Genomic DNA, 288,358 nt, shown 5'->3' with positions numbered 1-288,358 from the left:
TTTTAATGACGTTGGCAGTTAATCGTTTTGTTTTTTAATGATTTTCTCCAGACGAGCGGCTATCTGAACCTTCTGGCCAACTGCATCGACAACTTCACCCACGGCCTGGCAGTAGCAGGGAGCTTCCTAGTCAGCAGGAAGGTAGGAGAGCTGAGAGATTAGTGTCACGCTGACGGTCGTTTGGACTCATTAGCACCTACTGTGAGCTGCTCGAACACATCAGGTCCACTGTAATTAATAAGCCACATTCCAGTTTTTCTCCTGGTTCCACTAATGCTACTTTCTGCAACGCTATTAAACCATTTGAACCTCAGTAAGATTGACATGCATGTTCCAGATCGTGACATGGTCTTTTGGTGCACTTTTGGTGTTCCAAAACTGATCATTTGATGAATTGAGGATAAAAGTGCAGTCATACTGAGTTTATTCTGTTTCCCTTGTTACCCAGTTTAACTTGGCTACTACCGCATGTCTTGTGTCTGTCCTGGCTCATTGTCAGTTTGGAAGTGCAAAGGCCAGATCCCACCTCTTCCAAAGAACATGGTCTCTTACTGTTTCGCCCGAATTCTTGTGAACACTCAACACATCTAATGCCACAACCTGCCAAAAGCTGCATTTTCCTTGCACGCACACACGCATGTCTGAAAGATGTATTTTATATTTTGTTAGTTTTACGCATTGTGGACAAGAAGATTGGCAAAAATGGAGATTACTATAAAAGGATGCTGGGCACTTTGTCGGTTGTGTAGTATTAATAGGATAGCTGCATGTAGGAAAGGTCCAGGTGGAGAACCATAAGGCTCACAGCTTGTCTGCTATGAGTTTGAGGTTGTGGCATTCAGTTTATTTCCTCTCAGAGACTCACACATGCGCTTATTTTGTTTACTGGACAGGCAAGAGGGCTCGCTCTTAATGAAAATGTGTGTCTGTATTTAAGATTGTTGCTAAATGCAATATGGTTTTCAGTTTATGATACAGTTGTCCCCAGAACTATTAACTAAAAAACATTTAAACCCCAGAAGGAATTAAGCCTCCCACCTCCAAAGTGTTTAATTGCTTTGTATTATTTTTATTGTTGTTGTTTTTTATTGTTTTATTTGTATATATGTTTATTTTATATTATATGCTGAAACAGCAATGCTGGACATTTTGAAATCAGGCTTTTGGGGAAAAACACTATATAAAAAAAGCTAAGAAAACAAGTTTCCTGAGAACAGTATAAATAAATTTAATCTATAGATTTACCAGCGGGCCAAGGTTTGTCAATGCATGTCTTTTTAATGTGTATCAGAGCTGATGAGCTTTTTTCCTTCTCTTCTCTGACAGGTTGGCTTGCTAACAACATTTGCAATCCTATTGCATGAGATCCCCCATGAGGTGAGTCTCTCTTTCTGTCACTCTTTCATGTTAAGTGCACTTGAAATACAGGGCCCAGTGCTCAGTTGTAGCAGCACCACACCATCATTCTTTGTAGCAGTGTACTTTATTAAAATGAATGAATATTAATTGAATGATTAAGCACTTGAGGGTCATTGTTTGAAAATATTTCCCTCTGTCTTGTCTCATGGGCATGTGAATGTTCTACTGCCTCTTATAGACATTTCTATGTAAAGATAGTGTATGTTTTAATGAAGCTCTTTGTGTTAAAGGTGGGAGATTTTGCTATTCTGCTGCGTGCTGGGTTTGATCGCTGGAGTGCAGCACGCATGCAGTTATCCACAGCACTGGGTGGAGTTCTTGGGGCATGTTTTGCTCTTTCTGCTCAATCACAGCAAGGCGCTGGTGAGGCACTACTTGAGGCACATCACACACATAAGGCATGATGTTGCAATTATGATTTCCTCATAAGCTAGGATAGAAAATAGAATAGCTAAAAAATAAGATACAGAAGCTGCAATGATAAACATTAAAAAAAAAAATTCAATGTGTTGTCTGTGGGTTTTTTTTAATAATAATAAATAAATGTCATTACCACCCACAGCTGAATTTTTTTAACCATTTTAGTTCTGTTGGTCAACATTTAGACTAGTTATTAATTTAAAGCTTCATGACCCTCAGCAGTATAACAGTTACTGATGACAAAAATCCTGTAAGCACCATATGGGCTAAGCTCTTCTTTTAATTAATGTGGCCTTTCTTTGTCCTGTGAGATTAGTATCTGACTTATTGCTCCCAGATGCAAGAAAGTGGCAAAAAAAATGGCTGCTTCTATGATTTCTTGTGTCCATAGGAGTCCTTTCTTGATGCTGTTTTATCGGCCTATACACTGAAATTATTTTACTTTAGTTGTTTTGTTGCTCAACACAGCGACACTGTAGTGGTCGTCATTCGTATTTTTTCTCGCTCTTCTCTTATGAAGAAAATGCCACAGCCTGGATCCTGCCCTTCAGTTCTGGAGGCTTCCTCTACATTGCATTGGTCAGTGTGGTGCCTGATCTTCTGGAGGAGACCAACATTAGGTATTAAACCATCAAAATAAAGAATTTTTAAGTGACGCATGCTTTAAAAATATACCATCTTCAGCTCTAATTTAAAGTATTTGACTCTAGATACAACAAATAGCTGATAACATGTATAACACAAAGGTTTTGCTCTGATCTCCTCAGAAATTCTTTACTACAGATCCTGTTGATCTTTTGTGGTGTCGGAGTCATGGCGCTGCTTTCTGTTATAGCGGAGTAGCCAGAAGGCTTAAAGACTTTTCTGAATGAAAGACTGACCTCTACCAGTTTGGAGAACTGACGGATAATGCACTCCATTATTTAAGCTTTAGAAGAGGTTTGACTGACCCAAAGGGATGTTCAGACTATCAGGTTTGTGTGTGTTTATGTGTATATATGCTACACCAGCACTTTGAATCAGAAATGTAGCTGACACACACAAGCGCAAAACAATAGAAAAGCAATAGATACATAAAAGACCAAATCGCAGTGTTTGGCATGTTACAGTAAATATGCAATTGGAAAAAAGATACACAGCAAAAATGTCTTTTGGGTCACTATATATAGACTTGAATATGGATGTTTATCAGTATGCCCATAAAACTATGCATTTTGATAATGATAACTAGAGTATACTATTTAGCGCCGAAATTTCCAAATTGTTACTTGGTCTGGTTGCTCTAGTACTTGGCAGACTGTCCTGATTTTCTGCTGTCTTCTCAACCTGTGCTTGAATTTAATGAGCAGCCTTGGGTATTCATGGTAGGATGTATGGTTAAGCAACCCACACACACTCTAAGACACCACAGGCATAATGTAATCATGAACTCCCCATAGACATAGTCATAACGGGTACACTAACTTTTGCTTTCCAAGTGTTATTATACAACTTTAAATGTGCACATTTAAGCATGCTGCTTTACTTTTTGTTACAGTGTTATTTTTCACAAATCTTATATGTTCCACTTCACCACCTGGCTTTGAATCTGGATGAATGCAGACGCAACAGTGCAACGTGCTAATTAGTCGCTTAATGTTTAGAGCCTTAGTGTTAGCCATTACTAGTTTATTCCTTCTCTTATAGCCTTTGGATTTTAAGAGGTCTTTACTGATCATGGAGATTACATGAAATTTCTACTATGAGATTATCACTTATCTCTCACAGGACGTGTGGCCTTTTTAAAGCTTGAAATAGCATTTATATCATTTTCCTAAGTATGACGACAGAAATTACCTGCACACTGTAAAACAGAATGTTACTGAAAGTAATGCCAGCCATCGGATCAAAGTATGGTTATAGAAATGTATATATTTTTAAAAACAAAAAAAGATATTTATTAATACATGAAAGTCATGTGAGAAGGAACAAAGTTTTATTTCTGACACTTTTATCACCCCCAACACTGTTATTGAAATAAAAGATATGAAATGTCTGTGGTTTTATTTGTTTATACCTTTCCCTGAAAAATATATAAAATCTAATCTACTATTTGTGTGGCTATTTTTCACATTTGCCTTTTTTGGAGATTTAAAATGTAATGTACGGTAGTTTTTTGTGTTTACTTAATAGATGTATGGTTTTAGGTAGTGGGGAAACTTCAGTTATTTATTCCTTCATTCATTCATCTTTATTAGCTGCTTTATAGCCAGGTCAGGGTCACTGTGGGTCCAGAGCCTGTCCCAGGCACTGTGGGTTTTTGGCTAGGAAACACACTACATGGGATGCCAGTCTATCACAGAGCACCATGGGCTTGCACACACACACACGTTCACACTTGGGGGGGTAATTCACAATCAAAGTTTTGAGGATGTTGAATGAACCTGAAAAATCATGGGAAAAAAACCATCTGGTTACAATGTAGGAGTAGTGAGGCAGGAATGCTGAATCAGAATCAGCTTTATTGCCAGGCATGTTTTCACATGCGACGAATTTGTTTTAGTGACAGAAGCTCCACAGTGTAACAGAAAGACATATACTGTACAGTATAGACCAAATTGTATGTATGAAAGTTGCACCACTTCACTACTGAACGTTGCACCACCTCACGACTCTGTTTAAGAACAGTACTGATATACAAAATATGATGTATTTTAATGTTTTAGGAAAACATTCCTAAATTTAGAAAATTAGGAAATTAGGTAGGTAAAAAAAAATTGCACAAAGATCTTATTTTGCAAAAGTATTGTTTTCAGGCCAAGAAATTGAAATAAGTTAGAAAGTTTCATCTTCTGGCTTTATTAGGGGTCAAAATATTCATGGCTTATAAATATTGCAATACTACAGAATTGCCATTTGGAACCTTATGCTTCCAATGTATGAAAATATAGAAAACATTTCCAAGGACATGTGTAATGTGTAGTAACCTGGCCAAAGTTTTAGACACCTGACCATGACACCTCAACGTGGTTGCTGCACAGCCCGTTCTTGATTCATTCTTCCTTTGCTATTTTATTAGCCGTCACTCCTCTGGGAAGGATTTACACTCGATTTTGGAGCTTTGTGATCATTCTTATACAAGACTTCTAGTGAGTTCAGGTACTGATGTTAGGTGAGGGGGTCTGGGGTGCAATTGGGTTGAGGTTAGGGCTCTGCAGAACACGCCGATTCATCTACACCAACGTTGGAAAGAACCAGGTTTGGGCCTCTTGGTTCTGGTGATGGGAATATAACACTACAGCATACAAAAACATTCAAACTAATTGTGTGCTCCCAACTTTATGACAACAGTTTGAGGAAGAATCAAAACTGGGTGTGAGTGTCAGACATTTGGGTTTGCAAAGCACAATATTAACAAGCTAAATATTACATTCAATTTCATCCTTCATGATACTGAATGTGGCAGTGAACTGTACATATTTTACATTTACATCTGTATCCAGAACTGCTAAGACATACTTCTTAGTCTCTATCAAAATAAACACACTCATGAAATAAACCAGGCCGTAAGAAACCCCTTAATCTACTTCTTGTGTGTTGGTCTATGTGTTGTATACCTGGCCAGCATATATTCCTTCACATGCAGTAAGTGCTGTATTGGTGTAGTGTTGTGGCATTTCTCTCCCTGCACAGCCTGCCTCTGAACTGTCATATGGGAAGTGAGAGGGTGGTATTGATCGTGCGCTCACACTTGTCCAATTTCGACACAGTCTGTTTGGCAAAGAGATGGTTGCCATAACGACTCCCCGGCTGGTTGCCTTCCTTTGTCAGCTGCCCAGAAGTGGCTTGCTGCGTTTGGGGGAAACTGCCTGTAACTTTCAACGATGGGCTGCAGTCTAACAAAGCAGTCTAATTGCAGCCATTCTCAGACTACAGCAGAGTTAACTGCATTCACTGCTGTCTAAAATAATCTGTTTCTTTCTCCCAAATCGATCTGGAAATCCAACTATTATAGATCTTCTAGTAAAGATATTTTGTTTATATGGAGTTTTTCCTCTGTTCACTTCTTAATATTTTATTTTGTCTTTGCTTTGTTGTTCAGCCTGAATCAGGGTGTAAGAAATTTTATCTTGGATGTAAGATTTTAGATTTATTTGATTTGATTTGATTTGAATGCAAATTTAAATAAACAAATGATGTGATTGCATTTCATTCCATTCCATTATGTGAATAAAAAGTATAACTAAAAGTCATATGACTTTAAATTCTGGTGGAAAACAAAGCACTGACACTAAAGGCTCTTTCTGTAAATGCTAAATAAATGTCCCCATATATATATATATATATATATATATATATATATACATACACATAGCTCATAATGCTACATGAGAATGGCCACAAGTGCAATTTCTTGTTAATAAGCACTTATGAGTGCTAAGCTGTGGTATTAGCTTGCTAGCTGGGTGCAAAGTGAAGACTGTGAGAAAGTGTCTTTAAAACAACTGACGAGATGGCAAAGTAAACAAAAGCATGCATCCTGGATAGTAAGGTGGTTTCCCAAAGGGGTTTTCTGAGATAATTCTCTATTTTTTTAGAAAATATTATAGCCCTCCCAAACATAAGCAAACTAAATAGGCTTGTTTATGGATTTGTGTTGTGACACTCCTTAAGCTGTTAGGATGGCCGTTGACTCATGAAGCAGACTGATGGATGAGTCTTAAAATGAGACAGAAAAAGGAAGGGGGATAATTAGACATTAAATTTGCTCATAGAGAACATGAGCTGGGGAAATAAAGCAGACAGTCACAAATGCAAACATGTAATTTTCTCCATGTTTTGAAGCAATGCTGTCTATATCCAGTCTTTATGTTAGCTGTGTAATATTTAAGCACAAGGGAATTTTTTATCAGTACATTCTGGCACTAAACATATTTCATAGCATCTTCTTTGTTGCAACATTTCAAAAGGTAAAGCACCTCATAGATAGGCCTGTTAGAAGCACTATTAGTTTGATTAATTTTTTGTCAACCATTGTATTATGTTGCTTATGTCAATTCCGGTGTCCTGTGAAAAAAAAAATAATAATAGCTTCTCTTAAGAGCAAGGAGTGTCAGAAGTAAGAAGAGAGAGAGCTTATAGCAGCGTGGTGCGTGGTGGTGTCTCTGGCTGAATATACAGTATGTGTTAGTAAGACATGTGTTAGTAGTACTGAAGTAGAATATGCTGAAAACATCCCTTTGGGGTTGCCCCTACCCTGCCTCCTGTTTTCTCATTTCAACTCAAATGAAAGAAAGTGTCACAACGGGTCACTTTTTTGTGACTTCAACACTGAAAGTAATAATAGAAGATGAAATTAGATTCAGTATACACTTTTCAAAGGAACAGTTAAATCTAGAACTCTTTAATTCTCTTATTTTTGTCCTTCTGGGGGACGTTTTAAAAGTTAGATATACAACAGTGGGTTTTTTTTCAGAGAGGGATTCAGGAAGAAGCCAAAACTATTCAAAGAACCTACAGTATATTTTCTGCACTAATATAAGAGGCTATTTGACCATGTGACCTTGTTAATGTGGTGATTAACAAGATATGACCAGTCCAAAGGCAGACAGGCTTAACAAGGTGAAAGATAGGGTTTTGTTCATTTGCCTGTAATAAAAATAGTTGACAGTGTGATATAGGTATTCTGGGAAATGTGATGTATTGTTAAACAAAATGAATTTCAGATATTGATAAATAAATATTCATATATGAATGTCTCTGTTCAGCTCCCAATCACCAAATGATATGTAAGAGAAAAATAATTTTTCGTTTAAATACTTTTTACATATAATTGAGTGTTCACTGGAAACTACATGAAACCTGTTCTGGTATAAAACAGTATTTCATAGTACCCTTGGATTTCATAGGAGACTAAAGACCCTTAATTATCAATATACCCTTGAAGAATGCTTGAACGACCATTTTTCGTGAGTGTTCTAAGGGTAATCTCTTAAGGGCTTCCAAATAGAATAATTTTCTGATATGGTAACCTAAATTCCTACATAGAACCTTTAAGGGATTCCCCAGAGCAACAATCAACAATCGTCAAATCTGTAAAACGTCTATAGAGAAACCCTTCAACAAGGGTTCTGAGCTTTTGAGGGTTCTTCACTCTGGAAAAAACGGTTAAATCTAAATTTATAAGGTGTGTATGATGCTTCATTTCTGCTTTGGATATGATTAGACATCAGAAACTCGTGTTTCACTGAGATTATTAGACATTTGAGTTGTTATTATTAGGGAGACAAGTGTAATTATTACAAGTGTATTATTGTTAAGTGTAACAATAATCACGAGTAATAATAAGGTTTTAAGCTGCTCTGTTTTTCTTTAGGCGATTATTTCCTTTTCTTCTAAAGCCCCTGAGGAGAGCGTGTGTGTACGTGAGAGAGAGAGAGAGAGAGAGAGAGAGAGAGAGAGAGAGAGAGAGAGAGCACTCCACCCTCCAACCGCTCCTCGGCACTGCTCCCAGCATCCTCTTCTCTCTGCCTCCCTCTCTCTTTCTCTATAAAGATCAAACTCATATTAGGATAAATGCACATCTGGTGGTTCTCTCCTCATCACTAACATCAGCACAGCGTGGCCTCGGGGTCCGGCATGTCGTTGTCAAGGAAGCACGAACGCTTCTTTTGAGCGTCCGCTTCATTACTGCCGCGCGCCCGTCTCACCTTTAGTCCAGACGAGAAAGATGGCCGCCGCCGCCAAGCTGCTGACCAGCGCGGGCCTGCTGCTGGCGTTCGGCTCACTGTGCCTGCTCGCCATGGCTATCTGCACCGACTACTGGTACGAGACGGACGCGCGGCGGCACCGCGAGCGCTGCAAGAGCTACGCGAGCAACCGCAACGACCCGGGCTACATCTCCATCTCGAATCGCAACCTGCCTCTCCGGATGCCGCCGGAAATCAGTGATGGAGCGCTGACCAGAGAGAAGCGGCACCTCGCTGCTCCGCTGGCAGCTATGGAGTCGCACTGTAGCCGCCGGTTCAATTCCACTGTGTCGGGTCTGTGGAGGAAGTGTTACCGCGACGGCTTCGACCTGGAGACGGACGAGCTCATCTACAGAGGTGAGGCTTTCACTTAGCTGCCTGTTTTTCTTTGCCTCCATCGGTGCAAAAATCAAGAGCTTGAGTGTTAATCGGGGCTTATGTTTAGATTACGAGAGATAAACTTCTGAAAAAACAGTGCTTAGTCGACAGTAGAGATTGGAGCTTTTGTATAGTTTGTTTTTATTGGTGTCAGAAATACAAAGGGGTTTTAACTGTTTATTATTAATCAGCTAAAGAAATTTTGTAGCTCACCGCCGTTGTTACATCCAGGCCGTAATTTCCCGTGTTTTGGAAATGTTTACACTTCCCCTAAACATCCTGCTCACGGTTATCTAAATTCCCCAACTATCATATAGCTCAGTCAGACTGATTTCAGACTTTAAAAGGAATTGTAAGATTAGATTTTATTCTTTTTGACCAATGTCTTGTGCCGTCACCGGCGTTTAAATCCTCTGTCCATGGTCCTGAAGCCTATCCGAGCTCGTTACTAATCAAATGTAGTGAAGAGTACAAATTCATGGGGCTTGTGGGGGAAGGGGGGCCTTCATCACTTCCGTTGTGCAGGGTGCATTTGCATTAGCTAGAAATCCGCCATGATATAATGATTTATAATGGGTTTAATGTGCGGAGGGGGTGTAAGAGAAGCAAAGCGTGAATTATTTATAAGCTCACAGGCAGGAAGGATTGGAGGGTAGAGGGAAACATGTGAATGGGGGCTACACAGCATTCAACTAGGCCTTATGCAGAAAGGTGTGTACCAGGCTGGAGTATAGCTTAGTAAATCCAGGAGTTTTTTTTTCCTTTCCAGTTTAGAAATCCTTTGCGGTATAGCGAGAACTGTGAATATTACAGATAACAAAAGCATCCAAAAGTGTTATGTAAGAAAACATTCATTTATTCATCTCTTGCCTTTTTTTTCTTTAAAATACTAACCATGTACATTTTTTAGATTATGTGGCAGTCTGCACTACAATATATATATATATATATATATATATATATATATATATATATATATATATATATATATTTACCATTTCATGCAAACGTTACATGAAATGCCCACATTGCCTTTTTAGAGTGAAATTAAATCTTCAGCTTTTTTTCAATATTTTTGCTGCCACCTTTGCATACTGTAAGTTTTGTTGCATCTTGGCTGCCAGACCACTTGACTTCATATTCATCAATAATTTGTTCATTGGAGTTCCCTTGCGTATTTAAGTGGCTTTATAGATGCCATGAATGAGAAAGCAATGATGAAGCACTCTGCATGTACAATACATTTGAAAGAGAACCAGCAGCCAGGATTACATTTCTGTCTGCTTTATGGCCCAGACTATCTGTCTTTCTCACTTACTCCATGGCTTTTGTCTATGACCTATTTGGCTTTGACTTTAAGTTGTCTGTGTCAGTTTTTCACTAATATTTGTTATTTTTCTGTTGAAGTGATATTCAAATGTTTGTACAGATGGTGAGAAAAATGAGTCTTATGAATCTGTGGCATCAGATTATATCATCACTGTCAGAGTTCATTTGTGTGTGCTGTTCATAATTATACTTCTTTAATCAATAAATATGCCCTTTTAATTAATGAGTTATTTGGGAAGTAAACAACATGACCATCAGGAACATGAGAATAGTTTTACCTTTTCCAAAATGTAAATCACCTCATACAGGTGATTTTGTATTATTTGGTGCATGTCATACTCAGATATGTTCCTTTTAGGATTATGTGTGATTCTTCTGTTGATGAGTGTTTATACATAGATGTCTCAGGTCAGGTCACACTGAAAGCCCTTCATAATTATCACAAGTTATTTCAAAACCTTTAACAAATCATTTAAGACTTTGAACCTGATGTTACTAATGCAAAAGAAGCTGGATGCTAGCAAACTCCTCTAATCAGCATATGTGCTGTGTTTGCCTTTTATACATGTGCTGATGCTGCATTTTCACACACAATAAAACAACTGGTTACAGCCAAGCAAAACAAGTCAGTGGTGCGAACCAGGCTATTATCTTCCACAGCAGGCTCAGGCAATATGCAAGCACTGATAGAGAATTGAACTTCTGCTCTGGAACTGATGGCCTCGGCTTGGCCTGACTGAAAATAAATCTGATGTTTAAAGCTTGTTTTTAGGGATTTTAGTGTAGCAGTGCTGCTGCTGCTGATTCTTTTTTTAATCAAACCCAACATTGCTATATTTTATCAGTCAAGGCATTCTTATGTTTACAATTACCATTTCAGCACCGACCTGCACCAAATGCTTATTAAATTTCAGCTTACCTATAGATACTTTACTTACTGGATTGCAGTACTGTATAATAATGAGCTGGAAATACTTTATTTATTGTACATTATCTTTTGCGAGCAATTATTTAATTATGTTTTAATCTGATTTCTTCCCCAGCCACTTTCATTACTATAGTATTAATTATTTCTTACCAGCCCGATTGTATTTCAAGACTAGAATTTAGATTATTTTCAGCTCAGCTCTCCTTCAAATCAAAAATCTGACTCAAAGAGTCAGTTCATCGAGCTGACTGATTTGTGAATGATGTTTTACTACTTTTTACCTCTTTTGAGAAAACACTAAGCCTGTAGTCTAAAGAGTGCAAAAAATAGTAAAAAATATTTTAGTCTATAAACAATTGTCTGCATTTTAAAAATAAACTCAGTATTTAAACTATTTAGCTATATCTTAATAGCTACAACACAGTTGGTTAACAAATGTATTCATATATTTCAAGACAGGATTTTTGATTATACATACTCCATACACAAAGTAATTTCTGAGTAGTTATTTTATACTTCTTTTAGTTCTATTGATATATGATTGTTATATATTATATATTATATATTATATTACTTTGATTTTTGATGTATTGTACTGGTTTATTTCCCTTCAAGCAGAACAGATTCAGGGTTGAGATCCGCTTCCTGTAATACAGAATATGATAGTGACTAATTGGTATGAATCTCTCACCTGCTTGCTTGAGTTTAATTAGAGGCTGATGAGGGAAAATGACACTTCTAATCCCCTGTATCACAGCTGGCTGTTTGACTGACACATCACTCACCCAACCCCACCCCACCTCACCCTCTCTCTATCTTCCACTCCCACTCTCATACATACATACATACATACATACATACATACATACATACATACATACATACATACATACATACATACATACATACATACATTCATTCATTCATACATACATACATACATACATACATACATACATACACACACACACACATACATACATACATACATACATACATACATACATACATACATACATACATACATACATACATACATACACACATACACACATGCATACATGCATACATACATACATACATACATACATACATACATACATATATGCATACATACATACATACCCACATACACACATGCATACAGACATGTGAAGGTCTTCAGGACAGAGTACTTATTACACAGTTTCTCAGTAAAACCACAAAAGACATATTTTTGTCTAGAGGCTAGTGAAGGAACGTATCATTATTGATGCTATATCATATAACATGGTAACAGGAACTAACGTCCTTCATGATGGCCCAAAATATAAACATAACTAAAAAATAAATAGATAAATAGTATGATATTCTTTAATAAACATAAATTGTTAGCATTCTTTGTGATATAAGCAAAACAAAACACTTTAGGACATACTGGTATTTAGACAATAATCAATTTTGGGGCGGTAATCATGCAGGCATCAAATCTTACTGTTGTTGAATGATTCCCTATAATAATACAGTCCTAAATATTTGATATCTTAAATGATTTAATGCCAATCCAATCTAATCCCCTGCTTTTGTGTTTCCTCTTTAAACAATATAAGATTTTCTCAGAAATATAGTACAATACATTCTACAATGCTGCATGAGTGACAGTAACTGGAATTGTATGTGTTAGCCCTCAGCTATAAAAATGACTAGGTAAAGAAATAGCTAGCAGTGAAGTTTTAAAGACTGAGAGAAAAATCAGCTCATACTGGAATTGTTGGAGGCAGTTACACTGGCATAATTATGGCGATGGTAATAACGTAGGAACATCTGTGAAAACTAACACATTAAATTGTGTTAGAATAAATTAGCTTTCTTTATCTTTTTAAATTTTGTCCTAAGGGTGTGCCAGTTTTTGTGTGCCAGACAACAGTATCCAGCATTCTTCCATCAAGAAACATTTCTGTCTTGCTCAGTTTATTCTTAAAAGCATGCATGATACAAATAAAATTCAATTGAGTGGTACATTGTACATCCAACATTCACCTGAACACGCAGTTATCTAATCAGCCAACCATGTGCCAGCAGCAAAATGCATAAAATCATGCAGGTACATTAAGGGCTTTAAATAACTTTCACATCAATCAGATTTGGAAAAATTGTGATATTTGTTATTTTGTCTGTAGAGCTGCTGATTAACTGAGAACTTCATACAAAACAGTCTTACAAAACAGTTTGCAGTGAAAGGCATGACCAACAACAACAAAAAAAACTGTGTGAGTGACAGTTCTGGGTGGAAATGCCTTGTTGATAAGGGAAGTCTACAATTTTACAAATCAGTACACATCAATTCTGTCAGTCAAGAACAGGAATCTGATGCTATCATTGGCACAGAATTTTCAAACTGGACAGCTGAATGCTGGAAAAACTCTAGATGATTTGTTTTCTGTCCAATTTCAATGAGCCTGTGCCCATGATCGAGCATCGAGTATAGAGTCCTGTTCTTGACTGACAGGAGAGGAACCTGTTGTGGTCTTGAGCTGTTGTAGCTCATCCACCTCAAGGTTCAGTGCTTTATGCTTTTCTGCTCACCAGAGTTGTAACGAGTGATTACTTGAGTTATTACAGTATGTCCTTTCTGGTAGCTCAAACTGATTCTTTGTAATCTCTTATCAACAATGAATTGTGTTTCTGTTTATCGCTTCACTCTGTGTAAACTCTAGAGACGGTTGTGTGTGAAAATCCCAGGAGATCAGCAGTTTATGAGATACTAAAACCAGCCCATCTGCTACTAATGCCACATTCAAAGTCACAGCGATCAAATTTCCTCTTCATTCTGTTGTCTGGTGTGAATATTAACTGAAATATCCTGGCTTGTACAGTATATGTGTAATTTTATACATTGTGATGACATGATACAATAAATGTAATAGTAATTAAATCTCACCTTTGGTTTAAATGTCATGGTATTAAATAAGGATGGATTGTTGTTGTATAAAAATAATTTTCTTTCATTTTAGTATTTAGGAAATCAATTTTAGAAGCATTTGGATCCTTTTGAAAAAAATTTATTTTCTGCAAAATATATGCATTTCACACTGTTCTTATTCTTTTATTCTTATTCGTTTAGTTGAACATGTGTTTGTCCTTTTTCTCACTAATCTGCCCCTGCAGGTGTGATTCAGAGATGCACTCCAGTGACCTATCACTACACCTCCTCCATCCTTCCCCGAAATCTCCCTGTCAACATCACTAAAACTATTCGGCAAGATGAGTGGCATGCTCTACGTAAGTCTTAATTACTTACAACCTTCGCACTGACCATACAGTTTACCCAGAGAATCACTGGTATACTCATATTACTGTACTTATTATACAAAGAGCCAAAATGTATTATTATTCCATTTTGCATTGACTATTTTAAGTGGCTATATGATTAGCACTGATATAGTGATACTTTCCCTGGCTGAGAGGTTAAGTGGTGTGTGTGTGTGTGTGTGTGTGTGTGTGTGTGTGTGTGTGTGTGTGTGTGTGTGTGTGTGTAGATCTGCGCAGGATGACTGCAGGCTTTGTGGGCATGGCTGTCTCCATCATCCTCTTTGGGTGGATCATTGGGGTGTTGGGCTGCTGCCAGCAGCACGACCTCATGCAGTATGTAGCTGGCCTACTCTTCCTCATGGGAGGTAAGTGAAACAGAAAGATTGTGTGTGTGCATGTTTGTGTATGTGTTGTTGTTGTTTTTGTTGTTGTTTTTGAATGTTGGGCTTACTGCATTAATTTTTAGGATGCTGCTTTCAAGACCACTGATCTAGGATTTCAATCTCGCCGCTTTGATTGTGTCGCCATCTAGTGGTAACATTATGCCATTTAATTCATCTTGTCTAGTTTGTACACGAGTTAAGCGTTTGCTTGCGAAATAGCCTATGAACTAGTATGCTAGTAACTAATCTCAAAAGGAGAAAAAGTGAACCTGAGATCGTAGTAACAGTTTTGATATTGGGAAAGGTTTGTTTATTTTATTTAAATCTCAGTTGATGCATTGAAGGCCAGCCTTAATTTACATACTGTAAAATAGGTCAAATTAATGAGAAACAAACAAATGATTAATGATTAAATAAGGTCCAAAATAATAATGACGTCCAGATCCTATTCTTAGCTTGTGGAGATTTTTGTTGTTGTTGTTATTGATGATGAGGATGGTGATGATGATAATAATAATAATACTGATGATGTTGCTGCTGAATATGATTTTGTCTCTGTCATCTGCTGTTGGTTTGGTACTCCTTCTGGTCCTCTGTTGCTCAACATTTAATTTGAAATCATTTTAATGAGATAATATTTGAGTGCTTAATTGTTAGATAGTGGTAGTTCAGTGGTTACAAAAATGTAAGGTGGAGATTTAAAATTATTTTGTACACATTTTTCTTTTCAGCAAACTGCATTCACTTCATTACATCCTAATTCCTTGCAGTATGTACCCTTATTTAATGCTGTATGAAGTATGTATACTTATTTTACACACTAGTTTTTCACTATCTATTCTAATTTTGTATACTTGCCTTTTTTTGCAAGCACTCATATATGACGCATTTTTGTGTGTGCAGGCATATTTTGTAACTTTTAGTCTTTTCAGTTATTGCATACTTATTTTTCATTCTTGTTTTGAAGTGTCTATTTTTATTTTGTACAGTAGTTTTGTTTAGTATGTATACTTATGTTTTAAGATCACAGGAAAACACAAAAATCATTAACAGTGTGCGATTTGAGTTAAATTGCTGAAGGGTCAGCGTTTCAATATATTCGATATAATAAATAAGCAATTTAGCTTAATTTCTTTTGAGCTGAACTGTAGTGGCATGATCTGGTATGCATGTAGCTTAGGCATGGGAGTAATTGTAAGCACAAAATAAAGGCTCATGCTGATAAAGAATTTTGTTCTTGCATCCTGGAATGTCCCATGTGAAGAACTACTGTAATGTTCAAACCCTTGTCAGAATTAATCTGCTTTAAATCCAGTGTTCAGGTTGTTCCACATCTATCTGTTCTAACCACTCTCATTCTTCCTCCTGCCAGGAACCTGCTGTATTATCTCCCTGTGCACTTGTGTGGCAGGAATCAATTTTGAGCTGTCAAGGTATCCTCAATACTTGTACGGCCTTCCTGAGGACATCAGTCACGGCTACGGCTGGTCCATGTTCTGTGCCTGGGGAGGGCTGGGTCTTACGTTACTGGCCGGCTTCCTGTGCACCCTCGCACCATCTTTAAGCAGCCCCTCAACCCATACAACCGTCCACAAACCAAGGCATGAGAATGGCACTGTGTGAGAAACCTTCCCACAAATTTTACACATCAGCACAGGATGCTGGTCATCGTCATTATCACCACATCACCACACACACACACACACACACACACACACATATAGACTGCTGAAATCACCCACCATCCAGTTTAACACCTCTCATCGGCATTAGGACAAGTGCTCGAGGTGGCTGGATAATAATATTCGTCTCCTGCATGGCAGCTAGTGACGTGTAACTGTACACAACAAAGTAGATTGAGCGTTCACTGTCATTCCTCAAGCACACGACATAAGACACTGTCAGGATAGTTTCAGCATAGGAAATGTACATAACCACACACACACTGTACACATATAAACCATTCCAACTAAACATTCCACCTTTTCCAAAACCTACACTGAAAAAGATGTCCAAAAGGCGATTTTTCTATTTCTTTATGAACATACATTCTAAAATGGTGCTCTCTGTTCACAGTACCACATGCACAAGCATTTCAAAAAGTCAGGACTAGCAGGGACAAACTCCATCTGGAAGCCATGTTTTTTTATCTTTAGCTAGACTACTGCTTTTTTTTTTTTTAACCCTGATCAGGAACTGTATAAACATCACCAAGCTCTTTGTGCTTCATTAAAAAACTGACCTTGTAGCATTGGTATTTTCCTAAAGCCTGTATTGCTGCAGTGCAAAAAAAAACTAGCCTGCTACAGCATTTCCTGAATAGAGCTTTAAAAAAAAGCTATATCAGCAAGAAAAACAAGCAGAAAAAAAATGCTACACTAGTTTTCACTGAGCTGAAGGATCTGGATTTATTGATGTAAAGACTGTGACATAAGGCTGAGGACTTTACTGAAGAGGAACACAGCCATGAGAGGGAGGAAAGGATTTGTGGAATTATGAGATAAAAGAAACATTAAAGGTTGGATTGAAACATCGACGCATTAGTGAAGCAAACTTTCTCTAGCTTCCGCGTCTTTAGAAATCCATTTTTTCTATAGAATTCATCCCACTGTTTATAAGAAACAAGGCTTAGCAAAAATTTGGGCTTTTTTTTTTGTTATGCTGACACAGGGCAACTTCACTGTTTTGCCGGATTGGAAACATTTCAATCCTCGAGAGCACACAGTATAAATAATTGAGCTTACTTTATTAACAATGCTTCTCTGAACATCACATCTTCACGTATACTGTTGTGCGGTCACACTAGGAATCCTAATTATTTATAATCAATTATAAAAATGGAGAAAACTCCTTTATAGTTGTTTTCTCTCCCACAGGGCTTTGAGATCTTTCCTAAAAAAACATGAAGAGGCATGAAGCCTGGGATCCACCTTTTACAAATAACAATGAGTGGTGCAAAGAAAGTGTCCCAATGTTGTAGTCAAGGTACACTGGTTTGTAACGTACTGTAATGTAAATTTTACCCAGACTGCACCTTGGCCGTAGATGTCGGGGTAGGCTTTACAGCAAAAATGTTCTAATGATACACAATATGTATAACAATTCTTACTAATGAAGTGCCTCCAAAAAATACACAGCCACATTTAATATAGTGTTATAAAAGTCAGTTTTATAGTAGTACTGACAAATAAATTGTATCTTATACCACAGGGCTGTTGAATCCTCAATTCTGATTGGACAGAAGGTGTTGATTCATTAACAAAGGCAGCAGCTCTGCCGCTAGTACTAGTTGTAAATTTAATTACAGGTTTATATTAAAGATCTCGTTTTAATACCCTGTCATCTAAATTGGTTGATGCTCACATAAACATTACTATAAAAACCCTGTGTAATTGTTGATATAGTGACATTTTCTGTAAGGAGAACTGTATTTATTTGGAATATTTGGAAGGCATTGTCAGTATCAGTGTTAATGACTGTCAGAGGCACAAGAAAGTCTTGAGAACTGTCTAGTTTTTTGGTAACGATGCTTGATTCTTTCACGTGAAATAAAAACAAGGGGCTAGGAAAGAAATGACTGTTTTAGCTGCTATAACGTAAGCGATAACAGGAACTAATATATTTTTTAGACACACCACAACATTATCTGTAACCATATACTATTAAAATGTATGACGGATTCTTAGTTAATGGAAAATTACTGCGGTATAAAGAGAAATAAAACACTTCAGGAATTGCTGTTATAGAACTCAACTTTTGGGAGATAACAGCTTTGCAGCATTGCACCTCCCAGTCAATGATTATTTCTCTATCAATATTTATTCTTTACATTGAAATATCAGTCTCATACTGTATATAGTCCCTGCCCTAGTTATATTCCTCTGTAATGAACAGACTGAGAGACACAGAGCTCTACTGAATTCATGAGAAAACGGGTTTGAGGATGTAAGACATCAACAGTTTATTCCCATCGGATTTAGGCCTGCTTTTTTAAATGGGGTGCACCGATTTGCACATTTTATGATGTAGACATGGAATGTACAAAAGCACATTAATATTACTTGCCATGATTGAATATGAGTATAAAATCACAGGTGCGGTTCTTGCTCTGACATGTTTCAGAAGAAATCTGAAGAATTATTAGAAAATTAGCGAATAAGCAATTGATAAGAAACACAGCTACATCCTTAGCACACAAAACGTTGCAAGCAAGCGGAAAAAGCACAATGTACGTGTTCAGAATCACCAAGCAGCTAAATGACTGAAATTGACACCATTTACTTTGGCACCAGAAGTAGCACCATTTTCATTTTGGGTGATCTGGGGGTCTAAGGGTTTATTTCATGAAGCACAGGACTCATTGTCTAGCATGACACTGTTATGGTGAATTTATTTCAATGTATTGAGAGACTTGTGTTCATTTTTTAATATGATTTTTATTTTCCAGGAAATAAAATGTAAATACTGTGTAACATTTTTGTGTGTACATTTTGTTTGTACCAAAAGGTTATGTAATATATACACATACATAAAATATACATTTAGAAATATACATATGTAAAAAAAAATATTCTTATTCTTTGGGCATTATATTCTTAAACAAAAATAGGTAATTGGCCACTCAACTGCATAGTTTTATATATTCATCCAGATGCTAGACATAAGAAACAAAAGAATGAAGTTTTTTTTATTGTGAACTCAATTCATTGTAGATGATAAATTTTTGAACCACAAATCAAACACTCGATAAACACGAGTTTAAAGTATGCTTTTGTTCAAACAATCTCGAGTAAAATCATATGAGAGAGAGAGTGAGAGAGAGAGAGAGAGAGAGAGAGAGAGAGAGAGAGAGAGAGAAACTGATTTCTGCCCTTGTGCTTTTTAGGTCAAAAGCAAATATATGTTATTTTAACAAGGCACTAAGGGTGTTTTCACATATAGTTCGTTTTAAAAGAACCAAACCCAGTTCACTTAAAGTGAACCAGAAAAGGAACTAGCCGAATGTGACCTCAGTCCGTTTGGTGTTCACAATATAGTGGACTCAAAAGAGAACCCAGTTCTCTTTTTGGTCCTCTTTAGTATTGAAGTGATCTCAGACCCTGAATCTCAGACCCTGATCTCAGAACCCAGAATTCTGTGCAGCAATGGATTTTGGGTATTCAAAATGGCCTCTTTACAAGTTGTCATCACATGGCATAACATACTTTTATGTTTCATCCTCTTTCCAAATATCAATAAGTGCACAGCTTTCTTCATAAGACCACATGACTCCGCGATCTGCCATGGCGAAAAGTTTTGTGTTTTCAGCAGTCACAGTGACGGAACACGGCTGCAGGTATGGCAAGCCTACAGGGACATTTGGCGAAACGAAACGCAAAGCGGACCGGGACCTCATTGCTTTCACATGTCACACACAAATCGAACCACAAAAGAACCCACAAACGAACCGTACTCAGACCACCTCCGGAGGTGGTCTGAGTACGGTTCGCTTCTGGGGTCCTTTTAAGGGGTCTCAGATCACATGGTTTGTTCACATATACACACTGAACCGCTCCGAAAGCGTTTGGAGGGCTCAAACAAACTAGGTGTGAAAACACCCTTACTTATATCTTATACAAATATTTTCCCATTGTATTAAAGCCAAATCCATGTTCAAGCCACCTGGACTATCAGTTTCCCATCCAGATCAACATCTCAGCCTGACCTGTTGATTTCTCCACCCAGAATCCAACAGTACAGAAACAAAGCAGAGGCAGCAGTACAAGACATGACTGTTGATTGATTGTCTGTTACCTTCTGCATAAATCAAGGCTGTGACATTTGTTTTTTGAGGCGTGAGGAGGTGCCTACATCCAGGTAACTGTCCCGTGACTCCCTGGTGCTGTGTGACTTGCTATTAGGTTTGCAGGATTTCAGCAAAGCTGTCCTGCATGGATCATGCTTCAGCAGGTACGTCCCGAGAGTTTCCCAGCCTCCACCAACACGCACCATAACATGCTTATCATTCAGCATCTGAAAAAAGAGACAGAGAGAGAAAGAAATCATATATCAAATTGGATATGTAAAGACTGTGACTTAAGGCTCGGAACTTTACTGAAGACCAGAACAGTTTATCTCATAAACAGAATTATGAGATAAAAGATACTTTAAATGTTGGACTGACGCACTGAACAAATCACAAAAAACAAGTCACAAGCTCAAAAATATTCAATTCAATTTTATTTGTATAGCACAAATTGTTAACAATGGACATTGCTTTAAAGAAATATAAATAATAATAATATTAGTATTAATAATAATAATAATAATAATAATAATAATAATAATAATAATAATAACAATAATAATAATAATAAACTCTGGATAAATAATTTCATATATTCATTTCTGTTCTTGAGTCGCCTATGCATTATATTTGCAGAACCCTGTCGTCAAGCCCCTGTGGTTGTCAAAATCATCCATTCTGTATTTAGTGAAGAATGAGACCCTTCGAACAGGCCACTTTCTTTCAGAACAGATTAAATATTGAAAGCCTGCATCTCATTATGCTTCAGTAAATGAGAGAGAAAGAGAGAGAGAGAGAAAGAGAGAGTGTACTGTCAAAATCTCATTACGTTTAATGAAACACTGCCTCATGGCACCAGCTGAGCACCAGCTTAAGAATAATCCACCACACGCACGCACGCACACACGCACACACACACACACACACACACACACACACACACACACACACACACACACACACACACACAAGCACGTGCGCACACATATATACACCCTCCCACCCCTGCACAAACACACATTCAGACTCCTTTTTTCCTTTTCTTTCTTTTTTTTCTTTTCTTCAAATTTACACCTCTGATACACAAACCTCCAACACCCTCTAGCATAGTGCAAGTACTGCCATGGCAACAGCGGTTGAACAATAAAAAGCAGATACAGAGATGAAAAATGAAAGGTGGAGAAAAAAAGAAAGACAGAAGATACCCCTCTGTCCCCAGGGACATTCAGACCCCCCTCCTCTCTCACACACATACACACACACACACCCAACCCCAAACCCTTCTACTCTCCTCTCTCGCTATCGCACATAACCCCTTCATTAGAAAGCTGTTCCACTGCTGGTATTACAAGCAGATTTATTTCAGGGTTCCCCTCCCACTTCAAGTCCCAATGGTCTGCTATGAATCCTAATCGACAGATACACACACACACACGTGCCAGGTCTGGTGTTTCTAATACGTGTGCTGTGTATCAGCTGCTCTGAAAGTGATTAACATGTCACAGTTGTCAGTCTGCTCAAATCTGGCATGAATTAAATCAAGGGGATTGCTGTGAATTTCAACCAAACACCTAGATGTTAAACGATATATTTTTTGTATTACATTTCAAAACCCAGACATCTCTTTTTTTTATTCTCTGCAAATTGTGGCTTGTTTTACTCTTATACCGACCTTCGCTTTAATAATTCACAGCTTCATTAAATAATTGAATGGCATCTATATATTTTCCTGTCTTCTAGTGCTCTGCCCAGGCGTACAGAAGAACAGACTGTGCTGGCAACACTGGCTGTAAATGCATTCAGATCAGCATTTTGAGTTGTTGTGTACTGAGATATTGAATGATGAGTGCTCTGGTTCAATGCCAACACACGTCCCATCCTCCACTCCTTTTCCACAATCATTCTCCAGTGTGGAAACTGATTCCAGTTTATTTTCCCTCTCCTTCTTTCTTTTCGGATGCAGTTCGAGTAACAACCACTAGATGCCAGACTGCAGTCACAGGTTTTATATACTCCTGCATTGAGTAGAAGTTGAGTAGAATATCTCCCAAAGGATTACATGCAGCCTAGTAAAGATGTTCTAAATCAGGAGACAGACTGCTCAATCTCTGTGCCTATTTTTGTCTAATCACTTGCAGAACTAGGGGTGTGAATGCAGACACAGCCCAGAGCTAGAGAAGAAACTGAGCAGGTAATCAAAGCTAGTGGAAAAGACAATAATTCAAGCATAATATCTGTTAGTAAGAAGCAAGTAATGTTAAAGAAAGTAAAAGAAGAATTTCTTCTTATTATTATTCTTATTGTTTTGGGTTCGTGAATGAAGGTGTAAAAAACAGAGGTGCAGAAAAATAAATAGATGAATTAAAGACAATATCTCCAGTGTAAGAATATCTTATAAATATCTGATAGCTATCTGTGATCTTGCTGAGTTTCCGATTCACATGAATGAGGCAGATTTCTGCTCTCACGGCTCCATTATTGTTACATTTCCTTAATGTCCATTAACTGCTTTACTCATTGCTTTCTGAGCTTCTTTTTGAATCATGCTCAATTCAAATGAGCTAATGGATTTGTGTCTTTTTCATTCATGAAATAAAAGCAAATCAAATATATCTCCCACACAGTCCTATTCAAAGAGGGATAGTATAAGAGATGGTATTAAAAGCTTTCGGATGGAGCCTCGTGCATGAGAGCAAACGAAGACCTCTTTCTGTGTCTCTCTTATCTTATCTCTGGATCTCCTGCTAATTGGCTAGGGGACAAAGAGGCTGCTTTTCCTCCATAGCAGAGTGTGCAGGAGCCCTGGAGGACTCGTCTGATTGAGAAATCACAGAAAAGAAAGAAAGGAAGGGGCGGGACCAACCAGAAGCCAGCATCATTTAACAAGCTTTCCTGAGTAATCACACTGCTAATGACTTCAGCAATAAAATCAATAAATTGGCTCCTTTGTACAGCATGACTTTATACTATAAAGCTGTAAACACACTCGTTGTTCTACAAAACGTTGTTCCTATAGATCAGGAAGGTGGAGCTGTGAAATTCTGTACAAAGATAATCTAAAACTACAGCACATTAATATAGATACAAAACAGCACCAAAGTCAAGGTAGATGGTTAGTTGTATTTTGTTCATCTTTTTTGCTTGAAAAGATGAACAAAGAATACGTCTAAAATTATTTTGCACCCTAAAATACAATAGGCAAGGTTTCATTCAAATAAAAAATTCATTCATTCATTCATTCATCTTCTACCGCTTATCCGAACTACCTCGGGTCACGGGGAGCCTGTGCCTATCTCAGGCGTCATTGGGCATCAAGGCAGGATACACCCTGGACGGAGTGCCAACCCATCGCAGGGCACACACACACACACTCTCATTCACTCACACATTAGGGACAGTTTTCTAGAGATGACAATCAACCTACCATGCATGTCTTTGGACATTAAGGGTGACAATAATTCTGGAGCTGACTGTACATCCATATAGGATTTTCAGTATATGAAAATAAAAAAAAATGCTAATATTTTTTAATATAGCACAGAGACCAGACAGAATGTAGCATAAGAATGAATTCAATACCAAGAAGACAAAATTAGTCTTTGCTTTTTGTAGCTTTAAATGATCTCACAATGGCAGTCACCTCTGGTTGCTGAGCAGGAGCTCATACTGATGTAGGTATGCCACAGATCTGTTCTTTCTTTACCCAGGCAAAGCTAAAAGCACCAGTCTCCCTAATTAGTATATGCTTTGACATGTCAGAGTCTTGTAAAACGTACATGTATCAGGTTTAGATTATCATGGAGCCGTGTGTAGTCAGTTCAGAAGAAGGTTCACGATAGAGCATGCTGCTGAAGTTAAGCTGCCAGTGGAAATAGGCTGTTTAACGTATTGATTACTGGGACAGCACATAGAGATAGCGTGAGTTAAATAAGAGGCATCTGATAAGTGCAATTGAGCATGTAATGGTTTGAGCATGTCCACTGTTAGCTGAAGTGACAACACATTGAAGTGCTTTTTAATGCCTGCTTCATGAGTGATACAATATTAATTGTCCCAAGGTTGCTTTTTGACATCCCTTTTCCCAAATATTATTTCATGGCTACATTTTTTTGCAGTATTTACCTACTATGAGAAAGCTTCTTAAAGGGCACACTATCTGATTTTATCTATTGGTCAGTCAGAAGGTTTTTTCTCTCTACTATTCAAAATGTGTGAACCTTTTCTTCATGTTGCCAGGCAACCCAAGCTCCCGCGAGTGTTTGCCTTTGAATGAATTTCTTACCTGGTCCTAACTAACAAAATCTAAGAAGGATGCAAGAGAGTAATATGTCAACAAGAAAAGCACTATTAGAGATGTTGCTAATGCTTTAAATTTGAATTAACTATCATCATTTACAGCGTTTGTGATCATTAACAATAATCATTAACCTTTGTATTCCATATATTAAGGCATATAATAAACTCTTGGATCTACAAAAATGAACATGGATGTAGTGGTGAAATGGCTGAATAGTAATTGTAATTATTTACAACCAATTACATGTAGTAACATGTAAATTAATTTAGGTTCATTCATATTGGTTTATTTATAGTGAATATTTAAAAAAATGTTTTAAACATTACTAATAAAGGTGCTTATGCAGAGAGGAGGAAAGCTCTGAGTCAAACTTACTCTCACATACAGCACTTTATCACCCATTCGGTAACGGCCTTTGGGCTGTTTCTCAATGCAGAACCTGACCTCACATCTGCATGGTGGATCTTCTGAGATTTGCTGAACCTTGAACAGAACAGAATGTTTTGTACTATGTATTAAAACACCAACAATACTGTGCTTGTTAATCATTTCAACTCACTATATCATCCAGTAGATTGTCTTTGCTCTTTTTTCCATTGGATTTGTTCAGGCGGCGTGAGGTGGGGGTGGATGTGGGTGTTTGAACAGGTGACTGGGGACTGGGTGAAATATGCTTAGGTTCAAGTGCAGGTTCAGGTTCAGGTTCGGGTTCGGGTTTGATTTCAGGTGCAGGCTCAGGCTCGGGTTCAGGTTCAGGCTCGGGTTCGGGTTCTGGTTCAGGTTCAGGTTGCTGGACTGGGGCAGAGGTGAAGTCTGGAGGAGGGGATGGAGGTGGAGAGGCAGGTGGTGTGGATGTAGAGAGAGAGGCAGGAAAAATACAAGGAGGGGAAGAAGGAGGTGGTGATTGAACAGGGTGAAAGAAAAAAGGACTGGAGGGAGAGTGAAACGGTGAAGCAAAGAACATGGAACCAAATTCTTCTTTCTCAATCTCTTTCTCCAGTTTGACCAGACCAGGTGGGTCGATACCATATCTGTAAGGAATGATTCATTCAGTGAATTATATGTCAATGTATCACAATCAAATTTTACACAGTGAATTCAAAGACAATCCAAAAGCCACTGATGCAGGTTGTAGTGTCGGTTGTAGTGTAGTGTCAACAGCCAAAAGGAGCACAAGGTGAAACCAGTGAAACAACAATAAAAAATAAAATCAATAAGAACACAATGAACATAAAAAAGCAGTTGAAACAGGGTCTACATGTTAAAAGCTTGTATGAATAAATGAGTTTTCAACTGCGATTTAAAAACACTCAGCACGGTGATGGATCGTAAGTGTGATGTTCCACAGCTTTGGTCCCTTGATGGCAAATGACCGGCCTCCAAACTTCTCATATTTGTATTTGGGAGTGACCAGAGAGGTATGTCCAGAGGAGCGGAGAGATCCTAAGGTCTTCAACCTTAGCAAGTTTTTAATTTATGCAAACTAGCTCCTGGAATTTAAAGGCAATCAAAGATTTGTTTATTTAGGTTTTATTGCAATTTAAATGTTATGTTGTACCACTTAAATGTTAACAACGGTTTTATTAATAAGGGGATATATCTCAATCTCTGATTAAAACCTCAACCTAGGGAATAATTGTGATTAACTGATTAATGACTGATTCAGCTGTCTAAAAACTGTCCAAAACCCTTTCAGTCAGACTAATGTGCTTATTTTAAAGACAAGGTGCTACTGGATTAAAAATATTTAATCCAGATTAAATATCGAACTTTAATAAAAACAGCTAAAATACACACTTTCGTACACCAAAAATACACCATTTTGCTGGAATGTAATAACACAATGCTTATCATGCTTAAATACTTGAATCCTAAACAGTGCATATCATATATCTCTTGAAAAACCGTATTTATCCTGTTTTTCTTAGCAAAATATAAAAGAAAAAATCAGTAAGTAAGTAAAAGACTTACTTTGAGGCAATTCTCCCAAGCTGCATGAGGCACAGACACACATCACGTGGATGCCTTCGGAGAACTAAAGAAACACACACTGCATATTAATGACTGAAAATTTGACTTAAGACTTATCACTGAATCCACTGAAACTCCACTGAGGAAAGATGTGTGGGGTTTCATTCTGAGGTTTAGACCAATAAATCAATAGTTTGTAAACTAAAGTAAAAAAACATTTTTTTAATGAGAGCAATGCAAACGAATTCAAATCATAAGACAGGACAAGGTCAAATTCAGGCTTAAGTCATGTGATCACAATAACCTCAGGACTAAAGCAAAAACACGAGAATCAGGAAAAAGAAAAACACAACAGACTATCAAAGCCTGTAAAGTCAGATATGCAGTGCAAAATGAGATTTACTTTACAATCAGACCAAGAATGAAAGTCTCTTTTTAAAGAGAATATGTAAGTGTGTGAGATTGGGAACTGGTGTGTGTTAAAATCTGGTGATTGAGAGTGGTTTAATTGCAATGTGTTCTTGGGAGTGTAGCTCAGGGCGGTCATGTTTGGAGGCTGCAATGTGTTCTGCAAAATGGTGTTTGTTGAAAGTGTGAACCTCATAAAAAGTTGCACTCTCTGAAGTTAATATCATGACATAAATATAGCTTTTCATTTTGCCAAAAAAAAACCAATAACCTGTCCTGAAGAATTTTCTATGGTCTTCAGGACAGGGTGTTTTACTGACCACTTCACCTCTGACAATGGACTGATACTAGAGACTTCCATAATTGCTAAAAAAGTCTCCTTATTACATCACCATGTTAACAATTGCACACTATTATTCTGTTTATGTGAAACATCCTTCAAGTCTCTGTGCAACTTTTTCTCCCTCCTCTGTACATTTCTCCCAAACCATCTCAATCTAGCCTCCTTGACCTTGTCCCCAAAACAGCCAACCTGAGCTGTCCCTCTGATGTGCTCGTTCCTAATCCTGTCCAATCTCATCACTCCTAAAGAGAACCTCAATATCCTCATCTCTGCTACCTCCATTTCTGCCTCATGTCTTTTCCTCACTGCTACAGTCTTTAACCCATACAGCAGATTTGCTCTCACTACTGTCTTGTACACCTTTCCTTTGATTCTTGCTGACGCTCTTCTGTCACACAACACTCCTGACACATTTCTCCACCCGCTCCAACCCGCCTGCACTCACCTCTTTACCTCTATTCCACACTCCTCGTCACACTAGATGGCTGACACCCAAATACTTAAACTCCTGCACCTTCTTGACCTCAGCTCCCTGTAACCTCACTCTTCTACTTCCCTCCATCTCATTCCAACAGAATACTTCTTCAAAATGAATGTATAGATAAAGATCTCAGAGAGTGTCTTTAAAATGAACATACGATCTCAGGATAAAAAAATAAAAGAGAATAACACAGGAAGATAAAGAAGGTCACATACTGATAACCAACACGATCAAAAGATGACAATCACAAGCACAAGAAGAAAACCAACCACTCACTTTTAAGCTGTGCCAGTTCTCCAAATACCCGAGAATGTATCGTATCTTTAAAAAAATTGTGCAAGCTCAAAACTAAAGAGCAGTTTCTCAATAGTTTGTATTCTTGTCTGACTCGTTTTTGAGGTCTTGAAGCCCACATGCAAAACAAACAGTATTATCCATTTGAGTAACATGGTATTATCTATTTAAGTGAAGTATGACTCATGTCTAAAGATTAACTCTCTTTTTTGTAAAGAATCTGTGTTGAAACAGGTCTTAAGTGCAATTCATAGTATTAAATCTAAAAAAGTTTCATTGTTTGATTGTTTCATTTGTCTTTATTTAATAGGAGGAATGAGTACAAGGATTTTTTTTATGCATCTTTTCCAAACAAGGTCTTTTTCTATTCAACATTTACTGTATAATGAGTTTCATGTATTGAGGGACTGGAACACTGACTCTTTATATCTTTCTTATTCTCTTCATACATTTAATCCTTTCCTTCCGCTGAACCTGTGCTTTTCATTCCTTTTATTTCTCATTCCAACAATACTGTCCTCCTTTTTTTCTGTTTTCTTTCTTCACTATATTTTTCATCAAACATGTCCAATGACAGCACGGATGAACGGGTCACGAGTAGCCCTACTGATACTGAACTGCCATTCAGCTCTATTCCCAGTGGAACTCATATGAGGAAAGTGAGACAGAGATATAGATAGGGGACGGAGAGAAAGCAAGAGCGAGAGAGAGAGAGAGAGAGAGAGAGAGAGAGAGAGAGAGTGAGTGTGTGTGAGAGAGAGAGAGAGAGAGAGAGAGAGAGAGAGAGAGAGAGAGAGAGAGAGAGAGAGAATGAATGAATGAAAGTGACACCAAGAAGCAGGGAGGTAGAGAGGGAGGATCTGTCTCCAAGCCAGTGCCTCGAGTTTATTACCAGGGCATAAATGTTAAGCAAAATATTTTATTTATGTAACTTCATTAATTAATTCATTTCTTAATTAAGAAAACACATAGAACACTATACATGTTAGAGAAAAATGAAGAAAGACAGTGACAGAGTACTTTGAGTATGAAGAGTGGGTGAAATGGTCAGATGTCTCTTTATTTTTAAGAGGACTGGGGACCTGCACAATACGGTTCTTATACAACTCTTTACATTTAATTTAAATACCACTTTATCCTGTTTAGGATCACAGTGTATCTGGAGCCTATCCAGGGAGCACTGGGTGTAAAGGATTAATGCACCTGGGATGGGCCGTTAGTTTATCACAGGGCACCATGCACACACAATCACACAATCATTCACACCTAAAGATTATAAAAAAAATTTATTGAGTTAAATTTAAGAATTTTTTCATTAAGCCTTAACAGATCTAAGCTAATTTTGAAGGCAAACAGAGTACCATGAATCTCTCTTCATATGAAATTCTCAAAGAGCTCTAAAATACATACCCAGATCTTCTGACTCAAAAAGATGGGATGAGCCTATGCCAATTTTACGGCACCAGTACAGGAAGTTGGCTGCGTTGTCTCGGGCAAAAAATGAACCACGAGCTGCATCAGCTCTCCAGTGAATAACACGCCGGATAAAGGGCTTTAAAACACACAGAAAACAAGCTTAACAATAACGTGCTGTTAGTCATTAACACATTTACAATAGGTATAAATAGGTATAATGGTGAATAAATGTGAAATAGGGTCTCACAGTAAACATCTCAAAAATTTCTCTCTATATATATTACAATAAACACATTTAAGCAGATGTTCTTAACTTTACAGTATCATTATTTATTTTTTCTTAGCACCGAACAGGTAATGAAAAGAGATGCCGACAGAAGCAGCAGTAAAAGGGAACACAGCAAACAGCACACAGATGGCTCACATAAGATGGGGGATAAAACTAGGCAGGAACAATTTATCCTCTCTTTTCTTTAGTATGTTTGTTCTTTTCATATTCTGCATCCATTTCAGAGCTCAATAATTCAAGGAATAACTGTCATCAGCTTGATAAAGGTGTGACTATTACCATTAAAGCTGTTTCGTTCCTAAAATCTGAGATGTGTCATAGATGCAGTTCATTCTTACAGTTTTGTTGGTATAATAACACAAAGAAAGCCATGCTCAATAAACAGAGTTTAATAAATATTGATAGCATTAATCTGAATCCTTTTATAGACAAAGGAGTAGTTACTCTGTAGTTCATGAGCTGCATGTTAGGGTTAGGAGGCATGTTTTGGTGTAAGCACCTTGTCATTGCTAGCTAGAATCATCCTCTCCTGTAACTCTTCAGCCAGCTGGCAGAGCACAACTCCATTCTCCAACATGTCCATGAAGGTCTCTGCTGTTATATTAATTCCTGAATAATTAAACAGAACGTGTTTAAGGTTCAGAAACTGTTAATCGGCAGTGCTTTGGAATCAGCAGTACCGTACACTGTAAAAGCTTGAGTTATTTAGCTTTAGGTTTATAATGAAACTATATAAAGAGTCAGTGTCAGAAATTAACTTTTTTTTTTTTTTAACAAAAACATATTTATTAACAAATTTATTTGTCACCCTATGAAAAAAAGAAATGGTATTTTTCATTTTCAAAGATGAAAAAGATTTTAGCCATAATTTGATGCCAGGAGGTTAAGACATCAGTGGATCTTTATAACCTCAAACCTGAAAAATCAAACCATAAACGTTATGTTTGGGCCACATTGGTCTTCTGATTTTATACATAGTCAGCTATGATATATAGAAGGTTTCCACATGAAAAATCCTAAGAATATAAAAGAGCTTGATATGTTCCCATGGTCATAGGCATTACCAGAAACAACTACTGTCTTGTGGGGTGTGTGTTAAAAGGAGTGGTCAACAAATTGAACGGTAACTGTTTACAGTCTAAAGAAACTGTAATCAAAACCAATGCAATAAGCTGCTGTTCTTGTTATGCTGTTCTTTTTTGCTCATTATCAACTGTGTATGTTAATAGATTAGGTTAGATAGGAAAGGTGCCTGCACAGTGTGTGTGGTGCTATTAAATCCTTTCTCCTCCATAAATCCTGTTCCCACCTCTTTCTCTCTAGGTAGTGTTGCATTCTTCCTCTGCCTCGGGCACACTCACAGGTGCTCAGAAAACATCCTCTAAGTACGTTGACTGCAAGCATCACCCCCCTGCCCCACGACTTCTCACAGCCATGCAGAAGGAATCTAAGGCCTGAGTGTTAAGTGTACACACACAGGAACTGGGTGTCAAACACCGGAGCTGTACATAGAGGATGAAGAGGCGGCGCCTAGGAGGCATCAAAGAAGGCAAACCACAACAAAACCAACCGCGTAAACAGTCACCGGTGTACAGAATGACGCGGATGGCGATTAACTGCTTCCTCTCAGAGAGAGAGGGAGATGCTGGTAATGAAACTAAGTGCCCTCCTGCAGTGTACTGTACCCCCATGGACATACCAGAAATATGAGATCATCCTGGAATAGAAAGAGTGTCCCAGAAAAGGGAGGAAGTGTAGAAGTGTATGTGGTTCAGGAGAATTGGGCTGGTTGTTTGTTTGCATCTACAGTGAGGCCTGTGGAGTTTGAATAAGTTAATATGGAAATAAGCCTCATGGTCTGTATGCAAAATGACCAACAGGCTTTTCTGCATCTGTCTGGGGTTTTTCTGTTTATAATAATATACTTACTTCTAACTCCCTCAACCTAACAACTGTTTCTTGGTGCCAAAGCAATAAGATAAGTCCTGGTTTATTTGAAAATCTGGGTGTTAAAATGCCTGCAGATGTTTTGCATTAATGCTACATGCAGGAGAATTTAGGCAATTTGGGTTATCTTGTCCTGTCCTGTAAATCATCAGATACAGTACTGGACATGATTTCAGATAATCCGTATTCAGCGGCTTGTTTTTACGTAGAATTTAAATAAGGTGAATGCAATTTTTGTCTGATCACACTGTTTAACACTATTTTTAATAAAAAATATTATTATCAGCTGTCAGTAACATTTGCACCGAGGAACAGACCACAAACATCTTTACTTTCCTGTCGGTTATACTGTCTGTCAATTCATATCCCACCCTACCTTAAATGTCTTTAGACATTTCTTGCTGAAATGTTTTTTTGGCTCATTGCTTTAGAGGAAACTGTAAAGGGAGGAGCTTTATTTGTTTGAGTTTTGAGTTTCAAAGCAACCTCAGCTGAACCTTTAATTACATCTTCTTGATGCAACTAACTACGTCTACTGGTATGCACACAAAATGTTTATAAAGGTTATTAATAAACTATTCCTATCATACTGCCTGCTACTCTGAATTTCACTTCCTTACCCAGAATAGTGTTGAGCCACAGAGCAAGGTCTTCCTTCATGGGAAGTAGGCTGGCTTCATGCCTGCTGGCCAGCCACTCACTGTACTGATGCAGACAGGAGAGGTCAGGAACGCGCTCCCGACGCACACTGAAGGGCCCATACATCCTGAAACACAACCCACACAGGGCAAGACCTGCTGTAATGCATATATATACACACAGTAATGTTATAGAAGGATTCAAATGTCTGATATCATGCTAGGCCTGTGCATATATAGGCCTGTGTCATTTTAGTAGGAGTATTTGAAATAATATATAAATACATACAATTTATATCAATACATAGTGTGTATTTAGTCAAAACGGTATTATTGAATAATATAAACGCTTTTGCTTTTTAGGGCAAAAAATAAAAATATAAAATACAGTTCAGCTTCACAGAAAAATTAATATGATAAAAATCATTTGTTTCTGTTTTCCACGCTGATATTTAGACCGTTTCAAGGCTGCTTCTGTACATACAATGATCGCATTTAAAGCCACCCTGTCACTATTTTCTGTAACTATGTTATTGGTTTCATCGTAAAACTGTAAAGTGATTATTGAGAGAGCTACACACTGTTTATTGTGAACATATGGAGCCGAAAGAACCAACAGAATTTGTCTGATTTCACATAAAAAAATAACTCATGGCATTTTACATACAACAATGTAAGGATTGAATTGAAGTCCTTTTTGGCTTGGGTATGGACGCATGCTGGTAACATGTCTGTGCCTTTCTCAGTGGGCTACTGTCTGATCAGACCATGCTCAGGTTTATTCCATGTCTAATGAGCCAGACATGCTGTAGAGTCTGAACATGCTGCACTACAAGCTGCTTCAGAAAGCAGGATATAAAAATTTGCGAGTATTAAAAGGGTCCATCTGTGTGATTCTAAACACTCATTAACTGTGAAAATGAGGGATATGTAAAGCATGGACCTGACCTTTATGCATCTTTTTTAAGAGTTTAAGAACAAGTGTGGAAATCTGATAGCTCTAAAGCTGTAACACAACATGTGTAGCAATAAAACATCTGCAGTTTCCCATATTACAAAAATATACACAAGCCTCGCTTCAGCAAAACACACAAATACCTGCTTCAGTGTTCCTATTCATTAGGAAAAGATTTACTGGATAAGATCTATGCCAATTCCTAACAAATGACGCCTACTTCTTCGAGTAATTTCTCCCATACTCAGACAACCATTCATCATGGGAGTCTTAATGTATATAGCAAATCATTTTCCTACTTCATGTAACTGAGCTTTCAACAGGCTGGGAAAAGAAGGTAGACACCTGTGGGGCAGATGTGTGAGATCCAAACAGGAGCAGACATTTCATGCTTTCATTTATTTTCTTAAAGCCTATAGATTACTTGCTGCAGTGAAGAGAGGACAAAGATGTAGACATGTATGAGCGCAGTCAAGCAGGAAGTTAACAAACACCCTCATGATGTGTACAACTTCAAGGAGAGATGATGAGCCTACTCAACTTGCAATAAGACTCTAATGACCAAATGTTAAACAAAGTCAACACAGATTCCTATCTACAGATAGTGAGCAGGAGGATAGGGGTAATGCTGCAACAATACGGCTGTGTAAATACAGGCAAACTAAAAGCTATGAGTCCCAGAGATACAGTCAGAGATTTTGAAGCTTTGGGCTTTTATTTTTAGGCACTGGATAGGGGAGAAAAACCTTTAACTCTCAGCAGAGGAATGTTTGAAAATGTTTTTTCACTTTTATCACCACAGATCAGCTTCTTGAGAATCTTGAATCGATTCTCAGATCAAACAAAATATAAAAGACGAACGTTTCATAATCTTAGAAAAAGTTTATGATTTTATCATCATAAGTGTTATATTTCTCTTATACTTTTTAAGAAAGTAATGATTTACTTCTTACCCAGTAAACGGTACATTTAGTGTTCTAGACAAGGTTCCTGTGATCACTTAGTTAGCAATCTCTTGCTTTTCTCTCTTGTGAAGTTAATTGGATAAAAAGAATCCAGCTTTCCTATTTCTTCCATCCTTCCATCTTCTATCCAAGAACAGTGTAAAAAAAAAAGCATTGCACTAAACACTCATCCCAAAAACGTTAAATTAAAAGATCGTCTTTTTAAAAAAAACAAAAAAAAAACATAAGTTTAAATGTCAACTGTTAGCAATGTTTCTTTACAAAATAAAATTTTATATTATTATATTATATTATATTATATTATATTATATTATATTATATTACATAGAATGCCCACCATAACGATGTATTCGTTACATACATTCAGCAGGACTGAACAGTACTGACAGAAAGCAAAGAGAACAAAATCAGATTTAAACAAGATGAATAAGAAACGTAAGACCAATTTGACACGTGTCCAAGCCAAACTCGGACCAGCCGACAGGGCATGGGAAGCGCACACAGTAGAGATACAGCATACAGGTGCTATATTCGCACCTAGACTGATGCCTGGCTCAGCATGGACAAGAGTACAGGCAGAGGACTTTAACCCAACCAACACACATAAAGAGCCTCTGTGTCCACACACACAATCTTACACACGTGTGTAAAAATGTATAAAGTACATGTAGGGGCAAGAGCACTCTACAGCAGCAAACAAACTACAACAACCTGAAGAAAACAAAGAAAAGAACTGGGGCTGTTTTACTGCAACCATTAGAAGAAAAAACTGCTATAGAATACCCATTCTGAACAGTATAATGGAGGAATATATTTATCTGATAAACACACAGACCTTCTTCACGCCTGGTGTTAATGGTGTAAATGGGATATACTGTACATAATGAATGTGTTGTGATCCGAAACCTCTTTTAGAGGCTGTCATGCTCATATTTGAAGTGTGAAGAGTAATGCATCTAAAGGAACATCAAGTTATGAATCATGGGCACATTATTTGGAAGATCTGATCATAAGTCATCACTAAACATGGCTTATAAAATTCACGTATCATCACATCCTAATGTGTTTTATTCCACTTATATTAAAACAATCTATCAGTGATTCCATATGTATTAATAAAAAACAAAAGACTCATCACACTTTTTGTTGCTGAAATAATTTAATCTCTGTTATTACTTACTGTATGATACAGCAGCTATAAATACTCATTCCTTTGCCAGTCTCTGTTTCTCCCTCTCTTCATGTTAATAAGATATGAAATGATGCTTGTCATGAAACGAAGAAACCACAACCTTACCAAAAAGTAAATCCCTTTCCACCTTTAAGACTTTTGCATGGCAGAAAACTTAAGGGAATGCCTTTACCATTGTTTTTTAACAAAGTGCTAACACTAAAGACCAAGACACAGTTTATAAATCCATTACTACTGTATATATTATTAGCTTCAGGTTATGTAGCAGATATAAATGTCTATTCTGCTAACATCCAATTCTATGCATGTTGCAAAAGACAAGGTGATCCATTGGCTTGAACAATTTTAATTTATAACACCACCTTACTCTTAAAATCTATTATTATTAAGTTATGATTATTATTTGCGATTTGGGTTGGATGTTAGGAATTTGAAAACCGTTTAATGCATCCCAATGTGTCCTTATGACTGACGCTAAGAAACCCGGTGGCAAACTTCTAACAAGGAATCAAAAAGCAGACTCTCTCTCTTTTCTCTTGCATGTCATGACTTCCTAGCTTCAGGCAGCTGATCGCGTCTACGGTTTAGAGCACTTCTGAGAAAAACTTCTGTTTTATAGTCAGTTGAGGGAAACTTCTGCTAACTTCCACTAATTAATGTGACTAAGGAGGAGTCTTATTTTTCTGGATTTAACAAATTGAACATATAAGATATAGTTATAATGATAAAGAGAAGATTACTGTTGTAGTTACTGTTGTAGTTCACTGGTGTAGTAATAAATGAGCCTTATTTCAGTATAAAATAATCAGGATTATCAGTAGCCATTATTGTGAAGCTCTAGATATGTAGAACTTTGACTTTACGTAAAAAAAAAGTAAAATGTACATCTAAAAGACATATCAAATACTGTCATCTACTGCACCTCTCCAATCAGTTACAGTAATATATACATAAGAGGTACAAACTGTTCATAAATCATTACTCTTTTTGTGAGGCCATTTGAGAGACTATGTAAATAGTGATTTCTTTTATATTTTTCAATGGTCTGTGAGAATTAAAGCTTCACAACACAAAATCCCTCGGGTCAAAACCTGTGAAAGAGCCCTGAGCTTTCTGGCACATTGTTCTCTATGTAAACTACAGAGAAATAGAGGTTGTATCCAGGTGACATAACACAACCTGTTCCAATAACAAATTTACTAAAACATATTTTGCAGGAACTTGAACTGGTATGAAAGAAATCAGTAATGACTGTACTGACTCTGACAACAAAAGCAGTGTATGTGAAACTACACCTTGCAGCTCCTACAGATCAGATTTATAATACTTATTATCAGCTTCATACCCTTTTTATGATCCCTGAATGATACCACTGTGCATAAATTACAAATTAAGTAAAAACATATTTAAAAATCAAAAAGATAATACTGTACAAAATATAAACCGCTTTAACCCTAAAAGTGTAAATGGACTGCAAACATTGACCTGAATGTCTAGTGTAGTATCATATATGGTTCAGATTTTAACCTAAATTAGCAGAAACCAATGCATTCATAGACATAGATCTGCATTTCTTTAGTATATGATCAGCGTATCATGTGGCAGCATTACAATGCAAAATATCATGCAGATACAGACTAAGAGCTTCATGAAAAGTTCACATAAAAAATCAGAAATAAGAAAAGGTTTGGTGAAAAAAATCAATATTTTAGTGACTGTGTTATCACACAGTCACTAAAATATTGATTTTTTTCACCAAGAGATCCCAAGAAACAGAGAACAGACTGACTGTTTTCTCAAGCAAGTTTTGTACCATGACTGAGGAATTCAAGCAAACCATTACAACAAGAAATGTTCAGACATACATATATGTTTAAAGTTTTTTTTCATCATTAATATCTAAAACATTCTTTCCATATCTATATCTGACAATTAAAAAATATATCTTGTACATAATACAATAAACATCTTCTTCTCTGCACCCTATAAATAATATAAATAATATTGTCTTCCTCGTTTTTTCATAAGGGTAAGCAAACTACTGTACTTAACTTTTAGAGTACAGAATACTGCTATATGTCTAAACTGCATTTCTTATAGAGTTAACATTTTTTGCACTACATATCTTCATAGCTATGCAAACCTTTTGTTACTCCTTGTAGTCTTGTATTGTACTGTATATATGCTGCTTCCAACAAGGGATTTATAAAGTGCATGTTTTCACTATGCCAATAAATCATAATATGAATCTAGCTAAATGACTGTGGTTTATTTACAGATATCTATGCAAGACTTACTTTGATCAAGTCCTCAGCTATGCGTAAGTCCAGCCAGTTTGCCTTTCCAACACACTGCCTATGTCCAGGTTTCTGCTCACACAGCTGTAAGAGTCAGTGGTGCTTTTCTCAAACAAATCTACTGTAACTGGCTTTGTCTCAAACCGCGTGCATAATACAGCAAAATAAGCAGGCTACCTATGGTAACTATGGTTTTAACAGAACACTTTGTAGTAGAGAAGTGTGCAGTTTGGGACGCAACCACAATCACGCGCTTTGAGGAAGTGATCTTAAACGGAGTGCACTTGAGAGGGCTGTAAAGTTATGTGATATCACTTTTTCACTTTTGTTTCACTTTTCACTGAAATATCAAGCCCAATACTTGGATATCATTACTTATTTTTGTACATAAAGCAATGAAAATTTAATAAACGTGGACCCCAGAATTGTTTTAATTCTATATATTAATTATTTAAATAGAATTCAAATAAAATAAAATAAAAATTAGAGCACATTTGTTCCTGTGTCCTGCTTTCTGGTCAAATATTAAAACTAGCCTGGCTCTGCATTACTCATTGGGTCCCATCCTTGGGTCTGATCTAAGTCGTTTTTGACAGGTTTGACGGTTTGACTAACTAAGGATGTATTTATGATTGTTTACTGGAGTAGCAGAGCCTGATGCTACATTCAATGGCGTCAAGAATTGCTGAATATCTAGTTTTTCAAAGACAATCTTTTTCCTACACGTGGAAGCTCCAGAAATTCCAGATTTTATGTTAATTCCAGGTGGTTTAGTGGTTAGCACGTTCGCCTCACACTTCCAGCGGCGGGGTTCGATTCCCGGTGTGTGGAGTTTACATGTTCTCCCCGTGCCTCGGGGGTTTCCTCTGGGTACTCCAGTTTCCTTCCCCGGTCCAAAGACATGCATGGTAGGTTGATTGGCATCTCTGGAAAATTGTCCCTAGTGTGTGATTGCGTGAGTGAATGAGTGTCTGTGTGTGTGCCCTGCGATGGGTTGGCACTCCGTCCAGGGTGTATCCTGCCTTGATGCCCAATGACGCCTGAGATAGGCACAGGCTCCCCGTGACCTGAGGTAGTTTGGATAAGCGGTAGAAGATGAATGAATGTTAATTCCAGAAAATCTGTGTGTAATCGTTTGTTTCATTGTATACATTTTCACATCAGGGAGGACACATTAGGTAGATACCAAAATAGATCAATAATCAATATGCAATCAAACATCAATATGCTGTTTAAATATGCAATTAATCAATTAATTAATTATTTAATTAAGGGTCCGACTTTGCAAAACAGTACCGACCTTCCAGCAAGTGAAGGAAGCATCAGTTTGTATGAGGAAGGAAAATAGTTCCAATTCATCGCAGTCTGTTTGATAAAGGGTTTTAATTTTACTGCAACATATACAAGGACTGATGTATGACCTCGATATTCTATTTTTAACTGAATTATTTAACTGAATATTCTATTTTATGTTTAACTGAATGTACATGATGCATTGATCATGTATCAATGTAAAGCATCGATTCACTCATTTCAATAGCACATAGCTTTATGACACAATTTTGCAGCCATTTGAGTCTCTGTACGTGTGTGATCACTTTGTACAGTATGTATTCAAGTGTATCTTGTGTATCCATTCAAGTGCTTTTTTTCTTTTTTTGCAATGCACATTTTGTTAACCCCATCCAAGAGAAGGGGAAAACAGCTGAGCAACTATTATTCATGAGCCATTCTTTTCCCATATTTATAAGTTTAGTTGTCCTCTATGTTAGTAACACAGTAGTTGGCTTGATAGTTTTAACCGATGAGCTGTTCTTATCACAGGAGTGAATTTATGGTCTTTGACAATCACCTCACACCAGTACTAACGTGCAACATCATTGTCACCTTTGTGTTAAGGATGGTGTTGAGTGGTGTCCCATGGTGGACGCTTTTTGTTGATGGATCAGGTAGAAATGTGATGACAAAATGTGCATGTATTTAATGTAAAATATGTAGTCAGTATTTGTATACAAATACCAACAGAGGTGTCTATTGAGTGTATAACACATAAGCATATAAACTGGTCTTTAATTTCTGACATCAGTTGTGTGCTCAGAGTCCTTTAAGTGCTGATCCAAGTCCTTAATAGAGCTGAGCAGGGTCTTTAATTTGAGATCTCCTGGAGCTATGTCCTGTAGAATTTCCTGAAGACGTTCTTAAAAATCATTTAAAATTTAGCTGTTTATATGATTTTAGCACATCAGCTCTATTGATCATATCTTAATCTACATGTTACACTTACAGTCTGATACATTTAACCTCTAGCATGTTTGGTCTTTGTTTGCATGTTGTCCTGTGTTTATTTAAATATTTTATTTTACTCTGTGTTTGTGTGTGGTGGGGGGTCCACTGAGCTGTTTAAATGAATGAATGAATGAATGAATGAATGAATGAATGAATGAATGGATTCAAATGTTCCTTCCACAAAATAGTAACTATTCATAGGAACACACACTAAATGGCAGACAATTAATGCCTGCTAAATTCCACAAACATAAATGTATATATCCAAAGCTTTGTGGATATCTGGCTATCACACACCCATATCACCATCACCATATCACATGTTCTACACTAACCTTGGCAAATCATGCCTTTATGGATCTTGCTTTGTGCACAAGGACATTGTTTTGCTGGAATATTTTTGGGCCTTTTATTTCACTCAGTATCTTCAGTTGTTTGCATCCACCAGCAGCAATAGTTTAGGGAAGGCTCACATATGGGTGAGATGCTCTGGTATCAGCAAACATTTTGGCCATATGGTTTATCAATCAGTTCGTATCTGTGTGGAGAAAATGTGTTTTACAGAAGACCTGTGTGTAGATAGCGCAATGAAGACATATTAAATTTGCCAGTAGAGAGCAGTGTTCATCACTGTTTATTTCACTTGAGCCACAATAATATATTTACTGCAACATGCAGTTCCAGTAAAACTATATTTTTAGATGTAAATGTTGATTTTAGTTTTTATTTATTCGTTTTTTTATTTTTTTTGCACGAATTTGACACATTTTTTGTGTGCACCAACCCTGTGGAATAAAGTCCAGTTTTATTGCTGGCCTCTTCATCTTCATTTGGCCGCTAAATATTGTTTTTGTGCTACACGACAGTCCGATGGAGATCAGCGGCACGCGTGTACGTGACAGATGGCGGCGTCGCGCGTTTCCTGGACAACCAAACAATGTAAAATACGCGGATCACCCGGCGCGTGCTGTCGGTGCGGAGCCCAAATTGGTCCCGGGGGTCACGAGGAGTCGTGCTTGATCAGATGAATCCACCCCTAAATGCAACTAAATCCACATCCACCTGCAGCATTTATAACCTGGAAAAATGTAAACATTTTATATTGCATCAGAAATTCAGATTCAACATATTAACCATCCTGTATTTAATAAAACAGGGTTTAGCTTTTAAAATGCAAACATATTTAATTCAATTCAAATTTTATTCAAATTTAAATTTTCAATTCAATTCAAATTTATTTCTATAGCGCTTTTAACAATTGACGTTGCCTCAAAGCAGCTTTACAGAACATAAACATAAAACAAAAGGTTATTATAAAGATTAATATAATACAAAAAAAATCAAGATTAATATTAGATATATTTAAATGTGTTTCTTTTTATCCCCAATGAGCAAGTCTGAGGCGACTCAGGTGACTGTGGGGAGGAAAAACTCCCTCGATTGGTAAAGGAAGGAACCTTGAGAGGAACCAGACTCAAAGGGGAACCTCATCCTCATATGGGTGACACTGGAGGGTGTGATTATAAATATAGTCTGATAAATGTTGTGTTGATGAGGAGGTTGTTGTTCTCAAAGAACAAACGGAGTTTTCATCTTCTCTTTAGTATAGCAGAGTCCAACTGGAGCTGCAACATCTCTAGATGTCTCAGGATCCTCACAGAGTCGACTTCTCTGTGGAGGTCCAAAATCTTCAATGCCCCAGAACACTATTTGTGTGTATAATATACATATGTTATATAAGATTGTTTCCCAAATATATTGATAAATCCATAAAACTGTAATTCGGTTAATCAGACTGTCTTTTAAGAACGAAGTTAATTTATGTTCAATATGCATCCTCTGGTTTTTGTTAATTTACCCGAGACGGTGCCAAATTGAATTATACCCTATTTTGTTTTTCAACCAGAGGCGACAGCAGAGAGAGAGAGAGAGAGAGAGAGAGTGGGGAGGATGAGGAGGTGTTGGGGGTGATATGGGAAAAGGTGGGGAAATCGTTCATAACTGTCAGCTCTGCGCCCGGGTCATTTGCCTTCCGGGTCTGACTGTAAAATAATTACCGAGACTGTCAGCCTTTCAGCAGAGCTTTGGTGAGGGCTGTACAGTTCACTAAAGGGTGGCTTGCCAATGTACTTTATTTGTTATTATATTTTACGCGTTGCTGTCTAAAAAAAAGGTAGTTTGCCAAGCCCACATGCAATCTTTCCAAATGTCTGTAAGTAAAGTTAGTTTCTGGGTGAGGGGAACAGAATTTTATAAAAAATATTGAATATTCTGAAATTTTTCTATTATATATTCTTGAATATAAATGGTTAAAAGTAGATAAGATTTTAAACATTTTTATTTACCTGGAAATTATTTAATAGGAAAATGTTATAATATTCAATAAAATGCATTTCCATGGTGCCAGTGATCAGATGCCTGCTGGACCTGGGCTAGTGGATGGGTCCTGGGTGGGCGTCTTGTCATTGGCTGGAGCTGGAAAAGCCTTCTCTGGCACCAACACTGTAATGAGATTCAACTCCATTTTTTTTGCAATGGCATCATTGTATAAAAATGAGCGCATCTGTATGTCTCCATCACTACCCCATAAACTCCACCCTTTCTGGTAATCAATTTAAAGTGGTGAGCGAATGGGGAGCCACTGTAATATCATTAGTATATGATGGAGCACTGCTATCTGCACATTATCAGCTCAAAGTCACTTAACCCCTTTCAGCACATCTTCTCAACATCCAAACAAAGAACGGAACAGAGAGAGACAGACAAAGAGAGAGAGATAGACAGCAGACAGACAGACAGAAAACAGAGAAAGAGAGGGAAAGAGAGAGAGCTCCATTTCTGTTTATATCATCTTTTCTGCTAAAAAATACAAAATGTATACAGAAAATAAAGCGAGACACATATTATTGGTGCGATCAATAAGGGCTGTCTGACTAAAGTGGAACAGTTCTCAGGCTGTTTTTATTTTGGGATATAAGTGTTACATAGGAAAGGTTCTCTGTTGTTTTTTTGTACTGTCTTTTTGTGCCTTGTGTACATGCACAGCTTGGATTCAGGAATGGATTCATTAAAAAAAGGCATTACTATTTGCATATTAAGTAGATTATTGTTGTTATATCCCTTGCCAATAACATTTAGATAAAAACCATGTCTGATGGTTTGGAGTTTATAAAGTCAGGCTATAAAGTCATAATGTCTCACAGCTGTTACATCAGTAGATTGGCTAGCTAACAAACCATGTGTTTATGAAAGGTTTTCATTTTTATATGTTATGACAACTTTATGTCTCCCATGCTAAGTATCTATGCATGCTTCGTATCACAACTGAATGCATTTGTAGAATGTTTTACTGACATTTTGTATTGCCATTTTTAGCAGCAATGTTAATTGCAAGGTAAATATAGAACCCTTATACATATAACCATATAATGGGCCATAGAGTCAATGGTAGTTTCCTAGTAAAACTCAGGAAACTAAAAAAACCATAAGCAAAGAATACAAATATTTTTTTTTAAAGTTTAGGCTTTGCCCAAGATTTCAATAATAATATATAAGATATAAATGTACAACATTGTAGCTATATCTCCAGCTCCCTGCTCTTTTTTACCTGCCACACCGCTGTGAATATTTTGATTACAGTTTGATTATTGCTTGTATTCTTACCCAATGAACAGAACCTCACTGATCAATTCATTTCAAAATGCTGTATAAAAAAACAGACTTTTAATGTTTTTCCATAAGCATCTCTGTCTCCATGGCAACCCCGGCTCCAGAAGACAGAAGAGAGTGAGTGTGTGTGTGTGTGTGTGTGTGTGTGTGTGTGTGTGTGTGTGTGTGAGAGAGAGAGAGAGAGAGAGAGAGAGAGAGAGAGAGAGAGAGAGAGAGCAGAACAGGGAAGCATTCAGGTTTGGATGGGCACAAAGCCACTCAAGATGTACATGAAATATAAGTGGGTACACCTTTGTGCGCACACACACACACACACACACACACACACACACACACAGATGTAGACCTCACATACAACAAATCCTTTCTTGTACTCTAGCACATACTCTCCTATACTCTAGCACTCTTAAAATAATTGTATTAGTTTGTACTTATTGTATCTTTCATTTTTATGCTATTTATAGTTTTTCATTATAGAGTATATTAAACATATCAGTTTCCAGAACGTACTGTACCAGACTGTGTTTTACTCCACAGCATTGCTGCCTGCTGCTGAGACATGAGAAGGTGTAGCCTCCAATGAGCCTGGATTTGACTCTGATTGGCTCAGGTAGGGATTGTGGAGGGGTCTATAGGCTTGCGTCAGCACGTGCGTCAGTATCTCACGTTTCGGAATAGTAACATGGGGAGAAGAGTGAAGGGGGAGGGGAGGTGCGGAAAGCTAGATGAATGAGGAGAGGTGTATCTGCCACTAAAAGTCAGAGTAAAGTAAAGTTACAGGTCCAAAATAAGCTGCACGAACAAACACTGAGAGCGGCTGTATAGTCTGAGACAGCACTTTGTCTATAAATTGTGTGTGCACTTCAGCAAGGGATAGAAAAAGAGAGATGGAGACAGCAAGAGCTCTGACCTTGACTAGACACAAGCTCATAGACACTGGGCTGTGTGTCTGGGGAAACAGGTGTGAGTGTCTCCAGGTGCAGAATGAGTCATCGTGTACACAGAGACACACACACAGAGCTGTATTACTGTGTTCTGAACCTATAACATTGTGCCATCAACATACAGGCATTTATGTCTACTTCAGAAATTGAAACCTGACATTTTGTGAAACTTATTTGGTTTCCTATTCCATGATTTAAAATAAATATTAGAATGTCATGGTATCAGTGTCATTGCCATCACAGAATTAATTACCTGATTTCTATTTGACAAAGATTGTCATTAGTTGCATCATCATACTGCACCTACACAGCTTTATTCTCTCTCCTTCAGATGACCTTTCTCTCTATGAGTTCTCATTCTGTGTGTGTGTGGCTGGCCGTGATCCAAAAGTGCTCTCACACCCCTGTTTTACTCATTTTGATTATAGTAATAAAATTTAAGCCGCTCAAATGCTCGTTGTTGAGATCAGGAAGAAGACTTACTGTATGAACAAAAACATCACCTGATTGAGATTTTCCAAAACAGACCAATGCAGCTATAAACAATCATGGATGAACATCCTAGTTAACTATCAGGGTGATTATAGGGCAGATAGCCAGACACACACACACAGCACATTCTTTATGCAGTGACAGACAGGGACAGCACAGTTCAGTGAGCAAATGGGCATCTGGGTGGGGCAGCAATTGATTGAACACGCGTGGAAAGCAATCAATTTATTAATGTCACTTAGGAGAGCTGCAGTGCATGGCCCCTTGAAACAAACTCACATCCCTGCACATGACCGGATTTACCTTTGATTAAACTAAAGGTTATTAATTAAATCTTGAATTACGTGGTATGCTTTTCCTATTGACATTTTAATTCCTCTTGAATTGTTTTCTTTTAAAGCTTAAAGGGCTCCTTAACTCACACTGATAGAAAACACTTTTGGCATTGGATCATATTTTACATTGTACTGTACACATCATATATATTTTGCCACGGGTTGTGTTGTATCTGTGGATGAAAGTGCATTACTCTGTGTGTGTTCAGGTCAGTGTTAAGGTTCAGCTGACCTGAATAAGCAAATGTGGATGTTTCTTGCATAAGCAAATGGTCAGGTCAGAAACAGTCCAACAAGAAAAAACATAAAAGAAGCTTTGATATTCTCTCTCTCTTTCCCACTCTCTCATACACACATTGCCTGTTGTTGTTCTGGACAGCAGTCACTGAGTGGCAGGTTTCTGATGGATAAACAGAGGCCTGTCTGATCCAGATGGATCATGGAATAATTGGCCAGAAACTACAGCTTAGATTCAAACTGCTGTTCTGTCAGCAGTGAGTGGAAAGGAATGTGTGTTTAGGGGGATTTTTAAGGGGGTTAGAACAAAGTGCAGTCAAGTGAAAGCTCAGAAGAGAGAATGTGTAAAGTCATGAACTGTGTGTGTGTGTGTGTATCTGTGCATGTGCTTGTGTGTGACTCACCAGCTGCATAATTTCAATCAGACCAGTCTGCAGTGAGTGAGTCACTCAGTATGTTAAGGGATGAGGAGAGAACTGTGAAGAGAGAAAAGAAAACTGAGAGAATAGAGGAAAGAAGGTCAAATTTAATGATTCATTCATTGGCAAACTTTCATTATTCCGTATGGAGCAAATCAGAAGATAAATAATAAAGTACTCTGTTGGCCAAAAGTTTGTGAACTCCTGATTATCACATTTTTTTCAAGCTGCCACAAAGTTGGATGCACACAAAATACACAGAATGTCTTTTTATTTTTGTAAATGTAGCATTACAGCTTCCCCTGACTGGACCAAATCTGTTCAAGAATGACAATGTGCACAAATCCAACTCCACGAAGGCATAGTTTGCCATGGTTTTTGAGCAACCCCAGCACCTTACTAACATTCTTAATGTAGATTTGTTCTAATGTAAATTTGTCAGGATTATAACATCACCTAAAAGGTAAACACAAATACTTTTTTATTCAATTTTGCTTGCTTTTTTATTCAATCTTTATTTATTTTTTATTGTTTGAATTTATCCATGAGATCTTTACACTGAGTTATATTGTATGTATCAAGAATACTTTGTATTAATGTGACAATTAATTAATGATAAATTGTTGTATCATTAAATCTGTGAAATTTTAAAATGTAAAAAAAATATTTAATAAGAACACTGGCTTTGTAAAAGGTAAATGTATAATATTACATATTTGGCTTATACCATAAACATGATTTCAATTGGACTATATGCTCCACTGTTAGCAGGCTTTGGCTAGTTGAGTTTTATGGGCAATTGGATTTGTAGGTAATAAGAAAGTCAATTAGTTATGCGTTAAACTTAAAGGTGCAGAGCTAGTGCCGGAGGAGGACACTCACTCACTGTCTTTTCTAATACCATCACTCCAAGAAAAAAAGAGTAAGCAGTAACATGGTTTTCTTAGCAAGAAGCTCATACTGACAGAATGACAGAAAACTGGAGATTCAGAAAGTATGGGCTATTGGAATTCTATTCTATTCGATATTTAAGAATAAAATTTATGAGTTGTAATTCAATAATACCAGTTATTTTATACATAAAATAAGACTTGCCTCAGAGGAAAACTAGTGATAAGTGAATTTTGACTGGTCTGTTACTCATCAATTTGTTGTTTCTTTTTTAAAGTGAGATATGTCAATAAGTGAGGGTCATGGCATTGGATTCACTGAATCAAACCAGAGTAGCTTTTTATACATCCTTAAATTGGAATATATATATATATATATATATATATATATATATATATATATATATATATATATATATATATATATATATATATATTTTATTTCAATTTATACAACAGAGTTATGGTCCTTGCTCAGTAGTGGCAGCTTGGTGGACCTGGGATTCAACTCATGACCTTCCGATCAGAAGACCAACACCTTAACCACTAGGCTACCACGTAAATATTTCAGATTTTTCAGAAAAATGAACTTGTGTGTTTGTGTGTGTGTGTGTGTGTGTGTGTGTGTGTGTGTGTGTGTGTGTGTGTGATTATCACAGCTTCTTTTACTACTTCATTGTAAGTGTATCATTTTCTCATTTTCCAATCCATGAAATTACAGGTTGCTAAAATCACAAAGGAACACCACTGTGGGATGAAGTGTTTCAGATCATCAGATTATCTCCTTTAGTATGGTCATGTGGACCAGATTTGTATACAATACAATAAACCAGTCAGTGAAAAGAGATGTACTTGATTGACAACAAAAAATCTTTTTTAATCAAACCTCTAAAGCATGGGTAATATATAATATATAAAGGACATCATTCAATCCTTTGGAAAATATAAGCAACCAAAATTGCTTTTTACATGGAAATAAAATTATAATTAAATTACATAGAAACAGTTTATTTAAGACTTTCTCACATTGGATGATCTTTAGTTTAATAGCTATAAAAATGTCCCTTAGAGTTCCTTTAGAAGTTTTGATTCTTTGAAACATATTGATACTAGGGCTACAGATTTGTTTTAAAATGCTAATGCATTTCTATTAATCATATTATTTTTATGCATTTTCCTACTCAATAACAAGAACACTACATAAAACATGGTCTACAACAATCATCATTAAGATAAAAGATAAAAAGCCCAGATATCAGAAGAGTCAATCTCTCTCTCTCTCTCTCTCTCTCTCTCTCTCTCTCTCTCTCTCTCTCTCTGTCTCTCTCACCTCAGTTTCACTAATCAAATCTGCAGAGGAGGTGTGGACAACATGAAAAAAAAAATCAATAAGCAACTGTGAGGAGAGGAAGAGAGGAAGAGAAGAGCATGCATGACTGTGTGTATCTCTCACGTTTCTCACACACATAAATCACAGCCTTGTTTCAAGCATCAATTCATTCATTTCTTAAATTGACGGAACATGCTCCTTATATAACTTATATAACGTTTAGCTTATTTTCCACATTTACTAGTTTTGTGAGTATTTTTGTTCTCACACGTTGTATCCATCATGACCTCGAGAGTTGTTTGAAGTGCATATAGACATCTTAATGGGATCTCAAGCCTTTTTACTGCACTCTCACTTTTAATGAGATTTTGCAGCTATCCCATATGCACACACAAACACACACACACACTCACACACACTCACACACACACAAACACACACACACATACACAAACACACACACACATACACACACACCCCACACAGTGCTGTTATTGAAGGCTGCCAGTGAACAAAGAAGACCACAAGCCCCCATATCTGGTTATATGGGGACACCCCTCCTCTCTCTTGCTTTCTCTCTCTCTTTCTCTCTCTGTCTGTCTCTCCTGGCTCCCATCTGGTGGAGGAATATTGAGGGGCCAGGATGAATAAAGCCTATACTGGCAGGCAGCACATAAAAGGTTCTGCTGTTTTCTCTTCACACACACGAGTAGTACAAAGTGATTTGTAGTGTCTTTTTATATTCCACCACCTTTTATTTATTTATTTTTGCTGGATACATTTTCTGCCTTCTGTGATTTTTCAAATTCAATAATAACTAAAACCTCTACCATTAGAAGTGGAAGAAAGGAAATGCATATTTATTATGCAAAATAATTTGTACACCATTCTTGACATAGATACCTGATAATGTTAAAACATGACAAATGACATGAAATTGCACTGTATTTATTTTCTTTTCAGTAAATATATACTGAATTAGCAGAACAGGATGTGGTTTGGGTCTCATGACAGAGGATTGGCAGACAGGATGGTGTAAGTCGGTTCCTTTTGAAAGGTCAGGCCACCTCCCGGGAGTCCCTCAGTCTCCCTCTTTTAATATGCGCCTTCAGCCACTCTAATTATCTGGGGTCCAAGACTGATGTATAATCCATGGCAAATTGTTGGCAGGTAGTTGTTGTTTTAACATGTAGTTTAGTTAAAATTTGGTATTTTGTCACTAAGATAATTTGAATTTAATAGAGAAAGTGAGAGAGAGAGAGAGAGAGAGAGAGAGAGAGAGAGTGAGAGAGCACTCTCACTCACTCACTCACTTTCTACCTCTTATCCGAACTACCTCGGGTCACGGGGAGCCTGTGCCTATCTCAGGCGTCATCGGGCATCAAGGCAGGATACACCCTGGATGGAGTGCCAACCCATCGCAGGGCAGAGAGAGAGCAATTAAATTTTATAAAGAATGTGTAAACTTCCCTTCTCTAAGCATGTGTGCTGTCCAATATCCCCATTCAAGGCCAACAACCATGCACAGAACACTCCAATTCTTCTTGTGAAGATAGTTTGTCATTGTTAATGCCTTTTACCATTCAAGGCCACTAGAGACACGTGAGGTTATATTTTATATGAGACCTTTGTGAAGCAAAACACCTGTAACAGATTCCTCCAGAAATTGAAAATATTTGGAAAAGGTTTTCAAACTGGATATCACATAAAATCCCCCAAAAAATAGATACAAAGAAACCCACAGAATATCCATGCACACAGACCTATAAAGAAATTTTCCGCTAATCAAATTATAGTTGCTGGTTGTTTTTAGTGCTAAGGCTAATGAAAGTGTGTAATAATTGATGAGTGTGGAGAAGTATGCAGTCAAGGGGAAGCAGTGGGGGAAGGGTGCAGGGCATTATTGGGTTTTAATACCCACAGTAAATTCATTTTGGAGCATTTCCATATAACAGAAGAGAACTGGTGGAGATGGATTACATGGATTCCTCTCAGACCCCTGCCCCTGGTCCCAGTGGAACTTGGATGCTAGCTAGCCACTCCTCTCATCTTCTCTAGTTTCCCCCCTCTCAACAATTCTCTTTTTCCTCTCCTCAGATCAAGGAGATATTTATGAGTCGACTAGGCTTTCCCCTATTCCCTATGCTGCCCTGTCATCAAAGAGTGATTTTCGGTCACTACACCTCCTATGCTTGTCCCTCAGGGATGACTGGAACACCTGCCCCCCACCAGCAGTGATATAGTCATGCGTGAGATGCTGAGCATATGCGTGAGCACGTGCACACATGCACATTCATTAAATTCTCATTACAGCCAAAAATATAAACCCCCAATTAACCAAACATTCAATTCAGGCATAATATAAAATATCCACATCAATTTGGATTCTGCTCTCGTTGTATTGCATTTTGCACACAGTCTCCTTTGCTGTTTTTTGGACAGCTTTCATGAGCAAAATCAAGCGACCCGTGACGTTCCGGCCGGCCGAGTGTGAGCTAACATGCTTTAGAGGGGGAGTGACACTCGTTGTGCTTGTCAAATTAACAAAATATAATGGAGCTGAGATGTGACGGCACAAGCTGCGATCTCACTACAGCTGCCATTCTTCCTGTTCAGATGGAAGATTATAGCAGATAGAGGACATGAGATGCTGTTGGTTGCTTGCAATTCAAATGGGAAGTTCTCTTAGAAATTAGAATATCATTCATCATCATATCAACCAATTTAATTTATTTGGTATTAAGCAGTTAATCTCAGCTGAATAATGATAATAGTTTGTCAGTGTAGTATTCTCTGAAGAAGCAAACTCAGTTTGTAGCTAAATCTTGTAGCCATGTTTGCAGCTAAATCTCCAGGTTCATTATGTCATCACATAGAATGGATCGGTTTTCAGTTAAGCTCAATCAAGCGCAAATGTCTTTCTGCAGATCGTGTAAATCAATCAACTTGGGGAAGGTTATCCAATTAGTGACTCACTCACACAACGTAATAAAGTGAAAGGGTATAATTGGACATTGGCTCGCGCATCACCTTTGGCGTCAGACATTGGTCTGACATTGGTGAGATTGCTGAAGGTCCTTGGATGAGACAAGAATCCCACATCTTCTCATATGCCCTGCACTTTCTTAACTGTGTGATATATAAAATCTCTTTAAAAGTGTCTCAGCAAGGGCCTCCAACTCACCTGTATCTCACATAGAGATAACCTTGAATAGAATTTAGGGAAGACATTTGGGTATCACCTGGAGAGCCAAAGAACAGGGTTCTAATGAAAGGGAGGTCTTATCCCGCAAATAGCTTTCTGAATGCTGTTACCATTAATAGGTTAGAGGGGTCAGTAGGGATGTAGTGCTCTAGGGACTAGGCTATTGATTTCACTACAGAAGAGCCCAGAGGCTTCCTATTTGTACACAATGGACCATCAACAACATACACACAGTATATGAATATGGAGCTATTGGGTCTCCGGGATTCCATGGGCTTCCTCTGGGTTGTCCAGTTTCCTCCCACCTCCCAAAAACATTCTAGTTCTTTTGATTGGCTACTCCAAACTCTGAATGTGTGTCTATGTTAACCTGCAATGACTGCCGTTCCATTCAGGAGGTGTCTCTGCTAATATCCAGTGTTCCCCGAGAATCACCGTGACCATGATCAGGATCAAGTGGTTACTGAAGTTTGATGAATGAGTGAAAGATTGGATGACTGTGTTATTATGAGTTTTTTGCCTTTACAATGGAGAATGATTGGAAATTAGAAACAGACACTGGTATACATTTTTTATCATGGTTTTATATAAAAAGGATATATAGAGCATTTCATTTTGACATCAACAAAACTCTCAATTTACGGGTAACACAGAAAAAGAAGCCACACTTTACTCCGAGGCACAAAACAGGAATATGGTACAATAATTTCTTTGCTAATAACTGTAACATTTGTGCAGTTATGAATACCTTTACAAACAACCCCTTTTGTTGTTGAATATTGCAGCAGTAGTGGGTTTTAAGAGGAAGTAAGATAGGAGGAGAAGGTCTCAAGCCACTGACAAAACACAGACCAAAACAAGAGGGAAGTCAAATAAAGGCAGGGAGGAACTGGGAAAGGAAGGAAGGGGAACATCTGGCAACAACATACTTGCAAAAATGCAACCACTGGCAACCACACAGGACAACTACAGAGTTGTGTCCACCCACAGGACTGAGAACCGTAGCGAAAGTTTCACTCAGTAACTCGTGCAGGTGACACGTAAGAATCATTCTCTTCTGGTGAGTGGGTCCAGCACAAACACTCCTTATCAAAGATTAAAAGAGTTTTGCACTGGACTCCTGCTAAATCTATTTATATCTTTTTATACATGTTTTAACAATAAGTTTATATTTGATCTTCTTTTTAAATTGTCATCACAAAACCACAATTTGAACCAAAAGTCACTACAGTTAAATGTGCTAATGTGTTACATACATATTTTTTTGTTGTTTATACTGAATAAACATTAACTGTTACCATGGATTTATTGCTTTGTACATTAAATATGTTTGGAACCTGCTCCAGCTGTAGGAGTCTGTTTATAAAGCAGATTAAGCCATTTTTAGTCTTTATTTTGCAGGGATTTCCCCTGAACCCTTAGACCCAACCCCATAAAACCCAACTCTACACATTACCTTTGGTTAACTGTGCAAAGAAATCAACCCATTAGTAACTGAAAGGAGAAAAGGGAAAGTGGTTCTAAAAGAAGTACAGCTAAAAACAGTGTCACCCATGCATAACTACATACCACAGACATCAAGATGGTCATGGTGTTAACTCTAGGATTCTGACAAACAGAGGACTCAAGGATTGGGTCTTTTGGACACTCTGTGCTTTTCTTTTTTTTTTCCAATCTGTGCTTTAATTTATCTTCTTTCTTTTCCTTGTGTCTTTCCTTGTGGTTGTGTCATTAGTCATCACTAATCTCCATCTGAGTCTCAATGTTACATGGAAGCTGACAACCTGAGAGCAAGACACAAGACTAAAGCATGTGCAAGATTATAGCTAGGCTATATGTGCTTGGAGGAGAGCATTCACTTCAATTAATGGTAGTGTACAATGCTAACTTGACCATATAACAATGATCATTGTGCTACGATGCTTTTTAGGAAATGCATATGTGACCAAATTGACATATATGGACATAAACAGCCAATATTGCTTTAAATTTAGTTAAAGCATAATTTATATGAATAAAATCATCATTAATTGTGCAATTGTGCTCTCCTGGCAGTGGATGGCTGCGCTACTACAGGATATCAAACAAGTCAATGGACAATGCCTTCGGAACCAACTATGTCACTCTGGGTGCCTTGCTCTTTTTGTTTTTGTTTTTTTGCTCTTACTTGAAACTCTGCAATAAAAGCATCAAAGATGTCTAAAAAATTTTCCAGACAAAGACATCATGATTGTTTTTACATCTGTGTTTCTTTTTTAATGCTGTGCTCTTAAATACAGTGTCAAAGACCCACATCCTACATTAAGTCTCACAGAAAAACCTCCATCTACAATGAAAGAGTAACACATCATGGAAAAAACAGGCTCATGGTTTTGTGCAGTGACACAGTATGAGTTTTGAAGTGCAATCAGCAAAAGAAACAGAGAAAACCAGTATATTTGTTCAGGTTACAGGGTTTTCTGTCGCTGGTTTGGCTCTATGTGCATTTCATATTGGAGCCATTATGAGGTGTGGTGGTTTTCAACACCTGCAACTAAACTAATCCTATAGAATGTTGAGGTGCAAATATTATTTTCACAACATTACACTAGATTGCACTTGAAATATATTCACTTATTATTCTTTTTTTTTACATAGACAATTTACAATTACAATCTGCCAATTTGATATGTATTACATCTTTCTATAATTTTAGTCATATATATATATGTATATATTTTATCTATTTTAACATCTTGAATTATTTAATATTTGATTATTTTCCTTTGTGCAAACAACAAGGTGTATTATTTTACATCTTTATCATTTATTTTGCACTTTTTTTTAGAATTCACAATCACTACAAAATACGTCTACTATGTGAATGTGTGCATGTGATTGTTTTTATGTGCTTTGTCTGAGTGTCTGTGTGTGTTGTCTAAGAGTACTCCCTGCCCTGCCTGTATCCATACCCTCCCTCTTCTGCTCCTTCTTGTACATATTCTTCCCTTTTCTCCCATCCATCAGGCCATCCTCCATTCATCTGCGAAGTGGCTCCGTACGACTTCGCCGGGGCACCCAGAGCTCCGTAGTTTTGTGTGATGTCTCCAGTCTCTTCAGCCAACTCATCCTCATCGATGAAGCCACATTTCTCTTCACTGGTCTGCTCTGGATCAGCCCATGGCTGTTTCTCACCCGATGCAAAGAGGCCGTAGAAGATTACACCACCATAATGTACCAGCGATGCAATGAGGAACACATACTGCCACTCTTCTCTGGTCTGCAGAGGAGAGAGGATGCTGATTTTACTCCTTATCTTAAAAGGATATCAATTATCCTATCAATAAGCATATCAATTATATTCAATAACAATAAAGAACTTAGAAATTATGTACTGTAAGTGACAGAAAAGAAATTTAAGTGGTGTGACAGGTCTGACAGACTTGGGTCTTTGTACATACAGAAACATTTAATTGCAAATTTAAGCATTTGCTTATTTATAGAATTAACTACATCAATGATGTCCAAGTTATTTGTAATGGAATTCTGTGCTGACTTTTTTACCAACACATTCATCTATGTTTATTTCACAATATTCACAATGCTACCTGTAAGTACTGAAAATGTTCTTTATTTATTTATTTATTTTGACCATGGGTGGTGTAGGTGGATATATATATTTGATTGTGTTTGCTGTTTAATTACTGAGTAGATAGGTGGTGACTATTGACCGTGCTGATAGAGGAACCAATAGGATTTATTTTTATCTTTGCTTTAGACCTTTAGTCTATCTGTTTCACCTGCTCATCTGTACACTCTGCTCAAACAGATTACAGTTATTCTTCAACATTTATTTTAATATTGTCATCAACTCCATTGTCTTTGTCATCTCATAGACCACTAACTAGATGGGCTGTGCCTCTGCTGTAGCTTTGTATACTGGAGCTGAATTGCATTCTGGAATTATGTCCAATATTTGCTTCCATGGTTGGTTTTTGTTGTAAAATAACTTTAAACACTAATATGCTCTTTTATTTTTTTTAGCAGAAAAATATGTTATCGAATATGTTTGTTGATATTTTTTATCCTGTTAATTTTTTTTATCTTTATTATTTGTTGATATTTTTAAACCATTTAGTGTGAAATTTTTCTTTAATCAGTAAAGTTTACACAAATGAAGGATATTATACATTTGCATAAAAAAAAAAAAAAAAAACAATACTGATCACTGAGGAAGTATCATATTTTGCCATATTTTTGTGATGTTCCTACCTTATGTTTGGTCATAGCACCAACAATCAGAGGGCACACCATGCCTGACAGGGTCCCTACTCCATTTGAAATGCCCATCAGAATACTGGCATAACGCGGAGCTATATCTAAGTGATTGACATTGAAGCCTAAAGAGAAGGTAAAGCAGACATTTGAAATGATGAATGATCAGGAATTGATTTATGAGAAGTACTGTTTTTAAATGATTGACATAACCCCTGCTAAAATTCCATGGTAACATTCCTCTTCCTAACATTAACATCAAGTGACATTGAATGAATCAGATTTGAATCTTGTGAAAAGGCGCAGCAGTATGCCAATATGAAACAAATCAATGAAAGATGCTGTGAATAAAAAGATGTCTAGAGTTAGTACAGCAGCACATTTGAGTTCAGAATGCAAGGAGATATTAGATTTATCTACTAAGCTGACTAATTGACTAACTGATTTATATGTGTTTTTTTCCCTGCATACTAGATTTATGGCATTCGCCAAGGGACATGGGTCACTCTCCCTCGTTCATTCAATTTTCCACCGCAGGGAATTAATTATTTCAAGGCATCACAAGTAACTAATTGGAGAAAGAATAAAAGGTTACAGCAAGTTATTAATGTCATTTATAAATCAGTGAAATTCTGTCCACAGTTGACAGTACTGAAGTTACAGAAACAGCATACTGCATTAATATACTGCATTTATCACCTCATCCACTGTAGGGTGTGGATTTTTCAGTATCTCTGACATTCTGCTAGAAAATCTGACTAAAAATAGATCGTGCAGCCATCTTGTGGAGCAGCGACTCTCCCCCACCTCCCGCTCAGTGGGTTGTGTCTGCCTGTGCAGGCAGTAAGGCAGCTCTCAGGGGAAAGAGAGGATGAATTATTTAACGGGCACAGTAGAAATACACTCTTGTCTCCAGCTGCAGAGAACACCAAATGAACACTGGGCTCTGTAGTTGTGCTAACCTAGTTATAGCATTTCCTTTTTTCTTTTCTTTTCTTTTGTTCATTTTGCTGTTTAAAACAAAATTACTTTAAAGATCATCTTGAGTAAACAAATAATATCTGCAGTTTTGATATACAGTGAATGACAGTTTCTGAAAGAGAACAATATGGCAGGCTCTGTTTATTGAACACCAAAACTGCACGGTGCAGTGCAGTTTTATTCAAATGTAACATCTTTCTACAAAGATTTAAGGCTGAAAGTCATGTTTAATAATCATTTTGTGTTAATTATGAGCAACATTCCTATTTATAGAATGTTCTGTATTCCAGTATGTTGCTCTATATAACCTCATTTGACTCACCTGATATAGCAAATCCACTGAAGCCCACAGCTAGCACCAGGAATGAGATGGCCATGCCTTTACTGTGAGAGTATCCTACTATTAGCAGCAAAGTAGCTTCCATACCAAAGCCTAGGAACAAGTGAAAGAGTTTGGTCAACAGCTTTAGTCCATAAACATAATCATGACAATAAAATATTATGATATTTATATCAGTATTTTTGTAGCTTAAAATCTAGCCTTTTCCATTTCACTTGTATATAGAAGTTGCCAACCACTGGAACATATGAATGAAAGACTGGACCACTGTGTGCATGCACTGATGGCAATTTCCTCTGAATTTAGCTTCAATAATAGCGCTAAATGCCGCTCAAATCACATGCATGGCCATTTGCATACAAATGTTGTGTACAGTGTAGTGATAATACACACCTCCACAATTCATGATCTTTCTGACATTGGTCGTAGACATGAGGTTCTTACTACGTAGATAATCTGCTATCTGCCCTCCAATGGGCACAATGATGGTCATTACCAGATGCGGAAGGGCTGAGAGCATGCCAACCTGAAAAACGAAGCAATTGTGTCTAATTATACTTAGTCTAAGTCCCATTTTTTTATTGAAATAACCTAGTGATCTAGATATTATTGAAATATAATTATAATAAGTATTTTCTCATCCCCATCTCAATTAATAGCAGTATAAACAATTTTACTGGAAATAGACAGCCAAAATATACATATTGAGAAGGAATATAACTAAAATCCAATTTGCAATGACCATCATTTTTACCACTTTTATTTCACATGAATCAGATTCAAATTTAATGAACATACTTGTTGTAATAAAAATATAATCGTAAGAGTTTCGTTAATATTTGTTATATAACCCATAAAAGTCATCAAGTATGTCCGCTATTGGTAAATGTTTTGTCTATTTGACATAAACGAAACATATGGGTTGAGTCAATTACCATAAATTAAAAATGGATAAACTATTTTAAATCATTATGTTCTTTGAAGAACCAATACAGGTTAAATAAAAATGCAAATTCAATTAAACACAATACAAATCCAATGACGTAATATGTAATTCATCACCAGCATATCAACAAGAAATCAGTGTAATGACATTAAGTACTGCTCACACTGTAGGTGTTTTTTTTTTGGAGATGAGGAGACAGTAAAAAATGAGATGCAAATGCAGGCTTTGGTGACAAAGCACTGATGAATAATTCATTAAATCAGCTTACACCTTTGGGAATGTTGAAGGTCACGGATTTGTTAACTAATTTTGACCACAAACATACAGTCATCAAAGGATCTATTTGGAGGTTCCTCATAATATAAATACACACAAAGATGTGAGAAATTTCAGCAGCTGGGTGTTCTTACCTTGCTTATCTCAAAGCCAAACACTTCCTCAAAGTACGCTGGCTGGCTGATGAGCAGCAGGTAGAAGGTCCAGCTTCTGCAGAAGTTGGCCACAATGATTGCATAGACAGGCATTGAGGTGAAGAACTTCCTCCAGGGTGTCTTGAATTTCTGTGGGTAGAAATTTCACTGATTAAACTTTCACTGAAATTTAATTTATTAAATGCAGGTCTATTTATGCTTCTCAAATAATATTGATATTTATGTGAGAAATAATTTTATACCATATATCCTGCACTCACTGCTAAGACCACTTTAGAAGAGACCTTTTCTAAAGCCTGGTCAATATTTATTTACTTCTCAACCTTTTGCTCTTTGGGAGAAGGTGACATTAAGAAAGACCTAAATTGTAAATGGCAGCAATATTTGCTTTTTGATGCAAAAACACAGATGAAAATCAACAAATTTTTAAAGCTTATTAGATACATACTTTAGTACAGATAAAAGACTGCATCCTCGGTTTATACTGCATTATTGTTTACCAACAAACCAATGAGTCTTAACCTACAATTATATATGGAATAGATAAGCCCTTGAGGTTTACTGTAAGCTTAAGAAACACTTTCTCATTACAGTATTGAGTAAACAGGATTGCATGTGAGATATGTAATGGACAGAGAAGATGCTGGGGAGAACACATCAAAATGAGTAACAGCTAAAGGATTTGCTCCCTGCCATTCTTCAAAGAGACTGATTCAAGGCAAGCTCTGAACTTTTTAAGGCTAAAATCTCTTTGGGTCTGCGCCAATCAGAAACCTTTTTACCATGCCATCAATACCTTTTAAAGGAACACCAGACCTTATTTCTTTCTATTTGAAATCCTGCTTTCTTAAACAGGATTTAACACCCATCAATCAATTGTGCATTTGAGAAAAAAAATGACAGTGTGGTATTATTTTGTGTAGTGTTTTGAAGCGAGTGCTGTACTGTATTAATAATACATTATAATGTCCCTCACATCAGATGGGCCCAGAAGCTTGGCACTCTCTCCAATGCTTTCCTCGATGTAGCAGCGCTCCTCGTCCGTGATTGTAGGATGCTCAGCGGGACTCTCATAAGACACCAAGATCCAGAACATGTACCACATAAGGCCAAAACACCCTGACACAAAAGACAGGAGGAAAGTTTTTTTTTAATCACTATTGTGATGCTTTCTGAAAGGTTGAGTGAATCTCTATGACTGGCACATAGACTGTAAGCATGAGGACAGAACCATGGAAACATGAGAGGAAAAATCAATACAGTGTCAAATAATAATCCATACTATGCTTACAGCTCAGCAGCACTCTGACTGTACACAGAGAGACACTATTATCCATTTAGGTCAAATCTTTATTTATATGAGTATATAGTGCACCCACATATTATATGACTTTTGTGAAATCACTAAACTTACCATAAACATAGAAGACAGAGGACCAGCCAGAGTACTGCACCAGGATCCCAGCCAGAGGCATGGCTACAACTGCACCAGCATAGGATCCTACATGAGGAGAAAGGATGATTAAAGAAAAATTTTAAAAGAGAGTTGAACAAAATTGTCCCTTATTAAAAAGTATTAAAAGTAAATGTGCTTGATTTCAGTCAAATTAGTTTCACATTTGGTAACATGATCAGAAAGAGGTCAACTTTCAGTGGCATTGGATCATTCCATCAACTCATGTATGAATCAGTTATACAGGATGCTGCACAAACGCAATCAAAGGGGCAATTTTATCGTAGCGGGTCCATTTATCAGGGAGCAACTCACAACATACTGCACTTCTGTGGCACCCATTAATAACTTAATGTATGTTAACACTTAATATGAAAATATGTCAATAGATTTTCATTATGGTACATGGTTCTAATTCTGTTATAGGCATTTACTAAAAGACAAAAATGGTTCCTCTATAGAGACAAACTAAAAAAAGAGTGCTAGATGGAAGAATTATGCATAAGGCTACACAAGTCAATGGAGAATCATCATAGCAATTGATGGCAAAGAGATGGAAACCTATGAACACTGACCATTGGAATGTCCAACCTCTTTAATCAAACTAATCAGAATCAAGCAAAAAATTGCTTACATGAATTTTTCTGTGCTTACCACAAAAGGAGGTGGTGGCCAAGCGACTTCTCTCCAGAGGCGGGGCCCATTTACTCCAAATCCCATGGCATGCTGGGTATGTCACTCCCTGTTACACAATGATATTACACTAATCATAAGTATAAAGAATTATATATATGCATTGCTTTAAAATGTAAAGTAAATATTTTCAACAATTTCTAAGTAATTACTCACATCACACCATTTGAATTAATTGAATAAAACAGACAACCTGAACATACTTGTACTTGGTTTTCTTAATCAAATTTTACACTTGAACCAGTAATAATGGAATATTTACTTTTTATTATTGTTACCTTACTACTAGTGTTACCATTTTAATGTGCTTTACAACCCTGGCTAATTTTTCTCTTCCATTTAAATATCAGACATAATGCAGCCCAGTAAATCACATGAAGTCAGCATGGTATGAACATAACAAACAGACAAGCTTTGAGATCAATGTTTGCTACCGAGAGTGACTAATTGTCATGTATTCTTATTCATCACTACCTCGTTCAGTTTATTATGAAAGGTTTATTATGTTTATTATTGTTCCAAAATTATAAGCATCAATATTCTGTTATACTATATGGAATCCGCACCAGAATTATTGCTATCTCATGAAAGCTATCAAAGATTATGTAAGTAAATAACACATGCACATATTCTTTTTAACAACAGAAGACCATACTTCCGTAATATACTAGTTTCACAATGACCAGCACCTGCACAATTAATATTTCTTTCCTGGAGAGAATTAAAACACTGGATACTTTCTGTAACCTCTAAAAAGTAGGATATTAGATCGCTCTTCAGTTCAAAGTTCAAATAATAGTAAGATCCTAATCGTGATAGCAGCACGATGCTAAACATTGATTTTGTGTTTACAGCAAACATGTTTCTCCGGGTTCAGATGTAGTTTTGTAGTAGTTTTATTTAAGGCCTGGGAGATTCAACCAGGTTTTGTGTTGAAATATGCTGTTACTTATTTGAATTCATAATGCCATCAATCTTCACTAGAGCCCTGGTAAAACACCTATCACATTATTTTACATTAAGTATGTAGCTACAATATAGACAGTGATAAAAAAAAATTCTAAAATCTTGATTCTGGCCTCATTTAATAACAGCACACAATTTCAATTGTGGTAGCAGTGTTAAATGGTGAAGGTTGTATGTTTCTCTCAAAAAAGGCAATCAGTGTTGAACTTCAAACATGTCATAATCAAGTACAATTCGAAAACTGTGATATTTGGTAATGACCTTACTCTATCAACGTTTTGCTTACTCGTTTTGCAGTAATTCAACCTTACTCGTAACGTTTTGCAGCGGAAAAATATGTTTTTGCATCCAATTCCTGACAAATTTCCAATAATTTCAGACTTTTTTCTAAAGGTTGAATTATTGTAATTAACATATTTATTTTTATGTAATTATCTACGTTTTCCAGGTCATTCACTTGATATGTTTTACACTGAAAGCTCTCTGGTTTTCACAGTGGTAATGGGGGAAAAAGGGACAATGTGATTCTCCATGTGGGTACTGTCAGGGAGACAGGAGTCAGAGTTTCTAGGGACTGAAAGCTCGATTACTGTTGGTTACTGTATGTTACTGTCCCTTAGCATAGTGATTTGCATAATTTTTAAACATTCTTTTGGGTGTCAGTGAGTTGACCATTGAAAAAAAAAATCTTTCTGGATTTCTTTCCTTTATAAGTCAATGCAGTAGCGCACGTGACCTGCTCACCTCCACCAGCCCCTGCAATATCCTGACGAATATGACGCAACCGTAGTGCACGCGCGCAGCAGAAGGGATGAACATGTTGAGAGTTGCGGTGAGAACGATAGCTGCCCCGAACACCCTGACAAACACAAACATACCATCACCTTCATACAATTGCAGGGAATTGAGAATAGAATTTGTTGCCTCTCTGCCTATAATAAAATGCAATTCACAGTGTGCCTATATTATATTTCTATTGATATTTATATTTATATTAGGAAATATGAAATCTCTATGTAAAATAAAGGTGTATCTGATTGAAGCACAAGTCAAAACGAACACCGTTAAAATGAGTAGGTATGTGGTATCTTCGGTATAATGGCTTTAATGTAATCCGATAAAAATCATTATTGTCTCTTTTATAAAACTTCTTGCTTGACTGACTTAATCCTAAATTCTAAATTCACTTTCAGTTCAAACCTAATTTTAAATGTGTTGAACATTATTTTACCTAATCTAGTAATCTAATAGTATTTAACCTTTTAATCGGATATATATATATATATATATATATATATATATATATATATATATATATATATATATATATATATATATATATATATATGTGTGTGTGTGTGTGTGTGTGTGTGTGTGTGTGTGTGTGTGTGTGTGTGTGTGTGTGTGCGTGCGTGCGTGCGTCTGTGTGAGAGAGAGGTTTTTTCAGCAAACCCAAACGCCTAAACGCTCCAGCTTTCATGCTGCTCAATATCAATACCAGGCTCAGAGAGAAAAGACTATAGCGTAATTTCCATCTCAGTGTTGCATATGAGGCATGGGTAAACCCTGTGGCATCGTCTTCAAACCTCCCCCTTTCTCACTGAACGGATTAGACACGGTGTTCCCCCGGGATCTCATTAACAGGTGGAGGAAGCCAAAGCCCACTTCCCCTTGTGTGTTCTGTCACCGAGCCAAGGGCTCTGTCCCCGCTACAATTAACGGACTGATAAAAAAATCACTGTGGGATATGTCTGTGATTTTTTCGTTCTATTTTTTCTTCAATAACTGAACAAAACGAAAAAATTGTGCATGTTTTGTAACTATTTTAATTTCAAAATGAGTTTAAAATGTTAAATACTCACATTTTATAGAAATCGAAATACTTGAGGCTGATAAACCCATCAAATCATTAAAATATTCTATTATAAAAGGGTAAAAACACAAAACAATTTAGGGAAAAAATACTACATATACTGACGCAGGACCGATAGCATAAATAAGTACAGTGTAGAAAACTAGATTTACCTGTTGGCTGCTAATCGCGATGATATGTATCCTCCTGGGATTTGGGTCACTATATAACCCCAGAAAAATGAGCCATGGATCATTCCCACTGTCTCCGGGTCCCAGTTAAACTTGGCTTTCTGAGAACCAGAGGAAATGAAACCGTGTTCAAAACACAAAACACTGAGCTATATTTGATCAGATGTATTATACATTATTGTGCAGATTTATATTGTAGAATTTCTTTTTTTTTTCGTTCATTCACATAACATATTATTATATCGCTATAAATTAGTATTATATTGATGTTAATAATAATAATAATAATAATAATAATAATAATAATAATAATAATAATAATAATAATAATAATAATAATAATACAATAGCTTCTCATTTAAATAATAAATTGAATTTATTCAATTTCCATTTTCACACCCCAGGAAATACATTAAATTGGTGACTGAATGGACAAGGATAGCAATAGGAATAACTTACAGGGGAATTTTGGGAAACCTTCCTTTTCTTTTAAGTATAAAAATAATAAAATATTTAGGCTAGTAATTAAGTCTGTGGAAGTATTATGGCCCTCATAATGGTAGTAAAACAAACGTGTGTGTGTGTGTGTGTGTGTGTGTGTGTGTGTGTGTGTGTGTGTGTGTGTGTGTGTGTGTGTGTGTGTGTGTGTGTGAGAGCGCGTGTGTGTGTGTGTGTGTGTGAGAGAGAGAGAAGGAGGGAACCACGTACATGACGTAACATCTCTGAAGAAATTACGTAGACGTAACAACTATGAAGAAATACCTTGCACGCGCACGCACCTCTTTGATGATTATTTTGCCGTTCTGGTGAATGGTGCTGTTGTTCACCATGCCCACGATGGCCACGCCCAAATTGCACCGAATTCCGAAAGAGATGCAAAAGCCGAGGCCGCTCATGATGGCGATGATGTAGCGGCGCGGGAGGCCGAAGCACGTGCAGTCACATAAGGGCGCCTTCCGTTCGCTGCTCTGCGTCGGTCGGCCATCTTCCGTTAATTCAATATTATCCCCAGGTTTCTGTCTCTTCTCCAACACCCTATACACCAGCGAAAGGTCATTACCGAGTGAACTTGGTATAAACCAAATAGACCCTATCCATGTGCATGGATGGTAACGAAAAAGTTAAATAAAAATTACCCAGTACACCAATAGGCCATGAGATATTATAGGGCTAAATGATATAGACAAAAATATAATTCTAATTGAACTCTTTTCAGCACATTAGTTCACATTAATCAAATCTCATTTTTATTCATGTTTTAAATTCAAGGTTACAAGTCTTGTTGGTACCATTTTTTCATCTAAATACATTTATCCCACAGGCATTCTTAATCATGATTTGTAAAATATTTTTTAACAATAAATATAATGTATAAATAATTGTTATTAACTCTAAAAATCAAAGTCATGAAATGCAGAGGATTCTGCAAGGCCTCATTTGTCTCTCCTGTACCGCAATGCAGCATTTCGTTCACCTTCGCCCTTATTTGCATTCATACAAGCTTCACGTTTACAAGTTTCAGCAACACCAACAAAAACAGGGGAAATATTTAAGTATTTAATGAGAAGTGTAATTATTAAGAAATGTATTGCAATACACATCTGTATATATTTTTTTGGATATTTTTTACACAACAGTTGCAGACAGATATCATGAAACCACGAAGGCACATCAGTCACCCAAATAAAGAAAATCGAAATTCCAAAAACACAAGCTATTTTATTTGATTTTCTTTTCATTCTACATTGAATGCATTATTTATAATAAATCAATGTCATATGTTCTCTGAGTATGTTCGACGTTTAGTTCAATCTCCCTGTTTAATGTGAAGTGTTAAATAATCAAATTTGATGTCTCTATCATATAGACAACTATTCAGTATGAAATCTTAAAATAATACTAATAAAATAAAATTAGCACAACAACGCACGTTTCATTATTCTATCGAAAAAATATGTATATAAGAAAATTACCTACTAAAAATATCTTACAGGTTAAGAATAGCTATAACTATACGCGAACGAATATATGTCTAAAACATATATAAATATATATATACTTATATAAATATAAATCCAGAAAACTTTCCTTGTGCACTCGTACATACAGTGAAGGAGATTCTCTTCGAGGTCTTATAAAGACCTTTGAATGGTCTTTATAAAGGTGAAACCCAGGAGAATTCTCTTGTCAACGAGAACAGTTCAATCAAATTTTCTCTCACACAAATTACTTCTCACAATCTCACAATCACATGCTTAACATTTCACTCTGAATTTAGACACACACACACACACACACACACACACACACACACACACACACACACACACCTTTAAACATCCCCGTGACTGTGTTACAAATGTGCGTTCTAACATCTGGCAACATCCTCTTGAATTAATTATAGAATTGTTCACCATTATTTCGGGCATACCGTTCACGAAATGCAATGCAATACAGAACGCTTTCGAGTTAAAATCAAAAGAACATGATTATTTTAGCTTACTTGTACACATGACCCAGCGTCTTCCCTGCTAGATGCTTGAAACCCTCTTTGCTGGGCACAAAACCGGGCTCCTTCGGAGTATCCATTTCCAAATATGATAATCCCTCGTTTTATTTTCGTTAGTGTTAAAGTATCATGTCACGGTGCAGCAGGTCGGGCATACCGGACAGACACCCAGAAGATCTGTGATTAAGTCAGACAGATAGCTAAAGAAACACGAGGTCGTTCCTCAGACACGAAAAGTGACAAAAAAGAGACAAAAACCTATATATGGCAAGAGAAATCAGAAGTAGAGTGGCTCTGTCTGTTCGGAATGATAAACTCGCTCTTCTTACGCACCGTGAGCGTTTTCATTGCCATCTCGGTGTGAGCCAATGCATTTGATGTTCACGTCAAACCCACGACTGCCTTTTAGAACACTGGAAAAAAAAAGTTTGGTGGAAAAAAAAATCTAACCAACGGAAATCAAACGGACAACAGACGACAAATACAATCAGCGATCAAATAAAGGACTGGAATGGAAGTTTCCGGTTTATCTTATCTGATGCACGAACCGCTTTCAGCACCAAGGTCAGCGAAACGGCGCGTGCTGCCCGTCGCTATGCACCGGCGCTCTCCTTACACTCTAGACAGCACCCCCCACCCCTCAACACCCCCACACACCATTCCCTCCTTTCTCTATACACGCCAATCTACCCACTTTAAATGGGAGGGGTTAGATATCACGGGAAACATTCGCAATCACTTCATTTTCAAAAATTTCCGTCCGATTTTGTGCGCGCAGATGCGTTAATGCGACAAAAAGGGCTTTTTTAAAACATCGGGTACACATTTGTGCTTTCAGTCTCACTGGTTGTTTATTATATGAAAGGCGAGGCGAGCCTCCTGGGGGCGGTGCTATGGAAACCGTATGAGGAGTGTTTCCCCCTCCGAGATCTCGCTTCTGTGGTCGCAAAAATGTATTAATAATTCAAGCACAGCTCAGCAAAGCGTCTCCTTATCTGCAGAAGATGCGTGCAAGGAGGCCGAGTGTGAATATATATCTGCAATGCAATAAGTATAAGATGCTAAATGAAGCAATGCCCTGCGTGTTTAGAAACGTATTAGCAAGATCTATCCTTCAAAATAAGCCTTATACAATATGCGCCTCTTTGATTTAAAGTTCACGGCATAGTTCTAAATGAAATAAGCACACAGACATCAAACAACACAAGGTTATAACAAGGAAAGCCACACAGACAGCAAACAGGTAGTTGGACCAGCTGTAAGTGAGCATGTGGCGCCGTCTGGTGGACATGATATGAACAGGCGCACAAAACTACATCTCACCGGCTTCCCTGAATCTTCCCTGAATTCCCTGAACTTTTTAACAACATACGCCTTATTTTCATTTATTTATTTATTTTTTTTGTGGTTTTTGGAAAATTTTCCTCTAAGACGCAAACTGAGATTTCTAATATGAAAAATCGTAATGGTTTATTTTAAGTGTCATGCAATACATGTCACAGACATAAACAATTAAATGGTTAAATAGCACCGATATTTAAAAAAAATCAAATAAGCAAACAAAAATAAAACAAAATGAAATATTTAAAGGTAAAAATTAGCATGAAACAGTCAATTTCTTTACAAGAAATTTTGAGATGTTACCCATCAGCAACAAGACAAAAGGAAAGCATAACAAACTCATTTGGAATAAATCTTCAAAATGAATAAAAACAATATAATAACAGCTTCGGGTATATGACAAGACGGTTTAATATCACACGCAAACTTTCACAAAATGATGTTAACAATATATTGCTCAACAAACATGAACAGCCCACAGCCTCATTTAATCCTGCAGAAGATCTTAGCATTTTACAAGTCTTCTTCAAGGCTTATGAACACAGCATTTTCTGAAACCTGAACTGGGAGAACACATAAACAAAATGTATACATGATTAAACACAAGACAAAAAGACATGAAATGGAAATGCCTCTAATGTTCAAAATGCCTCTGAATTTGTCCCTTCATTCCTTCTGTTTACACTAGAGTACACTAGAAAACATACTGAGCCTTTTGTCTGGAATTGTACATAGCTATTTATCCCAATGTTTTTAAAAGCATTACATGTGATAGATATAGTGTGGCAATTAAGAAATAAGTTTGTATTTTCTCCGTTTGTATATATTCAAACGGAAATAAATCCTGTACCCCCAAATAAGCCTTTTGATGCTCTTTGGATTTAGTGTATACATAAACATTAGTATTTCATTTTAAGGGTAGATATCTCACTATCTATCTATATGAACGCATCATAGTGCAATATATTCACTCCAGTTTACTAAAGAACTCTTTAGTAAAACTCAGGCTTTCATCAGAAAATTGTTTTTCCTGAAATATTTAGTGTAGCGCTGTAGTTTTTTCTTCTGTGTTAACAGAGTTGGCAGTTAAATTAACCGATTAATGAATCACCAAATGATGCACCATTTCATTCACAACTCTAACACAGTACACATATATGTAGGTCTTTGTGTCAAGGAAGAAGACAAATGATCCATAAGAGAGCAAAAACATTGCACAGAGAACATGATAAACTTCACTTATGATTATTACAGCATAAGTGTTTGGCTAGATATCATACTCAAAAGGTTTGAGTACAAGAGAGTAAGACACGCAGTGTAGTTTTACAAATGATGAGCCAGCAGAACTCTGGTTATTACTTATTTAAAGATAAATAAAAACCACAGTGCAGCAACCTTGGGCAGTTACATGTGATCAAGGTTAACAGGAGAATAATATCTAATTACAGAATAAAAGCTTTATGTGTCCCTAAAGAAATTCTTCAATGATCATATAAACATTCTTGAGTTCACATTTTACTTTTACTTGCCATTGGTTTACAAGGCAAAAACAAACAGAGCATCAGTCCAGAGAGCTATCCAAATCATGAAGTCTGCCAAGCATCATGCCCACAACTGCAGTCACATATACTGACAGAGCACTGCATGCTAAAGGAGACAAGAGTCAGAGTGCACTGCAAATGAAAATAAAATACAGACATCAGAAGTGCCTCAAGATCACGTCATGGCTTGATTTTCCTATTTATAACAGAAAGTGAGTTTATCTGGGTTCCAAGAGAGACAAAGCTACAGGCAGGCTAGTTCTTCGGTTACACATGCAGTACAGCATGGTCTGGTGTTGATCATACTCCAGATACTCATAACTGGTTGGCTCCTGTAGGCTCAAGGCTCCTTAGATACATTCAGACATGACATCAATCTTGTCTGGAGGGAGTAGGGAGCTGCTCTCTGTCGAGTGACAGAGGTCTGTAGTCTGACTCTGACTGAGCTGCATTTTGATCTTCTTCACGTCGTAGTCGTGTAGGTACTCCTGCACCATGTATCTCTCGTGCTTCACGCGGTCTTTAACGTCTGATGGTACATCTGGGATCAGCCACGCCACAAAGAATTTCACCACGAACACCACATGCTGGGGGAAGGCACAAAAATTGTCTCACATACAAACATCTTGTATGCAAATAACTATGAAAAAATCTCAAATTAACACCTCCACTGTCCTCACCTCCATGATGATGATGAAGGCCATCTTGGCTGCTAGAATATGCCAAAACTGCATGTTTTGTGAGTACTCCTTCGGGTGCCCTGGCGGATAGCGAAAGTCTCGATATCTATAATATTTCCAATACAATGAAAAAGGTTAACTTAATATGTTATCTTAAGTAAAATCAATCAATTCCAAGCAGAGCCTACAAACAGTTGCCAGTAATGCTAACTTGTCCTAAATGAAATACTGATATTATATATAGATATTCATTCATTCATTTTCTACCGCTTATCCGAACTACCTCGGGTCACGGGGAGCCTGTGCCTATCTCAGGCGTCATCGGGCATCAAGGCAGGATACACCCTGGACAGAGTGCCAACCCATCGCAGGGCACACACACACTCTCATTCACTCACGCAATCACACACTAGGGACAATTTTCCAGAGATGCCAATCAACCTACCATGCATGTCTTTGGACCGGGGGAGGAAACCGGAGTACCCGGAGGAAACCCCCGAGGCACGGGGAGAACATGCAAACTCCACAGACACAAGGTGGAGGCGGGAATCGAACCCCGACCCTGGAGGTGTGAGGCGAACGTGCTAACCACTAAGCCACCGTGCCCCCCATATATAGATATATATATCCATAAAAATGTATACCGGTACTGACATGAACAGTGGTGTACACTACTTTTTGTATGGTAGTTTCCAATTTAAGACACCTCTTGTGCCAGCACCATAAAGAGTTATTTAAATTTACACAGGCACATAACATGAATACCGTAGTTGTATTTGGTTTGAGTGGAACCATGTACAGAATCTAATACAAGATTACAGACCCAGCCACATACCTGCATGTTGTGATGATGGACTCATTGAACCAATGGGGGTTCTCCTCACTATCTGGCTTGTTTTTTGGGTCGAGCTTGGAGATTTCATACACTGAAAGGCTGTTGTTAATGTAGCCTGCCATAGTGGGATGAGTACCATTATGGTAGGCATAGTGATAGACTAGACGAGGGATCATGTCTGAGGTAAATGCCATGATGAAGGCCTGGAATGACAAATAGTGAACAACAAATTTAAAAATAAATAATGAAAAACAGAGTTGTTTCCATCTGTATAACCATCTCTGTGTCTATTAGTATATTGTGACAAACACAGTAACCACAGTAACTGTAACCACAATAGTTCACACAATTATCCAGTCAGACAAATGTGGCAGCAGAGCAATACATAAAATAATGCAGATGCAATTAAAGAGCATCTGTTAATGTTCACACTAAACATCAGAATTGTGAAAAATGTGATCTCAATGACTCAATGACTCGTGCCATGTCTGACTGTAAAAGGCAGACTGGTTTATGGAAACAATATGTGTCTCTGTAGGTAGAACATACAGTTTAATCAACAAACTTTTAATCAGTACAAACTTTGCTAATATAATTGACCACATTTACAAGAGCATAACATACCGACGTGATAAAGTAGCTGGATATCATATATTTTCACTGAGATGTGTGTGCTATGTGGTTGATGTGATATTGCATGATAAGTAGTTTGGTGAGAGATGGTGGCAGGTTTCAAACTGACAGAGATGATGCAAGATTATGTTTTAGGCTTTTATACACACACATCACATCATAAAAGACCCTTGGCCTTTGCTACTCACATTTGTGACAACAGATAAAATAGCCACCACGTTAAGGATCTCCTGCCAGGCTCCAATGTTGCGTGCCTTGGCCGCTACAGGCCTTCGGAACTGTGTTGTGAACTTCCATGCATCCACCCGCACCTCCAGAATGTTGTTAAAGAGAGCAAGAAGTGGAGCAAGTGGAAATGAAGCCACAAATAACGTGATGAAACCAAACTGGATTACTGTTTAAAAATAACACAAACAGTAACATTAGATTAGACACGTTTCAAACATGCTCAGATAGCAATCACAGGTTTCTTGAGAGGGTATTAAAATGATATAACAGTGTAGATTTATATTACTAGTATTGCTAGTTACAATAATATCAGAGAGGTATGAATAGGATGAAATTTAAAGTGTGAGGAAAATCATACCCATCTCTAGGTATTCGTAAAAGAGACCAAACTGGCCAAAGCTCTGTAAATCATGGTCCTGCTCCCATCGACTGTAGCAGCTCTCTGGATGGTTTCGGCCTTTCCTGCTAATCCACCAGTTCTTTAGTAACCTGATTTCACAAACACATATATTGTATCCTTTCCTTTATGAAATACAATGTGAAAGATTACTGTATTAATTTCTATTGACCTATTGTACATGCAGTGCATTACATGGGTTTGAAAATGTGGTCAATTGGTTTATGAAAAAATTTATATATTGCCTGGTCATGATTTATTGTGCGTAAGACAACAATCTCATCCTTCACAAGTGTCATAATGCATGATGGTATACTACTAACACTCCATGTGTCTGTGCCTGTATAAGGGTATAGACTAATTAATATTTAAACATATCAGAATACTAAATTAACGTAATATATTACAACTGTAATAGCCCTACAATAAATAATTACAAAAAAACCCTTTAACCCCTTTAACACCTGGGATCTATGCAAATCCTGATTTTTATTAGTTTCATTGTAAGTACTAAATTATTTTAAAGTATTATTTTATTATTATAAGTACTAATTTTTTATTAGTTAATAAATAGCATGCTTGAAATGAATAATAAACTGGACTTGAATGTTGTTAGGCCAGCTCATGGGGTCACTCACGGTAACAAGGCCTCCTGGATATTTCCCACCAGTTGTTTTCCTGTCATGACAATCACTAGTTGAGTGGTGAGCTCTATCAGACAGCCGCCTGGAGCACACTGCGAAAGATCAAATCCTCAAATTACACAAGCAGCTGTGTAAACTCTGAAGCAGTATATGCGGAATTAGATTTGACAAATGAAGTAAATGTTACATACAACATACAGCGAACATTATGACTACAGTATATTATGCATCAGGATAAAAAATATTCATGCTATATAATACACAGTAAATATAAAATATATAGTGAATTCTTAAGGCTCAAAGTTTATACTTTGATGAACACATTCAGCATTAATATATTCACTATTTTATACAGTATTTCATACATTATGATTTTGTGATGCATATACAGGAATACAACAAAACGATATAATTTATATTGTATTTTTAAGATAACGGTGAAAACAACCAGAAGACAAACCAACGTACCTCCTCATTTCTCAGTTTACTCCACTTCCCAAACATGTAGGTGTAGTTGCCTGGGTAACCCACAAACTTGCCTTTAAAGAAGGCAACATAGAAGCAGGAGGAGTAGTAGTTGACAAACTGGAACATGAACATCTTCATGGTCAGCTTGTTCTCATATTCCAAATGTGTTTTGGGGATTTCTGTACGCAAGGTCAAATATTCAAAGTTAAAAAAAAATCATAAATAAATGACAGATAAAGGACATCTGTTGCATCAAACAAGCTAAGAAGTTTACAGGTTTCATGTGTTACATAAAACTGTATAACATACAGTTGCATATATATGTTAAAAGAACTAATGCTCACACTATGAAATTGTATAAGTACTATAAAAAGGCGACATTAATTAGCAATTACATTACAGCAGTAACATTTAAAACTGACAATAAAGCTCTGACTCACCCATATCAGTAATCCGTATAGCCACATGCTCATAGAGAAAGTTGAGGATGAGGATGATAACAAAATTAATACATGATGCTGTAACAGAGGTAGCCAGCTGTGGAGTAATCAGAGATCCCACAAGCTGGATATTGCTGGTTGAGCTATCCTTCATGATACTAGCAAAAGCAGCATAAACTGCTAACCTGTATGCAATCACTCCCATTATACAGGCCACGATCAGTAATGTCTAAAGAAGAAACAGAGGACAGATTTCAGATACGAGTTTGATGGTCCAGTTAGTTTTACATATACGAATATTGTTTCGTTATCATCGAGTTTTAAAGATATGGTGTTTTGTGAGCAAGCATAGTGACTCACCCAGAACAGAACTGTAGCTCCAGAGAAGCAGAAACGAGCACACTTGCTGGTTAAAGGTAAATATGGCTCCATTTCCTGAGATAAATCAGAGGCTGTGTTATTATAACTACTTAGCCACTCTCAGTGAGTACTCTCTAAGATCTTAATATTGTAAAACCTGAACTAATAATTGCAATTTTAAAGGTCAGGCAAAAAAGAATTGTACAACTAAGGTTAGGTTAAGTGTTTAATTTTTAACACCATGTTCGGCATCAAGTGTGATATTCATGACAGAAACAAAGTTAAGCTGTATAAATGAAAACGTGTATTTATACATAAGAAAAGGCTGACAAACATAAACAAGCCAACAATTTAAAGATATTTTAGAAAGTAAAATAATTTAAATGTGTAAAATGTTTCACACTAAGCAAGGTTAATATTTATATGGGTCTTTTAAATTAAATTCAAAAATTCTAAAACCCCTTTCTGGTGTTATCTTGTCAGAAAATCTCCTAAAAAGACCTCACAGAGAGTACAGTGAATGACAGAAAGTAAAAAAGGTTCACGTTAAGGACAGAGTGAATTGCTACTGTACCAAATGAGGATCACACTATTTTGAAGACACGATTCACCTTTGTGACACGATTGGGACGGCGCCTGGTGCACTTCAACTCAAACTCGGGTCTGATCTGAAGTTGCTGCTGCTCCTCTTCAAAATCCACTAAATCCCACTCGTACTCCAGTCTCGCCTGCCTCCGCTTCCATAATTCCAGAAATAGAGTTACTGTAGGAAAGAAAAGGAGTAAAAAAAATACAGACAACAAAAAAGAATAAACATTAGTAAAGGACTGGTAAAAGCAAATCTATAGTTTATTGTCATCTGGCTACACAGCAAAAGTGGATGCAGACGTGTGATATTATCCTTTTTACTGGGAGGGAAATCGCTCTGGGACCTCCGATTAACATTTCTATCATGTATCATTTACAAAGATCCACTGTGCATGCTCTGCCTTAAAATGAGGTAATTACTGAAATTCTTTTAGCCGACCAAAGTCGGCAAATTAATCAGATAAATAGTTCTGCTTCATCTAACCCATTATGTATTTCTGGCCCAGGAGACCAGTTTGGTGTTCTCAGTTAGTTTGCAGTGCGTTTTCACCAGTAGGTGGCAGTGTTTGAATGTGGTGAGAACAAACTTACCCCAAATTCCCATGAAAATGGCAAAGAACACTGTTCCTTCATTGTCAAATAGATGGGATTGCTAAAGAAAGAAAAGACATTCAAATGAATTTTAAAAATTATATGTAGATGGAACTGTATTGATTTGTAAAATGTGTATTAGCATTTTACTTAGTGGAAAATTATATAACAAAACATTTTGATAAAAGATTCTATCTTAGACATTATCACTTATTTAGTTACAAGCAAAATATCTGTTTTATTTTTAAAAATATGATATTTGCATTACCTTGACAAATTTGACCTAATATATAGAATCTAAATTAGCCAATCAATTCAAGTTCAAGGGTAATTTATTGTCTAATAATAAAGACAAAAACCTAATAATTTAGTGTCACATATAAATATAAATGAACAGCAACTGGGCAATAATGACAGTGAGCTAACTTACCCATGATGACAAACACGTTGAGTTGAGTTTCCAATAGGTGCACTTCTTATCACACAGAGGACACATGACAATGGTTCCGCCAATATTGGGGTCACAGATCTCTTTACTGAAGAATTAGTATGAATGGGAAAAAGTACAGGTCAATTAATAAGTGGGCAAATTCTAAGAATAGCTAAGCTAAGAATACCTAAATCACATACTCAGATTTCCTACATTGAAGACAAACAGCATTTGCTTACACAAAACCCAAATGGTATATTCATGTTTATTAATGATTAAAGTTCAAATGTACAAAATCTGTGTAATGTAGTACAGTACTAATAGCATTCTAACCTTGTTATGTTATCATCATAGCTGAGTAAACCATAGACAAAGCAGATGACACCCATGACAGCAGCAAAGAACAGCATCTCTGTGTAGAAGCCCAGCCAAGCAAAGTAGATGCCAATCTTCTCGCCATAGTACTTCCTGTTAAGAGGTAAACAGGAAGCAAGACTTTAATATTCAAAGTACACCACCCAGGAATTAATACTAGGGCTTTCTCAGTTTACGTGAGTTACGATACAAGCATTTTTCCAACATTTACAAGGTTTATTTACAAGGTTGGCTTAAAAAATATCACATGGTTTCAGTAAAAATAAATTCAAGTTAAATACACTGCATGTGAATGCTTACTGTATGTGATAATGATAGTGTGTAGATGGGTCATCCAGTCATTTAGTCACTGCTGTAACCACTTATGTTTGTCAGTGTGCATTTTTGAAGTGTGGTAAGTTACTGTAAGTAATAACACTTTAGATCATTCTGTGGTCTGTGACCAATACACATGCAATTGTGGCACCAACTGTTGTGCTTTATTTTGTGAATTGCACCATGTTAATATTCTGTTTGTAAAGATGATATACAGATAATTGCTATGCATTAATACTCTGTTGACGCATCTGTAATTGTTAAGTACGTAAACAGACTTGTTTAAATACAATATTATATTGAACATTTTCTCACCTGATGAGGTTAAGCGGTTGCTCTTTATAAAAGCAGAGAAAGCGAGCCCAGTACTTATACAGGTGAAATCTCTCACTCTCACATTGTGGTTCCTTCGATCTCTTCCAATAACGGCACTAAAAAGCAAACAGAAATAATGGATGCTCAACAATACAGAGCTGAAATCTGTAAAAAGAAATAAATTATATATAAAGAGGTCCCATATGAAATGCTGATCTTACATCATGGAGTGGGTAGGCAGAGGTGTAGGTGCCATTGCTCAGGAGTCTCTTAATTCCAGTCTTTTCTCTATCTACTCTATCCTGATTGTAGTATGGACATCGTGTAAGTATAAAATAGACCTGAAAGAATAATAGAGGGAAAAAAATTACACTTATTGTTAACAAAATGAGCACTTAATTTAAAATCTTAACAACGTACAATCCTGTTGCGTGTGGAGGGTGGGAAGAATGTCGCCCTGTCCTCAATCAGGAAGAAGTCCACTTTGTTTTTGTTGAAGGGTGCGGTGAAGTAATCAGACTCGGGCTTCATGATGTTCCTGGGAAGGCGGATAGGCTGCGTCAGCCAAGCTAGTGAGATTTCCCGTCCTTTTGGGATGTCCGTCTTCTTAAATGGCACTTTTATCTTTAGTACCTCTGCGTAGGTTGCCAAGACTTCCCATGGAGCGTGAATTTTCAGATAGTATGTTTTATGGTCATCGGAGTCCTTCAGAAATTCAATAAAAATAAAATAATTTTCCTTTATTCGTTGTTTAACTCATTGACCTCTAGGTGGTATCTGTGCATTACAGTTCAGAAACTCACCAATTTATTCTCAGTCTCCAGTTCTAGACCAGCCTTCTCAAGGTTGGCTTCAAACTCTCTTCTCCTCTCCTAAAAAACAAAAGACAGAGGCAGGCACATGAACATACACATAAAAATATTTATTACTAAAACTCTAAGGCAGCGGTGTCCAATCTTATAAACAAAGGGCCGGTGTGGGTGCAGGTTTTCATTCCAACCAAGCAGAAGCCACACCTGATTCCACCCGTTTAATCACTTGTTCTTAGCTTTTAGTAGACTCTGTTGTGACTTCTGCATGGTTGGAATGAAAACCTGCACCCACACCGGCCCTTTCCGAATAAGATTGGACACCGCTGCTCTAAGGGGTCTATGCAGCGGTACAACAGGAAGTATTGCTGACTTAATACTCCAAAGGCCCTGAATTTAATCCTGACCTTACTGTTACTGTCTGTGTAGGGTTTTGCATGTGCACATCTGGGATTCTTTTGTTTTCTCAGGTCCTCCGAATTACATAAACATGCTGGTAAGTAGACCAGCTACAATAAATTGTTCCTAGATGTGGATGAGTGTGTGTGTTTGTGTGTGTGTGTGTGTGTGTGTGTGTGCCTGGCATTCCATGCAGGGTAAACTCCCTCTTTGCACTCAATGTTCGATGATAGTCTCTGGCTTCACCACAGCTCTGACCAAGATAAAGTGCTTACTGAAGAAGAATGAATATACAGGTCAGGCTTTGCATTATTCCTAAAAGCTCACCTGTGATACTCACCTGTTGTTTAGCTTTTCGGCTGCTCTTGGTGTACAATATTTTATATTTCTCTCCATTCTAAAAATGCATATTGACATGCATTTTCCATGTAATGATTTAATAGCCTTCTCTAAAAGCAGAGGAAACAAACTGCATCTATTTTATTTCCTCAATTTGTCATGCTATAAAACTGAAATTCACTCTCACATTAGGGATGAGGAAAGTGGGTTAAAAAAAAATTGTAAATTGTAAAATAACTGTAAAAGACTAACAGAGTGACAAGACAAGATTTAATGCTGAGCAACAAGCCCAGATCAGGTGGTGCATGTGACTATATATTTGCACTATATTAAAATATATTAAAACCTCTTTTATTAAAATGTAATAAAACCTCTCGAGAACACAGACAAGTACAAGGCTGGAATAGAAACTGGCTAATCAGGTGAATTTTGTAAATAATCTTTTCTTAGATCATTTTTCACACTGTGTAATCACTGCAACACGACAACACTGTTAATTATGTGACGGCTGCTTTTAACAATTAGTATCACACCATATCCATCAAAAGTTCTGAAATCACACACCGTTTTAGGAGCTGTGATACCTTTAGTGGGAACAGCAAAGATGTTAAAGTGACTTATCCTGACAATGTATCAACAATGAATAGTTTCTCAGAGTATCAGCAAATCTATGCTAATGAAAGCTTACTTACCGATTTCTTGTCTCCGTCTTTGTCGTCAGTGTAGGACAGGACAAAATCAATGCGTCGTATGCCATCTCTGAAATACACAGAGTCACTGTTCTGCATCAGCTTATTAATCTAAAACGAAAGAACAAGAAAGATAAAAAAGAGTGGTCAAAGAGAAGCATAAGCAATTGTACAAATATTATAACATAACATAGATTCTTTTAACCATGAACTATTAACTGGGAAGATATTCATATCAATTGCAACTATTCAAGAAGCTGTTCTGACAATCACTAGTGAGATATAATGCTGTCTGAGGATAACACCAACGCATTATATAAAGCAAAACACACACACACACACACACACACACACACACACACACACACACACACACACACACGTGCACACACACACGTCTCCTACAACCAAAAACATTTCAATGACCAAACATAAAAAGGGAAATTGTTCAACAATGAATACGCCCCCAGATGGTCCAGTGGCAGTATCACATGCTCTCATTGCCACTGAAGAGTTGACACTCAGTGCCGGTCCTGAGCCCGGGTAAAAATGGGAGGGTTGCGTCACAAAGGGTATCTGATGTAAAACCGGTTCCAAATCTAATATGCGGATCACGTGATCCGCACTGGTGACCCCAAACTGGGAGCAGCCAAAGGGAAATCCGTTCAACAATGAATACACAAACACACTCTGCAGACACATAATCATGATGACAGATTGCCATTTTCTTATCCGTTGTGCTAAACATAGCATAAAATTAGTTAAATAATATGCGAAGAGTAGCTCTTGAGTACTAATGCAATGTCCTTCTGTTCTGTCATCAGAAATCATGTGTGAAGTAGCTGGCCTTGTATTACTTAGCTTCCAAAATAAGCCACTATCAGCAGACCTTTACCCTACTGTGTCAAGTAAAGCATGTAGAAACAACACATTCTCAAGTTTGCACTTTAGCTATTGCACAACACTACAAAACCAAATAACTTTTGGTGATTCTTTTGCTGTCCAACTACTATGCAACAGTGCAGGCTGATCATTCACAAACGTCCATGCATGGCCCTGTGTTTTACAATACTGGCAAATGAAGCAAGAGGAGTAAAGATGAAATGGGTACTGGATGGGTAACCAAGCAGCGTACTGTACAGAAACTCATTAACACTAATTAAAACTAATTTTTCTTAGAAAATCCACCTTCTGGTATGTTTCATAAGATGATAGGATACCACCAAAAAACCCTGAGGAAACCCATGCAGAGACTCAAAGAACATGCACAGCACTGAGAGAAACAATGCTACCCACCATTACACATCTCTGCTGTTCCCAGTGTTATTATTATTAAATGTTTTTACTTTAATTGTTTTTTTTCTGCCTGTGTTATTGTTAGTGTTTTTGCTGTAAGTGTTATAACTGTCGTTGTTATTGTTGCGGTTGTTAGGTTTGTCAAATGTTTTAGTATTGCTCGTAATGTTTGTTTACTATGTTTACTATGGGCCATTCATCAGTGTCCTTATTTTAGACAAAATTACCTCCAGAGTGTAAATGACTAAACAAGTAGCTTTACTTAATCCTATAAACTAGAAGAATAGAAAGTAATATAGTAACTAGGTTTGAAAAGTTCGTCTCGACAAACGTTGATGTTGGCTTTGACGAGGCAAGTATTCGCAAAGGCCGGTGCTTTTTGAAGGCGAGTAGACAGAAAGATAGGGTGCCAAAACATTTGGAAGCAAGTTGAGACGAGCATGTGACGTCATTCGAATACTCCTGAGGAAGTTCCTCTCATTGGGCTGAGTGTTTTGATATGTCACATGTCCATGTTGTAAAAAGTTTTTTGATTTTGCATATTTTGGGGGCAGGGCTGCGGCACAACCAAAAGGCCAGTCGGTACACCAATTTAAAAGTTTGTTCAGAGTATCACCATAAAGGAGCTGTAGGGTTTGTAGAGTTTGGTGTAGGTAGTTTGAAAGCTTGCCGAGTTATAAACCTCCAAATTTTATAATGGGAGTCTATGGGAAAAAAGGCCACTTTGAGACCTGGTACCGGAAGTACCGGTAATCGGATCCCTTAGAAAAGTAGGAGCAACAAACTTTAGACCAGGGTCTACAACATATCCGAATTTGGAGCATGTGGCTCCAAAGCCCTAGGCCGCATTAAATTTTATAAATTTTTGTCTAAGCTTAAATAGGAAAACAGAATGTTGGCTTCTACAAAGCAACATAATTAGGAAAGCAATATCCAAATGCTAACAGTCTCCATGACTTCATCACGGTAAAAGCCTTAGCCTAACATTTAATTAAATGGGAGAAAGTAAATCCATATGAATTATTTCAGAGGGACACTTTGTGTCTGGCACTTATGCAGGAGTAGCTCATTTCACGTTAGCAGACAATTGGCTTTCAAATAGCCATCAGTATGAGTTATGGCAGGGTAGTGATTACTCCTGACAACAGCAATGCTCTAGGCTAACAGCATCAATTAGTCAGAAATATAGAAGAAGGCTGACACTACTAGAAGTATCTGAAAATCGATATGCCCCATAAATAATTTAACTGCTAATAAACAAGAATATTTAACATGATTTCAAATTATAGGTCTAAATATTCTGGCTAATTATGCATACTTTAATATGGACTCAGATTACTGTACTTGTGTTTGAGATACATGTCATTCCTCATCCACACAAAAACACCCACACACAGTGGATGAAAGTGTTGTGACTAGAATGTTCCATCTTTTTTTGAAGCTACCACATGAGGCAGTACACAAAACACTAAAATAATTGTTATTAACAATACAGTAAATGTTAAATATTTGACTTAGCACAATAAATAAACCCCTGCTTTTTTAAAGATAAACAGTTAAAAAAATTTGTATTCTATTTTAAATGTACATGTGCCCTGAGCATACCTCAATCTGCGTCTGCATATCACTTAGAAAACAGTCCTAGAGGTCCTGACAAATGGTTTCTGACACTCATACATCAGCCAAGCACACAAACAAAAAGCAACACAAAGCACCTTGCTGTGTCACTTATCTGCTCACAGCAAGGACAAGCTGCATTTTTGAAACAAAATGTTCGGCTGTATACAAAAACAATTACATGGCATTGGTCATGTATGACTTGATGCTTATGATATGATGCATATCGAATGATTTTGTGTCTAGTTCTTTCATGCATAATCAGAATCAGAATCAGATTTATTGGCCAAGTGTGTTGACACACACAAGGAATTTGGTTCCAGCAGTTTGTGACTCATAAAAGTACAGACATAAATAACACTATACTATACAAACTATACAAGAAAACAATGCAGATGATGAGATACAATATAGACAGACATTCATATGCAATCATCGTCTGATTTTCCTGTGCTCCACCTGTAATTAGCATATAACTGTAAATGGCTAATTGGCTGATTACATTGTGCCTGTGCCCCACCTGTAGTTAATATAATATCACAGATGATCAACTGATGGCCACAGGATAGCTCTTCTGTCCTGTCCATTGTAAGTTCTCCATTAGACGGTCCTAACTGTATCTGTCTATTGTTTGAAGGCCATTTGTTACCAGGTATAACATCTGGTCACACAGACATTACCTTTGGGTTACGTTCCAGAAGACAGCTATGCTACACAAACATCCTCAATAAACACATTTCCCCTGAACTTGTTCCAGCTTTGTTTTATGTTTTTTTTTTACGTATTAGAAGCATTCTAGTACATAGGCAAGCCACCCAAAGAAGCCAAATTCCAGGAAAATCTAACAATATGAAGTTAATTTCATTAGATGATTCAACATCATAAACATTGCGGTAATTTCCATCTGTAATACACTATCAAACAATACATAGTTTTATATAAAAGATGCTATTTTTAGAGATCAATAGTTTTAAGCATGTTTTAATGTATGCTGTTTTCAGGCATGCAGAAATGTTAGAAATCATCAGAATGCTTGATTGAAGTGTATTTTATCATAGTATAGTCAAAACTAGGAAAATATGAAACCATTACTTTTTTGGTTTCCTTTTTAAAATGTAAAAGGAAGGCTAAACGCTAGCCGGAAATGAAGTGAAGCGGTTGTAGAGGCTTGTGGGGGAAACAGATAAGCCAGGTTGTATGGAAATGACTGAATTGAGCCAGTTTTTGGACAATTACATAGCATTAAGAAAATGTCAATTCAAATGTTTGTTTTTTTCCCTCTGTCACCACATCTCTTGTCACCTTAGTTTATTGATTTCTAGTTTGAAAGTATGGAGGGAGACCATACCAACTGTATAGTTAGGTCAATGGACAGTAAGGCAAAATAAGCTTCGGATAATGTTGTCATGTTATAACCTCAGTAAACCTGAAATAATAATCAAGCATCTTTGTATAGCCCATTTGCCTAACACTCCATCTCCTGATAAAGAAACTGCAGTGTCTTGTAATAAATGTGCCTATTTCTAAAATGTCCATGCCTGTGTATCTGATTTACATTCCAAATCACACATTAATTCCAAACCCCATTACATTCATTATAGTGCAAAGTTTCCATGTTTAAATTTGTGATCATATTATTATCATTATAATTATTATTATTGTTGTTGTTGTTGTTAATTAGCTATGAATAACGATTCACTATTCACTACGTAATTTACCTGCTGTAAATACTGACTATATTCATTTTGATTATTTACCTGTGAATCAGATATTTGTCAGGTTGTTAAAGTTCATGTCTAAACTTGAGGAGATTATGCAATTATATAAAAGATTTCATTTATAAATAAGGAAGCTCCTGCTGCAAACTGAGCACACTCAGGAAGTACACATTCCTCTTTTTGGTATATGAAACCAACTAAAGCCATTAGTTCCAAGAAAATACAGAAAAATTTAAGAGTACGCAAGTTGGTGATGAAAAGCAAGTGTTTGCTCTCAGTTTGTTGAGGGAGAACCTCTTAAAAAGTTACATCTTCAAACTAATTGTGCTTCCTAGACTCAAATGGTATTCTGTTACATGCCAGTAATGTAAGTCACCAAGGTCTTATTTATAATACTTTTTAATCTTTTTAGGCTGTCGAGTTATCGCAGCAACTGGATAATTTATCTTTGATCAAAGATTGCAAAGAAACATTGCCCCTCCACCAAACACTGATGCCCTGCCGAAAGACAGGCTGAATCCTATTTGACTTCCTGTTCACTACATATGCACTCTAACTAGAGTAGAATAATAGCTTAATATATAAAATATAATAATATAATATAATAACTAGAGCATAATAAAAGAGCCTTGAGAAGATGATAACAGAATTGAAATGGGGTTTCCTTTTAGTCCACCTAGCAAAAGTGTAATTACAAATGGAAGGACTTCTGTGACAGTTTTCCTAATAGCACAAAGCAGAATCAGGCCTGTTTACATTTGTTATTAAATGGCATAGGGACATTAATTTCCATTGGAATGAAAAATGCAAATGTAAGAAATAAGTCCCAATTATATCAAATAATTATCTTTGGGGTAATGCAACAGCAAAAACATAATATTCTAATTAGCGTTTGAATTGAAGTACAGAAAATAGTTTAAATTGCCACTTTAATTCATTTTTAACCTTGGTTTAATACTGAGTCCTATTTTGGATGTTGTACACAAAAGTGTGACTTTCTGATCCATATCAGATCCATAAAGCAAAAAAATCCATAATATCTTCATAACTGATATTTAACAGTAATATACATGTAGAATTAGCAAGTATTTTTAAAGCTATACCTTTAGTGGTTCCTTTTATTTTAATACGTTCATATGTAAATATGTATATTGTTAGAATTTGTTTAAAATGCATTATCTCCCAAAACTCTACCACAACAATAACAACGATCACTATACTGTACTGTACATAATATACTGTACATAGTACCTACAGTGTCTTGCAAAAGTATTCATACCCACTGAACTTTTCCACATTTTGACATGTTATACAACCACAAAGAAAAATTTATTTTATTGCGATTTTATGAAATAGACCGAAAGAAAGTGGCAGATAACTGTGAAGTGGAATAAAAGTTATAAATGGTGTCAAAATTTTTTTTACAAATAAATATCTGAAAAGTGTGGTGTGCATATCTGAAAAGTGTGGTGTAACTAAAATCCAGTGAAACCAACTGTCTTCAGAAGTCAACTAATTAGTAAATAGAGTGCACTTGTGTGTAATTTAATCTCAGTATAAATACAGCTGTTCTGTGAAACCCTCAGAAGTGTGTTAGAGAACATTAGTGAACAAACAGCATCATGAAGACCAAAGAACACACCAGACAGATCAGGGATAAAGTTGTGGAGAAGTTTAAAGCAGAGTTAGGTTATAAATTAATATCCCAAGCCTTGAACATTTCACGGAGCACTAGACAATCCATCATCCAGAAATGGAAAGAGTATGGCACAACTGCGAGCCAACCAAGACATGGCCGTACACCTAAACTGACAGGCCGCGCAAGGAGAGCATTAATCAGAGAAGCAGCCAAGAGGCCCAAGGTAACTCTGGAGAAGCTGCAGAAATACACAGCTCAGGTGGGAGAATCTGTCCACAGGACAACTATTAGTCGTGCACTCCACAAATCTGGTCTTTATGGAAGAGTGGCAAGAAGAAAGCCATTGTTGAAAGAAAGCCATAGGAAATCCCGTTTGCACTTTGCGACAAGCCATGTAGGGGACACAGCAAGCACGTGGAAGAAGGTGCTCTGTTCAGATGAGACCAAAATGTAACTTTTTGACCAAAATTCAAAACGTTTATGTGTGGCAGAAACCTAACACTGCACATCACTCTGAACACACCATCCCCACTGTGAAACATGGTGGTGGCAGCATCATGTTGTGGGAATGCTTTTCTTCAGCAGGGAAAAGGGAAGCTGGCCAGAGTTGATGGGAAGATGGATGGAGCCAAATACAGGGCAATCTTAGATGAAAACCTGTTAAAGTCTGCAAAAAACTTGAGACTGGGGCGGAGGTTCACCTTCCAGCAAGAAAATGACCCTAAAGATACAGCCAGAGCTACAATGGAGTGGTTTAGATCAAAGCGTATTCATGTGTTAGAATGGCCCAGTCAAATTCCAGACCTAAATCCAATTGAGAATCTGTGGCGAGACTTGAAAATCGCTGTTCACAGATGCTCGCCATGCAATCTGACTGAGCTTGAGCTAAGACTTGTAGCTGTAATTGCAGCGAAATGTGGTTCTACAAAGTATTGACTCAGTGGTGCTGAATACAAATGCACACCACACTTTTCAGATATTTATTTGTAAAAAAAATTTATCGTTTTCATTCCACTCACTTCACAATTATGTGCCACTTTGTGTTGGTCTATCACATAAAATCCTAATAAAATACATTTTTGTTTGTGGTGGTAACATGTCAAATTGTGAAAAGGTTCAGTGGGTCTGAATACTTTTGCAAGGCACTGTACTTATTTTCCTTTTCAATATAGTCTTGCGTTCTTTATTAGGTCACATGACCACATATGCAAACTTTAAATTTGTGCATGCGATGAGACACTTTGAAAGTCAACCTAAGTTCAAACGACTGATTCACAATGCTGGTAACGAACATAGTACCGAGCTCAGAAATAAATAAATCTGTATAGAAGAATTTGAACAGGCAAACAATAAAAAATATAAGAAAACTCCGTACATGTACATGTGAACTTCAGATATATTTAACAGCATGTTTGTGGTATACGTGTTGAATAGGGAAGCTTATCCGACCCCACCACAAATTTGCACATAGGACAAATATTATTTCAACAAGTGATTTACAGTCAGTAAGTGTATACAGTAATAAGTGCATGACCTACGCCTACAACTATATTTGATAAAATGGCCAATGAGTAGATGCAGCTCACTCTATGAGAGAACAGGGGAAAAAACTGATTTATGAACAGGTCAGTGTTCAAATGCTTGAGAGAGAGAGAGAGAGAGAGAGAGAGAGAGAGAGAGAGAGAGAGAGAGAGAGAGACATACAGACAGACAGAGAGATGGACATCAGTGCCATCACTGAAGTCAAAAATTCAACAAACCCATATCCAAACCATAGTATTTAAAACTAATATTTCATTCTCCCAAAGCATACACTGTGCTCGGTTAGAAACAGATGTGCACTTACCTCCTTATGGCCTGGCAGTTGTGTCCCTTTGTCTGTTGAGGAGAGGAGACTGCCATTATTGTCTGTGGAAACACAACCAGTCCAATTATGGAAAGCAGTAGAATACAGACATAATCTTCAAATAAATGAGAAAATGCTGAAACACCTAATGATGAACTTAACAATACAAAGCTTTTGGTGAAATTGTCTAAAATTGCTCATTATTCATCAATGTAATGTGAAAATGGTTTCTTTACACGAGATTTGTGGATCATTTTTGATTTTGCCGGATGTCCTTCCTGACGGTCTAGTACAGGGAGTTATTATAAATATCCTGACAGTCCAATATGGAAATTTACACATATTTTATAAACAAAATACTGTCTGTAGTCTGTCTTTGTGTCTCTATTTATGAACAGAGTGACAATCCACTGAAATAAAAAAGAAAGGTTCTCATGCATTGTTTATTCCTGTTGATCTAATTTAATGTGTAATATAAGGGAAAGAGCAAATGGATATCCTATGTCTGATTCAGAGGTCAAAGGTCAAATCTGAATTCCCTGAAGTCTGTGTTACAGCAATACACACAGTGGAAAATAAGAAAATGTAACAGTTTATAGAATACATGAAACACAACTTACTTTAGAAAAATAAATTACAATATTCTTAAAATCAAGCAGTGCTGATTGAGCAGAGATTTTTAAACCTGTCAGCTTTGGATATTTTCTAACAAAGAAAAAGTAAAACTCTGCCTCCTTCTGATATCTCTCCATCACAAGCACGTGAACTATTCGTAGCAAGCTGTACCACTAATGCTGAAAGTACAGAACTGAGAGAACTCTGATGGAATGACAGGACTTCCTGTAGGTTGTGCAGGGTGCTACATACACATATTTGCACAATGCAAACCCCACAATCATAATGAGCAAAGTTCCACACCACACACTCACACAGCAGAGTGGTCTGGGAGAGCAAAGGGAGTCAAACAGTATTGCACAACTGTAACATTTCGAAAAAAATCTATAATTGCTGTGTAGCCATGTATAGATGGCATGACTATATACAGTCAGTTAGAAAACCAACAACAAAAAACAGCATAAGAAGAAAAAAATGCTGAAATAGGACAAAAACATACTGCCTTTTAGTGTCTCAAGCCAAAATATACACCTCATGGTAGAGCTGGGCGATTAAATCACGATTAATTCTGTAAATCTGAATTGTATACACTTTATTGGTAGCACTATACTGATACTGCGTAGGACCTCCCTTTGCTCTCACCATAGCCAGTGTTCTCCTGACCTGACCATCTGCGTGCCTCAAAATAAACTGACATTCATCAGAACACACTATGTGTTTAAAGTCTTCAACAGTCCGGTTTGGGTGAGCTTGTTCCCACTGCAGCCTCAGATTTCTGTTCTTGGCTGAGAGAAGAGGAATCTGACATGATCTTCTGCTGCTGTAGCCCAACTGCCTCAGGGTTTTGTGTTGTGCATTGAGATGCTTGTCTGCTCACCATAATTGTATAGAAATTTTATCTGGATTACTGAGATCACATTTTACCTTCGTCCTGATGGTTGATGTGAAAATAACCTGAAGCTCCTGGCCCATACCTGCCTGATATCAGTGTTTTTGTAAATGTCATTTCTTTAAATATTCTTTATTTAAAAGAACCATTGCTTGCATTATTTGTTTATAGATAATGCTTTTATTATTTTCACATATCAAAATTTTCATCTGAATAAATACATTTTTGTGGAAAGTTATGTAATTTTTTTTAATTCCATAACGTAAGAACAAAAATACAATTACTGATGATGTTGAAATAAAAAATATGTGGACACCTGACATTTACATCCTTATGTGGGCTTCCTCTAAACAGTTGCCATAAATCTGTAAAAAAAAATAAAATAAAATAAAAATAATTGTACTGAATGTCTTTGTACACTGTAGCATTACAAATTCCCTTCATTGGAACTAGGGAGCCTAGTCCAAACTTGTCCCAGCATGACAAGCCCTTGTGCACAGAGCAAGCACCATGAATACAGGTTTGCCATGGTTGGTGTAGAAGAACTCGGGTGTCTTGCACTGATCGCTTACCTCAACCTCACCCAACACCTTTGATACGAATTGGGACCAGGATCTCCCTAAAGCTCTTGTGACTTTATAGCTCTTGTGACCAAAATCTAGTGCAAAGCCTTTGCAGAAGAGTGGAGGCTGGCTATTCAGAAAGCACATATGTGTGTGATACTCAGGTGTCCATATACTTTTGGCCATATAGTGTATGTACTGTGTTTTAGATGTTTAAAAATGTTTTAGATTTCAAATTGCTGGGAGTGTTAATATTGGAGAAGACATAGAGCCATTAATACGTGAAATAATTACACACACCAACACACTGCAAGGGAAACATACAATGTCAAAGTCAAGGCAATTGATGTCCTCATTGCCAGTCGCTTGAGTGGCGTGGGAGTAAATGAGAGAAAGGACTTCACACACAGCCCATTATGTACTGAATGTGATGGTAAAATGTGTCTCACAGTGTGTTGGCACTCATCTCACACTCTTACAGACAGAAAGCAGACACAAATATAGAACAGTGTGGCACACAAGCACACACTTACAATTAACACCAAAGAAGTTAAGAAGAAATTAAGTTCATATGGAAATAAGGACAAGATCAGAAGAACAAAAGACATGCGTAAGATGAGGGACTAAGCAAAGAAGCCATGATTATGAATACTGAGCCCAAAGACCAGGCCTTTGACTTGAAGCAGATATCAGTACACTGTAGGAACAACGCGGTGGGTGGACAGACTGATATCACATAGAGACACACTCCGTCCATACCTGCGAGAAAGGTCTTCCTGTAACCTGTCAACACTGCAAAGCCATCTTAACCAGGATGACACCAAGAAGTCAGTGCACAGAAAAGAAAAGAAAGAAAAGCAAAGACATATTCTGGTTGGTGCTAAAAAGAGAAAACAGCAATATAAACACTGTAAAAGAAGAACATAATACACAAACTGTTAGATAATCTACATCTCTGTAGCTCAATTTAGGGTCCTATTGAAATCCGAATTTGCAATACGAGAGCTCTGGATGATAGCTAGCAGGTTACACCTCTTGTCATGAGTGTTGCTTTCTCTTAGGCCTGGTGATAATATTGGAGGTGATGAGTGCTGTGAAAAGGACACCTGCTATACCTAGTTACAAAATATTATCTTCACCTCACTGTGTGTTAAATGAAAAGCTAATGTAATGAATACAATCAAAAGGGTTTCCAAATGAATTATTAAATTCATTTGGAATGTGCATAGATTTAAATATAAACCAGATCATCCTATACTTTGAGTATTTCATTGAGCAGTTCATGGATTGATGGCATTATGGTATATCATTTTAAAACTCTAAAGCAGTAATGGGAAATGTAGAATAAATTTCATTACTTTCTGTTGACAGTTTAAAGGAGTTCAGTGTCAAGACCCATAAAAGGGAGTACACAAACAATATTCAAATACGCCATGTTCCACAGCTGGGCCTTTCACTGGCTTCCTTTATCTGTACAAATATTTAAATTGTCAACACCTGTTTACAATACAGATGAACATTACTTACCAATCCACCTTCATGTCCAGACCCACCCTGATAACAAAAAACTTCCAAATGCTGTTGTTTTTGATGTTTTCTTCAGAACTAGCAAATATGAGCTAATGACAATGAGTTTTGTTGCTTTTTGATTGGTTCCCAGAGACGCTACAGTAAGCTGAAAAGCAAAATAAAAACTGGCTTTTCTCTAGGGTTTTGGGTGACTATTGAATTTTAGATCCCCATTCATTCCAGCAAAGCAACTAGAAATGATTTTACCCGAGGGGATCAAATGGATCTCCATTTCAAATATAGCCCTTCTAGATTGGTTTGGGTTTGAACTCCACAGTTGAAACCATAGTTCTCCATATTCAGGCCTATATTATAATAGTACACCCATATTCTTGTGAAGCTAAAATCAAGTTCCCATTAGGCCACGTATAAAGAACTGGCTACTTAGCAATCTTCTATAAGCACATTTAGATACAATATGATCATGTGTTACAGAAAAAAATAACTTCTGTGTAAATATGCTTGGAAGATTTAACATGAGATGACCTGGTTTAGACCTGTACTGACTTTGTTCATGTTCCTGTCTTTGTGAAACAATCCCAGCAGGGAGTTGTTCGTAAGTATTTGAAGTGCACTGGTGTGTGTGGTTTTTGGTGCTGTCAGTAAATGAACATTCCGCTAAGTCATAGTGCTATTTTTGGTTTCTGGTCCCGTTTGATTGACACATCGGATCTGCTGCGTTGGGTGCTATTCTACAGGATGTGGCATTTTATTTACAGTGCTGTAATAAGCAGGGGAAACTAAAGCAGACAATATATGCCATCTCCTACAGTAGCTACAGTAAGTATAAAGTGAATATGATTAAAATCATATTTTTCACTAGGTTTATAAACAAATTCTAGCATGCAATCGAAGACATGTCCGAACACATGACAGCATTCTAGAGTCCCCGTCCCTCAGTTATTAACTGTGTGGAGCTTTGCACGTACTTCCTGTATCCGTGAGGGTTAGCTGTGGGTTCCCCTGTTTTTCATCTCACCTTCAAAAAGTATTTCAATAGGTGGAATGTGTAAGACAAAATGTTTACTGAAGATGAATTATATACAACAGGTTTTATTTGCTGTTGTTATTCACAGTACCTTAATAAATCTGGTCTGTTGGCATTCATGCTATAAAAACACATTCAGTTTTGTGTAACCCTTGTGTGTAACCTTTCTACTTTCCAGCTGGCTACTAGAAGGATCACCAAAACTATAAAACAGGAAACTAGATTACAGAGTCTTGTTGCCATAGCAACTCTGGCTCTTTTCCTCTCCTAGTCCCTTATGTGTTTGCAAAGGTTCATGCCCAAGTAAACAAGCCTAGGCCTCATGCTGTTTGCCCTGAATAGTGTATTCTTTTTGTGCTACTTTACTAGGATGATAATATCCGATTTTCAAAATGATTTCATTCAAACTTGAGTAAAACTTGCAAATGTTCATTGATACAAGACCTCATATTAAAAATACTTCTGAGAACTGAAGGATAGTAAAAATGCCATCAGTCCGTTATTACCACTATATTAACAATAGTGGGAAGTGGTAGCTAAGTGGTTAATGTGTTGGACTACTGATCGGAGGGTCGTGAGTTCAAATCCCAGGGCCACCAAGCTGTCATTCCTGGGCCCCTGAGCAAGGCCCTTAACTCTCAATTGCTCAGCTGTATAATTGAAATAAATGTAAGTCGCTCTGGATAACAGTGTCTGCCAAATGCCTAAACTGTCTGACGTCTGCCAAAACTACAAATAAATGTAAATGTAAACAATATTTCATCCATCCAAACAGAGACTTGCAGGGACCATCATGCTGCTTTAATTACCAAAACCGAATTACAATTCATATTACCTTCCTCTTGTCAAATAACTCTATTCTGAAGACTAAACAGATATACACTCTCTCTCACTAATACATAGAAACCAAACACATACACACACTCTAACACGGTCTCTCTCTCTCTCTCTCTCTCTCTCTCTCTCTCTCTCTCACACACACACACGCACACTCACACACAGAGACACACAATAATAGGTTTATGAATGTGAGCACTTCATGGTCTCCACATGGTCTGTCCTGATTAGTGATTTGAGAGATAAACAGAGGCAACGGAAGACACTCTGTCACTCCATTAAACACAAGCACTTCAGGAAGATACTGTACGTGTGCCATTTAAAATGTGCGCATTATCTTCACTGCCTGAATTCTGTTTAAACAAGCCTGGGCTAGTCGTTCTTGTCTGGTCCTGTTTGATTGCTGTCAACGGCACAGCATTTCTTATGTACCTCAGAAATGTAGCTGTCTTCTCTATCATAGTGCTGAGAAATATACCTCTGTTCCTGCTCACTTGCAAGGTATTCATAACTGAAATATGAGTCATAATTGAATATGAACTTGGTTTAATTAAAAAGCATACAGTAAATGTAATATATACATCTTTTTTTTCGATCTTGGATTTTGGCCAAAGTATGACTTGCATTTTACAATTAATATTTAAGATTCCAGATTAAATCACTCCAGCACTGCTGAACAGGATAGAAAAATAATTGAGATTTGGCTGGGGTTTTCCTTCAACTAGCACTTTTCCCAGATGCTGCTTATTTAAAAAACACTAATCAACCTGCCACAGAGCTTCCTGCTGCTGACTCATCTCAGTTCCATGAAGTTCACTAGTGGGTTTAGACACTTATATAATGGATTATACTAGAGCAGGGGTCACCAACGCGGTGCCCGCGTGCACCTGGTCGCCCGCAAGGAGCACTTAAGGCGCCCGCGAGGCAAGTTCTAAAATAGCACTGGTCAAAATATAGCTACGCCTAAAAAAATGTTCTTGCTGTAGTTTTTGAATAAAAAACACTTGCATTAACATAGATTTTAAAATGACGATATTTAATTTAATTTTATTTAATTAAAAAAATTAAAACAAAAATGTGGGGGCACGGTGGCTTAGTGGTTAGCACGTTCGCCTCACACCTCCAGGGTCGGGGTTAGATTCCCGCCTCCACCTTGTGTGTGTGGAGTTTGCATGTTCTCCCCGTGCCTCGGGGGTTTCCTCCGGGTACTCCGGTTTCCTCCCCCGGTCCAAAGACATGCATGGTAGGGTAGGTTGATTGGCATCTCTGGAAAATTGTCCCTAGTGTGTGATTGCGTGAGTGAATGAGTGTGTGTGTGCCCTGTGATGGGTTGGCACTCCGTCCAGGGTGTATCCTGCCTTGATGCCCGATGACGCCTGAGATAGGCACAGGCTCCCCGTGACCCGAGGTAGTTCGGATAAGCGGTAGAAGATGAATGAATGAAAGAAAACAAAAATGTTTTATGTATATAACGAACTCTGGCCTTTTCTGAAGTCAAATGTCAATATTGCGCGCACGTCACGTCCGACTCCTGACACAAGGAAGTGGTGCAGCAACGATGAGGAGTTAGTTGTGATTTACCCCCCAAAAAATGGCAGAAAAGTGACAGAAAACATACCATTTTCACAGTGTTAGGGAGGAAGAGTTCTTTTTACGTCAGTCAAAGAAAATGAAATTTGCATGCCTTTTTGGTTCAACCTATCTCTGTGAATCAGCCTTTTCTAAAATTAACTTTATCAAGAACAAACACGCCTTACTGATGCACATTTACAAGACTCACTCAGACTTGCAGTGTCAAATTATTTACCAGATTACAGTACACTGGTGTGCAGAATGCAGTGCCAGGCTTCCCACTAACAGACATTTACAGACAAAGAAGAGATAACGTGTTCATTGAAAACACCATAACATTAAACTAAAAATGGTGCACAGAAATGTGAACATTTTTTGAAAAAGACTAAATTACTTGTGAATATTCCTTCCATCATTGTTGTATAAATCATTGTTAATAATTGTGGAGAATAATTAACATTGACATGTGAGCAGTCTCTTCACCATATTATTATTATTATTATTATTATTATTATTATTATTATTATTATTATTAAAAAGTGATCTGTGCAATTTTGCTATTGAGGAAGTTTGTATCAAACCGGTAGCCCTTCATACTACTCAGATCCCTTGAAGTAGCCCTCAGTCTTAAAAAGGTTGGTGACCCCTGTACTAGAGAATATAACAATACATTGCTAATAAAAGAATTTTAGTATCACTGTAAGGCAATAAACTATCACAGGATAGCTTTAAGCATAGACAGCAGTCACCTGACACATTGACATAAGAAAAGGTTCAGATTCTGTTTGAAGCCATGGCCTATACTCTGCCAAGGTTGTTAGTTATTTGATTATGTTGAAGGATCTGAAGGGCTAAAAAAATGTATCACTGCATACTGTACAGTGGAAAAGGTATTAGCCATGACTCATGCTGGATGATTTGATAAGGAGATGTTAGACTGCTGTGTTTTGTCAGAAGTCACACCATGGTGAAGTTGTGGACTGAATTACAGTACAGTAGAGAGTCAAAGTAGAAGATCTGAGTCTAAGCTGATACCTGGCACCACCATCCTCAAACAATTCTCTTTAAACTTACACACTCACTGAATCTGGCCAAAAAATATGAAGAAAAAATACACAGTGTGGTGGGATTTTGGGAGAGTTGTATTATAAAAAATTAATCCATGATGACGTGGTGTGATGCGGCCTGAGGTGAAGCAGAGTTACCCAAAGTGGTTTATTTTCCTACAACAACAGATTTATTCCTCTTTTACTCTAAGTATTTGCAATTTTTATATTAATTTTAATGCTATAAGACAAGTCAGTTATCACTTAGATTATCACTAGACATCTTTTCTCTCTCTTGAAGTTACAAACACCTGTTAACTGATTTTAACTGTTTAAAAATAGAACTGAAACTGGAGACTCCTTCCATACATTATGCATAAAAGAGTCCTTACAGAAAGCTTTACCATATCAGCAAGTATGATTTTTTTTAATTTAGACGTTTATTATACATATATTACACAAGGACCATTCAAGCCTCTGTTAATGAGCTGTCTTATGAAATGAGATCTTATTAGCACAAATGCATTAATCTAAATCTTGTTTAACTTAGATTAATCAGATTTAATAACTGAATTCACTATAATATAAATAAAATATATCATATACTGTATAATCTATTCCAGAGTTTTAAGCTTCATACTCCGTGTACTTTCAGTACAAACTAAGATCCTAGGTTTCAAGTCGCTTTTAATTTCAATGTCAAAACATTTTCGAGTTTATTTCGGGTCACATTCCCAAGGAAATCAAAATATTCCTTTACAATATATAAGTTAACAATATCATCACAGTCAGATTGCTCAGAATGGAGCATGACCTCAGCTTCATGATCTGTCTCTGGTGATTCAGTCTTGGTTCCCTTTAGGGTTCAAATCATTTGATCAAGTTGATTCTGAATCTCTTGTTGTACAGCAGTATAAATACAGCAGTGATATGACACCAAGTCAAGTCAAGTCAAGAATGATAACATTTACAAATTGTCTTAACAAAAGTGACGTTTCTGTGAAACTCCTCTAACCATGTCCAGCACAATCAGGATATAAATACACTAGGATACAATATTTATTTAGAACTAATAAAGAAACCTCTTTATGTTATTTGGTTACTTTATTTAGTGAATCCAAATGACTCAACCTTCCCTATATAAAATCCACTATATATGTATGTACTGTATGGACTATGCTACATAAATGATAGTGCACCATCCATAGTGCACCACGTCTTCTTTAAACACGCCTTCCATGTTATTTAACATCTACAACAAATATACTGCTGAGTAAATAAACACGTAAAATGATTGAATAATCTGATCCAGAACTAAACTAGTAAATCCAGCTAGTCAAAGGCTTCATCACAAATCACTACCACATCCCTGTATATAATCACTTTATTGGATAGGAAATAATTGCTTCCACGCCCTATGTAGTGCACTAGGTTTCGATTAGAGAGTCGTTTTTGGGAGTAGGAACAAAAAAAACCGTGGGAAACCGCTCCTATGGTTTAACCTAACAAACCACCAAGGCTGTTTTAGTGGAGAAACTATATAAAGCACTATATAAACTGTATATTGGAGATTGGTGTATATAATACGTTGTTAGATTGTACATATATAGATATATACATACATACATGTTAACCACCAATGCTGGCCTTTCTTTCTATAACCTAAAACACCGAATCACCTTTCCTGAAGTTACATCAGCTGTGTAAACATGGAAATGTACTGAATTAAACTGATTTCAGTATCTAGTTCACATTCAGTAGCTACATTTGTTACCTTCCACATGAGCGTCCGCTTTGTTTGTCATCTCTACAAGAGTGGCATCTTTCGTCTTTCCCGTTATCCGTTTCATCTTCACCAAAAGAAAGCACTTTCGTCTCTTTTCCAGCTGTTAAATCTCCGACAAATTCATTTCAAGTTCACAAAAGCCCACTTTTCATGAAGGAAATCCTCACTACAGCTCCAACGGTTCATACATCCGATTCCTAAAATCAGCGACAGGAGGCGAAGGTTCGATCTAAAATTGCTTCATAGTCTCTTCCCAAGTGAACTACAGTCTACATATGTATACACTGCCCTACTGAATATACTACGTAGGGCACTAGAAAGGAGCCATTGGGTATTCAGTACACGGAGTGCCGAAATGGGCGTGGTTTTAAAGCGTCAATTTGTTTTGGCGAAAATGTCTGGAATTTTTATTTATTTATATCATTTATTTTACTCTCATCATTTCCAGGAAATGTTTAGAGATGATGTGTCTTACCTATTGACTCACGTTAACCCAGCTATTATCATACATAGACAGTAAATTATGGATTAGACATTTTGAAAAGAGTAATAAAGAGTAATAAAGAAAAAAGAGAGTCAATATACATTAGGTTTTGGTATTCACAAAAGTTCTATGTTTAATTAATATATATGTATAATTTTTGAAGCTATGAAGAAAAAGAGTGTTTTTCCTTGCTCATTAGGGATAGGGATATATATATATATATATATATATATATATATATATATATATATATATATATATATATATATATATATATATATAGTATTTAACATTTTAAGTTAATATTTTTAAAATTAATTTTAAACTTTAATTGCATATATTAATGTATTTATTTTTATCCTTATTTTTCTTCTTCTTCTTCTTCTTCTTCTTCTTCTTCTTCTTATTATTATTATTATTATTATTATTATTATTATTATTATTATTATATATTTCTTTTTTCTCTCTCTCTCTTCTGTTTCCATACTTCTGTAATGCTGCTTTAAGACAATGGGAATCGTTAAAAGTGCTATACAAATAAATTGAATTGAACTGAATTGAACTGAATATATCCTAGTAATTGTTGTGCTGGGTCCATGCACTCTCACACTTGTAGATTATGTATGTACATTACTGATGTATTCCTATTTAATACTCGTATTGTCTATATTGTCTCACATCATCTGTATTGTCTTGTATAGTCTGTTTTGTATTGTATAGTCCAAGCTAAATGTATAGTATAGTGTTATGGGACTTCTAAATAATCTCTGTGGAAAATGAATATTTCTGTGTTATAAGATAAATTATTTTTTTTCCTTTTTAGGAATTTATTTGCATGACATTTTGCTTATATGTGCAATTCTTTATCAGTGTGATTGTGCCTTTCATAATAATGGAGTTGATGTTAAAAAAATATCTTTGTGTTTCATTGTTTTTCTTGTATAAGCAAGCAAGCCAGCTGAAATAATATACAGCGTGAATTCATTTAAATTGCAAAATGTTATTACAATACACTTTTATCTTTGCTAAAGTTCAACCATGTTGAGGTCTGGACTGCATTATGTCTTCAACATAAACTTAAAGATTGTTTTAACTGTTTATAATTCAAGATCATAAGTACAAATAAGTCTAACCTAGTTGTTACCTAGTTGTAACTCATAATAAAAAAGCTGAGATATACTGTATTATTGTGTTTGTTTGTCTCCCCCTGCTGGTTAGACAAAGAAAAACGCCTATTAAAAAGTGCACTTTTGAAGTGATGTGGAATTTAGAAGGTGGAGTAGCACTTCTGTTTGCCAACAATTACACTACCAGTTAATTGTAATATTAATTGGAAACTGTGTGAAAACCATCCTGGGTGAAACTCCTTTGTAAAGCTGATGGAGAAGATACCAAAGTGTCCACAGCTTCATGTTAACAATAGTTGATCCTCAATAAATTGTGAGATTGGCCTAACACTTCTCCTGATTTTTTGCTATTTTAAAATTGGTTAAGATTGTTCCGTGAAGCTAAGATAGAGTGTGTTCCTGAGCATTTTAATGTAAATGATTAGCAACTATTTTCTTATATCATGAAAACCAAAAACTTGTCAGGGTCAGGCCAATCCAGGGCCTATTACTGGTGTGACCGAGAATGCACCATAAAAGGGCACTATATACACACACATTTACATTTACATTTAAGGCCTTAGGTAGACAACCTTATACTGTCTCTTTTGAAAGTCTCGTTTCAAGTAATAAATTTTTACTGGTTTATCAGGTTTGAAGTCTTTTATCAATTTATACATCCTTACTGGTTTATCAGGTTTACTCTTTTGGGAGAAAATACAGAAATTCTATTTTTTCATCTAATTTACACTTAAACAGCCAACATATGCAGTCTGATCAAACTGTAAAGCCAACAAAGCTGCCAAAAATAAAACAGTGACAGCTTACAGAAAACTGTTGACTGAAGACAGGCCTGCGACCAAAGGTGAGAACAAAGGTCCATCATTTTGAAAACACTTTTTCAAAGAAAGACCACACAAATTCCATTTGTAGCTGCTTTCAATCATATATATATACAGTGGTGTGAATAATATTTTTTCACACCACTGTATGTATATACATACAGTGGTGTGAAAAAATATTATTCACACCACTGTATATATATACATACAGTGGTGTGAAAAAAATGTTTGCTCCCTTCCTGATTTTTTATTTTTTTGCACGTTTGCCACACTTTAATGTTTCAGATCATTAAACAAATTTAAGATAACACAAGTAAACACAACATGCAGTCCAAAAAAAATCCAAAACCACATGGCTGTGTATGAAAAAGTGTTTGCCCCTAAACATAATAACTGCAATCAAGCTTTTGCGAGAACCTGTAATGAGTCTGTTACAGCGCTGTAGAGGAATTTTGGTCCATTCATCTTTGCAGAATTGTTGTAATTCAGCCCATTGGAGGGTTTTCAAGTTTTTTTAAGGTCATGCCACAAGATCTCAATAGGATTCAGGTCAGGACTTTGACTAGGCCCCTCCAAAGTCTTCATTCTGTTTTACTTCAACCATTCAGAGGTGGACTTGCTGGTGTGTTTTGGAAACACTTTTTCACACACAGCCATGTAGGCTTGGATTTTGTTTTCCCTTAATAATAAAAACCCTCATTTAAAAACTGCATGTTGTGTTTACTTGTGTTATCTTTGACTAATATTTAAATTTGTTTGATGATCTGAAACAAAGACAAAAGTGAAGTGTAACAAACATGCAAAAAAAAATAAAAAATCTGGAAGGGGGCCAACACTTGTTCACACCACTGTATGTACATATATATATATAATTAACCGTCAAATATGATTCTGAGTATATTTATCTCTAAAGACTCAGAAATCAAATATTTATTGTGGTTGTGTCTCCCCCTGCTGGAGTAACTGATACTCACTTATAACAATAAGCAGACGTATTAATGATCTGAACACTAGGGGGCGATATACACCTTGTTCTCTGCTTACAAAACCAACACGAAGAAGAAGGAAACTACGGTGTGTATAGCTTTTATTTACATTTGAGCTAAAATGTGTTTTGTACACTAATTCTGGTGAAATTTCATCATCTAGCTAAAAGAAGTGGATTTTTTTGGTTGCACCGTTTGTTTTCCGTGTAGCAAAACATTGCTAACAGGGCAGTTAGCTTTGTTGTTAGCCTGCTAGCTAACACAGCACATGCAGAATAACGAATCCGGTCATTTATTCATGTTTTATTTCAAATCTGCTTTGGTGTTCTGCTTCTACGGTGTGTTTCAGAGGCACCAGTTGTTCTGCGTAATGGAGATGATCCGTGTGATTTCTCAAAAGTTTAATATTTGTGCTGAAATGGGAATCTCCCAGATCCTGTGAGTCTTCAATCACAGTAAGACACACCAGTGTGAACACCAACATAAGTGACAGCTTTAGGACAGGAAGCTTTTATACTGTGCTTTTATGCGTAGATTTTAGTAAAGAACCGGTTCTGGAATTCTCCTAGTCCTGGACATTGTAGTGCTTTTTTCCTCTCTTACACAAGAGGTCCATCTAATTAGCTAATTATCAGACCTTTCCTAATAATAAAAAAACTAAAATGTACAGGACATGAGACATTCCAAGACCAGAATTGGTGACCTGTGACAAATCCAAACTGTACTCACACACTTACTCTGAATTCTTACAGAAGTAATTGTTGGAGACCGTTAGTAAAGGTAAGCAAGACGCCTCTGATTTATCATATAATGTATGGTCTTGGTGTGATTACATAAACCGGGCAATTACAGACACTTTCTTCAAGTGACCAGTGTGGACAAATCTTCATGTCCTGTAATTTGTGTTGTAAAATGAATAAAGTCTGTGATCATGACTTTTAAAATAGTTACTAATCATAGAATGCAAAAAACTGTTTTTCTATATACCAGTAACTATCATCTACTATTTGATATCCTTTTTCACAGGAGCTTTATTTGTTAGTTCTGAGAGTTCCAGCTTTTGACGCTTCCCCAGTTGATCTGAATATATCAGCACTATGAGTGAACCAAAGAACAGAGATGGCATGCCCAACAGTCTCTCCAATCGTGATGTCATCGACATACCCGATGATGCTTCTTTGAGTGACTCGGATCCTGATGAGACTTCACAGCCCCTCAGCAGAAAGGTTGAGGAGGTGTCTTCTTCCTCTGATGAGGATAATGTTCAGGATGGCATTGATGTTCCTCAAGGAACTCCCAAGTTCAGGTTGACTGGAGGGAGTTTGAGTTTCTCAGATCGCAGCAGAAGCATCTTTGATCAGCTGGATAGTGCTGTGAAGCTTACTTCGAGTCACCTGGCTGAAGACAATGTCATTGATGGCGCGTTTGCTCGACCTGCTCCTCCATCGCCCCCTATGAAACGTAAAGAGCCAGAGAGAACCAAGAAAGCTTCATCAACCAAGACAGTGCCAGACTACCTGCTTCACCCTGATCGTTGGACCCGCTATGACCTGGATGATGTTCCTGAGACAAGTGACAGAAAAAACAGCCAAGTGGCTCATGAGTTCATACAGGGACTCCATAACCGTAGGAGATCCCAAGAGGCTGCTGCAAGTTCTTTTAATCCAGCTTTCAACCAGGACCATAGCAGCAGCTCAGGGCACAAGATTATCTTCTCCAAGCCCAATATGGCCTCCAAAGATGAAGGCAAGGACCTGCACAAGTTGAACCGAGCAAAGACAAACGAGGTTGGTTTAGTTCACTTGGATGATGAACAAGAAGAAGAAGGGGGAAAGATGGCATCTGTTCCCCACAACCTTTCACCAGATGGCAAGAAAAAGAAAAGAAAGTGGGTGGACGAAAGCCACAGTGAAGAAGCAAAAGAGACTAATCTTATTTTCAGTAGCGGGAGGAAAGTGAACCGCAAGAACTTCCGCAAGACAGTTGATGAAGAGGACTAAAAGCTTTTGAGTGCATGCATATGCCCAGTGCTGATCCCCTCTGAGAATATTATTAGCTTAAACTTAGTCTCTGTGATTTAAGCACTTATAATTTAGTTTATTTGTAATGGTGGTAAAAGCAACAGTCAAGACCAGAGATATTTCTGCATTTTTCCAAAGTATGTACTCTGTTCCATCATTTGTAATTTTGTGTGTATACAACAGTATGGTAAAGAATGGCTCACAAAAAGTGATCATCTATAACAGTTTTAATGAATAAACATTGTCCAAATTAAATTCATATTAAATTGTTTTTCCTTGACCTTTATGTAGTGAAGAAGCTAAATCTAGGATTTTTTAAAAATCATCTTTTAAAAATTGCATTACTCTGTTATGGTAAAGTTTTGCAAACAGATTAGATTAGACCCAAATGTGGTGCATTTGGATAATATCCCAGCAGAGATTCTGTGCTCCAACTCCTCTGATAAAATATACACTATGCTGCACTCTGTCTCCTCTGGGGTAGATAGATAAGCTGATTACTACTCACATTTGCCTTTTTATCAGTTATACCTATTGTTACGCCCCGTCTAGGGGTGAAGGCGAAACATGAAAGGAAATGAGAAACCGGGGTAACTGAAAGAACAATAGTTTATTAAGAACCCAGTGTACAGGTGGGGGTGTGTCTTCAGGAGCCGACAAGGCCAAAATAACAAACAAAACAGCTAGTTATTTAACCCTTTAACTTCCCTACTAAACAAAAAGAAAAAGAAAATACAAATCACTTCCCTAACTGCCTGAACAAAACACAGTCAGAAAAAGGTACAAACAAAATGGCATCGGTCTCCCTACCTCCCCAAGAATATTATGTACAACTATATACAGTTAAGCAGACAAGTCCAAACAAGGGCAATCCAGAATCAAAGTCATAAGAACAGGCAGGAGTCAATAACATGAAAGGCTAAGCATACAAATATAACAACCAATTCACAAAACTAGTTAACAGCAAACAAATAACCACAGCAAATGAGCCAAAAAGCTAAACAGGAAGTGGTGGTGGAGATTTTATAGGCCCCAGGGAGTCAGCTGACCAGCAGGGCATGGCACCAGGTGAACCTCAGGAACCAATCAGGGTTTATCCTGCACAGAAACATAAACACCTCCCCAAAACAGAAAACAAATAGAAAAGGACGTAACACTATCATCTAGCTGGAATTTATAAATATAGACAATGAATAGCTTGTCTGTAGCTATGCATGATTTGGCAACCCAAATGTACCTTCAGTCAATAAGCAGGTGCTTAGAGATCACTATGGAGTAGGATATAAAGAGGACCAAACAGGTAGATGATTCTCAACACAGCAGTCACCATTGAATGTCACACCACTGATGCTGTCCTTAACACAGATTAAGTGTCACAGATCGAGGATGGTGCCATGTCCTTAACACAATCAGTGTCACAGATTGAGGATGGTGGCATGAAGATTTTGGACCTCCACTGAGATGACAACAACCTCCTCATCAATGCAACATTTATCAGACTGTATATTTATAATCATACCCTCCAGTGTCATCCATATGAGGATGAGGTTCCCCTTTGAGTCTGGTTCCTCACAAGGTTCCTTCCTTTACCAATCAAGGGAGTTTTTCCTCCCCACAGTCACCTGAGTCACCTCAGACTTGCTCATTGGGGATAAACACAAACACATTTAAAAAAAAAAAAAAAAATATATATATATATATATATATATATATATATATATATATATATATATATATATATATATCCTAATAGAAATAGAAATATTAATCTAGAATTTTGTATTATATTAATCTTTATAATAACCTTTTGTTTTATGTTTATGTTCTATAAAGCCGCTTTGAGACAATGTCAATTGTAAAAAGTGCTATACAAATAAATTTTAATTGATGGTGCTGAAAATATTTATACACCCAAATAGCTGTCTTACTTTATAACTGGCCTAGTAATGATTTATTATTAGTTTAGTACTTGTGAACAATTTCATCTTCTTCAATACTGCTGCAATAATTGTTTTTCTAATGTAGGTCACAGTGGATCCAGGGTGTATCCCAGAAACCTACTGTACTGAGAGGTTAAAGGAAACCGGACGGAGAACTCTAAAGTATTGTAAACAGTAACACAAGCAGAGCATTTGAGGACAAAAAAAAAAAAAATCACTTTTAGTCTCCCATTGTTGTTCTGTAATAGTCACACACTCCTCCTTCACTAGATGTACTGTGACGTCACTGACGCCCACCTGAGCAGCCGGTAGAACCAACTTTTACGCGCAGGAGTTGTTCGTGGTTCAAGTAACGCGGAAGTGTTGGATTGCCCCAAACTTGTTTTTGATCCTAAACCACCTGATGGACTTTCTGAGTTTCTTTTAGCCGTGGACAGGTCGACAAGGCGACTGAATCGAAACGCAACATTTAATGAATGATCCTTAAATCTCTGTAAATATCTACAACACCATGCACTTCAAAGAAGTCCAGGTAAGTCAGGGCGAGAAAATAAACACTCGTTTGTTTGATTTATTTTGGGCAGATGGGTTAAAGTTATGACGTTTTTCTAAATTCCGTGTGAAAGGTCCATGTCTAGCTCTCTAGTTATTGCAGAACTAGTGTACAATCATAGAGTACAAAAAATTTCAATGTTCTGTGCTGGAAACACTGCACATGTTTCCTCATTTAAAAACAGTACCAATGTTTATGTTACACTTTGGAAACTGCACATGTGAACCTAGTTGTGTGACATCATGTGTTTTACATGAATACATTCCAGATGTGAATGATAAAGTGTGTTTGACAATTTCTATAAGGTTAACAATTCCTGGGAAATGTCTTATTACCAGATGACATTTGTAGGTCAGGCTAGTAAGTGTTGTCATGCTTTTTACTGAAAAGCAAAAATGAAAGCATCTAACACTGAAACATTTGGTGAAGTGGTGCTAAATTCTTTTGAACTTTAAATGGTGTTAGTTGAATATGTACAAGAGCCTTGTCTTTTGACGTTGGACATTTAAGCGTCAAAATGTAGAAGCTGATAGCTGTATGATGTATTGTGGTGGAACAAGAGAAGACCAGATGAATAGTAATTCGGGTGGAAGACCGGATGAACAGTAATTTGGCGCTGGTTATACTGGCTGTGTTGAGTGCTTTTGTTGCACGATTTCTCTCTTTTTCTCAAGCACATACACATGAATCAGAATCATGTCTGGACCTGTAATTACGTTAAATCTGTAGGAGTAGAAATTAAGACGCGACTTGTGTTTGCTGCTCAATGATCAAACAGAATGTAGCATCATCACGTAGGCACACTCTAGTCCACTTGTTTACAAAAACTGGCAGTGTTGACTTTTATACTCACCTATAAAAACTTACAAAGAGCTACACCTATTTAAAGATCATACAACAAAGGAACAGTTGATAATATCAGCATTTGATGGATATGGATACACAAGGCATTTAGTTTTTTGCTGGTTTATGCTATATTTTTTGTGTCTTGTATCCATTAGAAAGACAAAAATTTGGTGTTGTACAGATCTTAGTATTAAAACGTTCAATTCAATTATTTGTATGGTGATTTTAACAATAGACATTGTGACGAGGCAGCTTTACAAAAATCTGAAATCTTTGACGACAGACTTTCAAACTGGAGATTTTTCACACCCTCCAGTGTCCCATTCACACCCATATGAGGATGAGGTTCCCCTTTGAGTCTGTTTCCTCTCAAGGTTTCTTCCTTTACCATCCAAGGGAGTTTTTCCTCCCCACAGTCACCCGAGTCACCTCAGACTTGCTCATTGGGGATAAATACAAATACATTTAAATATATCTAATATTAATCTTGAATTTTTGTTTTATATTAATCTCTATATTAACCTTTTGTTTTATGTTTATGTTCTGTAAAGCTGCTTTGAGACAATGTCAAATGTCAGGGTTAAGCTCTATACAAATAAATTTGAATTTGAATTCATATTTAGATACAAAATGAACATGCCAGAGGTAACAGTGGGAAAAAAATAAAACCTAGCTAAGAGGAACAGGAATTGAAAGAGAAAACATCCTCTTCTGGTTGACCCTAGATAGTAGACTTAAAAAAAGCATTACAGAATTACATAATAGAAGAGGAAATTTAAAGATAGTAAATACTACCAAATGTGTTGTAAAGAGGTTCTTGTATGAGCTTGTTGGAAATGAGTCCTGCTTATTCTTAGCCCTGATAGAACCTTGTATTCTAAGGTCATAATTTCCGTAACAATTTCAGGCTGGAGTCATATAACTGTTGCTTAGAGAAAGATAATCAGGAAGTTAATCATTTGCATTAAATTTTACATATAGAATTATATCTTTGTGTTACACACAGAGCAGGATACAGTAACAAGCAAAGCAGTTCTTGAGCATGTATATTTAAGGCACATTGTTTTGACTGGTATACATAAAGTAGTGAAACCAAAAACAACTTGTCATGCATTGCTGTTTCATTATTTGTTGTCTAAGTATAGATCTATATGCAATTTTTTTTGTTTGTTATGCTTTAGGATGAAATAGAGCTGGAGAGGATGAACAAAGAAAGTACTGAAAATGGCAGAGATACCTTAATACCATTGGTAAGACGAGACTCTGTGAAATTACATACTCGTGTTTCTCGTCATTGGATTCTCACAAGACTCATGGTTAGCCGTTGTATCGACATCATATGAGTATTACATGAAATGTATTACACCGTCACACTTCCTCTCAGCACACCAAAAAACAACAGATGAACAAACAAACAAAAAATGACCACCAGAAATCTATAAATGTCAATGAGTCATGTGAATACGTTTTTGTTGTCTCATCTGTATAATTTTCCTTGTTGATGTTTTTTAGCTAAGCTCTCATACTGCTGTGCGATCATTTGACTGCATACTTGTAGCACCTCTTGTTAAAGATCAAGATGATCAGAAATACAAGAAGCAGGAAGCCTACATCAGGGATCTCAAGTCGAAAAATCTGAAAGTGACAGTGAGTTATTGTTAGCAGTCTAATAGATACCAAGAAATGTTTTAATCACATCGTAAAACACTTGTCTCACTCGGCATTAACAGAAAGTCCACCATGATAACAAAATATTCTATGGTGTTCGTGCTCCTGAGGAACTCTTTGACAAGTATAAGTACCTGCTGAAGGTGTCTGATTCTTGTAACTGGAGTGCTGAATATGGAGGCTATGTCCAAAACACCACAAGGTGTGTTACTTCTGTCATTTGATGTACCAGTAGTTTACTTCAAAGTTTGTGTTGATTTATTTTTTTTTATACACAAGCTCATACTGATCCCACTTTTTTCAGGATTAGGATTGTCTATTTTATCCTGCACCATACATTTATTGGGACAGGAGGTGAGTGAACTGTCATTTCCATTCTTTTTTTAATTCTGTATAACCGCACAGGTTGTTTAAATACATTGCCATTTATTCCTTGCTACAATTCAAATAGGTGTATTAGTAGAAGAACAGGGTTCTATAATGGTTCTTTACTGGTCTACTAGATAATTAAGGGCCATGCTAGGTTTTCTTTATCACACCAATTTGAGTATATTTAATATATTTCTGGATATTTAAAGTTTTTTTTAAAACTTGTATACATACATTGTTTTAAGAAGTGCTCACAAATGTTTCAGAAATATTTTACGTTTACTTTAGAGCTATTACTTAAGACATCAGATTTCTGTTTCTATCATAATGGATACATTTCACTACAATTGACACTTAAATTCAATATTTCTCATTTTATACTTTTGGCCTCAAAATATTAAAAAAATGCAAAAAAAAAAAAAAAAAAATTAGCACAAATCTAACTTAAGAGAAATAAATGCTACACACTAATGCATTACAATAGTAACCTGTTCATGCAGTATACATAGAATTGAATACTCCCATAAGCCTCCATGTTAATCAGTTGTATACTAATCCTTCTGAACACACCTAGAGGGCCTGAGGGATCTTATGAAGCAAGAAGTGTTCGAGACCTTGTTCTGTCTCCATGAGGTAAAACCTTATGTTTACTTTTATTGATTTTATTTGATTGAATAAGCTCTAAAATATAAAACATATTATTGATGCCTTTGGATTTGTAGAGTACACAGCAGGAGTATCTGAAGAGGAAGTGGGCAAGTTGGAGGGCCTTAAGACATCTAGTCAACCAACCTGTTGATGATATCAGGTAAAGCCTGCACTGTTGTTGTTTTTAGAGACCCATCTCTAAATCTACTTTCCATTCAGTGTTTGTACTTTTTGTGACATTAGTCATGCTTCTTCCCATGTGAATTAGTATTGGCTTACTGTCAAAATTGTTCTTGTAGGGATTACTTCGGTGAGAAGATAGCATTATATTTTTTGTGGCTTGGTTGGTACACACGCATGCTGATCCCTGCTGCTGTCATTGGAGTGGTTGTGTTCCTTTATGCCCTGGCTTTTTTTGAGTCCAACCCCATCATGTGAGTGAGTCAAAATGCTCAGCGTAAATGAGTACACCCCCTTTAAAAAGTAACATTTTAAACAATATCTCAGTGAACACAAAACAATTGTCCAAAATGTTGACAAGACAAAGTCTAATATAACATCTGTTTAACTTATAACATGAAAGTAAAGTTAATAATCTAATTTAAAATACACATTTTTCAGTTTAACTCAAATTAGGGTGATGCAAAAATGAGTACACCCCACAACAAGTAGACTACATCTAGTACTTTGTATGGCCTCCATGATTGTTAATGACAGCACTTCTAGGCATGGAATGGACAAGCTGGCGACATTTTGCAACATCATTTTTACCTTCTTCATGAATGACCTCTTTTAGAGATGATGCTGGAGAGGATGCTGGATGGAGAGTGATGCTCAACTTTTCTCTTCAGAATTCCCCATAGGTGTTCAATTGGGTTCAGATCAGGAGACATACTTGGCCACTGAATCACTTTTACCCTGTTCTTCTTCAGAAATCCAACAGTGGCCTTAGATGTGTGTTTAGGGTCATTGTCATGTTGGAAAAGTGCACGACGACCAAGGGAGCATCTTCTCTTTCAGTATAGAGCAGTACATCTGTGAATTCATAATGCCATCAATGAAATGCAGCTCCCCGACACCAGCAGCACTCATGCAGCCCCTAGATGGGCCTTGGCAAACTCTAGGCGGGCTATTTTGTGCCTGGCCTTTAGGAGACTTTTCTTGCGTGGACGGCACCCATGCATTCCTGTGCAGTGTACGCCGCATTGTGTCACGGGAAATAGTCTTCCCAGTTTGGCTTTCTACTTCTTTAGATAACTGCAGTGAACTTGTATGCCGATTTTCTTCAACCCTTCTCATCAGAAGACGCTTCTCTCGAGGTGTTAACTTCCATGGACGACCTGGACGTCTCTGTGAGATGGTTGCAGTTCCATCTTTTTTAAATTTTTGTACCACTTTGCTACAGTATTCTGACTGATAGCCTTCACCTTTCTGGTGTAGAGAAATTATTTTCTTTCTCAGGTCTTGTGACATTTCTCTTCCATGTGGTGCAATTGCTGACAGCATGAAATGGGATGTAGCCTAGCACCCTTTTATAGTCAGCAGTCTGCTGTAAAATTTTGCTTTGCTCCGGACACTTTCAGTTGGGTGTACTCATTTTTGTATCACTCTAATTTGAGTTACAGTAAACTGAAAAATGTGTATTTTAAATTAAATTATTAAATTTACTTTCATGTTATAAGTTAAACAGATGTTATATTAAACTTAGTCTTGTCAACATTTTGGACAATTGTTTTGTGTTCATTGAGATATTGTTTAAAATGGTACTTTTTAATGGGGGTGTACTCTGATTTATGCTGAGCACCGTATGCCAAAATGAATTCTAAATTCACTAAAGGGTTAATTATGTCATTTATCCGATTCGGTGTTGGTATGTTTTGGCATGATATTTGTATGTGTTCTAGAAAGGAAGTCTGTGAATCAAACATCACCATGTGCCCAATATGTGACAAAAGGTGCCATATGTGGAAGTTGTCAGACACCTGTTTTTATGCTAAGGTAATAAAATAAGACTTTTTTTTTTTTTTTTCCATTTATTTTGTTAAAAGAAAACACTAAAAGTCTCTTTGTCATTTGTCCATATTTTTAGTTGAGTCATCTATTTGACAATGAAGGAACTGTGGCCTTTGCAATGTTTATGGCTGTTTGGGGTATGTGTCATTCTATAACATATCTCTAAAACAAATATATCCAGACCGCATCTACGCCTGATGATTTATTGTAATATGTTTGAACTAGCCACTTTGTTTCTGGAGCTGTGGAAGCGGCATCGATCACTAAATGTCTCCAGGTGGAGGGTCTTTGACTGGTGTGAAGATGAGGTGACGTATCACCTTCTTTTATTATTTTTTTAATTATGCACAATTAATTAATTACCAACAGCTGTTTAGCTGGATTTGATTACAACTTTATTGTGTCCACAGGAGGAACTTATCCTGGAAATTGTAAACAACCCACATTGTAAACCCAAGGAGTTTATTCACTCATACATACAGAGCATTCTGGTTCTTCTGCTGTTCACAATGGTGGTAAGACATGCAATTAATTAACCACACTGCTCATTGCCCGTTTGTTTGAAAGTGATTTGATATGTGTTACCTATTAATAAGCCTCACATGAAATGTTGCCCTAAACCCTGTGGTTCTTTTTACTATCTATAAACCAGTAAAACACTGTAAACACATAGTCTTCAAGGTGCATGGGACTAAAAACTGAACATTTTTGTCACAGCAGATTTACAAACTTAATGTGTCACTACCCAATTAAATATGTGTGTGATTTTGGGTTGCAACTCTATGTAAATTAAGCCATGTGTATATAATTTGCTTTCAAAACCTTCTGAACTGAATGTTCCAAGCATAAATATCCATTAGGAGCCTATAAGTGGGATTAGTATTGTTAATTGAAATGACAAATTAAGAAATGGGACAAGCCTGTAGTCTTAAGGAACTTGGAAGGTCCTCCTGTGACAGCATTATTCAGCATTATTCTTGTGTTCACTGTGTGTAGCTGGTGGTGATCATAGGCCTGGCACATGCTCTGGTAATCGTCCGTGTGGTATCTGCCATGCTTCTATCAGACACCAAGTGGAAGGTTGTAAGCAATAATGCCAACATGATAGCAGTGACTCTGGGAGCAGTGCTGCACTACTTGACTATACAGGTTATGACTCGGGTAAGAACCGCCACCTAGCACCACATTTACAAAATTACAGACTAATTCTCATGTGAATGAAGTCAAATAGGTGGCTAGACATATACATTTCCACATTTCTAGTGTAAACAATAAAGAGTCCATTTATGTAGCCACCTGAGTAAAGATTGTCTTCAAGTGAAAATATGTTTACTTAAAAAAAAGTAATATTTTAAGCGAAACTAAAAGGTTTTATTCAAATAAAATGTTTAAGAGTAGGAAAGTTCCTAAACAGCATGTTACTCACTACAAACATTTACATTTACAGCATTTGGCAGACGCCCTTATCCAGAGCAACGTATAAGTCTCTATCATTGAATACATTAACTCTGGTTCACTAGGTTACAGACTTAAGATACCATGAGCCTAAATCACCGTTCAAAGTTTTTTTTTTTTGTTTTTTTTAAATACAACAAACAGGGAATAAAGTGCTAGTTGAAGTGTTTCTTGTCTTCAGCTCATTTAAAAATAGCCAGTGACTCCTAGGGGAAGTTCATTTGGTCAAGCTCAAGTGAACGCTTGCCTGTCTTCTGTGATCTACTTATGATCAAATATTAATACTCAGTTGTATTTAAGATCAACTAAGTCTTAGATCACTTAATGTTTCCAACTCTGGGGTATAAACCAGGTAATATATTTATCTGATTTCAGTGAAGGCTGCTGTAGTAGTTTCACAAACAGTTAATACCTGTGGATTATAATGATTGTCACGTGGCTCTAGTTTCATGACATCACCAGTGTGATTAACACACAGAGATGTAATTGCTGAACAATTTCACATCCTTCAGTAGAACAATTTTTTTACAAATGGGATTAAACAAGTTTTTATTACCATCTTAAACATATTTGAACATGCTCATGAATATCCAAATCATGCCATGTTTTTGAACTCTAGAGAAACCGCTCTCACCAGTTTTTTCAGTTCATGTATTTTTACCACATTTACAGCTTATTTTTAAAAATTAAGTATGGTTATTGAATGTTGTCAATCCCTTTTTTTTGCAGGTGAACCGATTTGTGGCATTCAAGCTGTGTGAGTTAGGTCAGTATAGACATTCAACAAATAAGTCATGTCTAATCATTTTGATTCCTCTACCTATAGTGTGTTTAGAAGTGAATTGCTATAAATAGAGCCAAATGACTCACAGACACTAGTTGAACAGGTTTTTTTCAAAAGATGTCTATGTCTAAACAGTGTATTTCCTTACCTATCCTCTGTGTAGTATCATATTTTACACTAGTTTGACACATTATTAAGCAAAATATTTTCTTTACAGTGCATATTTTTCTTCATTAAAATGATAATAAAATGATTGGTTATTAAAGTTATTACGTTTTTAAGCCACCATGGAAAGAACAATAGAATCGAGTCTGTTCACAATCAGTAACTTAGATTTATCTCTGATCAATTTTTAATCTTGTGAGACAGAATGTGATCATTTAAAAACTAAAACTAAAAGTTCCTGTAGGAATAATGTCTGTTAAAGAAAGTGAAAGGTACCAATTATTTTTGTGTTGACTGTATACATTAGTAATAAATCTGGTATTGTGTATGTGACTGTGTATCCCTGCAGAAAAGACTCGCTCATTTGCAGCCACAGAGAGGAGCTTTACTGTGAAAATGTTCACCTTCCAGTTCTTCACACTCTTCTCTTCGTTAATATATGTGGCCTTTTTTCTGGGCAGGTAAACCCTATCTGTACAGATTTCCCTTATATCTGATATATGGATAGATTGTTTTTACAGAACTTACATAAAATGTTCAGCCTACAATATAAATGCAACTGTTCTTTGTCTTATTGACAGTCAGCAGCATGTGTAGTACTATATGATCACTTACTTTACTGTACTTTACTCAGGATTAATGGCTACCCAGGCAACTATGTGCGAATAGCAGGAAAATGGAGACTGGAGGAGGTAAGATTTATATTTTAAAAAACCTATAATCTAACTACTTAGATTATAACGGTCCCCAACAGACATGCATGAATATTATAAGTAGCTGATGTCATGTGTCCATTGTGTTTTAGTGCCACCCTAGCGGTTGTCTTACAGACCTCTTCATTCAAATGGCAATCATTCTTATCCTCAAGCAAACCATCAGCAACATATTTGAGTTTGCTGGGCCGTAAGTGATATTTATTAACTGAACTACTAAATGCCTTTCTTTTTAACTTGATTTTCTTATTAAAGAGAGTTGTTTCCATGTAGGTGGCTTAAGCTTTGTTTTAAAAGGGCAATATTTAAGAAAGACCTGGAGAAGTGTGGTGACTGCAAAACGCCAACATGTAAAGAAGACGGTCCTGGTATTGAGCTCTGTGATGTCTGCAATCTCAAGGACTGGCTGAGGAACTACCATCTGAATACTGTCCATGCCTTCAGTTTGTTTAATGAGTTCCTAGAAATGGGTAGGTTTGTTTGAACAGAAAACACAACAAAACAAATAAAGTATTCAACCTGAGATAAGGTTGGAAGACAAGGAAGCAATATTGGCCATGTTTTCTGAATCCTTACCATACAATCATAGAGACACTAGACAATCATGACCATCTGTGAGCTCAGGAGAGAGAAATAGGGAAGATATGCACATGCACACTTTACATATGCACTTTACACAGTATGAGCAGCATTTCCCCATCTTTGGTTAATACTGTATCTGTCATATGATAAAGTCACCAGGTTGTGAAAATGGTGGAAAGAAATTTTTATTATCAGTTCAATTCTGTCATATGTTTTAATATATATTGTAATGCCCTAGTTACTGCAGTCTCTGGTAGATCATGTGCATTATCTCATATCTCATTTCAGTATGATTTGCCATTCTCCCCTCTCTGTAGTTATCCAGTTTAGCTTCACAACCATCTTTGTAGCGGCATTTCCCTTGGCTCCGCTTCTTGCCCTCATCAACAACATATTTGAGATCAGACTGGATGCCATTAAAATGCTGCACATGGAGCGCCGCTTAGTGCCAAAGAAAACCAATGACATTGGTAAGATGTACTTACTTGCAACTGCACATGTAATCATTCTGAAAGAATATTCAGAATATCAACAGTGTTTGTTAATTTAATTACCTGCCTTGTAACCTTTCCTCTTTCCTTGTTTGTGTTCAAACAGGTGTGTGGACTAGAGTTTTAGAAGTTATTGGGGTGGCAGCAGTCATTGCTAATGGACTGGTAATTGGAATTTCTTCTGAATTTGTTCCTCGCCTGGTTTATTACTATCGTTTCGGACCATGTGCCAATGGAACAGCCACAGACTTACAGTCAGTATCAGAAACTGCATCCATCAAAACTATATTTATGACAGGATATGTTTAAAACTTCACTACATTTATAGCCTTGGTGTGTTACAGGCTTGATATCTGAGTGCTTGAAAAATCTCTACAAAAATGGTTGAGATCTCTTAAGTAAATTATTTGTGTTCATCAGGTGTTTGGCAGGCTACACTGACTACATACTCACCACTGCAAACATGTCTGATGCAAATGTGCGTAAAGACTTCAGCCCTGAGCAGATGATGCACAATGGAATGAATGTTACTCAGTGCAGGTGAGGTTCTGCAACACATTTACTTACATTTGGCACAGACTAAAACCTTCTTGAACACAGCCAATGACTGTATATGTGGGTGGATGCTGTAACAGGGGTGATGAATGCAGTACAATTTTTTAAACCACTCCTATTTCCCTGCTAATAGCTGGAACACTGATTGGAATGTGATACAATATAATTTATACATATAATGTAATATAATCTTTTTTACACACAGCCTAAAATTTTTAGACCCTTTCAGATAAACCTAAGATGGGATGATAACTAATGCCTATAAAACTAGTGCCAGAGTGTAGTTACATGTTTTTAATTAGTAGTAAAAGAGTCAACTAAAGAAGAATGTATTGGTAAAAGCTTGACTAACATGTATTTTTCATTCTCCAGCTACAAAGCCTACCGTACTGAAAATGACCAGAGCTTTACCTCACACTACTGGTTCATAATAGCAGCCCGCTTTGCTTTTGTCATCTTGTTTGAGGTATGATTGTTAGCCTTGTCTATCACATTGTACATATTGGTGTTGCATTTTTGTTTGCCTTTTGCCAGTTTTTAAAGAAATAAATACATATATTTGCTAATAATTATAATGAGTTGGAATCATGCTAACTGAGATGGACTATGCTAGTTGAACCATGCTAGCTTTTATAAATAGACACCTTAGATTTTACTTCAGAATAAAAGAGCTCATTTCTTAAATGTTATAATAATATGGCTTAATTTATTTCTCTTGATTAGAGAAAATTATTTAATATAGTTGCTGACATTTCTAATATAGAATGAATATTAGGCTCATGCTAGTTGAAATGGCATCATTCACTGATCTCTGCTAGCTAATCAAATACAGACTTTCCTGTAATTATTGTAATATAGTGACGACTACTTCTACTCAACAGCATGTTTTAGTGGTGTGTAAGTTTATCGTTGCCTGGTTTGTGCCCGATAACCCCTTGCGGGTGAAGAACAACAGGCTACACGACAAACTAGACAGGCTGAAACAGGAGTTACAGTGAGTTGCATAGACAGAACTTTGGATTATTCCTCCTCCTTCAAGAATTTGTCATAGCACTGATTTGCTTTTTTTCTCTGTTATTGTCTTTAGGGCACTGAGTGTGCAATACGACAACAGGACCACTGACGTTTAATTAAGTTTTTTACTGATGGCTCTCATTTTAAAAACTTTTTTTGTTTATTTTTAAATGCTTGTAAAGTTAAATACTAGTTTTAGACACAGACACACAAGATAGTAATTTTGACCAGCCAAATACAGCTGGATAACATTTGAAATAGTAACCTGCAATAATAAATTTGTGTGGTTTTAGATGGAGGTAGAGAAAGCTACTCTCTGAATTGCACATTCTCAAAAATACTACTAAACCGTATTTAACCTTGCCCTTGATGTTTGTATCTTTTACAGCTTAATGTAATAAAATAGTGTACCATTTTAAAATATTCAAGGAAGGAAGTATAAAGGAAGTCATCTTTTAGACGAATGATATGTGCATTGGTGCAAAAGGTGTACACATGAGAGTGCCATCCAGCAATAAGGCATGATAGCCCTTTTTCTGAGCATGTAACCTATAGCTTGCACAGTGATTATATATGATTATATAGTTGATGGTAATCGTCTATTCATCGAGATACATGCTATCCTAATTTTATACTTTTTGCTATTGTATTGTTAACCTTCTCACAGGAGGTAAAATGAAATCTAAAAACTTTTTGATTGGTTAATATTGTAAGGTTTTCATTGTCATATTGTCCCCACTTGATGGCAGTGGTGGCAAGAATGAACAGAGACGAGGACTATAGATTCTATTTTTTACATACAGTAAGCTACAACAGTGCCTTACTGAATCTCATAACTTGTGCATTTTACAAGGTGTGTGTTTATTTTGTTTTGCATTGTTTTATTTTTAAAAATCTATGTACCGGTGTTGTTTTCTGTACAAACAGTATGAAGGGAGAAAATCTTGGGATGCATGAGTGAAATTAAATTGTGGATGTGTAGTTTAAAGTACGTTTTAACCGTGTTGCAAGAACTGTGAATGTATGTAAACTTCCTGTCATATTGAATTACATTCAGGTCTGAAATCTTATAATGCATTATGAGGAGACCAAATGGAAATGTATAAATTTCCACATTTCATGTTTTATAAATGTTTAAGAATTTAGTGTATTTCTTTCATGTAATTCATGTCAGTAATATTTGTTATTGTATCTAGAAAATAATCATAGATAAAATGGCAATAAGCTGGTAATCAAATATTTCAAATATTTCCTTTTACATGAAAAGAGACAAATGTGGAAAATAATTTGACATAGAATATTATTACTAGCACATAGTGTGCATTAAATTGAATTTGCACTTCAATTTGAGAAAGGAATGAACACAATGCCAACAATTATAATTATATTATAATATAACAACACTAACCATTCTTTTGTGTTATGTATATAAGTATGTATAATAAGTTGTACTTTAAGCTAAGAAATATCTCTTGGCCTTTTGTAAGTTAAAAACTACTTAATGACACTTACAATCAATTATATAATTATGACTGTTGTCTAGATTCTCTGTTATTTTGCACATTTTGCTCTCAACCGCATCCTTCAGTAGAAAGTAACTGCCGTTTTTATAAACTAACCCCAACCCCTCAGCATCCCCTACCCTCAAGATATTTGTATTTCAACACTGTATATTTGTAAAGTATTTTATTTTTATTATTATTTTTTAAAGTGTCGTTTTCTTTTTTAAAATTGGTTTAATATCATTGTCCAACAGGTGTCACTGTTATTGAAATTTTTTATCATCCAGGCTGTATTTCTTCTAAGGGGACATTAAGTTGTGGTTCCATGGAGATTTTCTTAATAACTGCTGTATAATTTGTCGAACTTAATTTACACTGAAAATCCCAGAATAAACAATGTAACAGAGGACCCTCTTTTCATATTTATACATAATGCACATGCTTATAAAGTTTGAGCATCTTCTATTTTAATTTACTAGAAGTTAACGCAAATGTAAGTTATCTTAAATAATCACTGTGTAGGGAAAAATGCTTCCTCAACTGCTTGCCTGCGTCCTCCTGTGCATCTTGTATTTGTGTGAGGGATGGTATATGAAATATATTTCATTATATTTATGTATATTTTCAAAAGTCAAATTAGTCATACTATGGTTTGATTGTAATAGGACTTAAAAACAGTGATAAACTAATTACATTTTTCCGTATTTTTAGATTTAGATTTAAACATATTCAGCTAACTACACACCAAATACCCATAAAAATGCTTTGTTGGTGACTGCAGAAGCATGTTTTCAATTCATCTTATTTTTAAGAAGCTTATCACAATTATGTTCTGTTTTCACTAAACTAAACAGGCTCTTTGTAGCTGCTACAGACTGTTGACAGAAGAAAAAAACAATGGATAGACCACCAACCGGGAGTCATCCGGTCACTTTTCATAAAGCTCCACCTCTTAAACTAGCATTTAGGTGCTGTTTGGGCATAGATTTTTAGAGCACACTTAGAAGGATATTTTGTGTTTTTGTTTTGGAGTTTTTTGTTTGTTTCTTAGACTATCAAAATTATTTCCTGCGCATTTAATTCCATAACTAATATGGGTATAATTGTTCTTTTATTCAGCAATAGAAAGGTATTCTATCCCACCTTGCTTCCTAAACCTTTTTTGTTTCAAAATCCAGTATACCAATGTCACAAAGAGCCACCTCAAACCATATTTAAGGGTCTATGCTTTAAACTGCATAACCCTTGTCTATAATCAGTGGTGACCCATAGCATTTTAATGTGAATTCAGAGTAAAGAAAATAGAAAAGATATATTTACCAATGCATCTTGTTAACTAAATGTCCCATGTGTAAACCTGTTATTTAAGCACAGAGCAGCTATTTTAAGGAGCTCAATACTCAGAGGTAATTTTCACTTTCACTGAACCCTACTTCTTTCAGATTTACAATGTACAAGACTTTTATTTCTAGTAAATGCTTTAAAAATGAAGAAAATGGTCAGTTCTGAAAAAATTTGCGTGTTTATTACAATTAAGATTCATTGTATTACACTCTTTGACATTCATTTATCTCACTATGTAACTCCCTTTTTCTTTTCTCTTTCTATCCCTAATTCTCTCTCAATGGCCTGCACAGTGAGAAGATAATAATAAGCATTTGAGATAAGGTCAAGCCAAACCCCAAGGTCAGCATTTTTGGCTAAAGTCCATCAGCTTCCTGACATCTGTTTTTGATCTGTTCTTTTTACATCTCTCAGTCCTCTGTTATTTCCCAGTTTTTCCAAAACACCCCCTTTCATACAGCTATTACCATTTGCACCCATACAGAAGACAGACTGTGTAGAGGGCAATCTGTCTAGTCACTGCCTAGTGAGAGAAATGTGTATCCTATCAACCTTTTAAATCCTCGCACGTGTTTGGAAAATATCAACCGGAACAATGTGCTCCTGATACACAGATGGACGCCAGAGAGAGAGTGAGAGAAACCATTGTAAAGTTTTAAAAAAAAGATGGAAATATGCTAAAAGAATTTTCGTAAACACTAACAAAAGTAGACTTTATTAGGAGGACTAATGTAGTATGGATTCATTTGTTCAGTTATCTATATATGAGATGATCATTATGTTAATTATAGACGTCTAAAAACAACAGTGTAATTTTTAAATTGGCAATTTTTTTGGTTAATGTGTTAAGATAAACATCAAGGTCGAGGTACTGTTAGATTCTCTCATGTAACACTTCATTTCATTATTTAAATCAATCTGTTCTGCTAGAGATGCTACACTAACAGTAATTTCTCACGGTAATCTGTAACCCTTCAATAACAAAAGTACATAAACACTCAAATCTCTTAGATTAATAAACATAAAACAGCAAAGCTTGTAGCTTGAGTGATACAGAAAAAAGTAACAGCAGTAAATCAAGCATTAGAAGCAAATAAACTTGATTTAAGATACCATTTCTTTTGTTTCAAATCCGAGTCCAAATCTTTGAAAGTGCATGACTGTACTAGGCACCACATCCTTCTTTCTTTCTTTTTTTTAACTCTATACACAATACTGCTAAGCACCTCAACATACGTGGAAGAAAATGTTAATCATGTGGTCAAAGATGTGTCACTTAACAAGGGAAAGCTAGAGTGGAAGTTGCATAAAATCCCATCCCCAATGAGACACATTTTTCTCTTGTATTTCGCAACGGCACAAGTGAGATTCAGTCCTAGTTCAACATGCTAGAATCTTTCTTATTGTCCAAAAAACAAATATGAATTTACTGGGTTTCTTTTTATTATAATACGCTAAAAATTGTAAAAATAATGTGAACCAAAACAATTGAAATTGCTCATGATAGATAGCAGAGGAAAACTTCTAGCATATTTCAACACTGTGAGTCCGACACATATAAAGCATTAACACATCCAATCACACTTAAACACACTAAAAACTACTGGACATAGAATGACAATTCTTTTCCTGGTCAGTTTCGTCATCATGATCGTGTGTGTGTGTGTGTGTGTGTGTGTGTGTGTGTGTGTGTGTGTGTGTGTTTGTGTTGCTGAATTAAGTGTGCAGAAAAAAGTCCAAAGTGTTCATTATTCCTTACATTGAGGAATATGGTGCATTATTCCTTATATGGAATGGAGCTAATCCAAAATATCCATCCAGTTTTATCTCACTTCATTGGAAAAAGAGGCACATTCTCAAAAATCCACAGCAAGCAAACTTGGGAGGAAAAAGGAACCAAAACAAAAAGCACTCAAGCTCAGTCCAGAGATTAGAAGCACGTCCTCAAAAAGCCTTCCTTCATGGTGAACGCCGTTTCTCGTGTGAAGTTTCACGACAGGTCCAGACACTCAGTATTTCTCAGCATGACCAAATTAGAATGTTTCAGTGAAGTCTCTTTTCGTGAACCCCTTCTGTAAAATGGAAAGGAAACAAAAAAAGGAACAACAGTAAAGTATTGCTCACAGAATACATTATTTTACTGTTTATTGTTCATTCATACTGTTTGTGTGCATGTTTGCATATTCTTGCTTTAAAATGATTCAACCAACAAGACATTTAACGAGGGTTTGCTGATTTTCATCCATTATCATGTTAAAATATTCAGCATGAAATGATCAAATAAATATTTGAGAATGAGACATATACTGTATAATGTATAAATATGGAGCTTATTAATCTTCTCTAAGATTCTGTCAAAAATCTTAGAGATGTTTAATTCTCTGTCAATTAACTGTTCACAGCCAACTGAGTTTTCATCCATTTCAACTTCTCATGCCCTAAATACAACTTGAAACACTATTTTTCAAGCACTAAATGTGGTATGTGGTAGCCTAGTGATTAAGGTGTTGGGCTACCAATCGGAAGGTTGTGAGTTTGATTCCTATGTCCACCAAGCTGCCACTGCTGTGCCCCTGAGCAAGGTCCTTAACCCTCAATTGCTCAGTTGTATAAAAATGTAAGTTGCTCTGGATAAGGGTGTCTGCTAAATGCTGTAAATGTAAATGAACTAAAGCATGTCAGGAGTAATGCAAACCTTCGGACACTTTTTGGGACTTCATATACTGATGAAAGTATATCAGTCAATCTTAAATGAAGAAACAAACTAAGCAAACAATGAGAACAATCAAACAAAAACTTTGTATTTTTCTAACAGGAAAAAAACATGGGATAAAATCATTGGCAAGTTTATTCGCCACACCCAGTAAAACCCCTGTAGCACTGGAGGCAGATATTACAAAGCTTGTGATGAGAAATGTTGTCTATTGTTGAACCAGGACGACTAACAGATAGTGCTGCAACTGGGTGGAACAATGCTTTGTGCATTCCTGCCACATTCCACACATCGTACTTATCTGACCAAAGCCATAATGAGTCCGAGTGCATCAAGTGGGAGATTGTGCTCATTATAGTGTTACTCAAAAACAATGCTATTACAACTTCAGATATGTCTTTGGGAAGCACAGATTTGATCTTATTATACTGGTCAATCACAGCGTGCTCGTATGAACCATGAAACTAGAGTTCCTTTGAATCAGGATTTTCAAAAATAAAAAATAAAAACAAGAAAACTATAAGAAGGGCAGATTTGTTCATCCAGTAAGCAAAAAAAACACAAGTGGGATATGCTGTTATGTAAAAATAATCAATGATTGGGTAGTGATGAAATGTAAAGCTGAGTTTCCACCCTGAAATGTATTATTTTCCTATAACAGCACATCCCATCATGTTTGTTTGTTTGTTTATTTATTTATTTATTTATTTAATGACATACTTTTATCTGTTTATAGTTCCATTTCAAGTTGTGGAATATTTGCAACGTAATTTAGTCTGTTATCATGATATCTGCTATTAAACTTATTCTCTCACCAAACTCTCCTTTTTCCGTCTAAGAAATTAATAAAATAAAAATGCAGCTTGTCATATTACAGATCGTGTAGACTTTCATGATTCCAAATGTTTTTTCATCCAATATGTGGAGCACCTGCCAAATAAATCCCTGTGTTTCTATTATTGTTACCATAGAAACAATAACATACTGGGATTTTTTTTTCAGCCAAACTACTATCAGAGCTGCTGTTATAGCTTTTGATGAACCAGAATCATAAATCCACCAATGCTGTAGTATAATATGCATTCAATAATACAAAATACATGACAGTAAAGTCAAATACAAATGTATCAGTGAGTTAAATATTGTATAATATACTTCAATTAAATAAGCTGAAACATTGCAATGTGTCAAAGTTCTTATGTCCACAAAACTGCCTCTTAGTTTGTTTTATGTTTTTTTAGAGGATATTGTAAAACGTTAATCAGTAATCCTGTTAATGAACTTCATGTAACTCTGGAAAAGGTCAACAAGACTTGCAGGATGAGCAATGAAGCAAAATAAACAAAGTTTCCACAGACATTTTCTGTGTTAAAATATGTTTTATACTGCATGGTGTAGTTTTTATACGTTTCAGGCATCCTGAAACTGTAATATCAGAGAGTTAACGAGGAGGAACTTCTTCGCACAGGGTGTTTGGATCCTTGACCAGGACAACATACGGAACTTTTCTGGACTTGTCTGCACAACACCATCTTCCTCAAGCAGATTTGCACAGCATATGTTCTATACATTGAAATAAAATTGCACACATCTGCACCTTAATAATCATACTGTTCTGCACTAATGTGTATTCATATATCTTCTATTTATTTTTCTCTTCCAACCTGTATGGATAATTTTTTTTATTTATTACACAGACAGTCTGAAAAACCATTTCACTGCATGCCGAACTGTGTGTGGTTGTGTGTGACCAATAAAATTAAAATTTATATTTGAATGCCAGTCTCACCTGCTTGTAGTTTTTATGCAGCTTGCTGTACTGAAACATGTTACACAGAACTGTGGAGGCGGCCTTAGCTGCTTTCACCTTCCCTGGACTGAGACGCAGAAGGAAATCAGAAACATGAGAACCACCCACTGGACCATACACAGGACAATTTTGCTAAATAATGAATAAGCCATATGACACGACAGCACAGGAGTAGGAGTGGAGAAGATTAGCTTGAACAGAGGACATTTTTGTGTCCTGAAGACATTTGCATCACGGTCGATTGCTTAAAGACTGCAAAGGAAACAAGAGGGCCATGAAAAGCTTGGCTTCCTTTACTCTCAATTTACTCTCCGTACTCTTTGATTAAACATCATAACCTAGAACATCAGTGACTACTTGTCTCAGTATATACGCATATACAATCACACAGCAAAGCTCAATGTTTTAAGAATTCAAACTTCTATTTTGAATCCAGGTCCCAAGTGAATGCAGTGCTTATGTGAGTGTCACTGAAATAATCAAGAGCGCTTTTTAATGATTAATCTTGAGGTAATGGTAACTTGTTAGCATTTTTTGGCTCTCAGAGTTAGCCGGTAATGGTTTTGACCTGGTTTTACTGAAACCCTACAATTCTACAACTCACGACTCAAATTAAAACAGAAGAGTAGACTGATATCCAACACTGACATTAACATAAAAAGAAGAGAGGGCAAATAATCCTTTCCAACTTCTTTTTTTCCACTGAAAATAAATTGTTTATGAATGGAATTTTTTACTGGTCAAATCTGTTTTTAAAGCTTGTTTTGCTGGTTTCTTGCTTGCAACCAGTAAACATAGCTGGTCATGCCGGTAACGAATTATGCTATTTTAAGCTGTTTTTTTTTCTCAGCAGGATTGGTAAGCATTGTAAATTGGTAAATTGTTTACATCTATCTGTCTTATGTCAATGCAATTTTTAACCAAATTGTAACTTTACAGTAGACTAATCAGTATTTTTTAAAAGAGGTTTAGTTCTACAGAGATTAGCATGGGTTATGCTCTTACCAAATGAAAAACAGGGTAAATGAAACACGGCATAAAAAAAACAAACACACATATGTGAAATTTTGTTTGTCATAAACTGGGCTTAAAATTTATAGCTGTGACTATAAATTATTAGACTGTTAGCATGTTTACTAGCCACAAACATTTCATGTTTAATATTAGTTAGTTAGTTATTCATTTCAACATGCATGTATATTTGTGTACAACTTTTTTAAAATAAAGTTATATATTTAAATTAAAACACTTTTCCTATGTTATGATGTTTTGCCCATAACAGAGAAAACTGACAAAACATCATCTCATTATCTGGGTCATACAACCTGTCCAGGACTTTTACCTGATTCTACTGTTTTGTTTTTCCTTTTTCAGTACTTGCCTATTTTCAACTCAGTCACTTTTAGACTGGTCATTTCATACCAGCTGTAGGTTACATCATCACATTTGGCCCAACTTAACTGTAGTTTCCACATGGTGAGTGTAACGTATATTGAAACTGCAGCACATCAAGCTACAAAAAGTGACTAATTTCACCTACAAGTGGGCAAATTTTAATTTCTGTAGTCTTGTACATAATTAAATTATCCTTACGTTTATTAATCTTATTTCAATCAAGGTGTGTTCTAAAAACCCAGCCTATCTTATCTTCACTACCTGTTGTCATGAGACGTTTTGATTCCAACCAGTTTGGGCACTCCATCAAAGTAAGTCACATCTCTTGCAGCCAGTGAACTTGCCATGACCAGGTTATTGAGAATGCCACAGATGTTGACCACTACATCGCTAGATGGCTCTTTCTGATGGCCATCACTAGGCAGCTTGGGCACCAGGATATTCACCACTTTTGTAGCTACAGTAAGAGAAAGAGAAAAAATGTCATGTTAGGTCAGTGGTGGTGACAGATGAGTAAGAATTTCCACTGGTAAACTAGAAGAGTGTAACAGAATGAATGGGGAAGCAATGAACTGTAGCCAGAGAAAAAGCATGGGTGGAGACACTCAACGAGTATGAGACAAGTGGGACCTTGAGAAAAATAACATAGAATTAAGGCATGATAAGGCAGAGAGACGTGGTGTAGAGTTGATATATACATGGAGATCTGTGGAAGAAGTTCTCATTATGTTTGATTAAGAACGAGAAAGGGCAGGATTTAATTGTTGATTTAATTTGCTGAAGTGGTTCTAGGCTTAAGCAATTCAGACTTTCCAGCATATGGTTTTGAGTAAATAAAAAAAAAGAAAAGAAAAAAGAAGCCAGTTTGGCTGTTTAAGCACAGAATTGTGCAACAAGCACATTACAGAACAGTAAAAAAACCCATTTTTTTCTCACCAAAAAGGAAAAAAAACAGTAAAAAGTGAGAGAGAGAGAGAGAGAGAGAGAGAGAGAGAGAGAGAGAGATGGAGAGAGAGGGAGGGAGAGAGAGGGAGGACGTTGACAAAACAAGCCTTGTCAAAAAAGTCATGGAGAATACATTGTTTTGTAAAACAAAAGGTGTTTAAGGTGTAGGAACTAGCTTTACAATGACATTTTATGATTTTTGTGAATATCTTTGTTGAAAGCAAGTGAAAGTATGCCAAGCAAAATCACAGATCTTAATCTCCTCAGGAATTTCGCACATTCACTGGTGCCTGGCACTGACCCATATCTGCCTTGTCCTTGGAGTGCCGGGACAGATTCCTCAACAGGCCGGTGAGAGAACGCAGCTCGGCTTCGGTCGGAGTTCTCAACTGATCCAGAATCACAGGTAGCATTCGCTCCTGTTCCAGAGCTACACGACTCAACACTGATGCCCACTGAGAGACAGAGACATAGATCAAGAGATGAGAGACAAAATCAGGAAGCGAGAAATCCTAAGTTCGGAGTAATTAGGGTGATCTACTCAGACCGGGAAAAAAAACAAAAAGATTAAAGCAGAACTAGAGATAAAAAATGAAAAAAATTATAAGCTTAGATATGCCATGGATATAACGGAAATAATTGCAAGGAAGAAAGAATGTCAAAAATGTGTTTTGGGTTGTGGGGGGAAAAGTAGATAATACTTGCTCTTTGACCAGTTTCAGGCCAAAGTGTACCTCAGTAAAAATCAGGTCATCAAGACACTTTTGAACCTTCCACAGAAGTTATAAATATTTTTTTTATAAAATTATCCAGATCTGATAATGTTTTGGATATGATGCATATTAACAGAGAACATACTGACATGGAAAATTTGCAGTATTATATATTATTAAAATCTGTAATGTACATCATAATGCTAAAAGTTTTCACAAATCTTCCACTACATAAATATTAACGACAATTATATGACAAACATTTCTTTACATTTTACACAAAATGCTACTGCTGCAAAAAAAACAACTCGATGCTGAAGAAAGAGGTCAGAAGAGACTAGACAGAATGATCTGAGCTAACAGAAAGACTGATAACTCTTATAACCACTCTGTACAACTGAAATAAGCAGAAAAGCATCTCAGGGGCTGTATTTTTTGTATGCCATGATGATGATGTGACAATGAACCATTAATAGCAATGTAACAATGTTGTTCCATAAATATTAAGGAGAAATACAAAAATCCAGAATGCATTGTAGCCACACAATGTAGCTGTGCTGAGCTGCATAGACTTGGTACAGCTTGTTAGCTATCTCTGAAATGACAAGCTCAGTCGCATTCTTGGTGGTATTATTATTAAGCTTTGTAAGCTGATCTGTTTAAGCAGTACTGAGAACGCTGAGAGATGAGGAAGCTGAGCAAACTAAAGGAATCTAGTGCTGCTGCATCACTCTCTTTATTTTGAGTTAAAGCAAGAGCTAAGTCCCACTGGTGCCTCTATCGACTGGCAAATGAGCACCACAGTGTGTAATTTGAAAGTTAAATTGTTAACCAAAGTTAAACCTTTTTTCTTTTATGTTCATTCTTCTCTCATTACAAGTCACCACAGGAGTTCATTCATCTGCATTTTCAATTTGGCACAGGTTTGATGCCAGGTGCCCTTTTTATTTGTATCCAGGTTTGGACCGACATTGAGAGTGCGCTGACTTGTCCAGGCCCCAGAGGCTAGCTTGGTTTCCTGCCCGGAAATTGAACCTGATCCATGGCTGAAAGAGCAGGGGATCCTAGTCACTAGACTACCAGGGATTCTAAACTAAATAACTCAAATATCAAATTAATATTTCATAACATAAGTCTTGGATGCCACTAAAGGTTGCATGTTAATTATAAAAGTGTATATGTAAATGTTTAGGGTTGATGTTTTACATAAATATGAAAGATTAGAATGCAGTTACAAGGAAGTGCAGAAATGAATTAACCACAACTATAAATTATTTCAGATGTTGTGAGTATGCTGAGGAGTGATGTCTGACCCGGCCGTCCCCTGCAGTGATGTTCTGTAAGGCCCCAGCTGCAGCCTCACGTGTAGCGTTGTTCATCTCACAATTTTGCAGCACTTGATTATACAACCCAACTATCTGAGGATGCCAAAGCCACTCAGCCCCCTTTGGTACTCGAGCTACCTCAGACAATGTCGACAGCTCATGGTTTCTTTTCTGCAAGACAGAAACAACCTTGACTTGTAAAAATTTAAAAATAAAGCAATAAAGAACTTATTTGTACATTGATGTCACTCACATCCTTTGTCTTTTTGCTCTGTGGCGTGAAGCAGCCGATGGCATCTCTGCGATGTGTGTCCTGAGCTCGTGTCGGACCCTCCAAACGGTGTTGCACTGATGTGGGGATCTCAGAGTACAGCTGGAAAGACAAGTTTCTCAGGACACACACACAGTTCTCTACACCCTGCATCATGGGAGAGAACCACAGAGAATCACCTTATGTTTATTTTTTAAACATATTAATATCTGATAATTGATATTCTATCATTCTTCTCATTAAGTTACGTTTAAAATTTTGATATAGATATTGTCATGAGATACTTTCATTCTTTTGGAGATTATAACTCAAGCACATACAAAACTTTAGTTATACACTCAGAGCTCTCAGAGTTTCTCGGAGCTGACCTTGTCCTCAGCCTTGCCCTCCTGCAGAGAGCTCTGTATGTATCCTATGAGAGAGTCCACAAGGCAACGAGTGTCTCTCATCTGCTGCCTGGTCCTTCCATTCACTGAGCTCAGGTTTCTACAAGAGGGGGTGGAAAGAATAAAGGATACTGAATATACAATACATACAGTAAATGCTTTGACTTTGAACAGAAGTGGTTGTGTTTTTCAAGTAAGGCATTGCTGATAACTTGCTGTATTTGAATTGAACTCGGTTTGATTAGGTATGCATGAGTGTGCTGATGCATGTGGATCTTATAAATATTGCCTACTGCCTATTCATGTTGGTCTTGTAAACATTTACACACAAACACACCCAACACCCCCCCCCCCAACCCCCCCACACACACACTGCTTTATCAGCTGTGCAAGCAAAGTGCTTTAAGTGTTTGAGGGGTGGATGTGTGGTTTTTCTATAAACTTGATGCACCCCATCTAAAACTGGTAAGTGCAGTTTCTTCTTCAATTCTTCTTCGGATTTATATTGCCTGGAACCCAGAAAGTTTAGTCAAAATGTCTAGTGAAAGTGCTGCATTTTTTTTTCTAATTTAACATATTTAGCATAAGTTATGTCAGAAGTAAAATTTGTTAGAAATATTTACACGACTTTCAGAAGTCCCACTTTTGCTTTAATGACATTATGCACTTAGCCTGACTCCACAGATTTATGTAAAACCTAATTATCCATCTTAGATGAAATCCACATGAAGGCAGTTTTCACACCATTTCAATAGAACAGATACAAATCAATGGGTTGCACAAAAATGGCAGATTTGATTTGTCCTTCAAAGTAATTAACACTGTCAGTGTCATGCATTTGTACAGTAAGCTAGAAAACAGATTTTCAACCTCAGATTTTCTAACTGCACTGTACATATATAAAACTAAGCTAATAATATTTTTAAAGAAAAGAAATAAATTAAGTATTTTTATGACTTTTCTATTAGAAACATATATTTGAAAAGTTGTGATAAATGTATGAGAAATTATGAAACATTTTGCACCATTTTCAACCTATAGACTGAACTACTTCCTTACTCTGCATTCACCTTCAAAACAATTGGGATGTTAACAAGTGGAGCCAAAACTATATTTTTTTTTAGTTCATGCACTATAAAATTAACTTGTAGTTTTGTAAGAGAACTGTAAAATTGATGTACAGCAGATATTAGGAATATGCAAACCTTTGAGCTGTAAAGCTATAAATTGTCTGTGTGTATACCTAAGACAGCCTGTAGTGTTGTAGAATATGTCCATTTCAGACTGGCTCTGCTGAATAACAGCAGACTCTCCACCTCCTGAGAGAGGAATCAGCACTCGCTCTGTCAGCTCGGCTAGACTCTCCCTCGCTAACTTCTCCTTTAAACTGTCCTTAGACGACAGGTTCCACAAAATACCTATAGATAAAAACAACATCAACAGTGTACTGTAACATATATGCTATATTCTTGCAATGTTCACTTCTAATCATAGCAACCTTTATAGCATTAAATACATTTTCACATATATAACACATAACCAACTGAGACATAAAATATTGCTAAATCACCTGGCAACCGAAAACAGAGAAGCAAAGAATTTCAAGCCCTGTTTGTGTGTGTGGGTGGAAAAGGGGGGTTTACGCAGGCACAAAGGCGACCTATGGGAGGGAATTGTCCACAGTCCCATAGGACTTCAGAGCTGGAATGAGTCCAGAGAACGATCTGACCATTTTCAATCTCGTGCCTTTTTACTCACTGTGTCTCGCTAACCTCTTCCTTTCTCAGGATACACTCAGTGCTGTATTTATAGCAAGTTCACATGTGGTTATTGCCAAAACTAAAACAAAAAAAATCACTCTACCTAAATCTACCTAGTTATTAAAACCTTTTCAGTGCACTGTTTAAGTATTCCAGTTTGTTCTCAATTTAAGTGACAATAATTTATGCTTTACATTTACATTTACAGCATTTGGCAGACGCCCTTATCCAGGGCGACGCACATAAATGCTTAAATCTCTCTCATTGAATACATTAATGCTAGTTCACTAGGTTACATAGTTAAGATACCATGAGTTTAAAACATTGTTCAAAGTTAAAAGTTTTTTTTGTTTTTTTTTTTAAAGTGCTAGTTGAATAGTAGCCAGTAGCTGCACTATTCTGATTTGTCAGAAGTCATCAGGGAGGAATGTATAAGGGAGGAAGTTTGAATTGCTTGAGCTCATCCTCCCTGTAACACTGACCACATAAGTGATAATTCTGCATGACAGAAATACTATGAAACAAACAAAAAAAAAAACAGCTTAGCAAGTGAAAATATCTTTAATATAGTTACATTATCTAGTATTTCCTACTATAATTTTACATTAAAACAAATATGATTGCTAAAGCTAATTCTAGATTTTAGTTGCTAGTTTCCATATTTTTTCTCTAGAAAAAAGCTACAAATCGGCTAATAGAATAAGAGCACATAAAGACTGAAATAAGTATTAGCATCTAAAAAAAACAAAAAAAAAAACCAAATTTGATTAATAATAAGAATATAAAGTTACTCATAAAGTTCCTCATATTCAAGATATTTTTATTATTTAAAAAAGTCTTTTTTTGATGTACAGTGTGTTATACCTGTAACATTCTTGCGAAGTTCATCATCTGGCTCTCTCAATGCAGAAACCAGTTTGCTGATACCGCCAGCCTCGATCAGCGCTGCTTTGTTGTCCATGTTCTCGTAGATGAGGTTGCGTGTGGCTCCCGTAGCGTACCGTTGCACTTCTTGGTTTTCACTGCAGTATAGCTGCACCAGTGCAGGGATCCCCTTCAGATTTCGTACCTATGTATGTGTACAAGCATAGGAAGATGCTTTAAATTGACACTCTTGGAACGTTGCACTTCAAAATTCCTTCTTTGCCTTTGTAGGACACATGCAGTGAAGCATTGCCTAACCAAAGTGCCAAACATCTGCAGCTTAAAGAGATGAAAAGACAAGTTTTGGCCAGTTTTTGCTCTCATGTGTTCTCAGGCACAAAATGTTTTCCACCCTTAGGGCCTCTGGATTACAGACAGACGGAAAGTGTTCCATGCATTTAGTTTGAATGTGAAGCTAAACAATAGAACCTATGCTTAAAAAATAATTCTCGGAAGGAAGGACTTTTAAGGTCAAGGTAATGAAAATCTGCATATTTAATACTATTTAAAGGAAAGTTCCCTTTTAAGCATTACAAAGAGTAAAAAAAAATTTCATTAAAATTAGAGCTCTATTTAGATAGATTTCATACCTGAGAGGTTTTTAAAGGTGCAATCGTTATTTTTCATTTCCAACTAGTACAAACAAAGTAAAAACTTATGTAGAAATGATTAAAAACATAACAGTTTAAGCAATTGTCAAAACAATTACAAAAAAAAAAAAAAAACATTTTGGAAAACTGCCTTTCGGAATGTGGAGTATCTGGAATGTTTGTTTGTATTTGGATTGGGCTCTTGTCAATCATTTTATACATGCCCCAACCTCCTTTTCACAAATTTCATTATAAATCATAAAAAGGAGAGGTTGCATGTTTTCAAGCAGTTACGTATACAAATGTGCTTGAAAGTGATGTCATGACAGTCCTTGCTAATGATAACTCTAGTTTGCACGCTATCTCTTGATGAATTGGAAATAATCATGGGCTCAGTGTGTAAAAAAAGCATTAAAATTTTATTCGACATCACCCATATTTAATATTAAGAAAACCAAACCTACCTACTGTACCTTTTTGAAGCGTATCCTGTTTTTCAATTTGTTTAGTGAGAGAGATGAAGTTTCATGCACACACAACTGGGGAAAGAGCTAGTTCATGTTGCTGCCTGTTGCTTTCTGTACAGGATTCTCAGAGATGTCTTTAGTGATAATTTACATTTTAACCATTTTAACACACCCTTTAAAAAACTATTATTAAACGACTACTATTAAAAGAATTCTAATTGAAAAAATTTGTGTTAGAAGATAAATACTATCTTTGGTTGTTTGTATTATGTTTAATATGCATTTCATACAATAGTCTTCGATCACTCTTATGAAAAGTGCTGTTCAGTGTATATCATTAGCTGACGATTTAATTATTAACACAAAGCCTGTAATGAAGCTCTAAAAAGGAAAATCTAAATCAGTATAGATACTGTACTGTACATTATCTAAGAAAAGCGTCTATTGGTTTACTGATGATACCTGATTTTGCACAATAATAATTTGTTTACCAGGTCCTTGGCATCATTGCTATGGTAACACTGATGCTGAATGTAGGCGGCTCCAAGCATGTGCATTGCAACATCTGCTGAGCTGAGATAACTGACTGCAGACGTCATGTCAAGGCTGTGAATTCTGACCATGAGACAAACACAGGAAGAGCAGGAAAGACATCATGGAAAAGGTCACGGGTAAATCATCACAGATCAGTCCAGTTTCCAGTATTCCATTATTTTAAAAGTCAAGGGCCAAGTAGTTACCACATGACAACAACATGATGGGGAAAACTATTTGGCTTTTACTTTAACAGTTTGTCCAATAAATTGATAAAGCTAGTGGCCACCTTCTAGCATAAAAAATATCCATTTGAACACTGAATGCTTTCATTGTTGGCAATATAGCATATAATTGTTACATTCTGATTCAATTAAGCTAAAAGCTGTACGACTAACTTACCCTCCAGAAATGTCCCTGCCACTGGCCAATGCATCACAAACATCCATCCCTCGGCCAACGCTCTTCAGGCTGTGCACTGATCCTGTTCGCCGTATCATACCAGGATACTGCCCTCCGGCCATCATGGTGCTGCCTCCAGCGGATGCTTGCTGCCACTGAATAGTGTTGCTGCCCATCCTCTGCTGCTGCGTCTGCCGATTATTCATGCGCATCAGGGTGCGGTGGGCTGGGCCTTTGGAAGAATACTGATGAGCAAGCTCTGCCTCCTTCCATCCTCTACCTGGAGCATCATGCACCAGCGTACCACTGAGACTCCGTCTCATAGGTGACACACTGGGCAATGGACTATGACCATAGTAGGAGCGATGCTCTGAGGAGGTCATACCCTCCTGAGTTACCCAGTTGCCACTGGGAGAAGGCTGCCCTTGCATCACTTCCTGCTCCACTGGATTTACCTGGCCAATATGATGCCCTCCATTGTAGGAGCCATCATAATATCTGTACGGATTGCCCACAACAGCGGGCATGGGTGTGCCAAGGCTGACCTTGCGCTGTGTGCCCATTTCCACAGCTGAGCGTGAGCTGAACGCTCCAGTACCCTGATGCAATCGTGGATTCTAGAGCAAGACAAATGATGAGACAATAACTAAAACTTATCTCTCTTTACAACATCTGTAACACATGTGTGATTACAACATGCAAGAAATTAATTTTTTCCTGCAATGAGAAAAGTCCAGACTGCATGGTTATTTAAAACTTATTCATATAATAATTCATTCATTCATAAAGAATTTATGGGAAATGCATAGTCCTGAGGTACAATATAATAAAATTCTCAGTAAATGAAGATCTAAATCTGTATGATTGGGCCTGTTTTTTTTTTCTGAGGGAATAACTTGTCTGTTTCTGCCCTACCGTGGGTGGACACCAAAAAACATCTTCAGGTGATGATACATTTCTTTTTATTGTATTGCTTCATTGTTTAAAATGTTAAAAAAACAACAACATCAGATCAGTTCTGGTGAATTCACATTAAATAGTGTTGACTTTAAAAGATCTTTGACAATGACTTTTTCATTATTACAAAACATGTAAAAATTGTTATACATAGCAAGCAGGCACATATAAATGGACATTAGTTGAAAAATCCTTTAATACTCAAAAGAAAAAAGTAGGGGATTTGACATTTATTCTTATGCATTCCTAGTGTTTAAAAGACAAACATTCAGTATGTACATATCATACATTCCTATACCTTCTTCCTCTGCCTAAATATAGTACACTAGTATACATGTCTACATTATAGCTAAAAATTTACAAAAATAAAACTCATGAGTGGAGAAAACCTTTGTAGTCTTAGTTTTCTTTCTGATTTGGAATAGCACACTTGCTTTTTCTTGCTTGGAATAGCACACACCTGGCAATTGTCCCTTATTTTTTGCTATCACAGCTTTTTCTTGGCCATTCAACTCATGAGATCATGGATTGGGAATATTCCAAATGCTCCCAGAGCACTACATGTGTAGAAGCTGTACTTCACCTTCTAAACATGGCTTTGGCAGAAGAATGTCAAATACTACACCAGCATGTGATAGAGGTGTAGTCACCAAGTGTGTCACTGTGGGGATTGTCATGAGACTAACAAATGCTTGTTTGTAAATTAAACTTTTAACCTTATGATACTGTATATGACTGAAAAGGGTTGATTTTCAGACAGGTTTTGTCTTTTTAGAATAAAATTAAAGTCTCTGCTTAACATTCCTTCTTATTCTTTCATTGTAAATCTTTTCAAAAGGTCAATGGTGACACATAACCTCAATTTACCCCTCTACCGTAATGCTTTTTCTCTCTTTCTGTCTCTCCGACAATTGTCAACCCTTTTACGCTCTTTTTAACGTTTAAACAAACAAATAAATAAATAAACAGAAAAGATCCATTTCTTTTAGATGGATGACTGTTTACACTACAGTTACATTTTTTGAGGGTGTAAATACAAAAATAAAAGAGCACTTAGTACTGATGTGATGCAGTACTTACTGTTGTTCTGCTGCCATTGAACACAACTGTCTTAGAGTTGATTCCAGTCCCCTGGCTGCTGTACCTCTTCATGGATATGCCACTATACTCTAAAACAGGAAAATAGAACAAAAAGAATAAAACAGTGCATGAACCATGACATCAAATACGCCTTCACTGATTCAATGTGATCGTTCAAAAAGATCAGATTTTCAAATGAGTTCAAGCGTCTCTACTAATCCAACCCTCTCTGCTGTGAGACGTTAATACCACATATTCACATTCTTTAACTATGCACATGACATCAGAGATATCACAAATTAGTGAAGTGTTTGGATAACAGGTCTTCTGACATCCTAACAAAATTTCAGCAAAAGAACTTACAGTATATTAGAGACAGAAGAATGTAAAAGTATCCGAATTTTACTGAATAATTTGAATGTTTGATTTAACTTGGTTTCTATAGTTCACTCTTAATTTGAGACTTTTTATCTTATCTCTTTGTTCCACCACCACCGCCCCATACAAGCACTTTCTTTCTTACTACTATTCAACCATTAAAAATTTCACAGGTTGACTGGGTTTCAGAAACGATGAAGTCAGCTATGAAGAAATAAAACCCAGTTAGTTTAAGGGAGTGGGAGGAGGATTACTTATCAGACTTGTTCGCTTCAGAAACTACAGCAAGAGTCCACTTAAAATGTAACATCCAACAAAGAGTGCACATCTACAATAATACAATAACATTAAACTGTTTATATAACAACAATATTAAACATTTTCTCTCATTAGATCTGCATTTATATCTGAATTAAGCCTTTAAAACTTTATAAAAAGTTAAAAGTATTCATAGTATTTTGTTTTTCACTTTTCGTTCCGAAACGTTTCGTTTCGATTTTTTTTTTATTATTTCTTTGAAATAATTAAATAACAAATAGGTTTATGCCAATCTTTATCCAAATCATATTAAAAATGACAGAAGAATAACATTCTATGATACAATTTGCCAACACAAGAGATCTTATACATGAATGCAAGAAATGTTCCCTGTAAAAACTGATGCTATATAAAACACTAGATTAAGCAATGAATCAGGCAATAAGATAATTTTGTCTTTTATCCTGACATTTTAAACTGTAAATAAATTTTTACACTCAGAAACTAAATATTCTACCAGTTAAGAAACTTCTAAAAAGCAGAATTTCATAGAAAGAATATTGTGTGATAGCTATGTTTGTTTTTGTTTTTTGTTTTTTTAGAAAAGGGCTGTTTTGCAGGCTGTTATAAAATGGCTATATTTAAAAAGAGCCTGATTTGCTTGAACTCATTGGGGAACAATAAATCCAAAAGATTTTGTAGTCTAAAGCGTAAATGATGTATATATTTAAGCGTATCCTGTAATTATATTATATTAAAGCAAAACAATGCATCAATAGAAAAACATTTATTCAAATATTCAAAGATTTATTGTCTTAATTTAGTGGCTTGATACTGGTTACCTAATGACTGGATTGATGGTGCCTCAGATTAAATTTTTGGAAACTAAAGTTGTTTTTTCTGCTATTTAATCCCACTTGCCTCAAGCTTTGGCATGTTGTGTGTTCATGCTGTTCCATGGTGCTAAAGAGTTAGTTACTTTATAATTCCTGTCAGTTCGGTCTTGTCTTTATATTTTTTTCTGATCTCTCTAAACAATCTTTTCCTATTAAAGTGACTGGTGAGTGTATACTGTATGAGTTACAAAGTTAGATAATAAATAAAATATTATATATTATTTCTATTAATGTTGTTCGGGACAAATCGCCAGCTATAGAAATATACTAATTAATGTTTCTTTTTAAATATTGAAAACATTATACTCTACATGATCAATAATGATTTGCCACTATTACATATTTTGCAAAAGTAGGTTAAACAAGACTGGCTATGTTTCATAATCGTGAGATGAAAAACATTACATTTACAAGCTATTTGAGAATTGAACGTACAGAAAGACTTCACAAACATTTCATCACAAATGTGTGGTGTGTGGTCTTTTTTCAACATACATAATAATGCTGAATTGGCTAGAAATACATAAACAGCTCCCTTTCAGTCCAGCACTGTAGATAATTCAACACTGGTGGTCTTTGCTGTGTAGTAGATTTAGAGTTGTACAGTTTTTAGTACACTTTAAAGTAAACACTGTTATGACTTTTTTACAGATATATTTTAAGCCTTTTTTCCAGCAACTTACACTATGAGTCATACAAAAATACCCAAAGCTCCAAATAATTGTTTGAGGGGAATAACAAATACATATTTTTCATTTTTGTGGATATGTTCTCCAAGAGGTTTTTAGTTGGCTTGTATATTTTGTGTAAGTTTTTATTTTGAGGCTGTAACATAATTGTAAGCAGTGTTTCTTCTGTGGTTTCCTCAAACCATTTTCTCTTTTGTTTTATTTAGGTGTAGAACAACGGGATCGGTATGAGCGATCTCTTACCTTGACACAAATAAAATAAAGGGGTTACTGATAAATCTTTACTTTTTTATTAGATTATAAATCTTCATGGGCAAGGAGCTTCTTGCAAGTCTAATCAGAGTTAGCTTTCTACTGAAATCGGGTCTGAAAACATCTGGTCTTCTTCAAAATGTTGTTGCGTGACCAGGGCACAAAGATCAGAAGCTTTTGAGCTGCTTGTCTCCTCTGTTTCCCAGTTTTTTCTCCAAAGTGAAAGCCTTTCATTCTAGAAATCTACGAGCAGTATGTGGGAGTGTGTTGGTCACTCCCTTTCTCAAACAGATCTGGAACATTTCCGATGAAAAGCATCTGCTTGAGCTGAAGTCATATAGCCATGATGCAACATTGTGAATGGTATTTAAAACAGTTGTGCTTCATTGTAATTGCTTACTAGTAATTTTTTACATTTTAACAATGTTTCACACTCAGTCTTTTAGACTTAGTAGCTCTTTCTGGGCATCCACAGACTTAATTTCAATCAAACTCCCTCTTCATCTCAGTAGCATCACATCCTTAGTCCTTTTGTTCATTATCCGGAAATTCCTTACTGTAATTTCAAAAGAAGCAATCAAAATGAGCCTAGCCGTACTCACGAGCAACGCTATAAGGGAGGCTATTGTCTGGCAGCTGTGCTGCTAAAGCTGGGAATGCAATCATAAATCCTACTGACAGCTAAATAATGAAGCGGATGCAATTTTTCCGAGCATCGTCTTAAAGTAACAGTAGCCTGATAAATGTTAAGGAGTATTACACCATGCCCTGCTATATCTGTCAGCTATATCACACAGTGTTTATTCAGAAGAGAGTTGAAGAAGTTCAACACTGCACAGCTAACCACTTAACCAACAGTCTAAAAACAGCAGTGGGTTACTGATAACACATACCGAATGACAAGACAGGAATGTCTCCTGCACAGGAGTCACTGATTCCAGAGAAATGACCACTGAATAGGTCATTCTGAGACTGTCTGATACAGAGCCTGACTAAAGGTTCAGTCAAAATACGAGTGCTACTTAAAGGAACTACTGTTTTCAATCTTACATCTTTCCTCTGTGACTGTACTGTATGTGCAATTATTACTAAGATGAATTTCCCTGAATTAAGAAAAGAACCAGAGGAGTATTTGCTGAATTACAAATTACCAAAGATTTATATGGTTTTTTTTTAGCATTAGTCAGTACCTTGAGCTAAAATATAATCATAAAATTTTAAATATAAAAGAGTAGTTCTTCTTCCTTATGTACCGGACTGCTACTGTACATATGTCGCTCTAAAGGATTCTACCTTTGGCATTGCCTTTCCCATGGATACAAATGTTCATGTGTCCATGTGTTGTTTTCTGGTCTAGTCCCATCTCAAACCCTATTGTGTCCTTGCTTTGTTACCTGATTCTGTTCACCTGTTCTGCTTGTATACCATCTATATACTTTTGCTTGATGCTATTTCTTTGTAGCATCAAGCATCTTTATCATGCATTATTAATAAGCATACAGTATAATACGCGTCATTGTATCATCACTTTTAAGTCAAAGTCTTGTTTTCTGGTTTATAAAATTCCTATTTTGTCCATATTTGACCACATAGTTTCCAATTAGGTTTTCTAGTTTCTTGATTTTCTGTTTTTAATCAAAGTTTCTATGTTATTTCTGATCTATTGATTATATATAATTAACTCTACCTGCCTCTCCCTACTCTATGATGTTTGTATACGCCCCAACAAAGTTTGTATCAAGTTTACACACTCAAGTTTACACGCATCCTGACTCATACCGCCTATACCAAACCCCTGCTTATCCTCTTTCCTGTTCTTGTCTTGCCAAGGAGTTGAGGAAATGTATTCATGACCCTAAGTATAACTCTCTAGTCCTTTTTTTTTGTTCCTTGGTACCTTTGTTAATCTTAAATCTGCAAAATAAAAGGGGTTCTGCCTGTACAGCAGACACATATAGACACTTCGTAATTTTACACCTTCATAACATTTTGTGAATTGCCAACCTTTTGTATTACAGAGCAGGATTAAAAGCAGCTTTTTCTGTAGTTGTTTGATCACTGGTCAATGCCCAAACTGAATGAAGCATCAAAACTCTAGCTGATGTAACTACTGCTGACTATTCATTATCCTTCCTTTGATGCTGTGTGGTCACTAAGGAAACATAGGCACAGCTGCAGAGCCTTCTCTAAAAAAACTGGCAATAGGCTCAGGGCCCAGAACCAGAAGAGTGCCTTGAGAACACTGGAAAATCAGATGAGGTGGCAGCAAGCACCAAATAATACAATATGGTTCATGCATACTTGTAAACAAATGGAAAACAATGGAAAATTTCTTTTTTACAGTTTAACATTCTATATACAGTAGCATAACAGTCATCCTAAACGAACCTGACCTGAATCTTTTTTTATATGTCCATTTTGCTGGGGACAAACCTAAATCTTTAACCATCATATTTTAAGAAAATTTGACAATTTAATGGATCCGCTGGACTTCTACCTGGAACAAGACCAGGACTGAACATAATCAACTTACAGACATTAATAAGCCAATGAACTTTCCCTAATGACCTTGAGGTTTGTACGCAAAACCTTTTAAATATGTAGATTGTCTGACTGTATAGTACACAGTTGTGGAAGTGTAATGACTCACAATTGCACCCACTGCATCTTTTGTCACCAAGAAAAGAAATGGGTTCTCTTTCTCTGGTCTGGTTCCACTCAAGGTTTCTTCAGTATGTTGTCTTAGCAATTGCTTCCATTTCCTCTGCTGCCGTTGGCTTGCTCATTTAATGCTGTGTCAATATTTCAGCAAAGCTACTTTTTGATGAAATTAACAATCAATTGAAATAAAAATGGACTTGAACTGAATTCATGAAATACATATTTTGGATATCGACTCTGTTCCAAAATAATATTCTTCCATAAATCAAACTATCATATTGTTATATTCCAATGTATAGACCATTCTATTTCATGTCTTACTTCATAAAGTATTACCCTGGGATCTAAGGTTAAGATCCCAGCCTCACTAGTCATACAGGCTGAAGAAGTTCTGAAAAAAATCCACATGACATGCAGCCAAATTCAAAAGAGCTGCTACATTGGTTCAGTAAGTATACAATGGTGTGTTGGTTTTATAACACAGGGCACAGCTGCTCCTGGTGTTTGAGATAATTCCCAAGAATGCAGGGCTAATGGGAACGTAAATTCTATAGGCACCAATGAGAGATTGTAATGGATTTTGGTAGCTCACTGGGGCTGTTAAAACAGATGAGGAGATAAGGTAGCATGCCATTACCAGAGCTTGTTTGAAAGAGAAAAAAACACTAGTTAAGTGCTAGCTCTTGGATAGGTTTTTGGTGATCTGGCCTATAAGGAACAAATTCATGACCTCATGACTCAAAGGGCAGTGAATTTTGCAATAAAACACATCTATTCCATTAACAGAACTTTCAAAATTGGGTACTGGAAAATACAGCTGAGGATGGACAATTACAAAAGACAAAGTATAGGCCCGAAACAGTAAAAGAGGTTTGTGCCATGTTGGGACATGGTAGCTCTTCTCATAGTAAATGTCCTGAGGCATCTCACTCATTGTTTCTGAAAACTCTTCATCACTGACCACCGTTAAGCACACTGGCCTGTAGGGTCAGAGTGCCTTGGTTCATTTCAACATATTTTCTTATCCAGAAAATATTTCTTATTTTACAGATTTAGTTCTGGCCCAATTTCCCATAAACTTTCATTATAAGGGAATTTCCAGTCAGCAGTTTTCTGTTCCTTCCTCGGGACAGGGGGAAATGAGTCAAAATTCATGTCTGGGGAAATTATACATATATTGTAGATGCATTAAGTAGAAATTTAGTTTAAAAATAAAACTAGAGTACAATTTTAAAACAAAGTATTCTCTATTCTCTAGGGGAAATACTAAACTAAACATGACACATAAAGCCTTTGTCTAATGCATCTGCTCACATAAATGTAAATCTTTAGCAAATACTTATCAGGAGGTTTTGTCTTTCACAGTAGTAGGTGAAGGCATAAACATGATAATGTTAACACTAGATATTCATTAAAGGCTCAAAATGACACATGACCTAATTCCAACAGAAATATGAGCCAAGAAGAGGTAAGTGATACCTGCACAAACACACACACACACACACACACACACACACACACACACACACACACAAACACACACACAAACACACACATAGAACTCTCTAGCCAAATACTACCAAAACACAATAGCTTGGTGTGACCCATTTTAGAAATTTACATTTAATCACATCTGCTTCTTTCACACACACACACACACACACACACACACACACACACACACACACCAGCATGACTATTTTTTTCTTTAGTTTCTAATCATAGGAACAAAACAATATGAACAGCAGTAATATATTACTGAAATTACTGTAATCTTGCTAATGCTGGGCTCCTGAGGTAAAAAAAAAAAAAAATTCAGAATGTTGCCCTTTATTTAAGCTCTTTGACTTTTATATTAAGACCACAGAAACATACAAAGATCTACATAAAACAAGATGACAATTTTCCCACAGGATTTTCCATAATCACAGTCTGCTGCCTGGAAGTCCAAAATTAACCAAAACACTGCAATTCCACAACACATAAGCATGGGAAAACCCTGCAATTATCTTTCAGACGTTTTACCGTGACTATCAGTGTTTCCATTCTAACATCCTTAATATTTCAACCCCAGTTAGAAGACAAGCCCCATGAAAAGCCTTAAGTTTTAGTAAAAATAAATTCCTGAATGTGTTTTTAATATCTGTTACCCAGTATGACTAATTCATTAATTGCTGAATATGCAAAAAAGAACAACAATATACAGGAAAATTTAGTAAAATCTTTTGAATTTTGCATTTTCTTTCCACACCGTTCACTTTTTTTTTTTGAAGCTCCATTGTTAAAATCAAACAGATGTCGATTGTCTGTAGCTTTTCAACATTCCCTTTTGTGTCTATAGGCTTTTTCCAAATATTTGAACAGCAAACCATGAACCCCATGATACCATATAATGCTGAAGGCTACAGTGAGCAGAGGCTTATTGTGTGTATTCAGAGATGAGTAGAGACACTACCTGTGTTTAATAATAATAGGGCTATAATTCCCATCAGCTATGTTACTTAACATTCAACCTACATGGTTAATCTTACTGCTGGTTTTTTTGTGTCTAATAGTAACCAAAATGTAAAAACTGTAGCACTGTATTTATTATTCTAAGAAAAATAAGATACAGTGAACTGATTAAGAGAACAGAAACTAAGCAGCATGACTTCACCTCTAAGTGAATGCCATGTAATTAACCCTTACAGAAAGGTCATATGAACTTCACAAGAGTTTATTTACCCAGTGAAACTGAAATGTGTTGTTTTTCGGACGCTTCATGTGATGGGGTTTTGTTTTCATATGTGATTGTTCAGTTGATTATTTTATTTTAAAGTACATATCTGATGCATTTCTTTTCATTCTGTTTATTTTACGCACGTGCCATTTTATGACATAACATAGTTCGTGCAAAGCAACTTTACAGACCAGATCCCTAAACTCATCACTTACGATCACATAAAAAAATGCATGTTATTTTTCCATAATGTAAAGTATCTGACTATAAAGTCGACATAGTTGATTCGCGCGCTCACCTGATGACGCTTTTTCCGCAAGCCTTTGTTGGACCTGCTGCTGCACGCGCTTCTCCCTGGGCTGCCGGTCCGCGGTGAGCTCGCGATCATTCGGTACAGCGTACGTGCTCACGGCTGTGTGTGGCTGCAAAGCCGACAAAAACAAACCCTCACTGGTGCTCATCCTGAATATGACGCGCGGCGCACTATAGCAATGACAATTGATCCGAAAACAAACAAAAAAAAAACAAAGAAAAAATTTAAACTTTCCAAGGAAATCGTATCCGTGCAAGAAAAAAGTGGATCAGGGTTGAATGGAACACGTAAATAAACCCTCTAGCGACTGATTCCCGACTACATGGGAAACTCAGAGTAGACAAGTCTCCTCTTTCTCCTCTTCCAAGGTTGCCAGGTTGATTTATCTACACCCGTATTTATTTCTACCCATTAAACCCCACCCAGTTTTACGGAGACCTTTCTATACGAAATGCAAGGAGTCTAAACTCACAGCACAAACTAAAGACCCTTACAAATAATAAAATAATAATAATAATATTTTGATATCTGGCAACCCTGTGTTTTCATTCCCCCCTAACCAGTAGCAGTCTACTGGGACAGAACTATGTAAAGGTGGGCGGTGTTAAATGGATGGTTGGATGGATGGACAGGGAATTAAAGAGATGGAGGGATGGATTTCAGTTTAATTTTTTTCAACAACAGAAAGAGTGCATTAGAATAGACCACCTTAAAAACAGAAAATTGGAGAAAAAAGTAGAAAAAAAACTAGAAATGCTTTTGGAAAAGTCTGATAGATAGTTAAAAGGTTCTATATAAAAGTTTACAGAAAGTTATTTGGTTACTTCTTCTCAGGTTTCTCTGTTTAGTTTCTCTTTTCTTTGTTTCTAAGGTGGCTCCCTTATCAACAGGGAGAAACTCAGCTATACCCCCTCAAAAATAGATGACATCATCTCTCCCTTCTAACTCATTATAAATCTCAGAAGATGATGGGTGTGTGGGAGAGCATTTGTTCTCCAGGATGAGGAATGAAACCAGTGTGCAGCTGAGAAAATCAGACAGTCAGGGGTTGACGTTGCTCCCATTAAGATTCGGATGAAGGCATTTCTTTAAAATGTTATGGAGTGGTTTGACTTAATGTAAAGTTTTCCTGGTGTAATTACATAGTTGTAAACTTGTACATCTAGCCTTACAGTGCATTAGATCAGATTTGTTTGATCTGTTTTCCACTTTGCATTTCTCCCAGTTTGAAAGGAGAACTAAGAAGTCTTTGTTCCTTAAATAAAAAAGGCAGCCCAGTAAAGCCATGTATTGATTGCTTAGTCTGATACGCCCAGCCCATAAATGTGACAAGTTACCATGTTGGTCAGCATCCACTGTTTCGTACAAAAGCCTCCCTGTGATTCACAATCCTGTGAATCTTTTTAAAGGTTTCTTCCTCTTTTGAGTTCACTCCAGGGTAATGCGTATAGCTGAAGATAAATCTTCATGATGTAGCGTAAATCTCTTCATGAATTTAGAACATGTACTGTAGTTGTTATGCATGAACGTTTACTGATACAATTTCAACATATTTCTCATTAATGACAAAAGTATACAGTTAAGTAAACAATTTGCAACTGTTAACACCTAAAATCTAATAATTAAATTAAATCATAGCCTGATTTATCCTAATTTATCCACATTTTAATTATCGTACCATATTGTATTACTGCATTAAAACCAGCATAGATTGACTTTATGACCAAAAGTATGTGACCCTTGTCGGCCCCAATTCGTAAAATTAAGATTTCCCTATGCTTTATCCAAAAGGCCCAACCACTTTCAGCATGAAAATTACCATGTGCACAAAGTGAGCTCTATAAAGACATATATCTTTTGTTTACTGAGGCTGGTGTGTAAGAAATTGAGAGCTCTGCACAGAGCCCTGACCTGAACCCCACTGAAAAAGTTTGGACCAGTCCTCCTTACCAAACCAACAGTGGCCAACCTTACCAATTATTCAAAATCTAGTGGCAAGCCTTCTCAAAGTCTAGTAAAAGCTGATATTACCACATAGGGCGGCCAACTTTGGAATATAATACTAAAAAAAAAGAGTTTTGTCATTCAAGACATTTGAGTATGATGGTTGAGTGTCCACATGTTGGGCCATAAATTGTTCTTGTAGACTGTGATTATCACTTGAAATAAAGAAGACATGACAGACATTTTATTTGTAAAATACATTTAATCAGTATTTGGGCAACAAGTATTTGGGCAACAAAAAAGAACCAGGAACTATATGAATCAGGTGAACCAGGACAGAGATTGGAGTGAGCATGGGTCCCACTGAAAGTCCATGTTCCAATGGACACTGATTACGAACCCCATCCTTTTTCTTCATGTAAATCCTGACTGCTATTATCCATATGTCTGCCTCCTTCTATGGGACTGCAAGTATCCCAAAGGCCTGACTGGCTTTCACTGTAATCTCTGTCCTTTATTTGACAAGTACCAGAAAAAAAGATATCACAATGCCTTAACATAGTCATTAGTACAATAATATATAGCTGTACATATTACAAGACATTTGATCAGCATATCAGCATAGGCATTAAGTGACAGTTACGGATTGTATGTAGAAAACAACGTAAATGGTGTGTGTGCGTGTATGTGTGTGTTGGGTTAAAAGAAATGTAGATGACTGGAGTGAATTACATGTCCTCGAATGATATTAGAGGAAGTTACTAAAACAATTGGAAGTGTCAAGAATCAATGAAGTGTTTCTGCTTGCAGAAAATAAATGCTATTTGGGCGACACCTTGTGGAGCTAAGAGGTACAGTAACTGCAATCAGTGGCAGTGAGTTCAGATCTTTTCAAAAGGCTTTACCATCAACACATCAAACACACACTCACACACCAGAGCCTTACAGTACACTCAGTAGATTGATTTTGCTATGCTATGACATTGTTAAGCAACTCCCAGCATGTCAGAAGTTATGGCAAAAAGGAGTTATTTAGAAGAAAAACAAAACGTTATCATCTTTTATCCTTTTTTTTTTTTTTTAAAGCACAGCATTCCATCATATGGATTCAGAATATAGAGCACAATATACGAGTAAGAAATTCCACTAGGAATCAACAGGACATACTAGATAATGCAGTCTCAATTACTGAAGGATAGGACATTCGATCAATAAGGCTGGGAGGTGCATATAAGAGCTTTGGCTTGGGTTAGTCAGAGCGTGAAGGTGGCTTGGGGTCAGAGGTCAGAGGAATTCCAGCGATCAAAGCAAAGCTACGCGAATGATTCTGCTGGTTTCCACCTCCCTCAGAACAACATGCGGGCAAACATTAGTCACATCATTAGCATTAGAGGATTTTTATTTCTAAGACTTGCTAGGGTTTCAGAGCATGGTCATGCTTGCAACAGCTATGTTTCTGGCAGTTTGCTGGCCCACAATGTATGGCACAAAGAAAGCCAAGGCTACATGGCATTACATATTTTGGCTACACCAAGGTATAAGAATGAAACTTCAATATTCATGTTTTAAGGTCTGACCTCCTTTCTTTTCACTAATACTGTTTCTTAGTGGTTGACCTTTTAAACAAAACGTATAAGCACATTCAGAAAAGAAGGTCCATAGGGCTGTCCAATTACGATATCCATGCTGCAAAGCCAAATGGCTGCAAATATATACAGTTTTTTTTTACATACATAAGAAATGAATAACGTCTTACGTACAAAATAAAAGAAAACAGAAACCAATAGCAATAGTAATTATCCTCACTGTTAACACTACTACAGAAAACAGAATGTAAGTGGCCAATTTGTTTTATGTATCCAATTTGTTTTTTTTATTGTGTACGCATGTGTAAGCATCTAACATTTCTGTCCTAGTCTTGCCATTGTCTACTGGTCAATGTTGCCACAAGAATGATGCGCATGCAGCATACACAACAGCAGACAGTGACAATCAGAGAATCATAATAACAAAACACAGCAGAGAATAAAATCATTTGTTCCTTAAGACAAACACTATATTAGGAAATTAGGGTAGATACAAAAATTAATCAGGAGAATAAAGTTTTCCTTCAATTTTTTTGGCTGGTTTCTCCAAATACCACAAACCCACAGCCTTCTTCGCCAAATCATCTTTTAGTATACAGGGCTGTTTCGAATTCCACAGCAGAGCACCATGCTGAAGATCATCTCGAAGATCTTTATTAAAAAAAAAAAAAGGAACAAATTAAAAATCATTTATACATATTGAACAAGAGGCAGTTTTCCACTATCAACTAAAAGCTACAACCCCAGGAGGGAAAAGGCTAACTGGTGGTTTCTGAGACATCAAACCCCTTCTTCTTTTCAATCTGTTCACAGGGCATCATATTACACTCTGAGTTAAGTGCGATCTACCCACTTCCACATGCATGAACTTACAGATGCCCACAATTGGCTAGTGCTGGGTATAAAAACACCACTAAGACACAGACAGTACTGCAAATCCTGCTCTTGGCCAAGGACGCCTGTGGCATCATGGCGTGATTTCTCAAATATAGAGTGAAAGCTTTTCTGCTGCCTACTTGGGAGCTCACAATTCTCGTTTAATCTGGTGTTTGACCGTGGGTGAGTCTTTTAACATAGTTACTTCTACTATTGTTTGACATGATTGCCTTAAAGTCAAATTCTAGCTCATATTGTGTGATCCATGCCTGATTAGATCACGTCAGTGAAGATACTTTAACGACTGCTATGTTCTGTTTACATCATCAATCAGCATGATCTGTGCTAACAGAAAACAGAGTTGCATGAATGTAATTTTTTTAATTAAATTATTGCTTTAAGAACATTTTTTTTGCATTTCAAAAGCTGCTGATCTCGGTTCACTTATAATAAATTCTTTAATAACGTGTGCATTTTTTTCTCAGCGACAACAAAATCCGGCTGAATATAACTCACCATGATGACAGCAACGACCAAGGCAGCAATGCCAATCAGGTAGATCTTGTCATTGAAGAGATCTTTGATTTTTGTGTGACAGTCCTAAGAAAGAATATATTAGATTGGTGAAACACATCAAAGTGTATGTGGTCAGAAAACAAAATTGCTCAGGAAAACAAAATACATGCAATTTGAACTAGTAGAGGGATTCAGGGTGGGTTAGGATAGGGCTTACCTCATTGACCGTAATGCCGCTTGTTTTAGGGCATAAATTAGTTGTCCAGCCTGTTGCAGCTGAGGACAAAATACCCTTGCCACAGCATTGCAGCTGAAAGCCAGAGAGATAGCAAGTTTGGTACAGAATAAGGTCAAAATATCACACTGTTTTTAAAGTAAAGCAAAGCAATTAGACCAACTAAAGATGGATATTTAAAAAAAAAAGTCTTTCACACAATATTTGTCGTGAAATAAAGATATACTAGTAGATATATTCATCTTTATTAAATATATTTGTATGTGGGTGTGTGTGTGCATGTCTGGGAGATGTACGTGTTGAATACTGCAGAAAGTACAAGTACAGCATCAAGACATTTTGTGTGCTGCACTTAGTTTTTTAAAGCTACCAAATGAACAGAATGCAAAAAGGTATGTATGGTATATAGAAAACCACTGCTTCTTGATTATGAAGACTCCTTTAATATATGGTTCAATATAATAATATAATATTAATATCATGATAAATGATGCCACACTAAGATTTTCTTATGATATCATGTTATCATGTTTTTTTTATTTTTTTCAGATTTACAAACTGACTGTAAGCAGTTGATTTAATGGGTTAATTTTCATTTTTATTTTTTGTACATTATAGCACAGGTAAGTGCAGTACCTTTTATATGTTTCGATGGCGGTTTGTTAGCCAAAAAAACAAAAAAAACAAAAACAAACCCCAAACAAAAAAACACAAAACACGAGTAAAACATGATTCATAATGCGGTGAACAAAATATGTGACAGGTTAGGTGAACTCACAGACTCGTGGAAGACCTTCAGTACAGCAGCTGCCGCTTCTTGCTTTTCAGTGATGGTTGCATGCAAGCCCCGGTCATATACGGTGTCATAGAAGCCGATCACGTCTTTAGAAATCTGAATGCAGAGTAGACGATCATGATAATTCATTACATTTGCTGGTAAAGGTGGCACAGATATACATTATAACTAAATGAAAAATGTGTCTTGTGAATATGTGAGTATATTTTCCCCTCACCTGGTCTTTGTGAATAAAACCCCAGATACCAGCAGCAACCTCACAGGCAAATAGGATGACCAGGCAGGCGAAGAACTGGAAAGGAGAGAAATCATAGTGATAATGTATACCACTCTACCTGAACTTCTCACAACCATGATGTTACTCCTGAACACAAATTACATGTAGTGATTTATTGCGTTTATACAGCTTAGACTATTTCACAGTTCCATTTTTAATAGGGGCCTTAAAAGTTTTGCACCTGTATAAAAATACAGCCAGGAGACACACTGGTGCAGCAGGTAGTACCGTTGCATCACAGCACCAGGGCCACTGGTGTGACGTTAAACCCATGTTCATGTTTGTATTATCCAGGTTTTCCTGTATCTAAAAAATTAAGGTAGGTGGATTCCCTAGATTTGGATGATTTGGGTGTGTGCCATCATGAATTCGCCTGCCTTGGCCCCCAGTGTTCCCACAGTAGGTTTCATAGCACAATGGTTAATGAAGATGAATAAATGCTTAAATTAACTGTAAGATTTGTTGTCAAAGCTGCATATAAGAAAGTGAGAAAACTGAGCACTAAAATGGGAAAGCATTCTGGTCTCTCTGAGGGAGAGGACTGAGGGATATGACAAATGAACCGACTGGATAATGTGTGACTCACTGTTCCCAGCAGGCACTGAGACTCCTGGATGGCACCATAGCAACCAAGAAACCCAACAAACATCATCACAGCACCAACAGCAATCAGGATGTAGACACCTAAAGGAGGGAATAGAAGCAGGTCAATACTATGGATTTTTTTCACCCAGTACATTTACACTCATTTATTCGTCAGAGAAAATGAACTAGTATTGAATATTTGAGTTGGAGTATTTAAAATTTCCTGCAAATTCTCAAAGGCATGCTTCCGCATGACCAGTCAGTGATAGGTTTTGTCTCTAGGGACTGGACTTCAATCAAATTGAAATCTATTTGACAAAATAACAAGAAAAAATATACACAGGTCATTAAACATTGATATATCTTCTACATATACACATAAAATGATGTGCTGATTCTCATAAGCATTCGAGGTCAGTGTCATAGTATAATCGTGTTGGGTGTAGTGCTCCAGTGTGACCACAAGGTGTCAGAGTAGGAGAAATATTATTTACACACTAGTCTGTTCTTGTCAAGCGACTGCGACTTTCTGAAAGTGTTAACACTTCCTTATTTGACAATTATTCTCCATTGCAACAACAATCAGGATAAAGCACAATAAAAACAGTTATATTTAGTTGAATTTAGTGGATACATGACATATTGCCAGACAGTGAGAGACACTGGGGGAAAACAGAGAGCCTGAAAGAAAGAGAGAAAAAAACAGGAAAGAACCCATTTTCCGTCTGTTTAGAGAGGTTTCTGCTTGCACTAGTTCTGTAACCATGACAACCTTGCACTACATAGATACAGTTATTACGTAACTCTACAAACCATTTTCCCTAGTAAATGAAAGCATAACAAAATGTAAAAACAAAAGATCCTACAGATGATTCATCACCAACATCCTACATCTTGTACTGGGTTTCTTCAACAAATACAGCCCAAAGTGCAAATGTGACTTAAATAAAAATACACTAGGACTTCAGTAAGAAGAGAAAGGATCCTGTAATGGGAATAAGAACACGGCCCCCGTCAGCTTTTTTTCTCTTCCAACTTCAAATCCACACCCTAAAAAGCATCAAACTGCATTAGAGGACGATGTGGAAAATAAATTACAAAACAAACATCTTCAGACAAATGAGTGTCACTTAACGGTTTCTCTTACCCTGGAGCTCTTTGTGGCCTTTGTTTTACATCTATTCTTCGGTCTCCTACCATCTCTCATATCATACATTACTATTTACCAACTCTAATTTTTACAGTAAAAATAAATAATAATAATAATAATAATAATAATAAAAATAATAATAAGAGGAACATGGTGCAGGCAGAGGGTGAGAGACAAGTTTATACTACCTCTAACTTACAGTTGTCTCCAGAAGATAATTTGATTCTGAATCCCTAGGTTTTAAAAGGTCTGCATAACGTCTTGGTGGTTGGTGCACAGACAAATTGATGGAGGGATGGAGGATGGGAGCTTAATTGTGTTGTGTATCTGGCATAGAGCACAGACAGCCATCAGCCCACAGCCCGCTGAGACACACTCAAGACGAGCAGTGCGTGACTCCAATGCTGAACAGCTGGACAATGCAGACCAATCTCTCTCTCTCTCCCTCCCTCTATCTCTTCATACATCCACTCTGATTTGCCCTGCCCTTTTCCTCTTTTTCTTACATTTATTGCGGACACAGATTTCCATTTATGTCAGCATCAAGCTGCTTGCAAAGCAAAAATCTCAGCCATTGACTTTCCTACTTGTGTTTGCTCAGTTAGCAGTCAACATGTCTTTATAATGTTTCAGTAAATCGATTCAAAAGTTTACTTTCAAATGAGAGTGCATAATAAAGTGAAACCATATTGTGCTTGTAAATTGCAAATTTAATTTTTAATTAAAGGAGGTATTGGTAAATTTAATTTAGGTTTAACAGCCTATGTGCAGAATGGACAGCACCAATTCATCACCCCCAGTGTTATTAATAGCCAGAGGGCACAGAAAACTGCCAAAAACCAGGCAGCCAATCAAAGAGGCGATATAAGCTCTTCACCCTCAGTGAGAAGAGCAGAGAGCGACATGGGCACAGTGCCACCGCAAAGGTAAGGACGAGTACGACAAAAGGACTAATGTGTTTTTCCTCCTCTTGTCCGCAGAATGCTCAGAGAATTCGGAAGGAGATGATGCTTTCTGAACTCTCTGCGTCCTGCCAACTTCCTGGGTCCCGGATTGTTTCCACACCTCTAAAGTACTGCATCCCCTCTGGAAAAAAAAACTGCACTACCACATTATTTGGTCTCTGGTGTCTGTGTTTAGCCCCTCGTAGCCTGAGTCGCTACAAATGGCGGAGACATCATCCTCAGCCCCACCTACCATGGAGCAAATTCTTCAGCAACTCTTGGAAGCCAGTCTTCAACAGCAGATGACCCAGTAGCCTACACACGGTCAACAACAAGCTTGTGGCTCTGAAGAAACAACCTCTCACAATCGCCTCCCCTCTCCCCAACCTCTCCCTTGAAACACCTAATGGGTCATCACTAAAATGAGCAGGACAACGACATCAAGGTCCATTTATAGACGTTTGAAAAGGAGGAATTGCACGAGGAGGACTGGGCCTGCATCCTTGCCCCCACTTCTGAGGAGAAATTCAAATGGTGTACTGGTGCCCTGAGCACTGAGGGAGCTGAAGATTATCAGAAGCTTAAGCAAGAGATCCTGGTCTGCTGTGGGAGCTCCCTACTAACGCCATTGCAGATTATCATAAATGGACTGTATCACTCAGATTTGAACTCCAAGACTGTGGGTTACCTATTGCACACTCCAGATTGACCAGCTGTCCAAAGTTTTTGAACGGATTGTGATGGACCACTTCCATGGAGCCCTGCATGCCACAGAGCACAAAGCTGTATGTAGGGCTTAAATGCTTCATCACTCTGTGGAAAATGCTGGAGGCCTTAGAGTTTGCAATAGCAAGCCTCCAATGGGCCCATTATCAACATGCCCATGCCAACCGAGCCCTTGGATCTCGAGGGCTGCTACCAGTCATCCCAGGGTCACATGTACATCCTCATCAACGCGGACTACGCCACCTATTACTCCGAGGTGGTCCCACTTTGGAAAGCCAACATTGTTTGAGAGCTGATTCTACAAACTTCAGCCTGGGTACTGAATGGACAGCACTATTTCAGCACCCACCGTGTTATGGATAGGTTGACACCAAATCACACCAAAAACCAGGCAGACAATCAAAGTGGCACTCTAAGCTCTTCACCCGCAGCAAGAAGTGAGAATAGTTTTATTTTGTCATATATTTTTTGTGTATATTTTAAATATATATATAAAGAATACCACTGAACCTTTTTACATTAGATTCATCAAAAAAGTTTAACACACTGTCCATCCCTGTTTTGGCCTTAAAAAGTCTGACTGTGTGAGTGGGCAGGTTTAAGTCCTTTTAAGAACCAAATGTTCCAATAATGATTTAAAAACACACGAGAATTTTGAGGTAGTTAAGGCATTTGTCTGAATGTCAACAAACAGTCAACAGGAAATAAAAGATTTGTGTGTGTTTGGGGTCAGGGGTGTGTGTGGGTGGTACACCAGGGTAGTTTGTTTTTAGTGTAAAGTCGACAACAGAAAAAAAGAGAAAATGAATCTGTAATGCTAAATGCAGCTGCTATTCTCCTTTAATTCTAAAATCTGATGCCTGGCCCCTTGCCACAGAGAAACAGGAAAAGAAAATGATGGAATCTCTAACAGATTAAAAAGTCATACACTACAACACTGCTTTTCAGTCGGTCAGGAATAGCAAACCAGCAGTGAAAAAAGGGAGAGGAAGAAGGAGAAATAATGAGCAGGGTGTGGCATGTAGCGGGAATAGCCAAACAAAGTATGGAAAAATGGAGACTAATGAAATAAAACCCCTAGGCACCAGTAGCTCTGAAAAAGGAGGACATTGGAGAAGTGGTGGAGATTAAACAAAAAAAAGGAAGCAAGAAAAAAGTGTAAAAAGACCAAAAAAGTGACACAAGGTCACTGAAAAGTTAAAAGGAAAAGAAAGCAAGCAGGCAGTGTACACTACCTACTTTAAACACAAACAGATGGGTTGTAGCACAACCTCGGTGGAAAGCAATGATGTGAAGCAGAGCGAGAGCGAGAGAGAGAGAGAGAGAGAGAGAGCGCGCGAGAGAGAGAGAGAGCGCAAGCTTGTAGACTTTTTTAGACAGAGAACAGGGGCCATTACCAGGGGGCTGGAAGGAATTTTCCTCTTGCCGTTTTAACACTCAAGCTTCTCCAACCACAAACTTGTACTTATATTTAAAGATTTATCCATTATACACTACACCACTGTGCTGATCAGAAGCTGTTAATCTTTTATAACAGCAGCTCTCAAAAGTGTAGGCTCTAATTAAAAAAATAATTCAAAGGTTTATACTAACATGCTTGTCATAATATAATTATATAATAATTATTGGTTCTATAGTAACAATGAAATTACTGTAACTTGTACGATGGACATACTTCATGATCATTGATTGATGATGAAATGGGACTGCTGTGTTTTTATTTTTATCTAATTAACTTCAATAATAATAAAAAAAAGGCTTTGAAGTTTTGTGGTATAAAGGAAGGAAACACTTGTGCTGTTTTTAAAAAATCCTCAGGGCAGGTATTGTTTAAGACCACCCATTCTACATCAACAAGCTTCCTGCCTTCAACTACGGAGACGATCTTTTTAGAAATGCTGCCTTTTTCTTTTTTCCAGAGAGTTAGGCAGGCTGCATCCTCTCCCTCATGAGTCCAGCCCTACAGACCTTGGCCTTGTTGGGTATAATTTAGGCATAATGACATATATCCCCTTCCTGTTTGCATTTTTTCTGTCCTCTTGGACAAAATACTTACTCTCCACAGCTTCCACTGATTATAGTCATCTTAGTGGTAATGTAATATATCAGTACATGTAGGTGTTCCCTTTCTGACTGGGCCAAGATCTGACCATTTGGTTCATTTATATTATTCCTCAAAATGGCTTATGTATATCCCGATGAACAGAAGAACAACACAAATCTTAGAGACGTAGAGTTCCTGTACGTAGTCACACATGAATACGTAGATAATAGAGTTTGTGTATACACTTTAGACAAGCTCACTTCCTTTGTTTAGTGAGGATGTGTGTGCTTACATTTGTGCTCTACTGTATGAAAAAACTGACCCTTGACTATATTATTTCATGAAGCAGTATCACATTCCCATTACAACAACCAACCAGTACAGCAGATAACATTTGAGAAAAGCACTTCTTTTTTTACTAGAAGGTCCTGGTTGTAATATAAATGCAGGTCTGGTCTCTTTTAGTAAGTTTGCTATCTTAAACCCAGCAAGTGCCAAGCTACAATCATGAACAAATCAAAATAAATCAAATCAACCTAACGTTTTATAGAAAGCCACTTATTAAGCAGATTGATATTGTTTGGGAGATTTCATACAGGCGTTGTCTTTCTGCCCTCTTGGCGTGCTTCCACAAATGTAATTTTCCTTTCACTACCTTTAAAAGCTATTAAAAGTGACCCTGCATGGCTTGCAAAGATGCACTTTTAAATGCTCAAGATTAAATATGTTACACAAGATGTTACTTTGTAGGAGAGGTTTTCCATTCAGCGTGTTGAATAAACATTGTCTAATGTCAAGTACAAATAAATTGATCAGCCAGCACCACAAATTTTAAGTTTAAAATGTGCTCACTCTAAAACATAACTTTGTCTTGCAATTTATGTAAATGTAATTTGTTACTATAATAATAAGTGAGAAAGTCATCCACATAAATGGTTTATTTTGTGTGTTTTATGCATGAAGTCAGAACCTCTAGATTTCTGTGTATTTTTCATTACCCGTTGTGTGTTCATCTCGATTCCTGTTTACATTTTTTGAAAATGCTAATAAACATCTAAGCGAGGAACGATACTTTTCTATTCTAAACTACTTCATTTATTCCCATGTCTCACGCTTCTTCTTCTTCTGTGAATAATCTCATCTGGATACTACAGATTTTTACTGCTGCAGTAATCATTAAGACTGTCTCCCAATATTGTTATTCACAGTATACTGTACGTTAGTCATCATCATACCAGACACACAGGATGTTGCTGTTTACAGTTTTTGGGTTTCCAGTGGCTGTAATGTTACCATATTGACCAACGTGGTGTGAACATGTTGGTACTTGTTTTCTGCCAGTGTTTTATTTGTCAAGTGATATCAGGTTATTGGAATCAGCACAAGCAGGTACAGGCTTAGGTTAAACAAAGTCTTGCTGAACCTTAATAGATGTCTTATTAAATGTTGTCACTTTTTAAACCGTAGAGGTAAAGTTTATATAAGTATTTTAAACACATATTATGTAAAATATACAATAATTCTCTAATAATTGAATCATTTTAATATTCTATCTAACTATATTAGAATGTAAATTATTTACTTTTAATTTCTTTTTTAGGTTGCATTATTTCACAAAACCTAAATAAATAAAATAAAAAAGGCAACCACAATAAAAATCCAACATGCTGATAAGATTTCTTGTGCTATACCTTCAAAACTGAGCAAAGATAACCATCTCTCATTTTGTGATTAGTATGAATATTGCAGAGGCTTTGGAATCAGAACAGGTCTAGACCCGTGCTTTAATTGTGGGTCATTGTGGTTTCTACTAACTCTTTACTAGAATAACTTCAGTTTAAGTTAATTCTCTTCCTTAATCCAGTTACTTTGGAATACTGTTATTATAGGATCTCTTTTGGTATGGCTTCGAGACTGTAATTAATGAGCATTTGCAGCAGACATTTAGGAGTAGTTAAAGTTCTCAAAGCAAAATCATGCTCTATATTCGTCTTTTTTTTAATGGAAAAATAACATGCCACCATACAGGCAATGTGGAAAAAATCTTAAATCATGCAGTTAGCAGTCCTGGTTTGGTGGTCAACATTCTGTCTGGAAGGTATTGAGTTCCCAAATACTAGGACAGATATACTGTAGAGCTACTGCTGGATTATTGAGCAAATTTATCAACCTTCAGCTGCCTGGCTTTATCCTATCTCAAATATACACTACACTGGATTAAAGTGGTGAAGTAAATCTATTCATAACAGTCATAACACACCAACTAGTATTTGAAACCACTATTTTGAAAAATGCCTGTGAATGTTTCATTTATTTATTTGGAAAAATAAAAAATGACCAAACGAACTCGGCTCAAAAGTAATTTTAGTCAGATAATGCTATTATTGGCTAACATCCAATCAGCAACTTGTTGCTATGCAGATTTTAGTTTTATGGTGTAACTTTTTTCAGTTAAAATGTTTTTTTTTTTTTGGTAAGATATATTATGGCTGGATAATAAGACACATTAATCTAGCATATATATTGTAATATATTACAACACAATTTTTTTTGTTTAATGTTAAATCATTAAGACATTTAGCACAATTCAACTAGTAGTTGTTCACAGATTTGTAAACATGGCTCATGAAATGTTAAAAAATATCCATTTTGCTATATTGCTCATTATATACAGTATGCTTACACTGTGATGACTTGCACATTTCATATTTACCTCACCCAAGAGCACCGTTTTCAAAGCAAATTTCAATATGTATTCTCCAAGTCACACTACAAATATTGAATCAAATTTCACATTTAAGTGGACCCTGTACATTCCACTGCCCATTTTCCAATTTATTTGACTGATGAAAAGCTTTTACTTACAAGATGCTTCTGCAAAAATATTTTGGACTACACTACATAAAAATGCACTGAAGGTTTAGAAAATTATGTCAAATTAGAATTTAGATATTGTGTATGCAATATTAAATAAGATTTGCTCTTAAGATCTTAAAATCAATATTTCACATAGATTTATGAACGGACATAAAGTGCGGGAAATTTCACGCCTAATACTTAAGAAGCCCATTAGCTTGATGCATGAATTCTGCCTCCAAAAGGCTCTTGCCTCATGCTGGACTGAAGCATTAACAAAGCAGAAGCACTCAAGTAATTTGGTTTCTATGGATATATCACTCTCCTCCCATTAGGGATAATTGAGTCACCCAAACCAAGCTGGGTTCCTCTAGCACTCTGTTCTGTGCATTCTCCATGCAAGGCTAACCACATACTGAGCTGATGTGTTTTTCCTCAGCAAAGCAGTGTTTTGAGGAGTTCCACAGAGAAAAAGACATAGTAGACATAGTAGAAAAAAATATAGTCATTGTCTATACTGTAAGTACTATGATTTATTCATAAGTCCTGGGTGGAAATTTATTAGTTAGCCCCAAAAGCTAGAAAATAATTTGTTTGCCTCTTTCAGCAACATGCAATTCCTTTCCCGCAAGCATTTCCCATTAAGCCCGCAATTATCATGCATCCTGTAAAGCTGCAAAATACCCTTATCTAAACCCAACTGAAAATCTCTAGAAGATCCTTGGTAACAAAGATATTGCTAACAAACAGAATACAGTTACTGAACTGTAGAAGAGACCACAGCAGTGTGAGAAACTAGCAATGCCCTTTGGCCGCAAATGTGCTGAAGTCATTCAGAGCAAGGCCTTCACAGTTCCTACTTCTGCAATTCCTTAAACTCATTGCTCACCTTAGCCCTTGCTACCTACAGCTAATAATATCAGTCTGCTTTCCTTCATCCCGCATTAAGACTCAGAGGATTAGAAATAAAAGGAGTGAGCCATGCCAGTTCAACAGAGAAAGCCGGATTGCCCAATATCACCATAGGCCTGATGTCTGCCATTGTACCACAAAGCTGAAGGCTTTTCTTCAGAGGTATTCTGATTAACAAATTTTACAGGAAGGTTATTGTGGGGGTAGAAAAGGTTTAACCATAACAAATGGAAACCAAAGTACCTGGTGGGTTTTACTTTACTTTGTTTACAAAAGTTGGTCAACACAGAGAGAAACTGTCCTTGCCATTGTGGTGCATGCTCTGCAACATGAGTATATATGTAAACTGTGTTTGACTGTAACCAGAAACTCAGAGTTAGTAAGTAATACCATGCAACACTGTAACTAATGAGCTAACATAATTCAAACCGTATGGCTTCTGTGTGCTGGTTATAGATGATAATGCTATCACCAGTGGTGAACACTAACACAAGTATGGTAAATAAGTAAAATAACTAAGTACATTTCTCAAGTACTGGCTAGATAGATCTGCAGTTGCACATCTGAGCCTGAGTCTACCTGTTCACCACAACCATATGAGAATATAAGAACTCAAACTTAAGAAAACACTTTACCTTTACAGGAATAGTGTACTTTCTCCACAACTGGGTAGTTGGTTTTGGTTAGGCTAAATGATGGCTTTCAAAATACAGATGACTTATGCCGACAGACTATTAGGTCTCACTCTGTTTACTCGATGCAGACTTGTGATTTTCTTCTATTATACTCTTTAGGGTTACCATAATGTAAAATGCTAGAATGTTACTTGTGGTTGAGATATGGGCAAAGAGAAACATTTTAGTTACAAGGAAAGCTTGTAATTTTCAGAACATCAGAAAGGGTTTTCCCAGGCCGCCACATATATTTGGGTGAACTACATTTAGCCGTGCATTCCCGCCCATTCCTTTAGTGTGTGACCTGCAGCTGTTCCCAGACATCAGCGCAGTCACCCACAGAGTTCTACAATAGGCGCTGTGTCTCCATGAGTCCACTGGAGCCTAAAGGTTGAGAGGTCAAGGCCTGGTTAAACTAATTTGCCGATATTGAGGTTATGAATGTGTTGCTGCTTCAACAGCTGATTCACTGTTAGTAATGTGAACACTGTCATCAGCACATCTAAACTTCCCTTTCAAAGCACATGAACCACACCCATGACTGAGTCACATCCAGCAGTGGTAAGACTACTTTCTCTTTTATTTTCTCAAAAACCCATGTGCAGGAGTGAGTAAAAATACAAAAACACCCAGTGAGACACTTTTCGAACAGCTTAAATGTTCAGGAAATACCTAGACTGACTCACTGGGGAATTTCACATTTTCCAAAAACCCCTCTTTCTCAGCATCCCCTTTCAGCAAAAGAGAGCTCTTCTAAATGTGCACAATAGAGATAATTCAGGACGCTGAAAATAGAAGGGTTCGGCTTACAACTGATCCTCTTTATTCCCAACACAGAAAGGAAGTTAAAAAGGGAGAAAACACACAAATTCTCTTTGCTTAAGGCTCATGGTCATTTCTTTCCTTGTTGACACTAGCAGAATGCTTGTTCAGATACAAGGCTGAAATTAGCAAGACTTGGGTTTGAGTTTGGATTTGCGAGAGGAATGGAGTTTTCCATAAGGCAGGAAATGCAATCATGCTGGAAAACTCTGATAACTGTGCCAAGATTCTTCCAAAACTCTGTGCGAATGAAAGAAAAGAGTGTGTCTAAGTGTGGGAGGGAAATAAGAAGTTAATGAAAGTGTGTTAAGAGTTCTTTAGAGGTATGGTGCAACTATAAAAAGGCTGATGTTTGTGGAAATATTTCATCAGTCTGGGGAGAGGTGTGGTTTCTTGAAAAGGTCAAGTGACTTTTTGTTAAAAAAACAAAACAAACAAACAAACAAAAAAACTATTTAGTTTTATGATTAATTAATTAGTGAGATTATCATTAATCACTATTTTTCCAACCTCAAAGACACAGTGATCTTGCTGCACACTCGGTAGATGATCATAAAATACACACAACAACACTTTAGTTTCCCTCACTGCAACAGTACAGTGGAAAACTGAAATGGAATTTCAGATAGAAATCTAGGTCTATTTTAGGAGTATGTCAATAAACTTTAGGGGAACTGACAAACACAACACTATTTCTTAATAGTTTTTTTTATAGGATGCGTAAAGCTGCTATTACTAATTTAAGCTAGCTTATATAAACTAATATATAAACATTGAATGTAACTTTCTACCTAGCATCACATAACCACCTATGTAGCTAAGTATACTGAGAAAGAATGCATAATATAAACTGATGTATTAAGGTGTGTATCTAAAGTGTCAATATTTTTAACTACCTGTTTAGCAAACAATATTTTAAAGGGTTTTTTAAGCATCTTATATGTAGTGCTGTAAAAAGGGTGGAATGTAATTTATTTACTGTTTTTACTATTTAACTGTTACAATATTTAAAAAAATATTTAAAATTGCTAAAATAAAATAATGTATTAATATTAATATTAATAATGTGTAATATGTTAGCCAGCATTAAAGTCTGCTAATTTGTAGCTAGCTTGTGTAAAGTAATTTATATATAATTTACATATAACTTGCTAGCTAGCTATACATACTTATATTAAGCCATTTTTAAAATTGAACCTTCACATGGGCTAATTCTGTTTAAAAGTTTAAGGTTTGTTTGTCCAAGCTGAGTAGCAGTACACAGGCAAGATCTGTTCAGAAAAAAATTTAAGTGAGAAAAACCCAAATAGCTTTATACATACACACATACATTTAGTTTATTAAAAATCTGCAGACAAAAAAGTATCCTGTCGCAAACAATGGTGAAATGCAGCTGATAATGATTATGCAATGACTAACTTCCCCCACTAAACAGTCTGATGTACTATTACTGAGGTGGAACTCGAAGGTTAAACTGGATATCCTGATGAAGGAAACACATCAGCTACAGCAACCAAAATTTTGCAGCCTTGCATTCTACGTACAAATACATTGTTAGACACAGCCTTATCAGATTCTTGCAATTAACTCTTTTCATAAACAAAAAAAAAAACAAAAACAAAAAACTTGATAAGCTGATAATAACAATGATAATATTGTTTTTTTCAATAAAGTGTTTTTATCTGGCTAAGCAGGGCTGAGATTAGTCCATGCTGTTCACAAATTACTCTTAGGTAGGATTGTTTTTAACTTTAAAGTGCTAATATTGTATAATACAATATCTTTAAAACATAGCACATAAGAATGTTTTTTCTTTTAATTAATTTATTAGTAATTATATTCTAAATTGCCAGTATTGCAGGTGGGTCTGACCCATTTATAATTAGACTCCACCTGACATAATAATGTTTATTCTCCATTCAGTCAAAGATCAATTTCTGTACTATTTATATTTATTTAATTTTTTGTTATACCAAATATTATTAATTTGTGATACCAACTAATAGCAAAAAGACCCAGAAATTCATTCTTCCAGGCCGTCTTTTTATCTCTTGTTGTATGCTGTGCTGAATATCTACTTGCAAGGTTATAAAACTTGATTTGCTGCTTCTAAAGTCACAAACATCACACCCACAGAGTAGTTGGACTCTAGATTAAAAAATTCTAAATTAAAAATCTTATGAGTCAGCTACACAGTCTGACTACCGACAGCAGTAACAATCATCTATTTGAATGAGGCATCAGTCCAACTCATCAATAATCATAAAGCGTTATGTAACCATTGTGATATGAATAGTTCATATGAACAAATATTACAGTCAAAACAAGACTTTTGTTTTTTACTCAACAGAACTGGTACGGTTACCTCGTTCATTTGTTACTCCCTGCAGTTAAGCAGATGTAGGGCTGTCCTGGATAAACAAATATATTCCCACAGAGAATGAAACCGTTTGTGCTGAGACAGTGCACCTGTGGACCAATCATAAACCGAACCTACCGTCTAATGTCTGGTCTTCTTGGCTTAAAATTCAAAGAATATGGACATAAATCCGGTATTGAATAAAGAGAAGCAATCACATGAAATGTTTAATGCTTATGATTATGCCTGTCTGCACAGGTTTGTGGTGTAATTTCTTTTTAAACTAGAAAAGCATTATCAAGTTCTCAAACAAATGCATGGTTTAAACAAATCAGGAAGCTTCCAGGATCATTGACTTTCAAAAGTAACATGAATTTGTTGGACATTTAATGTGTGAATCCAGTAAGAGCTGTGTAACACAATGGAGATCCTTAATGCCACTGCCAGATGAACCTCTGCACTGTGCCTGGACAAGTACTCTCTTGGTTTCATGCCAAAAGGTGTGTGTGGTTTAAATCTGAATGTTCTCCGACTCTCAGACCCAATTTGAACTGTGCTCAACTTCGTTGAAATAAACTCTAAGTACTAAACTGTATTTACTTGTCAGTGGGGTATAATAGTATATCTATAAGTTTAATAAGCATATTTTAGATTGAAACATGAGTAGACTCTCTTTAATTGAGCTCACACTTTAATAGAAACATGCCTGCAAATATATGCAATTATCCAATTAGCTAATCAAATGGCAGTGCAATTAATGCTCAGAGCAATATGGGAGAAATATTTCACCAGGGCATGGTTGTGGTTGCCAGCCAAATGGTCTGAGTATTTAAAAAACATGCCATATCCTAGAGTTTGCATTTTTTTTGTTAAGTTTACATAGAAATATTTGCATGAATGGGTCGGGGTAATGGTGTTCCCTTTAAAGTTAACTGTTGGGCTATAAACTACAAATTGTTGATGTTATGCACATCACTAGGACCAGTAACTATAACAAATCTGCCCAGTGGGAAATAGGTGGAAAACCAGAGAGGAGGGGGTGGAGGAGGAGGAATCAAGGGTATTAAGTATTTTGATTAAGATGATAGTGATACTGTGACAATGGGAGAGTGCTTACTGATGTAGAAGGTGTTGGGTGCTGTTGTGTCTTCATACTTGAGGACCAACAAGCTGCTAGTTTTTTCGTCATGACGAAGCCACAAAGAGACGCCCAGGATCACACATCCAGCCAGCTAAATATAGAGAAGGAGAAAGAAAGAAAGGAGATTAGATTATTCTATTTTTCTTAGGCTATTCTAGTCAAACTGATCCCTTGACAGTGGGCATGGGTCAAGGTTCAAAGTTCAGCTTGCCTACAAGAGTGGAACCAGAAACGTTGACAAATTCTAAACATGAACTTTACCAGACCTTTCCCAGATTTTGTCCTTTGGAAAAAAAAACTTGCTATGTTCGTAACTTTCTGTCAGCAGGTTTAAGTGACCTTATGATCCCCTGTACCCTGTTATCTTCCTTTCCTTTTGGAGTCTTGCAGAACTTCATATAAACAAGAAAAAACATCTGTGCACAAACTTCTGAATCGGAATGCTACTCTGCTTCTTCGTTGTAGCAAAAATGGAAATTTCTGCTCAGAGCCAAAGAAGCAACAAATTGGCCAACAATTTAGAGCTGGAAAATAGTCAGATTCTGTCCGTAAGACACTTTTAAAGTCGCACTACAATGAGTCGTATTGTATGGGTGGGGGCTATTGGGGTGGGTTAGAGGCCTCTGTTTCCAAATAAATCAGTCAAATCGAGTCGAGGCTGAGCACTGCTGGGGCAGCTGGACCTCGTCTTGAGCGTACAGACACTGTGGAGGAATGTAGGATACAAATAAAGGGGATCAGAGACAGTGCAGACCCCAGCGGGTGCTCACTAGCTGAGTGAGTAAAGAGGAGATCCAAGCACACCACTCTTAGCAAAGAACTGGGAATGGGAGGAGTGGCGGTTTACAGTAGGAATTCCGGGAGAGTTTAGACTCTTAGACAACAGCTCAGATAACAAAGAACTGCTTCCTTCTCATTACGTTCATGTGCTGCCCACCTCATTATTGGTTCCAACAAAACCCCCAACCCCCATCACTCAACCCTGATCTCCTCTCTCTCTCATACACACACACATCACATCTGTGAACAGCTGCACAATGAACATTATCCACCCACAGGTCAAATCTAATGGGATTTTCCCACTCATATGCCATATGAACTGAGAAACATGGACAATATTTTTACACTCCCAGGGTTTTAACATTAATCCCAGTGATAGCATGTTGTAACACAGTTTTGCTGTAAAACAAGTTTACATGTTTAGACAGTGCGTACCATTTTCTCCCATGTTTAAACCTTGCTCTGAGCTACCAGGAAAAGTATGGCTATTTTTTAAACTAAGAAATGCTTTCCCTTGAGGTGAAGGCTAAAACTTTGAAAAACCAAAGAATCATATGAAATGAAAGTGATTCATTCCTGTAACCTGAACTGTTGCCATGTCAGATTGCTGTCCCAGGAGAGGGATACAGTTCAACCACTTCTCTAAGGGTTTGAAGCTGTCTGAGTATCTGTGGGACTGATACAGAGACTCTCTTATCCCACTCCTCCCCCCTTGCTAGCTCTTCATTTTGGTTCATTCCAGAGCTCAGGCAACTCGTTGCTCAGTGACCGGGTAAACACAAGGCCTACTGGGAACAACACTCATCTTCAGCAGCGCAATCATTTAAACTGTGTTCAATCATGCTCTGATTTTACAGTGATACCTAACTGAGGGGGTTTCCAGGGCTTGTTTAATTATTACTTACATGAGTCACTTCATTCCTAGCCAAAATGTTCATTGGAAATGAGTAACTAGCCAACATGTTTATTGGAAACTGAAACCAAAATTTGAAGCACAATTAAGATCTTGCTAGATCTTAATAAAGCCTATGCTATATTATGAGTCAACAGATACGTTTCTGGAATATACTGCTATTACACCACAGTGGTCTGTGGTGCTTTTAGAGGCTCTACAGGCTCTATGTATGCTTTACATATTGGTTTCCTGTAATTCACACATACACACTCACACAAACACACACCACCTAACAGCCTCTTACTACCAACTGTAACCCTGGCCCAAGGCGTGTACATACCCAGCTTTAATAACACTGTGGAGGAAATTGCAAATGACCATGTTATGCTTTTACAGTGACCAAGTCATGTGACAAAACTTAAACATTTAGGTTCAATCTCCATCTCTATTCATCTTAGTTCATCTAATCTAATGACATCATCATTTGTCTTTCTTCATTCACTCCAATCACCATGTTCAAAATATTTAAATTTTAGTATTTGTGTTTAATATTTTTCAATATATTTTTTAATTTGTTACCTGCATTTTAAGAAAGATTTAATAGGATTATATCCTCAGTTACACCAAAAGACATAAAGACATGTTGAAATTAATAAGAATAAGAATAATAAGAAAAGGAAATGTGCGAACCAACCCATCTGCTAATCTGTCACCTTGAGATTAAAACAGAAGTATAAATGTAAGTAACACATCTCTATTATCATGTTAGTGCTCTCTTAACTATAGCACTGATGCAGTAAAACAAAATCCACCACCATGATCAGGTTATGTTACCGCTGACTGCACTTTATATACAAGTGTGCAAAATGAGGGCAAAGTGAGTTCTGAGTTCAGTTTAAAGCGACTACAGTCTGGAAGCCATTGCACACCCTGGGAAGCTGTGGATGGATGTGTGGTTTTTTCAATGCCATTGTCAATACAGATGGGTCATTAATGGTAAACAGCGAGATAATGACTTTACTTATGCATTATTTATTTTTGAAAGTCTACTGAGATTAAAACCTCTTCAGCAAGGTGGAAACTGGATGATAGATGGTCGTATAAAGTGAGATGATAAGATCATTGGATGATTGACCTCTAAGTGGAGGAAACAAAATGTACAGACACTGGTTTTTTTTTTCAGTAAAGTAGGTTGCTTGGAGAGAGTGATGCCCTGGAATGATGAAGAAAGCTGTACGTATGCACAATGATCTCAATATCTAATCAAGATGAAATGGAGAAAACATTTTAAGGCATTTCCCTTACATGTGAAAAATGGCAGCTGCCTTAGATCTTAAAATATCTTCAAGACCACAATATTCCCCTCCCATTTAGTTTGGGCTCATAGAATAGATTTAAAACTAAGAGTGTCCTTTTCTTAACCACTAAATAATACACTAGTAATTACACCCCATTACCACATCCTCGCAGCAACACCCAGGTGATGCAAAGTGGTTGAAACTCATTCAATTGCAATAAGAGCCAACAATCTATAGTGAAATGTTGTGATGTAAACATGTTGCATAGTAGGTGGGAAGAGCAATGCAAAACTTTCTAAATTACAAGCAATCAACAACAGAGATTACAAGTAATAAAAAGAGTTGGTGGCAAGCTCCTTCTTTCACCCATTTCAAAGGATTTGGTTCCTAGACTTTCCAAGCTGCTACAGGATTTACTAAGATTTAACCAAATTACATACACTATGGTTTTATGCTGTTTGTATTTTCTTTTACTGTTCGTACACAAACAATTTCGCTTGCGAAATTCTAGTTTAGCAGGAACACATGCAAGGTGGAGTCAAAACAGGCAAGATAGCTCCTCTTTTTCAGACAGCCATCTAATTTGTGGTCAAATGGGTGGGCTTTCTGCCAGATAGGCCATTTATGTGGCCATACACACCATGTGACTAGGAAAAAAAAAAACACGGTAACTGACATCAAGTAACTGGCCTCAGCAAGAAAAGTAACACCCATATAGAGAAGAGTGAACAGCGCAAAATGACGTGAGCATCAGGTAGCACATTTGATGCAAAGTAAGTTAGTCACAGCTGAGTCATGCTCTCCGTTAAACTGAAGAAGCCGAACCAATTATGTTATTCATGTTATGTATGCAAAGCCACCATTTTTATGTGGACTGGAGATTTCCAAACAGCCTGGGGTTAAAAAAGAGGGGGATTGTGAAAGACATGATTGTGTCAGCTTTAGACCGGCAGTGTCATTTCCTTGTCCTAATATGCAGGACGCCTGATATCATATCTCTGTTCAGAGAAGAGTGCACCGACATTAGGCAATCACAAGAGCAAATGTGATAGGATGAGAAACCGGAATCTCTAGCTTAAACAAACTAAATTCTCTATTACAATCAACAGGGCCTAAAAGGCAAAATCATCTCTTTTCACAGATACGCCCATGCCAAAATATAATTTTTTCAGATGTGAAGGTCATAACGTTCTGTCCTACTGTCATATTTACCGTAGAGTAAACATTATTAAAACATCCTTGAGCTGGCATGAACCATTTCTATCAACTATAGTGTTAGCTAATACCTGCATAAAATACAGGACGTCCTCTTGCTATGCTTTCCTGGATACCGTCTCAGTTCTAGAAAGTGCTATGTATAATGTGTTTGATGGGTCTTATTAGGCACTCCTCTCTTAGACTCCTCCTGGTCCCTGCCAGAGTCACATTGGCGGCTATTTCTATCCTGTGACCGCTGATAGGGGTTTGTAGAATCTCTGGCATGTCACTGATAGACTCCAAAGCCCAAGACCACACCTTAAAATTACTCTTTCAATTCCATGTTTACGAATCTGAACTTGGATTTAGAATGATGTTTCTATAATGTTTTTTTGTTGAGCATCTTTATTGTTTAAAAGACATCTACGTGGGTCCATTTTAAATGGAGCCTCTCATGAATACCGTTTGTAGTGTACACATCTACGAGAAAATCGAATCCACCTGTTGTGCATTAGAGATGAGAGATCACACATATCTCCTCAGCCACTATCAGTATCAAGTTTCCCTCAGGGAGAAAGTGAAGATAAAAGATAAATGAATGAAATCCATCACCGGTGTAGACTGATAGACACACTTATATACCGTAATGCACTGTAATGATCAATGCACGATGAATGTATAATGTTATAGAGAGCTGCCAATACCACAAAGCTTCATGTCTCTTCATATCTCTCTTCCAACATTGAACAGTGTTGCGTAAAGACTTGTGTGTGTGTGTGTGTGTGGTTGACACTCCTGAAACTCCTCTCCATTGTTTGGGAAGACTATGTTTTTTGATGGTGTTCGTGCCAACGATTAAGTCTAGTCATAGATAAAGAATCTCCAAAAACTGTGCCATTAAGCTTGAAGCTCCATACAGGGCTAAATCTGTGTGTGTGTGTGTGTGTGTGTGTGTGTGTGTGTGTGTGTGTGTGTGTGTGTGTGTGTGTGTGTGTGTGTGTTTGTGTGTGTGGAAAAATCGTCTCACATTCTTGAGGTCTTTTTCATGTGTTTGGTTATTTTCCACAATCCCACTGATGACTCATAACTTCTTAGACAGAACATCTGGCCACAATCAGTCATTTTATTATGAATTAAAAGTAAATGTTGAGACTTTTTAATGGCTGTTAATTCTTAAGATTTGTTCGGGCCACACGTACAACAGCAATTTAATTTCTAGACACATTTCTAGGATCATAAATTGTACAAAACATGTCTAGTGAAAACAAATATTCGAAAATATCTTCTCCATTGAAGGTTTATTAACAAATAGTGATGTGAAAAGTTTTATGTTTATACCATTTATATGAAATCCAACCACACTGCTCTTCTTAGCCTTTTTTTTTTTTTTATGTAGCTTCATATGATACCCAATCATAGGAAGCTTTTTTATGTGTCTGGTTTATAACATGACAATTTTACTTCCCCTAAATTTCACCCTACAATGACATTTAAAAACCTTTTTTTTTTTGGTATGATGCTTAAAGTCCACACCACCTTTAGTACATATCCATGTCTGTGCGTTTGACAAGTCCTGAGGTAAATGTCGGATTGGCCTCTTAGCAAAAATAAACAAACAATTTACTACATTTAAAGAAATATATTTTATGATATGGTGTGGTAATGATGTTTGTTTTATACATCCATACCAATCTAAAACAAAACCGTTATTCATTTAAACAAAACCGTTATGTTTTAAACGTTTTAACGGTTTTAACCGTTATCGCTATTACGCTAGCTAGCAATTACAGTCTCGTCCTCTGGCTGCTTTATGAGCTAGTATTCATCCACCCTTTGGAAATTACGCATATCACGTATACGTTTAAAGAACGAACAAAATCCGTGGTTATTTCCACTGTTTACTCTTAAATCTGTGGTAATAACGAGACAGACGGCGACGTTGTTCCTCTAACGGCTAACGCGAGACAAAAATCGGTTATAAATTGATCTAACAAGCACTCACCCAGAAAATAAAGTTGAAGAAGAACAGCATGTATTTAATACATTTCGTGCAGCCTTCCACGCCCATTGTAGCGGTGTGTCGTTTTCACTTTCACGTCGAGTAATGTGTGAATTTAGAGAAGTCTAGAGTGTTGATCAGACAGATGAGAGCAAAGAAAAGTCGGTTATGTGTGTGTGTGTGTTCTCCTCCTGAGAAAAGAGTGGGCAACACCCAGCTCCCCCCCTCCTCCTAGGGAAAGTGGGACAGTCCAAAAAATCATGGCGTCTGTATGCACAAGCCTTACAGTATATTTACCTCAGTAAATATAGCTTCTGCATTTTGTCTCTCATACTATTTTGACAATGCTGTTTTTGGGCCCTTCATATCATAGAAAACCTAATTAACTAGACTGTTGGTATTTGGGAACTACCATCCTTTGTGTACTTTGTCTATTTGAGCTTTACTGTTATATAGTTTCTACAAGGTATGCACATACCTAATACTTATATATAATTCTAATAAATCTAAATGCTTCAGGAAAGGCTTAATTGTTATAACATAATTATGCATACTTTATTCCAGAATCAGAACCAGAATCAGGTTTATTGGCCAAGTGTGTTGACACACAAGGAATTTGGTTCCAGCTGTTTGTGACTCTCAAAGGTGCAGACATAAATAACACTATACAAGACAATGCAGACGATGAGATACAATATAGATAGAATGAGTATTAAATATGAATTATTATTAATTACCAACTATTTTTTCCACACAACTATTTACAATTTGTAGAAAAACACTGTATACAAATATTGCATGGTAGATACACACACACACACACACACACACACACACACACACACACACACACACACATATATATATATATATATATATATATATATATATATACGTATATATATACACACATACAGTACACAGATCTGAATGAATGAAATATGAAAGTCTTATTAAGTACTTTGTTCTTTACATAGTTGAATGTGCTGACAACAAAATCACACAAAAATTATCATTCATTCATTCATCTTCTACCGCTTATCTGAACTACTTCGGGTCACGGGGAGCCTGTGCCTATCTCAGGCGTCATTGGGCATCAAGGCAGGATACACCCTGGACGGAGTGCCAACCCATCGCAGGGCACACACACACTCATTCACTCACGCAATCACACACTAGGGACAATTTTCCAGAGATGCCAATCAACCTACCATGCATGTCTTTGGACTGGGGGAGGAAACCGGAGTACCCGGAGGAAACCCCTGAGGCACGGGGAGAACATGCAAACTCCACACACACAAGGTGGAGGCGGGAATCGAACCCCGACCCTGGAGGTGTGAGGCGAACGTGCTAACCACTAAGCCACCGTGCCCCCCCACAAAAATTACTAATGAAAATCAAATTTATTAACTCATGGAGGTCTGGATTTGGAGTCACACTCAAAATTGAAGTGGAAAAACACACTACAGGCTGATCCAACTTTGATGTAATGTCCTTAAAACAAGTCAAAATGAGGCTCAGTAGTGTGTGTGGCCTCCACGTGCCTGTATGACCTCCCTACTATGCCTGGGCATGCTCCTTATGAGGTGGCGGATGGTCTCCTGAGGGATCTCCTCCCAGACCTGGACTAAAGTATCCGCCAACTCCTGGACAGTCTGTGGTGCAACATGGCGTTGGTGGATGGAGCGGGACATGATGTCCCAGCTGTGCTCAGTTGGATTCAGGTCTGGGGAACGGGCAGGCCAGTCCATAGCATCAAAGCTTTCGTCTTGCAGCAACTGCTGACTCACTCCAGCCACATGAGGTCTAGCATTGTCTTGCATTAGGAGTAACCCAGGGCCAACCGCACCGGCATATGGTCTCACAAGGGGTCTGAGGATCTCATCTTGGTACCGAATAGCAGTCAGGCTACTGCTGGCGAGCACATGGAGAGCTGTGCGGCCCTCCAAAAAAATGCCACCCCACACCATTACTGACCCACTGCCAAACCGGTCATGCTGGAGGATGTTGCAGGCAGCAGAACGTTCTCCATTGAGTCTCCAGTCTCTGTCACCTCTGTCACATGTGCTCAGTGTGAACCTGCTTTCATCTGTGAAGAGCACATGGTGCCAGTGGCGAATCTACCAGTCTTGGTGTTCTCTGGCAAATGCCAAATGTCCTGCCCGGTGTTGGGCTGTAAGCACAACCCCCACCTGTGGACGTCGGGCCCTCATACCACCCTCATGGAGTCTGTCTCTGAGCAGACACATGCACATTTGTGGCCTGCTGGAGGTAATTTTGCAAGGCTCTGGCAGTGCTCCTCCTATTCCTCCTTGCACAAAGGCAGAGGTAGCGGTCCTGCTGCTGGGTTGTTGCCCTCCTATGGCCTCCTCCACATCTCCTGATGAACTGGCCTGTCTCCTGGTAGCGCCTCCATGCTCTGGACACTACGCTGACAGACACAGCAAACCTTCTTGCCACAGCTCGCATTGATGTGCCATCCTGGATGAGCTACACTACCTGAGCCACTTGTGTGGGTTGTAGACTCCGTCTCATGCTACCACTAGAGTGAAAGCACCGTCAGCATTCAAAAGTGACCAAAACTTCAGCCAGAAAGCATAGGAACTGAGAAGTGGTCTGTTGGGGGAGTCTTGATAATTGGCTATAATTTCCACCTGTTTTCTATTACATTTGCACAATGGCATGTGAAATTGATTGTCAATTAGGGTTGCTTCCTAAGTAGGCAGTTTGATTTCACAGAAGTGTCTTGGAGTTACATTGTGTTGTTTAAGTGTTCCCTTTATTTTTTTGAGCAGTGTGTGTGTGTATATATATGTATGTATGTGTATATATATATATATATATATATATATATATATATATATATATATATATATATATATGTATATATATATATATACATATATATATATATATATATATATATATATATATATATATATATATGTGTGTGTGTGTGTGTGTGTGTGTGTGTGTGTGTGTGTGTGTGTAAACATATGTACAGTGAATAAATATAGCAGTGAAGAGATGTGTGGATATTGTTGAAAAGTACAAGTAAATGGTTCTAATTCTAGGGCATTGAAAAAATGTGCAGACACTGTTGTAAAGGAACTAGAAGTTAGAAGATAAGAGGTTATGGCATTAAATAAGTGTGCAAGCTGAATAAACAAGTCCACTATATCTATATATATATATATATATATATATATATATATATATATATATATATATATATGTGTGTGTGTGTGTATATATATATATATATATATATATATATATATATATATATATATATATATATACTATACAAGACAAGACAAGACAAAACAGACTATACAAAGCAGATGTGATACAATAGACAGTATGAGTATTAAATATGAATACAGAATATATGACTGATTGGTTATGTACATAAAGTGTGAGTGTCCATGGTAGTGCAAATAACAATATTGTGCAGTATTGTGCTTTTGTACAATATGCAGCAACAGTAGTGTGTGTAACATGTACTGGTGATGTGATGACTGACAGTTCTGACTGACTACTTCTAGATATGAAGCAGGGAATATAATTATGGTGAGTTGTTAATCAGGGCGATTGCCTGGGTTTATTGAATGTAGGTTTAATAAAAATATGGAAACCTCAATGTTGGTTTATTGAAAATATGTTTGTCTATTAAATGTCTGAATATTTGCTTTAAATATGTAAATATTTTTAAGTTAAATAAGTTTAAACAGTTTTTAGATCACTACAACTATTACAACAACGTGTAGTTTCTGTACTGCTGCAAGGCGACAAATACAGTGGCAGTGCCATCTAGTGGTCACGGCTATATTATTGTCCGGCCTCAAAACAAATACTGTATAGCACATTCAGCAACACAAAAGAGTGGAGAAATAAGCTGCAGTTTGTTCTTTCTACCACTAGATGTTGTACAGTGCCTTAAAAATGATTCTATGGATGAAATCTGAAATTATGGTCCATTTTACAGTCACTAGCACAATATATATATTTATATTAGAACCTATAAGTATATAAATGGCTAATAATATACATAGTTGTATCAATTGTTAACTAATTTCGTTAACTAATTTAGATTATTGCAAGTACAAAGATAAACAAAAGGAGAAATTGCATGTTTTTTGTTAGGTCGGTTGTCATTGACCAACAGATGTCACTAATTCCTGCAATTCTGACACTGAAAAATGAATATGCTTTATTTATGTTTTTTTGTGTGTGCTATATTCTTCTTCTTCTTCTTCTTCTTCTTCTTCTTCTTCTTCTTCTTCACCATCAACATCATCGTCACTACTTTTATTTTTTATTATTACTTTTACTGTTATTATACAATTGTCTTTCTTACGTCAAGCATATGATCTCAGTGTGTGTGTCATTAGCCTGTGATGATATCAGCCACTGTTTGTCTGTTTTTGTAATTGCCTTGGGAAAGTGCAGAAGCTGGATCAGTTCTTGCTCCTGGACTTAATGACCTTTTGACTGTGGAACCTTAGTGAGCACAATGTAAGCTCAGGAGCTGACAAACCTTGCAAAGAGCCCTGACTAGTAACATCAATATGCATTTACATTTCCACTCTTATCCAGAGCAACTTACATTATCTAATTTATTTTATACAACTGAGCGTTAATAGCCTTGCTCAGGGGCCCAACAGTGAGCCATGGGAAGGAGGCATATGGTAGCCCAACACCTTACCCACTAGGCTACCATATGCCTCCTTCCCATGGCTCATCTTGATGTTTATGTGTCTATTGCTGTTTTGGCAGTGAAGGGGGTCAGAATGGGCTGTCTGATCAGCTACAATGCTTTGTGTTCTGACACCTTTTCTTCAGAGGCAGCATTACGGTTTCAGCAATTTGTGCTACAGTAACTGTTTTGTGGGATTGGACCAGACAGGCTTGCTTCAATCCAGTTTGCATCATGGAGACTAGGGCGGCCATGACCCTGCCACCAGTTAACTGAATGTCCTTCCTTGTACCACTTCTTCTAGGTACTAAACACTGCTTACTGGGAACACCACACAAGACCCAATGTTTTGGAGATGACCCACTTGTATCTACTGTAAGAATCACAATTTGGCCTTTGTAGGTTACTCGGATCCTTACGAATGTCTGTTCATTTGCTGCCTAATATATACCACCTCTTGACAGGTGCCAGTATAGAGAGATAATCAATATCATTCAGGTCACGTTTATGTACACACACCGTTCCCGATTTTCTAAAGCAATTGCGCATGCGCCTTGGCCAACCAAAGTGAACTGATGCTTCTGCCTGTCATTCCTTTTTTCTTTGAGGCGCGCACTGCAGTGACAGAGAAACAGAGAAAAGACACATAGACGGAGCGTAGGTGAAAGACTGATGTGTTCTCATTCTGTTTCGATTCTAACGTAATAAAGAGGATAAATCGCACCCTTGACATATCCAAGACCATTTGATGTCGGATGACATTGCATAGGAACGCGCAAATATGACAGATATGATCCGCATGGATTTGTGCTGAACACAAAACTATAGACATCCCACCAAACCCGAGAAGGAAACCTTTCTACATACTGGGCTAAGAGAGGAGAGAGGAGAGGAGAGAGAGTAGAGGAGAGGAGATATCACCAGAGACTATACACTAGGTGTGAGGAGAGGAAGCGCTTTCTCAGCTTGGAGCTGTCCGTTCAGAATCAAGACATATACAGCGTCGCCTTTTAGTAAATGCCGCCAGTACCACTGTCCTGTGGTTCCACACCTGTATAGGATCTTTCAGTGAAGTGCATTATGATGTTGGAGTGCATGTTTTTTGGAAAATTGGTTCACGTGTTCGTGGGAGCATCTTCTTTTGCACTGAATTTTTTATTTTCGTAATCGCTGTCATATTATATTCGACAAAGCGATTTACCTGAGCTATGCGTAATTGGAGACACATTTTAGAACTGCACGACCAAGACTGACAGCGTGCTTAATATTTTCGGTTCTGTGCAACCTCTCATTATCCGGTTTACCCATAGCGCGCATGTTTCCCCCGGGTCGGTGCGCGTTGCCTCGCCCGAGCTTTAGGATGTAACACCCGACCCTCGCTCGCGACATGCCCGAGCGACGCGATGGTCCAAGGCGACGAGAAAGACCGAGTTGTGATTAACGTCGGGGGGATCCGGCACCAGACCTATCGCAGCACCTTGCGCACTCTGCCGGGGACACGCTTGGCCTGGCTCGCCGAACCCGACGCCCACAGTCACTTCGACTACGACGCTCATGGCGACGAGTTTTTCTTCGACCGACACCCGGGGGTCTTCGCGCACATCCTTAACTACTACCGCACCGGAAAGCTGCACTGCCCGGCGGACGTATGCGGCCCGCTTTATGAGGAGGAGCTCGCCTTCTGGGGCATCGACGAGACGGACGTGGAGCCGTGCTGCTGGATGACCTACCGACAACACCGCGAAGCCGAGGAAGCCCTAGACAGTTTCGGCGGCGGGCCCGTCGACCTGGGCAGCGACGAGGTGGATGGAGACGGTCTGGGTGAACCCGGGGACGGTGACGACGAGTTGGAAATGACCAAGAGGCTCGCGCTCGGGGACACGACCGATGCCAAAACGGCTGGACTGTGGCAACGATGGCAACGTCGCGTCTGGGCGCTCTTCGAGGATCCCTACTCTTCTAAATATGCAAGGGTAAGTTATATGAAGTGTCACAACATGAGCAAAAATTATTACAACTGCAATCATGCACTTCTTTTGAATTGACTTGAAACCTTCCTGTCTTCCTTAAAACTGTAGCGCAGTGTATGAAATCCCTATATTTGACAGGCTATCCACTGGACTTCCTTGATTGAGCCCATTAATGAATATCCAGATTTAGAGTGTAGAGGGTCGCACTTAATATAACATAGGAAAATTACTGTGTAGTGTGATTCATTGCTGAGAAGTTTTCAGTAAACAAGTGTTAATGCCAACTCATTCTTTTTTGCAGATATAAAAATCCCATCAAATAAAATGATGTAAAGCTATTTTTTATAATATTCTTATTTTTTAATTCTCAGTATTGTGCACATATAAATGTTTCGCTCTGCATATGTGCAAAATATTGCTTTTTTAAGAAAGAAGGTGAAAAAACTCTGACCTGGTGGACTAAAAATATCTGGACGCAAGCAGTCCTCCATCTCAGTTTTTTGGTGACAAAGTGCTAGCTTTATGAAGCAGAATCTTAGAATTCAGGTGAGCCATTGATCGAAAGGAAGAAATGGCAAAGAGGAATGTTGTTTCTAAAAGTTCAGGTTCCAGAAAAAAATAGGGTGGTGAAAAATTTGATTTGAAAATAAAAGAAATGAAATATTTATTCTGCTTAGAAAATCTTTAATTTGTTCAGATGTTATTTGCTGTCCTACTAAAAAAACATAATAGTTTAAAGTATGGCATAATTAGCTGGAGAAAACACAATGCTTAGATATTTTTAGAGGCTTACAAAATGCTTACAAAATCTCATGGTTTTGTTTCAACCAGTCAGCTGCACACATATATAATTCTACAAATCAGTGTATACGGTGCAGAGTTCCTAGATTTCGAATCGGGTCTGTTATTGCTTGTGTGGAATAATAGTCTGCACTCACAGCCAGCATTTTCTAGGCCTGGATGCTTTATTTTGGTGCAACTGACTTTGCATAGGTGACTAAGTCTTGTGGAATTAAGCACAAACACCAATATTGCTTACGATGGCCAGGACTTGAGCACTTAAGGACACTAATTATGCTAATTATTAAGAAGGATGAGCAGGGAAATCAGAGTAGTTTGTGCTTGATGTAGAGAATACCTCTGAGCTGCAGTGAGATTAAGGAACAGCTCTTTATTTTGTGATTCTTATTATAATATGTAGATAAAAGTACATGTTCATGTTCAACTGGTTGTTTTCTTTAAAGTTTTATCAAATTATAATGTGTAATCTATACATCAGCTGTGTAATGATTACAGGCATTCAACAAGGGGAAAATGAGCAGTCTGCCTGGGCGTCATGTTGCATTGATCGACAGCTTCCCTCGCCTACAATAAAACTGCTGTGAGACGTGCCGTGAGCTCGCTCTCTGACAAATAATTCTCTATGGGAGTTAGATTAAAGGGAATGCATCACAAGCCAGAGGGTTTTTGATATTCATTTTTCCATGCTGCTTTGAGCTTCGAATCAGGGGGAGCTGATGCATCATTAATGGCACAAACATGCCTCTCATTCCATACAGCAGGACTGAGGGCTGCAATTGAGATTTTTGTTGATACTTGTTTATGTATTTATAGGTGTCTTAGAAGACAGAAAGCAATAAAGCAAGCTATGTTGTTTGATGCTGGTTCTATGTAATGTAAGCAACAGAACAGCGTAAAGTAATACCTCCTCAATATCTCAGTGCACAATAAATAGCAACATACTTTCATGGTCTTACACATAGCGAAGAATGAGCAGAGCCATCATTTGATATTTGCACTGGAAATATAACCTCATCTCATGGGAAATTTGCACGAGTTCAAATGAAAGAGGGCTACATGGTTGGATGTTATGTGATTTAATATTAGGCAAATTCTCTATCAACTAAATTCGCAGGTGTGATATATTGTTAAACATTCATTATGTCATTAATTTTACATGCAAAACATTTCTTTTGTTTGTTAGTACTGGGGTATATTACATTGTTATAAAAACCTGCAATAATGAGCTTTCCTTGCAAGACCATTTGAGCATATATTATGAAGTTTAGATACCGTATATTATATGACTTTATTATTGTTGTGTAATGACTAGTGATTTGAATAACATATGATAAACTGATTAGAAATCATGAAAATCAAAAAAGTCCAAAGAACTATGGATACACCTGGCAAAGTGAGTATGTTTTTAATACAGATTAAAAAAAAAACCTGCACCTATTTAAACTTAACCATTAAAATTACAGAATAAAATTATGATAATTACAGAACCCCTAAAAACTTGTTGGGGGAAGCCAACAAACCTTTCAAGATTGTAAAGCTTGCATTTTATTCTCTGAATCACTACAATTTAACACATACTGTAACAATGAATTCAACAAAGATTTTTGACAGTGTGAGTTTGGTGTGGTATAGTTTAGTGTGTTTGCTGGGTAAAGGACAACATCAATTTTTAATTTCTTTCTAATAATTGGGCTACCACATTGCAATGAAAGCAGAATACTGTACCATTAGTAGATTTTAGCTGACAAAGGTCTAGCACAAGCCACAAAATGTTCCTGCAGACAGCTAATGGAGAATTACAATGCTTTGTTTACCAGCAATTAGGAAACAGATAAGAGGTCAGAAATGCAGTAATGCAGGGTGTTAATAGATGGTAATGGCATGTTGGCTGATGAGTTAGGCGTAGAAAGCATGGTGGGGGGTAATGTGGTGGAGAAAATGAGTCGAAATTTGATAAAGATGATCGATGGAGCTGGAAAAAACCTTTTCATCACAGTTACATTTCAAATATGGATGGGATTAAACTGTGGGAATTTGAGTGGTAAACCAAAACCTGGGAATCTGTCTAGTAAACCACATCAGTAGAACCTTCATATACTGAGAAAATGTTCTTTAAAGTGTTGAAGTTCAGCCTTTCTTTGTAAATTCCATATATGGAAACTGTATTTTCACTGTTTTTTAGTTAAAATGTGAGTCATATGACGCAATGAATTACTATCTTAAAAGTAAACCCTGTAGTCCTGTCTATCTTGTTCTACACACAGAGAAAAAAACTAGAGAGATATGCCATAATGTGCTCATCTAGCTGCTGTTTATGTCGCTGTCCCACAGGCACCTGATATATTCATGTCCTTGGCAGATGAGATGTTGCTTTTTTCCCCTCATGAAAGTCTTGGGAATATGTTGTCATGGCAACAGGTTCAGAGCGCAAATGAAACTGATTAATGCTGCTCTTTCTCACGAGGTGCCAGAGAACGTGACAAACTTCGTCGGCGCTTTCTGTGGCATGTGACAATGTGGTCGCAGCAAGTGAGTCATTTTTACTTCCAGCACATCTCACATCTCACCGAAAGCCGTCAATAAAACGGAAATCCAATCATCAAGATAAAATGCCATCCAGTTGTCATCAAATCTTTGTTAACAGCCTATCTGCATTTCACTGAAATTAACACCTATTAATGATACCTTTTTGCTCTTGATGGCCTAAAATGGGTTAAATCATTGACAGATTTGTATGTATAATGTATAAATGGTACAGAAGTATCAGGCTTCAATTCTAGCCTGTCATAGATTCAGAGAGTGTTCTCTGTTCTGAACTGGATTAGTTGTCATGCACAGTGTGTTTATTTAGTTTTCACAGAAAATGCATTATCATTTTTGAATTGTGAATCACAGTAGAGTTTAGATGACTCATTGTTGATGCTTCAGTATTAATGCTTCCATACTGATTTGGCCTCTTTTTTACTAAAAGCTTTGTTTGATTTATATCATTACGAGCCATTTTAAACAATCTATTGTCCAGATCAACAATCCAATAATTCTTACTATTGATTTAGTCAAACCTCATTCACAGTTCAATTTTGCACACCAGTAAATTACAAATACTCCCCTCATCAATGTTCCATCAATGCTATTCCAGTTTTTGTCTAATCTAATTCTCACATATTGTGCCCTGACCCATTTTGTTTTTGAACTATTACACACAAGTAAGCTTTTCTGTAGAAAAAAAGAGTTTTTTGTTATTTACGTGCTGGTCAATATACAGCACCTGCCTTCTTGTCCATGCGAGAGTAGATTGGCATGTTTCCAAGACACAGCACCTCCCATCTACCATAAGTCGCTCCCTTTGCTTTGAGTTTTTTATGACTGGGTAGATTCATAAAAAAGTGAGATACATCTGCCTGTTTTTCAGAATTTTTTTGTTATGTTCTGATGCATCCTTGTTTTGAAATGCAGTAAGTCTTTTAGAATGGAAGTCTTGTAGAGAGGTTTATTCTTCTCTCACACTTTTTTCAACAACTGACTTCATTAACTCCATTCATATTTCAGTAACAAATATGGAACAGATCACATACACTGTGTTTAAAAGTAACTGTGTAACAGTTTGGGTCACTGTGAATAAATACAGCGTCCTTCTGAGTGATCGTCCTTATTCTCTGATTAAATGTACCAATCATGATGGTAGTGGTCTCTTCCAGGATGACCATCCACAGGGTACAAGGGCAAACTGAATGTTTTAATGAGGATAAAAATATTCTAATTTATTTGGCCTCACAGTCACCAGATATCAACCTAACTGAACACCTAGGGGAAATTTTGGACTGACGGTGCTTTCCATCATCATAATTAAAAGTGAATGGTGCTTAACGCTCCGATACAGTTTCAAAGACTTGCATCTTGCCAAGCCTTTTGGTGGCTTAAACCCTATCAAGACACTTTATGCTATTTTTACCATTAGTTTGTCATCTGTATAAATTATTAGTGATACTGAACTACAATTTATAAAGGTCCAGTTACAAATAAACTAAAAAAGATGGCAGAAATTATCTAAGATAGGAAGCTAGCATGAATGAACAGCTTGTCATTCAATGAAAACCTTTTAATAGTTAGCCATTAACAATTAGCTTATGGCTAAAAATGTAACAATTCGTAGTGTTAATGCTTTATTTCACATAAACATGCTGAAATATTCAAGCATTTACTGGTTTAATTTCCTACATCTTTAGAAGCACTGTGCCTCTATAGATCATGAAGAATGTTTGTCCAACATATTGAATGTTACATTTTTACTATGTTGTGTAATTTTTATAAAAATATAGCTGTTTTTAATACGGTTTTAGACTGTAAAGGTATGACAAAACAGGAATGGCATCCCAACATGGACACAACATACAAAGTTAACAGTCAATCTGTTTTCATATTTCTTATCTTTTTAATTAATAAATTAATTTCTTAGTCTTTCAGTGTTTATTTTTACCCAATATGTTGTTGTAGAGAGAACTGACAACTGCTCCCCCACAGGTAGAGTCTGTTTTTATACCTGTGGAGAGTGACAATTCACGCATTATCACCTATGTCCTCAGTGTATCCTCACTTTCTTGAGCTCTGACCATTTTACTTGTTTCCCTGTGGGGATTAGAGAGTGTGCTCTCAATCACTCACTGAACAGCAGAGTCACTCTCAAAGCAGCCACTGAGCAGATCCAGTAAACAGACCAATTAACAAGCTGAGCTATCTTAAGACATGAAATAGCCAAACTATTAAAAAAACTAACCATCACTCCAGTCGCAGTAACATACATGACATATAAAAACTCCTGCTGAGTTTAAGGATGGACATAGATGATGATATAAAGAGAGAATGTTTAAACCTAAGGCTTATGACATAAATACACTGTTCAGAGAGTTAGGACATGGAACTAAAATGTGAATGGAAGCCAAAACTGAAGGATGCACGGGCAGCCCAGGCTCATCAGATTGCTCTTTGTTGCCATAGCGACTACGGTGGAGGTTGAGAAGATCTGGAGAGGAGGAGACTCATCACTACAGAAATTACAAATAAACCGAATTGAGCAAAGAGCTGATCATAAATGCATAAATGCTGATCAAAAAGAGCTTGCATAGTTTATAGTAAAGTCCAATACAGATTTTGATAGTGATAGAAGAATACAGTATCGCAAATATGTAGATTTTAAACCCCTTAAATCTATTAATTTCACTGTAGTTAAAAAACAAATTGTAGTAATAATAAGCTACAACTTGAAGTGTTCTGATTAAGTCAGAAAGCTAACCTATACTCATATATTTAATATTTTATTATAAAGTACAAGATAAATGACAGTTCTGAATAGAGATTTAAATGTCAATAATTAAAATGTTCTTAATATTGGGGTTTAGCAAAAAAAGAGAATTAGCTTTTTTCCAAAAAGCAAAGAATGAGGAAAAAACTGATTAACACATTTTGTGCCAGAATTCATATTTAATTTAACAAACATTTTTTTCTCCGTTTATCTTGTGACCATCTGCTTGGTTTCCTCGTTTCCATTTTCTTTCTCTTTCTTGCCCTCGTCCTTTTTTTTTCTTCTATGCCTGTTTCACTCTGTGCATGATTATTAAGCTGTCTGCAGTGCCTGGCTTTCTGCTGCTAGTAGGCTCAATTTAGTTCAGTGCAAGCGATCACATGTAGACATTGTTCCTGATTGAAAAAGAAGGTGCAGCTAGAAATAATGGATGACTTAATGCCTTATAACTAAACTGGTCATGTTTTGTAGTTAATGAGATGTATGTGACGGCACAAGACGAAGTTTGAATGGAATATCAGGGATTTTTTTTTACTCCATGAATACTGAACAGAGATCCTCCCTGGAGGGAGCTTGGAGTGATTAGCATTAATTAGAGTGCAGCAGCCTAGGTCCTGTTAATTACTGGAGGAAGATAGCGAGGAGTTGCATTACTCCAGCATGTGATTTCACTCACATTAACTGTTTGCAAGATGCACATACATCACAAGGTTTTACCACATTATCTCTGGTATATGATATATTATATTGGCATACAGACAGAGGAAAATCTAATAGACATAGATGTACATAGATCCATTCTTTTATGAAATTCATGTGTGGATGACTAAAGTTTTGACTGCACATGTACTGTACACATAATAAAACACAAGCACATTCGTTTATTGCAAACAATCCGGCTCTATTCTACAGCCCACTCATAAACTATATTATGCATGCCTGCATGCCTACATAAACCTACACACAATATTTCACTACGTTTTCCCTTTCGCTTTGCCCTTTACTCAAAGCACAGCTAATAATATGCAAAGCCGATCAGACAGACTCCTGTCCGCTTTCCAGAGCGACCCATGTTTCTCCCTAATCATGTCACCTCGCTCCCTCGTTTTCCCCAGTTCTGTCTCAGAGCAGTAAGTGGAGCAGGACATCCCTTTAAAAAGCACCAGAACAGTGCCTCTGGAGAAAAAGCAGCTGTTAATAGCTTTGGCAAAACTCAACTAAGAGGCATGATGTCAGACACCAAAACTGGGGCGTCATAGGGGCCACAATGACTGATTCTGGGCTTTGTTAAAAGGTTATCACCTGGGGACAAGCTTGACTGGATTTAAAGTAGGATAAAAATCTCCATGGAGCAAAGACTTCACAAGATTAAGCTGCTTTCTAGTGTTATGTTTGCATTGCACATGCAAAACACCACCACATACCACATACATGTCACGTACTGATTAAAGGCCATGGGAAAAGTCTTTAGAATTAAAACAATCAGAAGAATAATACTGTACAGTTAAATTCGCCTTACACATTTTGAATTGAAATTTTGATGGAAGTGATGTGCTAAGAAGAGTTTGCAGAATAGAAAAATACATGTTTCTAAGTACAGTACATGCAGAGAGGAATGGAAAAGAGGCTTTCAAATATCGTTCAAATAAACTTTAGTGTGCGATAAATATGCAACATGCACCATTCAGACACTTGACTGGATTTGTTGCTATGTGTGTGTAGTCATGGTAACTCATTTCTGGCCTTATGGTCAAGAGAAAACAAATAAAGTAACATGAAACCAGACTAAATTAGTCACACAGGTGTTAGCAAGTAATTAAATGCAAATATGCTATGTCATGCACAAGTGTTTGTCTTGATCAATGCATGAAGTAAAACCAAAAGGGCGTGGATCAATGCATCTTAATACATGGGTTTAATGTATAATCACAAATAGCTGTTATTTTACATGGCCTGTTAAAAACTCAGTGTTGCTGCATGATTTTTTTTTACCAGCAATTATCTTTACCTCTGAAGGTAAACATGATTTTTCTTGTATTGTTGGTGTGCAAATATTGGATTTGTTCCACAATACATTAGCAGGACTATAGGTACAGTACCAGGTAAAAGTGTTAACAACTGATGACCTTAATTCGAAGGAGATATCAAGGATTCTAGTTATCACCAGCAAATTCTACATGGGGTCCAGTAGTTCCTTTTTGCAATATGAAAGACTATTGAAATAAGTCTTTCATTCATGAACATAACCAGCTATGAGAACATTAAGGTCTGATCTCTGTAGGTTGGGAAAGTTTTTTTTTCCGTGTGTCAAATTCAATGGGAACAGTGCTGTCCCAATTATGTGGTGGCAAAATGTAGTCTGTGGTGTGGAAAAACGTGTGTTCAAAGACTAGCCAATTAGCAGAACTGACTCTCAACTGACTTTAGAGCATCTGAGGAGTACACGTTTTCTAAAGATTTACTCTCCCATTATATTTGATTGTCATGGGATGCTAGACTACCAGATTTTAACTTCTAGGTGAGAGGCATGCAAGGCACATTTTATTTGTTAACATTTGACATAGTGTTTCTTTGGGGGTTTGTCAAATGTGAACCTCATTTCTATGGTAGAATAATTGGTTTAGGTGTCAAGCTCTTACGGCTGTAACGATTAAAGCTTAATTTAACATTGTATCCAATATAAATGCTAGTATTGATGGTATAGTATTATAATTCAGTATAATACTAATGGCTTATACTTATACTAATGAACAGAAATAAAAATGAACTATGACACATTTATGCAACATCAATAAACGTTTTATACTGGTTTTGGCCCTACTTTCATTATATCCAAATTCAGCTTAATTGGATCCAATACACATGTTTTTCTAAGTAAAATAGGCTCACAAAGGGACTTGGTTTGTGCCTTAATTACATTTTGTATTGAAGGGATCTTTGGAAGAGCATCTCCTGTGGTGTTTCCATTTGGGACAGCACGTTGTGGTTTGTCATGTGGCTGTTTGGATCCCTTGATGCTGGTTTGTAGGAGTTGAATATGCAGTGAATAGTAGGGAAACATTCATCTAGGAACATTGCATATAAGAACATGCTGATGTTTGTGTACGTTTGTACAGCTTCCATGATGAAGTGTTGTAATTAAGGATTAGGGTTAGAATTAAGCATAGACATACAATTATTAACTTCCAAATATAGTAATAGAACTGTGTAAGATGATGCACATGCCCCAATATCGGCGGTGGTGGAGGAGGTGAGGGTGGCAGAAAGGTCCCTGCTGATCAACAGTGGGTGTGGAGGTGTTGCACATGGACAAAGCAACTGGTCCACGCAGGTCTATGCCAGACCTCTGGGGCTTTGGGCATGAATGCCAGGATCATGTGATAGTGGTGTCCCTCATTGCCATGGACCTGCCACAGGTCTCATTTAAAATGTTTAGAGAAGTCCCTGTATCTGATCAGATTTTAAACTAATTTATATTTATAGTGGCTGTAGTCTATCAAATGTCGCTTTCAGTTTTGAATATGTATCTATGTATATGCATATTCATTATATACTGTATGCATTATCTACTCAAACTTAAATAATAAATACTGTATTAGAAATTGTGATTTTAAAATAATTTATAATTAAAATGGCACATGGTACATAGCAATTTCTGACACGTACTGTAGAAATCTCCTTTTCTACATAACTTTCACTCAGGAAATTTTACATTTTCAATTCTATTCCTGATTATAAGGATGTTTCAGACACATTTCCCATAATAGTGTCAATTGTTGGATTTACGTTAGCTTTTATACCGATAATGGCATTAAATAATGCTTTTTGCAGGTTCCTGGTATTGTGTTGATTAAACAATAAAGAAATGTTAACGAATAAACACCAAAGGTCTAGATTTATTTAGCAAAGCTACAATTGCATGCATAACTAATTAAATGAATTTGCAAGTTTTTTATTGTGAACTTTATTATTATTGTTTTTTATTTATTAAATTAGGTTTTTCTTCTTGTTTACTAGAAATGATTTACCTTTCTTGTGTTGTCATGTCACATATCCATCACATATTCTCATTTCTGAATATGGAACTTGAATTGTCTAATATAGTAGGTGTGCTAATATTGGATTTGTGTAGGTTCTGTGTACATTCCAAAAATACAAGAGGAATAAGTAATCCCATCGGCAGTACAGTATGACGTAGAAGAGATGATAACCCTGAAGTTCACATAGACAGTACTATTGTTTATCCTAAATATGAAGCAGACATTAATAAGGTCACAGGGTTTCACCAAATCAAAAATTGACAGCTACAGTATGTGTAGAAAACAATGACTCATCGGAAACGAGGCGTATTGAAGCATTCTGAAGAAATATTTTCTCTCTGGACTGTCAAACTGGCTATGTAATGCACTGCCTAGTTTGTGTCCTGAAAGCATTTCAGCATACAAGAATGTTGTTGTGTCAATGCTAATTTCTGGCATTAGCCAAGTCATGTACCTACTGTAACATGCTATGTATAGTGAAAAACTTAAGGTTAGTGAGGTAAGATAAGACTCACTAAGGTCAATAAGGTCTAATTTTACAAGTGACATTATCTCTGTTGCTAGTGTTGCCATCTCGTAGGTATGATTTTTCCCCCTCAACATACTTGTGGATTGGCTTTAAAGTTGCCTACAGGTGTGAATGTGTGTGAAAATTATGCCCTGAGATGGACTGGCATCACATCAGTGGTATAGTTCCATTTCATGCACAATGATCTTTTATTCACCATGGCCAGACCAGAATAAATCTCTTGCTGTATGTGAACGAATGAATGAATGAATGAATGAATCAATCAATCAATCAAAATCAGAAAGAGCTTTATTGCCAAGTATTCATGCTCATACAAGGGATTTGTTTTAGTGTCATACAGTTCCAGTACACAGAGGCAACAATACACAGACAAAAAAAAATACAAATAGACAAATAAAAAAATAAATAAAAAATGAATGAATAACCTGTGTTATGTACCCAAAAATGATCTCTCAGTGCTTCCATTGTTCTAACTTTTCTAACTGGTTTTAGTTCCAAAAAACCCTTATTGGTATAAGATAAACTTCATTCATCAAATAAACTTCAATTATTTGAGGAGGATTTCTCAGATCAGTCCACAGTCCAACCCCTGTTATCAAGGGCAATATTAAAGCAACTAGCTTGGAAATGTCTACTTAATCAGTTCATGAACAACTAGTAATTCTGCAAAAATTGAGTGGTAGAAAAATGACAGTGTTGAGTTTGTAGCTGGCTTTTCACATCTCCATTGGCAGCCATAAAGATCCTTCATGGATGCCAGGATGTCATGCTTGCCCACAAGTGCATTTTAACTTGCATTCAGTACTGTCCACACACACACCCACACACACACACAAATGCACACAAATCAAATCAGTAGTATAAAGCAATATAGCATAGTAGTATAATAGTATATAGCAGTATGAAGCAGTAGTATAAACAGATGAGACTGGACTGTATGTCAAAAAAATTATGACAGAACCAGAACCAGAACCAGACAAGACAAATGTTGCTTGTTTCTCCTAAGCAAAGGAGTCAAAGTAATCAAAGTAAATATACCTGAATATAATATGCTGATAGGGTTCATTTAGACTGCCTGTGGTAACATTTTCAGGCCACAGTAACCACGGGTATTGACGCTGCTGTTTTCTTTTGTACCTCATTGTATATACAGCATTCATCACTGCTATAAGCCTACTACATGTTTTCAAACTGCTCTCTATGTCAAGTTTCTCAGAGTCCTGTTGCAAATTAATGCAGTTTGGATGTGTGGATTCAGTGTAAGGCATTCAAATAATCATATGTAAAGTGCTATTGGAAGCATCCAGTTGAACAACGGCTTTTAGTGGGTTCACCTGTTAAAGAACATAGAATAATTTAGATGCATGCACACACTTTGAGCATATCGTAAAAATATAGGCCATTTTGGAAGCTGGCTCTATTTGAGTTGTTTAAAATCAGTAGTTTAAACTCTTCCCACCCATATACTGTATAAGAGGATACAAAGAGAAGAAGAATGATGTGGCTGTGGAACAGGAAACTGTGGTCACTGGATACAGATATATGGTATATGTTATTCTGAGCAAATATAAGCCATTATGAGAGTATTGTGTTTTTCTGCATTAAGCAGTATTATATTTAACATGTAGGTACCAATGAATTCACACACAATCACCCCATTCTCGCTCTTCTCCAATGAAAATCATGCACTTTGACATTTATAAAAGGGCACCAGTGGTCTCCAGTGGCTGAATATCTGACCCCTTAGCCCACGGACATTGGCTTATGTTTGGTGGATCTCCATTGAGTCCGGCTGATGGAGTATTAATGCTGAAGGTCATTTCTAAAAGGTCAGGCGTAAAAGTCCAGCTTTTTGGGGCGTGGTCAATAGTGTTTACAGCCTTGGTGCTTTGATGCTGTCAGGCTCGTTTCAGTCACTCTAAAACACAGAAAAGCAGACAGAATCTGGAATGTGGGTGCAAGGCAGCACTGGGTTACATAAGAGAACGTGACAGGCTTTTATCTTCAGGATGCTTCCTAGGTAGAACAAGAGAAAGAGGTAGAGACAGAGAGAGGTGATGTAAGGGGAAGGGGGAGGCTGGCATGCTATTTTTGAGATACTTGATCAAGGCTCTTCCCTTTCTCTCTTTCTCTCTCTCCATTCTCTCCATTCTCTCTCTCTCTCTGCAGTTTTTGCAACAGAGACCAGTTAACTCTGTGACCACTCAGCTATTTTTGCTCTGTTGGGGCCATTTTAAAAAGAACCAATTCTCTTGTATTGCAATTTTGCACCCACCCTTTATTTTGCACCATGCAATTATGGTTTTAGTACTAACACACAGTACTAGGACCTGTCACGTTTATTATATCAGTAAATTCTCCTGTATTGATGCAGGTATGTGTGTCACTACCATTGATCACAGTGCTTTAATGCAGTTGAACATCTGCTTACAGCTCGTATCTTAAGTGGATAGAATTATAGAAGGTACACAAGAGTGCAGCGATAATCATCTACAATGTCTGCTTGTAGAAAACAAACAATCCATAAATCAAGTATGTCTTGTTTTTGCTCAACTACAATGAACTCTGTTCATCAGAGTCAACTTGAAACAGCTTAAAATCTCAGAAAGCAATAACAAAATTCTTCCGAGTGGTTATTTCATCTTTGAAAACCCTGGTTGGCAGTTAAACCTAAGGGGTTAAAGCCCAGTAAATGTAAGAATTGGGGTGTTAAACATTGAAAAGGTTTGATACGATGCACCATGCGCTATGAAAATGATCATATTGTAGTGTACAGTACTGTACTGCATTTCATTTCTAAAGGAGCAATAGTGAAAATTGTTTTCTTGATGTTTGTTAGTGTTGTTGAAATGCATTTGGGATTGAAAATGGATTTGACAATTAATGAAACACATTTAATATTTCATCATCTTTTACACTATAATCAGATCATATTTAGGCTGTTAGTTCTGACAGTATTTTCTGTGTTCATTGGGAACTCTGTAATTATTTGATGCACAGTTAGGTACTTTGACTTACAGTATGAGTCAGACTTGAATTTAACTGAATCACAGCATGACTAGAAGTCTAGCACTAATAAATTTCTTTGAAGAAAACATAAATAAAACAAGTAATTTACAACTGCCCACTTTAATGCAATAAGTAAATTGAACTGTTTTGAGTTTGATTGATGGTCCAAAGGTGGTCCATTTCATTAACGTGTGGAATGGAGAGATCTGGGTTTATTTTCTGTCCTGAATGGTGAAATTGATTCAGGTGCTAAAACTTTGGATGTAACTTTTAATTCTAGAATCAACTCTATTTCAAATAATATGCATTTTATGTTTATAATTTATTTTATACAAAAGACACCAAAGACGAGTAATATTGTTTATTTCTGTGTCATCCATCTACAGCTTAAAGGAGGGTAGTTAAAATGTTTATTTTCAAGCTGAGTGTAACTGTATATATATATATTTTTTTAGTGCTATTAATGTTGCATTACCACACATCATATAGTCTTGAAATAAATTATTCACTAACCTCTGACTCTTCCAGGCCACTTAAAAGCTATTTGAGAGCTTTTTTAGATCCGTACAGAAGCCAAATAATCTCTAGATTATTGTAAGCTTTACAAAGGTATACAAACACTTTGTGATGGGAAGCAGGAGGTAGAAAAATACCTAAAAAAGTCCTAAATGCAGTATTATTATCTCAGTCATGTAAAGATAATGATGTCTGAGAGACTTCGATGATTCATGAAGTATCATTTAAAGTATGCAAATTATCATTAAAAATTAAGAGTCAGTAATATTACAGCAGCAAATTGCTCTTGCACTTCCGATTCACTGTGGAAAGTCTAAATTATTTCAAGTCAGATCTGTTGGATCGGTTACTTAAAGTTCTTCAAAATATTGCCTGCAATAACATTTGATCATATATAGAACATTTGGTCATACATACAAATTGAGTAAGTTTTGCGAATACATTTGTGATTGGAAAAACCAAGTCAGACTTTTTTTTAAACAAATAATTAAAACTAATTAAATTTAATCAACCATCAATAGTCAATTTTCACTAACACAAACTATGGCAAAACAAAGAAAAAGAATAATTGCACCTTCTATAATATGTGAGAATGATTTAGGTTGGAAGTCTTTTTGTGTTGGATGGCTAACGATATTGTCACATCATGAACAGAGTAGCGGGTTTAGGGATTGTTCATTTTATTTCATTTTAATAATAATAATAATAATAATAATAATAATAATAATGGGGGCACGGTGGCTTAGTGGTTAGCACGTTTGCCTCACACCTCCAGGGTTGGGGGTTTGATTCCTGCCTCCGCCTTGTGTGTGTGGAGTTTGCATGTTCTCCCCGTGCTCCGGGGGTTTCCTCCGGGTACTCCGGTTTTCTCCCCCGGTCCAAAGACATGCATGGTAGGTTGATTGGCATCTCTGGAAAATTGTCTGTAGTGTGTGATTGCATGAGTGAATGAGAGTGTGTGTGTGTGCCCTGCGATGGGTTGGCACTCCATCCAGGGTGTATCCTGTCTTGATGCCCGATGACGCCTGAGATAGGCACAGGCTCCCCGTGACCCGAGGTAGTTCGGATAAGCGGTAGAAGATGAATGAATGAATAATAATAATAATAATAATAATAATAATAATAATAATAATATATAATTTATAAATAAACCTTATTTATAAAGCACTTTAAAAACAGCCACAGCTGATACAAAGTGCTGTACACCATAAAATAAAGATAATAAGTATGTAGACAGAAGAAGGTAAATAAATAACCAATACAATAAATAAATATATAAAAACTATAGGACATAAGCAGGAATAAGAGATGACACAGCAGAAACAATACGGAATAGAACAATTTTGGGAAATAATTCATGCCTGTACAAAAGCCAAGGAATAAAAATGAGTTTCAAGTTGGGTTTTAAACATGGAGAATTTTTTCTTGACATACTATTAGTATATAGCAAAAACTTGGTTTATAGGGATTGTGGTGCACATAATGGTCATAACAGGTAGTGGTAAAAAAAGTGTACTGCAGTTTGTGTATGTCAGAAATGTGTGTACACAATTGTGTCCTACTTTCTTACACAAAGATGAAGAACCAAGAAAATATAGCTCTGTTTCCGTTGTGCAAAATCTTTAGGACAGTTTTAGGTGTGATTTTTGAGATGTAGTTGGGCTGGACATTTTTCTGAGAACTGGCACTTGTGCATAACAATGGGAGAAAACATAATAAGAGGAGAAAACAATTGTTGGATCACACAGGAATTGTGCAGAAAATATCTGGTAATCTTTTAGAGCTTTCTGTAGTTACATACAAATCAGTTACATGTCATTAAAATAGAATTCATGTTATCGTGTTGCCTTTGGTCCAATTTAGACTATTAACATAACTAAAATGCTGGTACTGTTGGAGCATGTATAGTGTAATCAGGAAGGTAGTGATGGATGATCTGTGGACTTGCTGCACTTAGTTTAGCCTGAGAGGTTGGAGCAGTATGTAGTGGTTTGTCTTGCTGTAAGTTTCTATGCGTGGGACTCAGTGTAGGAGGTTTGCACTCTCTTCACCTGTAAAGCAAGCAAGGGCACAAAAAGAGAAAAAAAAGAAAAGAGAAAAGAAAAGAAAAAAAAATGTTATGTAGAATAAAAAAAAAATGTGAAAATGGACTGTAAATAATGGCATAAGTTGTAAGTTGTATGGGAAGATACACAATGGACACACAATTGTACTGATGGAGCAGGTGAAAAGTGTCATCCAGAGCAATGAGCTAGATTCTGCTACAGAAATTCATGATTCCACAGACTGATTTATGTGATTAATATGCATATCTGATCAAACTCTGGCCACTAGTTTTACTTGTTGTCTGATGCTTTAGTTCTCTGTAAATATCTCTCACTCACTCACTCATTTTCTACCGCTTATTCGAACTACCTCGGGTCACGGGGAGCCCGTGCCCATCTCAGACGTCATCGGGCATCAAGGCAGGATACACCCTGGACGGAGTGCCAACCCATCGCAGGGCACACACACACTCTTATTCACTCACGCACTCACACACTACGGACAATTTTCCAGAGATGCCAATCAACCTACCATGCATGTCTTTGGACCGGGGGAGGAAACCCTAGTACCCAGAGGAAACCCCCGAGTTTAATGCCTCCAGATTTCTGATACTAAAAGCTGCTTTAAAAACAAAACAAAACAAAACAAAACAAAACAAAACATGGGGATACTTTAATTGCATCCTATTTCATATGTTGTAACAGATGTCATATCTTGTTCCGGCAGATTGTGTCCTGTGTTTTGTTGCAATGTGGGATACCATGGCTGGTAATTATTATCATAGATGTCATAATGTTTCATTTCATGACAGTTTAGACTATGCGCTAATTTTTGAAAGTATTTTTTAAAAATTCAGGTTAAAACTGTTTACATCAAGTAATGTTTTATGATGCGTCGTGACGAATATAAGAAAAGAGAGAGAGACAATAAGCAGCATGGCAGCAATCGTTTTGTCTGATATCATGACAACTGGTGATGGCAATAAACCATTTTTTATTAATGGCTGTGAAACATCAGGGTGACATATCTATGATGCTTGTATGCGTTTGTCAGTCTTGTTTTCATGCAGCAGAGAGATGAATACGACTGCATGTTTTCAAGTTAGCAGGCAAACAGCTAAGCAAAACCCAGAAGCTTGGTTTCATTAGCTAGCAGCTACAAAACACCCCAAACTGGTAGTCCAGTTATTTTCCATCATTCTTAATGCGTCACTGAACTGATCAATAAATGCTTGAGATTTTCTTATTTTCATGATGTTATATTTACTTGTCTATGATGTAACATTAGTAGGAGTAATTCTGAAAATTTCTTTATATAAAAAACACTTTGTCAAAATGGTGTAGTTGATAAGCAAGGCTTGCATTTGTTAACATGCATTTTTTGCACAGATTTTTTTAAAAAAGGGAAGCAATCAAACAGGTGTAAAGCTGACAAAACCAAATCTAGGCTGCTGAGCAAGACAGGCAAATAAAAGTACTTATTACAAACTCAATGCTGGCACAAAACTTCATAAATGAACGTTGATCGGCTGGGTTTTTTAAAGGCAGCAGTGTGATTGAAAACAGGTGAGCATTATTAGTAATCAGGTGCCTTGGACTTGATGAAGGTCATGTAATGATGTTGTGGGTTGAAGCTCATGGGACTTGTAGTCTGAAAGTTTGGGAGTTGATTCAAAATATGAATCAACAATAATAAGACATTTCTTCAGGTCCTCAAAATAAACTGTGTTTCTCAATCTGCTACAAAGTCTTTGGCTTGTAGAAAGGAAATATTTTCTGAATTAAGGCTGCAGACAAGTATATTAAATAATAAAACAACTAGCAACTAGAAAATCTCAAATATTTATTGATGGTCTACCAGTTCAGACTCAGACTGTGCTGTGGTAGCTGGTAGCTCATCAGACCAAGCTGAAATTGTCAGCAGGAATAATACATTTCATTGATTTGAATTGAATTGAGTAGACATTCCAGACTCCAATTAAGACCAATGAGAAAGAGATAGAACAACAAAGAGAAAGCGCTAGTGATGTCTCAAGGATCCTGAGTGCTGAAAGCTGCTACAGATGGCATGATTATAGAGCTTTTTCATGTCATCAAAAAGCATTCAGCCCCAATCATGGCTGTAGATGCCAGTCTCTGGTTCTGGGATTTATATTTAGAAACATATTTAGAACCATTTTCAGTTATTGTGTTCAGATATTAATGCATTTGGATATCTAAACCTTTGTTTGATATATTTAATTTTAAATTATTGTCTACTGTTTAAGAGATTATGCTAGGATGCAGATCCTAAGTAAAGATCCAATTAAAGAACATATGCATTCATTCTTGAACACAACTAGAAATATCAGCAGCATCAGTATATGATGTATGTTTCCTTGGGAATCAGATTAAGAGTTGTAAATCAATAACTAACGTGTCCAATGCTGTTAGTTCCTGTGTGTATTCACAGCAGAGCTGCAGACTGTTGACTGATCATGTAATAATCTAAATCTGTGGCTTCTTGTACCTTCTTCTTTATCTTAAAAAACCCACATGCTGCATTTTGCAGTTAATTGATAACAGTGTTGGACAAATATGCAACATGGTTAAATAATTAAATGAGATGCATCCATTTTTATTAACAATTCACTTCCAATCTATAATTAGGGGACATTTGTATGTTAAAGTGACTTTGTCAATATCACAATTTCATTGAAAAATAAAGAGTAAAAAAAGAATGCAATTTCTTCTTTCATGGAACAATATTCCAGTAACAGGGTTGAGTGAGCCTTAGGGGCACAACTAAAATATATCATTTTGAAATTTAATATACCTAGGATAAAATGACACCACATTTATGGAATCACTGATTCATCCTGATGCACCTCCTGCTTTACTGTTTCATTCATATTTAGTTGCAGTTTAGTTTAGTTTCTTGATTTATTTTTACCCATGTTACAGTAACAAATATTTTCTCTTACACAGAACCCAAGTGGATTTAAAGTTACAAAGAATAGGGTTACATTTTGTCTGTGGCGTCTTGCATTTTAATTCATATAAATTCAGCAAAATCTCCCTTAACCTGTTTGTGCACAACACAGGAGTTTGACTTATCAGACTTTTTTACTCAGTATGAACAAGTTATTTTATCATTGCAAGTCTGTTACATGGTTAGTCAGGCAAATAAATAAATTTATAAAATTTAAACCTATTTGGCAAGGTACAAACAATTATTCTAAAAACCTTATGCAAATTCTTAAATCCCTGCATGTCTACTTTCATGTGAGTGATTAACCACTACTATGGAGTGTGACCAAAGAAATAAATTCAGTTCTATGCAATGCCAAGACAGGTACTCAAATCCAGTCTATCAGAGCTGTTTCAACTGTACAAGTCTTATGATACAATTTAAATTGGTGCTCTATTATAAGCACTGACCTACTGTGCATTTTCACCTGTTGTTTAATTCCCATTATTAATGAACACTGGATGCTCTGGGTCATTTTTAGCAGACATCACAAAATGCAGAATAAACAATATAGCAAATAAATTAACAGGTTCCATCTACTGGTCATGCAATTGCTTATCAAATCAGCCCATAAACCTGTCTTTCATTAATGAATGTCCAAAAGCATGTGGATACCTGAGCAAAGCACCCATAAGTGGATCTTCCCTAACCTGTTGCCACAATGTTGAATTATTAAAAACATGTATAGTATACTGTAGTATGTTCATTCATTCATTCATTCATCTTCTACCGCTTATCCGAACTATCTCAGGCGTCATCGGGCATCAAGGCAGGATACACCCTGGACGGAGTGCCAACCCATCGCAGAGCGCACACACACTCTCATTCACTCACACACTAGGGACAATTTTCCAGAGATGCCAATCAACCTACCATGCATGTCTTTGGACCGGGGGAGGAAACCAGAGTACCCGGAGGAAACCCCTGAGGCACGGGGAGAACATGCAAACTCCACACACACAAGGTGGAGGCGGGGATCGAACCCCGACCCTGGAGGTGTGAGGCTAACCACTGTGTGAACGTGCTAACCACTAAGCCACCGTGCCCCCCCTGTAGTATGTTTAACATTACATTTTCCCTTCATAAGAACTAAGAAGAAAGAAAGAATTTCCCTTTGTAAGAACTAAGAACTTAATAAAGATAAGGTTTGCCAGTGTTGGTATTAAGAACTTGATTGGCCTGCACAAAGCCCTGAGCTCACCCTAGAATTAATTAACATGCCAACTGTGTACCAGGCGTTCTTCTTACCTGACATCAGTGTGTGTCTGCACTAATGTTCTTTTTGGCTGAAAGAGCAGAAATTCCCATAGTAAAATTCCAAAATCAAGTGTAATTCCTTCACAAAGGATGGCTGTTACACATGGAATGGGGGACTTTGCAGTTATGGTCAGGTGTTCACATACCTTTGGTCATATAATGGACCTTATACCTATGCATCTATATATCAAGTCTTGAATAAAATAAAAATATAATAAAATGTGGCACTGATTGGCGAATTATAAGGTAAATCAATGAGACGTCAGTAGAGTCTAACTACCACTGTAAAATATAATTTAATTGCTAAAAAAAATAAAATAAATCTTGATCTCATATTCCCACTTTGAAACCAGTGACACTGAACCACATCACTGCAGTTTCTGCAGTAGAAAATATTTTGTTTTTGTATATAATTTGTTATCTTTAAAATTATATTTTGTTTCTCCCTTTTCCCCCTTTCCTCTTTTTTGTTCACTTGCTCTCTCTCTCACTCTCTCTCTGTCCTCCAGTGGGTGGCGTTTGCCTCTCTGTTCTTCATCCTGGTTTCTATAACCACATTCTGCCTGGAGACACATGAGGCCTTCAACCCCATCATCAACCGCACAGACGTTGACCCACAGGACAACAACATCACGCGGGTCTACCAGGAGACTGAGACTGAGGTCTATCTTACTTACATAGAGGGCGTGTGCGTGGTATGGTTTACCTTCGAATTCCTCATGCGCATCACCTTCTGTCCTGACAAAAAAAAGTTCATCAAGAACGCTCTCAACATTATAGATTTTGTGGCCATCCTGCCTTTCTACTTAGAGGTGGGTCTGAGCGGCCTGTCCTCCAAAGAGGCTAAAGATGTGCTCGGGTTTTTACGTGTAGTCCGATTTGTGCGCATCCTCCGAATCTTTAAACTGACACGCCACTTTGTTGGCCTACGTGTGCTTGGGCATACACTCCGTGCTAGCACAAATGAGTTCCTCCTTCTCATCATCTTCCTTGCCCTTGGAGTGCTCATCTTTGCCACTATGATATACTACGCTGAGCGCATTGGGGCCCAGCCTAATGACCCCCGCGCCAGCGAGCATACGCACTTCAAGAACATCCCCATTGGGTTTTGGTGGGCCGTGGTCACTATGACTACTCTGGGTTATGGAGACATGTACCCACAGACGTGGTCGGGCATGCTGGTGGGTGCGTTGTGTGCCCTGGCTGGCGTGCTCACCATTGCCATGCCTGTCCCGGTCATCGTCAATAACTTTGGGATGTACTACTCGCTGGCTATGGCAAAACAAAAACTACCAAAGAAAAAGAACAAGCACATCCCACGTGCCCCACATCTGGGCTCTCCAAATTTCTGTAAGTCAGGCACGAACTCTCCCCACCACAGCACACAGAGTGACACATGCCCGCTGGCTGCCCAGGACGAGGTTTTAGAAATGAACCGAGCAGGTAGGAAACCCTTCAGTGGCATGACCATCTGAATGCACGAAAAGAGACTAAATACTCCTAGCCTGAGAATGAGACTGAACCCTCTGTTTCCTTCTGCCCCACTGACTTCTTTACTGTTCCCTCAGCTTGTCTCCTCAATGCAACATTTCTCACTTTCCAGACAAGCAAGCAACTTCTGCATATCAACCTCCAGAGGCATTAAAAAACCCATTCAGCATTTTTCCTATTCTGTTGCACATACATACACACAGTGCCATCAAAAGTCTCACTCTACACCACACTTTTCTAACACTGGATGCTTTCCTACTATGGAACATATCAAGGTGAACTGCATTTTTATAGAAAAAAAAAATCCATAGCATGCTCATTCAGCTATAATGAAATATACCAATCTAACTCTTAGGTCCTTAATGTGTTTGTATTGACATAGGCCTATAATATTTATGTAGATCATATAATGCAGTCAATAAGAATATTAAGTGATATTGATGTGTAGTTTGTAGTTGCACATAGACTGATAAAGCTTTATATAACTAGATATAGAACTTTATATATACAGATATATGTTATGTAGCAAACTCTTAAGGCACATATGTTACATTTTATAATGAACTAATAGAGGATTATGTGTGGTATTTTATATCAGGAACAAGACTTCAGTGTTATTTTAATCCTAATTTTGATGTATTTGTAGTCAAGAGGAATTTTGATGACTTTCCAAATACCAAAAATAACAACAAACTTGTTAAATTTGTTGAATCCAAACTTACTTATTTTTGGAAAGCCAAGGCAGATATATAAAATCTGCCATCATATAATGCAGATTCAACAATCCCATAGACAATATTTTTTTGGATGAGACAAACATGAAACAAAAATACAGTTCCATAACTAAAAAAAGGTATAGGTTAATGTAAACATAAATGTACTCTTCTCTGTACAGGGAACATGTTGAAACAAACTCAACATAGTACACATTTAATACCAAACGTATCAACCGACTACCTGTATAATTCACAGACTGTTTATTTATATAGTTTTATTTCATTGTTCTGCTTTATTACACAAAGTGTTAATACCAGGCCGTCACACTAACACTACTACTCCTCTAGTGAAAAAGATACTTATGAGCATAAAAATTGTGCCCCCTGACATTAGTAAGTAGCCTGAAATGAGTGTAAGAGCAGATAAGTGCTTTCACTGGAAGTACTTAGAGACTGTCCACTTTCATAAGAGAGCGGAAGATAGTAAGAGAAAGAAAGAGTTGTTTCATTAGTGTGTAATTGAGAGTAGCTCTTTTTGTGTGTATTCAGGAAGAGATTATATATAATGCTCCATACGTACACATATAGATCGATGTAATTTTCATACATGCACACACAATGGTACATCTGTGATCAACCTTGGTATCTCTCTTAGATAGACAACGATCTGTGAGTACACAAAATAACACACAATAGCATACGCTCTTGTTCTTTTATACTGCAGTGTACACAGCTGCATGTACACGCTCAAGTAACTTACTTTACACTTAAATTTACATAAAGAAAAATGCTAATTAATGCTAGTTATGTATGAAAATAGTGTAAGTTATTACAAAATACATATACTACTATGATATGTTTGCTAAGGAGATTAGTTTAACTGGATGGGTTTTACATACCTTTTTAAGTACATTTGTTTTAGGTATGTTAGCATTATACCTGTGTTAAGATTTGTAAGTGAACAGAGTGGAGCATTTTAAATAAAACCCTACATGCTACCACAGTGATATTTCACTTATTAGTACTATAAATGGTGAAGGTTATTTTCACATTCGTAGTCTCACCCACGTAGGTGTAAAAAAAGTGCACTTGAAACTATTTCGAACCACTGCACGGACTTACATTTTGTCTGTCAGTCAGTGAACATCTTTGTAGGTAATTAAAGTTTGCTGGTGATTATTTATATATGAACACATATAGAGTACAATTGCTGGCAAGGAACATGTAGCAGTGTTGATTTCTAATATTTTGAAATGATAGGGTTTTAGGTTTTTTCTAAAATAAGGCATTTTGGAAGACTGTTGTATTCTTATAGCTGTGATGAAGGGGACCTGTGACAGGTGCTGCACTCAATGAATAAGGATGCCACTATTAGAAAGGGTGCAGGGATAGCAATGAGTCATAACTGTGTGTGTCTGTGTGTGTGTGTGTGAAAGAGAGAGAGAGAGAGAGAGAGAGAGAGAGAGAGAGAGAGAGAGAGAGAATCACGGTACAGCAACATAAAAATTATACAGTATTGTTTATCTGTTTATTATAACCACCCTTTCCAACAAATCATACAAAATAAATGCTTTGAACTTCAGTTATTTTTCCAAAATGAGTATAATTAATGTATTTCTAAAACTGCTGACTCAGATGTTCTATTCAGAAATAGTATAGTTTTCACTGTTTTCCGCTCACACTCCTTTTTCATTTGATGTCTTGTTTATTGCCTTCCACCACCACTGTTTTTTTTAATATGGCACTGGAGCATGTTACCATGGTGACAGTGTCTGAGCAACCACAAAATAGGAATCGGGCTCTGCATCACGCCGCAGTCATTCAGCTCAACTTGAACAACTCCTGCAAAACACACACACACACACACACACACACACACACACACACACACACACACATATATCAAAACAAATGTATGCTTTTATAGGAATTTAATCTTTCTTAGGCTTCTTTAGGTTCAGATATGAAAAATCTTACAATAACTTTTTTGTAGGCTTCAGTGAGGATGAACTGTTAATGAAATACAATAGATATTTGCTTTTGCTGTTTCACTGGTTGCTTTTTCTAGCATTGGCTTTGCAATCAGTGTGTAGACACATAAGGCATACACGCCTGGTTAATCAGTTCGAGCTGCTTGACTCTGGGCATAATACCATGAGAAATAGCAAAGATGGACAGATGGCATTTGTAAGACTGGCACCAAACAGGAAAACACACAGCAGATGCAAAGCCAGCATGGACTTGCATTGCATGAACATACATTCATTTTTTCCCCCAAGGTTGATATACAAGTACTGGCTTAAACACATGCACAAACAGGAACCCTGCTGGTAAATAGCTCACCTTTCTGCTACAAGCACTCTGAAGCAGTGCACAAACACACACACACACACACACACACACACACTCAGATTGATGGAGACAGTGCTCTCTTTCCCATAGTTAGTCTCCTACATCTGTAACACACCCCGTACTGTTCAAATACATTGACATACTAGATAGAACACTAATTATTCACATCCATCAGAATGCTTTCTTTTTGTTTTAATCCAAGGCTTTTTTCAAAGCGTGAGCATTCCAATTGATAAAATTGATTTCCAATTGATATTCCTCTATTTCATTCACAGAGGGTTTTATTTACAAATGTGAAAACTGTAGATGCATTTGAAACTGAATTTGTAACTTTTACTTAACTGAAAATCTGTGAAATGTCTTTTTAGACCGACAGATGTTTTTTCTTGACATAAAAAAAAACTATGGTGAACGTGTGGCATCCACAAGTTGCATTCATGTCATATTGGACTAACTGCATGTAGCACATTCCCACTGGTTATTCAGATCAACCTCTGATTGGGAAAGTTGGTACCCCAGAAGGCAGGCAACTGAATATTTGCAATGCATACAGAGGAATAAAGAGGATAATAAATTACAATCAAAACATTGCACCACATTGCACATTAACATTGCATCAGTTATGTTAAAATACACGAGTCTTATATATTATCTGTGATCATACAAGTGGATGCAGTGTTTAATTCCGGTTAAATAAGAGCCACAGCCCTAAGCTGATTAGATACTGTAATCAACTAATTAAACACATGAAATCAAGCAAACAAGTATTGGATTAGAAAGAGATCTGCTGTTGTTTAATAAGAGTGACACTTTTATGTTGGTTAATATAGCATAAAAACTGCTAATCGTTGCATTTAACTCTAGTTAACAGCTAAAACTAGCTGATTAATCAGAGCTCTGATCCAACAACTAACAAATAGTAAATGCTCTAGATATTTATGTGTCTAAGGCTTAATTAAAGATGATTTAGAGATTTTTGTTGTAAGTGTACTGCTGTGTGCCATCTCAGAGTAGAAATAGTGGCGTAGAAGTAGGACAGTCCCATCAGAGCCCCAGTACGGCTGCTCTCTGCCTTGGCCTTGCTTTAGTTACCCTGCTTTTATATGTAAATAACACAGTCTTGGTGTGCAGTGGGATTACAAGCTCTGGATCTTCATATGTTTATTCATAAAATCCAGGGATGGCTAGTATAAATGGGCTAACAGGAATGCACCCTTTTTAATAGAAAAAAAAATTAGACCCAATTTTGTCATTCAGATCATCTTATTTGCTACTAGTTTAAAGTTGATTCATTTTACTTTTGAGGAATCAAATACAACAAAGCAAAGCACCACCAGCGATTAAGTAAATATGGTTAGAGGCTTGGTCGGATTTCTTTATAACCCATAGTGTTGACCCACAGTGCTGTCAAATTATGACACTGTCCTTCCCAGTATTTGCATTGAGGATAACTATTTTAAAGTCACGTTTACTTACAGAGCCAAAATCAGTAATGAGTGAGAAGACAAAGTACATTTTAAACTCCAAAAGTGTAAACTTGACAGAACCATAAGTTATGCACAGTATTTTAACTGAAAGAGCAGGCCATTGGGAAATGTTTCTGACATGACATGATTACAAAACTGACTCACAAAATGTCATGAATCACAAACGGACTTGCCGTCTTTCTATGCCAATTCAAATCGAGAAGTTTTATTTGTCATTTCGGCCATACTGTATATGCGAAATGGCTGAAATGAAGCAATGATCCTCAATTGTTTATATTTAATGTTGCAATAGATGTTATCTTTAAACAGTAGCTTTCATCTAAAGAGATGATGTGGCCTCTATAACACACACACACACACACACACACACACAAAAACAAATGTATTCATTTATAGGTATTAATTCTTTCTTAAGTTTCTTTAGGTTCAGATGTGAAAAATCTTACACTAACTTTTTTGCTGCAGATAAAATGTTTCACAAGAAAATCAAACAACATCACACATATACATATTTGTGTGTGTTACGTCATGCAGCTCAGTATCAGCACATTTTTTAAATGTGTATTTTAAGACTGAGGAAGGCACAGGAAGTGCAGATAAGTGACAGAAACAATAAAAGAGCGAGAGGAATGCCTTAATTGTGTGTGTGGAGCTATTCTAAAGATGACTCACAACCCACTCCCCCCTTTACACTTCATGCTTTCATCCCGGGAGCTTTGCGTCACATGCCAGCATTTCCTTGGGGTGGTGTGTGTGTGTGCCCAGCTATTTATACACATATGTGCAGAGCTCTGTGTGTGTGTGTTAATCTGTGTGTGAGTCAACACTGTTAAGGGATCCTGAGAAAGTCAAACATGAAAAATATTGTACACTGGGGACAGATACTAGAGAGTTCCTGCTGAATGGATGCCATACTTAATAAAGCATAATCTAGACTATATTTTATAGCTGTTTGTTCACCAACAAGGGTAACATTGCCAGACGTTGAAGATAATTCCATCACTTGACCATAATGAAACAGGACTACTGTAATATTGCCAAACAGGCTTCAAAAGGTCCCTTATCGATAGCTTTTAGATTGCTGCATCTTGACTACAATTGTTTTATGGGTGACCTTAACAAATGTAGAAAGGAACCTTTGCCATTAATGTGCAATATAAAATTCAGTTCCTTTTCAACAGCTTTTTGGCAGTGCTCTGCCTCCTTGGCTTCTTGTGATCGACGAGGCATACATTTGTCAGAGTTCTTGGAGCCAAAGTGTGCACAGGTGAACAGGCTGGTTGCCATGCAGCATTTCTATAAATTCCTCTTCAGTATGAAACTGTCTTCTGATTCTCTATATTTAGCTCTTACCCAGCATCACTTACTGCAAGCTAATGAGACACAAGCATGCAAATGTTTACTTATCTTTCAAATGAATGTGCTTCATTTTTATATGGCTTAATCTATAAGGCATTATAAGGCAGTGAGGCTAACTGACTTCAGTGTCCTGATTAGGTAGACAGTCATATTTAAGTTTTTTTTCCCTAAAAATCATTTAGTATATTTCAAATAGCCTGCAGCTGTGTCTGTTAATGCTGAGAATAACTATGCAATATGTATTCATTTTTTAGCATTTTCACGCGCATATAAAGAAGAAAAACAAATCACATAAGATCTCTATAACTTTTTAGTCCCCTTAGTCTCTGTTTGTATGTGTGCATGTCAAGCTGAGGACATTTGGTGATCTATCCAATAGAATGAGCATGGTATCCCAATGCAGTTCACCAGTTCTTATAAAAAGACCATAGTATGCATGTTATATTCACCACCTCCTTCAAACATAACCTCCAACCTTACAGAGGGCACTTCATTAACTTCCTCCTCCTAACTAACCCCCGCTATGAGGCATGCAACCCGTCAAGCGTAGCCCTGCACCTGTATTCTCTCACATGTGCTTGTGTGTTCGAAGATCCCAAACTGAATGGTGAGGCGGCTAAGGCAGCGCTGGCCAATGAAGACTGTCCACACATAGACCAGGCCATTTCTCCTGAGGACGGCCAGATTTTTAGCCCCTGCGAACCACGCGGGGAAACTCCATGTTTCCTTCTAAACATGACCGGCCGAGCCACACACCCTGGAGCCAGAGTGAGAAAAGGTACGTAGTAGCTGTTCACATTCACACAAATGCATATTTACACACAGCGAAAACAAGTCAAACAACGTTCATCTCTACCTCCAAAAATTATACCGAACCAGAGCGCACTCATAACAGAGAGACAGTGAAAAGGCCTATTTTTTCACACTACATAGCCTTAGTTGCAGTCAGACACCATTCAAACATGCTGTCTGGACTACAAAAACTTTTTCAGTTAAAAACCGTTTCAGTTTTTATATTTGATCTACATTACTTCCATTAGATACTTACCTTATGTTTACACTAGCAAGCGAACGTTCTATACCTAGTAACATTCCTTTTCTGATCAATATGGACTGCAATTTCATCAACAGCAACAAGGGATATTTAACATTTTAAAATTAATTTAGATGCATTAAAGCAACTGAAATGATTCCTTGGACCAGTGCTATGGACCATGTGGCCTGACATTTATTCAGTTCCCTGTTTGCAACTTTAGTTCCTACCTGCAAATAGTTTCCATTGAAGCGGTTGCTAAATGCAAGAGACTACAAATGATGCGAACAAATTGTCACTTGCTAGTGTGAAAATAAGGTAATGGATATGACATCTTGAACCTCTAGATCTACATAACTACATTATTCCAACTCACTCCACTTTTCTAAACATGTAATAAGTTTTTTTTTCTCACAACACCGTCTTGCATTATGTTCAATCTCACTTTGACTCGCATACAGCTGCCTCCTGGGGCCAACCTTAATCTTTCCTTTTTTCTGTTTTTTTCTTTGTCGTTTGTTTTTTACTTGTTATCTCCTCCACTTGGCTGTCCGTACGTCTGTCCGTTTGTGTCTGTTACTCTTGTCATTTTTTGCCCTCTGGTCCTATGATTGGCCAATAGCTGGAACATTCTCAGGGAGGGCAGGGGGGGAGCCGGCCGGTCCCACGCTAGGCTACCCACTGTTGCAGTTAGGGTGGACACACAGCCAGGAGGATGGCCATGCAAGAGTCACCACCTGACTGCCAGCCCCACTTTAATCACTAATAGCAGAATGCAGATGCCTTTTAGGACATAATTAGCAACTAAGAGTCCATCCATCCCCTGCAGCTTGTGAGATCCCTGTCATTTTTACACACTATTAAATCAATATGGGGAAACACTGTTTGTACTCACTTATCCACCTGCAGCCATCGTAGTTACAACCAAGACTGTTTAGATGGAAATTCGTCAGCTTCTTAGTGTTTAACTACAAGGCCAGAAGCAAGGAGTAGGTCATAGATATACATTATGGACAAGAAAGCTTTCATCAAGAGCTTTTCATCTGTTGTAGCCAGACTGGTGATGGTCATAAATCTATGTATAATATTCTAAACAGAGTCTAGGTAAGATCAATAAAAGTTGAACCAGTGTCATCACTAGCCAAGCAATAGCACTGTCTCTCTGTGTCTTGTGTCAAGCTCTGTGTGAGCATGCTCTGTTTAAATCCACGTTTCCACTTTTAGAAGCACCATAAGAACAATCAACAGCTACATACCACACGCACTTCTCCTACACACACAGAATATTTCTGTCTCAGTTTGCTGTTTAAAATGTGTTGATTGTGTTTGTAAGAGCTTTTGTCAGTGTGAAAGTATTTTTATGTACATATGTAGGCTATGTCAGCAAATGTGTGTGTGAGAAAGAAAGAGAGCGTGAGAGAGAGGGGTGTGTGTCCAACTGTGTTTGGTTGTGTAAGTGTTTGCTGTTTTAATGTAGCTGTTTTAAGGCAAGTTTTGTACTTTGGTGTGCTGCATGTTTCGGGCCAGTTTATAGACCTTCCTGCATGCTTTGTCCTGCTGCAGGGGCTGGTATTGGTTGGGAGAAATGGACTCTGTAGGGAGTACATGAACAGGAATGTCATAAAACGTGTAGTAATGAATAGGTAAATGATTTTAGTGTTGATCTTGATAAGAACCATTATAGTTCAGGCAAATGTAAAGCCTTTCTGTGCAGCTACAGTATAAGATGATTTCAATATCACATTTACTGAGGGATTTTTGGGCCCTATCTACTAATGATATGCATCAGATCTACCTGATACAGCAGACAGAGAAGCATGCAAAACTGTGGATCTACTGAACTAGCCATATGTTACTTACGTAAACCTTATTACATATTTCACCTACAAAACTGATCATATCCACCATCTTAAATTGGTGTTAAATTAGTACTTATTAGGCCTAAATCCACAATAACACTAATAATGAAATATATATATATATATATATATATATATATATATATATATATATATATATATATATATATATATATTTTGGCTGCACTGCTTGTGTACAAAGTTAACTTCAATTTTTTGTGGTGTGGAAGAAATGACCTTTTCAATGTGGGCTGAAAGACCAAATGGATAAGAAAAGACAGGAAAATCCATAGAAGATGTCAAAATATAGGCAGGCAGAATTATATGGAGATAATCCGTAATATATGTCAAAACAGGTGAAAACCAGGAAATAGACTCAAACAAGGCCTAACACATAACAGGTGAACACAAATAGTGAACAAACCAGTGATGTGACAGGGCAGAGACAGGTCCTAGAATAGGAAAACAAATCACATAATGCAGTGGGGAAAACTGTGAGCGAAGCAAAATAGATCAACAAATTAAAAAAGATTGCAAATTTTATCAGTCTTAATGAAAATTACCACAATAGGCCTTAGTACATATGGCCCCTTTTCCCACTTGAAGAACAACATTTTGCAAATACCTCAAACATATTTGTAGCATTTCTCCTAAACCTTGTTCTCCAGTAACCCTCTATCTTACCTGATATCAGCCCAAACTTTTCCTCTGTGCATGTGTGCTCTTTTTTTAACTGCATGATGCCTGACAGCTGGTAAAATGCTGACAGCTGACAACTAAAACCAGATACGAATCCATCCCTAAAACTGAAAACAGAGCACACAGTCTCTGTATTTGACAGTCATTTGCACATTCCACTTTATCAAACCAAGGATAGAAAAAAGTCCTGGCACATGGGCACGATAGTCAACAGAGCTGGCCAAATGGGTATTGTTATCCACTAGGTCCTATGCTCAGCTTGTTCTTGTGCAGAGCTCCCATTCTCGCTTTATCCTGTGGGGAATGAATGGTGAAGTAGGGAGCAATGTCCTAATCTGTCTGCTAGAACTTCAGTTCTCCCTCCTTCTCTTCTAACCCCTTTAGCCTATTGCTGTGTTGTTGTGCTCTGTCCTTGTCGAAAATTAGAGCTTTGCTTCTTTCTCTGGCTTTCTGTCATCTTTCCCTGTCTCGGTGGCTTTCTGTCACTATTGTTTGTTGCTTTTCAGCTATTAGAAAGAATAAACAAATCTGTCAAATGTCTAAAGAAGTTCTCAGGGAAAGTGTATAAACCAGGCTCCAACTGCACATCCTACATATCTAACTGCATATATACTTGAGGTTTCATTTAATCCTCCCTTTTGATTTTTTTGCACTGTAGCCGTGTTTAATTCACCAGCAGACACCTGTACATCAAAACAGAACAATAAATTGTTAAATGCAGTCAGTGAGTGGCAATGTGTAGCTGAAACGTGAGCCCAAGACGCTGAGCGGTTTCCTACCCATGCTGCACCTTACTTTTTGTCTTTGCCTTGTCTGTTTTTTAATCCACAAAATATCTGCTCAGCTTCAAGTCCCCTTCGTTTTACTCCAATTCACCTGCAAAACAGGTTTCCACCTCTGTCCAGTCTGACAGCATAGCCCCCCCCACCCCACCCAAAGAAAAAAAAAACGTCTCCCGCATGCCACAGTCTCTTCCTGCTGTCCTCAACAGCTGTCTCTCTACTGTTTCCTTCTTTCACTATGTCTCTGTCCATCCCTTCTCTTTTTTGGCAAATCTGGATTGTCCAAGAATCCAATGCTTTTTTTTTCCTCCGTGAGAAGTCTCTTCACCTTATTTTTCCCTCCCAATCGTCCTCATTGTGTAAGCTGAGTTGAATGGCCGAGGCGCAGTGGCAGGATGACCCTGAGCAACCCCACCCTCCCCTGTATTCTCTACTACAGATTCCTGTAAAGACGAGACTGTCCTAGTTAAGTATATGCAGGCAGAAGCACTCCGTGTGACCTGACCACAGGACCACATCGGCTCAGAGAGGAAAACTTACTCTCCAACGTTTCTTGGCTCCACAGTGGCTTGAGGTCACTTTCCAATGGAGAGAGGCATGTAGAGAAAAGGAAAGAGAAAAGACAGTAGGATACTGGTACTACGTTTGAATTTTCTTCACATACCATGGTTGCGGAAGCTTCTTTTTTCTGTCTGATTACCCTCTCAAAGCAGCAAGGGGTCTTTTTTTGGACAAGGACACGTTTTAAAGGACTGAAAGTGTGGACAAAAATTCATCAGCACTGAAGACATGGTACAATCTGCTGTTGATTAGATGAAGTGGAATAACATTAATAATCAATGGCGCATTCTATCCACTAACACTTGTAATGGTATAATCTACATTGTCCTATGTGACAGTTGTAGAAGGCTTACATTTTAGCATGAGTTGCATGGTGGTATGTTTAAAAAAAAAATGCTTACTGCTGTTATGATTATATGTATGAAAAAAAAATATATTTTCTTTCTTCACTTTTTGAATACGCTTCATGTAGCCATGATTACAAGATGTTCAAAGATGTACAATTCCTTAGCAGCAAATTATATACGTTACCATTTTCATCTGTGCTTCTAAACACCCGTAAGCCGGCTCTGGTCATATTGACCTCAAATCTTGAATACGAAACAAGTTGTTGCTAAGGAGGACAAATGAAATGATATCAGCAAGCTTTCTGTGTGCGCAGTTCGATCTTTTCATCTCGTTTCTGTTTGGCATGCTTGTGCTATTGAATCTAACTAAGAGAAAAAAAGCAAATTTAGTTGATATTTTTCTGTTTTATGCTATAATATTGGTTCGTAGATCATGTGGCGAGCTATTGTGAGCAGCTGTTTATTTCACATATTAAGTACAGACTTTTGACAGTGTTATTTTTGAAAAATAAATGACATAAAAAATGACAAAAATTGTCATAGTGTTAAAAGAAGGGAGTCAAGATGTGCATTGCACATCTTTACTCATATCTTTTCTTTTAGGTACAAAATGATTACAAATTTAAAAAAAGAAAGATGTATATTTACAACATAAGAGCACTGTATGCAATTTAGAGCTACGGGGAGTGAATCAGATGCATGCACAATGTTATGCAAAAAAAAGGATAAATAAATAAAATAAAAAAGTTGATAGATAAAAGAGCACATGGTTCCAATTCTAGCATGAAATAAATTTTGTATGAAACCTGTTTGCAGACTTTGTTTTTTCATTGAATGGAAATGAATGTCATTTTATTTATTTATTTATTCTCTCCTGGTATGAATAGATACTCTCTTTGGCCTGGTGATCTAAGGGCAAAAAGAGGTCGTCTGAAATGATTGAAGGGAGGAAAAGAAGAGATCGTCTAAAGGAGATAGCATGTTAAACTGCACTTAAAAGCATGGAGACAAATAAAACAAGTAACATTTCAAGGGAACTGCAGATAAACTTGAGCTGCATGATCTAAACTTTCAGAAGAAGTGTATGTACCATCTTGTATAATGCATTAACCCAGGGCATGTTCGAGATGCATGATTAACTTTTTTGCTTTACCATTTCGTGCTCCTTTTATCTCTCCTCGCCTTCTTTTCATTTCCCTTTAAACATCATCTTCCACTCACCTGTCTGAGTAATAACTAGTGTGTTGTCTCTCTTCTTTCCCTGTGTGTAGCGGCGGAGAGGCCTGGCCGGAGCAGGCGGCCTGCAGACTCTGTGTGTGTCATGAACCGTGGTGTTCCGACCACTCTGTGCATGGCTCACAACACCTCTGATCCCACCTGATTATCTTGTCTAAATGTCATACATAATCGAGTGGCTAAACCAGCTTAGAAGAGGGAAGCGTCTTCTCATGTACCTCCCTCTCCTTTCTGCACTTTTCTAGGAAAAAACGTTTCCACCCTCGTTTTGTTTGTAGCACATCTTACTGTCAACGTTTCTATTTGTGGTGTAACTGTGATGTGAGTAAGACTGTGTTTGACTGCATGAGTGTTATCATTCGTGTGACTATCCATGTTGGTAATGTGTCTACTTGTGGTTTCCATTGATAGTCCCGAGTAATGTTTTTACTGTTACAGCTTCTCTGTAAGAACTGCTCACTAACCACTTGTACTTGTTATTCGCTTCAGCCATTCATGAAATTGCTTTTTCTGATAGGTATTTCAGGTGTGCTTCTCTTTTTAATGTTACTGCTATACATGAATTGCCTTTCTTTGCGCTTTGCACATGCTAGCCTGTTAATTCCTTCAAGCTATGATAAGGTTGAATCTATGCTGTTCCTTAATAACAAAAACTGAATGTTGAGTATATAGAATTATCTCTTCAAGTTCAAAACAAATGTCTCACCTGTTCCGAGTCTGTGGCTCTAGTTTAATTGGTAAAACATAACCACAGTTATAAAATAAAAGCTAAATGACTCCCTATTCAGTCATTTATCAAGAACTTTGGAAAAAAATATATAGTTAAGAACCCTGGTTTAATGCCATGTTAGATCAATTTTTAAACCAGCTTCACCACAAACTCAGCTGGGTTTAATGTCAAACAAAGACAAATGATACAAATGAACATAAAAAGAATATCTTTGGCCTTCCTCAGTTATATTTAGTGTTAATGGCAAAACTGGGTGTTTTTAATGCATGTTTTCTTTTTTTTTTTTTTTTTTGCCATTTTTGGATAGCAAAAGGAGCACTACAGTAATGGGTGGGGTTATAGGACCTGCATTATCAGAAAATAATGCACTTTATATAATAACCAGTGGTAGTATATGTAGATTTCTTAAAGATGATTTAAAATGACTTGAAATGAAACGAGTAATAACGTATGGCATGAGTAATTAGAAATCACTATAACAATTTTTTACCTTTTACTTATAACGCAGCAATAGAGTCATCGATTATAGTATATTGCAATTCAATATCTTAATATTACAAGGCTTGCCTGCTAATTTCTTGAGCATGTCCAAGATCCTGATCATATTGAGGACACAATTATATTCTGTTAATATTTTATGCTTTTAGGTGCCTATGTGTTGCTGTATTTTTCCCCTCTGTCATTTGGACATCAGTGTGTAGACTGAGATAAAAATAATATTAGATATTAAACTGTAACCAAAAAGCAAACAGCATGAATTGCAAATATTAAGCTTTATTGCATATCTCAGTTCAACATTTTATATAAAATGTTGACAATGAAAAGTGACCTTGGACATATGACGAGCATGACACATCACTTTTCTCTTACAGAGACTTTTGAGTAAAGGGAAATTTAAAGCCTTTTCTGTAATATGGCTTCAACTCTCTAGTGTGAAATTGCCAGAACTGGCAGTACTGCAAAAGCAGAGTTGAACCTCAGATCTTGAGCTGTTATTGTGCTGTTTCAGCAGTTCCTGATGGAGATAATGAAGAGGATCTTATAAAGCTCATATCCACAAGGAACAACGAGAAACCTGCACAAGAGCTGAGCAAACTCTAAAGGCTATTTTTCAAACAGGCCCTTTGCAGTTGTTTTTGTGACATTTAATTATTTCAATAAAAAGACAAGGATTTAAATTAATAAAACATTCTTTCTATTCATATACTTTTGTGTGTTGCTGTTTATTTATATTTTATTGTTTGCTCTTTATAGTGTGCATATATTATTAAAAAATTGTGCCTTCAAACGAAGTACTGCCCCCTGTGTCCTAGACGTGAAGTTCACAGTGTTGTTCTATATATACTTATTTTTTTCATCTTGGTGTTTGATGTGTGTGTGTGTGTGTGTGTGTGTGTGTGCTCTCTTTATTCCTTGTTCTCTTACTGAGCTTTGATCTGTTCAGACACTATGGCAACCCTGTTACCTAATAGCGTAACCATAGCAACACAAGTGTGTGATTTTTCTCAAGGGCGGTCCGAATTTCCCATGACTCTATGCTGCATGTGTGTAGCATTCCGAATTTTCTTGCTTTACTAATTTACTTATAATTTGTAAAATCAAGATGTATTTTTCTTTCTTCATTATGGGGGGTGCAAACATTTGCGTTCACCAACATATTTTTTAAATCATGTTTATATTAAGTCATCGAGCTCATTTCTGCCTGCTCAGTAATACCATGTGTAGTACTATAAGTCATGCAGTATCTTTCTTTTTGCTTGAGTGTATGTACAGGTGATTATTTTATTTATGTGTTGTGTTGAGGAAATGTGTTGATTCTAATTATTTGATTTATGTGTTACGTGTTGAGGAAATGTGTTCAATCCTCACTTCCTTTCCAAATTCCCCAGCTCAGGGAAAATCTTTCTTAAAGATCAATTTGTTCTGATGTTTGAATAGCAGCACATCATATTCCAGTAGTGTTCCTCAACACTTCTTTAGGAATTAGACCATGAAGCAGCAGAGATCATGGGACTAAACTTGTCAGGTACTATTTCAGGTACATATTTTATTCAGCTAATTCGGTGACACAGACTGCAAGCCAAGAGACTAACCTTAATGTATTTTGTACTAGTGGCTATTAGTGATTCCCAACATACACCTAAAGGACTTTTCTACACCTTACCATATTCACACCTGGCAACCTGTTCACATTTTCCATATGAACTCACATTTTATCACCACCATATGTTTGTGTTATCACTCCACAATTTGACATAAGTGTTCCCCCAATATTGAATAGAATGACTGACAAATAAATAAGTGTTTTGAACTCTCCAATATTAACAGGCAGCACCAAAATCCCCACCTCTTTTTTTATTTTTTATTTTATTTTTATTAGCTCATACTCTTGTTTATTGTCTTGTTTATAGTTCTAGCTTTCTTATGAATGTGACATAAACTCTATCAGTACATGTTTGACCTATGACATATGACATTTCGCTATACTTATTAGGAATGCAACAGAAGTAGACTTTCTTGGCCAAAAGCAAAGAAGCAACAACAAAAGATAAAATATAGCCTACAACAAAGTGCCAAATCGTACACTTTACAAGACATTTCAGTAGTAATGTTTAGTAGAATGGTATTAAAATCATAACATAAAGTATCAAGTCCTCAATGACATTATCAATTTTATTTTTTGGTGTTTTAGTCTCTTAAACTTCCAGACCCATCAGTAGACATGAAATTCTTGTAATTAGTGACAGTTTATGACAGAATCGTTAACAACATATCAGTCCGCATAGAATGTCTGTGCAAGCAAAACATCATTTCTATCCAAAAATGGGAATACAAACCATAACCTAAAATTTTACCTCACCTCCTACATAAAAAAAATCCTTTATAAAGCTTTAAAAATTGCAAAAAAAATAATAAATAAAAAACCTTTCCAACAGTCTGAAATCATTTTTACCTTTATGTAAGGGAATGGAATCATTTTGTTTTATTATTTATTTATTTATTTATTTATTTATTTATTTATTTATTTATTATTGTGTCTGTGTTTGTGTGCATGTGTGTTTTTACAAAAGCTTCATCTGTAATAGTAATTCACATATCAAAGTCCAGAGACCTTTTTTACTTTGTGTTTCATGGTTATGTAAGCCTTGCGGTGCTTTCTGAATTTACCTGATTCATTCTGTTGCTATGGTAACAAAGAAAATATCACCCTCCACACTGAAACCAACACACACATGATATGTTTACAAATCTCTCTAGAATGGCTTCAATCTAGGTAAGGAAACAAACACCTACACCCCTAGATCTAAAACTCCATCCTTTCATTGCTTTAGCAGTGCAGCACCACATTTTACATCTGCAGCACTAACAACGCCATGGCAACATGTTCTATATACACACTTCTCATATTAACCCTTCACAAGGGGAATATTCATATGTGGTGTACGGCACAGCATGTTCTATTAGGGACAAACTGAGAAAGAGAAAAATGATGCAAAGATAAAAGAAATAAAGATATAAAGCAAATCAGGATTCCTGAAAAAAGAGAAGTGAGAAGGAACTCACATACAGTGGGTGAGGGAAAAGCCCGGAGCTATCAGAGAGAGAGAGAGACACACACAGGTGAGCTCAGGTACACAGCTACTACATTATTGCACAGCCCGCTCCTCAAACACCTTGAGACAATCTAAATGTTTGCTTCCATCCAACTATTAGTAAAACCTGATAGCTGTCACTCTTCCTGATTTCTTGGTACAGTGCTATTTAAAGCTAGTACTCTTCTGGAGTTCTTAAAAAACTTTGAAAACAATGACTTACAGCAATAAAAAGTGCAAACAGACAACTTAGAAAAGACTCTACAGCAGATATACAGCCATACACACAGAAGAAGAAGAAGAAGAAGAAGAAGAAGAAGAAGAAGAAGAAGAAGAAGAAAGTGTGTAAATAAGGTATGAAAAACACTAACTATGTATAATGAGAGATCTTATACTTTCAAATTTGTATAGCTCATTTCATCATAATTGTCTAGTTGGCTAAAGAACATAAAGAGGTTATGAGTAGTGTAAATGGTGACAAGGACAATCTAAAACTGAGACAAAGGTGAGTGGTTCCTTTTCATTTTCTTTGTTTTATATATATATATATATATATATATATATATATATATACATATATATATATATATATATATATATATATATATATATATATATATATATATATATATATATATATATATACAGTAAAAGCAGCATAGTTCTAATTACCCTGTTTGGTGTCAGTGCATATACACTTAATATAAAATATTATATATACTGTACGGTAATCTTTCACTTTGTACTTTACTAATGTAAATGTAGCATAAGGGCTTTACCATGATGTGGCTACCAGTCACCAATGAGGCAACACAGTCTAAGGGAAATTTCTAGAAATAACTATCTACCATCAAATACACAGTAATAGTATCAAAATAAGACACACATGGAATATACATGAGACCCAACAGCATTACCATGTACTGCAACACATTTTCGCAGTAGCAAGTTTTTAGAAATATGTATCATAAGCAAAGGCTACCAATATTCTTTCACTACATCAAGTTTACTAACACTCAGACCTTTGGAAATGGTGACTCGCAAAGCCTTATGAGTGTATGCACTTCTCTCAGTGCCTTGTGATTTTCATGCAGTCACTTCATCTTCCCTAGCTGTCATGCTAGCGGCCCAGGATGGAACAGCTGGCCCTGAAATTTTAATGCACAGCAATTAAGCCTTCACAATCGCTTAAGTGGGTTGGCATAGTGGCAATGGAGATGGAGGAGCTCTTAAATGAGGATGCGTGGGATGGAGGGATGACACCATATTGGATGAATCTCAGAGACAGTGTATTAATTATCAATAGATAAGGAATTTAAGTAGAGCAACTGTTTGTTTGTTTGTTTGTTTGTTTATTAAGTTAGTTATTATGTAGATTAATGTGTTTGAGAATGTATGTATTACTGCAGTAATTCAATAGGCTGCATATGATTTCCATTAACTTTACAATCAATATGACTTTAAAAATTCCCACTTTTGAAGAGTAATTTATTAAATTAAAAAACTTATGACAGACAAACAAACATACAAACAAAACAACTTAAAATAGCAATGACCATTTTATATGCAAAAAACAACATGTACACATGTATCCATTGGTAAATGGTTAATTTTTTCAGTTAGAAAACAAAGGGTTTTTGTAATTCATAATTCTTACCATCTTTATGGTATATAGAGCCATTTATACAAATGGAAGTTTTACATAGTCCATTTTTTCCTGGCGTTTGTAAACATTTCATGAAAGCATAGATCGAAAGTACTTAGTACTTACTTAATCAACAATTATTACTGTATTTACAGTAAATGACTTGAAATGTACCTGTGTATAGTTAAAAATGAATGCTTATGCTCTTATGCATTTGCTTTTCCATAAAAACATCAATATGTTTTATTTTTTAAATTTTCAATCAAACATTCTAAATACAAATCTAGTGACTCTGGTAGTTATTTGGTTTCTTTTGACTGACTACAGTTTCAATTTGTACTTACAGTTTATTTTCAATTCTTCACCAGATAGCTTCATTTAAATACTATAGATTTCAAGTTAAACTCTACTGAAATCATAAAATACCCTAATAGTTTTATTGAAGATAATTCCAAGACACTTAGTGCAGTGTGACTTTATAGCATACAGTCATGGAAGAGTAATAACTCATAATCGCTGTATTTGGTGTCACCCAGGAGAGGATGGGTTCATCTCAAGGTTTCTTCTTTACATCATCTGCAGTAGCTTCTCCCTCATCCCTGTCACCTCTGGCTTGCTCATTAGTTATCTAAATCTATATCCTGCTTTCTGTAAAACTGCTTTGTGACCATTGTTAAATTTTCTATATAAATAAAATATAACTGAATCAATTGAATTAAAACTTTTGTATCCTTTAATCCATAATATTAAGCTGACTGTGATAAAAAACAAAAAAAAACAAAAACCTGCACTTATTTCAAAATTTTTTAAATGATTGAGTTTTTAAACACTTTTAATTTTACTTGGGTGTAATTGACTATAGACAATGGTTTTGATATATTACCCAAACTTTCATGTAAATATCATTTTCGGTACATTATTATTTACTGTTTACAAATGGAGATTCTAGGTTCTTACAGTTAAGCATGTTTTGTGATACATGGAATGTCTAAAGCTGTATCATATTTGTAAACCTGGATGAATGAGAGGAAGCATTCAAACAACCGAACATTATCTGGCCAGGGGTGCACTTGGTCAATATTCAACTGACCCACATTAATATATAATGTATGACCAGGAAACTTGAGTATAGAGGCTTTGCAGAACATCCATAACTGACACTCAGTAGAAAATGGGAGTAAGGGGGGATGGGAGAAGCTCATTAGGGAGGCAGTGATGGAGCAGTAAATTGAACTGGTTCTTCTGTCTCTTCAGACCTGCAGTCTCTCTGGGGTTTTGGAGTGTTTCCATGACTGAGAGAGGCCGAGCATTTTCAGGAAGCACGAACAGCTCACACATGAAGCTTAATGTCGATCTGCTTTGCATGCTGTGGTTGGCCAAATACTTGTACTTGGTGGTGTGAAGCAAACATAAATTTGTATTTGCATATAAATATTTGGTGCTTGAAAAAGTGTCGTAGAAGGATAATCGATCTGACTCAACTGAAATAGCAGGTGGAAAATTGAAAACCTCTCCGGAGGTTGAATAAATGTATGAGCACTGAACAGGAAATGTATCATATATAAAGCCATACAGCTTTCTAGTGAGAATGGCCTCCAGGTCACATTGATTTTAGCCAGCTTTTTAGTCTGTGGGTTCTCCCCTGGGGCATGTAAGTGCTATTCACTTAACATTAGGTTCATTGAACTGCACTCCCTTCAACTGTTGAGATATTATGAACACCTTAACTCATATATATCCTAAAACACATCTAACCTTGATTTTAACATCATCATTGCTGCTAGTGTACTGGCTAGACACTAATTATTACAGGCCATGTTCATTTTCCACTAAGTTTGCCATTGCATTTTGGTGGAGTCTGATGTGCCTCTCCTTCCAGTCCACATTTGATAACGCCTTTTGCTTCAGTGCTCTCCAGTTCACTGGCTAAGCTAAGCTTTCAGTTTGCTTTCTGCTTCAGAACTCTAGATTGATCTTTAACCACCCGTTACCTGTTAGTATATCAATTCAATTCAACTCAAAGAGACATTGTGACAAAACAGCTTTATAGAAAGTAGACTTAGAGCCCCAGTGAGCAAGCTAGAGACTACTCAAAGAAAATCTACCTGAGGAGAAAAAGGAACCAGACTCAAAATGGAACCGAACCTCTAATACATAGTGAATCTAGCGTTAGGGTTAGGGGTAAGCATACATGTCTATAATACAAAGTCAAAGCAGTGCTACATGTGTTGAAAATATATGATTTTAGGATATGATTATTTTTATGATTTTAGCCGAAGGTACGTATCAGTAGTGTTTCAGTAAGATTTTCCACTCAAGCAAGAATGAGCCTTGGGCATAAGCTGTTTTTGAGAAGTTTACGTGAGACCATCCTGGTAACAGAATGTGTAACATCCAGATCAGAACAATGACACCACTTCATCATCATCTATACATCACCTAGGAGGTAATAATTTTGATGTACATTATTTAAAGTCTTTAATTTTATTCTCTATGTGATGAACACAAAGAGTTACAGAAATATTTGACCAATAGCTACACAATTCCCTGCATCATAGCTTCTTCTTAAATATGAGTGACCTTTGTATTTAAAATGGCAGGTAAAAGGGTTTGTTGTCCAGCTCCATAATGGTGCAGCAGAAAATTGTTCACCCTATTATTGTGGGGATCACATGTTTGGATCCTTTCAATTCCAAATTTATCTATGGCTGGAAGCACAAGGGAGAAAACTTGGCTATGCCCTCAGGGTGGGAGGAAGGGTGTCTCATGGGTGTCTGTAAGTTGAAGGCAGCTGAGGGCTCTTTGCTGCCCTGTGACCCATGTTAAGTAGTTAAAAATGATGCATTCCCCTAGCTTCGTGTACCTCAAAGGAAGCATGTGCTAGCCTTCACTTCTCTTGGTTAGTAATTATCATATGTTCAAGAAGAGCTGGCTGGTAGGTAGGCAGTGTCAGGTGATCAATTTGAGAGAAAATGAGTGGTTGTTTATTCCAGAAAGTGTGCATTTCTCCAATCAGCAGTTTTCAGTTTAGCATCTTGCATCCAAAAAACCTCTGTTCCACAAAAAAAAAACCTTTTAGTTTCTATCAATGAGTGTGCCTCCTGACAGCTGCTAGTCAATACAGGAATATTCAAGCATTTGTAGTATGATTAGCAATATGCAATTATCTACTGTCATCCTCATAGTCTCCTTAGTCGGAGACAGTAGTGTTGTGAATAGAAATACTTTATCGACCATTAGCTTGTCTGTTACAGTTGAGTACAGTTGTTAGAGTATCGAGCAAAAGATCTTAGCGCACACTACTACATTTCACTATAATCATGTATTTGTATTGTAACATACAGTGACTTTTAAGCATCACACCGCTCCAAACAAATCTAATCTTTGAGACATGACAGCAGGCATGAAATGAACATTTAAGTATTTAGAAATTAAACTGTTGTTTGTTTAAATTCGATAATATTTTCCCTCTGTAAGATGTAGAGCACTGCAAGTTATAACTAACACCTAATCCTAACCCTTACCCCTAACCCTAGGACTTTCCATTGATAGATGTTGAACACACACACACACACACACACACACACACTCACACACACACAGACACACACACACACACACACACATTCCAGTTCACCCAAGTTCTGTTTTAGTCATACTTGTATCTTTTTTTCTGTTATTGGTTCAATGCTTTTAGTTGAAACAACAAATCAAAATTTTACTCTGGTTTATAGTGAAGTGGCGTGTAGTAGGCTACTTTCCCGTTACCATGAACTGTCAGACTTAACACACTAGTGCCATCTGGCGGTCAGTAGGAAGTGCATCTTGTGCTTTGTAAATGTATGTTTTTTTTGTTTGTTTGTTATTAAAGTCAGCCGCTAGCATGAAGTAATGCCCAATAAACAAAACACAACTCGTTGCGTTCCTTTCTCATTAGATATTCGTTTTAGTTAGTAGTCATTTTAATCCACACTTTTTTTAGGTTACTTAAACCACCTACAATGTCTTCACAAATTATTTACAAGATTCTTATCTTATTTGATTATTCACCTCACTACTAAAGGAGAAAATATACCTGATTGAATCATATGATTGATTGACTTATTGCTTGACTTGGATAAAAGCATGTATTTCATGATTTAATGTGTTTTTTACTTTTTTTGTTTTAACTTTAACATCAGCTGTTTACACTGTTCTTGCTAATGGTCCAACTCCTCTATCTGCTGGCTGAACAAGTTCACTGCAATCTGAAAGACTTTTACTTTTCTTTAACTTTAAAAGGCAAATAAATGTTATATCCAGGTCAAAAGTAATTTTTATTTCTAAACATTTTACTCCATATGATACTTTACATTGAATTACGACCTTCTATATTGTGTCTCTTCTTATTCTGCACTGTTTATATGGAACTTCAGGAGACCACAAGATTAACCAACAACATGTATGTAAAGGCTCTCTCTCTCTCTCTCTCTCTCTCTCTCTCTCTCTCTCTCTCTCTCTCACACACACACACACACACACACACACACACACACACGCACACACTCATTTAAATCAATATTTTTTTAATACTTTGTACATTTTCTAACCCATACACTACAGCAATAAGAACAAGCAACATAGCATCCGTATATAATTACAATAATATATCATTTACAAAGAGTTTTGACTTTTAAATAAACTGTCATTTAAATAATCAAATCAGATTATGTATTTGTGAGGCTTAAACCATGGCTTCCCTATATACAGTAAGGGCGTTTTCTCCAGGCTTTGACGAGAATTGTGATTGATTAATTAGGACAAACTGGGGTGAAAATGGAACAGATTCTATCATTAATCGATCAGGAGAAGTGTACACCATTTACTGAAGTGCCTTTATAATCAGTGAAGTGTGTAGTTCTGCCATTCAATCAGCATTGATTTTTCAGTGGAGAAAACAGGATGTGACTGATACATCTTAAACATGGTAGTGATTAAATGGTTTGCAGTTGCAGTGTGAAAGATAATTGACAAGATTTAAGCCAGTGATCTCAGATTCCACTCATTAGCTGTTTGTCAAACATTCTGAACTTACTAAACTCCGCCATACTGTGGCTCTCCAGAACAGGATTTTAACCTCTTATATAGGCAGTGCATTGTGGTCTTAGACTCCCATGCGTTTGTTGAGCCTTTGAAGTGCGTCTCCCACTATGTCCAGTTCATGTCGGAGCTCCTCGACCACGCTGTTAATACTGGGCATGTCCCTCAGCACACACACACTTTGTGTGTACGGGTTGTAGCGCACAGTGAATGGACGCCTGATGGTCTTAGCAAATTCCCTGTTGAAGGAAAATTATTAATTAAAATGTAAAATAAATAGACGAATTATTAAGATAATATGAATAATTTCCCTGCAATATTTGTCTAATCTCGTCTGTGAGCAAAAATTTTTGAGTTTAAATCACAGATTAATTAATTAATTTGTTAATTTGCTCCATATGGAATATCTGGAGTTATTAATTCTTAAAACAAAGTCAATAAATTGATGACATTATTTGTTTGCCTCAGATTCTGTTGAAAATGACAGTTATATTATATTTGTTATTCATTTTCTTAAAATATACTGTTTACTCATGAGTCATTTTTCTCCTTTACATACACAAGTACAGATATTCGTAAAAGAATGCAAATATGCACAAATGCTATTCTTTAATAATTTTATGTGAGTCTGACTGCTGTGTGTTAACACAATTAAACAACAAAAATGAAATCATTCTAAGTGAAATGTGTTTATTGCAAATGGATTATGGTAATATTGAAATGAGTACTTATGTGTGCAATTATATTCTCTTTTTGTAAATGTTTTAAAGTCATCTAATATAAAAACAAGAAATTTATTCTAAAATCGCAAAATTTGTTCTTATAATAAGTGAAAAAAAAAAGCTTTCTATAGTGAATTAGAAAATCATGTGGTATAACTGGTACCATACAGTAAAATGATTAGTTTTATTAGATTTGAAATTTATTGATTGCACTTAAAATACCCCAAAATATTCTGTTCAGGGCTCATTTGTGCAATAGCTTTCAAAACCACAGCGTCTATTTCTTGTATTTATTCTCACTGCTTCACTACTTTAAATGTTTACTGATCTACTGCAAAAATGGTTTTAATGGTAAATCTATCATTTTGATGCATTTAAATTTTTATCAATAAAGATTCAGGATTATAGAATTAACAGGAAAAAGGTTAGTAACATACCTCATCCTAACCTTAGCCTCCTCAAAGCTCTCAGACATAAAGTAGACCTCCTGAAAGGTGGTGATGAGACACTCCTGTCTGCATGTCACTTTGGGATCGAAAGGCATGATTTTGGCACTACCTGAGAGTGCGTGCTGTTAAAGAGTCTAAGTTTAATATACTGTAAATCATAATACTATATTTACATAATTCTATATATATATATATATATATACACACACACATTGTCACTCTTAAAACTTAACAAACACAATGAATTAGTTAGCTACCTGAAGTTCACTGATGGATGAGAGAAGACCAGCCCCGTAGGCTCGAAGCTGGCCGTCCTGCTTACATAATCCAAACTCCACTGTGAAGAAGTAGCACTGTAATCAAATATACAAGAAAACCTTGTGTTCTATGGTCATGGCCCAGATTTGTATATTGACAATATTCACTTTTATTTAAAAGATTATTTTTACTTTTGAGCTCCAGGGTCCTAGCTTCAGTACTGAGCTCAGTGTACTTTCACATGTTTGACCTGTGTTTATGTAGCCTTCCTCTGGGTTTCTTTACACCTGCTTAAAACATGGCAATAGGTGGACTGGATATACCAAATTGCCCATAGATGTGAATGAGAGTGTCTGTGTGTGAATGGTGGCCTACAATGCTAGTGGGATATGCTTCAAATCCATCATGAACCTGAACAGAATAAAGAGCTTACTGAAGATAAATGAAATTAGGTTTATATATTAGAACCAACTGCATTTAACAATCTAATAAATAAACCATTGTCAGTACTTCAAAAATCATCTAATACTCAACCCTACTAGAACTTTTTTTTAAAGTGGCAGGAAATGTTCTTTAACTTCTTTTCTCTAACTTCTAGTTCCTGTACACTTCCACCAGAGCACATACAGAATAATCAGATCCTCAAGCACACTAATGAATTTTCTGTCTGCATTGGTTCATCTGCAGTAATCACTTTATTATGATCAGGGTTGCAACGGATAAAGAACAGAAAGTTGACATTCAGCACTGAGAGAAACCCAGAGTGTCCTGATATTACCTGCTGCACCACCACAAAATGCTAGGACTACTTATTAATCTGACATGTTGATATGACTATAGCTCTGAGTAACAGAAGACTTACGGTTGCCAGTTTTTGTACAGCATCATCAGAAGCCCCAAGAGAAGCCAGACCTAACTCCTGAGAGAACTGGGCAAAACTTGGTTCAGCCAGCAAGGGCACATGACCAAGTAATTCATGACATGTGTCCCTGTAAATCAAAAAACAGCACCAAAAAATAAAGTAGTGCCCTTGATGATGGTCAAGGCTGCTCTATTAGTACAAACTAGTAGAGATGAGATTACAGAAAAATATTTTAAAATGTATTCGAACTCTTAAGTCTTATTAACCTTTACAAATTATGCTACGTATAATAATTAGAAAAGGCATATCAAGTGAAGAGACAATAGATGACAGTAAATTAGGCAACACTAAGAAGACAAACAATAGGAACATTGACAGCTGTTCATTGTGCTGGTGAGATGACGCGATGAGAAACTTGTAGAGACAAGCAGCAGGTGGTGGTGTGTTTGTTGTATTAGATCAAGGACAAACTGTCAGGCCAGAGAGCTAATGCATGATGTATGATGTCATACTCACGGCTCAGGTGTGTAGAGTGGATGAGAACTGTGGCGAATGTACTGAGTACAGTGGAACACGCGAAATGCCAGACCTGCCAGGAAATCACGGGGTGACAAATATCCAGCTACTGGGCGAATTGTGAAGCCTGTTTGCTCTAAAAAAACATATGCAAACATACATGACATAGTCTTTATACACATACACAGACACACACAGTTTTATATCAGGAGTCATGTGCATTTTCTTTGAGAAAATTAAGGGTCCTAAAGTTGTTCTGTATGAAATCCTCATAAAACCCCTACTGTAACATTCGTTCGTTCGTTCGTTCGTTCGTTCTTTCTTTCTTTCTTTCTTTCTTTCTTTCTTTCTTTCTTTCTTTCTTTCTTTCTTTCTTTCTTTCTGCAGGAAGGAGAAGGTACACATACATTCACACCAAGGAGCAGTTCAGTGACACAAATTTATAAAGATTTTTGGAGGTAGGAGAACTGGGAAATGCAGAAGAAATTTGTGAACACAGATGAAACCTATGTACTGTAGATATAAAAAGAACATGGACAACTCCAGAGAAACTGAGTTTAGGAATGAAACCTGGACTTAAAAAGAGAGTGAAGTAGCTCACAATTCAATCTGTGTCATGTCATCTTCTTGAACTTCAAAGAAAACACTGCAGCCTACAAACATGGACACTAAAGACTACAATCCCTAGATTTACACACAGTGGTCACATTCACAGTTCCTGGAGTTCCACATACACCTGCTGCCAATCACATACACACCTAAAATTGGACATTTGTTTACACAGTTAAAAAAGTATAAACAAAAAAATGAAAATATTAAAAACCAAAGCTTGTCAAATTACAGAGAACCTGGTAATTGAAAGTTAAATTGAAAGTATTGTAACTTTTTATTATTGTATTGTAATCTCTAAACCTTCATTTTATACAGCACTGATAATGACGGAATTACTGTCTCACCTTTAAGAAAACGTGATACATCCTCCAGCTGAGGGATGTTGTCTTCTCTGTAGCCACACTGCTGTGTGAGCAGAGGAAGGTTACGCAGGTACTCTCTACAGGCGTGTGTAGGGTAGAGCTTATTTAGCTCTCTGAACACCACGCTCCATGTCCTCACCTCCTCCTCTGTGAATTCCACATGTGGGATTGGGTCTCCACTTCACGTAGGGTTAGATGGAGCAGGAAATTCATGTAAAGCGGAAGAAACAACTGAGTGATATGTACTTTGGTTACTTTTCAGATTATGAAAAGCAATAAAGAAATATGTAAAACTATGTGACCTACTGTTTGTAGTTCATTGCAAGGTCAGCAAAGTACTTCCTTCGCTTTCGGTAGACACTGTCTTTAAATCCCTGAGATGAGATCAGACAAATATTGCTGTCAAATTAGGCTTTCTGGTATAATGGAATTGAAGCAATTGTTACGTAGACATGTAGTAAGTGAAATTGTAGGGAAAAAAACACTCACAGGATGATCGGCATCCAGGTCAGAACCGTACATCAGAACACGGTTGGCAGATTTGTCAAGATCTGATATCTTCTTGGGAAACCATGGCTCATCTGAGATAGCTAGAAAAAAACAGCAACAGGTAAAACTCCATCATATAGGAGCTCTGTTAAATCATGATGTCAAAATGTCTAAAAAAAAGACTTATACCATCTTCAGGTGTGCTCTGTCGGTCCGGTAAGTCCATGGTGATGATGCTAGTTTGTTTTCTCAGAAGCTGAATGATTTTGTTCAGTGTCTCTCTCTCACTGTCACAGTTGACCAACACCTCCAGCTCAGAGTTACGCCGCCTGGATTTCCGGGACTCAATGTGTAAAAGGCTGATATGGTGCTCCTGGATGTAAATGTTAGATGAATTGGAAAAGAAAAAAAACCAAAAGTCTAAAACCTAGTCTTAAAGTCTAAAAGTAAAGATTTAAAATAAATTTACTGCACAAAAAAGGATACTAAACTGTACCATTCTTGTACCTGGGGTTTCATACTGTTAATTATTTTCAGAGAAATTAGCTAGTATACTTAGCTAGTACCACATTTTATCTAAGACAAAAATGTTATGTATACCTGAAAAAGTTTTAATGCCTTTACAAGGTTACCGACTTCGTTCTTCAGAGAAAAGACAATTGCTGCATGCTCTCTTTTGGAGGACAGGGAATCATCTTGGCTCTCATTAGTATGATTAAATGTGGATTTATTCATCTTTCAACAAAATGACAAAACAAATTAAAAAAGTTTATCACAATAATACACATACAGAATTAACTAAGAAATCATTGACAGTTAGATAATATTGCAATAATGTAGAGTCTAACTTCCTAATGTTACAGCTGCTCATTATGACGCTCCAAACACAAACATATCAGCACCTTTACATAAATAATGCATCATGTCACTGGCTGATGTTTATGTTGGCACCGATCAGCACTGTAACATTTGTTTCTATTATTAGTGATAATAATAAATTTGCATTGGTGGAAATAATAAACTACAAGTACTCCATCCCTTTTGTGACATTTCTGAATATTTGTGCTTTTTGTTATTTTTTAAATCACATTATTTATTTATTATGCATTTTTGAAACTGCCTGCTCTTAAATAACATTCTAGTGTTTAAAAAAATATCCAGGTTTGTGAAGTTATATCAAGTTTGTTCTTGGCATAGATTCAGGGCCTTAAATTTCATTGAACTTAATTCTTCTACCACTAAATGACTCAATATTAATGCACAATAACTTATTAGCTTTGCTGAACTCAATTACTGTGAACACAATTGTGTGGCAAACAAAAAAAACAAGAATCTTAAATCTTGAATTAAAAGAGTTAACACTTAGGATTTTACTGTATCAGGATATGTTGGAAATTATCCAAGTATAAATTATAGCAGGATTAGATTAAGATTTCAGTGAGGTCGACCGTGCAGGAATGTTACAGTTAATATATCACAAAGCATAATACATAAGTTCCTAATTTCTGATCTCCGACCATCTGATTCCCTTCATTCTTACATAGACTATTGTATTTTACTAAAGTGAAAAAGGTGGTTGACATTCATTTGATGAATTTTCCCAATATCCTAGAGCATATTTCTGAATTCTGCTTTCATATTTTAAACTAAATTGGTGAGATGACTTTATATCAAAGGAAAAAAAAGCAATTAAAACTATTTCTTATTATCTTACATGTTTTTAAAAATTTAATTGAACCTATTTTTTCAAGTAAAAGACAATAATGCTTACTATCAATTTATTACACAAAGTAATAAAAAGAAGGCATTAAACCCTGTAATTTCACACAATATGGAAAGAGTTCAGCACTGTGTTGTGGACAGCGATTTCAATCAGATCAGAGGTCTAAGTTTGTCCCACTGCATTACATTACATCACATTACATTACATTACGTTACATTACATTACATTACGTTACATCACATTACATCTGATCCATTCACTTTCATTTGTAAGTCTCCCATTCTATCATTTATAAATGCCAAGATGTGCACTTGAAGAGTAGCAATTATGACAAAATCACTAACCTCACAGTTTTGTTGATTTTCTATGTGATATTTGTGAATGGAGTCAAAAGAGCGTCCTCGGCGTGGTCCGTTCGTCTTAGTCGAAAACATGCCATCTAACTATGTATATGCCTGAACGCGTGACCGAGAAGGCGCGTGTCTTCTGGACTTCAGCGCGACGCGGTATTTATCGAGCGCGAGGCACCGGACTGGGGTAATTGCGCGCATGCGCGTGCACACCGGTTTTGCGCCACCAAGTGATGATTAAAGAACTGGGAAAGGACACGGAAAATAATTATCATCGAGTAGTCATCGAGTAGTGTGGGCTAATTAATCCGACACGGTACTAATTATAATAATAAGGTAATAAAGTGTTTATTTGGAAAAATGATTTTACTTAAACCTTTATAGTTTAACACCTGAAGATGGTGATGAAAAATATATTAATTTTTGTATTCTTCTACAACGCCTATTTAAATAATGACCCTTAGAAGAAAAAACAAACATTTTCCTTTTTACTGAGCTACACAAGAACTGCCATTAGGTACAGCACATTTCCATTAGTTTGTAAAATACCTACTGAAAATAACACGAGCAGAACATGCAGACAATATAGTTGGAAATTTGTCAGTGGCTGATATGAGCCTAATAAAGTCGTGCATGGTGACCGAATGGAATCTTCCATTAAGAAAAGTACTTTATGTTTATGAAATTGAGATTTTTTTTATTTGCATGCTGAATTATTTAAGGTAAATTTAGATATGTTTAAAACTTGTTTGTTATTAATAACACAAAAACATAGATTATACAATTCTCAAAGACTATCTTAATATCTACATTTGAAGGAAACATATTTATTGCATATAATATATAAAAGTTAAACTATTTCAACGAAATTTCATATTTAGTTGTTTAGTTCTATATCTTAATCCATACAGAATTAAAATTGTCTGTAGCACAATTTATTTATACGTGGCATTATTAAATCACATTTCGATAGCAATATTTAAAGAAAAAGTTAATTCATCAACCTATTCTAATACTGTATGAAATAAATAAAACATTTACATTATACATTTAAAATATTCATTCCAAAGTGCAGACATGGAGGAGGACATGAAGGCACTTGATCGACCATTGCACATACTGACTGACGTTTGCATTTGTTTAGTTTATTTTTTTCATGTCTCCTGGTTGTTTTTCCATGTCGTGATGTGGATAAGTGAACTTCACTAGTGACCTCGCTGAACAAAATGCCTGCTGAAGGACTGATGGCAAAAAGCACATTATCAAACAGGACCACAAGCTGTAATGAGGTTGTGGTGAAGGACAGGTATTTGCTTATCACTCTTTACAGGAAACCCCCGATCAAACCTTCCGAGGAGTAAATTCAGATTGAGTCCTGCTCAGCTAACTTGTTCCAGTCGGTGAAGGTGGAAAGTAATTAAAGCACAAGTTAATGTATTAATAATAATAACAATCTGGTAGTTGTGAGCAATGGAGTTTTACGATCTCGCCCCTGCAGTAATCAAGCCAAAAGTGTGCTTTAATGAGTCGTGGTTGTAAACCCCATGCCAACCCATGGCTTATATTTTATTCCAACATTCCCACACTTCCACTCCTTCCTAATGCTATAATGTCTCTGCTTCATTGATGTGAAACACCTACAGGGCTGGAAATAGAGCATGTTTGTACATGATTATTTGGGGGAATTACAGCCAATTTATAAGGGTTTTCTCAGAATATGACAAACAAAATCCCCAGATTTTTATAATGTTAATAATGTAAAGTAATCTAATATTATAGGCCTATATAGGCTACCAAGAATATAATACACACTCACTAAGCATATGAGTCAACTTCATCAGATGAAGTCATCCAGATACATCAGCTTATTTGTTTACATTTGTGTCAAAAACAAAAACATGTTTTAAAGATCATACATCATTAAATAAGGTGCCAATATTTCACACACAAATATATATTTTTTATCATCCAGTAATTACATAGTACAAAGTTTCCATGACCCTCTTGGACTCCAGATATGATTTACATAAGTCAGTATGAAATTTCTGTTTTAATGGATGTTAAGTACAGAACAATATGAAATTACAAAAGCAGAACATTATACTTAAATCATATTAGCTTTAGCTAGAGAGTAAGACAGATGATGATGACAGAATTATCACATCATACATCGATTTGCAATCAAATATGCTGGTATATGAAAATATAATATTCTGCCTTTTAATCAAACTTAGTTCTGAAATTTGAATAATTACAATTCACTTTAATGTAGTGTTCCACAAAAATCAGACACAGCGGTTTAGTAAGTCGCATTGACATATATATGGGATATCTCAAAAGGGTCTGTGTTCATCCCTCAGTGTAACCCCTGGTCTTTCCAACACGCATCATTGACATCTGTCTTCTCAGGTAAGTCAAAGGAACCCTGCATTGGAAAACAATGTCAGCTTGAATTAAACCTTGCTGTGTTCAGTGGGCTTTGCTTGATTTGTTCCAAGACTGAAGTATTCAGCCATTTACCAGAACCCCCTTCATGATACCTACAATAAACTATTCTCTTAGCAGGTCTTGGAATTATAGAGGAAACACTAATTCTCAGAGTAGGTCTGAATCACTTCTGAGTCAATGCTTGGCACAATAAGGACTAATAAAAAGTTCAGATTATTTTCTTTTTCTATTGACCTTTGGAAACCATATTATTGCTGTATTTGTTGGTTAAACATAAAATGACATAAATGACATAAAAGTCATATCTCATACTGAGGCATTCATAAATGCTGAAAAGACTCAGCGGCAGCTCTGGGGTGTTTATACAGCCTCCTGGGGTGTGAACTTGTGTGTATTCTTTTGTGTATTCTGTATGCTTATGTTTACATCTGTCTGAGCTGTCATCTCAATAACTTCTGCATGAATGACATGAAGAACTGGACTAACTGAAACACCAAGCTTTTTTATGGAAGCAGAACACATTTTCCCCACCATTTTTAGTTTATCTTTCCATATGTACGTGTCTGGTTTCTATACATAGACGATGGAAGGCGCTGACATGATGCAGAAACATCAGTACAGACGTAGAAATTATTTGCAAAGGAACCCGACATCTTAGAATTGAATTCAGACAGGATCTGTGAAGCTAGGTATGATTGGCAGTTGACAAGATGCTCAAGGCTCAAAGGCTGTGCACAAACCATCACATCTGATTAGATTCTGTGATGATCATGAACCCAGTTCTACTCAGTGTCAGTCAAGCAGTATAGCTATGTTCATTTTTGCAAGAAGGTTACCAGCTGTTCCTCTGGGTATAGCTAACTCATACGTTTTGACCGCTATAAAACCAAATTATGTTCTCTAAGAAGTCAACTATTTTAATGTAATAAATTCCCAAAACAGTTTGATCAAAAAATATGAAAAGTTCCAGCTGCAAGACAAATCACAGGTTTACATCAAAATGCATTTGGTAATATTAATAACAGTTCATTCACAAGGACTAAGGGCAAAAGGAGTAAGGGAACTGACAATGCTCTAAAGAAACGTATTACTAATGACAATATTTATCTGCTTAATGAGTTCTAATGAGTCAATTAAGGTCTAACAATTTAATAAAGTTCTTAGACTTTACAACAAGGAGGATGTTCAGACTCAATGACTTTCATGTTTTTAGTTAATGAAATATAAAGTAACTATGCATTAATATTTGCAGGGAATCTTTTTAAAATAGTTTGCCACACCTGTTGTTTACTTCTTTGCACTTCTGAAATCACTTTATTCATGTATATTTATTTTATGTATTTAAAAAAAAAAAACTTTTGACTAAACTGCAAGTGGGACATTCAATATAAACTCCAACAATAAACAGATTAAAAAAAAACAATAGGTTGTTTTTTTTAACAAAGAAAATTGTATAATACCACATGGTGACATTTTTAATAAGGTGATATTTATTTCAAATTTATGGAAGAGTTCTCCAGTGTCTGAGCTTGGTTTAACAGTCAGGAAGGTTTCTGAGTCTTCAGAGGACTTGTGGATGTTCCACGACATTATATTCGACAGCCATAATTAAGAGTATAGCTGTTCATGCAAAATTGTAAACTGCAAATTGTGTCATTTCTTAATTATTTACTTCCTGTATTAGTTATAAGCAGAATCTCTAAATGGTCTGATTGCTTACTGGATTAATTTTCTGTTAAATGTATTAGTAAGCTTATGAATTTCTGAAGAGGAAAAAGATTAAAAATGCATATATATTAAATGCTAAGCTCCTTGGACAAAATAAAGGCACATACACTCGAACGGCACCTTAATAGAAACAAGAAGATCCATACAGTATAAGTGTATTACAATCTCTAATCCCTTTTACTTTTTATTCATCTTTTATTTCCCATGTAGTGAAATTTAGTCTATATAATTTCAAAATATTGCACTAGATTATTAAAAAGGTAGTCACAAAAAAGTCAAATGGTTAAAAACAATAGCTTAGAAAAAAGAATTTCCTCAAAGAATAAGAGCAAACCTGAGATGGTTTCAATGCTGATTTTAAATATGTAAATTATTTCTAATACAAGCATCCTAATTCAGGGTGTTTTTTGTATATTTATTGTTTATTCAACTATGTGATTTTAAAATGTAAAAAGCTCTTCGCTTAGAACTAGTAATAAACTACTTGTAAAATCATTTATGTCTGCCATCTAGTGGTCACAAGTAGATCAGCGTTATTGCTCATCCTCTCCACAGCTCTTGTCGAACGCCCGGAAACTGCTCTTGAAGTCTTCACCAAAATGCTCCAAATCATCCTCCCTAAAAATTCCCTAAAAAAAAAATAAAAAAATAAAAAAAATTAACTACACTCAGTCACACAAACATATAACATTTTATTTAATAATGAAGTGATTGCCTGGTTTCTTTACCTTTGGTAGGTACCCTAACAGCTTTGTAGCGTGAAGCCTGAGGAGCTTCAGTCTCTCCTCCTCAATAATCTCTCGACGCTGAGTTTCTCTCTCCTGTTCAATTGCTCGCTCCTCTGCCTCTCTCTCCTATACACACACAAACATCACAGATGAATATCTCCATCTTAAAAAAAAAACAAAAAAAAAACACACGGACGATACATCTCTACTGCCTAACCCATGATTTAAGCGTCACCTTATCAGCCAGGTATTTCTGTTTCCTCTCCTCCATTAGCTTCTCCACAGCACGTTTGTGCTCCTGCTGTTTCATGCGCCGCTTCTGAGCGTTCATCTGCTCAATACGGTCATCTTCAGCAAACTTGGCCAGCATCGTGAGCCTGAAAGCTTCCTCCTCCTCCTTTTCAGCCTGAAGGCGCAGTTGTTTGAAGGCCAACTGTTCCTGGCAGGACTGCTGCAGCTCCAGCCTCTGCCGGATTCTCCGCTCCATCTCTTCCTAAGCGGAAAAAGAAAATTAAGAGAGATGGCTATTTTGGTGAAAGATGCTGCTTTAGCACAATCATTTTTTAAATAAACAAACATGAGTAAATTAATATTTGGCTTTAAGTTTTTAGAAGAATTGGAAGCCAGATTCTCACAATTTCTTTCTGTCTGTCAGCCTCTGCCTGCTCCTCAAGACAAAGCAGATCACGGGCATGCTCTATCTCTTCACGGTGCTTCTGCTCATTTTCAATCTTCTCAGTCAGCTAAAAGGACAGCAAAGGATTTTTTTTCATCATTATTCATCAATATTGTTTACTGACAAGCGTGAGGGTTTTAATTTTGTAGTCACAGGTCACCCACAAACTTTTGAAGTTTCTCTTTAATTGTGTCTCTCTGTCTAACACTAGACATCCTGTCCTCTTCTTTCCTCTCCTGGTATTTAGCATACTCCAAAATTCGCCGGTTCTCCTCCTCCATTTTCTCTCTTTCCAGGCGCCTCCACTCAGCCTGCTGATTTTTGAACTCTTCAATGTATCGCTGTGTGGCCGCGACCATTTCAAGCCGGAGCTCATGCTTTCTAGAAAACAAAACAAAACAATCCACAACAAAAATCATCATATCTGATAATCTGCTAAATTTACTGCTAATCCCAATAAACCAGGCAGTAAGAAAAGTATATTAAAAAAAAATCAGATTGCAGTCAAGAAAAATATTTCAATAAACATCATCTCACTTGCGATCTTCCTCATATATCTTTCGCACAATTTCATCCACCATGAGTTTCTCCTTGAGGAACTCATCATATGACTCCTGTCTCATCCTCTCCTTCTCCTCCAGCTGCTTCACCAGTTCCTGCTGATAGCGAACCACTTCCTCATAGCGCCTCTGCTCCTGCTTCTCCTGCTCTATTGCGGCTTGCTCTTCTTCACTCTTCATCCTGCGCACAATGTCAGCTTGCTCCTTCTGTAATGCAACACATTCACAAAAGTAAAAAAAAAACAGTCAAACTTTTCCTTCATATTTAAGAACTTTTTGATGTAGTTCAGAAAGCTTGCACTCACCATGGCCTCAAACCTGATGGCCTCTTTCTCAGCTATTTGTGCTGCTCTTGCTCTGTTTAGATAAGCTGATTTCAGCTTTGCCTCTAGCTCCTTAATCTCCACACTACAGTGAACAGAATGTAGGTGAATAATAAATTAACTGCACAGAATGACAACAAAATTAACAATGTAGTTTTACATCACTATCCACCTGTTTGCTTTGATGCACTGCCTCATTTTCTCATCTCGAATTTTCTCATAGTTTATACGGGCCAGTTCTTTTGCCATCCTCTCCTCCTGCTCCAATAGCTTCTCCTTGTGCATCCTGTCCTGCTCTGCCTGTAAAAACAAAATGGACTAAAGCCTACATTCACAATAAAGACAGAGTATACGATGATCGCTCATATGTTGAAAGATGCAAAAAACTTTCAATGAATGACAACACCAAACCTTTATGTAAGATTCCTCCATTTGTCTCTCGTACTCCTCATCTTGCAATGTGCGCAGATACCTTTTCATCTCCACTCTCTCTTCATTTTTGAGATTGGCATGAATTTGCTTATCTTTGGTCACACGTCTCTTGTGATCCTCACGTTTCTCCTCCTGTTGCCTGAAATTTGCGATTGCTCGCTCGTGCAAGCTGTGAGACATGATGCGCCGCTGGCTCATTGCAGCCTGGAGATGAACAGCAATTAAAAATTGTAAGCCAACAAAGTTTCAAGAACATTCAACATTGCTCAAGCCCATCCTTTTTTATTTATTTATTTATTTATTTATTTATAAAAAACAACAAATGCACATTCTGCTTTAAACAGGAATGTCATCCAGGTCGTTTATCCAAGGATCTCCATGATTGACCACGTGTATATATTTAGTTGTTATTAGTTTTACACGTTTCCACCAACAAAACAGTTCCTTAAATACAATTAAACTTCCCTGATAATGTTAATTAACGCCTCTGACTGCGCATGCGCACATTCTTCACATGGTTTCATCATTTTATTAATAGTTAAATTTCTGCTTTCATCAGCCACATAGAGCATATCATTATTAAGGTCCCTTTAGCCATTTTCACGTTTTGTTAAGTAAATGTTATGTTCATTTCTATCCTCAAGGCTAAACATCACCAAATATCTCGATGCTGCATTTGTTATCTAGTATTTTAACTATTATTTTATATTTATCATCTATTATTAATATTATTATTTAAATTCCGATGTGTTTTATGCTAAAAAAAAAAAAAAGTATACGTTAAGGTAAACTACCTATCATGTCATTTAACATGTGGACATTTGAATTCAACTTTAAACTCACGAAGCAGCTAAAAAAGTGAATTATTCGTCCTGCTCTTTAACATCAGGGATTATTTACCACCCTAGTCGTGAATAATTCGCACCTCAGGTCAGTACAGTTGTCTGTGGAACAGAAACGCATTGATAAAGTTACCAACAAACTGCTAGGTACCTACCATGTTTTTGTCCTCCATTTGTTTGTAAGTCGTTACCGTGGAAACCAACAGGCAACCCTTTGTACCAACAAACTCGACTGTAATTGGTCAGTACAAAATCTACGTGCGCTTCTCATTGGTCACCGTGCTATGCATTTCCCCTATTTCAGAAAACTCAAGAAAACCTTTTAATTTACTGTTTATGAGCCGAATTATGACCAGGAATCAGTGTGGATGTGTTTCTACAATTTTATAAAACCCAATAAAACGATATTTATCCTTTATCTTCAGTAAACTACAGGCTTAACCTATGAAAAAAAGATACTGGTGTTTACTATACACATGTGCTAACATGCTAACTATTTTAGCATTTAACATTGAATGTTAATCAAATTCAACATGACATGTCTGTAGTAAATAGAGCTTATAATACACTGTTAAAACTTATTCACCATCGATTAGTAATGTAGAAAACCAGGTAAAAAAAAACTGAAAAATCAGCCAAGACTGTTTGCCAACCCAAAACAAATGAGATATTTAGTTAACAGGTAGAAAAGACACCAGGGATTTTTTTAAACCAACTGAACACTGCCTATATGAAAGCATCTATAGTAACAATCTCAGTAAAATTTATTTGCTGTTTTTTATTAATCTATAGTGACTATGATGTTAATCAAGAACATCTGTGATTCATAATGTCCATAACCCCAAATCCTTCTCATCCAAGTCATCCACTTTCTTTGGATCTGGCCGGTGATACAGAGCCCCAAAAACCAGCACAACCAGTCACAAGAACAGTTTCTTCCCCCAGTCAATCTACCTAATGAACAGTTAAATGTTCCCACCATTACGCAATAACATTGCGCATTAACCTTACATTTAATTGTCACCCTTTCCATTCTAGTACATCTCTGCATCTCCTTCTATTCTTTTCTATTCCATTCTATCATCTACAACACAACTGTGTATACAATTTATTTATTTATTTTTGAAATTTTTTTTGGTAATCTCATCTTGTTGTCTCTGTGAACTGGAAGCGTATGACACTAAAACAAATTCCTTGTATGCGCTTGCCAATAAAGCTCTTTTTGATTCTGATTCTGATTCTGATTCAAATAATACAAAATGCCTGAACTGATGAATCACACTGCTGATCTATTCTATGCATAAGCAGATAAATAAATTCAAGCAGTAAAATAATTCTATCTTAATTTCCTCTTTACAACAAATTTGTAATTATTTGTCCAAACAATTTGTGTATTGGAGGATTTTACTTGTGTCAAAAATATTCTAGTATCAGAAATGATACAGACTGATAAAATGGTATTAATTTTTATTACTTTTTGTACAAATACTCCATTGTTTCCTATTTTTGACATACAGATAAAAATGATAGTACACTTAAATTTCTCTGACTATAATACATGCTTCAGTTTTGACACTATACAAAATAACAATCGTAAGTATACCTGAACATTTTGGAATGTTCTGGACATTTTTCATTACAGTTACGCAACTGGGCTTGGTTGGAAAAAACTACAGATCAATAAGCATATCCTTTCTTAAAGGCTATTTGTTGAGATGCTGAGTTTGTAAGCAGAAGAGGAACACTACAGCTCGTCTTAAAAGCCAAACTAGAGCTACAAGGTAATGCCACAGTCCTTTTGGAAGCAATATTACACTATTTCTGGCTTAGGTTATAAAAATGATATTCATAACAAAATTCAAGTTTGCATTTTTCTATCAATATTAAAAGTGCATCAAAGATTGATTTAAAAAAGGAAATCAGGAAATCATCCTCTCAAAGAGTCGAGAATCATTCTTGAAGGACAAACATATTTGCTAAGGCAAAAATGTATGTATTATTGTCTCAGAATACAAGAAGAAGACATGAAAATAAAAATCCAAAACACTTCATTTTCATACCAATAAATTATAACCACTGAAAATAAAACAAGAAGCTAGTTTACACCAGTGCCTAATGTTACATCTTAAATCTGCTGATATAAAAGAAAGCAAGCCAGCTATTGTGCGAACTTCTGCTCTCAAATTCACCACTTTCTCTTTTTCTTTCCAAGATTTCTTTTTGAGAAAAGCACCAGGAAACATGGCCGTTGTGGAGAGTTACAGCCCTTTGAGGTTTCTCTTGTATATCTTTGCAAAGAAGAAGTTTAATTTGGCATGAGATCAGATGTTTGCATGTAAAAGTTCATGTTCCCAGAAGCTGTTCTCTTGAAGTCTTTAAATGCAGTCCCATTGTCGATTGCGACTGATGATCAGATAAAGAGGCTTGTCTGTGATACAAGGGCTCAGTAAGCAGTGCAGGCCAGGTGAAAGGTGGTGCAGTGTTTTTTTAATGAATGAGCAACAGATTGTCCAGTGCACTGAGCAAATCCCTCATTTCCTTTCTGTCTATCTTTTCCCGTCTCATGTTTCTTGCTTTGACTCTTTCCTCACTTTTTTCCTCTTATTATTGACATGCGTACCAGTCTTGTTTATATATCCTCTCTCTATCTAATTTCTTTCTCTTCTTTCACTTCTTGTTTCAGAGACGTGTAGTTTCGTAGTGGGACGCTCCCTGAGAGTTGGGCCAGGTTAAGCCCTGTGGGCAGCTTGCGTTATCGCTCCTCTGCTACTTTCCCGTTGGCCTCATTTTCTGCCTCCTCCCTGGGTTTCTGTCTCTGGAAAAAACCCAGCTGGGGAAACAGAAATAGCTTGGATTTACCATGAGACATCCCAAGGCCAAACATCCATAGAAAAGTTGTGCAAAAACATTTAATTTAAATATAATTTATAATATAATTATATATTAATTATATTATATATAAGTATCCATGCTAACAACATATTTTAAAAAAATGTGGAAATTATGAAATTCTACACATCCCTCTTAAAATGGGGACATGATCTGACATGAATTATATTGGTTTTATATATACATACAGAAGTTATTACCTTCCATAGAGCTAAAATGAGGAGAGAGAGTAGCAACAATCCTCCTAGCGTACTCCCAATAATAATCCAGATGGGAACACGATAATCTTCCTCCTTCCTCACTTCCAGAATTATCTAAGGAAAAATGCAACTTTACATTATTGAGTTGTATATATTTATAAACTTTACATTAAAAATAAGGTTTAATAAATCAGCATTCCTCACTTCAGGCACAGGAGGACTGCATATTTTGGGCATTTATCTTCTTGGATACACCTAATTCAACTCACCAATATGAGGGAAATCACATTGTGCCACAACAAATTTTTAAACTCATATATAAACTCATATATTTCGATCAACCTTACTTCATAGCCTTTATACTACTTGCCATATAAACTTGAAATTTTATTTAAGCCATAAAATTGGGATATAATTTCCTATAAGATTTATGGTAGTAACAATAATATTATTCAGGATTAAATAATCAAAGAGATTTACAAGGGTAAGAGATGTCAATAATTTAGTCTTTAATAATAATAATAATAATAATAATAATAATAATAATAATAATAATAATAATAATAATAATAATAATAAAAACCTAACTTGCTGATTTTTATATGTGCTGCATTCACCAAACTGTCTATAGATGGCAGAAGAGTCCATTGTGAGGGATAAGAACTGCAAAAAGGTCTGCTGGTCCTTTCGGTCCTTTGGCTCCAGGTTACTGGAGTTCACTACAAACTTCCACTATCTGAGATGTTAAAAGGATTCTTGCTCCCCAAACTGATTAGTGTCACTACACCAAGTTAAAGGATCTGCGCACAGTCACTCAGGTCTTTACTTTCATATTTAACATGAGGTTCTACTTAGTTTTAAAAATATTTTCGAATACTTGTGGGTGATGAGTGTAGAGAACAACTGCAAAGGTTTTGCTGACTGAGATAACATTTAGTTTTATTCAGTCATCCAGTGTTTAGTGCGTAGATCAGCAGTCATCAGCCGATGGACTGCAGATCCAGCAAGCACTTGTATAATGCTGCTGGAGCAGATCAATCAATTTAATTTTCTAAAAACATGAATCAAATTTTCTTCTGTAGCAGGTCCTCTATTTTGTAGATATGTAAATAGTCATAGCTTCAGAGAGCAGCTACAGTGCAAGAAACTTTAGATCAGGAAGTGGATGAAAATGGAATATTTAAAGATGAATGGACAGATCAGTATGCATTTATTATCACACGTCTCATTTAAAATGGTGTGCATTGTCAGGTCCACGCAATACACAAACTCCATTTTCCAGACCACACCATAGCCTACAAACATGGCCACCAATCCTGCACTCCCCAGAATCCTCTACCACTAACCTGTTCTCCATAACTGGACTACTGATCACAATCACATGTTGACAATAACATACACACACAGTGTTCTGTATATCCCACACATCTGACTTTTCCAAGCCTTTTCTATTGTGTTGATTATTCTGTTTTTGTGATCATCTGCCTTCCTTATTTACTTATTTGTTTTGCCTTTGCCTAGTACACTCTGATTGATGATCGCCTGGCCTATGCCTGTTTTTGACATTGATGCTGCCTGATGTTTTGGATTTGTCGCCATTGCTCTCATTTAAAACACTGAACTGCATGTCAGTCTAACATGATTGTCTACTAGGGATGTAGTAGCTCAGTGTTTAAGGTGTTCGACTATTGATCAGAAGGTCATTGGTTTGAATCCCAGGTCTACCAAGTTGCCACTGCAGGGTCCCTGAGCAAGGCCCTTAACCCTCAATTGCTCAGGTGTATAAACTGAAATAAAAAAAATGTAGAAAAAAAAAAGTGTCTGCTAAATGCTGTAAATGTACAATGTACTGTCATCTATTCGGAAACTGCGGCACTAGTCAAAAATGGAAAAGTTAATCAACACTGCATCTGACTTTGTCTAATACATATCTTTAAGCTAATCGTTAATGATTACATGATTAACCAAGTGATTTACTGCATATTTGGACTTTTGTAAGCAAGGAATTTTATGTCACTGAACCTTTAGAAAGGCTTAGATTTTAGATTTTAGACTGAACAACATGATAATGAAACAGCAGTGTTTTGCAAAAACCAGCTAATCTTACATCGCAATCTTTAATAAATTCCTTAATAAGTCCTTTTCCTGATTTTCTCAGTGTGGCAGTCAATGGTGTGTTTATGCATTCTCATGGCCCGGGTGTGTGTGGGGTAATGTGCAGTTTCCTGTCCACATGGACGTGAGGATCTGACTCACATGTCTGACGGGCCTCTCTTCTTGAAGAAACATGGGACTGGCCTGGCTCAGCTCCACCGAGGCTGTCGTCACCAGCTCCAGCGTTTTAAACTTCAGCTGGACATGACAGGATAAACACACAGTCATTTCTATGGCCCACACACAGATACACAGAATGCAAGAGAGGGCAGTGACTGATGTAATATACATGGAAGAGTATCAGGAAGAAAGAAATGATAACAAAATGAAAGCAAAGATATGGAGTCTTCCTAATAGAAAGTTCTACATGAGTGGCGTGTCTTTAATTTCAGAGAAAAAAAACTGTGCTACTATAAAGTGCTATTTCTTCATACAAAGTGCTTACAGATCTGACCGAGTGGCTGAATGATAGGTTCCACTTACTTCATGGAGAGAGTCAACACGCAGAGATCCACTGATTCTCATGCTGACCTCTTTATAGGAGCTTAAATTCACATTGCACTGAATCGGCACAGCCAGGGAGTTGGTATAATTCTACACACACACACACACACACACACAAACTTCACTAACAGTTTTACTTGCAAATCAACTTCAGCTGCTTGTGGCAAGATCATGTCTCTGTCATGAAGAGCCACACTTCATTACAAAACCCTTTCCAGTGATATTAAGACATTGTTAACTTAATGAATCCAGTTAATAATAATGGTTAAAGATTATTTGCAGTTGCACTGATGAAAATAGGGTGACCACATTTTAAAGGATAAACCGCCGCAGTAGAGACTTTCTGTCTTACATAAAGCAAGCAATTTGGCATGCTAGATGACCAACGTTCAATCTGCTCGCCACAAATGGTGATTAAATAGCCCTTACATCACAGGATAGGATTTTAGAATTAAGCAAAAGCACCAAAGGCAACAGTATGAAAAAGTACAGTGTGGTTTTAGAAGCACTGTGTGATATTAGTCACAAAAATACAGCCAAAGATGACATAAAAAAAAGCATTACCAGGTGATAGACACGACTCAGGTCCTCTGGTGATGCTCGACTATGTGCTATGTGTTGAGGCGGAATGCAGTGAGTCCCATCTACCTAAAGACAGAACACAACTCATCACTTTATCACAAAAGCAAATGTTATTTTAGTTTTAATCATTTTAGTAAAAAAGTAGTAAATGAAATCAGTAGTAGCATAAGGTTAGATAGTGGCAGTCTATAGTATGATGTAGTACTAGACAAATCGCAGACATTTATTAGCTAGCCAACAGGGCAAGTAAATGCTCTTGGCCAGTCGCATGTTTTTTGCTGCTCAAAAACTCTCTCTCACTCACTCACTCACTCACTCACTCACTCACTCACTCACTCACTCACTCATTTTCTACCGCTTATCCGAACTACCTCGGGTCACGGGGAGCCTGTGCCTATCTCAGGCGTTATTGGGCATCAAGGCAGGATACACCCTGGATGGAGTGCCAACCCATCGCAGTTCACACACACACTCTCATTCACTCACGCAATCACACACTATGGACAATTTTCCAGAGACGCCAATCAACCTACCATGCATGTCTTTGGACCGGGGGAGGAAACCGGAGTACCCGGAGGAAACCCTCGAGGCACGGGGAGAACAATCGAACCCCCAACCCTGGAGGTGTGAGGCGAACGTGCTAACCACTAAGCCACCGTGCCCCCCTGCTCAAAAAACTGACTAGACTAAATAATTTGTAGCTAATGTAATAATACTAGTAAGCTAGTTAAATGCATTAATATACTATACTAAGTGAAATTAACAAGTATAGGATAATGATCAAGAAGAGTTAGTCATTTACTGTATGAGATTTTCTGCATGTTCTGACTTTGCATCACACATAAAATATATTGTTAAAGTCTGGCTAGTGTCTTTATGTTGACGTGTTTAACCTTAGAGTAGAGTTTTATGACAGGTTTGTGTTGCAATTTATGTTGTTTGGTGTCTTTGACTTCTTAATTTGGTCACCTGTTAATTCCCACCTATTAGCTCTAATCTATCATGTACAACTTGAGAGTGCTGAGACATGTGGAACCAACATTTTATCTTTATTAACTGCAGGTCATTCTATGTCTCATGCCATGTCTCTTACACTAGGAGGAAAATGTTTTCTAGCCTGTTCTTGATACATGATTGACTATTCCATCACTCCCCTTCACAGAGAACAGCAAACGTTGCTCTCTTGTGTTTTGGCTTCAGATGGCTGTAGCACCATCAGGGTTTTAAATCATGATCTAGCAACAACAGTGCAAAACAAATTGACCATCTAGCAGTGAATCATAAAAGTTAAAAGGCTGGATTCTTGTCCTAATCCCCTGCACTTCTGTTTTATCCACCCCTGTTACCCATTACTTTGATCTCGGATGCATTTGATAGAAAAAAAACATACATTCAGAAAACACCAGTGGTGAGTTTTCACTTTTCCTGTTCACATTTAAATTCCTTTTTGGTTCTTTCTGCATTTCCTAAGAGTAATGATCTGATAATTCTTCAGCTTGGTATATATTTCTCACCTGGTCAGTGTGAAAGTCTTGGATCTGTAGGAAGCGATTCCCATTTTTTGTCATTTCTGGGATCATAATATTAAGTTGCAGATTTCTCACTGGGAAGTAGCCCAGGTTCTGGATCTGAACAACACAGAACACATGCCATAACCTTTTAAGTTAATATATTTTTTCTTCTTCTATTTTTTACATAATGTCTCTTTGTCAACTGAGAAAGAAAGGGGAAGTTGGTCTCACTTGGAAAGTAAAGTTGAATGGTGGACGGAGGTTTTCTGCCTTCTCCATGGCGAGGTTGGCTTTGAGCTCCCAGTGCGATGGACTGGAATCTCTACAAAGACAAATAGAGACAATTTCATTGCTTGTACAGAACATCTGGTAGACCGTTGAGCTCTGATTTAGATTTGCAGACAATCACATACACTTACACATACTCTGACTGACCTTGTGAAGAGCAGGTCGGCCTCATATCTCAGCGTGTAGAAGATGTCATTTATGTTGTCTTGTAAAGCCACTTCTTCTCCATCACTGTACAGAGACAAGGATGAGGAATATGTGGTTACTCTTCTCTTCTCCATTAATATTCATTAGTTTCACATTTCTCCAATGTTCTCTCATCAGTTTTGGATATGATAGTTCACATCTACAGCCATTACTACAGACTCGGAATGATGCCAGACTGAAATGTTTTAGTAAAACAGTCACTGGGAACAGTCAAGTGACACTTAGTCACATGTGGAAATTCTTGAAGTTTTTAAGGTCTTTACAATGATGGGGAAGAAGCCATTCCTCTCTCTCTCTCTTTTTCTCTCTCTCTCTTTCTCTCTCTCTCTCTCACACACAGTCAGCATTAGTAAAATTCTAAAGAGCATGATGCTTTGCAATGATTTTATATCAAATATAATATCTAGATATACTCTTAGAAAGAAAGGCTTATTTAGTGATTCTTTGGTTAGCTTATGATTCAAGCTTTTTATACAGAATCCTGTTCTGTTGATTATCATATGGGTTTTCTTTCATATTAAATATTGAATCATGGATATTGTTAAGAGATCACATGTTCATAAAAGTGTAAAAAAACATGCATAAGACACAACCAACCAAACAATCGTTATACCAAACAATCGTAATGTTTCTCTGAGGAGTCCCGCGTAGATCCCTTTCAAAAAACTAAAAATCTGTAACTATCTGAATGTCCTTATTTTATTCTAAGGAGGTACAATGGAAAGTCATGTGTTCAGTAACTATACACCTGTAATCCATGAGCGTTTGCAGGCTATGCTTTGTTTTTTGCTGTAATCTGTGATTGCATCAGACCACGCAAATATAATTTGGAAAAGGCTATAAATAGCTTTTATAAAAGGTCTCATCTTAGAGGAAGTGATTGCAAAGATCTTGGACATGTTTTGGGGTTCTTGGGAAAGTACGATTCATAATGATGTCAGATTTAATAAAATGGAAGGAGGTTTTGGTTTTCTGGGCAGTAAGACGATATTCTGAAGCTGTAGCATTTAAACTAATTCAGCTTCCGTGGGGTCAGTAAGTCAGAATAACCCTAGCCCCTTCTAGCTAGCATTCTGAAAGAGCCAATAACATAATTCAAAATTTGGCAGTGCCAAACCACCTATTTCCTTAAGACTCTGTAATTTTCAAAAATGGATATCCTTGTCCTTTCCAAATAATATTTTACCAAAAAGCAGGCATGGAGGAGATAATAGAGAAAGCCATAATAAACAAAGGAGGAATATGAAATGTCTGGAAACAATAGAATTTTCTACAGGCAACACTTTGTCACATAAACTATGTAATAGATAGTATATTTATTCAATGGTGGTCATGATTAAATATTTACTTTTAACAATAACTGCATATCATTTTATCAATTTTTTTTTTTAAAGTAGTACCACACTAGACAGGACAAAAGGGCACTGCTGAGTTTTAAACATTTTTAAGAAGTTTTTTACCTTCCAGCTGCCAGAAGGACCCGAACATGGTCCAGCAACACTGAGCTAATAAATTCAAACTCCAAACGGAAAGTGACCTGGAGAAGAAAAGAGAAAGAGAAAGAAAGAACAGATTGCCATTTAAATCACATAAGCAGGTAGGTTAAATCTGATCTGTCTAGATCTGGTCATAAATATGATTTTATCACTGCTGCAAAAAGTCTGCCCAGTCACCCTCAGCGAGCTCACAGTGATTACACATGAGTGAGTTTTTATGTCTCCTAAGGTCGGGGGGAAATATTCCCCATTGTATAGAAAAGCTTCCAACAGCAACAGTGCAAGCTTTCACACAGGGTTTAGTAGAAGTCTTCAATAATCTGCTGTAAGTCTGTGGCCTCAAAGTAAAGCGTCTACGGGCGCCAAAGCACAGCCTCACAGACGCTTCACTGACAACCAACACAGACACACACACGCCCACACACACACACACACACACACACACACACACACACACACACACACACACACAAAAGAATGGAGTAATCAGAAACTGTACACTGGGAAAGGTTCTTGTGTAGAGTAGGAAAGGATGGAGTGAAAATACTACAACATTAGCCTAGCTTGTTATTTGCTACACAATATAAGATTTCATTTTCAAAGCAAGCACCACTGAATCTTTGTCTCTGATCGTCTCTGCTTGCTAGCCAGATGATATATATATATATATATATATATATATATATATATATATATATATATATATATATATATATATATAGTGTGTGTGTGCAGATAGAATGAACATTTGCATGAATTCTACTGCACTTGTTTTACATAAACTGTGAAAATTGTCTATTAAACAAAAGCTAGGATGCACAGAAGGGTTTCACAAGTTTCAAGTTCTGTTGTAATTCTACATTCTACAATTCTACATTCAGCTATTGTCATTTACACAGCAAAAATAAAGCACTGCTTAAAATATAAAATGGTCAACATGTAACGCTCAATTTGATGGCTGCATTAAATAAGTATCCCTTCAGAAAAAGAAGCCAAACAACTTGTTGACTAATCTCTCAAAATAAATAAATAAATAAATAAAAACACTTGAGTTAAGCTTGATTTGGAAAAGAGATGATAAAAGGTATTAGAAGGACCTGATACTATGTAATCTACTTAAACATGACCTTAGAAGTCCACAATATTCCCAATAGGCTGTCAGTTGTAATTCAGTCATAAGACCATACTGAAATCCTTCATAGCCTAGTCCTGAGGCTAACTAGCTAGCTAATTTAGAATTTGCAAATGTGTGACATTAAGAAAACAGCAAGGCAAAAGAGCTAATGAATTGTTTTCTATTGGGTAATAATTAAGAGCATATATGTAGGTAAAAGTCCACTTAGCTGAACTTGGCACTAAGTGTGTCACATCCTGTTTCACTTATTATCATCATCAAAACCAATTGCATTTTTTTTAATCAGATGCATTCAGTCTGTTAACAAAGAACCCGTAAGCAATTTAATGAGTAAAAAATGTACTGCCCATTTCTTTCTTTTCCTATACACCAACACAAGACACTGAGGAAAAATTAATACTAATGCTAAATTGTTGTCTTTTAAGGCTAATACACCCAGAGGAGAATTTGTAATATGGTCTGGAATACCACAACAACCAATGCACCATGATGTCCATAACCTTGTCAATGTGAGACTCCTGCAGTAAAACTGCTAGTGTTTATTGCATCCTATCCCAGTCTGAACACCGCTTATGGGCACAGCAAACCACCTAAAGAGGCCCTAAATCCCATATCCGCTAATCACATCCCTCAGCACTTATAGTCTTGACACAGACTACACACAGACCCACCTGATAATAGCAGCACTCAGCTCTAACCACTAGACATCTCTGAAAAACCCACAGGCATCTGTGTCTGCAGAGAATATAGGAGACTCTTTTCCTTATACTGTAGTTTTTCCTCTTAGAGCGTCGTAGGGATAGCGAGAAGGACATTCTGAAAGATTTCTTTAGCATGCCTCAATGAAAGAAGAGGATTCTGGGTAACTATTCTGTCACCACTATGTGGAAAAAGGATCGTGCCTGGAAAAAGTGGCAGAAGTGGTGCGGCTACGAGGCTTCTTTCTACCTCCTGGTGCTGTCCAGGAAAGGCATGGAAACTCTTTGTCTCGATCGAGGTTGCCAGGTTTTTTTTGAGTATAGTTCTTAGGGGATGAGTTTTTTCAGCCGACTCTAGACCACCCGCTTTAGAACAAAAAACTTGTCTTTATGCCTGAAAAAAGTCAGGTGGTGGAAAATATGCTTTCACACTTGCAATGTGATGTAGAACAAAAAGCAAGGCATCATTTCTTAATCATTTATTAAGGTATAAATCCAATGAATAATGGTAGTAGAGTTAATCAATTAGCTGTTTTGAAATCTGGGATTAATTGACTACTTACATATAACAGCAATTTGTATTAAGCTTTCTACTAGGATAATAGTTGCTAATTGATTGCTTTAAATTGGCCCTAGTTGTAAATGAGTGTGTGAGCATGTGTGTGAATACATTATGTCCTGTGATGGAGTTGGGGAACTGTCTTGGATGTCTTCCGACTTTATTTTAAGGTGAAAATCTGTGGTTAAATTAAGTAGTCAGAAATGTCTGTATAACGGATTTTTTAACTATTCAACATCTCTGTTTAGAAATAATTTTAAGGTCTGAATAGTGATCTGTGCAAATTTTGCATTAACTCATCAGTACAGTATGCTCTAGCTGCCTTGTTGCCAAGGAGTTGTGGTGAGTTTTCAGGTCAGACCTCTGTTCTGTGCAGTATTTCTGCTGTAAAGAGAGGGAAAGAAGGTGGACAGGGTGAGAGAGACTCACTCCATCAACAGACCATCCTCATTCGTCTAAGTGTGATGTCAGGAACAGAGCAAAGGTTTTGGCAGAGATGTTTGATGTCCTGGTGTAAAGTGAGTGTATACAGGCCTGTCTTGTGTGAGGTCACTAAACCAGAGTGAATCTCCTCAGTTTCACCTTTTGGCTTTAGCTCACACAGCAATAAAATATATCTCCATTAGTGGTGTATAGACGTCACATTAACTGGCTGCAGATTTACGTCTCAGCACCTCCACGCCGAACTGAACCATTACTAGCTTTACATAAAAGAGCCAGTAGTAAGATAAGAGAAAGTACAAAATGAGAACCAAGTTCATTTATTTATGATTACAAAAGACTTTCAATATATTATGTGTGGTTAGCAAGTTTGTCATTATACAATAGCAATAAAGCAAAAAGTTTATTCACATTGTCCCGACTTACTGACTTACTGACAAATGCAGTCACGTTGTGGGAATCTTTGGTCTTAGGGAACACTTAATTTTTTTATTTGGCCCACACTTCAGCCCAAACTTACACACACACACACACACACACACACACACACACACACACACACACACACACACACACAGACACACACACACACACACACACACACAGAGTTAGCATGCTAATCCTAAGTTGCTTAATAGCACTTCTGTACCCTTGCACCAGTGGGCTTGTTTTTATGTTAACAAATCTTGATTTAGAGCAAAGCCAAAGTAAGTCTTTTTCTGAAGTATTAGCAGGCTAAGAAAATAACCACAGGAACGTTAGAAGAGACATTTGTTGCCACACAGCAACCAAGAGACAGTTCACATATGCAGTACATATGCAAAAAAAATCAGAACTCATAAATCTCACAAGTCAAACATCAACCACTAACTAATGCATGTCCTGTGAATTTCCTGATCAAATGTTCAGCTTTGTTCAAAATATTGCAGAATCAAATCTGCTGGGAAATTATAAAGAATAAAACACAATGAGTTGATATTGATTATAAGCCTCTTTTTCCTGCCATAGTGGAAATATTACAGACTGAAACAAATCACTGATACTAAAGACTCCTTCTGTTGGGAGTTCAACACTACTGTCTTAATGAATTTATTCCAGCACCAAAAAAAAAAAGACTCCAAAGCTCTAGCTCAGATCTCAGGATCTGGAACATTGAGTTCGTTTTAGAGTAAATAAAGATTTGGTAGATATTTCAGGAGGTTAAATCTATAGGCCATAACATTTTTAAAGTAAACACTTACCTGTGTTTTAGCTCTCATGAAAGGAGCACCGACATCACAGTACTTCTCATTTCTAAACTTGTCTCCACTGCGACAGTCAATCTGTGTGTCTGAATTATCCTGTAAGAAGAATTGTAACACCACTTTAAAAAGTTCTTGTATCTACAGTTAAGTGCATTTCATCTTTCTTATTTCTGGGTAAATAACTAAAAATAAAATAATATATATTTTTTTAATTAATATACATTTATATTAATTATTAATTAATTTATAATAATTATATATATATAAATATTACTTTGTAAAATTGATTAAGCCTGTAATGCTTTTCTACTAAAACTCTCCTATGACCTAAATATTGCACAGTTGAGCAAAAGAAACTGTTCTGTCTGCTTCTGTCTCATTAAGTTGTCAATAACCTAATTATAATTAATAACCTAATTAATAACCTAAAAAAAATCTAAAAAGTATATATGTTTGCAGGAACCTTTATTTAGGAATGAAAGGAACATGATCAGAAATAATTTTGGGGACTTCAAAATTCTTTATTATTCAAAATAACTTCAAATTGGGGGTGCACGGTGGCTTAGTGGTTAGCACGTTCGCCTCACACCTCCAGGGTTGGGGGTTCGATTCTCGCCTCCGCCTTGTGTGTGTGGAGTTTGCATGTTCTCCCCGTGCCTCGGGGGTTTCCGAAAATGAATGAATGAATGAATGAATGAATGAATAAACTTAAAATTGGTGCCTTTACTTTTGCTATCCTTTCACTTATTTTTAACTTTTTTCAGTCCTAACTCTCTCAAAACAATGGGCTGTGTTTCATAGCTTTATCCCTTTACAGTGTCATACCTTCACTATAAGAGTGGAGAACTGTAGGTTTCTGGAGTATGAGATGTTAAGTTGGGCTCCATAAGCATTTTCTCCTCGGTTCTCCAAACGAACATCCACAACCATTTTCTTCCTGGATGCTTCTATCACACGTTCGCTATCTTCAGGTTCAGTTTGGCTAAGACACAATGCACTGCTCACTCGAAACACCTGTCCACAGAACTGCCTAATATAGAGCAAAGATGGAGTTTTTTTTGGAATTGCTATTCTGTGTACATCTGTGGTTGTGTGTGTAGGGGTGTGTGATGTGACCGTACTTGCGGCTGATCAGGTCCGTCTGTGATTGTATCACCAGGTCTGGAACACAGTGATCATCCTCATCACAGCCATTCCAAAATGGAAGCTGCAGTAAAAATGCAAATGCAGTGGCTTATTTAACATAAACCATCATTACAGTAGAATAAGACCTGTCAGTAAATTCAGACATCATAACATTTCATGCAGTTTGCAAGCGTAAGAGAGCGCAGGGACTAACCTGGGTTCTGACGGTAGTTGGCCAGGTATCATCTAGCGTGGGACCAGCGTCCGGATCCTGTAGACCTGTTTCCACTGTAAATATGATGGGTCTGGCATAGTCTGTTGTTTCCTTGAATAATAAGAAATAACTTGACTCAAATACACAATGCAACACATCAGTGTTTTGTTTAAAGGATGGAAAATGAATGTTTATGACGTTTTATTTTTATTAGGTCTTTTTATAGCCAGAAGACTCACAGCTCTTCTGTGCTACAAAGTCTGGACTGTAAAGTGGACAGAAATATACTGCATGGTTTAGCAGGAGAATCTAGGGTTATTGGCATAATCTATCTAGTTCACCGTGCTCTAATAGTATACAGGGTGTGTCTAAGGCAGGAACGTACCATTACGTGGAAGTAGATGTTTTCACAGTTCTCCTCTCCAGGAAGCATAGAAAGATTTTGTGGCTGCTGCCGGTCTAGATCATCCATCACTGCACGAGGGTTAAACCGCTTCTCCTCAATAAAAGTATTGTACCAAAGACCTAGACAGAAATGGAGACCAGGAGAATTCGTTCCTTTACTAAGTATACAGTCAGATCAGTGCTTTCACTAATTTTTTACATTTCTCTATAATCATATATTTCAGTTTAAACTGCCTTTTTTTTTAAGAATCAAACAGCATCAATCAATTGACCCTAAAAAAATTGCTAATAAATCTGATTTACAAAAACAGATTTGTCATTTGTCGGCACAAATGAGCCTTAAGGTATCACAATGTAATCTGTTGTTCTATATACTTTGAACAGTAATTATCATGTGTGTAGTAGGAATGAAAGCGTTTAACATTTAGCAGAGTTGTTATCATGCTTGAGTGTGCTTTGAGGTAGATAGGTTTCTATTATTAGACGTTTATTGTGCAGTCTTGTGCTGTTTACAGAGATTTGCTCACAATCACTGTTGGCCTGTGTAGTTCTCTGTAGACTCATGTAGTTCTGAGTGGTCTCATTTATCATTACTGTTTTGTTTACCAGTTGTACATGGTTGAATCAATAACAAAGCCACTTGACATGACTTTACTTTTATGAATTTATACCTTTCCATTTTAACTTGAGCAACAAATTCCAAGCTAAACTTTCACCTAAGTGTTTATTAATCAAGTAAATAGACTTTTACATAATAAATAATTTGGCCACTTCTGTCTCTATTCTTCTATAGTGGACACAAGTACACATTCAATACTGGTTAAGTTCTCCAGCATCCCACTTACATTTACAGCATTTCCCACATGCTGCATGACTTCTACAATTGGATCCACACTTAGATCCTTTTGATCTCTGAACTTTGTTAAGATTATCTCCAGGGTCTGAATTCTTTCCACCTACAGTACTACAGTTTCATAGACTGTCCTCCTACCACAAGCAGAACTTAAAAGCACATACAAAACAACAATTTGTATATGTATCATCATTATTTCTGGTTCTTCATTAGCAAGCTAAATAGGTACGTCTATGGCTGAGCCAATGAACTCCATAGAACTCACAGAGCACAACAATATATTTTATGGCTATAATAAGTTTGATTTAAGGGCCACTAGAGATGGTACGAATATAACTCAAGAGACCTGAAACTCGGGAGTTTAAAGTCTTAAATTCAGACTTAAAATGAATCCTTTTACTGACACATGATATAAAACCTTTGCTGCTTATGGAGTAAATACTATTTATGTACAGTATTTGCTAAGTTAAGTGTCTGCTTGTTGGCAGCTTCAGGGACTACATGGAAAATCTGCCTTCAGTTTATCTTGATATTAAATAGATAGCTGTCTGTTTTTCTGCTTTAAGTTTATAATTCTATAATACATAGCGATGGTTTCTTTAAAAAAATTCCATGATGCAAGGATACAGATAGAATCAGATAAGGAGGAGAACTGCACTAAAGATAATACACTAAATCTACAGTGATTGAAACTCATTTATTTCAATTCAAAGCAGACTACAAAGACTTACTTCGAAGTCGCCCAAGCCCTTCTGTGAATCTGAAGATAATTAGCATTAGACAAAATATCGGTGGAAAACCTAAACAAGATGTGTGCACAATTTACTGCCCTGACTTTCCATTACATGCCAAACGTGACTTCTCTCTATGACCATTTCTTTGTCTCAGACTAATGATGAATGTGATGGGGATGCTCAGAGGTCATACTGGTTAACCCAAACCACATGTCGCTTTTGACCTGAGGTTAAAATGTGATTGTTTCTTCACATACTTTGCAGAAAATGTGTGATCAGAATGTAAGTGTCAGTCTGGTTGTGGGCCTCACAGGTCGTAATCATCTCAGCACTATGGTGAGCAGACCTGCCTTGGAGAAACAAGTGTGTTGTCTCACTGTCCTGTTGCGTTTCTCACACTTAGTATCTGACTTCACTAAGACAAGATAATTGACTTCCTGGCTTTGGCACAGACAGTAGCAGAGAGCACTGTGTCTGGAAAGCAAGATCCAAAAGACAAACACTAAAAAAATAAGAATAGCACAGCACAGGAGTGTGTCATCTTCATAAACTCCACATATATCCAGATGAGATATTTCATTTACAAAAAATTTACTCAAGTAGTACGTATGTGAGACCGAGAAAGCACTTTAACCTAAACAATATGCTGTTCCAGATTTTAATTTAATGCTATACCAAAATCAAAATCATTCTATACTCCAGCTAAATCATCTACAATTCCTAGTTTCAATCCAATCTAACTAATCTGCTTTCCAGTTCAAGGTTTTTGTACGCAAAGCCCAAAGCCTGAGTCAACAAAGTGATCATTGATGATCAAAAGCCTACGCTGAGTTCAGCCGTTCATCTTCTTGTTGTTATTCATCAAGCCATAAAATGTGGCAAACTCTTCCTAGCAACCCTAGATGAACCAAGAAGATGTGAGAAAGCAGTAATTGTTTAGGTTACCGTCTCCACTAACAGATAATAAAGGATTTCTTGTGAACGTCAATAAAAATAAAGAGCTATTCAAATAGTTACAGCTTTACCGTATTTAGTCTGCGTGGAAAAGAAAAATGCATGAAAAGAGCTTTTAAAAGTACACATCTGGGTGACGGTAATATAATTCATATGATGAAAAACAACATTAAAAAGAAATAAAAAAACAACAAAAGGATCAACAGTTTTCAATTATTCTATTTTATATAATTTAACCCGTGTACGGCTTAAGTAAACAGCACTGCTACCACTTAACTCTTGGACTGCGTAATACAGTACTTTTTTCTTAATTTAGTTACATTTGTAAATATTGACATCTTCAGAACATCTTCAGTTGCTTATCTGTACTCAGATTGCATACAACGTGTATATACGTTTATGCATATGTACAGCAAATAACAGGCAATGTTTTTTTCTAATATTCAACAGAGCTTGAGCCCACTGTAGCCTCAAGTCCCTTTCCTTTTCTTGAGTGACCCAGTGGAACCCCATGAGATTGTCTGCTGTTGTAACCCACCCATCTCATATGTTGGAGTTTTGTGCATTCTGAGATGCTCTTTTTCTCATCATGGTTGTAAAGAGTGATTATTTGAGTTACTGTAGCCTCTCTCATCAACAAGGCATTTCCACACATATGTAGAACTTTCTTGTTTTTTTGCACCATTCTGTGTAAATTATAGAGATTTGTTGTGTGCGATTTCCCCCATTCCGAGGGTTAATTTGATGCTCTTGACCTGTATATGAGTTAATGTATTGTGCTTCTGTCGCATGATTGGCTGATTGGATATTTGCATGAATAAGCAGAGATCTTAAAGTTTTTAACAGTGAGTTTATATACCAACTCAAAATCCTTGTAAGTAAAATCTTGCTTAGCCAATGAAATTCAAATTTATTCTGATATTATTTAGAAATGACTATGAATTATTCAGTAAACGTCATGAGAAAGGTACTGTATATAATTGAGAGTCAGTCTGGACTTGCCAACTGGTCCTGGGCACTTGAGTGTTTTTGTATAACTTTGGCATAACGATCCATAATAAAATAAATAACTTTGAGGACTGACCTACTTCCTGTGTGGGTTTGATGAAAGTCCTGGAAGTGAAATTCAGACACACGATAGCCGACATACATGTCACATCCTTTCCACCTCGCTGACAGTCCTTATTGAAGATGTTGACTTTGCTGGGTTCAAATCGGACATTAGCATGGATGCGGACCACGCTGCGAGACCTGAAGCATAAAACGGGAAGAAAATGGGAAGTGCACTTTAGCAAAGTTATACTACAATAGTGTTTACAGTATTTTTCTTTTGTCTAGGCTACTAAAGCTGTTTATTTAAAAGAAGGAATATATTGTAGCTATCATTTGTACCAACACTATCACCTGAGTAAAAGGGTTCAGATCAAGGTGCACAAAAACTAAAAAAAGGATCACAACATAAAACGAAATCAAAACACACAAATTATGACAACACAAATGTGTTTAGGACAGATATTGCAGATACAGTAGCTGCTGTTTTACTATTTTCTACATTTCTATTTTCTGTTTCCCCAAATGTTGTGGTCATTTCAGATGTTTTATGATGTGGTCATCTTTGGCCAAAGTAAAGATTAGATATAATGAAGGAATAATTTTCAAGCACAGATTCACTGACCAGAGGAGCACAGCGGCACCGAGGGAACCAACAGCCAGATCCACCAGTCCATCACCATTCATGTCCATCTTCCCATGGATACTCCTGCCAAAATACTGCATACCAGGAGCAAGCTCGGCTGCACTGATTCTCTACGAGAGAAAAAGAGACATACAGTAAATATATTATCTTCAAATATATTGGAGCATTTCAAATGTATTTACAAAAGAAAACTTACCTAAGGGTAATGCTCTGATATAAACCAACACAAACAAGTGTAACCAAAATGTAAAATCTCCAATTCGTACCTGTTTATACTTCCTTAGTATCCTGTTTCGCTGACTGTTATAGATGTAAATAGCTCCTCGGTGCTCGTCCTCCAACGGTGCTCCCACTACAAGGTCATTAAAGGAGTCCCCGTTTAGGTCAGATACTGGTGCTAAAGCAGATCCAAACCTTGCATTCTCACTCAGATCAGCAAGCTCCAGCACCCCTTCCAGGATAAAACGGGGCTGGAAGCATACAAAAAATACAGATGGGCCATTATGGGTAAGCGCCAAAACATTTAGACTTTATTATTGCAACGTCCTCATGAAAGGGAAATGCAAAAATGCATTCATAGTAATATGCAGCTCCAAGTGCAAACTATCCTGAAACCTTATACTTCGTTTCAGTACTTTGTGCACAGATCTGTTAGTGGGAAACCTATTAACATACCAAAACTGACAAGGTCAAATCCATAAAATGTGTCTGTATTATCACTTAAGTGGCTCAGTCCCTAGCGTGTGTGTCTATATTGAAGTCAGTGAGATGATATCCACAGTGCCTTTAAAATCAATTAGTATCCCATGAGATGGAAAAGCTTGAAGGAGAGGTGCAATTCCTCATAGCATAAACACTACATGTCAGCCAAGTATTTAGGAGTGCAATTAGGTACACACACCCCTCCTACTGCACAGAATATCATCCCTCTCGCATTTATATACTGCCCTATGACTGCAGGGAAGGGAGAAATTTGAAGGAGGAAAGGATGGGGAAAAAATGCGAGGAGAAGGGAGTGTGAGCAAGACGAATAGAGTAGATGGGAAAGTATAATAAGCCTATGGGATTTAGCTGATATATACTGTATGTAGAATATAAAGCTTGAATAAAGTTTTTTTTTTTTGCATAAAGACAGCAATAGATCTCTAACTAGTTACCTAAGTGCAAGTCATACAGTAGATGCTTTAAATCTATGTCAAAAGCAATTCATGTGTAGTCCTCAACTGTGCATCTGCCCTTATGGTTTGAAAGATATCCCACAGACAACTGGACTAAATATGAACCATCTCTTCTTCAAATCTTTCTTTGGCACGTGCTCTGTCTGTCTTCGGAAATAAACCTGAATTGAATGAAAAAAAAAGCATGCAACTCTTGTTCACATCCATAGTCACTGGACAGACTTTTCCAGCTATTAGTGAAACTCTCTTGCTTGGCAAGCTGCAGGTAATTATGCTTGAAAGAGCAAATGTTTTCCTACTGAGTTCAATGTGCACTTGAGAGCTTAATGAAGACACGGTATGCCGTTGGCATTAGGCACAAGACGGCAGGTGCCAAGTGCCTGTCTGTGCTGGCTCAGATATGAGAGGATACTAACGATGGATTCTAATGAAGAAACACTTTCAAATGGTTCAGTTTGTTTTGTTTCTCATCAATAAAGAAATTCTATACTACATACTGACTTTTATTTTTACTATAATGGTATTCTACCCAAACAACACTAATTGTGCAAAGAGGAAACATATGCTGCAACTCTGCAATCCTCCACAGACATGCGTGCGTAAACAGAGTCAAAGCAATGTTGTGTGTTTACCTGCTCGGTAATGCGGTAGATGTACACTTTGCCTCTTTCCCAGCCTCCACTGAAGAACATTGGTGCAGCAACAAGTAGGTTATCAGTGACTCCATCTCCATCGATGTCCAACGCAGCGATCTCACTGCCATAGTATGAGCCGATCTGCACACAGTCAGGGGGTCAGTGCTGGAATGTGGGAACCCACAGAACTATACACAGCAGCCACAAACTTTATATGTTAATTCCCACGTGAAAAAGACAGTCCTTTGAATGATTTGCACACTTAAACAAATGATTCTTGAAGTGTGTGTATGTGTGTAAGTGGGCATGTGTTTATCACTTCATGAGGATCCAGTGTCCCTCTTAAAAAAGTTTTTCAATGGAAAGAGTGTGTGCCTGTGGGTTTAGAGGGAGTGGGGTGTTGCAGGGTCCTTATACTGTATCTAGGCGGATCAAACTAAACATCCTCACCAGGACTGGAATATCTGACAATTTTGACATTTGATGAGTTTTAGGTTTAAAAAACTAAAAAAGAAAAAAGGTTACTGAGGTTGAGGATAGTGTTACATTTAGGTGTAAAATTACATATCAATTAATTGATGCACGTATAATTAATTGATATGTACTGCATTAATGATTAGGTCAGTGGAAGGTCCTCACAAAGACAGTAATACAAATGTGTGTATGTGTGTATGCGCATGTGTGGACACTTGTACTGTATGTGTAACTTTGTCTGCTTTACTTTATGGCCTGTGATTGGAGGCATATGGGATGTGTTCTTGTGCAGTCTAGGCTGCATGTTGTTTCCTAAATAAGAGCTAAAGGCGATAAGAATAACAATTTCAAATTTTCATGCTAAAACCAGCACATTATCCTTTGCTACTGCACCATTACTTGTCTTCAATGGTTCCAATTTTAACTTTGCTTTTTATTCCATAAGAATTGTTAATGCATCTGTTACTCTCAATATAGGATTCATATAACGTCTTATGCACAAGACTAAATAAGACTTATTCTTACACATGCCATCTTTAATAAAGACTGCTTATATATGGTTTGATGTCAGGTTAATATAACACTATTCAAGTAACATATGACACGTAAAACAAAAGCTGATATACTAAGCTTGTGTTATATAACACTTTCCAGTCTGACTAATTAGAACATCATGGCAGCTATGTTTGTCGCTCAGTGTGCTTCTGGTATGTCAAGGTCAAATAATGGTGATGCCGTGACATAAACCTAAAACCGAATTTTTCCTGTGAGACTGGGTCGTAAAAACCAGCTGTATACATACCACCATTACACCCTTAAAGGTTTAAATGTGATTAACTACATGGTGAGTACAGTTTTAGTAAAATGAGTCTCATAATTATGCTTCTGTATGAATTATGCATATTTATAATATAATAAGTATGTTTTTGGATTAAGTATTTTTAAGTTTATGTAGGTTTTAGAAGATTTCACTGAGAAAGATGTCAGATTTCTACAATAGAGATACAGTTACCATATTTGAAACATAATGCTATTTACTGATAGTTTTATTTTATTGATTTGTTTTGTTTAGTGTTGATAGACAACATAGAATCTGAGAATTAAATAGTAAGTAGGTAGAAAGTAGCTTAATACTAATAGAAAAAGGATCTAATGTTTGCTTTGATTGTCTAACTGGCACAGGACATAATAGAATATATAAGGTTATCAGGTCATATTGGCTAGGTTATACTGAAAAAATAAAGAACCCAGACCCTTGATTTGTCCTTTTTTTACATATAGGAAAAATTAATAGTATACACAAATAACTCCAGACTTCCAAAGGCTAAGAAAGCAAGAAATGGCATATAATAATATATAAATCCTAAGACATTCCAAATATGCCCAATCTTCATATCAAGTGTCTATGTAAATTTATATGTAGGTTTAAGCAAAAAAAAAAAAAAATCTAGTTTATGTGTTTGTGAGCCAGACTTCTACCTGATGTCCTTTCAGTGAATGCAGGATGGTAAGCTCTCCAGTGTTCTTCAGGGTGAAGACGATCACTTTGCCTGTGTGGTTAAAACGTGGGGCTCCGGCCACATACAGCTGCCCACTTCGCGCCAACACTACTGAGGTCACTGTGTATCCTAAAACAATGATAAAAAAAAACATAATTACCAATATAATCCAATGTAATACATCCATTAAATCCACAGAAATATACTTTCTGTTTCATAAACAAAAGCCTATAGTGCAGACAGTACAGAAATTTATTGTAGTATTTAAAAATAACATGTGTATTAATCAAATATAGAAAATCCAATGGCAAAATGTATAAACCATTGAGCTGTAAAAGCATTGCTAGAGAACATAGTTCCAAGTTTCTGTAAACTCAGTTAGTACTCTGTAATCATTCTCTCATCAGTGACAGTCTGGCACACAGAGATCTGGAAAAGATGGGGCCTTTACACTTGTGAAAATAAGTGGGTACACTAGCCTTCACTGCCAGCTGAAAGAGAGAGAGAGAGAGAGAGAGAGAGAGAGAGAGAGAGAGAGAGAGAGAGAGAGAGAGAGAGAGTTTTTGTCTGTAGAAGATAGCAGAATTTATGTACAGAGGTGGATGCAGTTGATCAGTGATGAAACTATAGAAAGAAGCAAGAAAAAAAAAGACTGAGTAAAAAGGAATAATTATAAATGAGGTAGTTTAACTGTGATTGCTTTATTTGATTTCATGTTAAGAATTTAAATTTTTAGCTTATTCAGAGCTGTGCACCACCTATCAATGCAAAACTACCACCAGATATATAACTAAAGCAGTAACCAAGTGGCATGTGAAATTCAATTGTGGGTTCAATGATTGGGAAAAGGTGGATTGTTTACTCTATCATCAGTTTTCCTCAAAATGCCTTTGTAGGAGAAAGTAGAATTGGAAACATTTAGGAACAATCAAGACACAGATTGCACAGAAGGACAGATGACAGAATTGTATGTTATCCAGGCTTTTTTTGGTTTATTTTGGACAGGAACAATACAACTTTGTTTGATTTTCATAGGAAAAAAAAAAGAATTATAAGCTTATTATTGTCCCAGCTTATAGCTTAATGATTAGACACTATTCAGTAACTGCATTAAAACTGAGGAACTGTATGTAATTACATGACTGATTATTTTTTTTTTACTTTATACTGTATATTTGCACAAAATTCAATACAATACAAAATTCTTAGTTTTTATAACAAATTCTTTCAGAAACATAATTACATAAAAAAAAATGTTACAAATATATTTACATGCCACAAAATGCAAGCAAGTACGTTTAACCCAATTATTAATTAGAATTATAGTATTGAATTAAATGTCAGTAATAAAAAAAAGCTAAAAATAAAAAAAGGAAAAAGTTGTATTGACTGTTTTAACTATAGTGAAGGTTGAAATTTCGGTTGGGTATGCACTTTCCAAAGAAGCTTACAAAACAGAGAGAACATGATTCAAATACAGAGCTAAACAGTTGAGCCTTAGAGGTTTCCCTAAGGGCCCAACAATGGTTTTCACTGACAGCCATGGGATTTAACCGTTCCAGTTACTAGAACTTTATCCACCATGCCATTACAGCCCACACTAGTAATTTAGGCAGTGCAATATATAGCTGAGTCAGTGGTCTTGGCAGGCTGCAGAAGAGAGAATACCTTACCCAAGTAAGCTCCATGATTCTTCAGCTCTTCAGGGAACTCCTGTGCATAGGAGGACTTGAGTGGAACCACTTTACCATGCCGGGTCTCCTTTAACACAGCACCATTCCAGTCGTAAGCCCCGACGGCCCCAACAAGAATCCCATCCTGCAAGCACAACATGACATCAACTTTAGAAAACCACCTACAGTACATGCTTTCTGTTTTCTCAACAATCATGCCACTGAACCATGATTTTTGAGTGGAAGCATCCATTTTGCATTTGAGCTGCCAGTTGCAAATTTTAATGACTAAGTGTGTAATCTAATTGCTGTAATTACAGTATTTGCTATTAAAAGCCCACTCATAGACCTTTAGTCAAATTCTTTAGTCAAACTGCTAATCCAATAGCTATAGGACTGCTTGCCATCATAAAGTATTATGAAGGTCATAAAATAATTCTTCCCTGACATTCCCAAACATATTTCACAATCTTTGTGCTGCCTTATGCCATGCATGAGGTCTCAGAAACAGCAAAGATCAACTGGCTGCAGGGCCACTGCACATTTTCCAGTGGTTTGTGCATAGCGCAGCACCACAAATACCCTGTAACCCACTGGAACAGTTTCTAAATCAATATTAGAGTGATCCAATAACTCCCACTTATTCCAGGACATAATTCTTGGAAAGGTCATGCATGTGTTTTGAAGACTGTTGCCATGGAAACTGTGCAAACTCAAACCAATTTGTATTTGTAGTGAGATGTGAATACACATTTCACAGAGGAGAAGAATGCAAACTCTACAGTAAATGCAAACCATGCATAATGCCATGATTGGAATAGTCAGAGTGGCTACAATGGGTATACTGTATAAGATGATAGAACTTGATCTGTTGGGTTTATTCTTTGAGCTTTTTAACTAAAGAAAATTACAAAAACATTAAAATGAATGTGAGTCACCACATGATGCATTTAGCATTCATTAATTCAATAATTACTGTAATGGCTTAGGGTTAAAAAAACATTATTAAAAAATGCTGTATGGATTCCTATTAAATGAGTTGGAATTAAGATGAGACTCGGTAAGGCTCAGAACAAACTGTATTTTTTAAATTACATTGTAATTATTCCCTGGATGTGATATTTCATTATGATTTTCAAGATTTATCTAATTTAATGATGCATACCACTTACCAGTTTATTCAGATGAAAGTGAGTTGAAATATCCTATTTTAATTTCCTAACAATGAATCATGGAATATGTGAGAAGGTATTCTCCACTATTGGTATATTGGCATGTTAGATTATCAGCAATAAGGATTATATGAAATGTTATGATGTCATTCAACAGAACTATTGCATTGATCTTTTGTTTTTCAAATGCTATGGTATTAACAAACATCTGGCTGGCTTAGTTTTTCCATTATTCACATGTTCATGCATAATTAGTGACTGTACTTAACTAGATGTTTGGTGTTATTAGATCATAATAGCATAGTTAACTCTGTTATACTGAGTTAAACTGTACTCATTTCACCAATAGCTGAAAAAACATAAATAAGCAATTAAGACCACATGGAACATTGGAATATGTATGCCCAGAGCCATATTTTAACAGGCTAGGTCCCAGTCTCAGTGAAAACCATCTCAGCAATTGTCAGACACTTTTCGCCTAGATCTTCAAGTTTTTTCCTATATATTATCCCTCTTGTCAATATTCAGGTTGCTTCTTATTAAGCAAGTGCTATTCCAGGCATTTAGTTTAGAGACGAATGAGATTTCCAGCCTTTCTAGTCTTACCATCTGCAGTTTTCCTATCTATCTCATTCCCACAAAAATCAAACGATTATATACTAATGATTCCGACAGCAGGTCAGGCCTCATTTAAGGTAACGAATCGGAAAATTGAAGCAGTTGCATCAGCACTGTGTCTTAGACAATAACGAAGTTCCAGCTAGCACTGAGATTTGGAAAGATAAAAACAACAGGTACAGTCTGGAAAGAGCTTTTGGTTTTAGGATAAATGGCTGATGATGGTTACAGTAGGGAGTGTGGAATTTTCAAGGACAAGCCAGCTGTGTCAACTCATAAGCCAAGCATTCTCAGTGTGCTATCAGTTGCAGGCCGAAAAGAAAAATAGACCGGGGGAAAAAGTACTACTATTCTCTCTGTCTCTCTTGTGAAACACTTCCGCTTCTACTTGCTACTATTCCTCCCGTCGGAACAGGAAGCCAGGCTGTTTTATTTACATCTTTTGGAAAGGGGATCGGAACAATCTTTCACTCTATCTTCAGGGACAGACAGTAGGGAGTCACAGATCATGATGACCTTAAGATTCACAGAGAGAATGGGGGTTGAAGTTAGGCAGGGCAAGTGAATAAAAAAGATGTGGAAAACCAGTTTGTATACTAAAGGAATAGAAGAGACCAGACAAACATGGGCAAACAAATAGCTATGCTTACCTCAACAACATGTGTGGAGAAACCAGCCTGAGACATCTGGAGACCAAATGCTGTTCCGTTCTTACTGGTTCCTAGAATTAGAGCCAATAGCAAGCTTAGAGGGAGGTGACAATCTCCTTTACTGGGTTAGAACTCCCTACACAGTATTTCAGCTTACATCTTAGAGTATCTTAAGATGAGTTATGACACAGAACATAATTCAATGTGAAAAGAGAGTGCTTAAGGTTTTCTCTGAGAGATTTACATTGTGACCCACTGTGGAGATGGTGTGAATGTTTTACAGACTGCAGCTTTTCAATGTAGTGTTGATATAAAACATCACAGTGTGCAGTGCCCTTGTAGCTACCCTCCAAACTGAATATCCTCTCCCCCAAAGCGTCGACGATGTCTTTCAAGGCAGCTTCATCAGTCACATTGAAGAAATGCTTATCATCAGGATCAGTGGCAATGTCTTTGATTTCTTTAAGAAAAGCCTTTGCATCAATTCCTCTGCGGTTGTAATAGCCAAGAACCTGGAAAGAAATAGTGTAGAGAGAGTAAGAGAAAACTTCCACTCATAGATTATTTGACTTTCTCGAGCCATGGGCAGAGCTGGCCAGTTTTTGACAAGTGACTCCTTAGCTGGGATATACAAGACCGAATTATAAGGAAACACCAACTACAATATCTCTGAGAAATTAAAGTAAATCCCTCATTGCCCAGGATTTTAGGATTTTCACTGATTGTAATGTTGTGCAGGAACATGTGTCGTTAGAAAAGAAAGAAGCAGACTATTCCCTGACTCCATTGACTACAACAAGCAAAAAGCTGAGCAGATATTGGCCAAACCTTTTTACATTACCAATATTAACTATATTAAGGTATAATATTGAATTGCTTAAGTTTGATTTTTTGCTAATGTTGTGTAATTATATTAAACTCATAACCCTAACATGCTTCATAAGATGTAGCCTTACGCTAACTATGCATTTTTGTAGCTTTCTAAACAAATAACTAAAACAAATGCTGCTTAGATATGTGCCTTTCATGTTTGATGGAAATCCTACATAAAGAGCTACTGTAGACCATAGAATGCCACCCCAAGTAAGTCATTAGATCAAATGGACTCCATTGTCAAAGGACTTGGCTATACCCAATCTTCCACCATTGTGCTGTTTAAAAAACACACACCTATACTCTAAGAACAAATAGTTATTTTATGTATTTGGATAGGTAGGCTATCTTAGCTGTTACAAGTTCTACTTGGATTCCTTTCTGATACAAAAACCCTCTGGTGGAGGTTCTGCATAGACTTAATGGATCTTTAGAGATACAAAGTGAGTAGCTCTTATGATTCCTTGTATATTTTATTATATGAAGGAAATGGATCCTGCTAGCACCCTAAAGGGTTTTCAGCTTTTCCCTTTAAATGATATTTCTAAATAGGATTTTATAAAGATGCCCAGATCCAAATTTTTCATACTCAGAACCTGTAACTGTCCAAAGAGCCAGATAAAACTGGGGCAAATAGGGACAACATTAACTACCCTAATCTAGATTAAATGTTTATCTAAAAGTGAACTCACTTCATGCACCCACCTTTTGGCAAATCGTTCATTGAAAAAAGGTCACAACCAACACCCCAATATATTCTTTGGTTTGCCCGAAGAAATCTAAAGAACTCTTGAGAAATACTTATACCATGTAACCACGTAGCTTATTAAAGTATTTAGCATTTGGAACATTTTTGTACAAACTAAACTGTCTGCTGTGGTGTTCTTCATGAAAATTGTAAGAATTCCCACAGAGGAAACCAAAGAGCACTTTAGAGTGCTTAAAAAGATTTCTAAACAATATTGTAAGTGTACCTTCTGAGCTCTAACACAGGATATTGAGAAATCTAGCTACTTTATGTTAGGATAATTATTAGTGTTGCCTTACACTGACCAAGCTGCTCTGGGCTGCAGTTTGTATCTCACCCTGACAATTTTGTGGTTTAATGAGAAGTACATGTTAAAGATGTTTTATCCATTATTTGGATTGGAGCCCATCACATTTTATAAAAAAAAAAAAAAAAAATTAACAAGGAGATTTGAAGGGTATAGATTGTAAAAGAAACATAAAGGTGACTCACAGCAATGGCATATCGAACAATGCCATCTTTCTCACAGTCCTCAATGACCTGCTTCAGGTTGGGGCTGTCATGTGATTCTCCATCTGTTATAACAATCATGACCTTCTTGGCTCCTCTCCTCCCACCCTGTTTAAAGGCCTGAGATCTACGAATAAGCATGATGGTAACAATCAAATCTTTAGCTGCTTAACAAGTAGAAAATTAGAAATGTAGCAATTATAAAGCAAGTACTGCAGTTTCACGTATTCACTACAATTTACATTTAATGTGGGAAGCAACAGTGAATCCTGCAAGTTATATAAAAGCCTTCGCAATTTCCTGCTAGCATAACAAACATACTGCATTTATTACATTAAAGGACTTTGTTTACTTCTTGTAGGTATTTAGCATAACCTCAGCTGCTTATGTATGAGTAGATGTTCATAGTACCGTGCCACACTGATCCCTAATGCAGTGTTGGTCTCCTCTCCACCTCTCTGTTGAATTTGTCGAGCCGCTTTCACCACATCCTCCACTGAGCGGAAATCATTAAGCTGGAACTCAGTCACCACCTTTTCCCCATACTGTACCACACCAACCTACCACATACACACACACACACACACACACACACACACACACACACACACACACACACACACTTAAGTAGTATATATCTAGTAAATATCTCATGATAAAGTATTTAATATGCATCGTACATAAGTGCAGTTGTGCTAAAATTGTGATTATACAGTATCAAGGATATGTTCAGGCAGATAGCATTTGAAAATCAGTTGAAGACTATCATTATCATTACAAAATTCCAAAATGCATACTATACCTGGATCTGCCCTGGTCCAATGTAAAATTTCTGCAGGATGTTGATGAGAAAGTCTTGCACTTCATACCATGGATAAATGGAATTAGATCCATCCAGAACAATAACTATATCCATGTAAGTCTCACATCCTGAAAAACAAAAACATTTGCAATCAAGAGATAATTGCCAATCAGACTGTTGTGACTCAGGTTTGAGTTTTGTTTAGAAACTAAATACCACCAAGTGGAGAAGCTTTCAAGATGTCAATTTCCATGACATTAAGTATGTGATGGCATTAAAGATTCATGGCTTTTAAATGTTTCAGTAAAGAGAACCTTAATTTTTATTGCTCACATCTCGAAAATGTCATGGTTAAGTGCTGGTCAGGATCAAAAAGGAATCTAGAAATGCAAACACAAAGGTCCCCACCCAAAAAAAGGTACCTTCACTAGTTAAGTCAAGGTGCAGGAGGTGTGCAGGTGTGCAAAGCTTACTTTGGAAAGCTGGAGCGATGGTGCGTGAGAATTTAAAGCTGGCGTTGACCCTGGAGCAGATACCTGTGCTGTAGTAGGAGCTACCACATTCGTATGACCATAGAGGACCACATGCCTGAAAGGTAAAGCAAACCAGTCTTCTTCAACCTAATCTCTATCTACCCCAATAACATTGTATGTGAAATTACAACAAATGATTTTGATAAAATAATCGTTTGATTAGAAGACACTTTTACTAAAAGCCCAGAGTCAGTTGCTGTAGTGTAAAAGGAATTAAAATTATAATTGATTTCTAGCGTGTGATTTCTAGCAGCTATGAGCGAAAGTCTTACCAAAATAGCTCTTATATTTATTTGACTAACTTAAGAAAAAAATGTCTGGTTATTCATCCTTTCGCTACATGATCAAATGAAAAGTCAGGCACACCATTGTTTATTTTCTGAGCTACGTTGAATATGCTAATCATCGATATGTTCAAATTCTTTCATTTGAATGAATTATTTTTTAAATGTAGAAATTACATGGCTGAAAGACTTTTTTAATAATGTTTTACAATGTCTAAACAACCAGCTGCTGTTAGACTTTCATTATAAATGAGTCCAAGGAAATGGGCTCTCTGCTGTATTTTTCAGTACTTGTTCAGGGAAATGACCTAAATGACCTACGCATTTTAGATGCAGTAGACAGCAACTAGGGTAAAAAAGTTTAATATCTTAAATACGTGAATTGTTCATTCATTATTCATTGATTATGATCCACCTATCTTAAATCAAAATCTGAGAATCAGGCTTGAATAATTGAATAATTATGTCTGAGATGAAATGACCAAATGACCATTTCACTCTTTAACTCACCACAAAGCTGTTGTCTTTAGGGTTTGATGTGAGCGTCATCCCTAGTCTCATTTTATCTTTCCGTTCAGAGACATTCGTCAAAGATATCTTTCCTTAAAGAAAACAAAATTGCAGAATGATACAAATGTACCACATGTCATTTTCTAGTCATTGTCTGTCTAGCCAGTGTCAGCTAAATCCACAGCATGCAGACTCTGTAAACTACATAACACTCACACAAACACACACACTGCCCACATACCCTGCATTGATATATACAATCCCATAAAGATGTGTGACACGTGCAGGAACAGATGTGGAAATGTATATAAACAGTGGAAAGAATAAATCACACTGATGGTCCCCCCTATAGCTTTTCACACCAACAGCTGTCTGGTAACACTTTACACAAAACCACAGCATTAAGATTCATCCAGTTATTAAAGGACATTATGCGATGTAATATCACTGGCACAGTAAAGAGTTATGATGCATTTAAAGTGTATTTACAGATAGAACTGTACAGACATAAACCACTGAAGTCAAAAACACAGTACCTAAATTGAGCTTTGTGCAGCTGGGGCCCGGGGCTCTTCTGTTTAACGAACATTTATACACATCACCTGTCTGGTGTTGGCCATTCATTTCCAACGGAGCTCCAACCAACAACCTGAAAAAAAAACATGTTAACACAGTTGTGTTTTAAAGACACGTGTATAGGTATACGTTTTGGTAGACTGGTGTACATTCAGGTCTACATTGTTCTAAGATGCTCTTCCCAGTTTGAATATGCACTCTATTTTCTTTTCCCTTTTTTCCCTTTTTTTTTAACATTAAACTATCAAGCCTATCAAGGGAATGCTGAGTGGGAAGCAAGAATACACCGTAGGTGGGATGCTAATCCACATACACATACACATTCACATCGGGTGCATTTTATCTCAGCCAATCTACCTACACACATGTTTTGAGGTATGAAGAAAACCAGAGACCCTGAAGAAACCCATGCAGTAACCTTAGCTCAGGATCAGACCAGGGAACCTAATTATATATACTGTGTCACCATTCTCCCTGTCATACAGTATATCATACCTTACTTGCCTTGTTACTTGTGTCCTATAATTGTGTCCTTATCTATCTATCTATCTATCTATCTATCTATCTATCTATCTATCTATCTATCTATCTATCTATCTATCTATCTATCTACCTACCTACCTACCTACCTACCTACCTACCTACCTACAGTATCTAGTGTTTCCAAACAAAATGAGCAAAAAGAAATCATGTTATCTATTGGTGGACTGCTTGCTATTTGCTCAGTATATGACACTTGATTTTTGGCAGCGTTTTAGAGAAGAAAAAAAAATCCAATACCATGACTAAAATATCATCATATATTTATGCAGACTGAATTCAGCTTAAATGTGTTTTATCAGTGAAAAAGTGTGTGCTGTTATCCACAGTGACACAACACATACTGTACAAATCTCATTTCTCATTAACCCAGGCTTGTAAAAATCGTATCTCCTCTAGTGAGAAAAAAATAGTTAGACTCATCAGCAGATTATTATCTATCCCTACACACACATCTTTCAAACACTTTTAGTCTCAACAATTGTTCTTTTGTGACAGGCACATCAGGCCTTGTGTTAGATCAAATCCTCATAGAGGAATCATTTCACCTTTCAGAGGACACAACTCTATCAGGAGCAATCAGTCTTTATGCATTTAATACAGCAGATATAGACAAATCGTTGAGTCGCAATGAAGGAAGAAAATCCTCTTGAGCTCAACAGTACACAAAATGTTTCGGTCACTGTGGACCTATAAATGTCAGCAGATAACTTTATAAAGCACTAAGAACATTTGGAGTACCAAACATCATGTCTGAGAACGGTGGTTTCACAGCCCTATAAAGTGACCTTGCACCTTTTAAAAGTCTCTAAACACAAAAGACAAACAAATGAGGGTGTAGTAAAGCAATGTTAGCCAAAATGGTTCTGTAGGCTGAAACAGCAAGTTTTTTCTTCTGGAATATCCTGAAGATTTTATGAGTTTTGCCTGCATTTTATTTGCAAGGAAAAATCCTACCATCCAACGTTAGATTTTCATTAAAGTAACAGCTTTTGTCCATTTAATATAGAGATGAGAATTCTTTGACTTTAAAAATAGTCTAATCTTTTAAAGCTTTCTTACTCACATATAAATTGTTTCAGTATATTTGTGGTAAACACCTAATAAAACGTGAGGTCTAGTGCTAAGAGTTTCTTATCCACTACAAAGACCTTTGCCACTTAAGAAGACATTACCCATGGCAAAGACAAATGGTTTTGGATTTCAACAAGCTTCAAACATGTTTAAACATGTCATGCACACAAACTGTTTGATGATGTTAGGGGGCTTCGTATGGAAGACTGCTGAAGTTAACACTGTATACTTGTCTCTTCAGTAGTGCAATACTTGTTTATTACAGATGCAGACATTGCTGCTAAGCTGCATCCCAGAGGTCACATCTCAGGCCCCTAAGCACTGAAGAATAGCTTCTGCACGCTACACATACACTCCTTTTCTGCAAAAAGTAGACTGAGGTTGAATTTCTTTAAAAAAAATATTGTAGGTCTGGTAACAATTTTAACTGAATGGATTCAGATGGTGCTAATATTTTGATGGCTGTGGATATTTTGATTATTACTGACATTTTTGCTGTCTCTGGAACTTTATTTTTCCCAAGAAAGTTCAGCTAAGGATACAGATACCTGAACCCTGTGTTACTGGGAGAGGAAGCTGCTATTTTTCATTGCTTTATGGCCACAGCTAGTGACAAGGCAAGCTGTTAAACCATTTACTGCTCACCAGTTAGGTTCTTCATGTAACAATGCTACCACGAGAGTAGGAGTGCACCTTCAGCTCTCTTGAGTAACAAGAAGCCACTACATGTTCTACCACAGTATGTCCTGGTTTGGAGAAAAATGCTATGAGGCAGAATGGATTAAAGCACCACAAGTGTTATTCCCATTAGCAAATGGAGGGATATGAAGCCAAACTTCTCAGGTATCAAAAGTGAACGAGCTCCAATGACAGGCTGTTTCAACACTTTTATGTATTTACACACACACACACACACACACACACACACACACACACACACACACACACACACACACACACACACACACACATATGCAAACACCCGAAAATCTCCAAATTGTGGTCTGATTCTAAGTAAATAAAAAATGAACTAATATAGGATATCATGAACATTTTCCATGGCTTAGAAATATGAACTGGCCTCAAGAGAACACTAGAAGGCAGTTCTATTTTATTTTCCATCAGCTAAAATCCACATATTGACAACGCTAAAAGTTACTGCATCATCATTTCAGTGCACAATGGTATCTTTTTTACTACCAACACTGATGAAGTATTATTTAACAGCTCCTTTACAGTGAGCTGACCAGTTCACATTGATGGCAATCAATTAACAGAAAAAAAATGATAACACTAAAAAAGGCAGATTAGATTCAAGAATTCTGGACAACGTCAAAATTTCAACCAATTTTTGAAATCATATTCCCCATTTTTCTGTTGTACAGGAAATGGAAATGAAAAAATAAAAACATTAAAAAAACAAATTTGATACAGTCTAAAAAACAAACCACAGTAGGATGTGACATTATAAAAATAACAAATCATTTATTATTGATGATGTTTAGTAGATAATTTAAAGACTCATATATATATATATATATATATATATATATATATATATATATATAGAACTTGTCTTTTAAATCTAGTAACATTTGTTAAACTACAGTATGTATGTTATTTGTTGATGTGGGTTGGACTTGACTATTTTAAATTGGATTTATTGGTCCGGCCAAACTACCCCAAACTGTATGACAATGGTTTGGCCTGTACATGGATAAGAACCAGTCTGTGGTGTGCCTGCTGCTTCAGACCCTCATTACAGCCCATACAAAGCTTAGCACCTGGAAAGAAGGTTACACTAAAACTCATCAGCATTTTCAGACATAGAAAAAAAAGGTAGGATAAAGGCCTATTTCTCGAGAGATTTTAATATTTCTTGTCCCATCTACTTGCCAATGCATCAAAGGCACAATAAACCTAGAAGGGAATTTCTTGTTAATCACACTAAGCTCATATTTTAAACAATCTTTGCGTAGCCAAAGCCTAATTTAAGTTTATTTTTGTGTGCAGGCTCAACTTCAATTCGTATTTAGAACCAGACAAAGGTAAATTGTGTGTGCAGAAGGTGTTTAAACTTGTTCGAAAAAGGACAGATATGATCACTAAAGGAATTGTATTTCAATTGTCCATGCAAAGAATGGAAAATGTAATACAGTAGATATATACTGTATCAGAAGTGCAGATCAGAAAAAAAACATTTCTCAAGTGCTGCTTTACTAAGCTTTAACCAAAATCAGCTGTGTTTCCACTACTGATCTGCTGCTCACTCACAGATCCTTTATTGGTCCTTTTCCCCACCCATTTTTCTCTCAGAACTCGGGTTCTGTTTCTATCTAAACTATCTAGACTGGGTAAATGGTGACAGCAGAAATACTGCATCAGTCTTTATGTTGTCTATAAATTGAAAGTATTTGGCCTTAGGCACTACTAAGCGATTAACGGCACCAGGAATTAGACTTAAAAAGTAATTCATATTAAAAAATAATTGCACAACTCTCTGTTGATATTGAAATGACTAATGCAGAAGGGTGGAAAGGTCACAAACATGGACATGTACAATCCCACAGCTTTACATTATAGTTCCTGTACCTATTGCTATTTACTGCATTTATTAACTTTAAAAAGTTAACATGAACTTTAGGATTAATAAAAATAATATTAACAAGACAAATACACCTGCCTTTTTATTAATCCATTACTAGAACTATGTGATGGCCTGGGAAAACCCATTACATGGTCAAAGTCTGACATTTCCAACTGTACCTGTAGTCTCCTCCCAAAGTATTGGAATACTTTTATAAGGCCAATACTTTTATTTTTGTTATACACTGAAGACATCTGGGATTGAGATCAAAAATGAATATGATAGATCAGAATTTCAGCATCATTTTATGATATTTACATCTAAATATATTAGAATGTGGCAACTTTTGTTTAAACTTACACAATTTACAATGCGGGGGGCACGGTGGCTTAGTGGTTAGCATGTTCGGCTCACACCTCCAGGGTCGGGGTTCGATTCCCGTCTTCACCTTGTGTGTCTGGAGTTTGCATGTTCTTCCCGTGCCTCGGGGGTTTCCTCCAGGTACTCCGGTTTCCTCCCCCGGTCCAAAGACATGCATGGTAGGTTGATTGGCATCTTTGGAAAAATTGTCCCTAGTGTGTGATTGTGTGAGTGAATGAGAGTGTGTGTGCCCTGTGATGGGTTGGCACTCCGTCCAGGGTGTATCCTGCCTTGATGCCCGATGACGCCTGAGATGGCTGACAGGCTCCCCGTGACCCGAGGTAGTTCGGATAAGTGGTAGAAGATGAATGAATGAATGAATGAATTTACAATGCAAGATTGTAGACAGTGTGAAAGCCAGTATCTGATTACAAACTAAACTGATCAGGCTTATGCAACTACATTTAACAAATGATGAGAAAGTCACATTTGTCAGCAAGATTTTAGATATTTTGGTCAGATTGACTGCATTTGTTACAGGCTCCTCAAAAGACTTAACCGGACATGTTAAACTTTCAATACTGTGTTGACAAAAGCTGTTTATTTTATAAACTTAAAGATATACATTTCTGCTGGGATTATTGGCTGAAATTCTCAATTTTGATCAAAACCTAATTTTCTTCTAACATCTTTTTCCATGCTATCCAGGACAGAGCTACAGTGACATGCACTGGGTTTCCCAGATCAGAACATAAACAGTTTATAGCTACAGAAATGAACAAAAATGAAATTTAAGCATGTTATTAAATGTTAATAGCCTATTAAACTATGATCTACACTATGGACTTCTATTCAGCCTCAGGTCTAAACTGGATAAGTTAACAAACAATAATTTTCATGTGTTTTTAATGAGGTGACTCATTAAAAACACATTAGATTTGACTAATTAATGGAATAATATTGTGGTTATAATTTTGCTTATTTTGGCGCATTTGGTGCAAAGTCATATTGTTCATTTTAATTATATGTATTTATGCTCAAGCACATGGTTTGTTCATGTTAACAAATGCATTAAACAATCTTAGCAAAAAGAGACTTAAAGTATTCCCTCGACACTCACTGCATGTCAACAGGAATAAAGGTACATAGTCTGAATGTACAGCTATGTGGCTCCCTCCTACAGAGCATTTCCCACTTCAAAGACCCCAAATATCCCAGTGCTTCCCCAGACTACATGATTCCTGGAATAAGCAACACATTCATCATCCTAGAAAAAATATTCTGTGCTGTAAAGCATCCGCACTGGAACCTGAGAATTGCACAATGCTAGCTGTGTGGAGCAGTGCGTGATTTGAACATCGCAGATACTATAGGAATTGGTCAGGTTTCACTGGATGTGGAAGTGAGTGACTTGAGATGGATGTGAGGAAACGCTTCTTCTTGACATTTAATGTGGTGTGAAGTTGACATGTGATCCAGAGGCCTGATCTCTACAAGTATTTCACCTCATTTCAATTTCAACGTTATAATCTGGTATTAATACAATATACACTAAAGGTTTTAAATGAGAAAAATGAACAGGAAATTTATTTTATTTATTTATTTATTATTATTTTTTTTAATAATCAGATAACAGTCATTTCTGTCTAATCTCTTACAAACTAAAGGTTCCAGAGTTGCCCTGTTGTGCATTTTCACACAATATAACACACATTTGAACCAAATTTATTAAAAAGAACTTAAAAAAAAGTTTATTTTTAATACCATACCATATAATCTACAAGAAAATTACAATAAGATGATATAAAGCATCGTTACCATCTTCTGAGATCTAACACCAATCTCTTCTCTGAGATTATTCCTGAAGTTAAGGAAATGGTAAACTCATACATTGTTCTTACACTGTCAAGATTTTATATTCCCATAAATGTTGAAACCACTTTGGCACCATTAGTTCCTTTTTTGGAGGAAAACAATGCTAGAGCCCCGTATTTAAAGTGCAATATGTTTTATTGGCTATGTAGAAATTATGTCTGATTTATGGCCCTATATAGGGGAGCTGTACGATTTTTGTTTAACTTTTCACTGTTTCATGCCTGTTTATTGCATTTACATGTTGGTACTCTAGCTTTTTACTTGATTTTTATCTTGGTAGCCACTTTGCCAGTAACAGAGTGATAATAAGCCTGGATGTAGTCAGGATGTACCTACTGGCATATTTCAACAGATAATAGCCACATATTTGTGAAACATAGGGTTTGGTACTTGTAAATTGATAGTCACTGAGCTGTTCGCATGCAATTACACAAAAATAGGCCCTGAAGTTAAAATTTTCTCCACTTGTGCCGAGGATAGTATTTTGGGGTTTTGGGAACACCAGAAGTGACCCTAAATGTTCTGTGTTTCATCGTCTTGCCAAGACAAATAGGGTAATTGAAAGAGACACCTCTCAGGTCTGTGTACTGCTGAGACCTACTAACCACAGTCGACTAATAAGGGTTGCCAGAACTTTTCTCAGACCTTCCCTGTGCCTCTGAAGCTCATTTGTCCTTTATTCAGACATCAATGCATGCAGGTCCAATGAGAAAGGAAGAGTAAATCTCTGTGTGCAGTGATGGCTGACAATCATAATTTGTTTATTTAATTCTCACATGGACACTCCCTGTTATTTTGGCATTACCTAATTTTGGCATGATGAGTCAAATTCGAGCTACTAAATAGGTTCTGCAGCTGCTTTCCAGGGACCAGTTTAATAAAAAAGTGTAGGAGGAAGGACGCAAAAAAAAAAATGGATTTCTTTTTCTTGAGGATGTGACATGTTACTTTAAAAAACAGAACTTATCATGATATTTCCTGAGTGGAGTGCATGTCTCAGACACTCTCTTACATTCATACACAGCCAGCAGTGTCTCTTAGCGCCTAAAGCATTTCCCCTGTTCAGGTCGATCAAAAGTAGCCTTACACCATGTTGACAATTAGCTACTGTTCCTCCCATTTCATATCTCCTTTAACTGCGCCAGTGCAAACACTCAAGCTTCCTGATCGTCACACACACAAAAATATTGTATTAATTTCCAGCTCCCCATGAAATAACCTACTGCGCAAACTTCCCTTAACTCTATGGTATCTGCAGGCATTATGTTACATAACTACCTCTGACCTTTCTCTGTCAGTAAATGTATATGACAGTGTGGTTTCTCTATAATTCTTAAAACGGTATAGCGCTGTAAAGAAATAAATTGTTAGAAATCTGTTTGTGCACTTGAGGCACATGAATGTGTGTTTGAGAAGCCTGTGTGGCAAAAAGCAACCTTTTGGCTTTTAGTTTTTTTAATATAAAAGCGGCTTTTTTTTGAAAAACTGGACAAACGTATGCCAAACAGTGAACGTGTGGGCCCCATGGATATATAAAAACACCCCCAATACACACACACACACACACAAATACAGACGCATACAGAAGCCAGGCATACCAGGCACACACACATATATACACACAGTACACTGAAGTTTCCTTTAGCCACTAAACGATTTCCAGATGTGTTTTGACTGATGAGAAAAGAGAGAGAAAGAGAGGGAGAGCTAAAATGGGGAGATCTTTGTTGATATCCCCAAATATCAGCCTAACCAAATTTACAACAAACTTTGTAGTTCCAGCTACAGGCTTGAAATTTGCATTTGCTCTAAACTATGTGGAGAATGTAAACTAGGGAGAAGCATTTTCACCACGGTCTGGAGAGCAATAGGAATGTCATTGTGATTATTGGAAGCAAACAAATTCAAATCATTGTCTACTTAAACAGATCTCTCCAGTTACAGGGTTGGTGTATGTGGTATGCTCATTCATAATGGAAGGAAGTACTGACATTAACATTTCTAATTCCTAAATATCTTGATCTTTATCTCAAATCAGTCTGGAGAGGGATCGTTCCAGATGCAATTCAAGGAAAACTCTACTCTCCAACACATCAAATATGTTTATACTTAAATATTTGCAATGGACTTAGGGATTCTGGTGCTAATTTGTTGCTTTTATTTTGTTATGTCTGCAAGAGATTAGTGTTTGTCTGCTGGTCTGACATCACAGGGAGACATCGCTAGTGGAATTATAATCGTGTTTAATAACAAAAAACCTAACCTATTACAGTCAGGTAAAAACACTTCTTTCCTATTTCACCATTTTCCAGATGGTTAATATGTTAATGAGAAATTCTGCTGGACTAAAATGTTCAGCTCTGCTATGGCAGAGACTCAACTAGAGAAGAACCTGTTGATGGTGGTGCTAGCATGAAACTTTGGAAGCTGATCTGTTTGAACAGGGTGAACGGATGAGGATGAACTACCAAACTAGACGAACTACACCACTAAAGCGCATTGGTCTTTTTATTTAGGCTGTTCAAGGTGGATATTTTGACTGAACGGTAATACGTACGGTCATGATAGCTTGCAGGCTGTGACAAAGATACTTTTATCCCATCTGAATTGATAAGCCTATTTACATAAAATCTTCATTACTGAGCATTACTCTGAAGCAAGAGTATGCCCAGATGCTAAATAGGGAGCTTGAGCAGACTAAGGGTATTAGCACCAATCTTATATGAGTAATAGCTGTATTTTCAGGATATCTGATTTGTTCCTAGCTACAAAATGAATGACCACATAATGAGCTTCCCTGTAGTTCCTTATACTCAATGGAATGTAGTATTTCCAATGTGTTTTGATTTAATCAGCATGAATTCACATACGGTTATAAGTCAACAGCAGTAATAGACCATAACAGACCTCTTATAGATTTGAGGTCAGAGTTGGGGTGGTAATTGGTATAAAAAGACTTATTCCAGAGGTAAAAATCTTCCCACAGCCCCCCAACACCACAAATAATACAGAGAACTCCAAATAAAAGTCAGAAGCCTGATTAAAGATGTTTTGTATTTACTGTGGTTTATACCATAGTTTGCAAACTGAACTCATATTTAGGATGGGAGGCTAATCTAAACTGTGAAAGCCAATCAAGGAACACTGAATTTAACAGAAAATGTCTATTTTCTTTTGGATAATGTATACATACAAAATAATTTAATTCAGAAGTAACCATGATGTAATGATGTACCATAACTCAATAATCAACACACAGACACACAGCTTCTATGGTCAGTACACAAAGAAAGGATGGCAGGATCCTTGTTGATGATGTCATACAAATGGTTGACAAATACCCTGCTCATTTCACCGTCAAATATTTATTGGTGGTTAACCACATAAACTATGATAGTAGGGTTTCTGTCTATTTTCTGGCAAGTAACAATGGTGGGCAGAATGAATAATGTTTTCTTGTTTATATAATAACATTTAAGATGTGTTCAATTGACCTTAAATTCACTCATAAGAAAACATTAGAATGGATTTTTCCATTTTTCCAAATCTCTACCATGGACAACATTGTAGATATTTTATTGGAGGTACTACATTTTACACTTCAACCCAGATAGCTACAAACCCAAACTGGCAGAAGAAGGATAGAGAAAGGAAGCACAATGGAATGAAATTACAAAGGGAATGAATAAAATATCGTACCATTTCTGTCCGCCAGCTACATGTTGCTGTACGGTGTAACCGAACTGCACCTGCTTTGGGCCCTTTATGATTCTGTGGCTCTTTGTGTCTATGTTGAAACAGTCATGGAGCCCTGCAAGAAATCAGAAATCAGTCAAACACAAGCAATATCTTTTTCAAGCTATTATTGTTTTCATTGGAACTAGTGATCATTTCTGAAACATTTACAGAAACTGAAACAGAAATCTACTGACCAAGCTATATAGTTTCCCCAGTTTGTGAGAACATGGGGTGATGATTTGAACTAAACATTCTCATCAAACCTCAATGACTGCAAGAGTCTTAATAGTAATCCTCTTTTGTGCAATATTCTATACCGAAAGCTAGCAATCACATCACAAGCATCAAATTTTATTCACAATACTTATATTTTTACCAGCTAATAATATTATAGCAAATTATTTACGCTATCAGCTTGTAAATAAGCACAAGTGTTTTCTTGCTTTATGCATACCCAAGTAGGGAATCTGTTAGCACTCAGCATGACTTCCTACTGGAGCACAGCACCTCCCCAGTGTGAGGAGCATCTGACCTCTGGGACACACTAAAACAGCAAATACTCTCATGGAGGTCCAAAAAACATCTTTGTGCAGATAAGCCTTCTTTCGTAGCTTACACAGAACTATTCTGTGCTTTCTTTCAGCTTCGACTGTCTGTCTGCCACTCTTTCAACATGCCATTGTATGTGAGAGACTGATTTGTCCCATCAGAGTAAAATGGAACCATCAGTCAATCCCAGAGACTGAAATTACACTGTCAGTTAGGTGAAGTGAAAAACAGAATAAGAAGAGACTCATCCACAGAACAGATTGAGAGCAACTAATAAACTGTCTCTTTAAAGGAGATGCATGCTGTAAGCTGTTCTAACATATAAACGTACAAGAGTTTATCAAGGTTTTAATGGTTCTTAACTTTCTGACAGGACCAATTCTGTCAGTAAGACTCACAGACTAAATATTACGCATTCTCTTTTTATTATGCACTTTCCCACATAGTAAAAGTACTTGTAATTCAGTTCAAACACTCACACACACACTCACACACACACATGCACATACATATATATTTATCACAGACATATAGATTTGGTGGGGGCACGGTGGCTTAGTGGTTAGCACGTTCGCCTCACACCTCCAGGGTCGGGGTTCGATTCCCGCCTCCACCTTGTGTGTGTGGAGTTTGCATGTTCTCCCCGTGCCTCAGGGGTTTCCTCCGGGTACTCCGGTTTCCTCCCCCGGTCCAAAGACATGCATGGTAGGTTGATTGGCATCTCTGGAAAAATTGTCCCTAGTGTGTGATTGCATGAGTGAATGAGAGTGTGTGTGTGCCCTGCGATGGGTTGGCACTCCGTCCAGGGTGTATCCTGCCTTGATGCCCGATGACGCCTGAGATAGGCACAGGCTCCCCGTGACCCGAGGTAGTTCGGATAAGCGGTAGAAGATGAATGAATGAATGAATGAATATAGATTTGGTCAAGGTTTTTTTTACTGCTTATTTTTTTCTACTTTTTCTTCTTTTTTTACTGCTTCTTTTTTTTCTTCTTTTTCTTTTTCACTATATACACTTTCTGAAGCAACCTCCCTATTGTTTAATGTGCTTAAATTAAATTAACAAACACTTTTGTTAAAAAACAACACAATAAAGTACTGTTATCTTAACTGTCCTCGCGGTCATTTTGCTCTTGTAGCCAATCCACATTTCTCGTCATGGTTCGACATATTGTTCATTCTGAGATGATTTTATTTACATTATGGTTTAAATGGTTATTTGAATTTCCATAGCCTTCCTTTCAGCTTGAACCAGTCTAGCCATTCCCTTTGACCCCCCTCATCAACAAGATGTTTTTGCCAACAGAAAAACAGCTAATCGCTAAATATTTTTTTGTGTTTTACATCATTCTCTGTAAACTCTAGGGACTATTGTGTGTGGAAATCCCAAGAGAGCAAACCAACCCAACTGGCACCACCAACTGAGTTCCCATTTTTCCCATTCTGATGTTTGATGTGAAAATAAGATCTTGACCTGTATCTGTATTACTTAATGCTACTCGATCCACTGTATGCTCTGAAGAAACTTCTTCTTCTGGATTTGAATAAAAGCAAGAAAAGTATTTTCTGAAGGTCTTTTCTCTCTAGTATTTAAATAATTCACAGTAGTTACTTAATAAATATGCTTTAAGATATATAAGTATGCTCAGACTTAAGGGGTTAAAGTTATTTACTGATGACAACATTGTGGAACATATTCTGACTTTTACAAGAGATTTACTTTTCCACTTACAAAAGTCAGTATTTGACAAAAAAATGGAAAGCGAAGGAGTGATGGCCTTTGGCAGACAGGAGAAGTTAAGTTAATCCTTCTTAGCCTTGGCTTGACATTTTAAAACCATTATTTCTTTAGATCTTTCTCCTACTCTTCACTGTCACTCAGCCTGAACTGCTTTCGTGTTTGGCTGCAGTAATATCGATGATATGCTACTGTGGTGATAAGGCTGGTGTCATTGTACACTGTTTTCCACTACAAAATATGATAGGCATTGCTTTTTGGTTCTGGTCCAGTGTATAAAAGTATCATGTATGTAAGAAGATGTGAGGAAATAAATGTGATTCTTTTTTTATTCTCTTGCAACCAACACCAAAAATCATTTCACGAAAAGATAAAAATGTATAAAGGAGATACCAAAGAAACAAAAAGTGTTTTTCTTGCAAAAAACATGTACTGTTACAATATTCTACATGTCAATAGTTTTTCTACAGTAATATGTCTCGGCATGAACACCCACAGAGAACTGCTGTGAAAGATTTCATAGAGAAGTTGAATTTGACCCTTAGACACACACACATACACACACACCCTCAGAGATATTCTCTCCTGAATTTTCTTTCGCTTCCGCCCTACATTCTTCTTCTCCCCTCATTCTCTCTTAGCCAAGACTGATAACAACCTAACATGTCAACATCTGAACCTGATTCATAGCCTTAGTGAAATGTGCAAGCGTCTGCTTCTTGTGTACTTCAAACAGAAATACATTTAAATGAAATATATTTGCATTTGTATTGAAATGTTTGTGCTGTGCTTGGCAGTACTGGTGGTTGGTACAGTAACTGTGTTATTTCAGTGAGAATTTTTTGGGCATGTGCCAAACTGACATCACCAGGGGACTTGATCTGAGACATGAGAGATAATGTTCAGGTTTTCCTGTTAGCTCTGAAAATTTTTCAGTGATGTTCAATATCATGTAAACGAGAATCCATTGTAACAGAAATGTAAACAGCAGCAGTGTGGGAGACAAAATAGCAATTTATGACCAAGATGATGCCATTAACAGCACTATTAGCATTTTAGCTAAGACTAAAGCACTAAAGTTCATCTCGTGCCACTACCAGCCAGAGGTCATATGGCATTGTGGGTAAAATTTAACTATCGAAAGATCCATTTAGGAACATGTTTACAGATTTCTAAGATGCATGGGAAAGATTACGACACTAATCTACAAAATACAATATTTGTCCTCACTTCATATGACTTCTTTCAGACAGAAACTGTTCAAATTGTTTTAAAAATATTTAATGACAAAAACCTGTGCTGGCTTGGTGACATGAAACATGATACAAAAGCACATGTAAGCAACAGATGAGCTGACCCACACTGCCTACCTCATCCGTGACCCTCTAAAGAACCTTAGCAACTGTTATGACAGTCAGACAGATTAACCAATCTGATCTCTATGCTTGAAAAACTAGACCAATCATTTCTGTCAGCAAGGCAACGGTTTAAATATTGACACATTCTCTACATTGTTCATATCCTGTCTTTTATGTTTTCCCCCAGGACATGGCTTTCATAGCTATAAAAACAATTTTAGTAAGTTAATAAGAAACATTTTATAACTCACACACGCATGACAAATCAGTGAGTCAATTAAAAAAGAAGAGATGCAAAAAAGGATAAATCTAATAAATATGATGATATGATAAATATGCTGAATGCCGTGAGGTATTTTCTTCTCCGATTGATTCATTTTTCCTTTTCAAGTTTCATCGTTTTTAATGATTTCTTAAGTACTTAATGCAATGTCTCTTGCATTAAAAGGGTTGAAAAAATGAAGAGCCCAGAGAAGCTACGGCTTTGTATTTGAAACCTTAACGTAGCAGAGCGATTTAATATTCCCTCTAATATCAGCGACTCACGAAGCAGCCTTTGCCTTGGGTTTTTTTTTTGTGTACAGATGTCTCTTCCCAGATAAATAAACCTCAGTACAGTGGCTGCTGGCCCTGCATGTCCAGAATGGGACTGCATTGCCTTTGGCCCAGAAACAAGCTTCACCACAGCCACGCTGACACACAACCAGTCTCAGATCAACTGCGGTCCGGGTTCCAACCAGAGACCGATTCAAAGAATCAAGAAGAGAAGCCACTGACTATTCACTGACCCCATATAATTATCAAGGACCCCAATTAACAAGAATGAATGTGATCATACATAAGCATCCTTACTTTTGGAATCCCCCATATCTAAAAGACTGAAAGATCAACTGGATCAACAGAGAACCCTCAAGTCAAGAAAACTAAAAAGTGGAACAATTAAATCAACCCTACTTACATTGCATTCCCCTGAGACATGAGCCATGACTTTACAACTCAATCAACTCAAGACATGGTGGTACTCAAATCTGAAACAGATGACCCAAAGTCTTGGATCATGTCAAAAATACAAATAAAAAAGTCTTGATTTGACTTGTTCCAAAACTCTTAGATGAAAACTCAGAACAGCTCTCCACACTAAACACATGTATGGAAAAAACAAAGCTCCCAGCTGTATGTGATCACCATCTGTGATGGACAGAAACACTTCCACACATCTGCTTGTCTCTCACTTATCCCTCTCTTCCTTCACAAACATTTACATGTGGAGCTGCTCCGGAGCTAATGAGGCCCGATGCTGCCCATCGGCTAGGATTATGAGCCAGCAGATTTACTTCTAATAAACTTCACATGCCTGAAAATCATCCTTCCTACCGCAAAAATATTTTTGCACTCTACTATACATAGCGTCCACTAATATGTGTGTGATTTTTCTTGGACGTTTTAACACAATAGCAAACCCAAACATCTTTCAGTCCATGCCAACTTTCCTACTGTGTGTTCTGGAGTCTGGAAAACTCATCACAGTGCCGATGGAGAGATGCTTTGCAGGGGGCAGAAATGAAACAGGCATGAAACCAAACGTGAGCCTTTGCAAAGAAAATGGGCTGGAAGGAAAAGTTGGGTGCTGTCCATAATGCTCTAGGTATTATGAGCCACACAAAATAACCACAATTACTCATGAGTGAAAGTCACAAACTGCTTCATTTTGTGATCTACATAGTAAAAACCCGCTTGTATATGTACAGTATATAAAATAGTAAGAAAGGAAAACTGAAACAATGCATGTTACATAAGGCAAACTACAAAAGGAAAAGTTCATCTTTAGATTCTAACTTTACCATGGACTGTGCTTATTTTACTTACTAATGGTTAATTAAAGAACATTAGCTAAGGATAACTAACAACAGTTTTACTCCTAAATGCTAGTTAACATGATGATGCATTAGTCTGATGACACAAACAAGCTGAATGGTTATAATAAACTTAATATCTGGTTTGTCACAATGCACACTGCTTTGATAAACTCGATGTGTTTGTAGTGGCAGATGCTCATTTTTCTTGTCACATCTGTAAAGATTTAGATTTAGATCAAGTCCTTCTGAAGGTGAAACATCAGCATATGGCTTGTGGAGAAATGTATAGATGAAGTGTAGGAAATGTGAACCATTTTGGAACATAGTAAGTAAAACTATTTATTGAAAGAAAAACCCAAGTACAGCATAGACACTTAAAAACAAGACGGCATTTTGAATTTTGAATGAATGAGTCTGGTAGGGTTGTTTTTTAGTTTTTGTTAGATTTTATACAAATACAGCCTCAATGAATTAAAACCTCAGACCCAATCACACACTTACAGAAATATTTGTTCCTTGAGTGTTTTTTTTTTTTTTTGCTAGTTAATCATTCTCAGCATTAATAGGTTGTATTGGGAGCTCTTCCTTTCCCAGAACAGACAAAATAAAGAACTGTTTAATGTTACATTCATTTCTTTTTTGTGCTTTAGATTTCATACACATTAATTCATTCCGATTGCTGCAAATTTGTCTGTGTGACACCATGCAGACAACAGATGAGTTAAGGAAAAGAAAAAGAAGGACCTGATGAGAGTGTGTAAACCTTGCTTGGCCAGTAAGCAGTCTAGACCTCCATCTGGATGACAAGCAGCTGAAGGAAACCAAACACAGAGCAGGCTTTCCCACACACACACACACACACACACACTCAGACACATACACAAACACACATCTCTCTATGACTCTCTTGTACACATGCACATTAAATGTCCTCAGACTTCCTCTGACAAGTTCCAGTGCATTACACAGCATGCAACTACTGAAGCTGTCTAAGTCTGTGTCTTTCCAGCTCTTTTGTCTGTTCAACCAGTGAATAAATCAGTTCCGACTGGACAAGAAGCCAGGATTTCCAGCCAGAAAGTCAATTTCTGCAGCAACACAAATATTTACCCACCAGCTAAACTAATGTTTCAGCCCAAATTTGATTTAGAACAGCACCAAGAAGTCATGGTGTAGCTCTTTGGCAGCAGTCATAAAGATAAGAAAAGGCAATTGCTTCAATTAATACCAGTCATGATTTATTTATTTTTAATAAATACACAATTCCTTTCTGAATATTTTAAACAAACTGTGCAAGAAATCTGGCAGAATAATAATATCATTAATTATACTAACCACAATGAGCTGACACCCAAATTAAACATGTTAAACATGTTATATTATTGATATAACCTGTGGTCCTAATTATGTCTAGTTTCATGTCTTATATTTTAAGCGCCAGCAGGACTCCACTCCAAATGACAGAGTCCATTTAAATTAGTCTGTGTGCACTAACTGCCTCAGGACAGCACTCAGGATAGCTGCCAGACACTCGAGCCCTCTCTATAAGCTGCAGTGATGGTAATTTCACTGATAATTAAGCCAGGATGTGGCAGGAGACCAGCTTTTTCTGTATTCTGGCATGTATTCATGCTTTTCACTAGAAGTCAGGTAATACCACCTTTCATTTCAAAGCATTGTTCGAGAATGGCAGAGAAACAGGAGCCTGAGAATTTGAATTGTTCCAGTGCAAACTCAGCATCTGTCAGAGCAGGAAGTTTCTGGCAAGAGAACATTTATACTGGTCACACACTCGACTTTGGTGTTAACTAGTCTGAGAAATTTCTGACTTTTAAAAGAATTTAAGATCAACTCTGTTTTTCTTGAAAGAAGCCATCGAAGTGGCCTCTCTTTAAAGATACAGAATCAAAGCAAAAGGATCTACATCAATGTGTAAGAGCACACACACACACACACACACACACACACACACACACACACACACACTCACCTGGCCATAGGCACAGGGTCCAAAGCAGCAGAGTGCAGTAGTACTCCATGGTTGTGTGTGCGTGTGTGTGTGTGTGTGTGTGTGTGTGCGTGTGTGTCTGGGGGCAGAATGTCTTTCAGTGTGTTCTCTTTAAAGATCCAGGCCTGATTGACTCCACTGCTGCTGAAAATCTTCACTATATCTGGGGGAAAGAGGAGGAGACTGTGGCCAAATAAAAAGGAGGTGCACATTCAGCCAGCAGGCAGATAGTCCTGAACTCTCATTCTTGTTTCTCCCCTCTCTCTCTCTCTCTCTCTCTCTCTCTCTCTCTCTCTCTCTCTCCCTGTGCATTTTCATCATTCTATTAGTTGCCTAATGTTATCACTTGCTTTGTTATCACTTTCGTTGTTAGCATCAACAATTATCTAGTACTGTATGTATCTTCTCTCTGGAAACATGGAAATATTATATATTTTAAGGCATAAATAGACCCACTGATGTATCGTTATATAATTTTACTCTAAAAGCTAATGAAAGTTAAACTGTGCATACACCTACCTGGGAAAAATAAAATATAAAAAGTAAAAAAAACTTTTTTTGGATGATGGAGACGATAAAGAAACACAACAGATTATCTTCTACAGAAAACCAGATGGGTTGTTTAGGTTTAAAAAACAACCTAGAGTCATTGAACTACCGCCAGTTTTGATCAATTCCGCTCCAAAGTTTTTCCAATTGTTTTTTTTTTTTTTTAACTTTCTGAACTACTTTCCTGGATCTGACCCAAGCTGAAGGCAAATGTTTCAAATATGTTGCCCTTAACATGATGGATACTCAGATTTGTGGTTTACATAAGTCTAAGATAAGATATTAATCCTGATGTGGAACTCCCAACTCATCCTTATCCAACATTCATACCAGCCAAATAATTACAAATTGCATAAGAGCTCATGTTGATGTCCAACTTGCTACCATTCACACCCACAATCCTGTTGTGTTAAAAAATGTTGCATAGTAATGTTTAATAATTGATCCTCATTCGCTTAACCAACATCACTTTGTCTCTCTGTCTCATGGCTCTCTCTCTCATTGTCTCAATTTCTGGCTCTAATACAGACACACACACACACAGACATTCACACACACGGATGCCAGGATGCACTATCCTGGTATATCCCAGAGCTTTTCTTGCTTGCTGTGGCAAATACACACAATAAATCACCCTGTATAGATCAGACTTATATTCACTGCCCTGTAATCAGCCCTGCAAACATCCACTCACTGCTACCACAACTATACATTTCCTTTCTCTGAAATGCTTATTTAAATTTCAGTGCTTTTGAAGATTTTGCAGTCTTAAGATTTCTACTAGCACATTACTTTTCCCATGGCATATTTTTATGGTACTGTTATATTAGATATTACAAAGTTTACACTTTTCTTTCTCGGACCATTACTGCACATTTCTTTAGACACCCAAACATGAGCTCTGTAATTTTTTTAATAGTTTCAACAATGTTAATATATAATATAATATAATATAATATAATATAATATAATATAATATAATATAAAAGATTATTTCTCAGTACAAGTAGTCTACACAAAGTAAAATTATTATTATTGCTAAACGTCTTTATTGTCTTTGTGTTTGAGGAAGGAGCTTCACAACACTAAATTACAGGATCCTTGATGATGATTGCATGTTGAACATTCAGAACAACTAAAGCTAAGACAGCAGCTTTCATTTATGCCACTTAA

At 36.8% G+C, this 288,358-nt stretch overlaps 13 protein-coding genes across 20 annotated transcripts in view; 5 read left to right on the top strand and 8 right to left on the bottom strand.

Moving 5' to 3' along the window:
• Positions 1–3,874, top strand: part of slc39a13 (solute carrier family 39 member 13) — a 12,606-nt gene extending 8,732 nt beyond the window's left edge. For both annotated transcript variants that reach the window (XM_060859506.1, XM_060859507.1), the window contains exons 6-10: positions 52–141; positions 1,327–1,377; positions 1,650–1,782; positions 2,360–2,459; positions 2,607–3,874. In XM_060859506.1, coding sequence (XP_060715489.1) covers positions 52–141; positions 1,327–1,377; positions 1,650–1,782; positions 2,360–2,459; positions 2,607–2,682 — 450 coding nt within the window. In that variant the 3' untranslated portion in view covers positions 2,683–3,874. The remainder of the gene's footprint in view (positions 1–51; positions 142–1,326; positions 1,378–1,649; positions 1,783–2,359; positions 2,460–2,606) is intronic.
• Positions 3,875–8,323: 4,449 nt separating this feature from the next.
• tmem276b (transmembrane protein 276b) lies at positions 8,324–19,352 on the top strand. The gene is made up of 4 exons (XM_060859785.1): positions 8,324–8,924; positions 14,350–14,463; positions 14,721–14,858; positions 16,249–19,352. The coding sequence occupies exons 1-4, from the start codon at positions 8,549–8,551 to the stop codon at positions 16,497–16,499; spliced, it is 879 nt and encodes a 292-aa protein (XP_060715768.1). The 5' UTR covers positions 8,324–8,548; the 3' UTR covers positions 16,500–19,352.
• Positions 19,353–19,463: 111 nt separating this feature from the next.
• On the bottom strand, positions 19,464–38,230 carry gas2b (growth arrest-specific 2b). Its single transcript, XM_060859397.1, has 8 exons — positions 38,155–38,230; positions 32,728–32,873; positions 30,660–30,769; positions 29,866–30,007; positions 26,930–26,993; positions 25,518–25,989; positions 25,334–25,441; positions 19,464–20,888 (listed from the first exon to the last, which is right to left on the bottom strand). Exons 2-8 carry the CDS (start codon positions 32,870–32,872, stop codon positions 20,682–20,684), a joined length of 1,248 nt encoding a protein of 415 aa, XP_060715380.1. The 5' UTR covers position 32,873; positions 38,155–38,230; the 3' UTR covers positions 19,464–20,681.
• A 14,375-nt stretch (positions 38,231–52,605) lies between these two features.
• On the bottom strand, positions 52,606–67,228 carry slc17a6b (solute carrier family 17 member 6b). Its single transcript, XM_060859749.1, has 13 exons — positions 66,911–67,228; positions 66,572–66,754; positions 64,848–65,103; positions 64,051–64,169; positions 62,770–62,884; positions 61,021–61,108; positions 60,328–60,414; positions 59,890–60,032; positions 58,893–59,042; positions 57,930–58,062; positions 57,519–57,629; positions 56,213–56,340; positions 52,606–55,220 (listed from the first exon to the last, which is right to left on the bottom strand). The coding sequence occupies exons 2-13, from the start codon at positions 66,655–66,657 to the stop codon at positions 54,879–54,881; spliced, it is 1,758 nt and encodes a 585-aa protein (XP_060715732.1). The 5' UTR covers positions 66,658–66,754; positions 66,911–67,228; the 3' UTR covers positions 52,606–54,878.
• A 1,077-nt stretch (positions 67,229–68,305) lies between these two features.
• Positions 68,306–97,225, bottom strand: ano5b (anoctamin 5b). 2 transcript variants are annotated; one of them, XM_060859168.1, is made up of 21 exons: positions 96,964–97,225; positions 89,937–89,981; positions 87,111–87,172; positions 78,998–79,105; positions 77,562–77,630; positions 77,179–77,463; positions 76,980–77,099; positions 76,759–76,874; positions 76,087–76,221; positions 75,754–75,859; positions 75,324–75,384; positions 74,756–74,907; positions 74,145–74,219; positions 73,785–74,013; positions 73,345–73,523; positions 72,871–72,968; positions 72,194–72,324; positions 71,796–72,001; positions 70,975–71,177; positions 70,140–70,245; positions 68,306–70,046 (listed from the first exon to the last, which is right to left on the bottom strand). In XM_060859168.1, the coding sequence occupies exons 1-21, from the start codon at positions 97,037–97,039 to the stop codon at positions 69,810–69,812; spliced, it is 2,799 nt and encodes a 932-aa protein (XP_060715151.1). In that variant the 5' UTR covers positions 97,040–97,225; the 3' UTR covers positions 68,306–69,809. The 2 variants fall into 2 exon arrangements, with proteins under 2 accessions (XP_060715151.1, XP_060715152.1); XM_060859169.1 differs by lacking the exon at positions 89,937–89,981 and having other exon boundaries at positions 96,964–97,224.
• Positions 97,226–100,422: 3,197 nt separating this feature from the next.
• On the top strand, positions 100,423–102,669 carry tssc4 (tumor suppressing subtransferable candidate 4). 2 transcript variants are annotated; one of them, XM_060859542.1, is made up of 4 exons: positions 100,423–100,481; positions 100,743–100,848; positions 101,146–101,173; positions 101,420–102,669. In XM_060859542.1, exon 4 carries the CDS (start codon positions 101,491–101,493, stop codon positions 102,391–102,393), a length of 903 nt encoding a protein of 300 aa, XP_060715525.1. In that variant the 5' UTR covers positions 100,423–100,481; positions 100,743–100,848; positions 101,146–101,173; positions 101,420–101,490; the 3' UTR covers positions 102,394–102,669. The 2 variants fall into 2 exon arrangements, with proteins under 2 accessions (XP_060715525.1, XP_060715526.1); XM_060859543.1 differs by having other exon boundaries at positions 100,447–100,481; positions 100,743–100,831.
• A 1,998-nt stretch (positions 102,670–104,667) lies between these two features.
• Positions 104,668–118,122, top strand: ano9b (anoctamin 9b). The gene is made up of 24 exons (XM_060859548.1): positions 104,668–104,886; positions 106,935–107,003; positions 107,266–107,400; positions 107,484–107,623; positions 107,726–107,775; positions 108,365–108,423; positions 108,513–108,598; positions 108,738–108,872; positions 110,343–110,436; positions 110,528–110,588; positions 110,677–110,759; positions 110,862–110,966; positions 111,448–111,612; positions 112,636–112,672; positions 113,205–113,316; positions 113,490–113,547; positions 113,661–113,758; positions 113,842–114,038; positions 114,468–114,620; positions 114,748–114,895; positions 115,062–115,181; positions 115,569–115,662; positions 116,078–116,190; positions 116,284–118,122. The coding sequence occupies exons 1-24, from the start codon at positions 104,866–104,868 to the stop codon at positions 116,324–116,326; spliced, it is 2,376 nt and encodes a 791-aa protein (XP_060715531.1). The 5' UTR covers positions 104,668–104,865; the 3' UTR covers positions 116,327–118,122.
• A 1,140-nt stretch (positions 118,123–119,262) lies between these two features.
• Positions 119,263–143,861, bottom strand: pkp3b (plakophilin 3b). The gene is made up of 13 exons (XM_060859705.1): positions 143,480–143,861; positions 135,329–135,417; positions 133,292–133,908; positions 132,847–132,970; positions 131,239–131,443; positions 129,858–130,032; positions 128,597–128,714; positions 128,211–128,375; positions 127,946–128,128; positions 126,221–126,374; positions 125,236–125,431; positions 123,559–123,646; positions 119,263–121,128 (listed from the first exon to the last, which is right to left on the bottom strand). Exons 1-13 carry the CDS (start codon positions 143,640–143,642, stop codon positions 121,090–121,092), a joined length of 2,316 nt encoding a protein of 771 aa, XP_060715688.1. The 5' UTR covers positions 143,643–143,861; the 3' UTR covers positions 119,263–121,089.
• Positions 143,862–145,680: 1,819 nt separating this feature from the next.
• Positions 145,681–170,301, bottom strand: cd81a (CD81 molecule a). The gene is made up of 8 exons (XM_060859706.1): positions 170,110–170,301; positions 163,914–164,028; positions 150,311–150,408; positions 149,665–149,739; positions 149,430–149,543; positions 148,634–148,726; positions 148,417–148,500; positions 145,681–147,675 (listed from the first exon to the last, which is right to left on the bottom strand). Exons 1-8 carry the CDS (start codon positions 170,173–170,175, stop codon positions 147,613–147,615), a joined length of 708 nt encoding a protein of 235 aa, XP_060715689.1. The 5' UTR covers positions 170,176–170,301; the 3' UTR covers positions 145,681–147,612.
• Positions 170,302–175,433: 5,132 nt separating this feature from the next.
• kcnc1a (potassium voltage-gated channel, Shaw-related subfamily, member 1a) lies at positions 175,434–212,480 on the top strand. Of its 4 annotated transcripts, none has more exons than XM_060859559.1 (4): positions 175,434–176,778; positions 197,791–198,724; positions 205,279–205,464; positions 211,239–212,480. In XM_060859559.1, the coding sequence occupies exons 1-4, from the start codon at positions 176,209–176,211 to the stop codon at positions 211,346–211,348; spliced, it is 1,800 nt and encodes a 599-aa protein (XP_060715542.1). In that variant the 5' UTR covers positions 175,434–176,208; the 3' UTR covers positions 211,349–212,480. The 4 variants fall into 4 exon arrangements, with proteins under 4 accessions (XP_060715542.1, XP_060715544.1, XP_060715543.1 ...); XM_060859561.1 differs by having other exon boundaries at positions 210,855–211,342; XM_060859560.1 differs by lacking the exon at positions 211,239–212,480 and adding an exon at positions 209,499–210,832.
• A 9,692-nt stretch (positions 212,481–222,172) lies between these two features.
• Positions 222,173–228,711, bottom strand: tph1b (tryptophan hydroxylase 1b). Its single transcript, XM_060859215.1, has 11 exons — positions 228,588–228,711; positions 227,121–227,255; positions 226,710–226,893; positions 226,521–226,621; positions 226,338–226,405; positions 226,014–226,210; positions 225,058–225,193; positions 224,542–224,668; positions 223,679–223,774; positions 223,410–223,543; positions 222,173–222,489 (listed from the first exon to the last, which is right to left on the bottom strand). The coding sequence occupies exons 1-11, from the start codon at positions 228,675–228,677 to the stop codon at positions 222,315–222,317; spliced, it is 1,443 nt and encodes a 480-aa protein (XP_060715198.1). The 5' UTR covers positions 228,678–228,711; the 3' UTR covers positions 222,173–222,314.
• A 3,797-nt stretch (positions 228,712–232,508) lies between these two features.
• Positions 232,509–236,591, bottom strand: mns1 (meiosis-specific nuclear structural 1). 2 transcript variants are annotated; one of them, XM_060859322.1, is made up of 10 exons: positions 236,486–236,591; positions 235,468–235,692; positions 235,229–235,356; positions 235,039–235,141; positions 234,711–234,940; positions 234,338–234,554; positions 234,133–234,240; positions 233,733–233,990; positions 233,498–233,623; positions 232,509–233,398 (listed from the first exon to the last, which is right to left on the bottom strand). In XM_060859322.1, exons 1-10 carry the CDS (start codon positions 236,501–236,503, stop codon positions 233,303–233,305), a joined length of 1,509 nt encoding a protein of 502 aa, XP_060715305.1. In that variant the 5' UTR covers positions 236,504–236,591; the 3' UTR covers positions 232,509–233,302. The 2 variants fall into 2 exon arrangements, with proteins under 2 accessions (XP_060715305.1, XP_060715306.1); XM_060859323.1 differs by lacking the exon at positions 236,486–236,591 and adding an exon at positions 236,414–236,479.
• Positions 236,592–237,782: 1,191 nt separating this feature from the next.
• Positions 237,783–286,757, bottom strand: itga11a (integrin, alpha 11a). Its single transcript, XM_060859581.1, has 30 exons — positions 286,619–286,757; positions 279,090–279,201; positions 268,915–269,027; positions 268,379–268,470; positions 267,525–267,639; positions 267,052–267,179; positions 266,661–266,809; positions 266,232–266,376; positions 264,465–264,630; positions 264,119–264,189; positions 261,679–261,823; positions 259,986–260,134; positions 258,030–258,173; positions 256,486–256,689; positions 256,199–256,329; positions 255,608–255,774; positions 251,963–252,102; positions 251,578–251,688; positions 251,360–251,445; positions 251,064–251,268; positions 250,236–250,334; positions 246,126–246,202; positions 244,606–244,689; positions 244,402–244,492; positions 244,174–244,287; positions 242,642–242,725; positions 242,057–242,167; positions 241,676–241,771; positions 239,420–239,533; positions 237,783–239,160 (listed from the first exon to the last, which is right to left on the bottom strand). The coding sequence occupies exons 1-30, from the start codon at positions 286,665–286,667 to the stop codon at positions 239,083–239,085; spliced, it is 3,570 nt and encodes a 1,189-aa protein (XP_060715564.1). The 5' UTR covers positions 286,668–286,757; the 3' UTR covers positions 237,783–239,082.
• Between the last annotated feature and the right edge of the window lie 1,601 nt (positions 286,758–288,358).

Source organism: Tachysurus vachellii, chromosome 23, assembly GCF_030014155.1.
Source record: "Tachysurus vachellii isolate PV-2020 chromosome 23, HZAU_Pvac_v1, whole genome shotgun sequence".
Classification (NCBI taxonomy): Eukaryota; Metazoa; Chordata; class Actinopteri; order Siluriformes; family Bagridae; genus Tachysurus; species Tachysurus vachellii.
This window is presented reverse-complemented; position numbering and strand designations above follow the sequence as displayed.

Coding starts and splice junctions, on each gene's coding strand:
- tmem276b (XM_060859785.1), top strand. CDS start 8,549: ATGGCCGCCGCCGCCAAGCTGCTGACCAGCGCGGGCCTGCTGCTGGCG. Junction 14,464..14,720: donor AGATGAGTGGCATGCTCTAC/GTAAGTCTTAAT, acceptor GTGTGTGTGTAG/ATCTGCGCAGGATGACTGCA. Junction 14,859..16,248: donor CCTACTCTTCCTCATGGGAG/GTAAGTGAAACA, acceptor TCCTCCTGCCAG/GAACCTGCTGTATTATCTCC.
- gas2b (XM_060859397.1), bottom strand. CDS start 32,872: ATGTATGGGCCCTTCAGTGTGCGTCGGGAGCGCGTTCCTGACCTCTCC. Junction 30,008..30,659: donor TTCTAGCTAGCAATGACAAG/GTGCTTACACCA, acceptor TGTGTTTTAAAG/CCCTTTATCCGGCGTGTTAT. Junction 20,889..25,333: donor ATAAAGTGCTGTATGTGAGA/GTAAGTTTGACT, acceptor CTCTTTTTTCAG/ATGCTGAATGATAAGCATGT.
- slc17a6b (XM_060859749.1), bottom strand. CDS start 66,657: ATGGATACTCCGAAGGAGCCCGGTTTTGTGCCCAGCAAAGAGGGTTTC. Junction 65,104..66,571: donor ACGCTGGGTCATGTGTACAA/GTAAGCTAAAAT, acceptor GCTGGTGTATAG/GGTGTTGGAGAAGAGACAGA. Junction 58,063..58,892: donor TTGGCTTTGAGATAAGCAAG/GTAAGAACACCC, acceptor TTCGTTTTTCAG/GTTGGCATGCTCTCAGCCCT.
- ano5b (XM_060859168.1), bottom strand. CDS start 97,039: ATGAAACGGATAACGGGAAAGACGAAAGATGCCACTCTTGTAGAGATG. Junction 76,222..76,758: donor CAACCGCTTAACCTCATCAG/GTGAGAAAATGT, acceptor ACCTCTTAACAG/GAAGTACTATGGCGAGAAGA. Junction 75,860..76,086: donor TATGATGATAACATAACAAG/GTTAGAATGCTA, acceptor CTAATTCTTCAG/TAAAGAGATCTGTGACCCCA.
- tssc4 (XM_060859542.1), top strand. CDS start 101,491: ATGAGTGAACCAAAGAACAGAGATGGCATGCCCAACAGTCTCTCCAAT.
- ano9b (XM_060859548.1), top strand. CDS start 104,866: ATGCACTTCAAAGAAGTCCAG. Junction 107,401..107,483: donor CGAAAAATCTGAAAGTGACA/GTGAGTTATTGT, acceptor CGGCATTAACAG/AAAGTCCACCATGATAACAA. Junction 110,760..110,861: donor TTGACTGGTGTGAAGATGAG/GTGACGTATCAC, acceptor TTGTGTCCACAG/GAGGAACTTATCCTGGAAAT.
- pkp3b (XM_060859705.1), bottom strand. CDS start 143,642: ATGAGCACCAGTGAGGGTTTGTTTTTGTCGGCTTTGCAGCCACACACA. Junction 135,418..143,479: donor TGCGGAAAAAGCGTCATCAG/GTGAGCGCGCGA, acceptor TTCCTGTTTTAG/AGTATAGTGGCATATCCATG. Junction 125,432..126,220: donor CAAGGACAAGGCAGATATGG/GTCAGTGCCAGG, acceptor CTCTTACTGTAG/CTACAAAAGTGGTGAATATC.
- cd81a (XM_060859706.1), bottom strand. CDS start 170,175: ATGGGCGTGGAAGGCTGCACGAAATGTATTAAATACATGCTGTTCTTC. Junction 149,740..150,310: donor CTCAGTGCCTGCTGGGAACA/GTGAGTCACACA, acceptor TCTCCTTTCCAG/TTCTTCGCCTGCCTGGTCAT. Junction 149,544..149,664: donor GTTTTATTCACAAAGACCAG/GTGAGGGGAAAA, acceptor CTCTGCATTCAG/ATTTCTAAAGACGTGATCGG.
- kcnc1a (XM_060859558.1), top strand. CDS start 176,209: ATGGTCCAAGGCGACGAGAAAGACCGAGTTGTGATTAACGTCGGGGGG. Junction 176,779..197,790: donor ACTCTTCTAAATATGCAAGG/GTAAGTTATATG, acceptor TCTGTCCTCCAG/TGGGTGGCGTTTGCCTCTCT. Junction 205,465..206,341: donor TGGAGCCAGAGTGAGAAAAG/GTACGTAGTAGC, acceptor ATTGGCCAATAG/CTGGAACATTCTCAGGGAGG.
- tph1b (XM_060859215.1), bottom strand. CDS start 228,677: ATGTTTTCGACTAAGACGAACGGACCACGCCGAGGACGCTCTTTTGAC. Junction 225,194..226,013: donor TGTATCACGTTTTCTTAAAG/GTGAGACAGTAA, acceptor ATGTTTTTTTAG/AGCAAACAGGCTTCACAATT. Junction 224,669..225,057: donor CCACTCTACACACCTGAGCC/GTGAGTATGACA, acceptor TTTGATTTACAG/GGACACATGTCATGAATTAC.
- mns1 (XM_060859322.1), bottom strand. Junction 235,357..235,467: donor TGGAGGAATCTTACATAAAG/GTTTGGTGTTGT, acceptor TTGTTTTTACAG/GCAGAGCAGGACAGGATGCA. Junction 234,555..234,710: donor ATATATGAGGAAGATCGCAA/GTGAGATGATGT, acceptor TTTGTTTTCTAG/AAAGCATGAGCTCCGGCTTG.
- itga11a (XM_060859581.1), bottom strand. CDS start 286,667: ATGGAGTACTACTGCACTCTGCTGCTTTGGACCCTGTGCCTATGGCCA. Junction 266,377..266,660: donor TTAGGGATCAGTGTGGCACG/GTACTATGAACA, acceptor GCTTATTCGTAG/ATCTCAGGCCTTTAAACAGG. Junction 251,269..251,359: donor ACGGACCTGATCAGCCGCAA/GTACGGTCACAT, acceptor GCTCTATATTAG/GCAGTTCTGTGGACAGGTGT.